This window comes from Manacus candei, unplaced genomic scaffold (assembly GCF_025592945.1).
Source record: "Manacus candei isolate 608988 ecotype Guabito, Panama unplaced genomic scaffold, ASM2559294v1 h1tg000064l, whole genome shotgun sequence".
In the NCBI taxonomy this organism is placed as follows: Eukaryota; Metazoa; Chordata; class Aves; order Passeriformes; family Pipridae; genus Manacus; species Manacus candei.
In genome coordinates, this window is record NW_026138112.1 from 684002 (window position 1) to 970288 (window position 286287).

At 46.5% G+C, this 286287-nt stretch overlaps 4 long non-coding RNA genes across 5 annotated transcripts; 3 read left to right on the forward strand and 1 right to left on the reverse strand.

Moving 5' to 3' along the window:
- Nucleotides 1-242: 242 nt before the first annotated feature.
- Nucleotides 243-160608, forward strand: LOC127478958 (uncharacterized). Its single transcript, XR_007907425.1, has 4 exons — nucleotides 243-662; nucleotides 16226-16315; nucleotides 61126-61247; nucleotides 160480-160608. It is a non-coding gene; the product is annotated as an uncharacterized LOC127478958 (long non-coding RNA).
- Nucleotides 160609-230871: 70263 nt separating this feature from the next.
- On the forward strand, nucleotides 230872-240853 carry LOC127478957 (uncharacterized). Of its 2 annotated transcripts, XR_007907424.1 has the most exons (4): nucleotides 230872-231132; nucleotides 232187-232295; nucleotides 240250-240396; nucleotides 240778-240853. It is a non-coding gene; the product is annotated as an uncharacterized LOC127478957 (long non-coding RNA). The 2 variants fall into 2 exon arrangements; XR_007907423.1 differs by having other exon boundaries at nucleotides 240250-240841.
- Nucleotides 240854-254182: 13329 nt separating this feature from the next.
- Nucleotides 254183-266263, forward strand: LOC127478962 (uncharacterized). Its single transcript, XR_007907429.1, has 3 exons — nucleotides 254183-254359; nucleotides 255543-255651; nucleotides 266163-266263. It is a non-coding gene; the product is annotated as an uncharacterized LOC127478962 (long non-coding RNA).
- A 7182-nt stretch (nucleotides 266264-273445) lies between these two features.
- LOC127478955 (uncharacterized) lies at nucleotides 273446-280269 on the reverse strand. Its single transcript, XR_007907421.1, has 4 exons — nucleotides 280124-280269; nucleotides 279159-279361; nucleotides 275773-275916; nucleotides 273446-274383 (listed from the first exon to the last, which is right to left on the reverse strand). It is a non-coding gene; the product is annotated as an uncharacterized LOC127478955 (long non-coding RNA).
- Between the last annotated feature and the right edge of the window lie 6018 nt (nucleotides 280270-286287).

Sequence of the window (286287 nt, forward strand, 5' to 3'; positions counted from 1 at the left end):
GGAAATGACTGTCACCCTCACGTCCTCCCTGAGGATAGTCCCACATTCTCCTTTTCCAGGGTCCCAGTGCTGTCAGTCAGCAATCCCACCTGGGATTTTCCTTGTATTATACTACATAACCCCCTAAATAACCCTCCTCATGACCCCTCGACTTTGAAAAGAACACACAAATGTGCAGCTTATCTTAAATAAGCCTTGCAGCGTGGAAACCATGAGGTGTACAGACTGGCTTTTCTTAAGCAGAGGACAGGTACTGCAAAATAGTGGAGTAAATCATTGGTCTTTTTATACTAATTGGATTATTTGGGAAGTCTCCTTGAACAAACACGTAAGGCTTTCAGAGCAGGGTCCACAATATCATCGTGGAAGTGTCCAAGGGCAGGTTGGATAAACTTGGAGCAACCCGGTCTAGTGGACGGTGTCCCTGCCCACGGAGGGCGGGTGGAATGGGACGGTCTCTGAGGGCCCTTCCAACACAAACCATTCCATGACTCTCTATGATGCCACGGGGGACACTCCCCTCAGCCCTGCCCATGGTGTCCCTGGCGCTGGAAGGCGCTCCTGGGGGACAGAGGTGACAAGTTACCTGCTGGGGTGGCGGCGGACGCGGAGCTCGGAGCGGGGTCCCCCTGAGGCGCGGAGGGGCACGAGGCTCGGGGGTGGTGAGGCGGCCGCAGGGAGGCGCCCTGAGGGGCGGAGGGGTACGAGGGGCGGTGACGCGGCCCTGGGGCGGTGGGTGAGGGCGGAGGGGGCAGCGCGGGCTCGGCAAAGGCGGCTCCACAAAATCCCTGGATATTCGGCACGGGAAGGGACCCCCAGGCCAGCCCACTGCCCAGGCAGGCGCAGGTGACGCAAGGATGTGTCCAGTTGGGTCGGGGATGTCTCCGCAGAGGGAGAATCCACGCCTTGCCTGCGTGGCCTGTTCCAGGGCTCTGCTGCCCTCAGAGAAGTTCTTCCTCGTGTCGAGGTGAAGCTTCTGGTGTTTTAGTTTATGGCCTTTTGTGTGCGTGTTGGCTGCGAGGTGTGTTACAAATGCACCTGTAACTTCACAAGCACTTTGAAAGTCGCTTTGAAGTCATTTGTGTTACAAGTGACACTGAAACTCTTGGTTGTGCCCTCTCAGAATCAAAATGCAGTTTAATGCTCGTTTCAGTGAAAAGCCAGAAGACTTGATGTGGCATGGTCTAGTAACCACAGCAGTAGTGGATCAAGGGTTGGAATTGATGATCTCAGAGGTCCTCTCCAACCTCTCCACAGAATCCAATTCTATGATTCCGTGACTTGGTTGTCTCCCAAAGCCTGCATTTCCAACATTATGTTTGTTTTTGCTTACAAAGGTGGACAGCGTTCCTCAAAACGCTGTTTTTCTAGTTCAGCAGGTCCATACCTTTCAGGGCACGTGTTTTTATCCCTGATTCCCACCGTATCCTCTGCATCCTGGGATAAAATTGCTCCGGAGCCTTTGGTGGCTCGTGTGGGCTTTGCTCAGTAGGGCAGGACTGGCTTCTCCAGGAAACCTGTGAACATGCACAGTCATAAATATGTTCTTAGTACAGTTGTTTAGTAATAACTTCATTGTTGTTATTGTTGTTTAGTGATAATCCTGGTAGGGTTGTACAGTGACAGGGCAAAGCTCCAAGGGGCTCAGTGTCTGTGAGACCTGGGCTAAAAATGAATATTTCCCATGATGAAACATTAAACAGAGGAAAAGCAGGGTAGTGATGAGAAAGCTGGAGGGGTTGGGCAAGCCAGGTGTGACCCAACAAATTTATTTATAGGAGAATTGTTTCACATAACCTTTTTGGCACTTGTTTCACATAACCTTTTTGAATCTTACTTGAAGTAACATCATTCCTTATATCTTAATTACCTGTCATTTCTACTGTAAATGAAGTTTTGGGGGGTGATTATGCATTAACTACAAGGGATTTGTTTCTATAAATACCCTGATAGAAGACTCATTGTTACAATTCTAAGTGGAGCCAGAGTTTCTGTTTTAACAGAACCATTTGTCAATATAGTTTCTAAGGATTTACTCATCCCTGAGGTAAACTGGAAGCAAATTGACTGGTGTTTTGGTTTTTTGGGGGGATTTTTTTTGTTTGTTTGGGTTTTTTACCCATTTTTAATGCATCTGTATTAGGGTTGCAGAGGTAACTGTCTCCACACCTGGCCAACCCCAATGTTCTCATGCAACTTCGAAGTATAGGCAAGGTCTTAGTCTTCCATCCTAAATTTTCACTGTGTACCTGTGCCAGTTATGAAATTAGTCAAAACACATTGTTCTAGAAAGCTGAATGGACCTCCTTTTGATGGAAATGGGAATTCTGGACTGATTTGTAATTTGTAATCCCGAAGTGTAGTGCAAAATTTTTTAAGGAAGGAGGAAAAAATGTTCAAAGCTGAAAACTCATGTTTCTTGTGGTTTCCCAAACAGTTGTGGCTTCATTATCAGCTGTTTGTTAGTTAAAGAGAGTTGTTAAAAAAGAAAACAAAACTTCTATGTGGGAACTGTTGCTCTTTTGCTTTAACATTTGGAAAATATTCCTCGATATTATATTGAGAAATGTTGTATTTCTTCAGTGTTAATAAGTTGTTTGAATTTAGAGGCTCCAGATATGTCAGCTGAAATCCATTCAGATCCTGAGTCAGACACAGATGCAATATGTCAGTGGCTTTAAAAAAGGTTTAAAGACAGTGTAAGTGGGCTTTTCTCTAACTAATATTCCTAGTTCATTCTTAAGGTGGGAAAATCAGGTAAATAAGTACTTTAGCATGGTATGAACAGTGCTAAGAACAGCCCTTGTTCAGGTCCTGGCTGCTCCCACTGGGAATCATTCCCAACAAGATGATAACACGAATCAAGGCCTGGCTGGCACCTGTGGACTAAGAACACCCTGTGTGTCGATGGGGAGGTGCCTGGTGGTTTTAGCTTAGTCTGTGAACTTAGTCTTAGTCTAGACCATGGTGGATCCCTGCTGGAAGAGCTTGGCATGGGCTGGTGCCACGTGGTTCCTGCTGCCAGCCCTGGGGCTGTCACCTCATCCAGAGGCAGGGCTTTATCCCAGTCCTACCCCATATCTCCTGCTCATCCAGAGGCAGGGCTTTATCCCAGTCCTACCCCATATCTCCTGCTCATCCAGAGGCAGGGCTTTATCCCAGTCCTACCCCATATCTCCTGCTCATCCAGAGGCAGGGCTTTATCCCAGTCCTATCCCATATCTCCTGCTCATCCAGAGGCAGAGCTTTATCCCAGTCCTACCCCATATCTCCTGCTCATCCAGAGGCAGGGCTTTATCCCAGTCCTACCCCATATCTCCTGCTCATCCAGAGGCAGAGCTTTATCCCAGTCTAACCCCATATCTCCTGCTCATCCAGAGGCAGGGCTTTATCCCAGTCTAACCCCATATCTCCTGCTCATCCAGAGGCAGAGCTTTATCCCAGTCCTATCCCATATCTCCTGCTCATCCAGAGGCAGAGCTTTATCCCAGTCTTACCCCATATCTCCTGCTCATCCAGAGGCAGGGCTTTATCCCAGTCCTACCCCATATCTCCTGCCCCAAATGCCTCAGAATAGAATAGGCCCTGTGTGCTCCTGAGCAGCCACAGTGCCCTACAGAGACTCACATGTTCTCCTGATTATCCAGCACACTTAAACTTTTTGAGTTATAAGGGTGACCCCAGCCAGTTGGCTGAAAAAATACATTTGACATCATTGAAAATGTATGCTGCTGCTGAAGCATGGATTTTAATTTGAGGAAAACGTCGGCCGTAATCTAGCATACATTAAAAAATATATCTTTTTATTTCCATATGGGTCACGTTAAGGAAAATATTAAAAAGAAAAAAAAAAAAGCCAACCCCTATTATATGAAGTCTCATTAAAGCAGCCTGGAAAAGTTTAGCCAATTTACAGGCTATACATCTTAATCTCCCCAAATTACAGGAACGATAGGAAAACGGGTGGTTGAGAGGGAAAGCGGGCCCAGCAGAACCTGGCTGAGGGCCAAACAATGGATCAAGTAGCCCTTGCTTTCACTTGACTGCTACCCCTTGTTATTTAAAGAAAAGAAAGGATTTTCAAAGAAAGGCCTGGAAACAGCAAGGCATGGGATGTACTTCCTTCTCCGGATGGAAACTAAGACCCAAAGCTTGGCTATTTTAACCTGGTGCTTTGCCCCAGCTCTCCAGTGCCTGGAGAGAGATTTCTGAGAACTCCTGAGAGGAAACAAAGCATCTGCAACTCTGTTCTTTCTATTCCAGGGTAAAATGGGAACAGGGGAGGCAGTGTGGCACATTGGGAGGATGGCACCCATGGATATCTTCCTTGTAGCTCAGGGAGAGAACGGAATAGCTGCACATTTTCTGCTTGTTTGACTTTTTGGCTACACATTCATGAACTGTTTTGTTTTTTTTCTTCTGTGGTTGTTAGCAGGAAGGTGGTTTAAGTACTGATTGTACCATCTTGGATGGTGTCTGCAGGTAAAAGGGTGGAATGGGTGTGGAGGTGCTAAAGGATGCAGAGGCAAAAGGCAGGAAGCAGTGAGGTATGGAATGGCAGAGAGGTCATTTGTCATCACTAAATTCAGTGCTGTGTGTGTGTAAAACTGTCCAGTCACTGCTTTTGCTGCTGTTGCCCTGTGTTACAGAGCTTTACTCCAAACACAGAGGGGTCTGTAAAGGGAGTGTGGAGAAGTTGGGCATAAAGATTGCTGCCCCATGCACTGATCTGAGAGACCAGACACTGCAGAAAGCAATCAAAGGAGGTGAAGCTCCAGATGTGAATTAGTGGATGTGTTAAGAGCCAGCAAAACCAAACCTGCTTAGCAGAAAGAGGAGGAGAGAAGCTACAAGATCTTAAGTGTTTGCAAATCATCCTGCTCTCAGCTCAAACCAAGGCTGGCCTAGTGCTTGCATCTGTGAAGAGAGTGGGGTATAACTGCTGCAAAGGTACTGTTGGTCAGAAAAAGACACGCTGTTTCTGTAGGATTTTCAGTGAATAAGAACTTGCCAGTGCAGCTCAGACCAGAGCTGTACGTCAGAAACCAGCGGTGCTTCCCCCTGTGGGTAGGATTGTAGCTGACCAACCGTATCTCCTGTTTCCGTGGTACCTAAAAAGCAAAGTGGCAAGCTGGCTGGCTACCTGGGGAGATGGAGGTGCTCGCTGTTCGCCTCCCTGATGGATGTGTCTGTGCCCACATGAACCTGCTGTGCATTTATGTATTTATCAGGCAAATTATAGATGATTGACAAAGCAGTTCTAGACTTTTTTGAGAAGACTTTATCTCACTGAACCATCTGTTTCATGCTTTTAGATCAGGGTATCTACTGCAGGGGGAGTTGCTGGGGGTAAGTTTTTTTTCCTGTGCTCTGGTAGGGACACTGTGATATTCCATGGGCTGGAGCTTGAAATTTGCTGTTCCTGCTCTCCTATTCCTCAAGCCCTCTGGCCAGGGATTGCCCCATCACTACTGTAACAACCAAAGGGAGGGGTTACAGTGTTTCTGTGGCCAGCTCTGGCTTGTTGGAGGAGTTTCCTGCCGACTTGTTTGCTCCAGGAAACCCGGAGCTTGCTGGCAAAGGGGCTGCACAGCCGGCTTTCTCCTGGATTTGGGAGTGATTTTTGCATGTGTGTACCACCGTGTTTGCCATGCCCTGCCTATTCCTTCTTTTGCATAAGCACTTGGAAACATTTCCCCTCGGGGGCTGAGGCATTTTGTGTGCCTTCCACGTGAAACGGGTGCATGTGGGAATGTTAATATGGGCGTGTCTTGGAGGCAAGTTCATTAACACAGCCAGAGATAATGGCCCTGGCAATATTTTGAAGCATCCTGTTCCATTAAATGATAGACTTTGTGGAGACAAAGAGATTAGGGAGAGCAAGGGAGATTATTTCACGGAGCAAAAATATCACTGTAATTTGCTGGTCTTAAAAACTTTGCAGAATTCGGTGGGAAAAAATTAGAGGCCTTAAATATGCTGAAGTTCCTACAGTTGGACTTGATGACTGACTCGCTCCACCTTCCCAGTTAGTGTCCAGGAAAGCACAAAACAACATATGTTTGTACACTCAGATTATTAAAAATATTTCTCAGTGATCAGTGGCATATTTTGAAAAAAAAAACCCAAACAAAAACAATTCTTGGCTTCGTAGAGGTCTGATGGGATAAGTAAATAGTGCATATTTTCTCCTGATTAATTTTATTTTTTCCATCCCTATTTTTGTTCATGGTTTGTCTGCAAACAGACCGTGGAACATCCCAACCACTCAGCATTTATGAATTCCTTTCATCATCTTAAATGCAAATACTTCAGGGCAGGGCCAGGACTTCTTATGTGTTCCTACCATGCTTTAATACAGCAGTGTCTCAGTCTGGATTGCATTTGGTTCTCTGGGCAATGCTTTTCCTGTGTACAGTAATTTATTTTCAGTAGAGAATTTTGGGCCACTTTACCTGTTCCTCATGTACTTCATCCTCTCACAATTTCTTTGTTGGAGTAAATGTCTAAAATTTTCCCAGCATTTCCACTGGATTTTCATGACTTCCCTCCAGCTGCTCCAGCTGTTCATATTCCCATTACACAGCTCTGCTGTGGGCTCAGTGCCTCTCCTTTGAACCAGCTCCTAACACCTCTCAGGGAGGGTACAGACGTCAGAGATTCCTACTGCTTTAATTTGCTTTTAATAGTTCTTTTTACTTCCCATTTCCATTCCTCCAAATGTGCCTCAGGTAGCTGACAGATGCATAAATCTTGTCAAGGTCTTCTGGCAGAAGGAGTAAATATACTTATTAATTAATTAACATCTTCACTGAAAAGCATCACCTCTGTGATGTATTTCTGTGAGCTGATCATGACACCATCTTCCATGTGTTTTCTTCTGTCTTAACTTCCTTTTGCTGTTTTATTGTGTTGTTTTTTTTTTTTTTTCTTTTCTTTTATTATCTTTTAAAGAGCATTTTTAGACAGCCTACAATTGAGTGGCTAAATGGTTGAGAGACATGCTAGGGAGTAGAAAGTCTCTGAAATTCCCCCTGAAACACTCCAAGCCCATTCTCAGACACAGAGCTTCTGGGATGCAGCCTTCCTGCTCTGGGATTTGGCTGAGGTGGTCACCAATCCAGAGCTTCCCTTGTCACCTTGGGAATCCCAGTGAATGCAGGTGTGTGAGCTGGCTGATGGCATTGCCATTTCCAGAATAAAGCTGCATATAGGCTTCCTGAACTCTCCCTGGTGTTTTCTGCAACTCTCAGATGGCACAATTACCTTCTGGTAATTATGACTGATATCACTGACATTTACCCTCTCTGATATTTGAGTGCCTTGTGCACTAGAGCTTGAGGTGGGAAGTTCAGGTGGTACTTCCCTTATCTGTGCTGGCCCCAAAGATTCCTTAGAAAGTGCATTTTACAAATAGACCATAATGGATGAAATGCTGATCATTCCTAAAAATCAATGACAGCTGGATAGCTGTCACACTGGTTTTTGAAAGGTTCTAGCCATGAGTCAGATTAAGGGAGAACCAGGACAGTGCTGTCTGCACAACATTTGGAATTCAGAGGAACTGAGGAAATAGTATGGGAACAGAAGTGATGTCACTTGTGGCTTCTGTTAGCCTTTGAACCTGCTTCTGGGATCTGCACATAGACATTCAAAAAAACATTAAAGGATTCCTTAAAAAAAAATCTTTTACTTAGAGGAATGTGGAAGAGCAGTAGCTCAAGTTAGTATTTATTTTATGGAATTCTCGGGAGTCAAATCCAACCTACAGAAGGTAAAGCACAGCCACAGGAACAGGAATGTGATGGAAGAGGAAGGAAGCACACCCCCCCCACACTGGATGGTGTTGCATTGGTGGTTGTACATAGCAGGTTTGAAGGAATGGATTCAAGCCTGGGACTTGGGAAGCACAGTGTCTGATCCAGCTCCACGGATGGCATGGCACAAATCCCATCACTTTTTTACTTTCCGTTCTGCCAGCACTGGAGCAGACACTTCCCAAAGCATCTGGTTGTTCAAAAACAACAAGAGAGAACTCTTACATACTAGTTAGAGTCTTGTTACTTTAAACTCCCCATACTCCTTTTTGGAAGTCACAGGGCCTTTAAAGCTCTTTGGCTGTACTATGGAGCTTTTTCGGTGTGTAGGAATCTTTGAAGAACAGGTGATTGTTAATTGAGCACTAATTGTTAACCTTGTGCAGGTGTTACTTGAGCACTAATTGTTAACCTCATGCAGGTGTTCTTTGTGTGGGAGCAGCAAGGGACTGTAAGAATGCAGAGATGAGCTACACCAAGGAACTTTAGTTTTGTTTCTATTTTTTCATCACTCTAAAGGGAGCCCTTTATTCCAGAGCGTTGGTCCTTACAGGTACAGCTCTCGTGTTTTATTTTACTTGGAGCTCCTGAAATCTTTTCCCTATACTAAACACCACAGCAAGGTATTCCAGGCTACACCTCTACTTTATGATTGTGTGCTTGAGTATTTGGGAAACAAGGACTGTAAAACCTGGTGTGTGAATGTATATAGATGTATGGATATATATTATATGTATAGTATAAATGGGGAAAGTTTGAAGTCTTAGAATTCTTTCTTCTATATGTTATATTTGCTGCTAATTAGGGATAAATACCCTGTACCCTGCATGAAATTCCAGACACTGTTTAATGGGAATCTTGGCTGTTCTCTGCAACTGAAAGTTGAAACCTGCTGTTTGGATGCAGAACCCATTTCTTGGGGCAGCCTTTCCCCAGGGTGGAAAGTTTAAAAAGATTTTGCTGGCTGCCCAGGGCTGGAAGAACTGTCGTGCTCTCCTGAGGCAGCTCTGCCTCTCGTGTGGGAAGGAGGTTCATCCAAGTTCCCCAAGATGGGCCTGTGTCTTTTGGAGTACAGATACAGAAAATATCCCAACGTGGCTGTGCTGACACTGAGGTTGTTCTCCTCCACCAGGGAGATGAATGTAGGTCATCTGGGCACAGCCCAGTAGCCCACTCTGGCAGGAAGGAAACAGGGAACCATTTGCCTGTGATTGTATCTTTACTTCTCCTGTAGAGGTACCACAGGCAAATGGAGGGCGTTTAAGGCTGGTATCTTGATAAGATCTGGTCTAATTTCTGCCCTGCTGCTGTGTGGTTTGCAGCCCTCATGACTTTGCTGCTGGGTGGGGCATTGTGACTGCTGGCAAAGGGGCACAGCTGGGGTGCTGGACCTCTTGGTAGGCTCTGCTGCTGTCTGACAAGGGTGTGCCACGTTCCCTGGGCCCTCTCTCCACAAACTGATCATTCATCAAAATAGAAAGTTTTAAGTGATCCTGACCTTGAGAGGTCTTAGAGCTACTCTTCCCACTTGTGACTGTACCTCCTGACTTGCATTTGGCATCATTACAACCACTCGAAGGCACGTGTGGAACTGAGAGATCTGTATTTGGCTTTTCTGGTCATTATGCTCTTCCCTGCCTGCTTGTCTATCTAACCAGCTCCTCTTTTTAGTCAAGAGAGGGATGAAAGAAGAAAAAAAATCCAGTTCTGAAAAATACTGTGTACTCAGCCCTGAGGAATCCCCTTTGATGCTAAAAATATGATGCAGTGGTTGCGAGAGAAAAGAATTTCCGTATCACGTTTTCAGCTCTTCTGATTTTGAAGAACTTATCTCACCTCTTTTCCCACCAGTCATTATTTATTAAAAATAATTGATATGGTCAACATTAAAACCAGAATTCAAAGCATCTTTCAGTGGACTTCTGCCTTGAACATGTGGGCACTTTTGAAAGTGTGACCCTGTCAATCCATCCCGTGCCCTTCTCTGAAGCTTTTCCTTCTCTAGAACGTGAAGTACTCTAGGGGGAGAAGGTACCACTGTACATGTTTGCACAGTGTCCAGCAATCCCAGACTCACCCTCAGAGCTCTGGAAGCTGCTGGCATGTTGCTGTACATCCCTCTTGGGAACTGAACCTTTCCCAGACCTCGCAGGCAAGTTTGTGCAGAGCAAACGTGCCCTTGGACACCGTTCCCCTCCGAAGCCCTGGACAGCCCTTGCAGTGTCCCCAGACTGGCAGGGCTTCTGGGACCAGTGTGGAATGGAGACAAAGGCAGGGAACAACAGAACCACCTTAGCTAGTGCTGCAGGAAAGCAGGTAGGGAATGTCTTTGTGCTGTGCTAGTGCTGGGAAGTTGGCACAAGGAGTCAGGCACACAGCTCCTGGCAGCTCCTGGAAAGCAAGAAGAATGAGTTTGCTTTCTTCCTTCCCTTCTTCTCTTTTTTTGTCAAAGTTTAAGTTGATTCTCCCTTCTACTCTCTTGCCCCCCTTCCCCCTCTGCTCCCTAAGCCTGCTTTTGATTTGGTTTTATTGGCTAGTGAAAGGAATCATTTACTAGTCAAGGGCCAAGCAGTGACAAAGGAATGCAGGTAAATTAGTTTCAGTTCCTATTTCTCCCCGTCTTCCTCCTTTGGAATTTGAGCTTTAGAAAATTAAGTCCTTTTAGCCATACCGCCCCCTCTTTTTTTTTCTAAAAGGATTTCCCCCCCTCTCAACCTCTCTTTCAAGAACTTCGTTTTTGTAACTAAGAAAACCCCCATTAAAGTACCTTAAATGTCAAGGTGTACAACACATTCAATGAAATCCAACTGAAATGCATTTTAAAAAAAAACCCAAACAAACCCAAAAAGCTTTTTGCACGCACCTTAAAAATGCAGAAACAAACTGAGAGTACCATAAAGCTCGTTTTAATGAATAACTATGTACACACTGGCAAGTTTTACATGCACATATATCATGCTTCAAATGCTAAAATATAGTTAAAGTTTAAACATTTTGCAGAAGAAAATATGCAAAAGAACTTGCAGAGAATCAACGTGGAGAAAACTCGTATGTTCAGTCTTTCATCACCGAGTGTTCTTGAAGTATTAAACACTAAACTAATAGCAGTAGCATTCAAACTGTCCTTTTTTCCCTCTTTTTTTGTTTTTTTCCCTTTGCAGTTTGCCTTCTTTCAGACAAAATGCTTCAAATGTACCTGGATATTTCACCAACTGTGCTCTGACACAAAAATCTTTAGAGACTGAGGCCTTCTTTTTACATCTCATCGGTGTTCTTGGTAAATAACATAATCCCAAATGCCCTGTGATCTTAAATAGTACAAGGCACTGTGGCATTAATTGGTAGCTGTTCCTGTTAGTTATTTCCAGGTTCTTAACACAGAAATAAAACCATGTTTTGTCTTCTTTTGTTTTCTAACACAGCAAAAAAGTTGCTTATTCAGTCTTTTCGCTGCCTTCGTAATTAGATACATTTTGTGTTTATGCCTGCACAACACAAACCTGAAATAGAAAAGAACTCAGTTCTGCCTAAACAACAATAAGGTTTTGGACACCAGCTGGAAGAGGCCAGGAAATGTAAGTTAAGTCTGATATTCCCCACTTGCCTCACTCCATTGTGAGTCCGTTTTGTGGGGAAAGCACACAATGATGAGAGAGGTAAGAGCACAGAGTCAGTCCTAACACTGCATTTCCTGGCCTTTGTTGGTTTGTGTCACAGCCTTAAAAAATTGTCTTTAATTTCCTCACAAGGGGGGCAAATACATTTTCCAGAATGGTGTATTATATACAAACATAATTTATCTGTCCAGTCAGAACATCAGCTATCGGGGGAGCAGAACCTGAATTGGAGAAGAATTTCTTAGGGAAATCTCTCCTGTATTTTCCAGCTGTATTTAAGTGAAGCCACTTCAGTTTGTGATTTCCAACTGGTACTTAAATAACTGTGAGGGACCAAAGAATTCCTCCTGCCAGTGGAGCAGAACCTTTCACTAAACACCCGCTAAAGGTGTTTTTCCAAATGATTTCTAGGGTTCGGTGGGAGTCTGCTTGTGCTTGATTTAGAGCCACTGAGCCAGCTTCTTTTCTCCTGGCAGATTTAGGAAGCACAGAACTTGCTGGGAAGTTGTGAGATCAGCTGGAATGAGAGCTGTTGTCTCTTTAGCAGAACAACCCTTAGTTTGGATCCAGGGGCTGTTGTAGCCACTGGAAGTCGTGCACCAGAAATGCAGCTCCTGGCTGTGTCAACACTGAAGGATGGGATGCTTATTCCTTGCTTGGTGTGAAAGGAAAATGTAGATTGTGCTCTCAAAATGATTCAAGTTTGTGTATATTCATAACCACACAACTGACAAATTGTGGAGGCTTTTATCTGCCATGGCTGGGTTTTTTCTGCTTCGTGACTGTGTCAACAGAGACCGAAATACTTTCACATGTGTTTTAACTCTTCACATCCTATACAAGGCAGACACCTCCACTGATTAGATAAATATATTACACAGATATTAAACCCTGTTTAAAGTTCTACAGATTCTTTACAAGCATCACTGCAAGCACAAATGGATGTTTGTGCACTGAGCAGGTTCATACCAAGGGTGTACGATATTTATACAAGTTTCCACTGGAAGACATTATTATTATTAGTAGTATTAGTATTATGCAGCTGTTTGGTATGCTTTGTATAAGCATTTTGAAATACCAAAATGAAAAATATTAATTAATGCCTATTAAAATATTTTCTTTAAGTACATACAGGGGAGAAAACATCAGAAACATCGAAATCGCAAAATATTCAAGTGACTTAAGAATTCCTGAGCCTGGTATTCTCTTTGCCATTGGAAATAAATATATGTGTGCCAGTAATCTAAAACCTTAACAGTCAGTCATATTTCCTGCTGCAGTGAACTTTTATCTAGTTTTCCCTGAAATGTTTGCTTGGGAAGGAAGTGTTTACACAAGGTTAAGAAAAACAGTGAAGGCAATAACAGCGAAATTATAAAACAAACAGCAAAAACTGTGTGATGTGTCGGCTCAAATGTGTATTAATTATACATCTTAAAATGTAATAACACGTAACAAATGTATAACCACATTATAATTGAAGTCTTTCTGCCTCTACAGCAATTTTTACCAGATAAACAAAAGACTTGGGATCAACAGATCTTCACGTCTCAAAAATACACTGATCAGTTTTGTGGTTCGTCCCCCCCGAGGCACTTTGCATAAACTGGATCCTTATAGTCTACCACACTTTAGATCTATTTATTACTCAGGAAAACAACTGAATTTCACAGCCTTGAGCCCCAGCTGAAACAGGCAGTTCTGTATTGAAAGTATTTAGGTCGGTGTGTGACTCCTGGGTTTTTACTCGGTGCATTTTAAAAACGATTCTATACAAATAGGACGGATTTTACTTTGCGTGGCGAAAGCTTTCGCCGCTCGAGTGCCATCCTGTTAAACATGAGAGTGAGTTTAAAACATCTACGGGAAGTCTGTAGCGATGAGGGGAAAAAACCCGAGCGGTTTTTTGGGGCTCTTTGCGCTAATTCGGCTGCTCCGCCGCGTCCCGGCGCCTCCAGGGGCCGCTGTGACACCACGAACCCGGGAGGGCTCCAACTTCGGGATCCTTTTCGCCTTCAGATGTTCCAAACCAGGATTCCAGCAAAGGAAATGAAAAAGGGAAACTAAACGAGCTTTTATTCCTCCCCCCCCCGCCGCCCTTTCTCTCTCTCTGGTTTCTATTTGTAAGACTTTATTTCTACAACAAGCACAAACCACTAGAAAGGCACAAAACAAAATATGAATTTTTCCTTCTTTTCCTTTTCTTTTCTTTTTTTTTTTTTTCACTGTAAACCTCTGTAAAAACAATGAAAAAAATTCTGGACTATATTAGATGGTATGTTTCTTGTTTCTTTTTTTTATTATTATTCTTTCTCCCCCCCCCCTTTTTTTTTCCCCTTTTTTCTCCCCTTTTTTTTTTCTCCCCCATTTTTTCCCTTTTTTGTTGTGTTCACTGAGCTGTTTGCACTTTAATTTTGGAGGAGGAGGAAAAGAGGAAATAATGCTTTGTAGAAATACACAGTAATTACCAGCTGGACTAAACTAGAGGCAGGGACTGATGGCATGAAATGGTTACTTTTTATGTCAAAATACTTCCAAGCAGGGCAGAAAGTTGTACTGGATTTGGTAGTAAGAAATCTATCAGAAATTATAGACTTCTAAAGAAGGAAAGAGCATGTAATATTCAAAAGAAAAATGACATTTGTTTTATGATAAAGATTTAATTTTAAGCCTCCATCAAACATTATCTTAGATTCTGAAAACAAATAATAAATTATATAAAAGAACTATAGTTGATGGATACATTTAATTAGAGTTTATTTACCGTGGGCTGTATAAACACTTTTGTTTCTATAAGGGGGAGGATTTGTATCTGCAAGTTCTGTCTCGAACATTTCAAGTTAAAAACAAATGTTTTAAGAAAAGGGACTAACATAAAACAGCCCAGTGTTGGCTTTTGTGTCTTTGTAAATGTCTGTGGCGGTTTCTTCTTGTCTGAGGGGAAAGAGCCATTCATTAAATTAAAAGTGAACCAGTTAAACTGGACCTTTCATTGAAGAAAGTCTCCCAGTGATCCGTGCTTTATTTGGTGGATTGTCTTACAACACAAATAAACCGAGGGGTTTTTTATCTGGGGATCTAAAAATACTAGAAAGAAAGGAAATCCAAAGCAAGGCAGAAAATACTAGGAAATAATTTCCTATTAAACAGACCCTCTGCCTCCATATATCTCAAATCATGAAAGTACACAAGAGAGAAGGGCTCCTATTCCTTTTCTCTCGGGTTAAAAGGCAGTGACAGAGGAAATGGAATTCAAAGGTACCGTCAGTGTTTGCAGTGTTCAAAAATAGACAGAAAGGAACATACACTGAAAATGCACCATGGCTGCTCTGCCAGCAAACTGCTGAATGCAGCTGATGGTGCTGCCTCCAAACCCCATTGCAGTAGGACCCTCTGTGCACAAATGTACTTACAAATGCAGAGATATTCAGGGCAGAGTCAAAATATAGATATTTTTTTTTCCCTAGCAAAATTCTTGGGCATTTTTTTAGATGCCTGTTTTGGCTGACTTAAAACAAATTCACACTTGACATTCTCTTTTTCTTTTCCAATCTTATGCATGGCTTTACCAACCCTGCTTAGGGACATTGTGTGATAACAGGCAACAAAGAAACCAGTATAGTTTGGAAGAGCAATTACTGTGAAAAATGCAAGATAGTTTAAGAAGTATTTTTTCCTTGGTTTGTTTTTTTTTTTCTGCTGCAATTGAAATCTTGGTGGTTTTATAAATTATTTTATTTTCTTTTATTTTTGTGAGACATTTGCATGGAGTATTTTCAAGATTAAACTTTTTTATCCTTGTGTGGCTAACGAAAACTGAGCAGAGTGAGGTACTCTGAGGTGCAGGGCCGAGATTCAGGATAAAACGGAGTCTTGTACACTGAAATTGCAGGATTAAATTTTGGAAGGCTACTGGTGTGGTTTGACATAATTTGTGTTTCTGGATGGTGAAACTCAGATACTCTAAAGGACTCCAAAAAGTCCTGACAAGTTTGTTGATGCTCGTGCTGTCGAGCACCCAAAAGGCACTAATTCTTCTACACGTTCTGTACAGGCACCTACATTTATGTGCATGCACTTCCACAAATTTTATCTTCTGTCAGCACTAAAAATAGCTTTGCCTTTTATCTTTGCTGTATTTATAAATACAGCCCATCTCAGAACATCTCTTTTGCGCCCACAACGAGCCCCTAATTAATTCTGCCTATAATTCCAGAACATTTATTATTAATAAGTATTAATACAATTAAAAAAAAAACCAAACAGAGCCATTCTCAGGATTATGACTCTGACCCAGAATATCCGGGAGGGAAAAATGTACAGAGATAACTGCATTTCTTGTTTTCTTGGCATAAAAATGGAACAAAACTAAATGAAATGAGGCAAATTGTCACCAGGCTGTTGTAATAACCAGATCACTGTATTTTTTTTTTAGTGATACAGTTATGATTTTACTCATGGTGCAAAAAGTATTTGCTACTAAAGCCTACTTTTGTGAGTAGTGTGCCCGAATTTAAATATATATATATATGTATATATTAACAGATAATTGTGATAGAAAGGATTTGGAAGTTTAACCCCTGGTGGTTTCCTGGACATTCCTCTTGGGCAGTGCAGAGGGAACCAGCTGGGAAGGGCTGCCTGACCCAGAGAGGGAGCAGTGATGTGTGTGGGGGAGAACTTAGTGATAAAAGCACAGGGAAAAGGGAAAATATCTGTTCTCTTTTTCTCCCCAGAAGTCTGGGATGTGTCATTCTGGGAGCAGTAATGTGAATTTTCGTGTCTCTGTAGGTCTTCTCCAAACAACAGGGCCGTGGAGCTGTGCAGGGTCCTGCCTGGAGCTGCTCAGCGTCCTGGGAGCTGCTGCTGCCTCCTGAGCAGGTACTGTGGGATGGGATGATCTGGGATACCTTCTGTCATTCACTGCTAAAACACAGCTCCTTCCAGGATAAAACACAGCAGCTCTGAACTGGGAGAATTCAACAATTGCTCAAAAACGTGCTTCTCACTCTTTTATGGGACTTGTAAGACTGCAGCAGTGAAGCAGGGAAAGATAATCTGTGCTAAAAATCAACTTATAAAATGAGTTCACACTCGTGGCTTACCTTGAAAATTCAGTGGAAGTTGGAAGTTAAACTAATACTAACCAGGCCTGATTCAAAAAGATTTGGTTTGTCTGGCACCAAAACAAAGTATGTTTCTGACTTGCTGTTTGGCAGTAGGGGAGCACATTTTCTGAAGGCTTTACTTCTCACCTGGGCAAATAAATAAGGATTCAAAATATTTTCTCCACCCAGGGCACATCAGATAAGTTTTACTCCTTCCAAAAATGTGGCAGCTTAGCCATTGTGAAAATCTGGCAAAATGGAGCAGAGTGCAAGTGGGTTCACTGGTGACAAAACAGCAGCCCTGGGCTGCCAAGGGCTCCTTTTTTCCAAGCTGTGATCACTTGGAATCCATGGCCTGTAACTGTCAGTGTGGGCTACCATCCATCTGATTCATCCAGAAAAGTTGTTTATAGATGGAAAGGAACTCTGTGCTCTGCCTCTTTGCCCAGGATTTCCTGGCATTCAGGAGTTGTGCTGTGGCTGCTGGATGTTCCCAGGTAAGGGAGAGGCAGCTGCTCCTGGCGGGATGTCCCACCCTGCACGGGGCTCTGAGCAGGCAGAGGGAGCCCAGCACCCTCACATTCCTTGCCAAGACACTGCATGTTGCTGTCTAGAAGCCCTTTGTGTCCAACAGTACAGTTGGACCAGCTCACAGCAGCAGTAAGAGAAAATTTCCCAATGCTTTGCACACTTGAACTTCAGACAGTTTCCTGCTCCTAATTAAAGCTGCAGAGTGGGAGTGCACGGATCCCCTTCTGGCACATGAGTGTTACTTTCTGACTGATACACATGAGAGGCGTTTGGGGCAGCTTCATAATAGCTGGGCTTTGAAGAAATGCTTGGTTTATACAGTTAAAAAGGAAAAATTGGTTGGGGTTGTAAAGGCCTAAAGGGCATAATCTGCACTATCTGATCCATTTGCCTTCCGAGCTACTGCACTGGAGCACAAAACAGCCACTTGATTTCTTAAGCACCTGAAGAGGAGGAGAGGCAGGGGCTTGAGGGTGGAGGAGAAGGGAGCAAACAAACCCCGCTCAGGGCTGGCACAACAGAAGTTCCATTGTTTTAATTTACAAACATTTAACCCATGGAAAAGCTGCCCTTCTCCCCAGCATTTCCATTAACACGTTGAAATTGCAGTTGTTGGAAATCTTGGTCCAGGTAAAAATATTCTTTTCATAAGCTCTCGGAGGAGAGCGAGGGAAGTAAAATAAGAAACAAAAACCTTTTTTTCCCCCCCGATTTCCCCACCCCCTTTTGGCAAAGTCACCTAAAACTGAGGGGATTAACTATTATGAATCAATAGGAGGCACTTTTGAAAGAGGAAGCATTGCTATCCAGATTTGAGGGAAATGAAGTGTTTATTGGAACAAAAATATCCTCTTTGTTCAAATGTTACTTCATTGAACTGTGTATTCCCTTCTGAAGAGCATGAAAAGCAATTGAAGAAAATGTTTTATGCCACTCTTCCTTTCTTTTACCACTCACATCTTTTGTCTTCCTTTAACCTCCTGTTCTCTGTGTCCATCTTTCCCATTAAATCACTAACCGATGTTTTTCTAATTAATGCCAGTTTAATTTCATGTGTAATGACGCTGTGTCTGTGGGGGGAGTTTGATTTCTTTTTGTGACTCTGGCCTGACCACTGAGATTAGCAGCATCTGTACAAAGCTGAGAAGTCCCTTGGGGCACCAAGCAACACTTCCAACTCCCTTTTTTTTTCACAAAATCAAAGTGACTGGCATGCAGGATTAATAGAAAGTATCTCTCCATAAAATGACTGTTTGCTTTACAGCTTTCTGAATCGCTTCATACTTATTCACTTTCTTTTAAATTATTGAAGATGATAGAGTTAGGTATAACATTATTATAATATAGCTGCAAACTAAGCTGGAAAAACTGTTTTTAAGAAAAAGGATGACATAATGCTGGCAAATCATGTCTATCAATATTCCATAAGCATTTATATAATTGTACTAGTTGTTGGAAACCACTAAAAAATGTTGCATGTGAATATATTTCAGCTTGTGGGTTGATTACAAACAGTTTTCAGAGACTTTTTTCCTTGAGTATTCACAACTTTTCATGCAGGGGGTCATCTAGACCACATGATGCTCTTTGTGTCCTCTCATATTTCTCCCACTCATATTATTCCTTTCTTGTCTATTGGTTTTTCCAGTGGGATTGAAAAGAAAGTGTCACATTCAGGTGTGTGATGAACTCTGTCCATCATAGTTTAGCTCTTGGTGACTTTATGGCTCCTCTTGCTGTGGTAATTAAGTTTATCCTCTGTTGGCACCATCCTTTAGGTGAACACAGAAAATTAAGGAGCATCCTCACAGTTTTCCTGTGAGATTATTCATTGAAGCAGAAAGTATTTAGGGGACAGTTTAATTTTGAGGTTTGTTTTTTATTCCAGGAGAAAGATTTGCAACGTGATTATGGTTTTTTGCATGGTAACGTGCAGGAGCAGGATGCAGATGAGAGCTTTTAAAGGGAAACTAAGAAAACACACATACTTTGAGACATGTACATGCCTCTTACATGACTTCCACCCATTGCTTCATACAACCACTATTTACATTTGGAGCTAGTGGTTTCTTAAATGCTCAGAGCCTACAATTGAGCCCAGATTTCCAAAAGTGCTTGGCACCCAGCAGTTCTCACTGAGACATTTTTATGGCCAGATAATCAAAATTGCTCAGCATGGTGGCAGCTGGGGAGTTTTGAAAATCTAGCCACTTATTTTAATGCCCAAGTGGAGGCTGGGTTCTTCAGGAAAGCTGGTTCATATCTTGTAGTTCCAGTGACTGTGCATCAATCCTGTAAGGACATTTTTTTTTCTCTCATGACCATACAGTCTATCATATATGTGCCCACTTAAAAACCTGCCCACTCATTCTTCCATATAAATCGCTACTACATCAGTTACACAGAATTTCAAAAGTTGTGGGTACCACAGGAATGAAGCAAAAGTTCAAATGAAAATCAGATCCAGCAATTACAGGATTTTTTTTCTACAAGCGTTTTTCTTTCAGGCTTGACTTGAAGTGAAATAAAGACAAGAGACACCCGTTTCCAGCTTAGGAAGCAAACAAAACCAAATTGTAGAGGGTGAGAGTTGCTTATCTGAGCTGCTTTTTATAAAGCAGCTTGACAGCTGAAAAGAAAAACACTGGGGTAACTTGTAAAGTGAATAAGTTTAGCTCTTACATTTGCAATTTTCCACTCAGTGTTCCCTGTCCTACTGAGCCGAGAAAGTGGGGAGTGTGTAATGTGCCAGTAATAATAGTGAGCATTTCCTTTGTAGCCTGAAGGCATTAATAGCTCCCCCAACACCCCTGTGGGGCAGGGAAATGGTGTGATTGCCACCTCGCCTCTGGCACAGCAAACACACCAGCAGAGGTTAAAGCTGAGGTTTGCCAGGAGAACTGCTGGCTGTGTTGTTCCTCTCTCCTTTCTTAGTGTCCCAAGAGATGTGGCTCCCCTGCATTACCCAGGGACCTGATCCTGACCAATAAACAAGAAAGGAAATCCTTTCTTGGGACAAGAAAGGATTGTCAGGAGTGTTTTGTGATGGTCAGGGTGCTTCACAACTGCCCACAAAAGGTTTGTTTTACTCAGGTGATCGTTAGACATGGAGGGCAACTCCTGTACTTCTGAGAATTTCAAATAAGCCCAATTAATGGCAGTCTCTGTGCCTCAGAAAATCACTTGGCAGTAGGCACGGGGAAGGTCAGAGTGTCTCCCGTGCTGGAGGAGGGTGTGTGGATGCAGAGCCAGCACAAGCCATGACTGAGATAGAAGTGGGGGATTTTGGGGGACCTGTGTCACGTGAACCTCCTCGTTCCCCCCACTGGCACAGCTGCCAGGAGCTCAGCAATCCCTCTGGGAGATGACCTGGCTCCTGGGAGTCCTGGAACAGGCAGCCCCTGTTTGGGAGGGTCTGATCTCTGTGGAGGAGGCTCAGTGTTCCAGCTCAGGTTCCTCACCCAAGCAGAATGCCTAAACTTGGACCTTTGAGTGAAAATCAGCTTCCAGTGTGTTCACCCTGTCAGTTCTACCCAGCTCTTGTTGAACAGCACAGCTCTTCACTCCCTGCATCTGCAAACTGGCCCTGGTTTTGCTAAAGGTTGAGCTGAACTGGCTTTTCAAAAGCACCCAGGTCATTTTTCCTTCCCTGGAGTGACAGAGATGCTTTTATGAGTTGGAGTCCCATTAAAAATCAGCAGATGGAAGCCCAGCTCTTTGAGTATAATCAGGTACCTACTTCTTGCTGATTCGTGGATTTATAAATATGTTTAATATATTGGACTGTGGCGTGTCTGAATTAACAGTTAGAGAGGCTTTACCATCCCTTCACACCCAGCTTTCCTTGCCATGTGCACTTTGTGCCTCAGAGCTTGACCACCAGTTCTTCTTTTAGGAAGCCCTGAAAGCACTGTGGAATAGTGTTTACAGGGTCTGGGACACATTTTCCTGGGAAACCCCTGGCCTTGGGGTTGTCCCATGCTCTTTATTCTTACCCCACAAAACATATTTGTCCACTGTCCTCTCTCAACTGCTTGCAAGCAGCAAATCTGGGAGACAAGCCTGGGGAGAGGTGGACTGTTCACAGACCTGTATCTAAAAACTTCATTTGGGTAATAAAGAGCAATAATGTGAGTAACTGCAGGGAAGAGGTAGCCGAGAGGTGACTTCTGTGGTGTGGATTGATGAATTCAAAAGGAATTGGTCTTTTCATTACTTTGCTCCTTTTGAAAATATAAATCTTTCCTTCAAACAAAAGGAACTTAAGCTTTCAGACAAGGAGGTTTCTGACTGACTGGAGGCATTATGACATTAACTGGTTGCAAGTTCATTCTGCTGCTGGATCAGCTTCCTTAAATGGTCTTGTGAAGAAACCTTTGCCAAAAATCGTGTTCGAGGCTGGCTGAACGTGGTGGCAAATGAACTCTTTCATCTGCTTTCTTCCAGTAACAAGTGCCAGCTTAAAAGGAGGGTGCTGAAAAGGGCAAAATAAATGTTATGTCAGTACACTTATTTTTAATAGCATTACTGGTAGTGACTGGCACTACAGTGTGTCAAAATCCTTTGTGCTATTTGCTGCAGGAGGTCCAGAAAACCAGTATTTGTGTCTGCATAATTTGTGGCAGCATCTGATATTCTGAATAATAGGCATGTTAGTAGCCTCCAGGTCTCCATCCCTACCTCTGTGCAAAAAAACCCAAACAAATAGTGTTGTTTATTTGACAGGTAAACACACTGATGACTGGCAATTGCTGTCATTAAAAGAAGACCTCAAACAGTGGCCACTTCCTTGGGGGGTCATTAAAAATCCATTGGCAACTGCACAGAGCTTAAATTTACAGCTTGAGCTCCTGCTCTTGCCTTGTGCCTCCTTTTGCAAAGTTATTCACTCTCCTTTGGCAGAGTAATTCACTTTCTTATCTGAGCTGTTTAATTCCCCAGTGGGATGGAAGGCAGGCAGCAGCTCCTGGTGGAAACAGTGGTCCAGTGATATCATCCACCTCAATGCATTTATTTCCAGCTCCCCTTGCACTGTTGTCCTGTTCTCTGCCTTTTCCTACTGGCAGTTTCAGTGAGAAGACAAAGTTAGGTTACGGGGTTGCAGTGAAGCCCCAAGCTCAGATCTTTCAGTGTAAAACTTTCATGTGATTTCAGTCGAGAATCTGTCTCCTGTGCAGGTTTTATGCAGTGTTTTGCCTGCAAAATGAATGATTTAATTGCCCTGCAGGGTATGCAGACCAAATAAAATTAAGTCCACAGACCAAACAACATTAAGTCCACAGGAGCTACTGTCATCTCTTTTGGCTTGACAAGAAAAGGTGATGTTAGTTTTGCATCTGCCTCAGCGTTATTAAATCTTTCAGTACTGAGGGTGTGTCATATTCTGGAATTTCATTAAAACCTTATTGTTAAGTAAAGGGTCAGATTGCTGGTCTTGATCATTGAAGAGAATAGCCTGAAAGGGTGTTCCCTAAGTATGGCAATGGCTGAGGACAGAGAAGGCAAAGGAGAACAGTCCCCACTTTGTTCTTTTGGAATCTGAAGGTACTGGTTGCTTTTCATTTATTTGCCTCTTAATTTTTAAGATCCTGTGACTGACTTTCCTGGAATTGTCAATTTACACATTGGTTCTGCAAATATGGGGAGGGGGCTGTTCTTAATTCTCTGGATGCTTAAATTTGAGCAGGGTCCTGCTGGGAAGTTAGTGATGGACACCCTGGCTCTCAGAGGTTCAGTCTGGGAGCAGATTCGTGTTCTGGAGAACGCAGACATTCCCTGGCATTTGAGGCAGTGTCTGTAAAGCAGGCTGCTGAAGCAGGGTAGCCATGTCTGTGGGACTGTATGGGTACAGGTATTCCCTTGCTGTTGGGCAGTGCTGGGAATGCCTTGGATTTCATAACCCATGGAAAAGAAAAGTCTGTCCGTGCTGTGCTCTTTGCAAGCCCACAACCAACCCTTGTAAAATGAGCCTTTTCTACTGCTGAGCAAACACCCCATGGCCTTTGCTGCCTCCCTTCCCATGGAACATCCCAGGGCTGGGCCTTTTGTTCCAGCAAAATGCACACCTGCCAAAAATAACCTGGAGCTTTACCAGCCAGGGTGTCTTGCAGCAGTGCTCCTGCCCTCCCACATCCAAAGGATGCTCCTGCATTGCTGCCAGATCCTGCCCAGGGATACAAACAGTGGGGAATGCAGGAACTGCCACCAAGTTTCCAGAAGAACAAGGCTTGATGTATTTTGGCCAAGGAGAAATCCGTGATCCTTAAGGAACAAAGATTCCTCTTGCATGGAAATCAGTCTGATGGGAAGGGAACTGCAGGGAGAAGTAATTCATCTTCACTGGGATGTGCTGAAACTAAGCCAGAACAGTTTCTTAGCAGAAGGCAGGTCTATGATCTTAGTCCCATTAGGATCCCTCTGGAATGTTGCCCATTCCTGCAGTGGAGTTGCAGTGGATTTTTGGGAGCAGCTCATCAGACTTGGCCCACTGCTAACTGAGGTTACTGTGTACATCCACATTTTGAGGTCAGCACGTTTCCAACCAAAGTGTCTTCTCCAAATTCTCTTTTTTTCAGGGCAATCAGGATCTGCTTTAAGGTTATTTAATGACTCTTCAAATGGGAACAGTCCACTGGCAAGGCAACCACATGTTACTAGAAATGATCGATTCTTTGAGGAGTGTAAAAGACTTTCTTGGTCTGTAACTTGGAAGTTTCTTCATTGCTCAAGAATATAATATATCATACATACAATATAATTGCTGCTTTCTCTTTGATCCCTCAAAGTACAGATTGTGGAGTGTCTCTTTCATTAGAGTTTATTCCTATTTCAGAATATTCCCTCTGTTACAGCTTCTACACTCAGTAAATGAACATAAGGAGAAGGACATCCAGGATTTAAAACACTTGGTGAGGGAACGACAACTGTGTGGTTGTTTTATTGTGTCTTCCTCATTTTTCAAGCTACTCCATAATCCTTGGTGGAAACCCCAAATGAATCTGTGTGATTAATTAATGGCTTGGTTCCTTACCAGGTATGATTTGTTGTTAATGGAACTATAATTGGGCTGTGTTGATTTGTACCATGAATCCAAGTCTTTGAAGTAAAGAACTATAAAGTATTAAGTATTCTCTGTGGGTGTGTAGAACTAAGTACTGTCCAAGAGGGTTGTGTGTGTATACATAAGTTAGAATTTATTTTTTTGAGCCCTCGCCTTCTTTGGGGTGTGTTGTAAAGAGAAGGTCTGGGAAATTCCCTTCCTACCCCACCTCGAAATGTTCAGCAGTTCTTTCTGTGCTTTATGGTGAGTGTTGTACTGGGAACAAATCAACCAGGTTTATGTCTTTATTCTTTTTTTCTTTTTTCTTTCCCTAAATGGTTCAAAAATGTCACTTTAGGCTTTTCATTGTCAAGGTTTTATTTGAACCAACAGGGAGAACAGGCAAATTCATCAACCAAGAAGCTCAGCCCCCTTGGCTGAAGCCCCTCCTGGGCTTCAGACAAATTTGAAGCAGCCTAGATCTGAAGTTGTAGCCTGGCTCAATCCCTGGTTGAAGGGAACCCTGAAGTACCTGTAGGCTTGGAATGAGCCAGTGACTGGATGCTTTTGCTCTTTATCTGAACTGACCCTTGAATTTAAAGCTCAAGGAAAACCCAAGATGAGAAATACAAGGATCAGTCACTGGAATTAGGACCCCCATTCCTTCCCACATAGGTCTCTGTAATTCTCTTGGTTCCTCTCTGTATTCTCTGGGCAGCCTGTTTCACTCTAAATCACCACACTTCTCTGTGTCTTACCTGTCACTGGTAGGATGGAATTTGTCACCTGTTGCTGTTAAACTGGCTGTTCTTCTCAGCTGGCAATTTAAGAGCCCTGAAATGCTGTTTGAAATGGATGCATTTCAAATATACTGCATCAGTTCTACCTACTGTCAGTTAATACTCTGGTCCCCCCACTAAAAACAAACCAGCCAACCCTTCTCAACAGAACTACTAAAACATGTACTAAAACTAAAATAATTCTTTGAAATCGAGGCTCTAATGTTCTAATCTGGATTGCAGTTTTAGAGGGAGAATGAAACCCTCGGGTGAAGGGGGTTTATAATCCAGCTCCACAGTTCACAGGGCACTGCTCTGAGTGGCAGCAGCTGTAATTAGGAGATTCAGTGGGTTTGAATTGTTCTGTGATTTTATTCTCTAGTAGGCTTTATAAACACACAGGGATGCACTAAAATATGAAATGATCCTAGAAGTGAGAGTACTGGAGACTTTCAGTTTAGAGGGGGTCTCTAAATACACTGATAGTGTATTTGAAAACTCGAATTCAGGGATCTGATACAAAGCAGGCAACAAGCAGAGGGCACAGAACTGTGCTACTTTATCCTTCACAGGCTTTGGTTGAGCTTTGCATCCTTGATATTGCCCATGGAAGGCTTGGAAAACTGAATGGCAGGGAGAGGGCAGTGGTACAGGAGTTCCTGGATGTTGGACAAGAAGATCCTGTAGTAGTTACCATCTACAGGGGTCATCTGAGTTTTGCAAGAGTCCACAGCTGATGCAGTTCTTAAAAATGATTTCTGTAACCAAACTGAAAGTCACTTGAGCTTGGCTTTGGCAATTCCTGGCTCTGCTGTCCATCTGAAGGGGGCAGGGAAGGAAGTAGGTGCTCAGCTGTTTGTTCTCCCTGGAAAAGAGACTCTGGTGTTGGTGTAATCAGTAGAACACTTGGCCTTCCCTTCCCCCTGCATCAGGACCACTTTTCCCTTGCAAAGCTTTTATATAGAGCACAAGGACCTATAAATAAAAGGGAGCTTATAAATAAATACAGCTGGGAGCCGACAAAGGCTTCTGACAAATGATGTTTATTGAATTTCTCACGTGTGGTCCAGTTTGAATCCAACCATGGGGCTTTGCTAAGTTTCTGAAAGTATATTTTGTGCCCAAGCCTGTGTTGGGCAGACCAGGGAGCTCTGGCTGGCTGAGGAAAGGACAGGAATGGGTGAAAAGAAGAGGTTTTAGTGAAGTTTATGGTACTAACGTTAGACAAATCAACCCAAGATCTGCTGCCTGTTGTTTGTGTGAGAGGGTTGATGAGAGAAAACAATCATATGACACACTCCTCTCAGGAGTTAATCGTGGTGCCATTGTCCTGGAAACACAGGAATCCATCCCTGGATTTAAGTACATTTTGTTGCAGCCAGTGATTTTGGTAGGTCTGGCCTGCTGTGGGAGGTGCTGGATGGACGAGGGCACAGAGAGCCCTGCTCCCAGGGAGCTCGGAGTGTTCCCCTGGAGCAGGAATTCCAGGCCTGCTGGGGACATGGAGCTCCTTGGATCTCACCCCGAGCCACCATGGGAGCTCTAGTCAGGTAAATTGACAAAGCATTAATTACTTCAAAGGAGAGCTAATGAGGCAATAAACCACAAGGGTGAAGCTCCAATGGTTTATGGTACCATTAGTAGACTGAAATGGAATTATAATTAGAGCAGGGCAAACGATTCATAGTCCACAATTTATCCAATGGATTTAGTGCTTGTTTCTGCTCATGAATTATGCACAAGGAGACATATTTTAGGAATGTATTCATTGTTTGAAATTGCTCAGCAGCCACTTTGTGTGGAGGTGTTCCTGCCAATATGAGTAGCCTTGTACAGTTTGCATCTGGTTTCCCTTTGCTTGGGGGGCTTTGTGGATGTATTTGTGCTCTGTCACTGATATACTATGGTGTTTCTACTTCCTGGAATGTTACAGAAAAGCATGTTAATTGTTCTGGGATATGTAGCAGTTACCTAAATTTGCTAGAAAAACCTTTCTTGATCTTCAGGGATGGGTTTTTTTTTGCTTGAGGAACGGTCCTTTTGCAAATAACTCAGCAGTAGAGAAGGAAATTCAGCAATACTTAATCAAACATCCATCCCCCAAAATGGATAAAACTTGTGTGTCCAAACAGAATGTTGTTCAGAAATGATGAAACAGGCTCAGGAGAGCTTTGTTCCACTGCTTAGATCTTGACTTAAGTGCAGAATAATTCAAACATTTGTTGAGTGACAGTCTTATCTCAAGCTTTGAGGTGGTGTGGGGCTGAGCTCATAAAATTCCTCTTGGAGCTCTTCCAGTTTGCATAAAATACTTGCATAATATAAGGAATGATCCTCTGTTGTGTGATATCTTTCCTGTCCCTGCTGTCATTAACTTGGAAGTATTTATACAGGGGAACAATGTTGCTGGGAGGGATCTAACGTTTGGGATTGGCTGTGTATACTCAGGGATGCTCCTTGTCCCTGCAGGCTGTGTTTGTGCCCCCATCTTGCTGTGCACATCCTAGTGTGTAACAGGCTTTGTTGATGACATCCAGCTCCCTTTCAGACCAAAAAACACAGGGATGCTTTTGAGTGAACAGTCCCTACACTACCCGTTAAGACTCTCTGGTGTGTCAGCCTGTCAGTCAAAATGTCTCGGGGCCTCTCTGCTTTCCCTTTCCCTGGTCTCTTCTGTGAAGACCCATTCAGAAGAGGCAGAATTAAGCCACAAACCTTTGTCTTCTTCTAAAGCTGCTGTATCCACCAGCCTGGCAATCGAGCCTTTCCTTCTTCTCTCAGGTGATTGACAAGCTCAGTGTCTTGCAGTGCTTTGTGCTGCCCCGTGCTTGTCTGGCTCCACGTTTGTCTTCCTGAATAAATCATGAATTCTCCTTTTTGTATGACATGTTAAGCCCATGATTTAAGAGCTTCAACATATAGCTCTTGTTTGTTCTTGCTTTTGTTAATAACTAATCATGAATTATCCATGAATGGGCTAATTAAGGCATTAACCATATATTATACACCAACCAAAGAATGAGATCTTTCAGAGACATCTATGTAGGTAGGAACCTCTTGGAATATCCCTGGGCTAGGGATGTCTGCATGTATTAGGGAAGATCTTCCAAATTCTGGCCTGCAGGGTAATCACAGCATAGCTCAACAATCAAAACAAGTCATACACAGAACAAATGCCTTGTAGGGAAAAAGCTCAGGATCCCAAAAGATGCAAATGGTGAAATATGGATCAGGAATTTTGTAACATCCTTTCAGAGAGGTCCAATATTGAATTGATTTTTGGTTTTCATGTAAAACTTCCTATGAAGCTCAGGTAGAATGAAACGAGGAATAGAAAGACTCACAACCCGTGTGCTGTGAGATTGTTTTCTGGATTCTAATATTATGAGTTTATTAAAAGGGAGACAGAGAGAGATTTCATAACAGTTTGTGTTGTTTTATACCCTGGCTACCTGCTGACACTGTTCTGCAGGTTAGGATTTCTGTTAGCAGGGATGAAAACCATTTGTGTGGAGGGGAAATGAAGAGCAGCTCAAGGAAAGAGCCTTGCAGGTGGCCAAGGTAGAGCCTGAGGCAATGGTCCAAATATCCCAGAACCAGGACTGAGGGATGCTGATGCCAGAAATGCCCTCAGTAACATCAGCAGTGATTCCCCAGTGTTCTTAAATAAGCTGGGTCAGACCAATTCTGGTTCTGTTGCCACAGTGGGCCTCGTTGGCTCTGTTGGTCTTCCCTTATCTCTCTCCAGAAATCTGCAGCACCCCCTCAGTCTGCCCTCATCCCAAAACATCTTCCCAGGTAGCCAATACCTGCTGGGCCTCAGAATGGCCCTACAGAATCCACTCTCTGGGTCCTGCAGTGGTTCTGAGGCTCAAGGGTTTGTGCTGCCCAGCTCCCCACTGCCAACTCTCTGTGTCTGATGTTGTGCATGACCCAGCAAAACCCAGCTCTGAGTCAGTGCACAGTAAAATAACAAAGTTGTCATTTGGATGTTTGAATTAAAAAGATCGTGGAGACTGTTTCTACCAAATGACTTTTCCATCAAATATTAATAGACTTGGCTGGTTGGGGTTTTTTTCAGAAGAAAAAAAATCCAAGAGACATAAATCTATATTAAAGACTAAGTGCCTACCAAATGGAACTTTATGCACATTTGCTGTGGTTTCTTGCTTTCTTTTTACTCAAGTGTTACAGAGGAAAGTCAGCAAAACCCACAAAATTGTTATTTTCTCTCTTCCATCTTTTAGCCCCGAAATTTTCGTTCGAACGCTGCTGTTTTCCACGGCATGGATTTCTGAGTGCCTGCCTAAAGCACAGATGACATGATCCATGATGAAAGCCAAAGGGTTAATCTTCCAGGGACTCAAGACTAATGGCCCAGTAATGCTCACCCAAGAGGGAATTGTGGCTGTTTCAGAGCTCAGTCCTGGTCACTTTATAATAATTTGGAGATTTCCACCAGAACTTAGGTGGCAGTAGGAGCAGCTTTTAATGAGGGACAGCAGTGCTGAAGGTGGATGTCTTGTACCTTGGATCAAAACCCTGCTCCTACCTCTCCTTTATCTGCTCCTGAAACCTCCTGTTGCAAATCTGTACGTGGCAGAAATTCAGAAGAGACTTTTATTCCTTTCACTGTGGCCTTGAGTTCTCATTAGAGCTGCTCCTTGCAGCTCCCCCTTCTCTGTCCTGAGCACTATTTAGGTGCAGATTACTTTTGGGGGCACACATGTATGTGGTACCCAAGTGTTTGTGTATACATGTATATTTACAGAGATGTATGCCTTATATGGACACAAATATATATTTATATGCATCCAGACAAGTCATGGGAAGTATAGATGTCCCTGATTTGGGAGCAGTGCATGGGGGGAGTCCGTGCAGGTGCCGTGTGTCCCGCAGGTAAACAGGGGCAGGTATTGGATTCCTCGCTCAGATTTTTGTTGCTGTGGGAATTCTGACTTGCATCAAACTCTTCTGTGCAAATGGTTTGGATTTGGGGACTCCCCCCCTGGCTAATGTGCCCTACCAATCTCCCTCTTATTGAAAGAGAGAAGAAGAAAGATGGAAGGCAGGAGAGGGAGCGGTGTAAAGGTCAGGCAGCATTGCAGCCCGACGCCAAGATTTATAACCCTCCAAATTCTCCCTCTCTGGGGCAGCATGTCTTTACAGACTCACATTATCTCTATTAATACCAGCCACAAGGTCATTACTCAGGCACTGAGCCTTCCTCCAGCATAAATATTTATACAAGGCTGACCTGCGGCTGCTGCGTTTGCCTTTTATTTGATTTCTGCCGCCTTTTGTGTCTGTCAGATAATGTCTTTAGCTGCTCTGTCTGGGACATGCAGAGGAGCCGGGGAGGGGTGAGGAAAGGAGGGAAAGACAAAGAGGGGCAGGGAGATGCAGAGGATCATTTGATATGATCCCCATCCATGGGCACATAATAAACCCTTTATTTCACGCCAGCTGAGGATTTTTAAGAAGTTTGTGTTTTGCAATGAGATGGTGAAACTTGGGACAATTTCCTTTTATCTGCTCAAGGAGTGCAAGAGTCTTTTATGTATCAATGTTGCTTTTGCTGGAGGTTAATGGGATTTTAGAAGCCCATTCCAGAGAACAAGCTGGGGATGGTTTGTGTGTAGGCATACAAGTGAATAAATAAATATGCCATCTCATATGACTTCATGGATGTGCGTCTCTGCTCACCTTGACACACTAACACTGCTCTGCACCTTGTTTCTGAGCCTCTGAGAGGCAGGTGCAGACACCTGTAGTGGCTGAAGGGGAGTGGAAATTCCTGTTCTTGGGAACACGTGTTCCATGGGCAAGGACAGTCTTGGTGTCTGTGCTGTGGATTGTGCTTGTCCTCTGGCACAGCTCCATCTGCCAGTGGGCAGGGATGGATGAGGAGTTTGGGGACAGGAATGGAAGACTGAGACAAGTGTGGTGCATGCCAAGGACTGGATGAAGTTTCCAAGTGTGATAAAAACACGGGAGCTGAAGGGAAGAATCCTGAGTTTAACCATGTGCTCAAATGTATAATGGCACAACCTGTCTGACTTCCAGAAGGACTGGATGTTCAGTGGCACTTGTAACTGCTGCCATGTCCCTGTCCCTCCAGGGAGGGCACCCTGTGCAGTGGTGGTGGAGATTCCCACACTGAAACCAGGGAGCTTTACTGCAGGAGCAGTTTAGTGCTGCCTCAGCATCTGCACTTTTGAGTAACTTTAAGCCTGGTAACTTTATTTAATTAATTTTACTTTCCCCCATTTCCATTAGCAGACTATAGCTGGAAGCTAGGACAGCAAATGTGCAGTCCCCTGTCATGGGCTTTTTGTTGTTGTTGAAGAAACACTGTTCAGTGTTTGCACAGGATTCCCCACAGTACCCTTGAAAATAGTAAAAGAAAAAAAGTAAAATTAGACTAACTTAAATATGGCCTTCAGATATGTTTTATCTACTTTCTGAAAGATTCCTTAATTTGATAAATTTAAGTTTTGCCTTCCTTCAGGATGCAAATCCTGCTCGTGCCACCGTGTCAGTGCTGATGGGGAGCCTCACTGCAGAGGAGAGTGAGGATCTGTCCTTAAACTAACACCTTGTCTTTTGTCATTACTGTAAGTGAGGATTTTGGAGCTTGAATCCCACACAAACATCCCTCTGTGTGGTCTTGGTCTTCCAGCCTGACTGAGTTGCCTGAATTAATCACCTGGATGTATTTCTGAGAGACTCCTGGGTTTTACTGTGTGCAGCTGCCCACCCCCCCACCCCCCTGAATACAAAGGTCTTCAAGTCTTTGAACTGTTTTGTCAGTGCTGGGGAAGTGACTTCTTTCAAGGATCTCTTTCTTGCCCCACCTGAGGATATTTTCCCTCCATACCAGTGGTTCTGTAATACTGAATTTGCACAGGAGCAAAGCTGCCTCTTTGGTCTGTGAGAAGGTCAAAACTCAAAAAACAGCAACAAAAAAATACATCAAAACCTGCCCCCATCTGGTCTCATTTTTGTAGCTTGTTTTTTCTATAGAAGAGGAGGTTCATGAATGTCTCTGACCAAACACAGTTTTCAGCTGCTTCCCCAAAAACAAGCGTGCATGGCTTGTTGGGAACAGTCTGGATCCTCTCAGATTCCCACACAGAAGCACTGGCCAGGTGAAGCTCAGGATCACTGACTGCTTGAATCCTAAACCAGGGAAAATATGGAATGCAAGAGTGTTCTTGTTTTTCCTCACACACTAGGTGAGAGTATAACTGAAGCTGTAGATGTGGTCTCAGAGGCAACCACTTTATGGAAGAACAGCAGAAACCATTTGTGCTTCAAATAAGTCTTTTTGTGATAAATATATATATTTACATAGTGATATATACATGCATGTATACCACACACAACAGAAATAATCTAATTTGCACAGTGATACCTCCACACTTTTCAGCAGCTTCTGCAAATTAAATTCCCTTCCTCGCTGCCCCAGTGAAGAAGAGGAATGAAAAATAACTGGTGTTGTTCTCACTGCTGGTGGGTGCAAGCTGCCTAGAGTGGCAAAGGGAATGGCTGGGTAGGGTTTAGGATGGGTGTGAGAGGGAAAGGCAGTTGGATTCTGCAGATGGTGGAGGGAACACAGGGATTTAATGATGCTTGGAGTGGCTCTCTGCCTCCCTGGGGTCACTGATGCTGAGTTTCTGTAGGTGAAGTGATATTAGTGAAGAAAAAGGGTGAGGGGCTGTTCTGGCATCTCCCCTCAGGAGGCAGCTCTGTTCTGTGGTGCTCCATGTCCACATCTCTCCTTCCCCCCTGGCAGATGGAGCAGTGAGGAAGGGAATTCCACAGGGGAGTGGAGGGAGGGGAGTTGTGTGGCAGTTCCACTGAAATTAGAGAATTTGAGAGGGGTGGGGGGTGTACAATGTCCATGTTACAGCCTGTCCCCTCTTACCCATTGGGATATTGAATACTCTTAAGCTGTCTTCACACTTTCCTTTTTTGGTTGCTCCTGTCAAAACAAAAACCTACATCCTGAGTATGAAAACAGAAGTTCCTGTTGAGAAGCTTCAGCTGGAGCTGTGGGAATTCTGCAGCTGAGACAGTTTGTGTTGTGGGTATGTGCAAGCACATGGAAAGATCCCTCCCTTCCTCGTTCATGAGGATCTGCATTGATGCAGGTGGAAGAATTGATATTAAAGCTAAGGGAAAGAAAAAAAAGAAAAGGGTGGATCCATTCCTTTTTGGAATTTGCATAGCATTTCCATACCAGCCTGTGAAACAATAGTGGTCACTCCTGCTCAGGGACATAAACTTTAGCAAAAACTATTTGAGTAATGATCAGCAGTGAAGCAATCCAAATAAATGAGATTTAAATTGTCCTTTTGGGGCTTGAGGATTAAAAACGAGAGAGGTGAACAAGGATGGCTCCTCCCTGTCAGAACTGCTGCACCAGTTTGACTGGGTTGAGATTTCAAACAGGTGATTTCACACAGTGTTAAAAATGTGATCTTGTAATAAGGATCACAGACCTGTGAAAGGAGGGGGCTGTGCCAACCTCAGATAGACAACAGGGAACCATCCTGTGTGCAGCTAGGCAAGGTTCCACCAGCTGGCAACTTCACATGGAGCTGACAGGGAGTTACTTCTTATTTTGATACAGACACTGCATCTTAGAGAAGATGGGAAAGTCCAATTTCCTGCTTTTTGATCTTAGAGCTTCATAAAGCAAAGCCATGAAAGGTGATTGCAATATTTCCTGTGTAACATTTCTCATTGAAAAATTCCAGATCTTTTGGTTAAAGGGAAGAAATCTTAAAATTGTTAAAACTTATTCTTGCCCAGGATCTTTTACTTGCTTCAGCTGATCAGCAAAACCATATTTCAGTGCTTCCTTTAGCACCGAGTGACTCTTTTCTTTTTGATTTTTTTTTTACTAGTTTACATTTTTTCACAACTTCAGTTTTTCATCTTTTATTAAGATGGGTGGAATAAACCCCCCCTGCCAATTATTCCCAGTGTGACAAACAGTTAACTGTCTTCCCTTTGGTTTGCCTCAGTAAGGTCACCTCAGACTTTCCCTGGCTGTCTGTTCTGGTTCATATATTCTGAAATGGCTGTGGTTGTGCTCAGGGAACGTGTCACAGCACCAAAGAAGTGAGGTGAAATACTGAGTTGGGCTGGTGTGCACTGATCTCTTTGCTTAGTAATGCACGAGCACACACTCACACACACACTGAGCCTTCCTTTGAGACTCTCTGTGTGCTCACTTGTGCCCACCCAGCATGTTTGTCCTTTGAGTTTGGCACAGCAACTCTTCAATTCCCTTTTTTCTTTTCTTTTATGAGCATTTTCCCCATTTTATTTTATTTATCTCTAAAACCTGGAACTGCTTTTCCTAGGCCAACAAGAAATGGTAGTAATTCATTCTGGAGCTCTTTGTTCTGGTTATCTTGTCTGCTTTTATTCCAGTGATTTAAGCAAGTTCTGGGAATCCTTCCCTGCCTGAGAGCGTGTTAACAGACACTCTGCAATCAGAGAGCCCTTGTCCCATGGAACAGTTGTAAATGGGGAAAAAATGTATTTCTTATCCCTATTCCATTTTTAAATTGCACTATGGATTGGGAACTCTGGGGGCCAGTGAGATCAGTGGAGGATTTAGAGAGCCTGGAAAAGTGGCTGCATCTTGCAAGATCCAGTTTTTATTGACTAAAGAGTAAAGGCTCTTGACCACCAGATTCCAATCCTAGCATTCTGTCTTTGGCTGTGCAGTAGCACAGTGCAAATGTGTGATTTGAGGCTGTGGTGTCTGAGGAGCTGCTTTCCAGAGCAGCAGTTCTCCTCTGAGAGGCAGTGAAGGAAGCAGCTGTGGGTGTAATTTCCCAGAACAGGTTGGCACGAGGTGAATGTGGAAGAGTCTTTAGGTGACTTCAGTTCTGGTTCACTCACACAGTTCTCAGCCAGTGACTGAGGCTGCCAAGTGACTCCCACCATCTCTCCCCCTGAGCAGATGTGGACTTTAACTCTCTGCAGAAGGAGTTAACACTGAATGTGCTGCCAACACGCTGTACCTTGACTTGGAGAGCCCTGTGGAGCTCTGTGGAGTAAAAAGCTTCCTTAACTGCATCTCTGGGAGGTTCCTGCTTGGCTGAGATTCCTGGGTTTCAGGTGGTGAGCGTCATTGTTACTTCTTTTTTCTTTCTTTTTTTTTTATATATATTGACAATACACAGCATCCAAGCCTGTTAGCAACACAGACCTGCATAAATCTGCTGCTGATTTTTATCTTGACTGGTAAAGTCCATCTGCAACTGGCCAGAACAAAGTGAAGGTGGAAGCAAATATTTTAACTGCATCTGGGTCATTTTTATTAGAAAGTGGTGCTTGGGAACTGGAGTGGTGGGCAGGCACTAAGAACTTACACCCTTCAAAACAGCAGCATTGGTCCCAAGTCCCTGTGCAATGGAGCAATTCCAGTGCCTGCATGATGAGAACTAACAGTGACTTGTGAGCCAGGAAACACAAGTTCTTAACTTGCCTGTGGTCATGCAGCACATTGATTTCCCCTCTCGGTGTCTCAGTGGTTTCATATGGAATGTGGTGCTAAGGACACTTACCTGGCCCTGGGAAGCCCCCCCTGGCCTGTACCTGTTTAGCAGTGTTGTGGCTGCACAGCATGGGCTGCTCTTAACTGCTTTGCCTCTGTGTGTGTAATAACAGGGAAAACACAGACAGGGGAAAGAACCATGAACACATTGAGAATCGTGAAAGAAAGCCTTGCTGTGTGGTGGTGAAGTGGAACGTGGACGTTTTGACACTTAATGGTTTAAACAAGAAAATGAAACCATCCATTTTTTTATTGCTTTGCTTTTTTGAAAGTGTGACAACTGCAGTCCGTTTCAGGTATAAAATCTTAAAATAAATCCCTCAGAGGCACCAAATAAAGCAATTTTCTTGCTCTAAACTCCACTCCCGACTCTGGTGTAATGTGAACCACATGCAGTTGCTGATGTGTATGTGAGTGCACATTATGTGTTCCTGTATGAGTTGGGAGGTGGTGCATTTTAAAATTACATATGAAGGATGCTGAGCTTGTGTGAACAGGACAGGCCTTTATGGCTTTGAGCTTGAGTTCTGAAGTGAGCCATGCAGGAAATAAAGGTTTGAGCAGCAGTTCTTCTATTCAGCTCACCCATTTGGTGGATGATACAGAGTGATCTCTTAGAAGAACAACTCAAGTTGTAGGAAGATTCTAATGAAGAAGTGTTGAATTAAGACAAAACCATGAAATAGAACATAGAATCTCTAATTGCTGCAAAGTGCTTGCTCATTTGGTGAGAAATTCTGTTCTCTGCAAGCATTTTAAGCTGCTACTTTAGCAACCCAAAATGAGCACTTCTTGGTGGGCCTGATTATGCGAGTGAGCAAAGGATGATATTCTAGAAATAGTGTAGTATTCTAGATAGTTTTCTAGAAATGGAAGTAGCACAGGACTTGGCCATCAGGATTTCCTGCTGTTTCTACTCCCCTATACAATTTAAAGTGCTAGACCAAATGTTTCTGAGGATCAAAGTTCAAGCAGTGTTTTACATGAGCTACAGGGTGGGTTTCAGTGGAAGTTCTCTCTAGCACTGATGTGAACCAAGCTGACTTCCTGGCATTTCTGTAGTTCAGGGATCCTCTCCATGATCTGGGATAAGTGTATTTGCAGGATTACAGGGGGGTTAAGGAGTTGAACAGCAAATGCTGAGAGATTAGAAGAGGAAAGAGCTGATAGGGAAGGTGCTGATACTGTAATAATTAATCTAGCTGAGTAACTGGGGAAAGGCTGTGTGGGAGGGAGGGCTCAAGTGCCCATGGCTGGCATCTCCCAGGGAAGGCAGGTGTGGAAGCTGCAGTGCCAGGTCCTGAAATGGAGAGCACGGACACAGCTGCCTGCACAGGTCCTTCCCCTGCTTTGTGAGCAGCTCGTTCTCACAGTCAGAGACTGGGTCTAAAACAGTGCCGGTCCTTGGTGTCCCTGACGCTGAAATACCATCTTTGCTCAATTACTGGAAAGCCCCCCCCACCCCAGGGAGCCACGGAGCCGTAACGGAGCTGAACACAAACATTTGCTGTGTTTAAGAACCCTGGTGTAACATTGCTGTGCAACTCGGGACGTGTCAGTTCCTGTAAACGCTCCGAGCCCGAGCCCAGCAGTGCAGAAAGCGCTGGAAGAACCCGCTGTGGAAGCGAGGTTTACCAACCTCTTCCATGTTTCATGCTGGCTCCAGTGATCTCCGTGGCTCCCTGGTTCTGCCAGGGCTCCCAGCTTCCCGGCTGTGACATCTCCGCTGATGCGCTCAGACAGAGGGAATATGCAGAAGGACGGCTGCGGCTCCGCGCTCGGGAGATGTCATCTCCGATGCACGTCAGGCGGGGGAGCAGCAATTAAGGCTCCAGCAGAGTCTCTGCTCCAGCTCCAGGCACACTGGGGGAGGAGAGGAGAGAGGAAGAAGGTATAAAGGAGAAGTAAGATAATGCAAAGCCCGGGGAGAGAAGGAGAGAGAGAGCAAAAGGTTGAGAGGGGGGAAGAAAGGGAAACTACAACGTGGAAGAATGGGAGATGAGAGCAGCATGGGGGAAAAACTAGGAGAATGTCCTAGAAGGGGAGTGATGAAGAGAGGGGAAGCAGGAAGGAAATAAAGGAGTGAACATGTGGCTTGGAGAGGTGAAAGAATGAGGAGGTGACAGAATGAGACAACTGGCAAAGGCAAACAATGAAATAGGAAGGTGAGGGCAACTTGTGTGCTTGTAGCTGCTGCTGGCTGGTGGGAAGGGAAGCACATTGTCCCAATCCACCAACTGTGGTGCTGGAGAATCCCTTTATTCCTGCCTTCCAGTGAGCTCCCAGTGTAAAACAGCTGCTGTTTCACAGTTGTGTCTCAGTGGGGAAGAGCATCTTTACAGAACTGAGAGGTACATGGGCAGGAGAGAAGGAGAATGGCTGCAGTGCTGTCCATGTGTGTCTGGAGAAATCATCTCTGCAAGGCACAAATGCCTTCAGTGCCTTAAACCAAGGCACATCCCAGTCAGGCCCAACTGTGTGCACAAAGGACATTGTGTGTGAGAGGTGGAGCAGGGAAAAGATTTGTGTGTTCAGCACAGAGGATGCTCTTAAAGAGGTGAAGGATTTGCACATGGCAGTAACACATAATACCTGTCATTCTCCTCTAGGGTCACGGGGCAGCACAGTCAAGAATGCAGCAAATTTATGATTCTGATTTCTTTCTCCTGGGAGATGATGTTGCCTGTGCATCACAAAACTTTCCCAGTACAGCTGGGCAGAGCAGTGGCACTCAAGTATTTTGAACTTTAAGCCCCAGTTCAGAAGTGCTCATGACACCAAATGCTAACATAACCTTTAGGCTTTCTTTTGATTTCTTAACTCCAGTTTTGTCACAACACTGTCTTGTAATCTTTATTTAGTAACTTCTGGTCTAGAGGTATGACCCTACTGATGATCACAGCACAAGCACACAGGAAGAAACAGGCTGTGGGGTTCTGTTCTGCCCTTTTTTATCTCACTTTCAGCCTGTCTCAGAGTTACTTTAGGTTCCTTTATAATTAACAGAGAGAACCATTGAACTACTTTCAAAACCAATTCATCAGATACATCCAAGAGCCCAGTTTGACAATGGCTAGCTCAGAATTAATGCTTAAAATCAAGACTTGGAAGACAAGGCAACTTCTATCTCACCTGCTGTGCCATGAAAAAGTCTTATTAAGTTACTAGAACAGACACAGGGACTAGCCCCTTGGGAAACTAAAGTACTGCAAGATTTTGAGATTACAGCTGAGTCAGGGCTTGAATGTGCTTTATGAACCCCAAATGTTTTCTTACTTAATAGCATTACTAGATCTTTTCTATCTTTCCAATTATGGTGCTTGAACACAAAGGGGGTTCATTTCTTGCAGCTGTTAGTTCTCTGTCTAGCTTTGTTTGGGGTTCTCTTGCCTTTTCCCTGCTGCTTGGCATCATCATGACTTTCTCTTTTATAGGAACTCTGGTGAACTCGGATCTTCTGTTTTGTAGCTGTTTTGAACTTCTGTGCTTGAGCCGAGCACTGCATCCTCCATTCTTTGTCTTCATCTATTTTTATATATATCATTACTATCTTGAGGAATCCAGTGTCTTTGTCCCATAATTCTATTTCAATAGCTGATCTAGGAATGGGTGAAGGGTCATAGGTCAGGACCGTCACTTGGGATAAAATCATGGAATCGTTTAGGTTGGAAACCACCTTTAAGATCATCAACATTAGTAGCTCACTCTTCCTTTGCCCATTCTGAATTCCTGCCTGCTAAAAGAAACCAGCCTCTCAAAGACTTTTTTCCAGAGTCTCTCAGCGCACCAGCTATTAAACCTTGAAATACAGTTTGGAACATAAACTGTGATGGGATTATTAAATCTACAAGGCTTAGCTGCAGAGAGCGGGGCCGCTGCCAGAGCTCCGTGCTCCAGCTTATTAATAGTTCCTAAATTGGGGTGAGAGCTGGCAGAGGGCAAGCGGGGAGCGGGATGGAGAGAAGCACAGCCCTTGTGCACTCTGGATCCTTGGGGGTGTTTTATTTCCCCCATCTGGATTTCCCCCAGAGCAGCGGGCCGGGCGCTGCGCCGCGCGCGGTGCCAGACACAGCTAACTAGGAGTCAGGAGTCAGCCCGGTGACGTTTGGCATCGCTGGCCTCTTTGTGCCCAGTGCTTTAGTGCCAAGAGTAATTGTGATTTACACCCCTCTGCCCCTTTGGTGGCAAAATGGTTTTGATTAAGTGCATACCAGGTTTATTAAGTCTTGCACAGCCGAGCGCGGGGTCTCGGCTGGGACGCCGTAAAAGGCAGCGAGATTTACACATCTCCCTGCAGGATTCATTTAATCTCTTGGGGATTTACTGACCTTCAATTAGAACTGTTAAGTACTGTTTACTTGGTACCTAAATCATGTAAGGCCCAGCCAGAGTTGCCTTTTTTTGTTTGTTTGTTTGTTTTCATTAGTAACGTTGTGATTAAATGTGGGAAGAGAAGGGAAAAGGCCCAAACACTGTGGATGCAGTGAACACACGCCCTAAGGAGGAAGACTTTGAAGGTTTTAAATCAAAATGCTGAACAAACCAAACTCATTTTTCCCTAATGATCTCTGATATGAGGCCATCGGTTCAACTGAAAGGCAAAAAGTGACTTTATGGGAGTCATGCACATACTGAAGGACACCTTCCCTTTCTTTGCATTCACCTCATCCAGTGTCTGTGGATTTAATGGAAGGATAATTTTTAATTTCAGAGAACTTCCAGATATGTGTTGAAAGGACTTTTTAGGTTGACCATGGAAAATTTATCTGCTTTGCTACCAGAAGTCACTGGAGTTATCTCCAGTTAAGGAACTTTTCACAAGTGAACCAAGTAAGAGCAGTCATTTTGGGAAGTAGGATTGCTTTTATTCAGTGTTCCTAGAATATCATCCCAATCACTTCAGAAAATATCTTCTCTCCTTTGTCATCAAATACTTAGAACTTTGAGATGGCATAGAGTGTTAAAAATGCAAATTAAGTTTACTTGAGTCCTTATTACAGAGCAAAAACGTCAGTATTTCAGGTCTAAGCTACCACTGAGTGATGTGCCCTTCCAGCTGATCATCATCACAGTCAGAAAGGGAGGTGAAAGATGTATTTGTGAATGGAGCTCTGGTTAATGGTGAGATTTTTCTAAAAAAAAAATCTTTGTAAATAGCTTCTGGTCTTCCAGAACACGGTGTTTTTAATAATTGGCTGGGAAATGTTGGCAGATGATGAGCATCTGGGTGTGAATACTCAAAGTTCAGAAGTGAACTGATTTGGTGTAAATTTTGTTGGGCAGGTTGATTATGTGACATCTTTCCTGTGCCCTGAATAGAGGAACACACAGAGCAGCACTGAGGACCTGTTTGCTGGGATGAAAGTGGAGTCTGACAATCTGAAAATCCCTTCTCCACAAGTCTTCTCTAAATGTTTCTTTAGAACTTGGCTGCTTCTGAGATTTTTCCTGCCAAGAAACTGGTGGGCTGGACTGCTCATGGAAAGTGAACCCCAAAGGAAAGGGAACACAGGCAAAATGAGTTCATGGGTTGGAGAGCCACAGAGAACGTGGAGCATTTGATCAGCTCTCATTAGCAGCTTGGGCCTCTTGTTTCCTCCTGACTACTCAAATTAATAACCCAGCTCTCCATCCTGGTGCTTTCTCTGGCCTGATGTCAAGAGCAAGGGAATGAGGTGTGGAGGGGGTCAAGGAAACAGTGAAATGGCACATGCCCTCTTAATTCAAGGTGTAGAAAATTCACTTGAGGCCTGAATCAGAAACTGAGCTCACATCTCCTGTCACAGCCAGAGCTCTACAGCATCTGAACCAGAGCTCTTGGAGAGAATTCACAGGTTTTGGTTGCTGAGCTTAGTCAAATCAATCACTTGTTTTTAAGGTGCATCAGTTTAAACCAGGTGTGAATTTTGGATCCTGATTTTTACACGATTTCATCTGTTTAGGGACCTGTGTGCACTCAGTGGTAAATAACTGAAGGAAAGGAAAAGGTCCTTTAAAGTGTTTTCCATATTGGTGGCATTAGTCAGCCCAAGGCCAGTGTGAAATTAAAAGGCAAAGAAAGGTGGTAGAGGAGGTCTCAGCATGACCATGTTTTTCACCTTTCTCTCTAGTTTTAAAAAAAAAAAGTAGTATGTATTTTCTATTCTTACAACAGCATCACCTCCTCGTGTTCTGGTGACTTTCTTTGGTTGGGTGAACATGGAATTGTCCCTTCTGGAGCTCTGGTTTTCCTGAGCCTCCTCTAAGTTGGGACTAGTTTTGCAAGTGCTATGATGTAAGCATGTGGAAGTTTATAAAAGACTGTAGTGGTGCACAGCAGAGTGCTGCCAGGTGTGTAATGCTGGGAATTGTCCCCTTGGAATGAAGTGGAAGCAAAGCGTATCCAAGAAGTTCAGCAGTTCCCAGTACTTTGGATACCTCACTTACAGTATCCTAAATTTTACATGGCTTGGTTTGCACGTTTTCTTTGTGTAGAACTACTACACCCCACTGCCATGGCTCTCGTGATTTTGTTTTCGAACTGGGACCTTTAAAAGCCCAAGCTGCAGGTCCACAGGGGCTTTCTGGAGTCCCAGATCCAGCACATATCATAGAGGTTTTTGAACAACCTTAAATTATCTCTAGACTTATAACGGGCCAGAACAAATGCTCAGGTCCAAATTGGTTTGAATGCTTGAGGTGCTTGTGGCTGTCTCTGTTCTGGTGGTTGTGGTGTTGATCAAGGCCTAGGGACTAGGTGGTGAAGTTTGATGCCCTGGTGGTGAAGATAAACAAGCTTAGGGGTATTTGACAAAGCAGTGTGGCGACGATTTCAACAGCTGGGTTTCTTTACCCACTTTCAAGCAAAAGGCAGAGGGTAGTTGCAGGACAGGGCCCTGCTGGGAGGGGGCAAAACACCCACCCCCGATGACAGCAGGGCCCTCTGTCCTCTGGTGGCTGCTTGAGATAGGCCAGGCAGTCCCACAGCCCCCGAAAAGCCGCTGCTCGTTGATGAATAGGAGGTGCTAATCTCCTTCTTCCTAAGAGACCTCTTTGTCAGAAGTGTTGGGATTTAATTGGCTTGTTCACACTTTCTCCAGCAGACTCTGACTTCTAACACTTCCTCCACACCCCGCCCCCACTCCCTGGTTCATGGTGTCAGCAGGGCTGGAAGTGTTTTAATTCCTTTACAGACAGTCCTCCTCCACACCGACTGCACGACTGGGTGCACTGCTGGGCTTGGCGTGCTGGGAGCTGTTAATCCAAAAGGGCAGTTGTTTTTTTTTTGTCTGGAAGGATTTAGTCCATTGCCCTTAACACTTGCAGGGAGTGAAGCATTTTCTGTGACCAAACCAAATTCTTGACTGGTGGCAGAACAAACAAATTAACTTGTACTGGATCCATTTTTTCTTTCCTTGGTGTTGCTCAAATCTATACTAGCCTGACTTGTCTTTACATATAACAATTGTAACAGCACCCACTGGTGCCACTGAGAGATTCAGGCTCTGCTGTGCTGGGTGGTGGGCACAGACCTGATGGAAGCCAGGCTTCTTCTCTATAAAGAATTTGTCCTCTGAATAAAGGTGAATCAGAGCATAATGAATGAGAAAGAACTACTTGTTCTCCCACTTGATAGAGAAACTGAGTCACAGAGAGGTTTAAATACATTTTTTGTTCCTGTTAACTCAGTGTCCCAGGAGCTTCAGAGTCTTCTGAGCCCTCTGTACGTATCAGGAACTTCAGGATAGCAGGGTCTGTTCTGGGATCAGCTGTTGCCAGAGGATAGGGCTGGACAGAATCACTTTTGCTCTTATTCCTTCTCCCTACCTTGTCTTTGTGGTCTTGGAGCTTCCTGGGACAGGAACTTTCTAAGTGTTTGCACAGTGCTTACTGTATGGCACACTCAGGCTTTTGTGATCCCCCTGAACAATAACACCAGTAGCAAAACTCAACTTGCTGGTGCAGGAAATCAGGGGGAAATGAGAAATTAGACACCAGTGTGGGCTTAGACAACACCTGTTGAATTTCTGATGCTTTTTGTTTGGATGACATATTCTGTCTCTCTCTTCCATCTTCTGTTTGTGCAGCATCAGCCACCTTAGAGATTCTGAGAGCAGGTGCTGCTGGAAGGGCCTCAGGGGTAGGAATGAAATGGGGGGTGTGGTCAGACTGATATCAAGAAGAGAACAGGTAAGAATTCAGAGAATGAGCCTATGAAAATTAAGGTGGGAAAGATGCAGGGCCAACGCAAAATCAGGTTTGGGGAGAGGATGTGGCAGATCCAGTCATTAAGAGCCAGAAGGAGAACTAAAAGTGAGATGGTCACAGTGCTGCTCAGAGCTACTGGAAAGATTTACCTCTGTGACTCTTTGAGGAACATTCACTAATTGCACCAGAGGTCTGGAATGCCTGGGAGGACTGTTCCACCACCCTGGCAGTGTGTCCATGGGTAGTCCTTGCACTCTGCTTTAGAGCTGAGAGCCTCTGCAAAGTCTGTGTCGCTCCTAAATCATTGTTCCAAAGAAAGTAGGGGGCTGCTTTTTCTTTTTGTTTTGGTTGGTTGAGTCACGGCCAACAAATAGAAAACTCATTCCATGGTTATCTGAAAGCCGATGTCTCATACAATGGCAATTAGAAATATTTCCAAAATTAAACCTCCAAAGGAGGAAGCGAATTACAATGCAGGCAACCTCTGACCCTGGAGAATCATAATGGCTTCCTGGATTTGGAGATATTATGAGCTAAAGCCAGAGAGGTACTGCTGCTGGGTCGTAATAAGTGTTAAAATTAGAACACAATGTGGTAACCTTGGGTGTGTCTTTCTGATCTGAATTCTCCTCCCACCCACACCTCTGTTGAATGTGTTTTGAAAGGCCTGTGTCTGGCTGCCTCAATGTCTCGGCCCCGTGGCCATCAGCTGTGCTGGTTATCACTCTGCCAGACCGTGGGCTGCAGGCCAACAAAGTACAACACCACTTGTTTACCCCACAGTGTGGGAACAAGTCCACAAAGTAAAGGCAGCTACTGTGCTGGGGGCCAAGGAAATCAGCTGTGGGTGCACATGAGCTCTCCATCTCCGAGAAGGCTTCATCTCAGTTTTATTTTGAGGTTTTAGCTCACTTTATGGGCCTAGACCAGCATGCTCATCCCTTTGGGAAACAGGGATCTTGTTGTTACATACACCCCCGGCACAGGCTTATTATTTCTCCAACAGCAGCACCCAGAGGGGGGCTGGTCTCACTGTGCCAGGAGTAAAAGACAGCTCCAGAAAAGAAAAAAAATACAGTCTAAACAGACAGGGCAGACAGCGGGTCTCTCCTGGGCAGAGTGACAGAGATAAGCTGGCCTAGGAAATGTTAGGACATTTAAAATCTTTTCCTGTTCTCTCTCACAGAAGAAAGAACATTATATTTGGCTACATACACGAATCCAGATTTAAAAATAGCTGGGTTCCTTCCTGACTGAGGGAGAAAGACAGAAATGACTCAAATTTATTAGCCGCCTAGCAAGCTTGCATTGAATTTTTGCTTGCCAGGACTCCCCCAAGTAATTGTGTTTTTATATACAAGTTGGTTGGGGGAGTGTTTCACGGGCAAACACCTTGATTTATGCGTGGACATGCAGGAGAAAAACAAGCCCAATGTTTGTGCGAGTAAATTCCAGCCACATGAATGTCTGAGAAGTGAAGCCAAGGGGGCAGAATTGTCATTAGACTGATTTGGGAGCCGGATTTAGTTGAAGGGCAACATTTTAAAAGCACCTAAGTGACATGGGAGCCTCGGGGCAAGTCTTCCCCAGGTGGGGCTTGTTAGGGGGAATGTGGTATCCCGCTAATGCAGCCGGGCTGCCGCTGGATGCCGGCACTGCCGGGCTGCGGGCTGCATTTACCAGCTTAGGGACCTCTGCCCTGGGAGCCGCGCCGGGGGATTGACTTTCACTGGTACCATTTTTAAAGGTGATTGAGGCGTGAGCACTGGATTTACAAACGTCTTAAGGTGCCGATCTTCCACTGAAGGCAACCCAAGGCCGGGAGCTTTAAATGCCTTTTTGGAGGGTCTGAGCCTCGGGGCCAGATTTGTGGAGCTGGAGAGATATTTGAAATGCCTGGTGATCTTTACAAAAGCACCAAATGAGTTAGACCTGTCTCCTCTTGATTTCAAAGTGACTGGCTAGTAGAGATAAGGAGGTTGGTCCAAGATCTGTGTCTTAAGCTGCCCGTATGGCTTAGTTGAGTTGATCTTTAGGAGAGCACAACTTACCTTGAAGCTCAGCTCAGTCTCGCTGAAGGTCAGAGTGTTGTGGGTATTTCTGAAAACGCTGCCTGCCAAAATTATGAGCACACAGAAGGGGTTTGCTGCAGTGAAACTGTTGACCTGCTTGAAATCCACGGTGCTCTGCGTATGCTTTGCTTTTGTTATGCAAGAACGAAACCCAACGTGCCAGAGGCAAACGGGATTCCTGCGTTTCCCCTTGGAGGACAAGGGATTTAGCAGTGGGACAAGGTGTTCAACACAGAAAAATGGGGAGAAGCAAAAGCAGCAAGGTGCTTGTGGAGAAAGAGTAAAGGGAGCCTCGACTAATGAATGGAGTGGGGGAAAGGAGAAAGGAAGGGAAAAAACACGGTCAGAGTAATTTGTGCAAGATATTCCTTGTCTTTGCCTGTAACTGAAGGCTTTGAGGACAAGGGATAATGTTCCTCGTGCTTTTAAAGCTGTGTAAGAATCTCCAGGTCTGTGCTACTGGGCAAGGACGTTTCCTACTGTCAAACTCAATGGCTGGATTTACTGTGCAGCCAGGGAAGCTCCAGCATCACCACTGCCAGTCGAGCAAGCAGCCAAACCACTCAAGTTCTCTTCCCCCGTTGCTGTTGCCATCACAGTCACAGCTGGCCCTGGAGCCTGTCCTGCTCTTCTGAAAGGATGTTAACAGGAGAATGGATCTGCTATTCTTCCTGACAGCAGGGGGAAAGAAAGCAGGATTTTTAACAGGCTTTCCTCGTGTCCAGCTGTAAAGATTCGGCTCTTGGTCTTGCCCCTGTGGCCTGGCTGTCTTAGATCTGATTGCCAGAGAACTGTTGCAACAGATCCTCAGCTAGCATGGAAAATCCCATCTCCTGATAGGGCTGCTGAGCAGTTAAAACCAAAAATGCTGTGAAGAATGTTGCAGTGAAGTGGTGACAAAGGCTTGCTTCAAACTGAAAGGGATGTGGGTGAGATTCAGACTGGTCTCCTCCCCTCAGGTGGGTCTCTGAGGGGGGACAGTGTGGGCCGAGTAGCCCCCAAGCTCCCTTAATTCCCCTGGGACTACACGGAGGTCAGCAGCAGGCAGGGCAGGGAGCAGGGCAGGCAGGAGGGCAGGGCACGTCCCCTGACCCGCTGGAGCCATGGTGCTGTGCCAGCCCATCCGTGGCTGTCGCTGGCAGGGCAGGGGCAGCTCGGAGGGGCAGGGCTGTCTCACCTGCCTGCAGGGCCGAGGGGAGGGCAGAGCCTGCGGGGGCTTCCTGACACATCCTGCTCCTCCCCGTGCCAGCGAGGGCGTCGGAGTGAGAGAGAGCCCAGCAGACAGGGCTGAGTGACGGGTGCCACTCATGCTGGCTGCAGGGTCTGCAGAGGAAGGAAAACAACTCCTTCGTGTCCCCATGTGTCCCCCTCCCACATCCCCAGCTAGGGAGCCACCCCAGGGCTTGCTCCCGGTGCAAGCAGCCGCTTGGTACATTCTCTTCCTTTCAAGTCCCTTCTCAACACAGACCTGTTCTGCTCCTGTTTCCCACTTTAGCTGCTTGCTACAATGTCCATATTATTATTTCTCAGTTGAGCCTTGAAATACTCCCCCTGCGAGTGCTCGCGGGCTCATTTCCACACAATAAGGGCAGTTAGCAATTTCTTCCCATCCCCATCTGCTACCTGCCTGCTCTGGGGGACTCAGTGAATAGCAAGAGGCAATTCTGCTGGATGCTTCTGACAATTTCTATTAAGGAGAGCTGAGAGCGTATCAATTAAATAAATATATTATATAGACACGGGCAGCCTTTAGGATTTGCTTCTATTTTCTGCAGTACTCCTTGATGTCATGCCTCGAAGACATCTTACCTCGGGGAGCAGCAGCTGCCAGCAGGATGAGCTGCTTTGGGTCAAGGGAGCCTCAGCTCCTGTGAGAGGATGAGTGGAGCTGAAGGAAGAAGGGAAGTGGCAGAGAAAAGATCCCCCTTGGGTACTGGGTAACAGATATTGGCTGGGACTTGGGAAAGAGCGTGGAGGAACCAGGCTAAATTTAAACAGATAAAGAGGCAGATAAAAGGAAACCAAGCAAAGCGTTAAGGTTTCTGAAGCTAAAAACCAGGCTAGTCTGCAGCAACCCACAGCATTTCCCCAGCAGTTCCAAGCAGGCTGGGTAAAGCACTGGAGGAGGAGCACTCTGGGCTGCCCTTGTGGGCTCTTCTGGCCAGGGCAAGTCACTGAGCTGTGGGGAGGCTTTGGGCAGGTTCTTGTGTAGCCCAGAGGGGGCATGGACTTGGTAGCTTGGAGCACTCATCTGTGAGAGGAGGCAGGGGGTTGGGTTGGTAAAGCTGCCAATCTCAGGCTCTTTACAAGAGAAAACTGTCTGAGCTCCTCCTGTGAGTTGCCAAAGCCAGTTCATGGTGTGATAGGAAAGCCTGGGAAGGTGCACAAGGAGACAGAGGTACATGCTGAGGTGAGAGCTGCTTATAACCATGGGTGCTGCCTCAGGAGGGAGGAAAGGGGACAGCATTGAAATACCAGAGGCTGGAATTGCAGTTGTTCAGCTCAGATCAGGTGTCTGATACCTTTGAAAGTCATCCCATCGAGGTGAAGCCTCGAAATAGCACCACTTGATGTCTTAGGCTAATTCTGCAAATGGGGAGCCTGGAAGGATGAGGCAACAGCTTCTGATAAGCTTGACTGCTGGAGGTCTTGTCAGCTCACTCAGAGCCTGGCAGGATTGGCACATCAGGAGGTTTGCTTCTTCTGCAGCTGCAAAGAAGGAATTTGGAGGCTCTTTTCCATCCCTGTTATTTCACCCAAGGAGGGCCTTGCAGAGCTCAACCTGTAACCTCACCTGGTCAGTGTGAAAGAGGATGGGGAAGGTTTTTGCTTGAAGCCTCTGGAAGCATCAGCGTTCTATTCACTAAGAAGGTGATATTCAAGCCCATTTCTCTCTCCCTGAAAAGCCAACTCCTGCTCTCCTAGTTTCTGATCAAAGCACAGGCATGAACAGGAACAACATCCTGTGTGATTCCAGACCTCAGGATGGTATCTGATTGTTGCTGGGCCAGAAGTGAAGATACTTATCTGACATTAGCAACTCAAAAGCTTAGAGTTGTCCCATAGCCCTCTCTGCTTTTGGCCTCTCAGGTGATAGCAGAGGCAGGTATTGCCTTTTCCCCGGGGGGCTTTAACTGTTTGTGTGGTTGTGGACCTGCCCCTGCAGTGTTGCAACCCCAATGACCCCAGGGCTGGTCTGCACAAGCACCTCAGCTTTCAGAACAGCTTTGATTGCAACTCAAATATCACACTGCTGGGTTGGCTTTGGAGTAAAATGGAGGGAATTACTGTTTAAGACCACTAAATATGGGATTTTCCTGGTGCCTCATCCTTTGTGAATACAGCACAGGGCAGGGATATGGCCTGGTTCACTGTGCCACGTGGGATCAGAGCAGGTATCTGAGAGCTTCCTCCACATTTGTGCTTCACCAAAGTATTGGTCAATAAGGGTGTTTATTGCCTCAGATTTTGAGGTTTATCCTTCCAGATGTGGCAGACAGGCTTATTCAGAGGCACATTCCCAGCTGCTGGGGCCAGTTCCATCCTGTGAGGCAGCAGAAATTGTGCTCACTGATAGGAGATGTCCTTTTTCCATCCAAACTCTTCTAAGTTCACAGGAGTGATCTGTTGTGGTCAAAGTGAAATGGAAATATTTGAACTGGTAATAGCTGAGCTTTGTTAAGGTTCTAATGGTTATAAACTTCACAATAATATGTTAATATAGACATAACTACACTTGCTCTGTGCCCTAGGTCTGTGTCTGAGTTACCCAGATTGTGTAATGTCTGATATCATTATAACATCTATTTTTTCTCGATGTCTGAGTTGTGTCCTATCAGCTGGATGGACTCAGTGATTTCTTTTTAACAACTCCTGTTTTTCATAAGTTTCTTCAAAGGAGATTAAAAAGAGGAAAAAAAAACCAAACCCAAAAACTTGAGTGGATTAGGCAAGGAGGAGCCATAAACAGGGCTAGAAGAGAAAAGTCATAAATCTAAAGTAGTTTTACAGGTTGAATCTTTGCCTTTTGGATCTTAGTTTGTATTGCCCAGTGTGTTACGAAGAAGAGCAGATATTTTTGTTTGACTGAAAGCAAGACAGAGATGTTTGCATGATTCTTACGTGCTTTTTTTGGGTGTTAGTCCTAAGGCTGGATTTTTCATGGATAAAGCTTTCTTTAAAACTGTAGGGAAAAAGGAAAGTTGTTCTCCTACTGCCTCTGCTGCTCCATCCCTTTCCCTCCTTCCCCCTCCTTTCCTCTTGGGTTCCTTGCCTTTCATGTCTTTGTTTGACATCTAGGAAAGAATCATGAGGTGCTGAATATTATTAACTTCTAAACACCTAAGAAATCAGTAGGAAATCGCAAACATTTTGGCCCCCTGACAGTCTCCGTAAATGACCTGTCCGAAATCCCTCCCCTTCTGAGATGAAAAGAGGGAGCCAGGCAGAACGGAGGAGAGAACCAGGAGAGCCAGGGAGTGAGAGGGATACACAAAATAAATGAGAAATATGATTAACTTACTTCCTTGGCTGGGTCTACAGCTGGTTCTGGGTATTTAATAAACAGGTTGACACTCCAGGTTCCCCTCATTAGGTGATCACTAAGGTCTGGGCTGTCATAAATCAAAGGGCCAGGTTATCAAGGCCTGTGATCTTTAACTGTACAGGGGCGCCCAACTGTCTGCCATAACGAGGGCTGGGGAGCACAAGCTGTAAGGAATTAACCACTGAGGCACTTCATACCCTGCACAGGCACCAGCACTGCCCTGGCTGAGCAGGGGCTGCCCAGGCACCGCTCCGGGCTCACACTTTGTGCCTCACATCAGCCCCGAGGTGTGGGGGGAGAAGTTAAATGCACTGGGGAGCAAATGGGGCTGGGAGAGGAGCCATCCCAGCCTATGGGCTCCTGGATGGGAGCCACTTCTCTTCATTTGCTTCAGGGAGGACACACAGCCCAGCCCAGTCTGCTCCTGTGTGTGCCATCCCAGCACTGGGCTGGTGCTGCAGAACCTCTGTGTGCTCTGCAACTGTCGTGCTTCAAACCCGGCCAGGAACCCTGCCCCAGCAGCACTGGGGAGAGGATTGGGAGGGTAAAAGCTTGAAAACTCAGGGCTTGAGATAAAGGCAGCTTAACAGGGAAAGCAAATGTTGCACATACAAGGCAAAGAAAAACAAAGAATTCATTCCCTGCTTCCCATGGGCAGCAGGTACTCACCCACCTGCAGCAGGGCACGGCCCCATCCCACGGAGCTCCATGTTAGAGGGTGGGAATCCACACAGTTCCAGAGGAGAGCAGTGCCTGTGGACTTGAGCAGTGCTCTGCAGCAGGTGGGGTGGCTCTGTTGGTAGCACCATCCATGGAACAGGAGATGCTGTCAGTGCATCTCTGGCTGCTCCGGAGGGCTGGGGACACTTGCAGTGGGGTGTGTGTGAGGAACACATCGGTGGGCCAGGGAAGAAGCTGAGTTATGCTTGTTTTCCAAGTGATCTCCTGAGCTGGGCCTCAGTACTGCCTCCTCCCTTGGACAAGAGGATGATTCCCCATGGAGGAAAGACTGTGGGAGATGAGCTGGCAGAGAGATGACTGCTGTTTTCAGGGACTGAAGGCCCCTGGAGCCTCATCCCAGCAAACATGGATTCACTGAAGCAGCTGTACACCTTGTCACATCCTGTGTGAAGGCCCACATCTACCTGTCTCCCAGATATTCAGCTGACAGCACAAGTGATGTCCCTGCAGTTAAGCTGTGGCTGAAATCCCTGCAGGGGCTCAGAAAGCACAGCCCCAGCTCTGCTGCTGCCACTCCAGGGCATTCCATGACTATTTATAATGGTCTGTGTGGGTTTAGTCCTTTACAGGCTGTAATGCAGCTCAGTGCCAGGGGCAGGAAGATGCAGCACTAGAGCAGGACGTGCTGCCCCTTGGCCATCAGACCGGGGTTCGTGTCAGGCTGTGAGGGGGAAGCATCTGGTTCACAACAGTGATTTCAGGGTGTTCTGTGCCTCTTTCTCCTCCTGTTTCCCTCAGCTGTATCACATACCAGCCTCTGTTCTGTCTGTAAGCACAGGAGCATCTCTGTTGTGAAAAATCAACTGGAGCTGTGCTTGTAAAGAGCAAGAATGGTGAAATAATCTCTTAACCCACGTGCACGTTTTTTTAATGCTGCCTCTGATTTCAGTCAGTCCTATACAGATTTTGGAGGAGGTCAGACACAGATCTTCAGATGTTGGCATAACAAATGTTTGCAGCTTGTCAGATTTACATTTTGACAACAGAATCAAGTGCCTGAAGTTTCAGAAAGGCTCAGCACCTGATCTGCAGTCAGTGTAGTTTGTCCTTTTGAAAACTATGTTCTTCCTCATAACCATATCCAACTTACACAGCTGGAGGCTCACACTGGAATTTTCTGAAGTGCTTACTCATTTTAGGATTATGAAGAGAGGTTTTACAAATGGCAGATGGCTAATTTAATGCCTTCTTGAGAAAGCTGGTAGGAGTAGGATGCTGAAATGCCCTCTCTGACTCCAAAAATCACTCCATAGGCCCTCTATCATTTGAGTGATTTTGAAAGTGCCATTCTAATCCTAATCTTTGCTCATCTCTTTCTTTACACTTGGACATAACTCTCATTGTTGTGGTAACTTTTCTTGGATAGTCCATTTTCTAAGCCCCTTCTCCAGTAATAAACATTCCAAAGGTGTATTGAAATAAAAAATCTGTGTGAAAAGCATTTATGTTACACCTAATGTAGCTATATCGTGAATTTGGCCCTGTATAGTCAGGTTATTGTATACACAGTCTATATTATTGATCACTGGATTTTGTGTCAAGACTTGAGGCTCTTGAATTTCAACCTAAGGATATGAGTTACCAACCCAACCAAGCAAGTGAAAATCTTCTAAGTTATTGCAGGAAATTGCCATCACTACCAATTTGTAAGGAGTTTCCTGTGTTCTTGTTAACCAGTTCCTTTCTGTACCACATATTAAGGCAAAACACAAAATCCTCTTGGGCAGTGTTTGCTGTCCCATCAAAGCCATGGCCAGTGTGGTGCATGTCAGTGTTCCCCACCCTTGGAGAAAAGGTTTCTTATCTTCAGATATTAGGGAACAACCACCTTGCTCAGTATGTTCACCCTGTCCTGTTTTAATACCCAGTGAAATGCAGGGATAGTTTGGATTTGAGTGTGAGGGCATACTAAAGGCATCAAAAGTTAAGAGTTTATTTGAAGTCCTTGTGTTTTCTACTTAGCAAACCACTGAAACTTCATCTCAAAACACCCATTTTTTCTAGGCTGCTGCTAACTCAGTGAGGTGCTGCCGCAGATGTTTCAGTTCATTTTGTTTCCCCTGATTTTATGTGAAACAACTTTCTATTTTTTCTGATCAAGACCTGTGTTGTGGAGAGCATTCCTGCTCAGAGGGCTCCTAAACCTGCTGATCCAGTGGCAGAAGGATGATGTGAGTCAGCAGAGGTCCCTGTGAGCAGGGAGGGACATTGCTCTGGAGGGGTCACTGAGTGACAGTGTCTGGAGAGACAGCCGTGTTCTCTGGGCCCAGTCAGCCTGTTTGCTTCTGGAACTCCACACTTCCAGTTCCAGGGTTGCACAGCTGAGCTCAGAGTCTGTGAACTGTGTTTGAAAGGCTGGTGAGTTCTCCTCACTAAATACATGCAGCAATGGGGTAAAAACCCAAATCTGCCAACATTGTCCTTTACTCTGTAAAGGGTGAGTAAAGATGAGTTGAATGCAACAGCTACTTATAACACTCAAAAAAATCCCTAAAGCCAATTTTTGGTATGGCATGACTGTTCCTTCTAATGAAAAAAAAAAAAGCACAAAGCACCCCAAATAAGTAATGTTCTTGCATTGCTTATTGAGTATTGTAACAGTGGGGGGAAAAACAAACTGGTGTCCTGGGTGGAGTCCCAGACTTGGGCATTGGCTCTTATGCAGGGGTGGGTTATTGGCTCATTCTCCTGCCACTTGCAGAGTAACAAACTGCTGGATGAAATCAGTTTGTTGTGGTACAACATCCATCTGGGCAGAGGGAGAGGAGGGTTTTACCTCAGGCTTAGAGACAGCTCAGCTGTCTCACAGGAGGGACTGGAATATTCGGAATCTGTGTTTTGGCTGAGCTGGAAGGCAGGCCAGGCTACAAATGAAGGTTCTGTAAATCTAAATAGAGGAAAACTAGTGGGAGAAAAGGATTTGTAGGGCTCCAGGAGACATGGACTGTGATTTGAAGCACTGGCAGAGCTCTGGGTCCCCATATTCTGCCACGACTGCTTTTCTTTCTCAGCTTTTCCCTCCTAACTCTGTCACTGTCCCACTCCCTGGTGATTCTACAAAGCTCTGGATTTAGCTGAATTCAGTGCAGCAGAGTGAGTTGGATGGTTTGAGGCACAGTTTAATCCTTTGTTTCTGTAAGGTACTAACGAGCTGTTCCCAAATCCTCTGGTGCTGCTGCACAGTAATTTCTTGGCAACTTCTCTGCTGAAAGACAGAGCTCAGGTGATATAATTACATGTGATATAATTAACACCAGGCTAAGTGCTACTTAAGCACCTGGTATTGTTTATGTGATTCTGAGTTATGCAGACCTGACTGTTAATTTTACCATGAGTAAGCACACGTCACCATCATATTAGACCAGCAAACCTCACTGTGAGAAGGCCCCTAAATCTGCCTTCTTTAAATGATTTATTCTTCCTATCTTGGAACTTCATTGTTTTTCCCAACTTAGGACCTGAACTGATGAAAGTTTCATTTCAGCTACAGCTGTTGCTATTGTTACAGTTTTTAAAATTATATAAAGGTTGCTGAATGGTCATTCATGGAGGATGGAGGCTTAGTGTGAGCAGAAGAACGTGGTAAGGTGTCTGGCATTTGACATCTGCACCAGGCTTCAGGCTTTCTAGAGTTTTCCTCCTCTTTATAGATGTTCTCAGAAATGTTTGTCAAAGAATTCCACAGTCTGTCTTATGCTGTCTTGCCTTATTTTTTAATGGAAATCATTTGAGTAGTTCAACTGATTGGAAAGATGTTCTTAGTGGGACTAAACACTTGCTGGGGGAGTCAAAGGTGTGGGTCCTGCCAGTTCTGCTCTTGAGGGGGCTGTGAGGGGCTGAACAGGGGAACAAAGTGAAAAAGGGGAATTCATGGTCAGGATACTGTGGTTATTTAATAACTGTAGAAGTATTTTATACACCTTCTGACAGTTCACCCAGAGGTTTTTCTAAGCTCAGTGTTTGCTCAAGTTCTATTTGTAAGGAAAGTTAGAGAGCAAGTGGGAAAGAAATGAAGAACAAACTAGAAACTTATTTCAACATATTTAACTTGTTACTCGTTTCTTGATGTCCCCTACTGGAAAGGAAATAGGGGGAACCTTGGAAACCCAAGCATTTTTGGCTGTAGTTAAGTTAGGAGCACCCTGGTGAATTATTTTTCCCTTCTCCAGTCAGGGCTGTGGCTTGAACTGCAGATCAAAGAAGAGCAGCACTTTGGTTAATCTGGCATAAAAATCTACTTTACCCCAAAGAGACAAGAAGAAAAAGAAACTGTGGCCCAGGCTCCATGGCAACTGTGAGTTAGGTTGTTCAAATGCTTGGTAACTGTAACAGTTAAAAAAAATATAGTACCTGGGGAGATACATTGCTACCATCTTGGAGAGGACATTGCTTCCCAAGCCAGGGTTGTTTCCTGCTCTGCCAGGGAGTGTTTGTAGCTGTGTATGGATAAGCTTCTATCCTGTTTTCCTCACAGTATTGCCAAGGGTAAAAGGTGGCCAGTGATGTGACTGCAGGCCAACTTCAGAAAACGTGTGCTGAGGGGGCAAGGGGGGCTTTTCTCCTTTGAACCTGCTCTGCTTCCCATGGTACCTTCACATCCATGGAGCTGGGGAGATGTGAGCGGGCAGGGCACCCTCTGGGGGGGTTTGGGCACAGAGCAGACAGTGCCTGCCTGTGACACTGAGACAGAGCACTGTGTGAGGAGCAAATGCTGCCCTGGGACCTGTGTGGGGCTGTGGGTCCTGTGCTGTCAGACACAAACCCCACTGCAGGCTTTGATGGGGGACTGGAAAGCCGACCCAGGATTCCTGAGTCTCTATTCCTGGCGAATCCCATAAGTCTGCATCTTGCTCATCACACCAAAACCTTGACTGCCTGCTGCTGAGTGATCTGGGATTCTCAGGGTGTTGGTTCAGGCCAGCCCAAGCAGGGAATTTACCCAGAGTGTGGGTCTGTCTGGTCAGAGCACAGCTGCCACAGCCAGGGTCACAGCTGGGATGCTCCTGATTATTCCTCTGCCTTTCACCACACAGGTTTTTTACCTGCCTGGTGCAGTTACACCAATCACCCAGCCCTTGCTCAGCTTTTACCACAAAGTGATTATTTATCTGCAAGCCTAAGTGCTGAGGTTCCAAGCTGCTCCTTTTCAGAGCTGGACAAACACTTATAGGGCAGTAGAAATCCCTAGAATGATTTTATGGCCATTACTTTGGCCCTTGTGCTGCTCATGTCTGTGAGTGTGTGCTCAGGCTATCCTGTGGCAAAGGTCTCTAAAGTCCCTCTTTGAAGGGAATTCTCTTTCCTGCCTATGTAGCTGGATCATTTTATTGCTTAGTTCTCTTTTTAACTCGTGACATTAAGGTAATAACAAACCCAAATATTCTTGCCATCAGCAAAGCTGGTAACGTTTTGTTCTACCATCAAGTGGCCAGAGGAAAAAAGGAATGTCAGTCTTTTTATAACCACTGCTTATCCACTGCAAAAGAAGAATCATGTCCTGTTCACTTCTGGATGGAAATTAACACAGTTCCATTGATCTTTTTTCTTCATCCATGTCTTTGAACCTTCTCCTCATTCCTGGTGGTCTCTTGTCCATCTAAAGCTGTGTTACACTGAGGTGGCCAAAGCTGGATATCTTGGCTTAACTTGAGGCTTAACTACTGGGAAGATGACATTCCATTTTTCACCTGTCAGGACATTCTGGGATAAGATGTTTTCCTCCTCCTTCTCCTTGTTTTGGTGACATCAACTGGTAGATCAAAGTTCCATTTGCATTGCTGAAGCCCCTTCTGTGAATATTGCCGATAATTGTTTGTATCTGTTTGAATTTGTTTATTATAGATTGAATTTTTGCCTCTCTGTTTTGTTCCATCTGGACACAATTGATCTTTTCCCCAATTTATTGGGATTGTTGACTCCTGGTGACCTGGCAGGATGGTGGCAGTGTATCTCCAGGGGCTGTCCGTGCCAGTGAAGCTGGAGCTGCTGTGGTTCCCCTGGGGAGCTGCATGCGAGGAGTTTGACAGCAAATTGCTGTTAATTTAAGAGGATTTTCTAGATAGTTGTACACCAAATTGTGGTGATTTTAATCTACATTTGATTTCCCTTCTGTGCTCTGAAAACATTATGTGGGCAAGGATTAAAAGCACTGCTTTGTTACTTTACTTTTCAAGGCAAATCACCCTAATGCTTCCCCCTAATCACGGGGACTGTTACCCCATTAGATGCAACATAGTAAATGGAACATAATTTGTTCCTGGCCATTCTGTATTGACAGATTTTCATCATTCTACCCCCTCCCAGTTACTTGTAAAATGGTTGTTTAATTCATTTTTCTTTTTGCCTTTTCTACATGTTGTGGCTGAGTAACTTGTAGTTTGCCGAGTTGTGCTTTTAAAGATGGGTCCTTTGTTTGCCTTCTGCTTGTCCAGAACCTTCCAGAATTACATCAAAGCTAATACTAGTTATTCACAATTAACTATTACAGCTACTTTTGAACTCTTTAGGGCAGACTTTATCAGCCCTACGTGCTTGGTTGTGTTCCATTTAAGTAGCTCAGAGTGGCTTCAAATGTGGCTTCCACAGGGTCAGAATTTTTGGTGTTCTCTCCCTAGACCCCATTTTTACAGGAAGGTGCCTGCTGCCATTCTCAGCTCCTGGCTGTATGGGCATGTGCATAGAATCTGCTCCACAGCTTGGATAATTTATGATGTTTCCTTTTTTCTCTGGGGAAGGAGGATTTAGCACACAGCCCCAGTTGGGCTGTACTGACAGAAGTGTCATTTAACCTGCTTTGTCTTTGTTCTGGACTGTGTCTTTCTCTTGGTAGGAGAAATTACCTTGAGTCACCATTAATCTTTTAGTGAATTTGGAAGTGAAGAAGGCATCGATGACTTTCTTATTTTTTTCCTCTCTGCTTTTTATGTGTGGTGTGTGCAGTTTGTTTTGCAGTTCTGTCCCAAATTTTTTTTCCCTTCCTCATATGCTCTTCCTTGGTATAAACTTGTGTGTTGCTATTTCCATGTTAGTGGTTGTTTTTTTTTGATTAATTAACATCAGAACCATTCCATTCCATTTCCCTTCTGTCAGTTTGCTCCTGTACTCTTTGTATAGTCTATCCAGTAGGTTCCAGCTTTACATTGCTTCCCATTGGAAGTCTTTCCAAGAGACCAGTTCCCTCAGCTTGCTGGTATCTCCTGTTTGTAGTCCAGTGTCCAATCTTACCATTTCTCTTAGAGGTGATGATTCTCTGTCATCCAAGGGACCTTCTGGTTGCAGTTTTCAGCCAGTTCTCTCCTGGTAGGAAGGAAGATGTTGAAGGCAGCTGATGATGGGGTTCAGCTGATGGAGGTTCAGCTCCTCCACATTCTGCAATAAATGCTGTTCCTGCCACACTTTCAGAGTGGGCTGAACAGCCTGTGACTGGCAGTGGTGCTTTTCTTGTGGCTCAGCAGCTCGTTTTCCACGAGCTTTGGATGACTCCTGTTACTGTGTGGAAGTTTCGAACCGTGCCGTTCGCCTTTTCCTGCCTCCGACTAAACACAGTGTTTCGAATTCCCAGACACATCAAAACTCAACCTAAGTTGACAGTGGGAATCATATTTACAAAAGAAAAAAGTCTGCCTGAGCTGCCAAGTGCTGTTTTGGTCCCCCCATGTCTGTGATCTCTGCTGTTGGTGAACAAACTTGGGTTTGGATTCGTGTAAAACCCCCGAGAACGTGGTGTGTGACCTGAGCCTCTCAGCCCCAGGAGAGCAGGCAGGATTTGCTCTGTGAACAAAACTAGTCACTGTTCTGTGGGGTGAAGGGCTTTGCACATCCACTCAGAGAGCAGGAACAACAGCATATGAGTGACATGCCCAACTACACACAGCGTGTAACCAAAGAGCTGAACCAGGCAGTTCCCAAATGCTCGCCAGTCTGAACACAGGCAGGTAAAATCTCCAGCTAAAGGCACGGATTGAGGGCAGTGGGGCTGCTTTGATGCTCTGTGGAACAAAAAAGGGCTAAATTTGCAGCCATCCCTGAGGAGTTATCTGTGAGCGCTATCTGCAAATAATAATTTAATCAGCTTATTTGGCTGCCCGTGGTCACAAAGCTGTAATTGATTAAAAATGATCCTTGTTGTAACAAAATAAGGGCGCACGATAAAAAACGAGATTCTAAGGTGGTTCTAATGTGCCCTGCTCTGGCAATACGATAAGGAGCAATTCTGCAGAAAACCAAAGCATCTCACAGCAAAAGGTTTGGGGGCTGTTACAGAGAAGTCTTTTTTCAGACTTTAGAGTGGTTTAGACTGAATTTGGACTTCTTTTTTCTTTCTGTTTTTTTCTTCTTCTCTCTTTTCTTTCTTTCTTTTTTTTTTTTTTTTCTTTTCCTTTCAGTGTATTCATGTTTTCTCAGGAGCTGAATGGGGGAGAGGAACTTCTTTCAAAGGCTCCATGGCCCGTTTCCAATTCTGATAGATAAAGTCAACCCGCTTGGCCCCACCAAGAGGAAATAGGATGCTGCCCCTTTAAGCGGGCTGTAAGGAGTATGGAATTACGGCTAACTTGGTTTGGAGCCTTTGTGTAAGGCTTTCAGGAAGAGATAAACCATTAATCATGCACAATTACTCTGACCTTGCATGAACTAAAGCCTCTCTGAACACATAAGATTACGGTCCCCGGGGACCTTGAGACACCGACACGACCAGCTCGGGCCGAGGGCACGGAAACGGCTGCACAAAATGGCTGAAAGCTTGGCCTTCCCTGCCTTCCCTTCAACCAGAGCCTTGCTGCCCACCCAGGACAGGGATTCCTCTCTCCTGCAGTGCAAACAAAGGGGAAGGCCTTTCCCTTGTGCCAGGGTTGAAGGAATACGCTCACAGAACGGGAGTGGAAGGGATGGCGGCGCTTCAGAGAATAAATTACGTTTGGGGTTTGATCAGATGGCTTTTAAAACTTCCTGAGGTGGAGCATTCACACCTGTTTCTGCTGTCTCCCTCTGGGGGACCCTCTTGTTCTCTGGGGTTGCTACAACTCATAGTCCAAGTGTGGTCAGTGGCAGAGATTCTTAGGTAGCTCTGCAGTGCAATCCATTTTTGTTGGCATTACTGCTTTCCTGGTGACATCCTCACCTGTTCTAAATAGACTCTAGGTGATCGTTTTTCAGACCTTAGTCTTGTTTAGGATTTCTTTCACCTCTTAAACTCCTTAAACAACCACGTCTCACACGCCTGCTCTGATATACTTTGCCCTGTCTCTTCTTTTCCCCTCCTCCTGGCACTAGCAGCAACATGTAAAATAATGTTAATAATAATGATGATAAATAAGCAATTAAGTATTCACTCAGTAAGTAATTATTGATTCTAGCTTGTGATTTTTCAGAATTATGGTGAGCTAAAAGTGCACATGAACAGAAGCTCAGCTGACTGGCTCAGTGAAATGCAGTTCCTTGTTTGTTTGATCCCCACAGCTTCATTCACTTACCAGATTTATACTGCTGGAAATATTTGTTTACATATGGGATCGTTTGATGTTGTTATTTACTGAAGTGCAGCATCTGTTTTGAACTAATTTTACATTGCTATGACTGTCTTTTCTCCTTTCTCACAAAGGAGTAATTGTATGTGTGCATTTGGATCTGCACAGAGAGAAGGTTATGCTGATTTAACTTAGTTACAACAGTTAGTAAGTAGCACTTGCATGAGTAGTAGAAGATTTGTGTGTGAAGCCTTGCAGAGCACTTCTCCTAATAACCCCAGTTTACATCTTTAAATACCTTTTAAAAACAAGCGGTCTTTGTGTTTGAAAAACTGGAAAAAAGGTTTCTTTTTAGCATCTTGATTTTATGCCTGCCTGTGAGCCATCTCTATTATGAGGAAGGTTGACATGAACAGGAATTCTGCTGGTTTAGCCCATATTTTTCTGCAAAAAGATTCATATTTTTACCCAAGCCTTTCCCTGTGTACCTCTCAGTTGGCACAGGTTGCTGCCCCTTCCTTCACTCTATGTGTGACAAAGACTTGGAAAAACTAATCTTGCATGGACTGTACTAACCAGCATTTTAAGGTTCCAGTGATAGAATGTTCTTTCCACTGAAGCAGCGAATTTCTATTCTTTCAGAGCTGTGGTTTTAAGAAGATGGAGGTGGCTCATCCTGTGTTAAAGGGCTGGACAGGGGATTCCAAACCAAAACACGTGCCCAGTTCTGACCAGCGCCTCTGTGCTGCTCTGGAAGAGGATGGGTAAGTCCAAAAGCAATAAATATGCTTTTCATAGACTGAATGTTGCAAAGAAGGTGTATTAGGAACCTCTTTAAAAGGGATTTAGAAGGTAGAACCACGACATCACAGTTGGAAGGGACCCACAAGGACCATTGAAATCCACAGGTACAGGGCTAAGGAATTATTTTAACAGGGCAGGTCTCTGGCAGGAATGTCAGACCTGTTGCATCAGGTCATCAGTCACTCTTGAGCTACTGAAGGCAAGAAAAATGCTTTTATAAGGAAAATTTCTCTAGATTGTTTGCTGCAAACCTTCTGCACAGTGTTCCTGAGCTGTGGTCATAGTCACTGTTATAGACTGGGGATGGTAAGAGCTGATTTGGGGTTCTGTCAGAAGGGTATTAAAAGGCTCCCTGTGCCACAAGGCATTGAGGATGAGAGCCTGGTTTGAGGGAGCTGTCCAGTACTAGCTGGAGAAGACAGACACTGTGCTGCTCTTCTCCCTGGATATTTTATTGAGTTCTTTCCTCCCTCTCTTTTACATTTTCCCCTAACACATTCTAGAAGTACTGCCAATGGCTAAAGGGCTGTTGGCTCTAAGAAATATTCAGAGAAAGTAAACTCAATGAGAAAAACAAAATGAAAAAACCCTCCCAGGCAAACTGAAGTGGAGATTTAATGAAGAGCATAGAAATGAACAGAAGGAGGGGGGAGCATCTAAGGGGAAAAATACCATTTAGCTGCCATCAGCCAAAATATAACAGCCTGTAAGGGCAAGTTGATTTTGTCATCACTAAAGCCAGATGTTTCTGAACGTTGCACTTGCTTCAGGAAAAGAGATACTGGCAACAGAAAAGCCAGATGTGACTGACTGGGTGAGCCAGTTGGGAATAGGTGGGCATAGGATGTGGTTGATCCATGAGCACATGGAGAGTGCAAACTGAGACTGCATGTCTGGCTCAGGGCAGTCTGCATGTCAGCCCTGACACACTGCTTTTGGTAATGCTGGGTTTGCAAATGGGGAAGGAGGATTCCTTTCCCTGCAGGAGTTTTGAGCAGTCCGTGTTTTGCAGGATTTCAGGCCCCCTGAAGGTGTTGGTCCCTTGTGGTGTTGGATGTGTTAACCAGTGGAATTGTCTCTGGCTGAAGGGTGGTGCTAAGGCACAGACTTGCCCTGATTGTGGTGCTGGGGGGCCACAACTGCCCAGGGCACTCTTGGGCAACTTGGATGCACAGCCAGTGCTCAGAGAAGCATGGAATCTTAACCCTGCTCCTCTTTTAGGAATGGGCTGTGGAGGGGATGGGAATTAGCTGTGAGGGGGAAAAAGCAGGAGCTTGGTATTAGGAGGGGATGAGGGGGGCCTGTGCTGAACCACATTTCACTGCTTCAAAAAAAAGGTGGATTCTCATCTGATGTAGCCCAGCTCCAGTCAGGAGTGAAGCAGCTGAAGTTGATGTCAGGGTTGAATCAAAATCAAGCCTGAAGGGAGCAATATCATTCCCACGTTGTTTTTCTGCTCTGTTTTTAGTCCTGTTGCACCTCATTGTGACCAAAGATGTGGAAAGCTCCATTGTAAGAGGGTTTAAGAATGGATCAGTTTGCCATTTGAAGGGAGAAGCCCACTGCTTTGTGGTTGCAGTGCTGTATCTACACTGCAGTGCTGTCAGTACAGCTGGGGAGCTGTTCCTGAGGCAGCTGTTAACAAGCTTTGGTACTGTTTGTGCTGCCAGAACCATAATATAATCCTTATAGGCCTGCAGCTTCATCCTCTCCAAAAATATTACAGACTCTGCCTCTCCCTCTTGCCATACTGCAAGGACCACTGCTGCTCACTCCCCTAAAACCACCTCAGCCACGTGTAATCAACCTATTCATCCTTTGGACTGAAAAGTGGGGATATTTTCTTTAGTTTTAGATTTGATTTTTTCAAAAATCTGAAAACCCGATCAAACAGATCCTGCAGCTCCTGAACCCATCCTGCTTTTGCCATTCCCCATTTGAAATCTGAATTGTTTGTGTGGGTCAGGGGGATAAAAATGAGGAGAGAGGCACACTCAGGCAGCACAGATCTGTGTAGCTTCCCTGCTGCTGCCAGCCCAGGTGACTCAGACCAGTGGAAGAGCTGGCTGAGGGCTGTTCCACACTAATAGGGAAGAGAGAACTCGAGGGGTTAAAGGCAAGAGCATCCCTTTTATAATTAGGACAGATCAGAAGTGGAGCAAAATGTTCTTGCAGCTGAATCAGCTGCCCTCTAACCAGCCTGGAGTCTGGAGCTGGGGCCTGATGGACACTTGTACAGAATGCAATTTAATCTGTAATGGCTGAGGAGGACTCCTCAAAGTCTGCGGCAAATGGCAATTATTGTCCCTTTTTGTCACATCCCCCCCAACCAAAACAAAAAAAAAGCGGAAAATTAATGAAAATAACAACAGGGAAGCATCCTAACTAGCATGCCCTGCCTCCCCCTTTCTCTTTAAAAATCTTCTGCAATGTAGTGCCTGAAATGAGCTGCCCAGTATAATAAAATCTCTGGAGCACCAATGTGAAAGCAGAATTCCTCCCCCACACACATGCACACACCCCCTTCTCCCTAATGAGCAGGGAGACGCCAGCTCGGGGCTGCAGCCAGTGTTAAATTAGCAGAGAAGGCCATCGAAGTGGGCTGACTCCAGCCTAAACTGCCTTAAGTGTCTGTTTATTAAATCACACCAGCGCTTAGAGTCTGCCCTGCTGCCACATCAGAGCTGTCTGCACACAGACAAACCCGGGGCAGTCCCGGGGGATCCTGGGGGTAATAAAGGCAGGGAGAGGGAGGAGGGAGCAGCCCCTCACCAACAGCCCCTCGTTAGGCTCCGTCGGGTGTCATTCTTCAAGAGCAGGAAAACCTCTGTTTAGGGTCTCTGTTTGCATTTCTGACATTGGTACCTGGACCTCTTGAAGCTGTGAAGTTGTCTTCCTCTCTCCTTGGTGCACAGCAAGTCATGGCAGGCATTTGCTTGCCAAACTGGTGTGTGTGAGCCTTGGAGAGCAGCTTCCCTGGGCCAGCTCCTACTGGGAAGTGTGGCCTGCAGTTTAAACTCCCCTGAGCTGCAGTGTGAGCAGGTTGGCAATGCCTCACGATTTTCTATCAGAATTCCCTGGTGTCAGTCTACCTAAGGCTTTGGAAATAGAAAAATCCACTGTTCAAGCCTCAAACCATCATATTAAGGCAGGGGAAAAAATCAAAATGCTTCTGTATCTTTGCACGGTGGGAGGTGCAGTGAGGGTTTGATTCTGGAGGGGATTTCAGCATTGACTGCAAAGCACTAATACTGCATAGTCTGCAGTTAGGGCAGGCAGGAGAGAGATATCCCAGCTGTAAACCTTGTTCTGTCAATCAGGAGACATCACCACTATAGCTGCTACTTCTGAAACAAGCTGCTCACCAACAGCTCTACTACTGCCTCTTTTTTCCCAAGGAATAGTTTTTAAATACACTTGGAACCAGAGCTGCTGGTTTGTGACCCCTACTGCTTATTTTCCCCATGGGTCTGTCTTGCTCTCTACCCTACACTTCCAAGGCAAGTCTTCTTTCTGCATAAATCCATGGAGAGGAGTCTTGGGGAGAAGTGGGATAACCTTTCCACCCCATAAGGAAGCCTAGAATGAAGTTTTGGAAAAGTGTCTGAAACAGTCCAAGTTTGTTCTTGTGAATTCCATGGGTTAGCTGAACAGCTCTTAGATTTGCCATCCTTCCACTTAGCCCTGATCTTTCCCTGCAATAAGATTTTTAACCTTCAAACAAGTTTCCCCCCGTGTGTTGTCAGGTCAGGAAGCTGGGTGTACAACATGCAGCTCCAGTTGTGTTCATTTTAACAAACTGGTGATACTTCCATGCTTGTGCTCCCTGCTCAGCCTGCAGGTTTATGTCTTCCATGAGGGGTTTTTGCTGCTCCTAGGCTTCCATTGTGCAGCCCAGATGGCCATCCTGTGGAAGCAGGTTAGGAGTCGTGGTCAGGCATCCTTCTGTGAGGTGGCCCGTTGACACTGGAGAAGAGCAGCGGTCGTTGAGCTAATTTGTATGAGGAAGGAGCCATGTAAAGTTTAATATGAAGTGGTTGGTTTAGCTGGCAGAAAGGGAGAGGTGGGCTGTTTTCCATTTCCCTTCAAAATGTCAAACACTAATAGTCTCTTCCGCTCATCCCGAGATTGCCAAATAATTGACTCCCGCCTACAGCAAAAACCTCCCCGATCCACAGGGCAGGAAGCTGATGACAGCAATTGCCTGAACGTGTCCAAATTAGCCAACCCCTTGCAACCCCAGCAGGGTCAGCAGTGGCAGCCCAGAGGTCGTGGGGCAGCAGGAGATGGAGGCTGAAGATTGCCCTGCTTCCTCTGCCCTCTCATGCCTCCAGGACATAGCAAGGACATGAGGGATTCCCAGCCGGAGCAGCCGGCACCTGAACTGCATGTCCAACAGAGAGGTGTTTATTCAGAAGATCTGCTCTGAGTTAGCCAAAACGGGGCTTTGGGGGAGAGCAGGGGAAGTGCCTGGCCCTGGAAGAGGCAGCAGAGCACGTGTGTGGGGGGGATGACCCGGTGTCACACAGCCCCTGCCGTGTTTTCTCCAGGGTTTCCTTGCTTTGCTGCACGGGACTGACCTGTTTACAACTCGCTGGGGTCCGGCCCGGTGCTGGATTGTTTTTTCTGTGCCTTCATTTGCTCTTCTGCAGCTGTGCAAGCGACTGCAGGAAAACTCAGGGACAGAGAGAGACACACACAGGGAGAGAAGCCAGAGAAGGGTGTCCACCAAACTGTTCCTGAGTTGGGAGCCTCATCAACACATCCAGTGAGGTGTGCTGGGCTGTTTGCTTTTACAGAGTGGTGGAAATGAAGCAGCAAAGAACCTCTGGCCCCGTTCCCCTCTCTCCTGTCTTTGAAAGGACTGCAGTGTGCCTGTGACTTCCTGAAAGCACCTCAAGCATCCAAGTGTTGTGGCCTTTTCATAAGATTATTTTAGGACTCGGAGAGAGGACAGAGGGAGAGAGAGGGAAGCATTGTCTCAGAGCTGCCAAGCAATGCCTCTGTTGTTACAGGCAGGATGAGAAAGTTTTAAGAGCGGGCTCTTTGTGTGCTAGGCTGTATTCCTGCGTGTGTTTCCTTCCCAAAGCCGAGGAGCTGGGGCTGGGGAGCCTGCCCTGACAGCTCCCTGAGTGTGCTGCTGCAGGTCAGGACCTCTGCCCAGGGAGGGAGCACTGCCCGTGGGCCTCCCACGTCTGCGCACGGAAAGCCTGGCTGGGCGCTCTGTCACACGCTGACAAAGGTCACTCTTACATCCCGTCTTCTGAAAGGTCACAGCATGACCCCAGGTGCAGGAGAAGAGGAGGAGGGAGAAGGCAGCTTTCTTCCTTATTTTTATTTGTCTTTAATTCGTTACTTCTGCCTGAAAAGATATACTTTGCCTTTGCTCTTGTGCTGCCCCCTCTCTCGACCCACACTGGCACCTTCTCTTCCTAAATGCTACTGCATAAGCCTTCCCTTTAGAGGTTTCACTGGCTGGGTACTGGATTTTCTCCTCTTTCTCCACTCTGTTCTCTCTGCAGAGCTGTAGCTGTTACCCCTCAATGAATAAGCAAACACTTCCAACCTTGCTGTGCCCTCCAGATGTAAAACTGAGCACAGTTTGCCACCACAGCTTTTGTAAGATGCACACAAACTACTCACTACACAGGTAGTTTTTCCCCCAAGGGCTGGGAAGGGGGGAAAGTAACAATCCTTTTCTGACTTATCCTGCTGTATTGTGGTAAATGGATACATCTCCTGACGGGAAAACTCCCTTCCCTTGCTCCTTTCTGTCAGTGAGACAGGGAGGGGGGGTGAGGGCCAGATCCTCAGGTGTCACACCCTGTGCTGCAGAGTTGTTTCCCAAACTAGGATTTACTGAACCAGCCAGAGGATGACAATAATTTGCTTTTCTTGACTTAAAGAAGGCCCAGTGCTCAACGAGACATTTATGTTCAACCACCCATATGGCTTCAATTCAGAACTGATGTCTTTCACTGCTGGATCATCCTCCCAGTGTGATTTGAAGTTTTTTCTTGTCACAGAAATTGCAGCAGCAATAGAATTATTTTCTGCATTTCAGGTGCTGTTGGCAGGGATAAATACAGGAGGTTTCTCTGTCTGCTCATTTTAATAATTCTTTTCCTAAGGACTGGACTGTGTCCCCAAAGACAGAGGTGCTGGATGTGATTCTCTGTGAGGGTGGTGGAAACATAGGAGATGAAGTTTTAGAGACACAGTTGACTTTGTGAGGGTGATAACTTGATACAAGTCATTTGCAGCATTCACTCTCCACACAGAATTTCCTTAAGATGTTTAAGTAGAGATATAAAGAGTTAGAAACAAGGAAGAGTCACTTTTCAGAGAACTGACTGTAACTATTGTGTAGGAGACAGCCTGTCCTTGGCTGGTCTTTGGAAAACAGATAACCAAGTTTTCCCTTTGCAATAAAATGTAGTCATGTACATCTATCTTAGATACCTGCAAGGGCTCTTACTGCTCACATTGTTGGGTCATGTCTCACAGTATGTTTTTTAGGACAGTGTTCCTTTAATAGAGGTACTTGCTGTGAGCCCAAAATAAATAAGTAGCCAAAGACTGTCTTACTTTCAGTAGTGTAAATACCTTAAAAAAATCCACATCTAATTCCCAGGATCTCAGAGGAAATTCATGCAGCTTGCAGACTGCCCACCAGGCCAGTCTACCTGTTCCTGACCTTTAACTAACCAGATCGATAGAATTCTTGTATATTGGCCAGACCACAGGAAAGTCAAAATCTGTGGAGAAGCAGTGAGTTGTATAAGGTCAAAAACCAGGTCATGGTCGAGCTGGGAATGCTGATGAACTAGGCTACCTGTTGAGGAAAGAAAGGAGGAAACAGCCATGAGATGAAGAGTACCCAAAGGTGGTTTTCCAGGTTCCCAGTGAGAAAGGAGACTGTTCCACTAATTGGGTCTTAAAAGGTCTTTTCTATTCTGTTTAAATTCTTATAATATGCCCCTCACCAAGATGTGAGAGTGTCTGTCTAAGGATGTCTCTCTTTTCATCCTTTTCAGCTGTGTTTGTTTTCCTCTCTCCCCTTACCCATTCTTTGCAAGTTCATGAAGAGCATTCAGACCCCACGAGGGGGTCTCTACAGATCCCCTAAGAAGATTAAGCTCTCTGAATATTTCATGCCCCTGATTGACAGTTCTTGAGGACCTCTTGTAAGCCTGGCGCCCGTATTCTTGTTCAAAAAAAAAAGAGAGAGGGAGAGGGAGACAAGAAAATCACATCCACAGAAAAAAAATTGATCCTATGGGCCCGACCTCTGCTGACAGAAGGCACTTCACGGAGGCAGCTCCTCCCGGACATCTCCCCCTCCTTCCCCTCCCCACCAGTGAAATAAAAGGAAAGTAATGGGATTTTAAGAGGCAAGGAGCAGCCAGAGGAGGAGGTGGCTGTGCCCCCTCCGCCGTGATTTGGCTCATGGCCCCTCAAGAGCCATTGTGCCTCGGTCCCTGACTCATTCTGCGCCGTGCCTGCCCTTCCCTAACGAGCTGGCCCTCATTAGGGCCGAGCTGGGAGCCAGCCCTGCGCTCTCCGTTCCGCCCCATTAAGGGTTTGCCCCTGGTTGACAGCGGGGAAAGGGAGCCGGCGACCTGTAAATCCTCATCAGGCTGTTCAGAGCCTCCCTTCCCCCTTAATCACCCCGCAATAGGCAGCTGAGAAGTTTCTCCTTTATTTAGAGAGGCAGGGCCGAGGAGATCCACTCAGGGGCTGGGTTTAGGAGACATTCCTTGGTGGAAGCAGGAGGCTGAGGATGAGGGGGAGGAAGGCAGGAACAAGCAGCTCCAAGCCCTTCTTGCAGCTGGAGCACAGGGAGATCATTTGCTGCTGTGTTTGCTGCAGATACCAGTGTCACACTGCAATGTCCCATGTGCTTCTGAGCTGGTGCTGGGGCAGTAAGTGGGGTGCACAGAGTCTGTTCTTGTAGCCAGGTGACATTTAGTGTGGGAGCTGTTAAACTTACCTGAGAATTGTAAATCTCACTAGGGATAGTAGCTGTAACTACAGAAACACTGACTGAAAGGCCCCCATGCAGCCAACTGCTGTCTGTTGGCTCCAGAGGGTCACTTGGGGTTCTCAGGATCTGCCTCTCCTGGATAAGCCGCTTTTGGGGCTTGTTTGAGATATAGGTGTAGATCTCTTGGTGTGGCTTATCCAAACTTGGGCTCATAGGCCTTTTCTTCAGCTCATTTTCAGACCAAAGAGGAGCAACTTAGAGGAGGATGCTGCCAGGGCACGCTGCAGTTCTGCCAACAAGCGTGTGACAGGAGAGAGAGGAGAGGGAGCTCAGCCCTTCTCATGTTGAAAGAGCTGGGAACAGCCATGGTTTTGACTTCCCCTGTTTTCTGAGAGTAAATTAAGGTCATAATTCAGAGCTTTGTTTGGAGCTGCTCCTGAGGCAGAACAGGCTGGGTAGGGGAGGAGTGAGAGAGCCATGTCAGTACTGAACACAGTTCCCCACAGTGCTTGGTGAGAGCAACATCTTTTCATGGCTTCAGCACATCTGCACCTCTCAGAGTGAGGGCTCCTTGCCTTCTTTGAACTCTGCAGTGGTTGTGGTTATTGCTCTCTTATTCCAGATTGAAAATTTATTTCTGTGATGTTGTTTACAAGCTGTTTTTGAGCCCAGAGCATGCAGAGGGAAGGACATACCCACTGCTCTGAAACAGGGATCTGTTGGCTGTTACTGTGAAGGAAACCATTAATCTATGGGAACACTGACTTTGTCCAAGATCCCTGTTTTACTTATCCCTCAGTGGGCTTGTAGAAGTCCAGAACTAACCAAAGAGCAGGGAGTATCAGTCATCTCAGATCACTGACAGGTTTAGTCAAACAGACAGGACCTGCCTAAACACCTTACAGAATTTTACCCAGGCATTTCAGGCAGGGAGCAGTCGAGTTTAGGCCACAGCAAGTCAACCTTCTGCTTTACTCCTTGTAGTGCAGGGATGGCTAGTGAGGAATCCCTGAAGTCCTGCATTCCCCATGGTGTTCACTCATCAAGAAAGGCAGATGCTCTTTGAGATACATGTAGGATGCTACATGTCAAAAGCATAGACAATTTTATAAAGCATCTGTTGAGCCAGCAAGTTATCCAGTAAGATAACCTTTTTAAAGTCAAGTATTATTTTTAACAACTGACTGATGTCCTGTTTCTTTGCAGTACCACCTTGGTGGAATGCCAGTGCCATTCCTCAGTAGCACTTATCCTGCCAGTGTTCTCTGGATGGGGTGTGCAGCTGATCTTGCAGCTCATTATTTTGGTTTGGGGGCAAAAGCAGAGCACTTGGGTGTTGATAACCATCATAGAAAAGATTTGTATGCAAATAGAATCAAAGAAAGTGTAAGCTTTTGATTAGTCTCTCGCCACTGGTATTAAACTTTATAAAGGCTCGATTGTTAGGGCACAATCTTGTCACCCTCAGTCTAGTCCTTGTCATTTGTCACTCCTGGCACTGCCAGGTGGAGTTCAGGGTCCCACCCTGTGCCCTGCCTGTGTGCTGGGAATGCTGGGCAGACAGCAAACCATTCCAGGACTGTGCCAGGTGCTTGGAGGAACTTAATCCTCTCCCACTGAAATGAAATGATGGGACATGGACTAGACTTTAATCTTAACTGTAGCCACTGATATGAAGTGGAAAAAACTAGGCAGACTTCCTGGTCAGGAAGAATGAATCCTAGGTCTGGGAACTTTTTTCCTAAGTTTTGAAAGAGGAAGAACCATACCCCCAGTTTTCCTGTAGTGGGTACAGTCTCTACAGACAAACCCCTAGATCTGAGGTCAGGTTTAATCCAGGTCTGCAGTACAAGGATTTTTCTGTCTGGTTCCTTAAAAGCCCTTCCTCTACTCAGCTGCTTTGTCAGGCTGAGCAGAGCAGCTGAGAATGACAGAGCCTGGAGACAAAGCTGCCCCTGAGTCATTCCCAGCTCTGCCATGGTTTGCCCAGTCTCTCTCATGGACACAGAGAAGGAGCTTTTCAAAAGTGACTGAATGCCTACCATCCTCTCATCACTCCTCTTTCAATTCCAGATGAGCACCAAATAAAGCAGGGGAGGCTGAAGGTCATTTTCTTGATGGCAATCTACTGGCAGATTTGTGCTTCTCATCAACCACACTATTTCATCTGTAAAAAGAGATATTTTTTGCTGTTGGAAGGAGTCTGCTCTCGTTTGGGACTGATGGGGTGTATTCAATGCCCAGCTTTCAGGTATCTCCCTGCACTGATAAGAGTAGGAGGCTCTTCACATGTGCTGCTCTCCTGCTCTGAGTGCTCTGGAGAAGCCTGTTTGCCTCCCTCTTCTGTCTGCACAGAGACTTGAGGGAGAAATCCTTTCCTTGACTTAGATAACTGGGGTATAAATAAGCAGGCAGTGAAAACATCCCTCAGTTCTACAAACTCCTTTGCTTCAGGAGGACTCCAAAGGTCCTCATGTGCTGGGGTGCTGCAATGGTCAAGAAAGTTCTGTGTCTTTTTCCAGGAGCAATTTCTACCTCTTATATTAAGCACAGTGCTATATACAGCTTATTGATAATATCACATTTTTCTGGTCTGGGCTTTGCACAGAAAAATATTTACAAAGACCTGCCTCATCTTCTGTTTCTGGACACCTGATATGGTTCAACATATTGCTCTGCACAGCATCCCGAGCTCCCTACAGGATTGGGGAATAATACAAGTTGGAAGGGACTTTTGGAGGTCATATATCCAAGCACTGCTCAGAGAAGAGGGGAACAGCACTTCAGAATCCTGCTATCTACCCATACAACTCTCTCTTCCCATCAGGGTTTCCAGCAGTCAGAATTGCTGCATCCTGCCAGCCCTCCCTGCTGGAGGGGGTTTCTGAGCTGAATGTGGCCAAAGGAGGCTGTGTGACCTCTGTGGGACAGAGCTGGGCTGGGTTTGCTGGGGGGGTGTCTCAAAATTCAAATTCATGTCACCCATCCAAGTGGAAAACTGCACAAAGCTGCAGTGCTGTGTGTGTTTAAAAATGATTATCACAGTAACAGAAAGCTAAGGGTTTTCATAAGGTAATGGAAAATCTAGGTTCCCTTTTGGAATGCTTATCCAGGTTCAAAACCAGAGTGGAATTTGTACTTGTTTTTTAGGGTTCTGGAATTTCTGGATAACTTTTTCCATTTTAATTTGTGGTTGGGAATAGAACCAGAAAGACCAAGATACCTCACAATTTATTCAAGCTTTTGGAGTTGTGAGCAGAAGTAAAAATGTCCTAGAAATCTCACACAAGCTCCCAATTTCCTCAAAGGTCTGGAGCCCAGTCTGGCAGAGTTGGGAAGCTCCAAAGAGATCTGTGTGAGTGGGGCCCTGTAAAGGCAGGATCAGGGGCTTTAATACTTTCTCCCCATCAGGTTGCACTTGTTGTTCCACGGGGTCCAAGCAGGTTGGGAGAATCACTGCCTTCACCTTCCCTCACACAAGAGATTTTTCACTGAATGTTGTCACAGGTCTTTGGGGGAGTGAAGATATCACCAGAGAGAAACAGTGGCCTTTTCATCCAAAACTGAGTTTTTTCTATAAGAAAAGGGATCACAATTATATTTGCAGGGGCTGCATTTTGCCTCTTTGCTTATTCATAAGCTAGCTAAAATCTGAAGCTGAAATCCATAGACATTTTTTTTTGGGTAGAGAGAGAGAGATTCTTCTTAAATCTATTTTGCCAGTAGTGAGAGCTGTACATGTGCTGTGACCCAACGTGCTGCCCAGTGGAGGTGTTTGGAAGCACGTGGGGAGGAAGGAGTTAAGGATTCTGCTCCATGAGCCATCCACAGCAGGGAATGACCCAGTTTAAAAGGGTTAACAGTATTTGGTTTTTCAGAACTATTTGTTATATCAAGTTAGTGCAGCAGAGGTCACACAGGTCACTGTGCCTCCCCCTTCCCTTTCCATCCCCAGCCCCTGCTCCACTCCTTGTTTCTCCTCTAATCTGATGACCTCAGACACAGCTCTTTCCTTATGATGTTCTTGACAGCATCTTCAGACAATGTGCAGCTCGACGCCAGTTGTCTCTCCCCTTTTCTCCTGTCCCTCAGGAGAAAACCTGGGATGCTAAAAGGCACTTTGTGCAGTGGGGAAAAAGCCTCAGCAATTTGTTCTGTGGTTTTTGGACAAGAGCAGCTCGGAAAACAGTTCTCCCTGTATGTGACTGTACACATGGCTGGCTTTCCTCCCCGTGTGTGTATTTGTCTCTTTCTGCTTTGGTTTTTGTTTTGTGTTTGATGGTTTGGTTTGGGTGTTTTGTTGTTTATTTTGTGCGTGAGTGTGATTAAATCCTCATTTATTTGTTGTGCCTTCTGGTCTCTTCCATCACGATTGCTGAGTGTATCTTGCTGAACTTCTGAGCAGATGCTTTTTTGGGAGTACAAGTTAACACGTTACTGTGTTTGCAAATGGGAATGGGAAGGTTTGGCTGGAATTTGCCCATGGGTTTAGTAACCAAATGAGGTCAGATTTGCCATTGTAACTGTGAGAGTTGAGTACAGAAAACCTTGCTGAGAGGGTTCCCCTCTGTCACCTTCTGCCAACTGAAGCTTGTCTTAGATTTTGGTCAGTGTATTTTTATGGCCTATTTTCAAAGGTACTGAAGGTCCACTGAGAAGGAGAACCTCAGGTGCTTGGTGTCCTTTGAAAATCAGACTAGAATCAGGTGATAACCATTATACTTCTATATTTTTTCATCTTACCAGCATCACTGTGTTAACTTTGTCATACCATCCGTGAGGAATAGGATATAAAACACCCTATCTGATATGAAACAGGGAAAAGTCTCATTTTCCTGCTTCCTCAGCTGCTTGTTGCTGTTTCTCATTTTCCTCCACCTGTGCCCTCCATCCAATCAGCTGGTTTTTTTAAAAAGAATTTTTTAAAGAATGTTCCTTGCTTCTTATTTTATTCTCTTGCTCAATATGCAGCCAGAGCTTGAGGAGTTCCACATGCTCTTGGGGGTCAGCTCAGTAAGGGTGGAATGGACTGTTTTTCTTCCTCTGCTGTGGTTGGACTGGTCTCTGAGGAATGTGCTTTGCTTTCCTTAGGATGGGGTACTCTAGTCCTGGATGTCCTTAATCTCCTGAGGGAAGTGAATGGCCACCAACAAGCAACTGCTGGTGATGGTAAAGCTGTTCCTTGCAGCCTTCCCAGAGCTGGGGAGCTGCCAGACCTCAGTGTTTCTAACAGATCTGAGGGATCAGTGAGAAAAAATGCCTGTGCATGTTTGCTTGAATTGAAAAGCAAATTGCAACTCAAGAGTGTGTGTGTGGCTTGCCTTTGCTTTGTGGTCATGTTCAAGTACATAAGGGCTATTAGTGTGAATGTTAATTAGAAAGCAAAGTTTAAGGCTGTGTCTTCTCTTAGAACTTTTTTGTACTGCAGAAAGAAATCCAAGATTTTTAGTTCAGTCACCACAAATTGATGTATCTGGAGAGCAGACTATATTCAAAGTTTCATGTAACTGGCAAAAGCAAGGTTCAATTAATACATTTTATTGTCAGCTTTTCCAATTCACAACTTGCCTCTCTGTTGACATCACAAAGTCCCCTTCCCAGAGCAGTGACACTGGTGTAGCAAAGGAAATGGTTATTTTGAGTTGCATTGCTTTGCTGGAGGAGCCATAAAAAATGTTGGCTAATGACCTTCTTCAGCTGAGCAACTGCTGAACCTATTGGAAGAAAACATGCTGAAGTTTCACCTTTTCTAACCTTGGGTGGAACATTCCTGATGTTTCCATTACCCAGGGTAGTGCAGCTCTCGAAGCCAGTAACTCTTATGTTTCAGAGCTTTGCTCTGGACTCTCTGGGAGGGTTCCAAATCTTTGCTCCAGCACCTGCCCAGATGCTTCAGGATTTCTAGAGAGTCATGGACTTGCTGTGTCATTTATTATGCAGTTCTCTCTGCATCTCACCATTGGCCTCAGGACCAAGGATTTTTGGAAGCACAAATGTGATGGAGAAAAGGAGTATCTGGAGGCATGAAACACTTTCAAGTGTTGTGGGTTTTTTTGTTGTTTTGTTGGAGTTTTGTCCTTAAAGAAAAAGGCAGGACCCTCGCCTGTCATTGCAGCATTTGTCCTACCCCCCAAGCCATCCAGGCTGAAGGACACTATTGTAACAGGGACATTCCAAGGAAGGAAGATGTCCAGTTTGTGCAGCGGGGGTGGGAGAGCATCAAAACAGGAATGGGAATTGGCAGCAGGAGCTCGGAAAGGCCAGAAGTTTCCAGCTCCGAAAGACAGCGGGAGAGGAAGTCAGTGAGTGCAAAAGGATTCCCTCTCTCCCCACCTCTCAGCCCCCACCCTCTGTCCTTCCTCCACACCCCACCCGGGGAGATGGGAGAAGAAACTTGGCAAGCCATCTTGTCGCCAATCAATCTGTGGTGTAACAATTAGCACTTAAGCAGCACTCACGCTAAACACCGGCTCAGAAAACACTTAAAAAGGAAAAGAAAAAACACACACACACACACCAAAAACGCAACAAACCAACAAACCCCAAACCCCAACACAACAACAAGAGGGGAAAGCTGGAACAGATCAATGCCACGCCAACCAGGAGGCACCTAATACCCCATTATTGACGGGGGCGCTCAGCAATTAGGCAGCCCCACCGCAGGAAGGCCCCCCCCGCTGCCCAGCGCGTCCCCCCAGAGGTGTTTGATGACAGCTTCATTTGTTAGCGTGATCCCAATAGCTGCCGGCGCCGGCATCCTTTCCATTACGGGAGAGTGCGAGGGGAGCCGGGGCTGGGGCCGCTCCCCCCGGCCTGCGGTAACAGAATCCAGTAGACACGGAGTCTGTCTGTGCGCTGGCTAAATTGATTGTAATGGCTTTCTTAACGTGCTGAAAGAGCCGACTGTTTTCTCGCCTCGAAGAAAGGCTGGAGGAAGGAGGGAAGTGACTCCAGCGGCTGCGGCGCAGTGGATGAAAGTAAACTTTTGTTTAGTAAAGCCCGGCCGACTGCAGACTGTCTCTGGCCTTTCAGCCGGCTCTCAGCGACGCTGTGCTTCACAAGAAAGGAGAGGGGGCAGAAAACAAACTGTCAGCTTCCTGCCTTGGCTCTCGCTCCCGTAATAACCCCGCTGGTCTGGCTGCGCTTCCCAGCAGCTCGCTGGAAGCCTCTTAATGGCGTGGAGTGTGTTTGCAGAAGGTGCCTGCAGGATGAGGCTTTCCGGGGGAGTTTGGGCACGTGTAGGGTAGGGTGGGTGGGCTTTCAGACGCTCGGCTAGGCTGAGCCTTACCTCAGAAAGGTGTGCCGTGCTCAGGAGAAGCTAAGCCAAGCCTGGAGAAGATAGGGCCTCCTGAAGAGTGTCCAAACAGCATCTGCTATTGATAAACTGATGTTTATCTGGAAGGCAGGAGCCATCCTGGGACCTCCCAGGTGGAGAGATGTGTCCCCTGCCAGACTGTGTGTGCAGTTGGATCAAACCCTCCGACACTCACTCAGACCTGTTGGTCAGGGCAAACCCAGCAGGTGCCACTCGGGGGCTGGAGGTGCCCACTGAGCTGTTCTGGGTGTGTGCAGCCTGTCCTGCTCCTCCTCACTGCACTGCTGCCTAGAGGAGCTGGGATCTGCCTGAGGAAAACAGTGCTGGGAGCTGCCCAGAGTAACCTGGCCACTTTTATCCTTGGAGCATCATTGTGTAGTAGCTGAGCAGCCTTTGGCAACAAGGTAAACCAGCTAACACACAGGTATTTAGGCTTTCCTGGGAGGCAGTGTGTGTTGTCATAGCTCTGTTCAGGTGATGTGGGCCATCCCCACCCCAGCATGTGGGGCTGGGGGACCAGCCTCACTCCTCAGTTACTCATCACTAGAGATATGCTTTGGGTCCCTCTTCTCTTTCCATGGAATGACTCTCCTTGGGATACCACGGACCAGTAGATACCACAAAGGATGAGAAGGCCCAAACACCAAGGGTGCACTGTTAGGGCAGAGCAAAAGGGTCGAGGTTGGGTGCTGCAGTGCTGTCACTCAGGTTGCAGGTGGTCCCACACCTTCACACCCTTGCCCAGCTCAGAACTTGTATTTATTTTCAGTTCCTGTGAGTAGAGAAAGGGGCTGCAAAGTCCAACTGCTCGTGCTGCTGTAACCAGAAGCTGCTCTCTGCTTCTGACCAGGAGGCTTTAAGATGATGCCAGATGGGGCCACTAAAGCTGTGCAAACAATAGGGAGCACATAGGGGAGTCTGTTAATGGGTTTCTTTTGGAAGCATCAGCTGGAGCTGCTGAATGGGGCACATGACCTATTAAAAAAAGCCACTTGAGAAATCTGTATGACTGCTGAAACGATGGGATTTTTTTACCTTGCCTGTCTATGCCAAGCCACTAAGGGTCTGACATGCTGGATGCTCACACACTGGTGTTTGCAGCACTTGCCAAGACACTTCATGGCTCGTGCTCTAAAGCTCTGAGCCCCACAGACTGGATGAAGTGTCCCAACCACATCGGGGAAGCCACATTTAAGGAGGTGCCTTCCACAGAAGTGTTGGGTGATTACCACTTCTGGGAAGGGGGAGCCTGCTGTTAGTGCAGATTCTTTCCATGGTCACAAACCAACATTTTACATGGGGAACAAGCAGCACAGTCAGAGTTGGCTGACAGAAGGCTGTGAGTGCAGAAGTTCCTAAGTTGCTCAGGGATTGTGGGATAGCTTGGCAAAGCTGTGGGTTTGAGCTCACGTGAGGATCAGCTACTGATTCACTTTCTGAGGGCAAATGCCTCTACCTGCAGTGGCCAGAGGAAAAATGATGTGATGGAGAAGTGATGTTAAAACAGAAAATACAGATATGCTCCTTAGCAGAATCCAGGTCTTAAATTGCTCCAGACTGTGAAAGTATTTTTTTGAAGAATGCTCCTATTTTCAGTTGATTTTGGAAGAATACTCCAACACCCTGGCTTGAGTCTGAGCACAGGGAGCTGATGACTCAGGGGAGGATCAATTCCGTGGTGGGCACTGTGTGTTACTTCACTGGATTGGGCTTGAAAGAGGAGAATTTCCTGAGAAAATGTCAAACACTAATTTCTCAATTGAGATTTGACTCACTCTGCTTGATACTTTAGTATTTGGAGCACAGTCTTATGATTTTATGATGGGCAGGTCAGTCATTTTACAGTGCCATTCAAACAAGGTGGAAACTGCAGGAGAATGGTTGAGTCTTCATTCCCATGAGGATGTAAGGCTTGTTCTCTTCAGGTGACCCTCTCCTGAATGCTGCTGTTGTATTTATTCCATAGATAGTACAATAGAAAGGAGTTGATCTTGCTGTGATAAAGGAAATGAGAATAGAATCTGCCTTGGAGAACAGCCTTAGGAAAAGTGTGAGGTGAAACATTACATTTATGTGCATCTGTGCACAATACTGGAATAACCATGGGAGAGGAAGGGGAAAGAAAGGACCAGCAAGAGCAGGGCTGTTCCATAGGGGAAAAGGAGATGGGAGCTGAGGGCAACCAAACAGGCAGGGACAGTGCCCTCAGTGAGCAGGGTGCAGTCCCACAGTACCAGGGCACTGCTGGCAGGGTTGGTGACATCAACACCTTCCATTCACAGCCTGATTTGCACAGAGAAAGGCAAGGGGTGAATCACCTCTGAGGTCCAGCCAGGAAGCCCAGCCAGTGAATCAGGATCAGCAAAGGACAGGCAGGACACAGGTACTTGTGTGTCACAGCTCAGGCAGGAGCTGGGGGCCTGAGCTTACCTGGACCTGCAGGACCAGGAGTGGAGGTGCCTGGACAGTGTTCCCAGGTCAGGCTGTCAGGGCTTGGAAGTTGGTGCCTGCATCTCTGCAGTGATGCCTCAGCCCACTTCTGCACAAACTGAGCTAAAGACCAGTTTGAAGGGGCATGAGACACTCAACCAGTCTGCTGGAGACACAAAAGGGAGTGTGTGCTTTGAACTGTGAGCGTGTTTTGCCAAATTCTCAGGAATTCAGTGACAGGTCATTAAATTCAACTTGGAGACAAACTTGGAATATTTCACGTGGCAAAATCAAATCTCCCTTCAGAGTAGTGGTGCTTTACATTGGCATGGCAGGCAGAAAATTTCACTGTGCCAGAACCTCCTGGAACATAGATTTGTCTCACTTCAAAGGTGTTTTCTGGAGTCTTTGTAAGCAGCAGAAAAGGAAACTTCCCATGTGTCATCATTTCTCCTTACTTTTGGTGTGTGGCTGTAGCCAAAGGAGGGAAGAAAATCTGGTCTAGTTCCTAAATCTCCAAAAGGGGGGAATATGCCATCCTGCAAGTCCTTCAGGTTCTTTGCCTGGGAGCCTTTCCCATCTGACAGGAAACCTCTCCTGAAGGAAAATCAACTTGAAGTGTTTTCCCTCCCATTTGCCACCTTCCAACTTTGGTTGCTGAGAGGAGACGAGAAAGGCTTTTAACACCATTCAGTGACCCAGGCCTAAGTACAGTCTCCTGGATTTGATCTAGCTGGGGAGACAGGAGGTCAGCTCCAGGGGCCAGGAAAAGTGAGAGAAACCATGTCACCGGGCTGCTCCCGCCGTGCCGGAGTGGTGAATGATGAGCGTGTGACACGGGAGAAGGAGCCAGGGTGCTCACCTGGAAAATGTTGTGGGGAGCCTGTCATGGGTGTTTAAGTGCTGACAAGATGTGTCTGAGATATCCTTGCAGTGCATTTAGGATAAGAGTAACCTTTCTTGTGGTTCCTGACTCGGAAGGGAAGTTGCTGCCCCGGTTCACGGAGGGGGAACGAGGAACAGCTTGATGGGGGGACTGAAGTTCAGTGTGGAGCAGTGCTGCTTTCCTTGTGTAGGGACTGAAAGGACAGGTGATGGTGATTTAATCCTGCCATCATCCCTTAATCCATAGGTCTGATCCCCAATCAAGTGAAGCCAGCAAAAACTCCCTTTGCCCAAACAGGTTTTGCAGCAGGCTCTGCTTCAGGAGCACCTCAGATCAGTAAATCCTTGGGTATCCAGTAGTCTCTTCTCTCTGAGTAAAATGTCCATGGGATGAAGCAGCTGCCTTACCTGTGTGCCTTTCAGTGGTCAGGTGTATCCTGTGTTACCTCCAGGGATGTCACAGGTCAGGTTGGAGATGGCATTGGGCAAATCTGATGTCCTGCTGTAGTAGCTGCTGTGCCAACATGTGACAGAAAAACCAGACCAGCTCCAGGTTTTATAACGTAGAACACAGGCTCTTCCAGGGGCTGTGATGGTGTCTGTGGGGCAGTGAAGTCTCATCCAGACTAAACTGTTCTCTTTGTGGTTGTAGAAATGGTGCAGCAGTGGTGACATGAACACAGTGCAGAGCTGTTGGTGCTGCTGAGGAGCTTTTGCCCTGGTATCCCAGTGAGCCTCTTCCAGGTCAGCCCCATTCCTGCACTCTGCTCAGCTTTGGAAATGGCCAGGAATGTGCCAAGGGATTATTTGGCCTGAGAGTTGAGAACCAAAGTCGTGCTAGAAGTTTCTAGTCATGTGAAGGAAAGGAGTTTGCTTTTGGAACTTCTTTTTGTACAGTACTTTGTAATTGTCTTAAATAAAGACTCACCGGGTCTTAGAATGTACTTGCCCATGCCCTGTCAGCAAACACACATGCACTATGGAACAAGAAGTGTCTTTTGAAGAGGTAACCTGTTTAATAGTTCTGGCATCAGTTTAAATAGTGAGATGAACTGACTTCCTTGCAGTTCTCCTACTTAGGATACGATAAAAAGAAACAGAACAAGATCCTGAGCTGCAGCAGGTCTTCTCCAGTGATGTGCCATCAACACTTCCGTGACATCAAGGTTAAAAATTGACATTTTCTACTAGTTATATGAGGGCAGAAATTTGAATCCGTTGTTGTTTCTCGTCCTTTGTTTCTCACACCATTAATTGCTTGACTTCTGTCCCTCTGCAAGAGTCAGCAGGGAGAGCTGGTAATGTTTAGCCCTTGAGCCTGACCTTCCAGTCCCTGCAAAGTCCAGAGGAGAGGAAAGAGTTGTAACTGAATTTAATTGGGGTCATCTTTGCCCATCAGCCTCTTCCTCCTCAGCACCTGGGGGGCTGGAGCTGGGGCCCTGCTGAGTGGTGGAGAGGAGAAGATTTCTCCACGTCAGAGCCGGGCAGCTGTCACTGCGGGTTACTGGGCAGGGAGGAGATGGTGCCTGCAGGAAACAGAGATGGTTCCCACCTGTCCAGAGCTAATGAGGATGTTTCTGATGTCAGTAAATGTTTCCTGATCACAACAAAGGGCCTGTAATCTTCACAACCCACTCAGGAACAATAGGCAAGGAGAAGAGGTGGAAGACAGCAGTGGAGGAGTTGGGGTTTAGGATGAAGATGAGACATGGAAGAATAGAGAGGAAAGGGAGATATTTGAAGAAGGGAAGAGAAAAGACAGGGTAAGAGCTAAGGAAGGAAAAGAGAAGGTAGAACACATGGCAGAAAGAGAGAAATCCAGGATGTCTGGGTGGTGCAGGGAGGAAATGGAGGAATAGATGGAAGGGCCTGAGGTGAGAGGTGTTGAGAGCACGCTGGAGATAGACCAGAAGAAACAGAGCTACAGGAATATAAAAGAAAGCACCAACAGGTGGAGAGATGTGCTTAACCAACACATCCTTTGCACAGGAAAGTTTGAGAAGCCCAGAGTGATGAAGGATGGGACGGAGTTTGTAAGAGGAATCTTGGCCATAGAGAAGCTAATGGAAAACAGAAGGAGAAAGTATTTCTTACTTACAAAATTTTTAGTCCTACTCTTGAAGTATCTATTGACTGAAGAGAAAAAATAAGACACCTACTTCCAGTTAGAAGATGGGAAAAGAAGTGCAAATGGGCAGGAAGCCTGAGCCAGGCACTGTGTGGTAGTTGCTGGTGGAAGGACCTGCAGGATGGATGTGCCCAAACCACCCCCCAGGAGTGGGGTAGGAGTGGGAGTCAGGCAGCTCTTGGACTGCTGGAGATGGAGATGAGGGGCTTTGAGTTTGCCTGCTTGTTACACTTGGCCTTGGGTGTCCACTGTCACACCTATCCTCTGTCTAAAGTCTGACAATATTTTTCCAAGAGGAGCTTGGAGGCAGCAGAGCCATTTTGAAAGTCTGGCCTGGGAGCTGAAATGGCTTTTTTTTTGTAGGAATGGAGCCAATATCTGCACTCTGTCAGTCTTGGACTCTGAGCAGGTGTCTCTGCTCTCAGAGGACACCATTAATACAAAGGCAATTTTACAGCTATAAATGCATGTGTGAATATATCATATTATATGATATATATATATTAGATAGGATATAATGGAGAATTTGGTCCAAATAACTCTGAAAATCACCATTTGACTGTGTGACTAAGCAGAGCACACACTGTGTGTTCAGTCACACAGTTCAGCTTCTTCAGTCACTGACCAAAACAAATGTACATAATTCATTTTGGTTTGTTAATTTACAATCTAAACATCAGGAACTTTCTGCTATTACAGCAGGTGTGTGGTTTGAAGTGGTATTTTTTAACAAATATTATGGTAAAGTTGGAACAATACTGGCATATTAGTAGGATCTGTAAGTCATTTCAGGAAATTCCCAGAATTCCCAAGGCTCTCTGGAAGGCAGGAGACCTGCAGAGAGTGTTTGTTGGCAGTTTCTTCCTTCTTACTCACAGTGTTTCTTACTCGTAGCTGAAATGCTTAAGCAGAGATTTTAAGAGCAGAAATGTCTATTAGGCTAATGTAAGCTGACCAAAAATGTAACCCAGGGAATGAACTTCCCTCAGCAATTCCACATCAAGCTCACCATTTCCTTCTTGCCAGCATCTCAAGGAAAGTCCACAGTTTTGAAATACAGCAAAGGAGAATCCATTTTAAGTATTGCACAAACTATGAACATCAACTCCTGGGTGCCCTGCTGGGGCAGCAGCTCCCACCTGGGACTTCCAGGTAGGAACCAGGAGCTGATGCAGGAGATTTATCTGGGAACATGTAGCACTTCAGTAGCTGCAGGAATAAAACTCTGGCTTTATACCCCTTAAAAATGTGATTTATTCTCACAGCCACTCCCTACTCCTTTATCCTTTAACATGAGAAGCACCAACAGGTCCTGCTCACACATTTTTGCCAAAATAAGGTTTGGGGTTATTTTTTTCCTCTCCCAAGAATAATATATTTTACTATCAACACTTTTCTATGTGCTGATATTGCTTTAAATTCTATGAAAAAAAATCTTCCTTTGGAAAATCGATTCTTCCCTTTCTTGGTATCATGTTTAGAAGTTCTTAAGTGTTTTCCACGTTTCTGTTGGTTTTAAGTTGCAGTGCTTGGAATAACTGTGATACATGTTGCTTTGAGGGTGTGATTTATCTCATTGTGGCCCAGCTGATGATCCTCTGCTGTCTGAGGAGATCGGCAGCTCCAGAGCACCATTCAATTAATCTTAAAATAGGTGTCAAAGCAGAAATGACTCCTATTCAGAGTCACACTGTCCTGTTAAAAACAGGAAGACACTTGAATCTACACAAGAAGGACAAATATTTACAGTGGTGCTAAGTAGCTGTTGTCCTTCACGAGTTTAAAAATAAAATGAAAGCAGAGAGTATCCCATCAAAGTACGTCCTGTTGTAGCACTGGGAGCAGCGTGGAGTTATGAAACCGTATACAAAAGGTGCAGGATTTAAGAAGGGAATTTTAAATTAACTGGGAACACATGTAAATTTTCTTTTTCTGTATTAAAAATTATGGAATTTCAGTCTCATTAGATAAATAAGACTGTTCAAGTAGAGCTGTGCAGTGCTGCAGTGGCACAGAGGAGTAGCTCCAGTGAGCTCTGCCAATTATCCTCCTCGTGTCCCAGCACCTGCCATTGCCCGGGAGCAGGGATGGGAACCCACCAGCTCGTTTCCTAATCCAGTTTAGTTCCGAGCTCAGGACGCGTTATCAGTGTTCATCCCCCACCAAGAGCCGGTGCTCCCCAGAAATGCCAGTGGGTTGGAGCCAGGCAGGGTTTTTCCTGGAGCTGTCCTGCCATGTGACAGTCCCAGCTGAGCCCTGGCGAGGTCAAAGCCGCACAGCCCCGGAGTTTCAGACCCTAAAACTTCCAAACAAAGACATTGGGGTCTTTCTCTCTCTTGCCCAGCCCCTTTGCTGCCGTTGGCTGCCCTCCCCCTTCTCCCCGGGAAGGAGCGCGCTGATGGAAGGGGACAACCCAGGGAGTCAGTCCCGGGGTCCCGGAGAGCCCGGAGGAGATTGCCTGGAGCAGCAGAGAGGACACAATTACTGCAACCACCGTCCAACCAACCCCAGCCAGGAGACTCCACTTAATCTAATTGAGTGTGAAGGCAGGCTGGAGACACAGGACCCGCTCCTGCAGCCCCCCCTGCCACAATAGAGACACTATTGGCTGCTAATTGGCGCCAGTGGGCTGGTGCTAATTGTGCTGATGTCTTGGGCTGAGGACAGGCATGTGAGGGATGGAGGGGCCTGCTGGGAATAGGAGGAGGGGAGAGCCAGGGAGACAGTGGTCATAAAAGTTGGAACAGGGCTTTAATTTCATATCAAATATTTAAGTGAGTGGAAGATCTGTGAACTCTCTTTGTGGTAACCCACAAAAGGCCTTGGGGAATAGCACCCCCCAGTCTGAAGGGCTCTGCTCGTCTTCCTCCTTAGCTTGGTTTAATTAATTGTGAGAATTGCTAACGAGCCTTTATTCCTCTTCATACCTTCTCTGCTTTCTACCATTGCTGCTTCTTCATTCTTTAATTCAAAGGTCCAGCTTTTCCAAGTCCAGGGCTGTCAAATATTTAGTGGCCTTCATGGCAGGGAAATTTTGGCTGAAGAGAGTGGCAGCTCAGGCTGTGATTGTGTTCATCACCCTCAAACTGGACAAGGTCTGATTGGTGCAAGCAAGGCCAGGATGAGCAGTGGTGACTTTGTGGTGTCTCTTTGTAAAGGTGGCTTTGGCAAAGTGTGTCTGTCCTCTGTTGTTTCCGTGCTAGGACTTAGTTGTGATAACCAGACAGATAAAAGTCACATTTCTTGCTCTAAAGAAGTGCAGATTTTAGCTTTATCCCAAGTTAGAGCTGTGCCTGTGCCCTGCCCTGCAGGAGGAGCAGGGCTGCTGTTGGCAGTGGCAGTAAAGCCCAGAGTTGGGTTTGCAGGAGGTGGGTTAACTTTGCTGTTTTGGCTATTTGATCTAGGCTGATCATATTCCATTTATAGCATTTTTCCTGCTGACTCTGCCAGAGTTCTCAGCCTTCATCTGTCCAGATCCTGAAAAGCAGCTCTTTGTCCCAGCACAAGTTGCTGTTCCAGAACTCTTCGTTGTTGGCTTGGGCATTTCCCCCCCAAATCCTTTGTTCTCTTTGTGCTCCCAGAGAATTCTGCTGCCATTTAATTTATCCTTCTAGGATGCAGATTGACAAGGGCAGAGAATGACACCCTACAATATATCTGTATTATAAATAACTTGTTATTTAAAAATACATCCATATATCAATTTTTAGGTGCCTTTGATTTGGAGAGAGCTGGAACCTCGTGATGCAGTTTTGTGACTGATTTAACTCAGTGTGATGTGGGGAGCAGGGCCCATCCACAGGTACCTGATCCTCTCCTGGCTGGGGGTTCCTCTCATCTTGTTTGAATAACCTCAAGGAATTATGAGTCACCTTTGAAAACAAATCTTATTCCACTGAAAGCAATTATTTTCTTTCTTAGTTTGCCATTAGTTTTCAACATGATCAGGGGTTTAATGTGGATCATTCCTTCCCAAAGGAGAGGAAGGAAAGGTGTGATTAGGAGAGTGACAGAGAGCAATGACTGGTATCTTATTTTTATTAGAAATCACAAGATGTTCCTGTCCCCAGTTCCTCTTGAAAATGGACCATAATTGTAGAAATCACTTGGGCCTTGCAGTGCTGCACCAAACAATGCATAAATAGCTTTAGAATTAGTATCCTTGAGCTGTTGTAATTGTGTTACATGTCACACAAATGTAACACAGTGATGACTTGTTTGGCCTCGAGGCCAAAATGTTCAGTGCTATAAAATGTTCAGTATTAAATAATAATTACAAAAAGTACTTTACTAGGTTCTCTGGGTAGGATGTTCCGAGTTCATAATATAACTCACAGGCCACTGAATTCAAATAACAGTTTCAACCTGAAATTAAATTTTAATGTACTGATATCTAGGCAATTTTAAGCTTTTTATAAATTATCACAATGTGCAGATTCTTGGGTGAAAGGCTTAGGCATCCAAAGTTCTCTGCCTCTTTCTTCCTCTCAAAATGTAAGCCCAGGACTGATGGATGAGGCCTTTAAACTCCTTTGACAGCCCGTCACTTTGGCTAAGGCAGGCACAGAGTGAGTGAAAGCTCTGCAGTGATTTGTTTCAAAACCTGAGTTCCAAATCCCAGGCTCACGAACAATCAGTTCTGTCTTACAGTCAAAACACTCCCACCTCTTCCCTGCAGACACCAGCCCCTGGAATGTGGCATCCTTAGGATAGCCTGTAAGCTGGGGAGGGAATGAAAGCATTGGAGGGCAGGGATATATTGGGCCAGACTTGTACCAGCTACAGAAAGATGCTGTACATGGCTTTTCTCAGTTCAGTTTTCCCCTTCAGAGGAGTTGTTCATGGCTTGTGAGGGTTCATCAGATCCTTTTCTCAGATGATGTGACATTTACTCCAGGGCTGCTGATGGATCCTACAGGGTGTACAAAGTACCTTTAGCACCAGGGTTTGAATTCTGCTTATTAAATGTTGTTTTCCTTGTCTCTCTGCAGTGCAGTGCTGAGACACCCAGGCTGGCTCCTAAAAACTGCAGTGGCCTGGTTGGTGGAAGCCCTTCTAAGACTCTGCTCATGTTCTTTCCTTCCTTTCCCTTCCTTCCTTCTATTGTGAGTTTTTGTGCTTTCCCTTGAGTCAGCACTGGGGATCTTAGAGAGGGGCAGTAAATCAGCTCCCTGACCCAGCTGAGAGCTCAGATACCTCCTTTTTTTCTGTCTTTTTTTGTTTTCCTAGTTTTGCTCTGCTGATTTGTAGATCAGAGAGCTGAGCTGGCTGGTTGGGCAGTGGTAGGATCATTAGTGCTGATGGAAAAAAAGCAACAGGAACATGTAGTTAGGAGCACTGAGACTGTCCCTTTGTGGCCTTTGTTTGGCTTGATCCAGCCATAAACTTAATCCCACAAATGCAGTTTGGTTTAATCCAAATCCCCCCTGCTCAACCACAGCATGGGGATCATGTCACAGAGGGCTGGGCTCACTGAGCTCACTTGGAGGTGAACTGATCTCTCTCATAATCTGTTGTAAAACTGAGATTGTGTGACTAAAAGAGCATCACTTAGGATGTGCTGAGAGGGATCTCCTTGCTCCATGGCACCTGGATCTGAGTCAGGAAACATTTCCTGCCAGTGGGCTCATGAAGTGCTTCCAGCTGGGCATGGGCTGGTGCTTTGCTGAGTAGGACTGGACACGCTGTTACCTGTCAGATGGAACATCAGGCTGAATGTCTGTAGAGCTGTGGGGCCCTGGGCAGGGGCTCTGGGGCACTTCTGTCCTCTGTCAGCTTCCAAGTGTAGCACAAGAGACAGCCCAGAGTTCATAATTCACATCTTCAGGCATGAAACTCCCCTTTGGCATCGTGCTGAGCCTGCGTTGAACCTTTGAGTCTGTCTGACTGTGCTTTAGGAAAAGAGAATATCTGAAAAGCTTCCTCCAGTTCAGCCCAGGGGCTGTGTGGGGTTATATCTGTGAGAAAACAGATGGCACATTTCACTGTTCTCTGAACTGGGAAAGCAAGAAAAGCTGCCATTCTGAGGGATTCAAGTACCAGCAACTGCTTCCTCACTTTTAATGAGTTAATTCCTCAGAACAAAACAATCCAGAGTCTCTGCTCACTTCAGCAGGCTTGAAATTGGGGCTTCAAGCAGAGGACAAGGTGGTTTCTTCTCTGTGTATTGTCTTCAATAGGTCAGTGCCAAGTGTGGGAAGCTGAAGAACTGAACATTTCTGTCAATGTGGGTCTTATTTTATTTCCTTCAGAGGTTTTCTACATTTTATGTTGCAGCTCTGCTTTGAAAGGCAACTGTGACCAAAGAATAAAGGGGAAAACCCAATTCCTCTGGCTTAAATTGCAGAATACTTTTCCTTTAAAGCCTCTCCCTCCATCCCAAGCCTTCCCTCCCTGCACACACATTTTAAGTGAACTCATTGGTGCTGAAAGAGATCGGTTTGACAGGGCTGATGATTCACACCTTCTGTTCAGCTTCCTACTCCAAACCAGCCCAGGCTGAAAAAGGAGAGGTCAACTGCTTTAAGTAAGGCTGTGATTGCAGTAATTTTGACAGAGTAGGAAGTATCTGAATCCAGGACCTCGCTCTTCCATTATCCAGTGGAAAAATTTGCTCCCTGTGTGTGGTTTGGGTGAGACACTCGATGTAGACCTCAAAATGTGTCCTGAAGTCATGTCTGGCTTCCCTTTTAGACAAACCAGTTCTCACCGAGACACTCAGGCTGTGTGATATCACTGCTGTGAAGGCTCACTTTCCCTGCACTGCAATAAGATAATTTTTACATGGTGAGTAGCTATTAATTACTGCTGCTTTAGTGGCAGTGCACAAAAACACTCTCACTGAAAGCTGGAGTGCTAAACGTGGTGAGTATTAATGGCCGAGGAGCTCGCTGGGATGGAAGGACTGAGGTTTGCTGAGTGTCTCTGCAAAGCAATAAAATGAAAATGCATCTTTGTACTCAGAGCACGGAACAGCCCAGCAAACACAACTGTCCATGCAAGGCCACTCAGCCCAGCCGATGGATGGACAGTCCCTGCTGGCCACGCTGCACGTTTCCCTTCTGGAGGCACAGACACCAATGCACAGAGTGTATCTTTGGACCACTGGACGTGGAAATGGGGCTTTCACAGAAATCAGTGTCTGTGTGCACCAAATCCCAGCCAGACGTGTCCATCCCCGTGCCTGCCCACAGAGATGCTGAGGCCACGTGCGGCACACACGGGCACGGCACGCGCAGCGTTCCCTCCTTCCCCGGGATACAAACTCCCATCGATTTTTCCTTTCCGTGCTTCCGTTCCCAGCCCCGGCTAACAACTGCCACTGCTGTTCCTCGTCAATATTTGATGAGCAGGGCGAGGTGCAATGGAGAAGCCCTGTGAGTTTCTCCTTCTTAAATGGTCTCCGTGAGGGTTGAGGTTTTTGTGGCTGATGTTTATTTTCTCTGTCTGTTTTACTCGGTTGGTTCAGGCCCTGAAGGTGACTGCTGCTAAAAGATAGGGTAGAAACAAGGCATCTCCCTTCTCCCCTGCCCATTTCACTGTTCATGCCTTTATCTTTCCATTTGCACTCCTGAGTGGGCTCATGGATGATTTTGTGGGGGTTTGAGTTTTTAGATCCTCTGTGAGATTCAGCAGCAGCAAAAGGTCAAGCGACACTTGTCTGTGTGTAGTCAACATAACTTCTCCTTAAATTTTTCCCAGGCTTTATCCAGCTAAGTGTTCTCAGGAAATGAGCTCTCATTTTGAAAATTATCTTTCAACTCACAGAATTAATGGCCATCCTAGTACCTTCCTAAATTGTGCCTAAAAAAAGAGTCACTCCAGAACAGAGTGGCATGCCTTCAGGCCATATCTCTGAGTTATAACTCTTCATTTATTCCTCACTTGCTGTAAAAAAGAAGTTTCCATAGTACCTAAGAGAGAATCTTTTTTTTCTTGTGCCTAAGCAGCTATTAAAATTTACTCTGTGGGTGTGAGCTTAAGTCAAAATAAGGTCAAAGACTCATTCATTACTAAAATGAGAATTCAGTGCTTTGCTTAAAACAGCATTTCTGAAAATACTTTTCATTCCAAAGAGCTAATTAGAGTTTAGAAGGATGGAGTCCTTGAGTGCCATTACCTAGAGAGCAGTACCAGAAACACAAGAGCCACCACTGCAGTGGTGAGAATATCTGAGCAGCAAACAAGGCCCCTCTCACAAATGCAGCAGAGGGAGGGTGTGAAGCCTTGGCACATTGGGAATGCTGGGCTACCACCATGGGGAAGGAGGCTGCCAGCTCTCCAGCTCAGCATTTGCCACCTGATTCCTGGGTTGGAGAGCACAGGCACTCAGGTCCTTGGTGCAGTCCAGTCCCAGCTGCTGGGATGAGCTGGGATGTGCCAGTGGCATCCCAGCAAACCCTGACAGATCCTGTGCAACAAGGTGGTGCTGGAAGTCACTTCCTGAGTGCCAACATGAGGGAGAAACACCCCCAGCAGTGTCACTGTGCCTCACAAACCTGTGGATCTCTTTGCAGTGTAGCTGGTGTCAGGATGAAGGAGGAGAGGGAACAGCCCCCCCATCCTTCCCTGAGATTCAGGCTGCAAGGGCTCCTTGCAAGGAGCTGGGGGTTCACCAGTTGGGTTGGATGTGGGTGTAGGCATCAGGATCCCATCTTATGGGATCAGAAATGCTGAAGGAGGAACTTGCAAGTCTAAAAAAACCCCTTGTTTTTGCTGTACCAACAATAGGAGTGACTGACAGGTCACTCAGAGACCCGTGCAAGCCTCACAATCACATGAGGCAAAACAGAGTAGGGGGAGTAATTTTTCAGAATTATTGCAGTGAACATGCCTTGCTCCTGTGCCAGTTTAATTCTGATCTTGAATTGTAAGCTCTGTGTAAATAAAATGCAGCCTGGAAACTGGGGAAGACAGGAGTGAGAAAAGGACAGATGGACTTTCCTCTTCAGTCCCTCTGTATTGCTGGAATATGTTCTTTGTTCTTACAGCTGAGCAAATTCTACAGAGAAACTGGAAGATGAAGCTAAAAGATAATTGTTTTCCTTGGTCACATATCACAATGGGATGATGTTAGCAGTCATTATTCCTGGATTTCTAATGTCCTTCACCTCCCTGGGGTGTAGGAGTATCCTGGGAGTCACTGCATTGCTCTGGGGCTGCAGTGGGACTGGCTCTGACCATGGGATCTGTTTTCTTTCCAAAGATGAAAGTTGAGTGTCTTCCTGTACCTTACATTACATGCTCTCCAAAGCTTCTAGAGAGTTTCAGATATTTTTTTTCTGTTGGAGAGAATAATTTTTATATCACTCTCCTAAGGTCTAGTAGATTACAGTTCAAAACTTTCTTTAATTTCTTTTTCTGTGTCTCCCCTCCCCCCCATATTTTATGGCACTATAGTGGTGGAGAAAGCAGGAAAAGGCATCAGTTCCTGTGGAGGTGACTCACAATTCATCTCTTCCTCAGATGCAAGGGTTTGGATGATGAGTTAGGGAAATGGGATGAACAGCATCCACCAGATACCCAACAGAGCTCAGTGCAGCAAAATAGGGGTCAGTGTGTTTGGTTATGGATTTTTGTTTCTTTGCCCTCCCAAATAAGCTTCCTGTGTCAGTTAAAACTCCCTCCTTGGCTGCTGAGCTCTTGGAAACCCAGGTGAGCTCTTTGGAAAAACGTGGCCCCCTGGATTCGAGTGCTGAACCCCCAGGTGCTGTGTGGTGCTGGCAGGGAGCCCAGCAGTGGGACAGAGGGGCCTGCCAGCTGCCCTTGCAAGGCAGGCAGGTTCTTTCCAATGGTTTGGTGATGGTTTTGCAGCCTTTGTCCAAATTTCCAAGTGATGTAGGGACCCTTTGGAAGGGCAAACACTTTGCTGTGGTTGTACAGGACTCTTCAAATGAAAAGCGTAAGAGAATTCCCAGTCACAGGTCTGGGAGTTCTGGGTAGGACTTTTCCATGTGGGTTTTTGTGCTCAGCCCTCCAGCAAGCATGTGGTCTGATCTGTTAAGGGAAACCAGTGTATCATTCTTCAGTGTGTGGCAAAAGAAAATAAATCCAGGGAAGATAGTTTGTATTAAGCAAAACACTTTTTTGCATCATTTTAATGCTGTTTTTTTCATCTGGGAGTGGTATAAAATCGGAAAGTTATATAAGTCTGGGCTCTTTTGAGAGATGTGGTGGCTTCCCTTCAAATACAAATACCTGGGGATGTCTCAGAGTTTCACGCTTGTGTTCCTGCGGGGGCAGAGTTCAAACCTCTCCTTGTTCTGTGCTGTGCTCTGACCGTAAGAACTGCTTTTGAAATGAGCACTCAAAGGCATCTGGAGGACAGTGTGGGGCTCCAGGTAAGTGACTGAAACATCTGCAAACGTGTAGGAGGCAAGAGAAACCATGAACACGTGGCCAGCGACACCACGTGCCTTCGAAATGTGTCACTAAATCAGCTGCAAAACAAGCAGCAGGAGAGAGAAGGGCAGAGCTGGGCAGAGCTCTTGGGATGGCAGCTTTTCCTGGGCAAGGCATAAATTTGGGCTTGTCTGATGTGTGCTGTGAAGTGCTGCTGGGGGGAGGGAAAGCAGGGATTCTGTGTCTCAGAATGCAACCCTTGCCAAGTTCCTGGGATGCTCCCGGGGTGACACAAGGCTGAGCAAGAATGCAGAACTCCTGGGTGTTGTTTGATTTGTTCAGGCAATTTTTAGGTTTCTTAGTTTGCTTTTATTTTTTTTTACTTTTTTTTCCCCCTTTTCCTGGAGAGCACCATTTTTAACTCTCATCTCTTGCCCTCCTTCTTGTGTTGGTGATTTTGGGGTTGCTGGTGTCCAGCATTCTGGCTCTGGGTTCATCTGGAAACCCTTCATCCAGCGCAGGACAGGTTGGCCATACTCGTTTCACATCTACACATGTTGACAAATCTGATTATCCATCTGCTGTACATCTCACAGAAAAGCTGTAGCTGAGTCCTTGGAATTCAGTGGCAGGACTCAGGAGTTTCAGAGGCTTTGAGGTTGGCAGTGCTTGTGAAGTGTCCTGGCTGATTGTTCTTGTCCCGTGCTGTTCTTTACCCTGTGCTGGTGCTGCAAGTTTTGGGAGAGCCAAGTGTGGTTGAACGTGGCTGCTTCTGATTTACTGATCTGATACACCTGATTAGAGCTGCTGACTGCTCTGCCCATCCCTGGGAAACCTAAGGAATGTGCCAACAGCCTGGGACAGCTCTTTAATCCTCCAGCCTCAGTTTAGGATTCACAGCTGCTTTGGGAGGTCTGCAGGCCCTTCTCCTCACAACTTCTGTCACCCTTTTTCCTTCTGAGTCTCTTTTAGTAGTGATCAAGCCACTGGTTTTCTCCCTGTGAAGTGAATGTGAAGCCTGTGGGCAGTGTGAAGTCCCTGGACAATGCTGGGATCAGATGTCCATGTGGGATCAGTCCCACTACGGGGCCAGCTTAATAAAGAGAATTGAGTTATGTCATCTCTAACATACACCTTTCCCTGTTCCTTGAACCCTAGGTCTGGTTTGGGTAGATACACAGTTTATTCTTCTCCTTAGTCTCGCCTCTAAAGCTGTTCCAGCAAGTGCAGCTCGTGGGCAGCACATGGGCATGTTTTTGTGGGCCCTGGTTCCCCTCCTGGGCACGGTGCCCAGAGCCCATTCCCAGTGACACCAATCCAGCTCTGTCTTCCAAATGGCTCAGCAAACCACATCCTTTCCCTGAGAGAAAAATGATCTCTCTTCATTTGTAATATCTTTCCTGAAATGTGCTGTACAATCATGTCTCTGAAATATATGAGGCGACAGAGCAACTATATTGAAAAATAGCACATACTTGGCCAGTTGTACTAATAAGTAAAATATACAGGTCTGAATATGACAACTGTATGTGTTGAAATATATTGGAAACATATTTGGATCGTTCCACGTAGACTGAAACATTGAAAGCTGGCCAAAAATTTAAGTCTGTGTTTTATATATTATACATTTAAAAAGCATTTTCGCAAATAGATAGCAAGGAACCTTGCTACGAAGATGTGGGAAATACTAACCAGGCTTGATTTTTTCCTGATGGCAGGCAGTGGTCATGGATGCTGTGTCATTACAGACACTGTGGGAAGAGTTAACGTGGCTGCTGGCTCATAATTTGTGTGCTGGGCCCAGCACGGGGTTCATTGATCTTCACAGAGACCTCTCAGGAGCGGTGGAGTCCAACAGGAACGGCTCCCTCGGCATTGCTGGTGCTGATTTAAGTCCCAGCATTTCTTCCTCTGCAGTCTCCTTGGATTAGCCTGGGAATGGACAGGGGGTGGGAGTGAGAGTGGTTCTGACAGCTCTGAGGTGGAGTTGCTTGCAGTTTGTAAAGAAATGAGAGGTTTCTGGAGTCTGAGTATTCAAACAGTGAGTCCTGGAGAAGGGACAGGACCCCTTAGAGAGTGCAGTTGTCGTGGCCTTTCCATGAAAGCAGGCATCTTCATTTACTGTAGGCTCCTGCTGGCATTCCAAAGCGTTCTCTAGAGAAGCCCGGAGATGTCTGGATGCCCTCAGTCCTCTGGGAAGTGCCCTTCTGAGCATGGCACATACCTGTGGTTAGGGCAGGGGTGCTGGCACAGTGCAGCTGGGATTCCCCTGTCCTTTGTGTTTGCTGTGGTGCCCTGCTTTGAATACCCCAGTAAATGCACAATGACTATAAATAGTGGATATAGCCTTCCAAATCAGCACTACCACATTCTGTCCCTAAAACCAGCAATTGCCTTTTTCTGGAATGTTGTCAGAGTCTAAATTATCCTTTACACCTTTGGGTGTATTTTTACATCTGGGGGCAGGAGACCCTGATGTTTTGCCATGGAGAATCCAGGGTTTTCTCTTATTCCCTGTGTGCTGTAGCAGCAATTAGATCCCCAGTGGAGATGGAAGGTCCAGCAGGAGCTGGGTGCACACACCGTGTCCTCAGGACATGCCCTGGCTGTGTCTCTGGGTGGGGTGGGGATGCTTTGCTGATGTGTTGCCAGGGAAACTGTGTTTGTGGTGACGGCAATGAAAGGCAAATTAGTGTCCTCAGTTTAGAGACCAGCGCTCTAGAGATGCTAAAAAGGCGCAGAGGCTGTTTGAAAACTTGTGAGAGAACTTGTTCTGTTTCAGTGTTGCTGGTAGGAACCATCAAGGCTTGGCTTCCTCATCCAAGTTAGAGCGAGTCAGAGTTGAGGGAGGAGGAGGAGAGCAGTTTGAAAGGAAGAGCACTGTCCCCCGAGCTGACCTTCCTGCGTGGTCTGCAGGTGAATGGGATTTATCCTGATGCTTAAAATTGTCCAGTTCCTTTGTTAGGAAAAGCATTAAAGGCAATTTGGGGTCCTCAATCTGGCTCACTGTGTAAATAAATCATCGTCTCAAAGAGGAGTCACGAATCCCGTGATCCCGTTGACCAGGTGAACGTATTCCTGCCAACTACACAACACAGAGTTTGTGCAAACATTCATTTGTGTGCAGAAAGGTGGAGAGAGACCAGCCCGAGACAGAACTGAAAGCCAAATACATCAGGGGTCCTGCCATGAGGTGGGTTAGGAGTGTCAACACGAGAGTCGTGGCTGTTTTACCCTTCTGGGATCCCTCGTGCCCCGGAGATGAGCCGCTCCCAGCGGCTGTTCTGCACAGCATCAGCCCGGGTAGAGCTGGAAGCACCTCAACATCTCACAGCCCTAATGAAAACAAGGAGCAAACCAGAATTCCCCCGAAAAATAAACAAGCCCACTTTCATGACCTCTCCCTGACCTCCCAATGAGGTGCTAATTACTCGAGGATTAGCACCTCTGCTGTATCACAATGCACCCAGCCAAGGAGCAGGAGGCGACAATACTCGGCACGAAATGCAAATCCGGAACAATTAGTCCAAGGGCAAGAGACAAGTCCCAAAGTTAAGGACAGAGAAACCTTCTCCACTGTGAGTTCAACCTGTTGTGTGAAAAAAAAAGTTCCAATTTAGTGGGTTTTGGAGGAATTAGGCAAGAATGTGATCTTCGCCCCCCCTTCATGTTTTTGACTTCACAGCTCAATAGAGATCATTTTTTCAGAGAGTGGCTGCAGTGAGAGCAATGTCAAAACAGGCTTATTAAAAATTAATTGCACCAGCAGAGGTATCTTTATGTATCTGTATCTGTTGAAATACCATCCCCGTTACACCCCATGCAGTGGCAGACTGATAAGCTGGAATGAAAACTCCGTGAATTGGTGCTTGCAAAGGAAGCCCCGGCGGAGATCCCTGGGGTTCAGGGGTGATGTCCTGCCAGGCTGAGGCACCGGGAGCTCATGAGCTGTGTGAGACGGTCTCACAAGGTTGTATTTGTCACACGGAAGGGCACAGCACTTGAAAGGGTTTGGAATGGGCTGCTCTTGTTCTCTGATTAGGCATTAAGAGCACAAAAATCCCCTGGTCACACTGGACATGCCCTCTCCTGTGTGGGGTTGCACACTTGGCCTCACTATCTCATGGCTTCCAAATCCTACAGAAGGATTTGGAGGGTTCAGAGCTGCCCTGGGATGTGTTCCCCAGGCACAGCAAGTTTTTATTTGTGGTGCTGCTGAGGAGTGAGATCCTGATGGACAAAACCTGCACACCCCAGGGAACTGCTCCTTGGGAGTACTGGAAAACCAGAAGATCTTGGTGTCTGTTTGGTTTGATTTCTGAGAATCAGCCCATGTTTGGGTCTCAAACACAAGGGTCCTGTGGTTATCTAGAAATCTGCTGCCTTGTGGGGATTATGTGAAGTGATAAAGTCTTTATGTGGTGGCTACTCATCCCTGGTTGGGCATTTTCACCTGTTTGGTCCTGTATGGGATGAGAAATAAATTGCTCTGGTACAAGGCATCTGGTACCAGGCTTTGCACTGGTGTTTTTATTTCTGGTAGAAAACATAGTTCTCATTAAAATTTTGCTCTCGGAAATAATTTAAACGATAACTCAGATTTTTAGGAGCTGATTCCAAACATGGGCTCAGCCCAAAGCCAGGACTGTCCAAACAAAGCACATTGTACTTTCAGTGCATGTTAGAAGGAAAGGCTCTTCTTTCACCTCTCACCTGTCCTCATTCAACAATTGCTTCTCTGCACAGGAGAACACTTAAGTGTTCTTTGGTATAATTATACTGGTATCTCTTCATTTGTGCAGGTAAATTCATTGTAAAAGGGAGTGATTTAGGCTGTTTCCTAACACCAATGGAAACTTTGCCCTAGGGAAAGAGGTGAGAGATCCAGGGAGACTGGAACAGCCCAACATCTGGTGGCCAAGGTGCTCCAAGTGCCTTTGCTGGGTGAGACTGGTAGATGAGCAAAAGCCCCCTGGGAGAGAACTGGCCCAGCTGTCTCCTAAAATAGGTGACAGCCCAGTACTTTTTGGGGGGAGAGAAGACAAACTGTAAACTGGAGTCTCCTGGAGCTCAAGGACCTCTCCCAGGCAGCAGCTCATTAACTATTGTGGTTTGGTTTTTTCCTGAGTGGAAGTTCACTCCTGAACCCAAGAACGCTGTTCCCACCACATTTTCCTCAATGGCACTGCACTCTCGGGAGAGGGGAAGTTCCTGGTGTGGATAATTGGCTTTTCCAGTGGAAGATCTTCTCATCAGTGAATGCCTGACCAGCTCTTCACTGCTTTGCCTCTACCAGCTTCCTCAGTTGAAGTTCTTAGGTGTGAATGTGAGGGCTTATGCAGCAGTTCAGGAGAGCTCTCTTGGGATGAAATTTGTCCTCTTCACCTCAAGTCACACTTTTCAGAGCTGTTCCTTGCCTTGTTCTTGGCAGTGTGTCCTCTGCTCTTCCCTTCCTTGGGTGCAAATCACCCTGTCTCTGTTGACCCAAGCACTGCAGAGGAGCTGTGGTTGCAATTCCTTGGCTCCGTGGCACAGCCCTGTCAGTGCCTGTGGCAGACACACTGCCTGGTGTCATTTCCCAGTGGGAGAATTACCTCCCAGGTTTTCAGATGGGCCAAGAGGCTCCTGTCCACATTGTTCTCCTGCAGAGGATATGTGCAGTATGGGGCCAAGGTGACACAGTCAGGATCTCCTCGGTGTAGTGTCTGAGTGGAGCCTCAGAATAATACCCAGATCACTATCTCCAGCTTATCCTAAACATGCCTGCCTCCTTTTACAGTTTTTGTTGCAGAGTATTGTTGCCAGGATGGATTTATGCTGGGCCATTTCCCACTCCAGCTGCGTCATTACAATCATTGTCATGAGAACACAAAAGCAGAGACTGAATGCCCTGTGCCTTCCGACAAATATATTTGTCCCGTTGCCCTGTGGTGACCTTTGCAGTGCCCTGTGGCTCGATCTGCTGGTGGCTACTGAAGCCAAGACTTCCTGATGCTTGATTACCAGGGATCCTCAAAGGCCAGGGCCACTCCTTGCTGTCTCAAATAGCCTGGCTTGAATTTGTAAAGCAAAGCTGCCAAGCCAAGACCAGTTCCTAGAGGACAGGAATCAAGTCGTGTGCCCACAGCAGTTTAGACCTAAATAGGTATTTTTTGTGTTCTTTCTCAGAGTCTTGTGCCCACCCCTTTCTATGCACAGATCTTCTCTCTCCACCAGAAGGCACTGTTGGACAGGGCACAGACCGGGGGGTACAGTCACACTCTGGGGTGATGTCACCAGGGTCCCCTCCCAGTGCCTCAGTTTCCCCATCCACCCATGGTTCGTGCTCTGGGAAATGTTGACCGATGTGGTGCAGAGCAACTGGATGTTATTAAACCTCCAGAGGAGTCGGTCAAACCATGTCCCTGCTTTAGGAGAGCGAGATCAAACCGGATGCCTCCAGGCTCCTCTGCATGACACAGAGCCACAGAAGGTGAAGAAACTGTTTCTGCATTATTTCATTGGCTTCCCATTGTTCTGTGCCCTGCTCTCATCTCCAGCCTCCTGTGACGTTTTGCCATGGGGCTTGAAGGGAAACAACGGCCCCGTGCTAATTTTATAAGCTGATGTGGCTGTAACATGCAGCATGTGGGGTCGGTGCAGAGCCTCAGACACAGCCTGGCAGGGCAGGCTGTGCTGCTGCACCCCTCCTGTCGTGCTGGTACCAGTCAGAGACCCCTTTTTGCAGCAGAGAGTGGATAATCATCTGCTGCTCGTGGGTGATGGATCCCACAGCAGTCAGGTTCCCGCCATCCCTGTGCTGGTGCTTTGCTGGGTCCTCTGAGCATCTCCTCGGACAGGAGAAAGGTCTTTGCCTTTCATTTGGTCTGTTTGCAAGGCTCTGTGTGGTACAAGGTGGTTTTCTCTACTGCTCATAGAATAATCTGAAGAAACTCTTCGAGAAGAGTCGCAGTTCCTACTGGAGTTCTGTGCTCTGCAGGAAGAATGTATGATTTCCTACCAGTCTGGGCACCCACCTGCAGCCTGGGTGTTGTCTCAAGGTTATGGATCTCCAACCTGCCTGTCCCCCTGAAGGTGTCCTGAGAGCAGGGAAAGCCTCCCTGGTTACCACTTCCATTGTGTCCAGGGGAGCTGGGATAAGGCTGCAAAGCCTCCAAATCATTTATGTTCTGTCGTTCTTAATGACATCAACCTGAAGTGTGGGTCTCCAGCTGGCTGAGCATTGCACCCTGCCACTCATTCCTTCATGAGGGATGGACAGGAGGCTGTGGTGCCTTTTCCCAGCTCCCCAGGGGCTGCACACCCACCCTGGCAATGACATGTATCCCTGTGTGAAAGGATCCCTTCCCTTTCTTCTGCCCAGGGCTTTGGGCCTCTCTCACGTGCTGTGTTTCTCTTCCTTTTCCCTCATTGTCTTGTGTTTCTATCCTGCTCATTTCTAACCTTTTCCCAACACAGATCTCCTAAAACAATGGTTGCAGTGACCTGGCCTAGGCCTCACTTCTATTTGAGACCAACCCAGTGAGGAAGTTGTTCTTGAATGGGAAATAATTTCATATCTGGACCCCACTCCGAGACTCAAATCAAGAAACAAGCTTTAGGATCCCTGTCTTCTGTGCCATGAACAGGGACACTCTGGTACCTTGTGCTCATCACCTCTGTGATTCCTGGCTGTCACTGCTGCTTGTTGCTGGCATCTGATGGAGCAGAACCAAAGATTTCAGGAAATGATGTGAACACAAAATTCTCCCTTCGCATCTCAAGCTCCAACAATCTCATCTCTTCCTTCCAGCCCTCGGGTACATTAAATGGTTTGGCCTAATGAAGCTCTCTGATCTGAAAATCACTAAAATCTCAATGACCTCCTGTGGCAATGGGTAATATTTAAAAGCCTTATGTGCCTGCAGAGGCTCCTTGTCTCTCTTTTGGGTTAATAGTTAAAAATTCATGGTTGTTTTTCAAAACCTAAATTGCTTTACTCTCTGCAAATGATTCCCCTTTCAATTCAAAATCAAACCTTTGTCTAGACTCAGCAGACTCTTGGCTAATAGCTCTGGCAGGCAAAGATACCAACACTTTATCAAGATATTCACTTTCTGCCCCAAACTCACTCAGCTCAATTTCCCGCGGTGGTTTTTGTTCTCTCTCTCGCGGCGGCAGAAGAGTGTTTAGCTAATTGGGTTAAGGAGCCTTAGATGTTCCTTGGCTCTCCACAGAGTGTTTCTTTTTTAGCAGTGCCAATTTCCTTAACAAATGTATTTCATTGTGTGGCGCATTTGATCCTCATATCCGGAACTGTGTGTGAATCCTGAATCCTGAACCACCCCGCAGCCGCCTCTCCAGCTGCCGTGGGCCCGCCTGCAGCTCTGCCGAGGCTCCACTGCCTCGGAGAGGGACCTCAGGAGTCTTCTAAAGACAGGAGAGTGTAGTTAAAGATAAAACAATGGCTGTGCTCCCCCCATGGAGCTGCTCCTGAGGCTCCCCGGCCCTCACCCACAGCGGGTCTGTGCCGAGGTTTTCCTGGAGGTTTTCCTGGAGTTGTCTCCCTGTTGTCTGTAGAGAACGACCTTCCCCTCCTCTCAAGGTTCAGAGGAGCCCAGCAGTGACTCCCAAGCTTCTGCACTCAAATTTTGAGCTTGGGAAACACGTGTGGGTGTCAAGCTGGGAGTTTTGAAAGCCTGGCTGTGGATGTCAGCAGTGCCAGGCCTAGGCAGAAATGGTTTGTCATGGATAAGATCTTGGTTAAAATTGTTTTATTAGAAGAATGGCTTTTATCTGAGATTTTCTGTCTGTGTTTAGGGTCTGACTCTCATGGGTAGAGGCCTCTTGGTACCTAAAGGAAGCCTTAAAGGGGCAAGCTCAGGTCTCAGTGAGCACTCAGTTTAAAACTCTTCTATTTTTGCATCTCCTCAAGAGACTTACTGTGAGCTAGGCAGATATTCAGGCTCCAATTTGCCTTACTGCTAAACCCCTGCTGCAAGTAGTACCAGAGAGACTTGAAGTCTTACATCCACTTGAAATCTCTTTTATTTTACTGCCAACATGGTATAAAGGAGCCTTAGTGTAAATGTGAAGCAAACCTTCAGTCTTTGTTGTAGTCCTGGGTCGTATAAAGGTTTGATTACACAGTGTTTTGTTCTCACACGGGGAAACCTCCACTGGAACTGGAAATTGCTGTGCAGCCTTAATCCTGACACAGCTGCTTGTGCTGCTGGAGGAGTAAACAAAATAATACTTAGCATGTATAAATATTTTATTTGCATGCTGAAGCATCCTAAAACTGTATTTCTCAGCCCACCCAAGGTGAAAATAAATACTGCTTTCTAGATAGGGAAGCCGAGGGAAAGGAAAAAAAATTAATTACTCTCTATCACAAACCATTTTAACCACCATCACAATTTTAACAAACCATCCCAAACATGAGATAGAGCTGAGAGTAGTGACTGCTCCATGTGTTTCTGGCAATCCTTTCTTCCACAACACTGTAGGTATAAGCATTGCTGTTTCCATATTGGAACGTGCCTCTGGGAAAAAGAGGACTAGCTTTGGGCAGGACAACTGCTTTCTATGATTTTCTTTCAGGATTAAAGTGGGCAGCTTCCTCCTGACTGCTGATAATCACTTATGGCTAAAAATAGCCACATGTTAAAATGTGCAAACGTGGTTCAAATGGAAACAGAGCATGATGTGGGATTTTTGAGTGGTTTGTGATTGGAACGAAATCAAATGTTAAATGAGCGTCACGAGTATTCAGTTGTGGTGAAGGTTGGTTTGGTTTTGTGTTAAGGGCAGAAGGGTGGGCAAACAGCACCTGCTGTGCTGCACAGGGACCCCTTCCCACCTGGACACACAGTCCTGGCTCCAAACTGGGCACTGACTTCCAGCAGAGCAGGCTGCAGGAACTTCCCACACAGTCACAGGGCCATCCTGGCCTTTCAGCTGTGCAGCACTGAAACCCACAAGCCTTTGAAAGTGTAAATCAGGCCTTCCCAAATGGAGACTGGCTTAAAATGATGAGATTTTTAAAAAAAACCAAAACCAGACATCTAAAAACACATTTGTTGTTTTTACATTTGCCTCTCGATTTTTCCTCCTGCTGGGTCATTTGTCTTCAATCTGTTCCCTGAAACCGTGACCATTAGAAACTCTTTTATTTATTTCCTGATGAAATTTGACAGTCTTGTGCAACCACATCAGTCCAGACACCAAATACTGTGAGGAAGAGAAGGAGGGAAGAACTAACACTGAATTGAAGTATAAAGTTGTATAATTCAGTGCTCCAGGGAGTTCTTTTTTTACTCCCCAGACCCAAATATTGCCTTCCCTCACTCTTCCCAGACAGGGGGAAGGTAAGCCTGGAGTGGGAAGAACCATGTGCAGGGAAATGGTATCTTTTCAGACTTCTCATATTCAAACCTTTGGGGCAAATCAGTACAAATGAATGTGGCTGAGGTTCCCTGGTCCTCACTGGGTGTTTGAGGGAGGGTTTCAGTGGACAGCCCTCGCCAAAGATGAAGTTAGAGACAAGAAGCAGCACGGTCCTGGTGCCTCTGGCACCTCCTTTCCCCAGGTGCAGGCCTTTAGTTATCAGAACTTTCACAGCTTAGCAGAGCCAGGCCTGGCAGGGAGCTCCTGGTGGGAGCTGAAGCAGCACTTGGTGTAACCAGAGCAGATGGCAAAGGTAATTTGTACCATCTTTATTTCCCTCTGCTCAGGATTTACTAGTCCCTCTAAAGGCAGAAAAGCTTCTTTTCAGGCTGCAGGAGGTCTGTGTGATGTGGAGGTGAGTGCATGGATTCAGTACTACCCAAGTGTCACCTTTTTGGGAGGACTCCCTGTTGGAATTCATGGAAGAGCTGTTGTGGGTCACAGAGGGAGGGATGAGGACTGTACTGGGAACAATGAAGCCCTAAAGGCTCATGTTCACTGCAGGATTAGCTCCTGCCTTGTGTGTTGGAGCATGAGCTCCACTCACACAGGAGAACTCCCCGCTCAGACGTAGGAATGCCTTTATTCCAAGGGTTGGATCCAAGAGGAGCTGCTGGTGTCTGGTTAGTGCACCTCCAGCCACTAACACACACCCTGTGATCCTGACTCAAGGTGTCTCCATTTGAGCCCTCCCACAGCTCCTGTTTGGGTGTGATGGGAAATCCTCCTGTGTGTGCCTGGGAAGGAATCCCTGGAGCAGCCCCTCTGTGCCCAGAGTGATGGTGTTTGTCAGGCAAGCGAGCTTCAGATGCAGTAGCTGGAATATGAGGGGATGTAACTGCTCATCCTTATGGCTCAGGAGGAGTAATTTGAGGTAGGCAAATGAAGTGCACTGTGCAGCTGAGGTGTTCCTTTAATAACCTTCCTTGAACTCAGGAGTGATGCCCAGTAGAAGCCCCACGGCCCTTTCAAAAGGCATATTATTGTTGTGTGCAGGATCAGTAGATGCTGGACAAGGAAGAATCTCACAATACAGGAGCTTTGTAAGATGTGCTAGTGGTTTGAGGGTATCATCCACATCTAATTCTGAGATGGAGCTGAACTCCTCAAGTAATTCAGCGTGGAAAATTCGCTGGGAGAAGCGTGGAGCAGAGGAGGTGGGAGTCCCAGGGCGGGGATGCTGCTAACACCCAGCAGTAACCGGTTACCCTGCTTGGCAACCCCCTTGCTGCTCTAGGTAAATGGAAATGACTTCATTATTTGTTTGTCCCTTGTCCCAGTGCCTTTTATTTTTAAGCCTGCCTAACGCAAACCGCAGCCCCTGGGGAGCCTAACGAGGGTCTAAGTGGCACCACCGTTCCCCGCTAACAATGGGCTTTTGTTGTTCACACTTTCCCTATCAGAGTGTCCCGGAGGAACGTCCTTGCTTAGGGGAGACTATATTGTGATGTTATGACCTCAGAGAGGGGTGGGAGAGGAAGGGAGGGTTCAGGTGTATCTTTAACTTACTTGAATAACTTTCTTCTGGTCGTGTTTTCTTCCCACCAGGATCTTTAATAACTGCTCCGAGGGGGCTGCCTCGGGGCTATAAATAGCGGCGCGTTATCACCCGCCTGTATTGTGTGCGAGCGCTAATTTCTGTGCTGGGCTTGAACTTGTTGACTTGTGCTGCTCGGTGTCAGGAAACGTTGGGTGGGAAAGGATTAAAGAGCCTATTGATGTGACTCGGAATCTCGGGCCAGGAAGGCTGGTTGTATCATCTCAGATCTAGAGACTGCCGTGTTGATATCCAGCCTTGGCTTTTTTTTTTTAATAGAGTGGCTTTAGTCAGCTCCCTGTTCCTCCCTCCCACCCCCCATGGCAAGCACACTGACTCCGGCACTCCAGGCCGGAGTCTCCAAGGAGGAAGTAGACCCTGTAGGCGAATTTCCTGGTATTATGCCATTTTAACAACCTCTCTCTTGATTTAGGTGTTGCAGGCTGGCTAAGAATATTCCTTGACACTTGAAAGGGACCTTTATTGTTTTCTTAATTTGTGAAGAATTGCCTTTTTTTGTGTGTGTGTGTGTGTATGTGTGTGTGTCTCTCCAAACTTTTCTTTGTAGGGTCAGACTGGAGCCATGTTATTGTTGTTAAATTTAGATCTGAGACTATATTAAGTCCTCTGGCAGTCTGCCCCAGCGCTTTCACTTCTTAAAACAGGAAGGCAGGCCTTGGCCTACTTGTGCTCATGTACTTAAAAAGGGTGAGAAGAAGACTTTTTACACTGCTGGGAAATAAATATAAAACTGCACGGTGTGTGTACAACCACTGTTTGCTGGAGCCAACAGGGAATCTCAAAGGATTAAGCTCCTTGAGCCTCACAGTTCTTCAGCAGAATTAGGCATGTAAGGGCCTTTTGGGAAAGTTTGTCCCCAGAATAATTCTGTCACGTCAGGAAAGTCTCGAAAGGCAGTAGGTGGGTGATGGAGTGACCCCCTAAAGGTCTGAGGGGTGGCTGGGTGCAGGATGGTTGGGTACCAGGGCTCTCAGCTCCTGCCTGCACTTGGGGCAAGACCCTTGTGGGGGGTCTCCTTGGAAAGGTGCCCACTGTGACAAACAGGTGAAACAATTCCAAAAAAATATCCAAAGTGCAGAAAAATCAGTGTTTGGGGAGGAAGGAATTGCTCTGTGCTGTCAAACCCCCTGAAGTTCTATCTCTGACTTTATGTAGTGACTTAATGTGGGACTTGGAGAAATTATTAGGGATTTGTCTGTGCTCCTGTGGTTGTGCTGTTTGGCACCCAGATGTGAACAGCAGTGTCAGCCTGGCCCCATCCCAACACTCACACAGAAACACAGTGCCCATGGTGCTGCTTCTGTGTTTTCCTTCTGCCTCAGGGAGAACATCCCACAGTTCTGTTTGACAAACTGCCTCAGGATCCTTGTCCTGGTAAACGTGGAGCAGCTGTGGGAAGGCACCAGAGGACCATCAGCACCTGAATGATCTTTTCTTTGTTCTCAAAGCAAAGTGGATACACTCCATGATGAGTGAAAACATTGCTGAGCTTCTAAATAATTCTCTCTCAGCTGGGTGAGGTAGTCCAGGCTGAAAGCAGTTCCAAAACAGATGATGTGTGGTACAAATAGTAAAATGTAACTTCCTAGATTGTTTTTTGTTCACCTCGGAGAAGGTAACCTGGCTTCTGAGATTCCCAGGATTCCTGTGGAAGGCAGAGGTGAGGGAATGCTCAACACTTCAGGAACAATGACTAACCCAGGTTACAGAGTCTGGGTTTGTAATGTCTGGCATCCGAGTTTGGAAGCTGCTTCTCAGCATTTGGGGTGAAAACAGATTAAAATATCTGTCCATGTTTGTAAAGAACAACTTGAAATATTAATCCCTAAACCAAAAAAAAAATAGGGTGGGAAAAGGAGAAAGCATGACTACATTAATAACTTTAAATTTTCCTGTTTCGTTTTAACCTCTCAGAATTTTTGAGCACACTTGGTCGACTCTTGCCCTTTTTAGGGATGGTCCAGCCAGAACAAAAGGCAATATTGCAGCCCCTGCAGTTTGTTCTTTTATGGAACTGTGGCTGGATGTGCACAGATGGCTCAGTGGGCTGCAGGGCTCTGCTCCCCTCGAGTTTTGACTCTTTCCCTGTGCCATTTCTGTAGCTAATCCTTCCTATCAGCAGACAGCCAGGAGCCAGCAGTCCATTGAAAAGGGAACCAGGCTGAGGACAGGCTGCTGAGAGGAGGAGAAAAACTGTTCCTTTGAGGACTCTATAGATTTTATTTTTTTTTTCTCTGTGTAAAAGCATTCTTATTCTGATATATATGATGGGGGTGGGGGGCCACAAACTGCGATAAAAATACCTCTGAGCTTCACCAAGGCTCTTTCTACCTTTTCATAATTCAGGAGCCTGTCAATCACAGCCAAAGCAGAGGCTGGCAGAGGAGGATGTGTGGGGAGGGCTGGGGACAGGCAGAGACAGCAAATACCACTGTCCTCCAGCCTGCTGACAGCCCTGCTTCTCAGGATACCACTGCAAAGGGGTGGGCAGGAGCAAGTGGCCCCTTCTGTGGGACTACAAATACTTTACTGAGTTCCTGGTTAGGTGCAGCTGGTCCTGGAAAGGTCCAGGTTCTGTCTGTGGGTCCCAGTCCCGTGTTCAGTGACACACTCATGTGTGTGCAGAGCTGAGTAATTGGGTTTATCAGCACAGATGTGCTCAACACGAGCTCCTCCAGCACATGGGAGAGACTTGCTCAGACAAGGGTTGTCTTTGACTGCCTGTTTTGGAACTGCACAAAACTGAAATCGAAAGCTCCCAAGCCCCACCTCTTGAACAGCATCTCAGCTCTTCCAATTTTGTGGCAGGTGAAACACAGGAGAGGAGGAATTCAGTTGGGCAATCAGTCCAGAACACCCTGAGCAGTCATTTCAAGGAAGGGATGGTCAGAGCAAGCCAAGGCTTAGTAAGAAGTCAGCAGGGTCTGGAGGATTGCTGGAATTGTCAGTAATAATGACAGCATGGAAGAGAAAGGCATTGGAGGCTCTTGGGCTGAAGTGCCATTCCTTCTCTTCTAGGAAGGCTTATAGCAAGGGATACTGTGAAAAGATGCTATTAAAATAATATTCTCCTCTTTTCCAAAGGAAAACCTTGGAATGTTGCTGAATAATCTGGTTGGTTTGGCTTTTGTGTGTGTGGCTTTTTTCCCCCCTTCAAATCAATGCAGCATTCCTTAGTTTCAAACAGTTCTTCACCCAAAAGGAAAACTGCAGTACCAGAACTGAGTGTCTTTTCCCTGGGTCCAGTCCTGCCTGCTCTTATCTTCTGGCTCCTGCAGGAAGGCCAACAATAAGCCAGGACTCAGAATTCTTTAGTTTGCACAATCTCCCTGACAAACACTTAGATGAGCGACAAGAAAACCTGAAAGAGTGTAAAAAGCTCAGGCTTTCTGATCCTCTCAATCTCCAGATGGATTCAGGATTGTTTTAGTTGAGCTGACTTTGGAATTGTATTACTCAGGGCAGTTGGGAGGGGAGGTGAATAGGTGGAAAGGTTATTTCTGTTTGTACACAGGATCTAAATTCCCCAGATCCATTTTCTAAGGATTTTCCTTCTTTATCTTTAGTTTCTCCTGACCCTAAATTCCCCTGCTGCCTAACTGGCTGCTGCCTTCTGTCTGAGCATCGTGGGATGCTCTGGAATGACATGCAGCCTGTGTTACTGTCATTATCTTGGCCTGGAGCCTGCAAGCTTTGCAAGGCAGAGCAGTCAGTTATTTAGTGCCTTCCTTCCAGAGACAGAAGAGGTGGAATCTGTGATCAGTCTTTTCTAGTGCCTCTTAGATACTTTTAACTCGCTGCCTTCTCGTTTACCCCGTGGCCAGTGTTGTCTGAGCAGACATTCCACTCCTCTTAAATCACAATTTTTGCCTCTCGGTCCTTTGCCGTTTGTGTCTCGCTCACCTGGCGGGGCCGTGGCACGGTGGTGCAGTTTGCTGAGCAAGGTGTTGCAATTTGATGAGTGTGTTGGTGTCCAAACAGACAATAAATCGATTGCTGTTGGAGCCAGGCCTGGGGATGTTGCCTGAGCAAACAGGCTCTGGCTCCATCTGCCAGAGCACACCTGTCTCCTCAAACACAGGGGTTTGCTCTCTGTGGAGCCAAGTGCCTTATCCATGTCCCTTCCCAGGAAGGGACAGGTGTCCCCTGGGGCATTTACAGCCCCCAGGCCACCCCTGGGCAGGCCCCAGTCCCTGTTATCAGCCCCCTGGCTGCTCCACAGGGGTGTGCTCGGGAGCAGAGGAAGGAAGGTAGAGAGTCACAGATACTGAGCCACGGCCGAAAAGCCCAGATCAGTGGACAAGATGTCTGAGGCACACGATGCTTATCTGCTGCAGTGGGTGGAGGAGGAAAGGGCATCCCTTATCTCTTCTCTAGTTCCCAGCCCGCTCTGGCTGCTTAAGGAGGCTCGCTGGAGTCTTCCCACATTCCTGTACCTTCGGGTTCCTGCTGGACAGGAAACGGCTGCTGCTCCAGCCCCCATTACATCTCAGCTGGTAGTGTCATTTAGGGCCAGATTCCCAGAATCCCGGGGCTTTGGGCTGGAGAGGGGGGAGCAGAGGGGTGGAGGGGACCCGGCGCTTGGTCAGTGACCCCCGTGCCAAAACACCTCCCTGGGAAAACAGCAAAGGCATTGAAACCTGCCTGATTTCTTGAGCAGTTGGTGAGCCTGGCCCGCATCCTTAGGCACTTTGGGAAATAAAACTGACCCTCTGGGAAGAACTGGAGAGCTACCATATGTGTAAGGCTTAAATAGTACAAAAAGGTAACCACTCCTCAGCGCTGCAGGATGAGACTGACCATTCCATTATTGGTTTATCTCTGAAAGGATCCCGGCAATAGAACATTTATAGGTCAGATTTCTACTTGTGCAGATGCTCTTGTGCATTCCTTTGGTTTCAGGGGCAGGAAGGTATCAAAGGCTGCAGGGTGAATGAAAAAAGAGAGATACAGGTGACACCTCAGTGACACCACCCATGAGCTGCCAACAGGGCTTGCAGTCTTATAGGTCTGACATTTAGTCCTGTTGAAAGTGATACTCCTGCCAGTGGATGTGGTGGCACTGTTAGAAGAACGTTTTCTGAATTAAAATGTGTGTTTTTTGGTTTGTTTAGGTCAGTAGAGTGTTTGCTGCTGAAGGTAACATTAATTGTTCAGTGTTTTGATTTAGGCAATCTCTTGAAAACTATTGATACCTAACACAGTTAACAGGATAAAATTAGATTTCTTCTTTTCTCGCCACCCAAGTTCTTGAACGTTTTCCTCCTGACCATGCTCTGCTTAAAACACTATTTTAGTATATGTTATTTCTGAAAAACTGTTAGAGGTGCTCAGAGTAGGTGTCACCTTGCACGTGTGAAACATTCATCCTTTGCACTGGGATTATTAGAAAAGAAAAATCTTCAAAGTGTCCAGAGGACACTGAAGGAACTGAGATGCTTAAAACTTTGGGTCGTAGTCCCAGGTTGCTCCAAACCCCGTCCAGCCTGGCCTTGGACACTTCCAGGGATCCAGGGGCAGCCACAGCTTCTCTGGGAAACCTGTGCCAGGTCTATTCTCCATCTCTTTTGGGGTGGGTGTGTGTGTTCAGTCTGAGTTGGCAGAGCCAGCATGTGATACTTGTGATTTGAGATCATTATCACATATTTAAAATTTCATTTTTCTTGAATCAGTTCTGGTGGACTTGATAGACAAAGACCCTTCTATACCTCCTACAGTGCTACCTTCTGCCTGTAAGAGGTGAACTTGTTGGCAACCCAAACTAGTGCACAGGTTTCCCATCTTTGTAGCTACACCCCCACTGAGGTATTTAAGCCTGGATGCACGTGGGGAACAAGCTGTCCAGGTGATGTGGTGCCTGGACATGGGATCTGTCTCCACTGGTGACCTTCAGCAAATCTCTTACTTGTGCCCCTCTGTTTCCATTGGTGTCCTTTGCACCTCTCTGCAGGCTCGTGGAACACCCAGGACAGTGAGATTTGCCACCAGCTGCAGGTTCAAGGTGCCAGTGATATGTAAATCAATACTGACAGGAACTTCCTCAAAAGTGACTCGGTGACAGAAAAAGGGTGTTGCCTGTAGGCTGAGCTACTGTGCTGGGAAGAGACTTCTCTTCTCTGGGAAGAGACTTTCCTTTCTGCTGGGAAATGCATCTTCTTCCCTGTCCCTAGAAATGCTGCCTCTAAGAAAAACAGAACCAGGACCCTGCAAGCAGAGAGAATCCCAGCAGAGTTTCCATTGCAGGGAGAATCCCAGCAGAGTTTCCAAAGTGGAGCTTTGCTCTGTTGACTGGAGGGTTGTGGTAGCTCAAGGCTGTCACTTGTGGTGACCAGTGTGACCAGTGTGACCAGTGTGACCAGTGTGACCAGTGTGTGGTGTGGGCAGTGGCCTGCAGCTGGAAACCAGCCAGCAGCTGTGACAGATGGTTTTCTCTCATTCTTTCTAATGAGTTGCTGGGGTTCTTTTTGCCCAGTCTTTGAAATTAATTTCATGTTCTAATACAAATCTCAGGGGAGGTTTTTCTACACCTTTTCACCATGGGATTTTATATTCCTGCAGATGTGTTGCGGTCTTCCATGGTCATCACTTACTTCTCAACCTTCTTGAAACCCATGTGAATGGAATCAGAGGTTATTTGCCTGGTCTTCATGGTTAAAACCTCAGAGTATCCTGGGTCTTATGTTCAGTTAATAATTTTTAACAACTATATCTGCATGCAGGGGATGCTTAGAGCCACAAATTGAAAATCCTGTTGGAAAGTATTTGGATAATTGTGGAGCTGGAAGGTCTTATAGACAAAACAAATATTGTGGAGAAAGACAAATAGATTCAGAATCTGAACCTCTTTTGGAACTCTACCCCTGTTATGACAGTTTCCTTTTAGTTGCCATTAAGACTACTAAAAATTCCAAACAAAACATGTGGAGGGAGACATGAAATGCAAATGCTGTGAACTGAACTTGTGCAGTTGGACTGCTGTTTCTGTCAGTACCATTTGACTGCCTCAGTGAGGGAGATTGGCATGTCTGTGTTGTCCATCCTGCACGTGGCTATAATTAACATTCTATTGCACCCTTGTCCTCCCCGTGACCTTGGTGAGGTTCCAGTTCTGGACTCGCCTGTCTATTGTCTGACACTGCCTTACATCTTCAAATACATCCTTCCTTCCTGTGGGAAGGAGAAGCTCTTGAGGCCAAGTGTGTGGCTCCTCCTGTGCTAATTGGTGTCTTGGTCTTCGTGGAAATTCCAAAATGACCTAGAATTCATTTTCCAGGCCCGTTTTCCTACCTGAGTTCTTCGATATCTTTAATTTACTGACCTCTCTCACGCCTTCCATCACATCCACTACCTGATTCACACCCTGTCAGAACATGGTTTGGGCAGGGTCACACTTCCCTGTGGTGGGTAATCCTGGATTCAGGTCTGTAGGAAAGCTAAAGGATTCAAAACCTCTTCAAATGGGGGTCACACATGAACAATCCAGGCAGGGCAGCTGTCAGTGGCCTGGTTTGTGTGTGTTTCAACAGAGAGAGCTCTTTGAAGAGCATGTTTTCCTCTCTTTTGTGCATAAATGCTCTCTTTCTTTAGAGAGTTAAGGGAGGAATTGGTGGTTGAGGGGGGTGATGGCAAAGAGGTGAGAGTACAAATGAAGAACAAAATCCTATATTCATTTATGTTCTCGAGTTAATGTGGTTGCTTGGATATTGCAGACTGCAGTCAGTGCCATTAGGGTACTGAAAGTACCAGACTGGTTGGAAAAAAAGAGAATTCTATCAAAATGACCCTCCCAGGAAAATGAATCTCATTTGAAATGAATATTTTTTTCTAGGAAGTATCTCTTTTGTTCAAAAAAGTATCAGTGTTTCTGTTGGAAGGCAATTTTTATTTATTTGTAGGGCAATTTATTTATAGGGGCCCTATGCCCATGGAGCAGCTCCAGTGGGATTGCCCAGGATCCATGAGCTTGGATGAACAGCTCTGCTGCACAGATCCTCTCGTGAGGGTCACTCTTTCCAAGTGAAGCAATAGTACAACCTCCCTTTTTTCCCATTGCTGCTTGTTTGCATGAAATTTAGAGCAACTGAGTGTTTTGGGGCTCCTGTGCTTGTCTGTTCAAACAGAATGGGCACAGTGGTTTGGGAATTGCTGCTGGAGAGGGAACAGAGTCCCATGCCTGGGATGAAAGTAATTACTACTGTATTTTAGGCTGAACTGAATGAATGGGTTGCCCAAATACCCTTGTTGAACCACTCACTTGTCACTCCCAAGGCTTTTTAATTTTAGAGACCCAACATTTCATTCTAATTGACAAAGTTTCAGTGACAGACTCCAAACCAGAAGCAAAGCATTCAAAACAGGGAAAATGCAGGAGACTCCAGAGGTCATTCATATATCAGAGGGTCTGGACATCACTCATCTGGAAAGAATTCAAAATTTTGCCATATGTTTCTTTTGTCAAATGTTTGTAATGATATATCACAAATATTTAAATATTGGAAAATTGGCCAATTTCCATGGTATTTAAAATATATTACATTGTACCATGTGAGCTGAATTGTAGGGAAACCAGCCAATTTCTAAATTATTTCTAAAATCTTTAGTGCCTTATGATATACACATACCATAACATGCCTAATAAATATATATTTATGCAGTATGGTTAGGGAAACATATACCCCTAAATGTGTGTGTGTTATATATGTATATATAAGTGGAATATATATTGTTTTTCCTTTAGAGTTCCTTTATTTATTCACTGAACACACAGATGACCCTCCAAATGCGTGCCAGAAATACAGGGTTGTTTAGCCCTTAATGATGATGTTAGTAATGTGAGTAAAAAAAACCCTGAATTTTAGAATCAAAAGTCATTGCTGACATGGTCTGAGAGCAGCAGAGCTCTGCTTGTGCATGTACTGGGATGTGGGGGTGCCATGTCACTTCCCAACTTTTTAAATATGATTTCTGGAGCTTTAGTAAGTATAATATCAGTCTTCAGGCTTCAGGAGGAGGAGCTGACAGGCTGATCTGATCCTGCCAACAAATAGTTTTTTAATGTAAGCTGTTATAAAGGAGATTAGAGTTAGTTTTTAACTTGGTGGGTGTCCATTTTTCACACTTGGAGCTTATGGAGCTCCCCGTTGTATTTATTGGGCAAAACCTTTTGAGTTTTATTGAATGACTGTGGGGGGAAAATGGATTCAGTGATGGGCACTGCCCAGGCTCTCCAGGGTTTGGTCCCAGCCCCAAGGCTGCCAGAGCTCCAGGAGTGTTTGGACAAAGCTCCCAGGGACAGAGTGGGATTGTTGGGGTGTCTGTGCAGGGCCAGGAACTGGGCTGGATGATCCTTGTGTGTCCCTTCCAGCTCAGGTTATTCCAGGATTCTATGACAAATTCCCAAGTGGTACTATCCATTCTTGCTTCATCTTGGCTTTCTGTGAGAGCAGACACATCTTGAAAGGATAGGAGTGAAGAAGGGAGACTTGGGAGGTATTTTACACTCGTGGAAAGGAGGTGGTGAGTGTGAGTGTCAGTGTGGGCACATGGACATGTGTAAGGGTGAATGGCCAGTGTGGCCCTCTGATAACTCTGATGTGCAAAGGGTCTCCTGTAAAACTTCAAGGGGAGTTCCAGACACTGATCAAGGGCAGTCTGTGTCCCCAAATTCACCTTCTGACCCGTTCCTCTTGACTCCTTAATCCGCAGTAATTTAAATTTACGTCCTGTGCCTTCAAATATTATCCTCCCCCCCTGCTCTCCGGGCATCTCTCACAGTCTGCCCTGGGAAACGTCCCAACTTGGTTTCATTCGGTGGAACATTCCCTTTCCTCTTGCATCCTCTCTCCCTGGCAGGAGTGACCTGCCCCTGCAGCACGTTTTTCCACGTCTCCTGCTCTCCCCCTCCCTGGGAGAAGCCGCAGACCCGTGGCACCGCTCCGGGGGCGCGTTGGCAGGCACATGAAGCAGATTCTCCAGTCACCCTTAACGCCAACAGTGAGATTTATTATCGCCACTGCTCTTGGGGAAATGAGCCCGGGGAATTAATTTATGGTGTTTTGAAATGCTGTTGTCTTATCGAGGCGCTGCTTGCTCATTGCCAACCTCCCTGTTACCTTTGGCCACAGGGACTGCGTGGTTAACGTGGGCTTTATCGGGGGCAATTAAAAGGGCACAAGCGAACACAGTCACACTCTGGGCCCTTTATGGCGTTTGATCCTTGTACAGCAGGAGTGACCCCCTCCAGCTCACCTTCTCTCTCAACATTGTATCTGGGAGGGGAGATAAATTCACAGTTAATAAAGATAAGGCTGGAAAACTCCCTCTGTGAACTTGTGAACAGCTCACAAGTTGCAGTTGGGTTTGTAACAGCAGGATCTCGTAATTCCCTGAACCGAAAGGAACCACTGTGCAGGGAACAAGAGCTGGGAGATCTGAAATACCTTGTTTTCACTGTACTGGACAGAAAGATTTAAAGGGTTATAGTCCTCTGCATGAGCATGCTATTGATAAAGTCCTTTCATTTCCCATGGTACAGACAGCAACCTTTGTGATTCTTCAGCATTTCTGTGTGTAATGGTGCTCTTGGCAGGGAAGGCTGTTGTGGGCACATTGCTTATCCAAGCATCCAAGGCGGTGTTGAAGATGCAGTGGTGACTTTTGCCCTTCTGTCTCCTGCATTATTCATGTTGGTATTATCATTAATTAATGATTTATGGAGCCCATTTGGCAAACCACAAGCCCATTTACGGCAGGATAAAGCGGTGTGTGTGTAAAACATGCACACACACACACAGGTGCTTTACTCTGTGCAAAGATCCCACTTTTGGGATGGAGACTGGCAGGAGTTACAAAAATGTACAGAAGTTACTTAGCCAGAAAGCAGAGAGTCCTGTATCCCAAAGAGTTGGAGAAGGATCATGGATAAGTTGAACCTAATTATTCTGAGTTGTATTTAAACATCAGCTTCTCTTGCAGAGTTTGACCCAAGTCTCTTTACTGCACGAAATGGCACAACATCAAGTGGATATTCCCCCTGCAGGGAGTTCCATCTCCAGTACCTGGCCAGGATGTTGAGGGGGTTATTTCATCCTGGTAAAGGAGATATATGTGCAAGATACAGTACTTTTCTCCTGTGAAATTAGACACCCCCAGTTAAACAGCTGGGGTTTTCTATCAAACCACACATCTAGAGGTCCCCAAAGGGCTTGTTTTCCCAGAGTTCCTGCAACACCTCTCTCCGTGTTTCTCTCCTTTCATCCCAAGGCACACATACAGTTGTTTGGCTGGAAAGGTGCTCCAGGAGCTCTTCTTGAACTTCCTTTTTCTTTGAATCATAGCTCACAGCTGGTTGGATCTGTTTGAGTGCCAGTGTGTATTTTGAAGGTTCTGTGTTGCCCATCACTATCATGTGATTGAGTTTGAGTGAAAATCCAGCTGATCTTGAAAACATACAGTATGAGAAACTCTGAGGGGGTGACTATGGTCACTTGTTCTTCATCCAAACAGGTTGTGTCCCTGTCATGGACAAAATGTACCGGGCACTCTTTGCCGTAAACACGAACTTTTAGGTCTTCGTGTATCGGTGTAAGGATAAACATCCTCGCCTGTATTTAAACCTACATCTTCCTCTCTCAATCAGATAATGTAGTGACAATTGTGTGGGGGTTTTGTTTTGTTTATTTTGATTCTGTGGTGTGGAGCCCTCGTGGGGGGGTTGGCTCAGGATGGGATCTCTCAGTCCCTGGCTCATCGCGCGCAGGTTACATCAGCGCCGCTGAAAGCTCCCTCTGTAGCTGTGCCACACAGGTTTGCCTCCGTGCCCATAAAACCACATCCACCAGGGACCTCATCAATGCAAATACACTCAAGGGCAGCTAATGAGGATTTTAATTTAGCTTTAAATGCCTTTGGTGCTGGGTAGGCCTTTACAGCACCAGACGGGGAACTCTCCGCCGCTCTGGCGGCTTTCACCGTAAATGTCACCGCGCCGTATTTATTATTTGTTTTAGCTGCGTTTCTAATGACCAAAAAACCCTCGTTCCTCGGATTACACCGATGCTGTGTGTTACTTCCCAGCACCTTGGTTTGTTTAAATACAGTGCAAAATGCAGGAGCTGGCCAGAAATAATTTTCCCTTATGAGACCAAATGTGCGAGTGGGGGAGAACTGAAAAACATCTTCGGAAAGACTCTGAGGGAGACCCTGGGAGGGTCCTGACTTCACTGGGTGACAGGATTTTATGGAGGTGTGGGCTGAGGTGTTACAGGTACCTGTGATCATCTATCAGCATGGATCCTTTGGAGCACTTTCCCCAGGGTTACTTGATGAAGAACGTTTTGCTGTGTGTAGCTGAGCCAAAGCTGTAAGATTAAGGTTTGTCTTGCCAATGTTTTATAACTGCCCAGACGTTTGCAGGCAGTGATTACTTATTAATGCTGCTGTTATATTGAGCGTCACCTTTCCTTCTAATTCCTTCAATCCTCAGTGAGTCGTTACAGACTTCAGAGCTGACTTCAACCTTTCTCGAGGCCTGTGTTTGCCAGACCCTATCAATGGGAGATTTATTGCCCTGAGGTGGTATTTTCCAGCCTTGGTCCAGAACTGGTCTCTTTTACGACAGGGTAGGGGCAGACTTTTCATAGGCTCACAGTCTTGGTGCTTGTTTGAGGTTTGAGGCACCTGTCTCAGGGTGTTACATGTTCACATTACGAGGGAGTTCTGGTGCTGCTCCTCCTCTTCTTTTTCCCTTTACTTTTTCTAGTTTTCTCTCCCTCCCTGTAACTTGCCATGTTCTCTCACACCCTTTCCAGAGTCCCCTTTGCACCATCTTTTCCAGCTGATCTCCTACCCTTGGAGTGCCCAGAAATTCCAGCTTTTCTTCACCTTTTCTCCCTCTGCAGTCCTCTCCTTCCACAACCTCTGTCTCTTCACCATTTTCCACAGCCCCCAGTTTCTGTAACCCAGTTTGTCCCACATGAAAAATTTATATCTGGTCATATTCTGAGATCTAGTGAAAAATAATCTCAAGTTCACCAGCTGGCTGTGATTTAAGGCTGCAGTATCTTATGTGATGTATAATTTCTTTAAATCAGAGGGAGAAACCCAAGATCCCCAAAGCCCTTTTGTCCAGCCCCTGGGATGCTGGTGTGTGCCATCCCATGTCAGTGCTCAGTCCCACAGTAGTAGGACATGATGTGCTGGGCAAAGGGGCCTGATGGATTGCTGGGATAATTGTTCTTTGCTGTATTCCTCCAGCTAGTTTGGGATTTGTAGTGCAAGCTTCCAGGAGTTTGTTTGCACAGCTGGAAACCTGCTTTGGCCAGCATGATTCCTCCATTTATATTGTCCTGCTGACTGACATGTTTTGGTGGCTGTGGTGAGGTGCCCCTCAGATCTTCCACCGGTGCCTGGCCTTGCTGTCAGAACTGCACCAGCCCTTCAGTTTTGTGGCCATACTCAGCAGAGACCAAGGATTAGCCCATTCCTTTGCATAAGCTTTGTGTACAGACAGAAATGAGGTGAAAATCCTCCTTCTGGCTTTTCTTAATAGAGTTTGCAACACCTGCCTTCACTCGGGTGACAGGACCAAGTGTCCAGTGAACATGAGAAATACCCTTCTGTGGATATATACATTCAGGCACTATTAAAAGCTCACTACTAAGAACCTGTGCTCCAAATTGCAGCTTTCTCAGCTGTTTAGGTGAGAGCTGTTTTGAGCTGTTAGGGTGGTTCCTACACCCGAAACACTTCCCTGCTTGACAGCTGCTCTGTGGCCTATATACAAAATGAGTCAGAAGTCTCAATTTGATCATTACAGGTTTCACAACTATATCACAGAATCCACTCCCAGAGTTTGACAGCCTGGAAGGAGAAGCTTTAGATTTGGATTAATTCCTCTTGGAGTGTCAGGAACAGGCCTGCAATGCCAGGCAGAGGTGGAGAACCAGAGACTTGGCAGGGAAGGCTTTCCCTTCCCAGGCACGTACGTTCTGTTTGAAGGCCTGAAATGAAAGCAAGTTTTTCCAGCCCTTTACAACTCGGAGAAATCCCTCCCTCTGTCCCACCTTCCAGCATGAAATAGTTTCCTTCCCAACACCTGTTTGAGCCCGACACAGGAGCCTGTGTGTCGACCCGTCCGGGGAGACACAGCGGGCTGGCAGGAGCCACCTCCCAGCGCCCCGGCAGTTAACACTTCAGCCCGGAGTGAAAGCAGCTGCTTTGCTCCGTGCCTCATAAAACCCTGAACAAACTTTTACACATTTGTGCTGAGAGGAGCGATAGATATTCCTTATCCGCCTCCCTGCCCCTCCGCAGCACGGCCCAGCGATTCCGGCCGGGCCCGTGGTTATCAGGGCAGCAGTGAGGAGTGTGAACAGTGATAGGGGCTGGGATGGGCACTGCAGTAATAACCAGCAGGTTATTGCAGGGCCGTGGCGCCGGCGGGGCTGTGCCGGCGCTTCCGTGGCCCTGCTGGGGCACAGGGCCCTCGCTGCAGTCAGATGGCTCCTCACACCCACGTGGGGATGAGTAAACAGCACCCAGCAAACACCACCCAACGTGCACATCGATCCCAGCCCGCGCCGTCGCCGTCCCGCCTTTATGGTGGGGAGCTGAACTTTCCCCCGCCGCTCGTCTGCCCCGTCTCCCGCTTTTATTTTCACTGTCAAAACACAAAGCGAGGTGATAGCTGTGGAGCCCATGCTGGAGTCTTGCTCCTCATGGCCTGTGCGTCCTCCCCAAAATATTTCACGTGATGGTTTCCATCCCTTTAAAGGGTCCTTGTAGAAACTCACTGTCCTGCTCCACTGAAAGTCAACCTGTGTTACCAGATGTGCGAAGACAAGGAATTCAACTTCAAGGCCAAGGTTGTCTTTGCTACTCCAGCTGTTAGAACTGTGGTTCCAAGTCAAGTATCTTGCAGCACAGTAACCACGGCGAAATGAGAAACGTGGAAATTTAATATATCAAGTTGTTTTGGTTTGGGGTTTTTTTCATGTGTTGTGATACCAAGATGTGCAGAGAGTTAAGGGCAGAGCTGGAGGCAGGATTGGGTTGTCTGATCTTGGGAGAATATATTTAAAGGTTGAGGGACATTAGATGACTGAATTCTCTATTTCTTTGACAACCTCTTCTTGAAAGAGTCATCTCTTTTCATTTAAAACACCACACTGTTTAAATTTCTAATGCTAATTAAAGATGTCACTTGTTATGTTTTCAGGAACCTTCTTTTAATGCTGTCAGCTGGTGTATGTTCAGAGTTGAGTTTACTGAGAAGATTGCAATAAAGGAGTTGTTCTTAGAAAAGGATGCAGGAAGAACCTCCTCACAGAAATGAGGAGAGATGCTCAGACAGTAGGACTGTGGGGGTGTGATCCAAAACCCTGGAAATGCAAAACCTTCTCGTGAAAGCTGGGAAAGTTTGACTCTAGTTCTGGTCAGGGTGAGGTAGATCTGGCTTTATTATCCAGAGCATTTCTCCATCCCAGGAGTATTACTGTGTGCTGATAGTGTAAGAGATGGGAATGACAGATGACTCAAAACGAAAGGCAGTGCTTAACTCAGACATCAATTGCCCTTCCCTTGGTCGTAGGAAGTGCTTTACTAAATGGTGCTTCTAAATACACTTTCTGATTTTTCTGTAGACTCCAGATAATGTTCTCAGGAATTCAGAATAGATCTGAGATACTGAGTTCTGACAATCTTCAGTCACTAGGAATGCTCCATTAGCTAATTGCTCAGTGACAGTGACCTTTCTAAGTCCACATGACAACCACATAAATGCCACCCTACTGCTTCCTGATTAACTTTATAAGCCATTTGCTGTATAACTTTAGTCCTCAGCTAACAGCACCTTTGGCTTCATGTGACTTGGTGTGTCACAGCTGGTCCAGGAGGCTTTGCTTGTTTAGAGTCACCAGGGAATGTCAGCCACCTTTATGGGAAATACCCGAGGAATTTCCTCAGGGAACCCAACCAGCATTGACTGCTGCTCCAGCAGTGCCATGGGGTGTTCCTTAACACCCTGCCCATGGCCTGGCAGTGCAACAGACTGTTCTAGATGTAGATATGAGGTCAAAATTGATGAGCAGAAGAGGAAATATGGGCTGGACTGACTGGTATTGTCCAGAACTCTGTCGCTTGGCTGGCTTGGTGTCAGGAGCAGGGTGGCCTGAGGCAATCACAGAGAAACCTGGAGTGTGTGGACTGTTGTCCCTCTGTTGCAAGTATTTCCAAGTCTCAGTGGTTTAGGTGTAGAGTCAGGCAGTGCAACAGAAGGGCCCCAGGCTCTAATCCTCACTCTCACTCTTCATGCACTTCTGTGATTTGGGGTGATCAGAATTTCCCATGTTGGGTTAGTCCCGAGGCCCATCTAGGCTGGTATCTAATCATGGATCTTTTGGGAGAGAGTATAAAGACAGGACAATTATAACTGGTCCATCCTAGCTCCCTGATCTTGGTAGCCAAGGTATCAGAAGAGTTTGAAGTCCTGTGCTGAAATGCAATAGCAGTGACCTAAATAGTGGAAAACCAATTTAATCCAACTGAGCCTTGTTGTGAGGGCAGTTGATGCTCCAGGTCTTTTAAGAGTTTTCCTTCCTCTTCAAGCCATTGTGTTTCCCTTTTGACAGGATCTTGAATAAACCTCTGCTATTTTTTTTTTTTAAATTTTCTTACTATTTTTAATTTTGCTGTGTCCGGGACTCTACTTTAGTATTTACCCAGCTGATTTATGCCTAGGCCAGATATGTAAGCCGTGGGATAACACATCTCCAAGGTTTGTTATCCTTCCCTCCTGTAGTTTAGTTAAAGATATATGGGCCATGTCATGGAGTCAGGATTTAACCCACCAGCTCTGGGTGAGAGTTTGAACACCATTGAGTGCCTCAACCCTTTTCTTCTGATCTGAAGATAAGGAGGAGGTTAAATAACTAGAGACAGTCTGGATGGAGATCACAACTATGGCTCATGTAGGTGTGGCCCATAAACTTTTATGATAGTCTTAGATACTGCTTAGAGGTTTGTGGCTATCTCATCTTGGATCTTCCAGGACCTGCCTTTCACAGGGAGAGATGCAGTTACAAGTGGTTGTGTTGTGAAAATCCTTAATAATCCCAGGTTTATGCAGAGGGTTTATGCTGTGGGCTTTGCTCTTGTATCTGTGGAGCTTTCAGTAGAGCCAGGAGACAAATGAATGCTGGCAGTCTTAGAAGAAGAAAAGTCCTCTCTGTTTATGGTCTCACACTGTGCTTGTTATCACACAACTTGTGATGTCCTGGTCACTGCCTACACCCCCCCCAAAGCACTCATCATCCAGGGGACAAAGCTCAAGCATGTAGGATGGAAAGCCTGATAGCTTCATCAAGCATTGAATCAGAATAAACCTAGAGAGAGTGGGAGAAAGAGAGGCTCAGCAAGTTATTGCTGAGGAAAAAAGACAACAGTTTTAACTGAGCAGTTTTCTTATTGTTTCTCTTCTGATATCTTCCACTTCTTCTTTTTTTTTAGGCCCCTCTCTAGTCCAGTCTTGCTCAAGCTCCTGCAAGGAGCAGTTTTGTCTGCCCAGTGTAAAGCATGGTTTAATCCTGACAACCAGATTTTTAAGACTGCTTAATTAGATGTTTCCTTCTCACCCTATGGCAAAGTTAAGTTGCAGGTGCCATTGTAAAGGCTGCTTGGGAGTAACTGTCATCCCAGTGACAAGTACTGTGGTCATACTGGGTTTTTTTTCCTAGTTCTTTCATGTGTCCTGTGTCAGGCATTTACACAGAGCAGATTGTCTGGGCCTGTGTTTCCTCACTCTCTTGTGCCGTGTTGCTCCACACTCAGCACTCAGAGTTGTTTTAAATTTGGTGATGGTTGATTTATGGTGAGATGTGTTATGGTATAACCAAAAGCAGCGTAGGCTCTGGGGTATGAACCTGGTGCTGTTCCCTCTGAAGTTGGTAATAATAATAATAGTAATAATAATAATAATAATAATCCTGATGACTGGTTGAAAAAAACAGTGCAACTGTTCTGCCACCCCAGAGCCTTTTCCTTCTGGCAACATCTCTGTGGACTTCAGCACAGAAAAATTATGTTCTCTATCTCTTTGCCCTTTTTATTCTCCTGGGTTCTTTCTCTTTTACTTCTTATGCCTCATTTGTTCCACTGTTCTGAATCATAAATAGTTCTGGTAGTGAAACACATCTACCGGGGGGATGTATGGCTATTCTTGCAGTTCGTGTTCCTTTGATGTATTCTTTGAATCTGTTATGTCTTCCTCTGAGCCTGAAGAGATGTGACAAGACAAGTAATACAGCTGGTAAATATTTTAGCATCCCACTTTGAGCACTTGAGACAAGTCTGTTAATGTTCTCAGTGTCGTTGAGCTGTTTTCACGTGGATAGTGCTGTGTCTTCAGTGCTCAGAAGGGTCTGAACTCTCTAACAGCAGCTCAGATTTTGGGTGAGGAACACTTGAATCTCTGTCCCTGACTTTGTTTGGATGTCTGGCCCTGGAGTCCTGCCTTGCTGAGCTGCTGCCTGGCTTTCCAGTGCTGCTGAGGGAAGAGAAACCGACTGTTCCTGTGTGTGCTTGAGGAAGTTCATCTTGCATCAGAGAGCCAGGTGGCCCAAGATTTTGGTGACAGCTTAAGAAGCTTTACACTTGACTGATTTTTGGGTAGGACCAGTGCAGTGTAGGGCTCCCATTCTGCTGCAGCCTTTGCTGCACAAACTTACATTTCTGTCCCTCAACTCAGTTGAAACAACAATGATTGTCTTTGGACTTAACCCATAATTCCAGATTCACAGTCATTACCCAAGAGGTTTTAAGGTGATGCAGCCTCTCCAGGTGTGCAGTTCTTGGGGCAGGATGGACCTGCAGGGGTGATGGACTGTTAGTGATGGCCCCAGGGGGAGTGTGGCTCTGTCACACCATCAGACATAAGTGACATACTCTGGCAGAGCAAAAGCAGAGATCTGACTTAGCTGAGCCAGATCTTGAGCTGGTCTAAAGCCATTACAGCCTAACCTCACTGGTGACATGCCCTGACTGAAGGTTCTGTCAGACATTCAGTGGTGATAATCCTGGACTTCTGCAGTGTTCTGAAACATTTCTGTGGAATTTAACAGGAATGCAATGACCAAACTTTTCAGTTCAAGGCTAACAGTTAAATATGTAAATGGCCCAGAGAAATAAGTGGGCAGTGTTCTTTGTCCTAAACTTTTAAAATTCCCTCTGTAGAATAATTCAGCAAGAACATTACTAAGAGATCAATGACAGGAACATGAATCCATACCATAGTTTTTGCTCTTGGCAAGTTTGTGCTTTGCTTTTTTGTCTGTGTGTCTTTGCTGCTGCTGTACTTGGCAATGCCAGTCTGAGTAGCACAGTGAGCCTGTGGCTGTGATTTTCAGTGTTCTTAATTTGTTAGTGCTGAGCTGACAGAGGGATTTGTACCTTTGGAGTCCATACTTACCTTTGAAAAGCTCCCTGTGAACTGCAACCGTCAGGTCTCCGCACAAATTTTGGGTAACTGTGCAAATGTCTCCTCATTGGCTTAAACCACAGCAAAATGTGAAGTTATTACAGTAGCAACTAGAAGCCATAGCTAAGCTCAAGTCCCTGTGATATCCTCCTAGAATGAGTGATGGCCTCAAAAATGGAAAAATCACATTTTAAAATAAGACAAAAGTAAGATTCTTCAGCCATTTCACGGATAGGAAGCCTGAGGAACAGTCACATCCTTGATGTCACAGAGCTGAAATTGGTCTGTGTGTCCAGTTTAAGGCTTTTTCCTCTTGCTGACTTATTCCTTCCCAGAACTGCTGGTGTGTTACACATTTGGCTCTCATTTGACTCTTTCTGACAGAACACTGTGTGCTACTTCTAGAAGCCTCCAGGGCTTGGAGCCTTTGGAACCTCATCCCTCCTGGGGACTGGCAGTGCCAGCCATGCTGCTCCCTGGGGCAGTGCTGGGGAGTGTTGCAAAGGGGTGTAAAGAGGGTGTAACTGGTCTGTTTGTGTGATGTACGTGGTGGAGGGCAAAAGAAAAGGGCTGGAATTAATATTCCCACTCAGGAATGTCTCCTACTCCCTACCTTTCTTCTGTCCCCACTGTTGGTCCATTAGAGGCAGCTGCTTCTAGTCAGTATTCCCTTACTGAGATGTTGATGTACATGTCAATTCATGACAGAATTTTTCTTCAGGGCAGAAAATCTTTTGCAGGAAAGGTGGAATTTTAAGGGTTCTGGACTGGAAAAAAAGAAAGAATGAAAAAAAAAAAAAGGCCATAAAATCTTACTTGAGTGACTGAGAAAAGGAAATCTGGTTAGAGAAGGCACACTCTGGACTGGGGAGATTCTTCATGTGCTTCTGAAATCACATTTCCCAGAGATTGTGGCAGACATTGTGACATTGAATTTCATTTTCCTTTACATTTGTATACCAAAAATAAACCCTGCCCAAGTCATTCAGCGTCTTCTTGACAGTTTAGAAGCAGTCAGGATGACAACAGCTACTGGTCAGAATTGTCAGAATCAAGCCTCATTATCACAGCTTGCAGTACTTGACCTGGTGCCCTGGCCAGGAGGAGACATTCAATAGAGTGCCAGATTCCCTTTGAATTAAGATCTTGCATATGGAATTTGTGCTTCCTAGAAAGATGCTCTTCCTACTCATAGATATTATCAGGGTACTGCTGTTACTGAGGTAAAGTGGGTGATGAGCTGGGCACCTCCAGTTCTCTGTACTCCAAAAACCTTAAAGGGTAACCAGGGTCACAGAATACATTCCTTCCTTTGTGGGAGAGGGTTCAAATGAATGAGGAGTGTGGCAATGTCTGAGCAGGTTTTGCAGAGCCTTTCTTTGAGAACAGGTTTGCAGAGAAGCTCCACACTTGTATTTTTGCAGATGGGAAAAGGCTTGGTTTTCAGCATTGCTTAGTTTTAGGAGCATGGACACGTATTCCCATGACAAATGTGAGCTGAAGATTTAACAAACCTAAACTGGAGTGCAGCTTTATGTTCCTTGTTCTTCCACAGTTTTTGTGTCCTAGTGCAGCGAACAGAGGAGTGAATTGAAAGCTAAACAGCAGCAAAACCCCAAAGTGGGATATAAATGAATGGGAAATATGGTCCTTGCAGGAACAGCCAGAGGGGATCCTCTGAGGAATGCAGAAGATACTCAGTCCCATATGGAAATTTGAGGCTTAATAGGTGTTTAGATGGCTCATTCCTGGTGGAATCAATGGAAGTGAATCATCTGGAAGCTTGTGAAGACCTCGTGGACCAATGAATTCTCCTGTCCAGCCTCAGTGTCCACTGTAAGCTGTTGGTATCCAAGGACTGGTCAGTGCTCTGTTACTGGGACCGGCCCCTCGAGGATTCCAAGAGCCTGGACATCGTGTCCGTGGTCAGTGCCTGCCTTCCTTGCCTTCTTCCTTCCTTCCTTTCATCCCTCTGGCCATCCCCTCCTGCTAAATCTGATCAAGACCTAAGACAACATCTTGGTACATCTTTCCTCCAAACTCCTTGTCCATTTTTTCTGTCAAAATCGGATTTGTTACCAAGTTTTTAGTTAAAACTACTTCAGGTGCTCTCAGCCCTCTAAATTGGGAGTGAAATGTTTGAAAATACTTGTAGGAAGGCAGAACAGATGTCACAGAACTTTGGACTTCCATATATAAATCTTTTATCAAGGCCTTCAGAGCTGTCCAGATGTAATCAGGATCTTGTGGTTTTGAGAATCCTGAATATTTCTGTGGGAAAATTCTTCATTTTCTATGCACCCTGAGTTTTCATCAGCACAAAGAGAAGCTAAAAAGATGTCGTTTTAAAAATACTGGCATATCTAGATTTTTATCAAGCCTCCCTAAAAAAAGGAGAGGGTTTGGCCTAAAAACTCTATACAAAGAAGATAAATCTTATATCAGTGCACAGCTTAAAAAAAAAAGTCATTATTTTTAGCCAAACATAAAATACATGCCTTTTTATTTTTATGAGTTTGTTTTGGTTGTTTTCTTTTTACATCAAAAAATAAACTATGGACTAGCATGGGAAGCAATAAATCTGGGTGTGTCAGCAGTAAGTGCTCTAACAAGTTCACATTGCAGAGTGGTATGAGATTCCTCTGGGAACATATATTTTTATATACATGTCAGAGGTCTAAAAATAGGTTACTAGAATAAACCATAGCGTTAGAAGAGAGGAAAGGGGTTTTCCAATTTGTTTTATTGTTCTGTTTTGAAATGAGAAATCAAAATCTGAATGGGAAAAAGGGGTTTTCTAAAAAAAAAACAAAAACACAGTCACAGAAAATGAGGCAGATTAGGCTGGGATTAGTGGAACTAAGACTGCTGGACTGATCCATAGGGAATGCCTTATGTTCCTCTGGAATGGCTGGTGGTCTTTCCATTTGCTTTAGGCAGAGCTGTGTCAAACCCAGCAGTCCCAAGGGGTGGTTTTCCCTTCAGAGTGGGCAGGAGATGATGGGTCATGGAATGGTTTGGTATCTGCTCTTCCTGGATGGCTGTGCCTTGGATGGTGAGATAGGATCCAAACTTCCAGTGAGATAACGTGGATGTTTAGCCCGTTGGGTCTGTGGCCTGCAAAGCATTTCCAAGGGTGGCTCTGCTGGTGCTGCTCCCCCAGCCTGGAGATGGTGCTCGAGGGCTCAGACACACGAGGCCAGAGGTGCTGTGCTGCTCTGACAGCTCTCAGGGCCCCGTTTCCCATCACTGCTGAAGCTGGGGGTCACTTCAGGTCCAGCAGCCCTGGGCTCAGGTCGTGTGCCGTGGGGAGCCTTGGGAAGTCCCCGTCCCCATCCTCGCCGTGTTCCCGCAGCTGGAGCGGCACGGCCCCGGTTTGCGTGTGCTGAGGTTCCATCCCGGGGCAGAGGCTTTGAAGCACAGCTCTGGGATGGGATTTGGGCAAGGGGACAGGAGTTCCTTGCACGAGTTCCAGTGGAAAACAGGAAACGGGCAGGGTGGTGCCTCCTGTCCATGCCAGACTTCGGGCAAGCGGCTCTTTCCTCACGCTAAGGCTTAACCTTGCCTTTGATATTTATGTTTCCTTGAGGTGCAGCAGGGTGAGGAGGCTCCATCTGAAAAGCAGCACGTTTGGGGGGCTGCACACATGTACCCACACCTGGGTGCACGTGCACCTTCACTCACTGGAGTCAGGAGAAATGGCCACGTCCTCTGCAAAACTGCTCTGTGGATGAATGGAAGACTGATTTGGAAACAGATTGTCTGTCTTATTTATAATAGCCTAATCAGGCAGATCAAGAGAGCCTTTTTACTTGTGTTTTCTAATCAGAACATACCACAAAGTCTGTTTGCTTATCTCTTAAACGTCTGCTCTCCAAACAGAACATTCAGAATCTTTGCAGTGGCAAAGGTGAAGTCCTCAAGCCCTGTCATCAGAGAGAGGGCTCAGGAAGATTTGGAAAATGATGGTGTCATTCTGTGGCAGTCCCTCAGTGAAGTGCTGGGGAGGTGGATGTGGCTCCTCTCTTTGCCAGCACTGGCCTGCACCCAAGGGTGGGATGTGCAGTGGTGGGTGACCCCCACCTCACCCTGAATGGTGTGTGGGACAAAGACATGGTGGGAGACTCCTGTAACTCCAGGAATGGTGGGGAATGTTCAGGTTGGAAGGAGGAATACAGTTACCAGCTTCACTGAGGATGGACCCTGCATTAGCTTTACCTTGCTGTCATGGGTGGAGTCAGTTCTTTCTAATTTTATCTTCCTTCTGCATGTTCTGGCAACGAACCTGCTTTTCAAGAAACTGGACTGGGACAGACCAGCTCTTTTTTTTGTTAAGAAATGGACAGAACAGATCTGTGTGTGTGTGAGTGAAGAAGAGGCAAGTGTTCACTTAATTACCTTTCAGCTACACACAGCACATGTCTGTGGTGTATAAATAGCATGAAGAGTTAAGCCTCCTTAGTCCTTCTCCTTCTTCCCTTGTACACTGACTGAGTGATGACTGCGGTGACTCCCCTCAAACAAACACCTCTCCCCCTCCTCCCCCGTGCAGAGATTCTTCTCCTTCCCTTTCTTTTTTTGCCAAGATAAACTGTGTGTGTAAATTGGATGAGCACTGAGTACATTAAGCGGGAGGGGGTGGAACAAAAATAAGACCCTAATTAATAGTTTTGTAACCGAGGGAATGAGAGGAGAATAATTCGAGGAATAACAAGAACAGCTTTCCAATCTGTTACTTGCTGTGTGTTTGTGCATGTAGTTGTACACTAAAATAATTCCAGCTGTCCTTCCTTCTTTTAATAATGGTTCATTGCTTTCCCGTTGTGGGGCCATATTTGGACAAACATTAACCAGATCAAAGCCTAATGGATAGTTATGATGGCTCTGATTCAGCAAAGCACTTAAGCAGGGTTTCATTGTAACTTCAATGGGACATGCTTTGACTTCAGCAAGATATAAGCATTGCTCCAGCCAGTGACAGGAGAAATGCCTGGGTGGCTTGGTGTGTTAAAACTTGAAGGTAAAATGAGTTCTCGTTCTAAAGGAGGATAATGGAGTGTTCTTCCTGCCCTCCTGAATCGTGGCCATGCCCATCAGTGTTTTAACAGCTGCAGTACTAGAGCCAGAGGAGGTTGTGGAAACCAAGAATTCCAGTCAAAGCAATGAGGGACAGAGGAGCAGCACAAAGGAAGAATGGGAATGTGCCCATGGAGCAGGGCCTCAGACCTGGCAGTGAGCATTGCAGCAATGTCCCCAGGAATTGTGTCTGGCAGTGCCCTGCAGCAGGTGCTTAGAAAAAGTTTTAAGAAATAGGAAAAGTGCTGGAGACTCCCTTCCCTGGGATGTGCTGAGCTGGATGCTGCACGTGGGCTGTGGTGGTTGTTTTGTGCCATGATCCCAGCAAGGGTCCCTTCACCCTGACAGGGTTTAGCCCTGGTGCTGGAATGATTTCATAGCAGAGAGTTCCAGTGTTTAGCAAGACATGAGGCAAAGAGGCTGAAATTATTTTTGCTCCTTCTTGCTGGCGTAAAATCTTAGAGTACAATTTTCTTGTCTCATCCAGGTCATTAAAGTATAATAAATTATGGCAGCTTCTGGGATTAAAGATGCTTTTTTCATTTTTAGTGGCTGGGCTACACCGCCTTGGAAACACTTGGAATTCCCCTTTGTGATTGTCTGGGAGTTATTTATAGTAAGTCCTTGCTCTGATGGCAGAGTCTACATCACAGTTGGGGAACTGCTGATGTGAAGGGGGGGTGTAGTTTCATTTAGGAGTTTTATTCTCTGTGTTTGCCATTTCACCTTTCTGGTTTTTAAGGCGCTGTCATGAGTGAACAGAGGCAGTTTGTGGCACATTGAAGGCTTGCTTTGCTTTAAGAACTCCCTCTGGGGCAGCTTTCTGATGTGAACAGCATTATCACCAGCCTAGCCACATGTATTGGGCCTGTGATGGGCCAGACTGTCCTGAGGTACAGCAGTGGAAGCCTGGAGAAAATGGAGACATCAGGGGAGGAGAGGGAGGGGAATTTAATTTCCTTTACCCTGACATTGATGTTGTTGTAAAGTCTCTGAAACAGCACCTTCTGGCTCAGAATTAAGCAGCCACAATGACATGTCTCAGTTTGTCCAGACTGGTTTTCTTGTCCAGTTAAGTGGGAGAGTCTTATGCCTTTAAAGCTTCCTGGCTCCCAGGAGCAAAATGCCAAACTTGTCAGAGAAAACAAACAGTGGCTTTCCCAGCCTGTGTGTGTTCCGATTAACGAATCTATTAGGCCATAAAACCTGGGACCCCCTTTCCCAGAGAAAGAGCATACATTAGGAAGCTGTTGACAGTTCCTAAGTCTGACCCCTTGCACAGAGCTGGAGACCTCTCAGCAGCTCCGAGGGCTGTGTGTTCCAGGAGGTCCCGGGAGGTGTTGGAGCTCCGTAAATGCCAGATGCGCCCGCGTTTTCATCTGTAACGTGGGGGGCCAGAGGCAGAAAAAGGGAGGAGCTGCAGCACAGCTGAGTGTTTCTGTTCTTCTGGTGTGATCAGAATGTGTTTGGAGGCACCATTACCTTGGGCTTGGATGTTGTTGGTGTGTCCACAGACCGAGCAGGGCCTGGTTTAGCGGGAAGTTCCTCGGTGGGTTTATTGTTGTCGTGGCAAAGTGTTGGATTTGGTGGAATTCCCTGCTCTTGCCTAAAAGGGAAGCAATCCCCAGGGTTGCATTTAGCCAGTACTGTGCTGGTTAAAGCATTAACTTCCCGAGATGACACTTGAGGGGGTACAAAACCCATTCCACAAGAAAAGAGGTGCTAAGCCCTGTGTTGTTGGTGTGTTCCTGTGACAGCAGTTACATCCTCCTTGTTTCCCCCTGCCCCTTTCACTTGAGCTGCTGCTTATTAGAGATGCAGCATTTTCCTCTGGCACTGTGGTATTCATCAAGCTAAAATGCAAATCACTCCTGCATTCCTTCATGCACTGCTGGGTGCTTTTTCACATGGAGTGTTGCTGGAACATCTCTCTTACAAGGGAAGGCTGAGGGAGTTGGGCCTGTTCAGCCTCAAGAAGAGACAACTGAGAGGGGACCTCATCAGCAGCAATCAGGGTCTGCAGGGAGGGGTCAGAGGTGCCCAGCAATGGGACAAGAGGAACGGGCAGGAACTGATGCCCAGGAAGTTCCACCTGAACATGGGGAGGAACTTTCTTTCACAACTTCTTTGTGAATGACCCTGCACTGGAACAGATATCTCAGAGTGGGTGTGGAGTCTCCCTCCCTAGAGATATTCCAGAACTGTCTGGACACAATCCCGTGCCATGTGCTGTGGGGTGACCCTGCTGGAGCAGGGAGGTTGGGTCAGACGATCCCTTCCAACCTGACCCATCCTGTGAATATTTTGGAGTTTCAGTTCACTGCTCTGTTCTTGGCTGGGTACCCAGTGCTCTGTCTGTCATGGACTAAAGGGAGGCTGTTCCAGAGCTGGCTTTTGCTGCAGTTATTCCCAGCCAGCTGTGCACGTGATTCCCAGCCCAGCACACGCTGGGAGCAAGGCAGGTCCAACCAATGGTCTCCCCAGCCCATCTTGTAAGCGAGTCATCCCGCTCTCTGTAATTACTAATTAAGACAACAAACGTGTCAGTATTGAAGTGTGTGACCAACACGCTGTAGACAAATTGCTGCAGTGAACTCAGCCTGTTCCTTGCTCTGCCAGACCACGGAGAAGCTGAGGAGCAGCCTCGCAGTGCCAGCCTCTGGTGCTCCTCGGCCACAGGTGGGCCTTGGTGGTTGGCAGCCCAGGCTTGGTGTGGCAGGTGGCTTTTCCCTGGATACAGCACAAGCCGTTCAGGTCAGTCCCCGGGAGGCCTCCGAGCAGGAATCCTGGAATTCGCTGTGGCGCGTTTTAATTTGCCGGGTGAGATCTCCGCGCCCCCCGAACACAAGCCTTGTTGTGGCTCACAGCAGGATATTCTCTTAAGGAGCCCAGCAGAGAGCCGCTGACAGTGTCACAGCGACGCTAATCCGACAGCACATTGGTCATGGCTCCTCGGGTTACCCGCCGGGGACTGTGGGAATGAGGGACCTCGTGCTGCAGGGACACAGCCGGGGCATTAGCAGGAAGAAAATCTATCCTCTTCCCATCACTTCCTGAAGGGTCCGTGTCAGAATGACGCACGAACTCCGGGCTTTATTTGACGAGGGGGAGCGAGAAAGGAATGAGCCGGTCCCGAGGGACGCAGGGTTTGGCTCCGCGGGGTCACGGCGCTCTGCAAGTTCATTTTGAGTTGCTGAAACCGAAGGAGTGGAGAACGGTCCTGGCTGGATACACATTTGTCATCTTCGTGACTCAGGAGGGCTCTTGTGGATATTTTAGACAGCCCGTGGATTATGGGGGGGTTTCTTGGTGGCTTTTCTCAGCCTCGTAAACAGACCTCAGGAATGAGATGGGAGGATCCAAGTGATGGTGGCATATTCTGGGGCCAAGTACATTCTGCCCAGATGCTTCTGAATCACGGGGGAAGAGACTGGGAGTAAAAGCACCCCTTTGCCCACATTCTGTGCTGCCCTGACTTCCAGGTTAAGTCACAGTGTGTGCCTCAGTGTCCTCTCCAGTCTGACCTGATGTTGACACCAGCAGTGGAGCTTTAATCTTTTGATGAGATCCTCGTGTCCTCTGGGTTTTCTTGCTCTGAGAGATACTTTTGCACACTCAGGGGGACCTGATGATTAGAAAACTTGGGGTGTAGCCTGTGGGGTTCTGTGCCAGCAAAGCTGCACCCAGGCTGTGCCACCCCCTTGGCAGAGGGTCTGTTACAGGACAGTGGGTGAGTCTAGTGTGGTGCCATCGGGGCAGCCCAGAGGGCTGTTTGAGTTGTAGGAATATGGGCACAGTCAAAAAAATGTGCAGGAAAGAGGGTCTTTTGGATGTCCCTGTGTTTGTTCTCCCCAGTGCAGGGCTGTGCCACCAGTGAGGAGGGCAAGTGTGACCTGCACTCACCAAAGCTCAGTCACTTGTTGGCCAAAATCTCTTCTGTTCTGTTCTTTTCCCCCCTCAGGACATACAGATTTTTGGTCAAATGAAGAATCTCAAAAATAGGTGCTGAAATCTGTACCCTACTACCAGTTTTGGAAACCGGTCAGAACACTTGGACACAGGGAGAGAAAAGAAGCAATTTGGTATTTTTGTTTCAAATGAAGAAACTTAGAAATTAACCTCTAAATTATTTTTAAGTATTTTTCCTTGGGTCAAATTAAATGTTTAGTTTGAGGCCAAAATGTTTCTAGGTTCTGTTTTTCAGTTCACTGAAAAAAAAAAAAATTGACAAAATAGTGTTTGTTTTGGGTTGCTGCCCAACTAATCTCTCTTCCTTCGTGTTTCTATAATACAAGCAAATACAAAATCAGTTATTTATGCATCTCAAGTTTTAGCTTCTGTTTTAACCATCCATCAGAGTAACAGGCTCCACAGTACAGTAGTTTTTTTCTTTACTCTTCAGAGCTGTGTTTCTGTGCTCTGGTGGCTTGTAAGAGTTGCACAGGGAAGGGGGAAAGTCATGAAGTCGGTGGGATCTTGGGTTCAGTTTGCAGAGCTGTTGAGTGATTCCCCAACTGGATGGAGAGCCTGGTTGAATGAAGGTGTTAACCTTGATCTTAATACCCACGTCCCCCTTGCCATCTGAGGAACCAACAAACGGTTTGTTTTAACTCTGGAACGATGGTTTAGTCCAGGTGCTGCTTCTCACAGCAACCCTCATCTGAGAACAAATGGGTAGGAGGCCGTCGGTGTCCAAAAAAGAAGATTTGTTTGAAGTGGGAAGGGAAGAATTGAGTTAAAATACAAGAGGATCACATAATCTACCACCTCCTGCAACCTCGCCTGGTGGCTTAACCTTTGATGCTTCACTTTATTTTTCTTCATTCCTGTTGCTGCGCTCGGAATTTCTCCCTGTTCTCCCCACGGCTCCAGGGAAAGCCCAGCAGTGGAACTTTAACCTGTGTGAGACAAAGCCTCAGCCCTGATGGGCTTTGCCTGTTGTGGGATTATTGTTTCCCTTTGTAGCACGATTATTTCTTGTGCTCCTTTCCCCAGGACACCTCCCCTGGGTCTGCCTGGGTGCTCGAGGTGCTGCTCTGGATGCGGTGCCCGGGTGGGAACGGAGGAGATGCTCACATTTACAGCAGCTTGTCTCCCCTCCTCGCCGCCTTTATGTGCCACCGCTTGGGCTTGGGAAATCATTCCGTGTTTCCGTGCCTCTGCCTGGCTGAACTGCCCTTCCTGCAGGGAATTTGGGCACGGCAGCACCTCGCAGAGCAGGTCTGCAGTTTCAGCGGGTGCCTGTAGGTGCTACCACAATACAAACAATAATCAATCACCGGCCGACACCTCCGAGGCTCTCACTGAAACCAAACACAATAAAAAAGCCTCCCCGGGGGCCGAATCTACCAGGCAATGTAAACGGTTTTTTAGTGAAAGTGGTAGAAACCCCATCTCCTGGGACATTTAAACCCCGCTGCAGAAGGCAGGAGCAATCAGTGTGTTGGCAGGAGGATCAAATAAAGAGGACTTCATTATTCTGGACTGCCTGTCCAGCACAGATCACCAGGAGCAAACACAGTGACTTAATAGACCTCTTTCAGCTCCTGTCCTCCACTGCAGGTTCTCACAACTCATGAAGAAGGTAAAGGAGGCCTCAGCCAAAATGGAACATGTATTTTTAAGCTTCCTGACAAACTCTGAGCTTTTTCTAGATTAGTGTATATTTAGGCCATCTCCCGAACTCCTTTGCTTGAGTCGTTGGCTCCAGCAAAACACTGGGTAAGGGTGTGCATTTGGAGAAATATTAGTAACTAATTATAGGGAGATAATTGCATTAAATCAGAAGCAAAGCATGATGAGGGAGTCCTGTAAAGAACTGCTGCTCAGTGCAGGGAGAATCAGAGGTAGATCCAGGTAAGAGAGGTTCCACAGAACTTGTGTGTGAACTGCAAAACTCAGGTTTGATTCTCGTTTATGCTTTGGCTCATTTAGTTTCCCCCATTCAACAGAACACAAATTTCCCAGGTAGGTGAGCCTGGGTAGGAATGGAGTGAAACCACCCAATGGATTGAGACAGGATCACTCCACAGCCCCTTTTATTTTCTTGCTCACCAGGCTAATTCGCTGTTGGGAAGCTGCTCCATCCCGGATGGAAAGAGTGGCTCCCGCCTCGGAGCCGGTGCTAATCCCTACGAGAGGCATCTTTTCCAGCGAGCCCTGCAGGTGGCACAGCGAACCTTGTCTTTCCAAGCCACGGGAGCAGTCTCTGCCTTCCCTTCCCATCGTTTTACTGTGCAAAAGCAGCTGTGGTGGGAGAGACCTTTAATACAGAGAAAAGACTGCCGTGGTACTCTGGCTGCTGAAATATCCTGTCTTTTCCCAGCCTCTTTCCAAGGCTTTGCTTTAGGCAGGTACAGAGAGGCCAGATAATTTTCTTTTTGCTGCATCAAGATGCTTTGGATGCCCTTATGCTACTTCCAAGCCAACCTCCTAAAAATCAAGATAACTCTTTAAAGTCTTAGTTGCACTCCTGATGTATATTCTGTGTCAAGCAGGTCTCCTTATCATAAAATCTCTTCTGAAGCCATTGGAATCAAGTGGAACTGATTTGGGAATTGTGAAAAAGGTGGACAGAAAAGGGCCTTGTAGCCTGCAGGGCTGCTGGGAATTCCTGCTTATTAGTCCTTGTTCTCACTTTGCTTCTCTTCATGGCCTTGGGCAAGTCACTTAACTTCTTAATCTCTGGCTCAGTTTCTCTGCCTGTAAAATAAGATAACTATTACTATCACATACCTGTCTGACAGGATTTTCTCCCCTAGTAATAATTAACATTTGTAAAATGCTCTTTGACTATGTTTATTTTTATTATAATACTTCCAGATTATATTACAATACTGACGCTGTTGCTGTTGCAGATTTGAGGTCCTGTACAAGATTACACGGGAAATTAAGTCATTTTTCTAATAAGATATAAAACAACTTGTGGTTGGTGTGGTTAAGCTGAGTTTAAAGCTCGTTTGCAGCATGACAACAGTGTGAAGTAGCTGAAGCATTGCAGGGAATCCAAGCCCAGTATCTGTGACAAGGTGAACTACATGCACAGAAGATTATCCATGATCTGATCTTAACTCTAACAGAAAGGGTAGTTATTTGAAGGGTTTGATAAGCAGGGCTGAAGGTTTGAGGCTTCCTTTGCATTACCAGAAGGTGTAAAGTCTTGTCAGGTCGTGTCTCCAGGCACACTGGGATCCTCCTCCTGCAGCACAGACTGGACTGTGAGGAGCTGAACTGAGGGTTTGTGTTTGTGAGAACATTTGCGAACCTAAGGAATCTTTCTTTGCATTTCTCTCTCTTTTTTTTCTTTATTTTTTTACCACAATCACAGAATGGTTTGTGTTTGAAGGGACCTTAAAGATCATCTCGAAGGGACCTTAAAGATCATCTCATTCCTCAAGCAAGAGTTGCTTAGAAATAACTTAATGTTTCCTCTCTGTGTGGAGGGAAACAAGTCGGGCTCTGACCTTGGTTTTATGAACCTACTGTTGCTCCAGCAAATCAGCAAGAATTCAAAGTTTGATTTTTGTGGTATGCCTTTGTCTCTGCCCCTTGAATGCTTTAGATTCAAAATTGATTCCTGCCTCCTCTCCCTCTTTTCTGATCTCATCTGTACCTGTGTGAACTCTTGGTGTCCCTCAAACCCGTGGCAATGAGTTCCATTATTTAACAGCAGTCTGGGTGAAGGAAGTCAGCCTTTGTAATTCTGAGCCTGGTGTCTGCTCCCTCCACCTGATACCCTCGAAGTGTTATGGAAAAGCATTATGAAAAAACAATGAATGTTTGTTTTCTGCCGTGTCCAAAGTTCCCGTGGCCTCTGTCACAGGCTGCTCAGGTGATGCTTTTCTGGAGATGAGAAATGATGGAGATGAGATGTGAGGAGCAAAGACAGTGAAGAGGAAGAGGGCTGAGGTTTTGTTGGTTGGTTTTTTTTCACAGACACTGCCATGGGTTGATTCCAGATGATACTGAAAGAGCAAATGATGGGATATTTCTCAGCAGCTGAACTGCTTTTGGACTTCTCAAGCTGTACCATGTCTGAGATTAGATTAGCACATCTTCCCTCTGCCCCCCTGTACATTTTTCAAACCAAAATGTATTGGCTGAGTTTAATTAATCTGGGAGAGAAAACATGTCCTCAAAGGTTTGATTGACAAAACCTGTGAGGTGGTGCCAGGGATGGTTACTCTGTGTTGGAGAGTTTTTTGTGAGCATCTGCCACCAACCAGTGTTGGAGGGAAGGTGTGGATTGGGCAGACTTTTGTGTTGACCATTGAGATGAAGGAGGATGCTGTTTGGGCCTTTCCTGAGCCCTTGTCCTCCTGGTTCAGGAAGACCATCCAGGAAAGGTGTAAGGCCTTTTAATCCAAAGTCCATTTCTGTGGTGGGAGGAGGTGGGATGGAAAGGCAAAGACTCCTTAAATGGCATCTTCTCTACTTGCTCTTTAGCACCCACACACATGTAACCTGTCGAAATAACAGTAAGGGGAGTGTAAGATAAGCAGGCATCAAATGCAAAGAGGCAGAAAATCAAAAGTGACTCCTTTTAACCTGACAAAGAGGAATCTGTTGACAAAGTTCCAGGCTTGATTGAGCAAAACACAGAAGAAATACCCCTTTTATTTTTTAACTCATCTTCCCCCCCCCCTTCCCGCCCCCTGCTCCCCTGGAGAGAAGTCTGGATGTAACACTATTGCTAGGACTAGGCCTCTGATTAAGTTCTGTTTTTCAAAGGTGATCCCAGCATGATTAAAACCAGGTGGCCCCACGGCGCGCACAGAGGGAGCCAGATGTGCTCTGCAACTGGATTGCCATTCCCTAGCCCAGCTGCAAACATTTGATTGTCCACTCGCTCTGGGTATTACAGACCTGACCTCCTCTCTTCCTCACCTCCCCCGTCTCCTGTCTGCTTCCCCCAGCGACATTTGAGAGCAGAGAAGTCCCTTTGGACTTGTTTGTCACTGTTACAACCATCCCTTTCTCCCTTCACCTCCTCGCTCCCAGCCTGGGTTCTGCACCTCCATTGCTCACAGATGTTGGAGGGTAGGAGCTGACAGCGCTGCCTTTTACCTCTCTCTTGCCTTTATTTGGATTTTTTTTCCCCTCTCCGTGTTCCGGCGTGTGTGCACTGACCCCAAAGCACTCCCAAGTCAACTGGCAGCGTCTGAATCCACTTAGGGGTGAAGGGATAAAGCAATTTTCTTCGAGATGTGGCATAAGCTGTTTAGTTTTTGCTGTCTCTGAAGGCCTGTAATGAGAGGGTGGCCCTGTCCCAGAACAAGCCCCGTCTCACCCTGGTCTATAAAATTTGGAATAGGTTAATCTTTTCCCACAGCACAGGCCTTGTCAGCCCGTTTGTGCTGAATTAGGGCTCTAATGCAGGGATGGTGTCAATAATTGCCTAGTAAGCCATACTTAAAAAAAAGAGTCACAATCAATCGTCCCAACATTAGGATGTCATAATGCATCAGTCCTGCATTAGGAAGTTGTAATCCATCAACTTGACATCAGAAGGGACAGTGGATGGTGGGAGCTCAGTTCAGGCCTAGTACAAGCTGGAACTACTCCACAGGCTTTACATCAGCACTGGATTTGGTCTCAAAGGGTCACATTGTTTTGTTTTCCCAGCTACCCTTTGCAGTTTAATAGCGAGTTTGATGAATATTGGAATCTCTGGGAAGAGAAGGGCTGGTGATGCTATTTATAAGAGGTCTGGGATAACACAGAGTTTCAAAGTTTCTCATCTCCTTCTGTCTAGCAAAGTATCTTTTTTCTTCCTCTAACACACAGATTAAGTCATCCATAATCATTCCTGTCCCGACTGGTTTCCACTTTCCCTGGAAAGGCCTATTTGTGCTAGTTTGTAGATCACTGTAAACCATTTTAAGACTCAGCTTCCCCAAATCAGACCTCACTCTGGTTTGCAGCTCCTTCATATCACTTTCCCTGTTGTTTCAAATCTTTAAATCTTCCTGTTCAGGGCAGAACCCGCTCAGCTGAGTTGAATGTTGCTTCAGTTTTGTGGCACAAGCCCGAGGATGGCAATTGGTGCTGAAATCCAGGTCTGACTTCAGCTCCACGCAGAGGAGGCTGAAGGGTTCCCTTGATACATCACATGTGTGTTCAGGCCTCAGTTTTTTAAAAACATCCAGACATTCCCTGTCAGGTGAGGCCTCAGGTGTGCAATTCCAACACAGGCACCAAGTGTCTGGAAACCTGCCCACCTTAACACTTGTCTCCTCTCTTAGCAGGGGTAGTCACTGAGCTAATGAATGTTTTATTCTTACAAGCTTTGAATGGAAGAAAGAGCCTTCAGCCTGTGTCCTGAAAAAAACCAAACAAACAGAAAATGAACTATAAGATGTTACACAGATCAAATCTTTTCGGTCAGTGCCTATGGGGAGCTGGCTCTGGGGGTATCTCCTCAGCTCTTCCTGCCTGTTTGGAGATCCTGAGGTGCCAATAAGATGAAAGCACAAGCTCTGGTTAATAGGAAATTCCACTTGCATTGTCCTTCCTGAGGTGTTTGATGGCTGGTGAGGAGCTGGATTTGGATGACGTGGCACACGGGGTGCAGGAATGGCAACGTTTTCCCCCAAATTAGGGTTGAAAGCCACTAAGAAGCTGCTTATTTTGGCATGCAGAACTACCCACACCAGCTGGAGAGGGGTCAGCATGGCCAGCAGAGCCTTTAGTCCTTCCTAAAGGTGCTGTCAGAGGCTCCAATACAACATCTTTGGAGATGAATCCTTCTGCTTTAGGAACATGCCTCGTGTCCTGCTGGGGGTGTGTGGAGCCTGGCTGTGTGCTGGGAACTGGGAAAAATGCAAAAGAAAGGCACAACTGGTCCCCCAGAGCAGAAAAAAAGGAGAGGATTCACAGAAGGTGAAGCCTTGTGCAGTAATAATTTGATTTAAAGTGCGGTGTAATTTCTTCTGGGGACGAGGAGGGAGGAGCACCGAGGATGGAAATGGGAGAGCAGTAAAGGGCAGAGTTTTGGTCAGTGGCAGTGGGCCAGGTGGAACGTCCACAGGGCCAGACACAGACCACAGGCTGTCTCCACAAGTGTTGGTTACTTTTGTAAAGAAAACAATCAAAATTGTTGGGTTTATCTTTGCCTGTTTCTCAGTTGTTTTTGTGTGAGGAAAGGTGGGTTTCCTGTGTGAGCCCAAAGGTTTGTCATGTGAATCTTTACATTTTCTTGGCTTGAATTTAGCAATTACTGGTCTCACATAGAGCACTTTCTGTGCATGGACAGTGGATAAACTGAATAATTGTGGTTATTTTTTTTTTAAGTGAGGGACAGCTTTTGATGTGTGACATTGGTTAAGTAGGAACTCCTGGCTGAGATTTTCCCAAACTGCAGGGAGCCATTTGGAATGGGTGTCCAAAGGCTGGAAATCCTTAGTGCCTTGAAACAGGGCTGAGATTGGCAGAGTAGATGAGAATAATAATCCATTCCCAGCACTTCATGTGCAATCCCTTTGCTTTCAGCCCTACACTGGTGAAGGTCCCCATGACTGAAAACACCCCTGTAGTGGCTGAAGGAGTTGGTCACTGCCCAATTGCTCCCTCACAGCTCTGGGGCTGTGTCTGGGAGGAATCCATGGACTGTGGAATCTCTTCTCTTTTGTGCCACTGTATGTCACAGATCCTTGGTGGGTGGAACACTGAGGTGGCCCCCAGGGAGAAACACAGCGATTTTGCTCCTGAAAAGTCCACACTGGCAAGACTCAGCTTAAAGGCTGAGGCCTGGGGTCAGTTTTAAGCTCAGCCTCTGGCTTGGTTAATCCTTTGGGGAGGGTTTCAGCCACAGTCCCGTGCCAACAGTGACCACTAAATTCAACTTTACTGGCTGAATTATCTCTGATGCCACGAGAGCACCACTCGAGAGTGACCTTCGAAGTTGATCTGGTTCTAATTATAATCCAAGGAGTTTCAAACATTCATTTAAATGTCTTCTTAATTGCAACCTAATTTCTTCAATTGTAGCCCATTCATCAGTTGTTAATCATTTTTTAATTGTGTGGAAAGTTTGAAGGGTTAGTAACAAGTCATTTGTTAGCTAGAGGTCATGAAAAGGGTTATAAAAATTGCTTGACTAATTTTAAATAATAAATTAACAAATGAATGTGTTCCCAAATTGTAAAGTATTTCAGTATTTGCAATACTGCAAAATTATTACAGGTCAGGAAGGATGGATTGTATTTCTTGTGCAAATATGGATATTAGATGTGTGTTGTGTGCAAAACCACGTTGCCCTTCCTTCTCAGGAAAACAACGAATGACAAAAATGCTTTTTAATGATGTTTTAATTGGAATTGGATGGAAATGACTATGAGAATTCTGATCCTAATCTTTTAAGGCACGAACATTACGCGAAGGAAACAAAGAAAGAAAAGCAGTGCCTTTTTCAAGGTATGTATTTTTTTTAAATCAAACCTCTTGACTGTTTCTAATAAGAGCAGCTGTGAGCAGGAGTGGCTGGAAGAAGAAAGGATGTGAAGCTGAAATGAAACAGTGTTTGGGATCACATTCGTCACATCCGCGGGGTCGGGTCTGCTGTTTCGGTTCGTGCTTGGCTTGGTCTCCCTCACAGGGATGACCTTGCTCCTGGCTCCAGGCTCATTCCAGCAGTGGGGCTGGGGACTGGGAGCTCTTAGGGGTGTTTTATTCCAGAAAACAAGAGACTTTCTGCACCTCGACGGTGTCAGGCTGAGGTTCAAGGTGATACGAAGATGGAATAAATGACTCATCAGCTCCCTCTCTTTGGATCATGGGGTCAGTCCAAGCATTGGGAGTTTGGGAAAAATCCCTGCAAGGTCGTAAAAAAAATTTACAGGAGTAACAAGAGTCTAAACTGTGCTGAAATAATCCCCAGAGCATCACACTCCTCACACTGCAAGAGTTGGAAACAAAACTTCTCTGTGCCTTCCACGCTTTGAAAATAGGAAGAGTGATGCTCCATCTGGTTGTGTTTTCCTAGGAGAGGTGGTGCAGCAGGGAAAGGCAAATTGCTGCACAACGAGGCAGCCTTGCTAAAAATTGTCCTATGAAAAGCAGAGGGATTCCTCCCTCTTCTCCCCCCCTCAAATACCAGCATCCCCCAAATCATGACATTTTCACAAATTGGCTCTTCTGTACGGGTGAAATTTCCCATTTGTTCCCCTGGTCATCCTCCTCTGCCTCACTTCTCAGCTTCATACTTTGCAACTTTTGCTCCTGATAAGAAATCCCACCTTCCTCTGCCCTCAGAGCTGCCTCAGGGATGTCTGGCAGGTGATTTACTGCCAGGCTGGGGGAACGGTCTGCATGGGAAGGTCCCCCCATCCTGCTGTAATTTAGAGCCTTTTCTTAAATCCCCCAGGAAGTTCAGCCCTGGGAGCTTCCCTGCTTTGTACCCAGCTCGGAAAATAAATGTGCATCATCTTCAGAGGGAGTTCCAAGCAGCACATGGGCAGGAGTGAAGGCAGTGGTTGGGAATGGGAAGCGGCTCTTTGCCATATATCAAGGAGGCATTTAGGATATATCATCTTTCCTGATGGGATGGGAAGGGAGCTGCAGGCAAAGCTCACGTTTGGAGCACTCTCACCGGAAGGAACAGATTATCAGAGGGAAAAACCCTTCAGACAGTGCTCAGATGGAGCAACTCAAGCATATTTTGCTCTGTTGGGACTTTATAACCCCAGCGAACTATAATCTTACTTTTTTCCCCATTTTTTTCCCTCCCCAAGACTGGCAGCACTGAGAAATTTGTCTCCTCCGAAGAAAAAAAGAGGAAAAGAAGGGAAAAAAATCCCAAGGAAGGGGTAAAGCCTGATTTTCCTGACCCTGATAGTTCACACAAATCCTTTTGGGAAGGGCACTTGGAGGGCTCCATACACTGTATGGCAGCCACAAGGCAAAATCCAGTATGAACTGGATCCAACCAGGAAACCAACAATTTCACAGTTAAAGATGGATCTGATTTTATTGGTTTGAGTGTATTTTATACCTTGTTTTCTATTTCCCAATACAAAACATTTGTTTTTCTCCCTCTTAATTTATTTTGCATGGCACAGAAAGGTGGATTTTCAAGTGAAAAGAGAACTTCTCTCCCTTCTCTGCAGTGCTGCCTCATCCGTGCAGAGGATGGTGGATGGAGCTGGAATCCAGGACAGAGTTTGAGTCAGTTTCTAGAAAAATGGGGGTTATTCCATGAAAAGAGGAGTTTTATTGTGGTGACTTAGTGCAGACAGCCACGAAACAGATCTGTGGTTGAAATGACTTGCAAAAGACTGCCCCTTCATTTTAATTTGGGTTTGTTTGTTTGTTCGTTGTCGAGGTTGGCCTTAGTTGCTCCTTCATAATGAAGGCCTCTAAGGGTTCTCTGTTTGTTTTATATTAAAACAATAAAAGGAAAGAAAAGTATATTGCTTGTGTCTTGAAAATATCAGAAATACAAAGTTACCTTGTTTTCCTGGCAGGCTGGTTGTGTTTGCCAGAGACACTGTGTGCTCTGGAATCTTAACTGGAGAGACAAGGGAATTTTTAAGGAAAGTTATTAATGTCTGATGTGTTGATATTAATAGTGTTAAGTATTGACAAAAAACAACCTCAAAACCAGAGAACTCTAAACAGTTTGTTGCCAAGTCTCTTTTCTTCTCGAGTTCTTCCAGCCTTTTGTGTCACTTGGGTCACCATTTCAGTGGCAGTGAGTTCTGGTTGTGGCAGGAGGAAAAGGTCCCACAGGAGAGGTCAAGGTGAGGGAGTAAATACCTGTTGTGAGCAGAGAAAACCCAAGAGCAGTTTCTGCTTTGTTTGCACCTCAGTGGAACATCATCCAGGGCATTTGTGCTTCGAGGAGTGTTGGGCTTTGAACTTTACACCACCACTGTTCCTGTGGAGAGGGTTGGGATGAAAAAAAAACCTAAAATATGTCTGTTGTGAAGGGTCATCCCAACTTAGCCCACAGCTGGGACCAAGGGGTGAGGAAATTTGGGCAGGAATAGGTTTCTGTGTTGTCAAAGGTTCTGTACAGAACATACAGGTACCATGTTCTCTTAAATGTGTAGAAGAAATGGAGATGTTTCTAATGGGGACTTCATCTCCAGCTGTGTGGGACAGAGATCTAGTGGGACGGGTCTGAGGAGCCAAAAATGCTTCTTTGGGCTTTCACCTTTGTAACTGTGTGAAAGTGGAAAAGCTCCCCCCCCCTGTGCTGGTATCAATCTGTAAAGCCACAGCTTTTGTGTAGGTCTTAAACATAGTGCTGGTCATATGTAAAGAATGCAATGTGATAGCAATCTTAACTTCTGAACATTTTTAATTTGTACGTGCAGTTTTCCTTTTTCTTCATCTGGTAGAACATAAGGCTGACTCTTTATGGAATATAAAGATTTCTCTGCTGCATTCTCATCAAGATGAAGTGAACTCACTGTTTTGGAAAAGCTCTTTCCTTTTTCATCCTTATATGTCTTCCTGTGTCTCTGAGCCTTATTCTTGGCTACTTGTTTAAATTTGGGGGTTCTAACCCACCAACTTGTCCTTTATTGCATGTGTTGGGTTTGTGAATTTGAAATGGAGCCCCCAGAGGAGCTTTGGGGTGGGCTCAGGTTGTTCCTTCTTCCCCCCAGTGTTTCCAATTGCAGCATCTGGGAGTTCCCCAGACTTGAATTTGGCTGTGCAAGTAGCAAGGAGAGTGGTTTTAAAATTCTGACTTTATCCTGATTGATAAAAGAGAAAGAGTGAGAAAAGGTGATGAAGTGAGAAAGGACAAGTGACTCCAGATCACGTCTTTGTAAGAATTAATTTCCTACAATTGCTGAATTAATGTGATCAGTAACCAGGGTCTGTAATGGACACAAACATCCAGAGGGATTAGGGCAGGACTGAGCAGTTCTTATCCAGGGAACCCTTTGGAGAGGAGAACTTTATTAAAGCCTCTGCATTCATTGTCATGGATTGTGTTGGGATTCCTCTGTAAATATGAATATTGGCCATCCCTTAGAGATGGCTCTCTCTGGCTCTTTGCTGAGGGATTGTTCTGATTATTTAAGATTTCAGGCATTTACTGGGGTGTGTCCCCTTTCACACTGTGACTTTTGAGTATGTGTGTTAAACACAATTGTTTCTAGTGGGCAGTGGTGGACATGTAATGTGTGAAGGTGCAGAGTGACCCAAGGCTCCCCATGAAGGAGGAGGCTGTGAAATATTGCATCCTGTCTGCCTTTGCCTTTCCCTCCAGGAATCTCCAGCCTTCTTTAGGCAGTACTGGTGCTTGTAGGAAAAAAAACCCTCTTGCTTTCAGAGGCAGTAAATGCTAAACAGACCAACTGGTGATCCAGCCCCTTTCTCCCCTGAGCCTTTCCAGGGGAAATTTTCTGGGAATGACTTTAGCAGAGCCTCTTGAAGAGTCATGAAATACAGAGCGATGAGATCACAAGGACTCTCTTTAATAGGATTTCTTTTTTGGGGTCCCAGGAGTAATGTCATGCCAATAATTCACCACTGCAGCTCCCTTTTCTGTTTCCTACCAGCAGTAAAGAACCCTAAACAGCTTCCTTTAGAAAAAAGCATCCTGAGTTCAAGGGCCTGATCCAAAATGCACAGCAGTCAGTAAACACTAATTTCAGTAATCTTGGTACAAATCTGACACCAAACCTGTTTGACACCAGTGGGTCTCAGATCTGTGCCTGGTTCAGGTTTCAGTGTTTCACCCTTGTCAATTAGAAAACAGAAACAAAGCAGAAGAACTCAAACCCAGGGAGCTGCAAGGAAAATGATATTTTGAAGGATGGACTTGGGCCAGACCAGGAAATGTTGAGTTATCCCACCAAATCCAGTAAAGAAAACATATTTATAAATACAGCTCTGGCTTTGCATAGAGAATTCACGTAGTAAACGGGGAAACAGAGCCATGTCCCAAATAAAAAACATTTCCTGAACTCACTTAACTTCTCTTTCTGGGGGAGAAATAAAATCTAGGGGAGAGGTAAACCTTGTAGCCAGATCTTGCAGGTCATTTGAAGGGAATGTGAACAAGGCGAGTGTTTTCCAGATTCCAGACCCGAGGAAGGACCTGTCCTGAGGGGTTTGTGGTTGGAGCCTTTCAGCTGGACTCTGCTGCAGTCTGTCCACAGAACTGAGATGGTTCCTGCAGCTCCCAGGGCTTTGTGTCACACCCAAAGGAGAACGGGACCTTTCTCAGGGCACCTTGTGATGTGTCTGTGTTGGTTGGACTTAGAGGATAAAACGGGTCCTTCAGTCATCAGGTTTTATTGTCAATTTGAGGCAAGCAAAAAAAAAAAATGAGGTAAAGTGCTTTTTGACACAGTTTGGCTTCTTCTACTTCTAAGCCTGAATCAAAGTGCAAAACTCAGGGGCTCTTTTGTGTCGTTATAGGATGATGTCATTTGAAAGGTCTTGTTCTGCTAACACTGACATTTGTGAGGGCAGGCCAAAATGGTGGGAATTAAATCTATACAGTGAATTTTGGATGCCTGAGCTACCAGGCTGTTCTGCTGAGGGTAACTGGTGAGAGGGATGGCACTTGTCTTTCACTGCCCACAGTCACTGTCCTTTGGCAACCCCCCGAAGCCTCCGCCTCGCCTGTCATCTCTTCAGACAGATCATAGACATCTCCCCCGGTCCATTCTGCTCTTAAAGGGGATGTTAAGCAGGAACACAGGATTAAAGAAAGTGAAGTTTGCTTGCAGCTGCTCTGTCCTGTCTGTTCCACTCAGCGTCAGGGGGATTAAATGCCTTCTTTTGGGTGTCAGGTTCTGCGTGTGCGCAGCACCGAGCTGGCAGCACAGCCCAGTGCCCCCATCGCTCTCCCTTCCCAGATTGGTTCCACCTTTGGATCTGTTTCCCACCCCACTGCCTGGTGTCAGCAGCCTATTTGAAGTGGAATGAATTAGCACCGAAGAAATAACTGATAAAAAATACACATTAGCACCAAGCAAACTACAAAGCAGGGCTTGGCTTCCTGACGGGAGCGTTCAGTAGCATCTGGGAACTCTCAGTGTCCAGGAACAGGCTACATTTTACCACAAAAATTTCAGCTTGATTAACATTTTTTTTTATTTCCCCAAAGGAAAGAACCAATTCCAACACACAAATAGTATCTTGTGCTGAGACACTTGAAATAAATATTGTCCATCATGTACATTGCCTTTCATTCAGGATGGTCGTTGCAGACTTGTTATCTTTTTTTCCTCTGTGTAAGTAGGAATTTTCCCCCAAGAACATGGATGTTGTCAGGGCAGAAGGATGTGTGTGTGTCCTGAGCTAATCTTTGGAGAAAAAAAGCAGTGATAGTAATGAGAATAGGCAGCTTGTGTCCATGAGCTTTTTGGGAACCAACACAATCCTGGCTGCTGGGGTGGACTAAAGCCAGAGAAATTTCTCTTATTTTGGCTCATTTATGGAACATCCTGACTATTGTTTGCAGGGGAACTTTCTAGGAAATATTTCATAAGTGTTTTCATCTGTAATCTGCTGTTGAGCTGCTGCAGAGCCTGTCTCTGAGATTCAGAGCTGGTCCTGTGCCTCTTCATTTGTGTTAAAGCCTTCAGCCCATTTCTCACCCCTGGTTTTAGTGAAAGCTAAAGTTTTCACTAAAGAGCTCCAAGGGGTCTCACACACCCAGGTATGTGGCACCTCTGTGAGAGAGTTCCCTTACCTTTAGGGAGGGGAAAATGACTCTTTGAGAATCCTGATGGCTGTTTTGCTTGGTTTCAGACACATGATTCTCATTTTTAAGCATTCCCAGGAGCATCCCCTCCTGCCAGGGCACCAAGCAGTGCTTTTAGCTCTGAACACATTGGAGCCTATGGCAGATAAAAGTGAATTTTTTTTTTCCTGGAGAAGATATACTTGATATACCTAAAATATTTCCTTTAAAAAACAAAGCATCCCTCTTGCCAACACACGAGCTGTGGGTTAAGGTGTTTCTTAACGTGGATTCTCCCATGAACAGAGCCCCATGTTTTTTGCTGCTGCTGCATTAAAACCCCTCAACCTTGTCTTACTGATATCTTTATCAAATTCTTGTTGAAACATGTTTTTTAAAAAAACACACACACACACACACACGCACAGAGACACAACCCAGCAGTGAAAGCTCTAACTTAACGCCTCATGTTCTTCTCAGATTTCCAAAGCGCTGAGGCCTCGAGAATATGTTTCCAATATCCTCTCATCTCTCTCTGTTAGTGTTTTACTCAGCTCCATGCTGGGGAGGTCCTGACCCCGGCAATCTCCAGGGGAAGGGGTTGGGAAGGGGGGTCAGGCCATGGTGGAAAGCTGCAGGCCACAGCCTGGGAAATCAGCCCGCTCCCCTCCGCTCCTTCTAATACGTTTAACCTGGAAGAGGCCGTCGCCGGCCAAAGATTAGATTACCAATGTTGGCATGTTTGGCCTAACAAATGGCAAATGGATGACGTGCCAGGCAACAGCTAATCACTGCTGACACAGATCTATGGAGAGGCCTTTCAGAGCAGGGGATAGTTCACGTCTGCAGAGAAGTTTTGTCTTGCCGGCTGAAAGCAGAGTTGAGAAGGCCACCGGAGTACCTGTCTCTTTGAATCTCAGGGCTCCCAAACCGTGTGTCATTTCTTAAAGGTCTCACTGGCCCTCTCAGAGGACGATCTAAATGTCCCGTCCTCCTCCAGGCGATAGGACAGGAGAGCTTGAACCTTTCTCGTAGCAAAGCTGCTCTGTGTGTGTGTATCTGTGTGCACCCGTGTCTTGGCTGTCACCGACTGCCGGGCAAAAAAGGAGGATGAACCCTTCCTGCAGTGTTGATTTGAAAGGATGGTGGGGTCACCAACCTCACTGAGTGAGATGTTTTTTGAAATGTTTTTCAAAATGCCTTTCCCTGGTCGTGGCTCTCGGGGTGTTTCCTGGCTCCTTCCCTGTGATGTGGCTCTCAGCAGGGAGGGAGGGGGAGGTAATGGCTGAGGTGCCACTGGTCTCTCAAGGCCGCTTCAGTTCTCGAGCCTGATTTCAAATTGCCTGAGTTTTGGTTCCTCTAGTGCCTAAAAGTCTGTGTTACATCTATATTCTGCACGCTGCTGAGTGTTTTCACCTCTGCTCTTGGCTCACTGAAGAACAAAGGTGTTAATTCTCAATCCAGGTGCTCCATGTTTTGTGAGTTCTAATTCCAGGTTTATACTCTTTTAATTTTTTTGGAGAGCAGAATGGACAAGTTCTTGGAAAGACCGTGGTGACAGAAAAAGGTCTTTCTGAATGATAGGTTTACTGTTGGTGCTTTGCATCCAGAAGGTTCTTTGTGTTATTTTGCTAAATCTTGGACGTTTTCAAACCCTGCTTACAATCCTTCAGTACCATTGCACAGCAGGAGGGCATTTTGCCCCCCTGTATATTCTGGTGGAGCTCATCAAAGCGTGTGGCAGAGCCTGGTTCATCGTTCTGGCCTGTGAGCTGCTGGCTCATGTTCTCTCTGGCTCCTTTGCTCCCACAACAGTATTTTCCACGTAACTTTTGCAATGTGTTTTGCACCATTTGGTCTCTGAGTTTGCTCTTGAGCTTTCCCATATTTCTAAAGTTTCTCCTCCAGGGGAGCAGAGCACAGATACTCAGTGCTGCTGTGGTTTCCACGCTTGGGTACAAGGTTCCTTTTTGCATGGCCATAATGACCATGTGTGACACATGTACCTGTCACTGGTGTCCTCTACTCCCTTCTTATGTGGGCCAGGGAGGAAGAACCTTCTCTGAGTGTAATCAACTAAATCAACCTGAATCTTGACAGGAAGAGCTGTCTAATTGCTAAAACTATCCCTTACAACATCCCAGCTCCTAACTACTGTTCTCTAAAGCCTTACTCAGACTAAATTTTAGCTTTGCAGTTCTTCAACTCTAAAATTAGATTGAGTGTCTTACTGAATGAGGGAGCTCTGAGGGCAGTGAGGAGTAGGAGCAGAATTGCTCTGAACTGCTTAATAGTCTAAACAAGGGGAAAGAAGACTGCAATGAGGTCCTGTTTGAGAGCTCTGACTGTTGTCTGGGGTAAGACCAGTCTATTTGGAACACTCTGTGCAAAATCAAAGAGCATTTAGATGAGATACCTGTCTCTTAGGAGGAACATATGCTGTGCTTTGCTTAAGGAGTAGGACATGGAGGCAGTAGGTGATGGAAGGGGAGAAGAAGAGTACTTTAGCAAAGTGGAAAATGTCACAGGCTGAAGCTTGACATCCAGTGAGCAGCAGAGTTAGGTGTCAACCAGGAGATTACTAGAGATTCCACTAAGAGAGCATATGTTCTGTTTGCCTCATTGAACTGATGGCATTAGATCCAAAGCCTCTCCTTCTGCTTTCCTGTGAGCATTTAGAGCTCATATATGATGGCAGGATATCATTCTGGTACCTCTCTTAGAAGGCATCTGCACAGTTGTGGTTGATGCTGTTGACAGCCTGGTCGGCTGCCAGTCAACTTTATCTTCGGCGTCTGATTTCAGCTGTAAGAATTTCTGTTGCAGATCAATCTTGTGCACCTACATTGCTTCATAAACCTTGTCAGGCTAGGATATAGCACAGATAATGTTTCCTTGGTCCAGAACTCATCATACTTAATTTTAGACAGAACTTTCGTCAGGTCAAAGTGAACTGTCTGTATTTCTAATACAGTCAGGGAAGAAAACCAGGCTCTGCTGCAGGGAGTGTTCCTGCTCCCCTGAAATGGGAGATGCACGACTGAAATCGAGGAGTAGCCCTTTGGAAGCTGTTCTGCCTTTTGCAGATAAAGGGAATCTAAGTGGCTAATTTAGATCTGGAAAGCTGTTAGGCATGGGAAGTGAATCCCAACTTTTGGGAGGAAATCTGCGCCAGAAGGTGAAGACTGAGTAACTTCAGAGATAATGTAAGATCTCCAGGTACCTTCAGGGCCATTAAAAGTAAAGTCCTGTGAGATCTGCTATGAGCAGGAATGGCTACTGCTGTTTGAAATTGCTTTTCTTCATATGTGTTCCCAGATTTTGGATGTTGGCTCACTGTTGGAGGAGGATGTGCTCCACCTTGGCTCCTTTCCTGTTCCTGGCTGTTGGGATGGCCAGTGCTTTATTCTGTTCACACTGACAAGATGTACTATCCTATTTTGTTTCCAGCAGGGCCATCCAGTATCAGAAGTGTGAGATTTGTCTTTTCTGAACCCAGTTACAGAGAGCAGAGCACTGAGCAGGGCTGCACGTTGATGAGGCTCGTGTGTTTGTGAGGCCTGATCCTTTCTTTATATATAATTTATTTACATTCTGCCTTTGGAGTTTTGGGTTTGTATCCATATTAGGATGAAATTCTCCCCTGTGAGGGTGGTGAGGGGCTGGGATAGAATTCCCAGAGAAGCTGTGGCTGCCCCTGGATCCCTGGAAGTGTCCAAGGCCAGATTGGATGGGGCTTGGAGCAACCTGGGCTAGTGGGAGGTGTCCCTGCCCATGGCAGGGGGGTTGGAAGGAATTAAGCTTTAAGGTCCCTTCCAACCCAAACCATTCCATGATTCTGTGATAATCATCTATGATAATCATTCTAGGATAATAAGGTGGGCTTGCTTTTGTTCTTAAAGTGATGATGGACCTGCAGGAGGAAGCAGCCAAGAAATTGTAGTAGTAGGCACACTGAGGTAAATCTGAAGCATCGCATTGAAACCAATAAATAGGTGTCTAATTTGTGTAAGAGTGCCTCAAAATACAGCCCCGAAAGGTAATTCTGAGTTTGCATTCAAGTGTGTTCCTGTGTCTGGGGCTATGTGTGCTGGGGCTGTGTGTCCTCACTTTGCTTGTTGTGTGTGCCCTGTGCATGGAAATGTGTGCAGTCATAGGGCCTGATGTTCCCTGTCAAATTTAAAATGCTCACAGTCCAAGTAAAAACAAGGGAGGGAAGAAAAATGGAAAGTTTTGGGTTTGTGTTTTGTTTGTTGTTTGGTTTGTTGTTTGTTTTTTTCCCCCCGGGAGTTGTTTTCTGCTTTTGGTTTTGTTTTTTCTTTCCAGAAATTGAGAGGGGGAAAAAAAAGGGTGAGGAGGCAAAGCGGGGCTAATCTGTGCATAAGGAGGCTCGAGTTGGGCAAGTGTAGTGCTGTGTAGCTCAGGAAAGTCTCACAACCTCTGTCTCAGAGGCTGAAAGCTGTGCCGTGGTCATGCGTGCAAAGGGTATGAGATGGAGGCAGAGCAGGACCTGGGGGAAGGGGGTGGGGAAGATGTGGAAACAACAAACACAGTTACAGGGCAGAGGGAAGGGAGGATGGGTTTAGTTTAATTAGGAGGGAACACAGAGGAAGCTCCCAGAGCACACGTGCACACACCCTCTGCTCCACACCCTCACCCCCCAGAGGAAAAAAAAATTCATCACACCGATTTTTTCATGGTCTGGCAGTCAAGTGATAAAATCATCAGATGAGGGTCCCGTTCTCCTTTCCCGCAGTCACTTTCGCCAAGTGCACCACGTCTGAAATAATGAAGCAGATTTGATTAAATTTTCGCTGGCTGGAGCAGCCACGCTAATTTGGAGATGGGCTTATTAGTTTAATGACCGATCCGAATAATCAGAATTCATTAGCATTAGTGCCACTATTGTCAGCTCAGCGCTAGCCCAGGGCTCCGGTACACGGAGATGCGTGGCTCTGTGTTTGTGGGGAGGGAGGCTGTGTTTATGCAGGGTGAAAGGGAGAGGGGGGAAAAGCGACAGGAAAACTCTAGATGTGCATTTTACGTTTTATACTCATCTTCTTCTCGTCCCTTCCCGCGTGCCTTTGTCCATTGGCAGCCTGCTGAGGGAAGAATCCAGACAAAATGAGGCTTGGGGAGGGTCAGGCTCGGGCAGCCCTGGGCAGTGCAGGCTTGGGGCAGGTGAACTTCAGGGCCCCATTTGCAGATCAAGACAGTGGGGGTTGTTTTCCTGTGAGATGCTCTTGGATGGCCATGACTGGGACCTGGAGATGCTCGGGAAGTCCTTAGGGTTCGGAGCTGGGAGAAGCCACAGGGGGAGCCTGGAGATTTTAAGGTATTTACTCACATTTGAAAGGAGCGAGCTGTCAGTTGGTGGAAGTCTCTCAGGAGGACTTTGGGCCTCATTTTCTGTCACTGCGAAGGTATGATCTGGTAGTTCTTCTACCAAAATCACTGAAGCTTGTAGAAGGTTGGCTTAAATGAAGAGAAAAGGAATTCAGTTCCCAGAGCTCTGATGGTGGTAGCAACTTAGCTGTCAGCTCCAACTACTGCTCAGTTAAATGCAATAAAACAAGATTAATTTAACATTAAGGCTGCACAAAATGTCAAAAAATACAAATTATGAACCCTGATGTTTACTCAGGCTGACTCTGTGTCGTGTCTGTCTTCTGATAAACATCTTTTCATGGAGAGGATACTGTATTAAATCCTGTACTTAGCAGAAAATGCGGGAACATGCAAGATAACTTATGCTGTAGGAAAGAATAAATGCTGTAGTTGTTAGTAGTGTTTACATTTCCTTACATTGTCATATTTTAAAATGGTGAAATAGTATCACTATTTCAGTTGCTTTTATTTTGCTCTGTTGGGATTTTTTAACCTAATATTTTGGTTCGCATTTGAATGTCTTTTGTAATATCTGGGTAAATATGGAACACCTCAGAGCTGAAGTGGGCAGGAAACCTTCACTTTCCAGAGGATTTTTCCATTATTGCTCTAAAAGTTGCGAGACAAGCAGTTGTATTAGTGCAGATTTTATTCCACCTGTGCAGGGTTAGGGCTGTGGTGGGGAGAGCCTGGGAGATGTAAACCTGACAGGCCTTGTACCTACATCCCTTTACCTCCTGTTGGGTTGCAGGTGTTCCTGAGACAGCATCTAACACATCCTGCTCCTTTGCTTTCCCTCATTTCTCTGCTGCTTTGAACGGAGGTGCTTTGCTTTTCACCTGAAGGGGCATTCCATCACCATTATATTGACAAAGTAAGATATATTCAAATAATATCCCAGAGCCTGGGAATAAATCACTAATATTTGGGGAAGCGTCGTTAACACCCATCTGTCTGTGAGCTCCGTTTAGATATTGATGTATTGAGGAGAGCACAGAGCTGGAGTCAGGTGAGTAATGGCAAAGCCACAAGCATTCACAGACCTGGGGATGACTGACTACACAGAATTCCTCTCCTGCCTCATTTAAACACACCCAAAAGTTCTGTGCTGCACGAAGATAAATTCGTTTCAATTTTGCATCTTCAACCGAGATGCCCAAAATGGGGTCCTGGGCCCTTTGACCTTCTTTGGAGGGACCAGTAGAAAGGTCCATCCCTAAGTCACAGGACTGCTGGTTGTTAAAATGTGTGTAAGGACTGATGAGGAGACTCTTCCCTTGCAAGTCTTGTGTCCCAGGGAAGTCTTTTGTAGAAAGGACATCTGCTATAAATGGGCAGTACAGCTGCTTTCACATAACCATGGGCATCACGTGCATTAATCGAGTGTGGAGAACTGAAAAAATTCCCACCTGCCTTTTCCAACTTCTGCTCCTCAGTAGTTACACTTTTTGGGATGGTTCCTTTCACTCTGCTCAGCATCACTGATAATCCCACTGTGTTATCCCCAGGAAAATGAAGTCAGGACTGAGCTTAAAATCCCAGCAGCATGGTATTGGTGGGCATCTGGAACTGAGGCCATGAAGTGTTTCCCTCTTTTCAGGAATATCAGATAAAGGAGGATTCAGTGCTGGTGTTTGGGGTCACTTTTCCACTTGTTTCCATTGGGTGCAATTTACCCAGTGCTCTTGGATTCATTTGATGAATTCCATCACTGCATCACTGTGATTATTGTCACTCCTTGGGTTATGTCTTTGGTGTCCCTTCACGACTGCCAGATGTGGGAATGGGACCTTTTAGAATTCCTTATTCCTGTTTTAGCCATTTGAATAAGGGAATAAGCTTTTCTGATCGCTTAGTTTGCCAGTGTCTGACCTCTTCTGGAAATCTGCCCTTTAAGAGATTCATTAGATATTAAGTTCTTTGAAATCTGGTGCTGACTCGATGCTTTTGAGTCCTTTAAGAACGTGACTCTTACTCATTCAATAGTCTGACTCCATGTTTCAATCCTGGATGGAGCTCAGAGTGACAGACATTAACCTTGAATTGCTTTGGGTGTCTCAGTTCGTGCAGTTTTGGGCATTGGAGATATCAGTCCTGGGTTCTGCTTCATTATTAACTTGTTCAGATGAGTCATTGATTTTTCCCCGTGATCCATTGTCCTGGGGAGTCTGACTGAGTCCAGCTTTCACACTGGGCTTGATACTGTGTTGTATCCAGAATCAAACAACTGAAATTGGAAGTGGACTGGGATCATCTTCCTTTTCTTGTGTTTTCTTCCTTTTTCCTCCCACCTCACCCCTGTCAGAAGATAATTGCTGTTTAGATGGGAAGCACTGGATCTGGTCAACAACCTCTGCAAATGCAACCAGTGCCAGATGCTCTAGATGGAAGTGCACAACTTCCAAACGAAGAATGTTGCAGCTCTGTGCCCACAGATAAACTCATTTGGTAGCTCTAGGTCTAGCCCCAGACGTACAGAAGAGGAGAGTCACTGTCTGGGCACTCCTGCTCTCAAATTCCTTCCAGGAAACTGGATGCAGGAAACATCAGAGGTACCTCTTCTTTGCACTTCACATGCTCTTCCCGTGGCAGGGAATTCTGGCAGCATGTTATGAGTTTAACTGTGATCCTGCCTTTACTGCACCCACACAGATCTTCACAAAGTCTGAGGCACTTAACAGCTCCAGAACTGTAAAGGTGTGGCTTAGCCAGGTCCACAAAGAATGGTCCCAAAGAGCACACCTGTAGAAACATCTTGGTCTTTCTCGTGTCCTCAGCTTTGTTTTCTGCCCCACATCTTGCCCAAGCACAGAGTGCCTGAAGCACAGCTGGGCTGCAGCTTCAGGATACTGGGAATCACGTAAATCCTGTGGCCTAATGCTTTATAGGGTGGGACTGTGTTTGCTTTGCTAGTCTTAATTTCTTTTGAATGGAGACTGTCATAAGCAAGGTGCACAAAGGTGTTTGTGCTGTGATTTTATATCAGTTTGAAAAGAAGAAGCGTCTTTGGTGATATGGATCACACTGAAACTCTCTCTCGTGGAGCTGTGAGGTTTTAGCCTCAGTTAGGGTTGGTTAAGCTGTGTCAGATTGGGGCCACAGCTTTCACTTACTGGATGCTTCATTAGAACAGGGTTTGCAAGGTGCACCCTCTGGTTCTAGGAAACAGTGACACTGCCTTCACTGTAAGTAGATGTGCATTGCATATAAATTCACCACCACGAAGTTTTGCAAGCCACACAGAAAAAGCCTTTCTCTCCTCTGTTAATTTTAGTTGGTATTCCTGAGCACTAACATTGAAATTCTTCAGATGTTGAATTGATCTTGCTGGGTCAGCATTGGCTCCAGCTTCTCCTCGTCACCAGTGAGGCTTTTCTGCTGTCTCAGTTGGCAGAGAGAGGTGGATGCATGAGGGTGGTTTGGGCATTTGCTTCCACTTTGGGGAGATATCTGCACATGCTTGCTTGTTCAGGAATTGGCTGTTGAGAAATACAGAAAAACTGGCACTGAGGGTGTTCCCTGAATAGTTAAAATGACTGCTGGCATCTGTCCCACCTTTCTGTGAGGTCAGGCTCTTCTTCTGGTACCGTGTGGAAGACACAACTGGCATTAGACTGGCACTGCCAAAAGGACCAAATGACCTTGAAGTGTCCACTGAAGTTTGGATAGCTAAAGGGAGTGTCCTTGGCTAATGTGTCCATGGGGATCCTGAAGGGGCACAACACTTCTGTGATGAATGAAATGGAGGAGGAAGCTTGAGAGGACTGTACTTGAGGATGGGGAGGGTCCAGAGGTGATCACAGAATCAATTAGGTTGGAGAAGATCTTTGAGATTGAGTCCAACCCGTGACTGAACACCACCTTGGCACTGAGTGCCATGTCCAGTCTTTCCTCAAACACCTCCAGGGGTGGTGACTCCACCACCTCCCTGGGCAGCCCCTTCCAGTAATGCAGAGTGGAGTCAGGAAATATTTTGTATGCAGGCACTTGCTGAGGGACCAGGACACTGGAGGAAAATAAGTCTCCCACAACAGGATATCTGCTAAAATATGTGACGTAAGAAACCTAGTGCTTCAGAAATGTGAGAGGATGACTGCAGTGTACACAATCCCAGGGATGAGGCAGCACTTTTGTTCCAGCAGAGGTAAAGCAAAGTTTAAGCTCCGTGTGGGATGTCTGTGTGTCAGTTCTGTTGACTGCACAACCACCGGGAATGAGTCAACTGGAGCTGACCATGTCTTTCCCCAAGCCATGCCAGCTCTAGTCTGGGCAAATCAAGAACGTGTCAGCTTGGTGGTATGAGGATGAGTAAGTCTGCAACACCTCAGAGCTGGCACGAGAGGAGCACAGAGCGGTTTCCTACCCAGCTGGCACAGATCCGGGGCCAGCAGGCTCGACGGGAGCCAGGCACGGAACAGAGGGAAACTGTGAGCTAGAGCCTGGTTGTCCCAGTGCAGGGGTTTCACACAGCATCCTGCCAGAGGTGGATGGTCCCTGTGCTGCTGTGGGAAGAGCTTGGAGTCCATAAAACACCTACAAATAACTGCCCTGTTCGTTGCCTGACACACCAGCCTGTGTGACAACTTGTCTGTGTATGGGTAGAAAGGTTTCCTGGGGAAATTTAAAAGCTATTCTTGGTGAGACCAGGACAGCACTTAGAACAGTCTCATTTGGTGGCCAAAACAGTACCAGGACATGGTATCAGCACAGTATTTTCTTCCCTGAGCAGTTCCTTGAGCAGCAGTTTCTTGTGACTGGGGCTGGAGAACTGGCCTGGGAGGAGCAGCTGGGGAGGGTGGGTTGGGAAGGAGCTCTGCCAAGCTCCTAAATTTCCAGGCAGTGTGCAGTTCTCCTTGTTTAGAAATCTTTGTTCTGTCCAGTAATCCCCTCATTTTCATGCTCTTCATACTTTCCTGTAAAGAAAGAATTTATTTCCAAGGACCCGCAGGTTGTGCACCAGTAATTAAATAATAACAATTTCTGGCTTAGCCCTTTGTAGACTCCTGATTTACCTGCTGTGTGTGTGTGGACAGGGTTTTATTCACTAGGAAAAAATACTCTGCTACATAAAAATAATCCATTTATAACACAGGCTATTGCTTCATAGAACAAAGTGTGAGAATTACCATCTGAACAGATTGATGAGCTGCCACTAGAATTAAAATGCACATTCAGGTGGAACATTATTTACACTATAGACAGCTGAATTTAAAATACACCGGTGAAGGTTCTTTCCCAGTTTTTTTGAAATTGGAAACCAGCCTGTTACATTGCATCACTCCCTGGGAGCACGAGGCAGCCTCTCAGGTTGGAAACTACTTTAATTGTGCCCGTCTGCCCCGTGCTGTGGATTCCTGCCCACAGGGAGGGGGGAACGGATCCTCCCTGGGGTGTGTCTGTGCCCTGATTTCACCTGCAGCCCCTCAGCTACCGAGCCCAACTGTTCATCTCCCCGTGGCCCACACAACACCTTGCTCAGCCCTCCCCACCTGAAGGCACTGGGGGAGTCATAAAACAACCTGCTTGGGTTGCTAGGGAGTGGCAGCAGGAAAGCTCCCTTTGGAGTGGGATTATGGGATATAAACCAGGTACCTACGCGAAGCTCCGTGTTTAATTGCCCTGATTTATTGGTGTGAGCTTCTTGCACCTTCAGGGATGGTGTATTATCTCCTGTTCCTGGAAAAGGGCAATGCCTGTTGTTCCCTGCTCCTTTTTCTGACTGAAAACCTCTGGAAGGTTAAGCAGTGGGTTGGTAGCAGAGCTTTGGGAACAGATTGAACTGCAGTGGCATTGCTGCTCCTTTCAGCCTTCCCAGCTCAAAGGTGCTGTGGGATACAGTGGGGATTTAGAGCCCTTATAGTCCCTGATTGCTCCACAACAGAGAGAAACTTCCAGGAGGAGCTTTAATCCAATGGCTGAGACTTCCAGGCTCCCAGTTCTGCTGGAATACTCAGAGGGAGAATTGGTTCTGACTTTTGCTTCCTGGGGTTTGAGGCTCTGCCCCAGATAGAGGATTTGCCCTGCCCCAGGGTGCTCCCTCCAGGATGAGTCCCAGCAGGAAGGAGTCTCCAGCAGCCAACAGAGCTTCTGCTTCACTTTCCCTTGGGCAGAAAGAGAGAAGGGAAATTCACTGGGAATACTTGGGATATGACTCTGCAGGCTCATGGCAAATCCTGAGTTCTGGTCAGCCACAGTGGGTCAGTACAAATTGTTCTCTGTGGGTTACCACTGACAGCCACGATGTGTTTGTGAGAGGCTGTTTGAGCAGATGAGAAACTGGGAGGGAATTGGCCTGTTTGTCAGGAGTTTTCAGTGGTGCAAAATGCAGCTTTGATATTTCTCCATGGCTGTCCCAATTTCCACTTAAAAGGAAATAATAAAAAAAAAATACTCTTTTCAATGAAGAGGCTCCTGACAGGCGATTTTTGTAACACTGGCACAGATTTTCCCTTCCCAAAATTGGCTGACTACAAGCCAAGATTGCAACACGTTTGGAATCTGCTGGTCAGAGGTTTGGAGCTGGCTTTCTTATGAGGTTTCTAGTTCTTCTTGGCTTGGGAGCAGAGGTGGGGTGCCAAAAGGTAGAGGCGTAAAAAGTCTTCCCTTTTGAAGTTAATCAAATAATTTGAACGTTTCTCACCTCTACCTTAAGACTGTTGGGATTAATCCAGTGGCATATGGTAACCTTGAAAGACCTCCAGCACCTGTATCAGAGTTGTCTCTCTGGTTTTAATATGTATGAGTTCTGCCCTGCAAAATCTTCCCTCGTTCCTGATGACGTTCACGAATCCCTGTGCAGCTCTGGAGGGTTTCTCTGGAGATTCCCCAAAGGAGCAGCAGTCATAGCCATCCCAGGATTGTGAGGGATTGTGGCACTGTGTGTGCTCTCAGATCTGTGTGTTTGCAGGGGCACAGGAGGGCCTGAGCAAGGAGCCTGTGATGAAATCTTGGGGCTCACGGGTGAAGTGGAAAGTTTATTTAAGGTTTATTTGCAGCCCTTCGTGCTTTTGGTGTTTACTTACAGGGTGTCAGGGAGAAAAACCTTAAAATGACTCTGAGAGCACTGTAGGGAGACAAACAAGGATTTTGGGAACTCCTGAGCTACAGGACACGTGCCTGTCCTTCTGAGCAGGCCTTGTTGACAGTAGTTTAAACCCAAAGGACGTGGTAGAGCTGGATGGTTGAATGTTGAGGTGCAAAGTTTGGCATTGATGGATTTATGACCAAGTAGTTGTCACTGCTTTCCCACAAACTTTGATGTGACCCCAGGGAAACTGCTGAAAGTTTCTGCAATTAGGATTGGGAGTTTTGAAATATATATTTTAAAAAGACCATTAAAAAAAGAAAGGCCACTATGCTGGAGCAGAACAGCCTGTTGATACTTGCACAGTAACTTGAGCAGCAGCTGGTTTGTCCGTAGTTAAACTTGCCAGACTTTTAGTTCCTCAGCTCAGGAACAGGACTAATTGTTTTCTTCACCTGACAAAAAGCCTTGAGAGGATGAAAGGTTGTGAGGTTGCCTTTGAATTTCAGGTGTGGGGAGAGTGAAACGGGAGAGAAAGCGGATGTATCACACCGAGTCCGGGAGGTGAAGACAGCTCCTTCAGCCACGAGGATATTCTCCCACCTTGGTGCAAGACAGCAAAGGTAAGACAAAGGTGGGGGGAACAGGCCACGAACAGCATCTGAATTACTGCTTTTTCTGCAGAAGAACTGTTAAATCTCTAAGATTTTAACAGGAAAGACCTTTGAGGTGGTCTCGTTCCAACATGGGATTATTGGCATCAGAAGGCACGGAGATCTCAGCCCCTTGGCTTTGCTGTGCCACCCAAATAAGGAGTTTTTGCTGCTCCTGAGGTGGGAGGATTTGCCCACCGAGCTCCTGGAGCAGCAGGATGGGAAAATCGAAAGAGCAGTGATCAGTAAAGAAGTAAATGGGAAAGGAAAACAGATGGAGGCTGAGAACTAAACTGATACAGAACAAATTGTTTTTTTCTTCCCATGACTTGGAAAACAGTTGTAGTTGTCGTGATTATTCCTTATGGTTGTTTTTTTTTTGTGGCTGGCTGGATCCAGCATAAGAAGGTTCCGAAGCTCTTCAGGAAGGTTCCTGGTGGCATCAGCCACGCCGAGTTCCAGATTACACAGCAGTTAAACTCAGATAGAAATCTGTGCTTGCTTTGATTCAGCAGAGCAATTAAACCATGTGCTTTAGATCCACTTGGGATTTGAGCGTAACCTAAAAGTTAAGCATGTACTTAACATTTTGCTGAGCTGGGGCCTGAGTCTTTAACCCTTGCTGGAACACAAACTCCTCCCTAATGAGTGTTGGCAGATAACAGGCCTGTTTCTCAACAATGTTTGATTTTTTTTGCAACCTAGGAGCCTTTCTCTCAGCTTCAGTGGGCTTTGGATCGGGGCCCAAGAATGCAATCCAGAAATAATAATTTACCGTATTTACATTGCATGTAAATTATATATGAAGAAATGAAATGGCATAATGAATCAACCACAGGGGCTTTTCTTCCCCTCTGATACCAGAAGAGAAAAAGCCTGTAGGCAGCTCACAACTTTTCTGACTAATACTCTTGAGCCCTTCTCTTATTAAGTCTTCTGTTTTCTCTGGCAAAGCCTCCCCCGAATGTTACCCTCAGAACAACCTTCTTAGTCCATAAATGAGATTTTGATTCTGCTGTTATTAAAATGTACCACTGAGCACAGGGTTTACTGGTGGGAAAATCCCATTAAGTATTTCTGAAATACCCTTTAACTGCTTGATTTTTAAGACGATAGGCAAAACTTAACACTCCTCACAATTACGTGTACAATAGCTGGTACACTCACCAGTCTGGTGATATGAAGGGGAGAAAGCAGATATTGAGTCTTGTGTTTTAATGGCTTTGCTGTCTGGAGGGTGTGGAGGGCCCTAATTTTAATATAAATTGGTGTTTATTGAGGCTTTGAACCTGGTCTGTTCTGTCTGTGAAAATACATTTCTGGGATGGAGCAGTGCAGGATCCCTTAGAGGTGTAACAGGGAGTGAACAGGTAGAAGGTGGAGCTCTTAAAACAAGGATGTGTTTTGTATTCAAAAGGCTTCATCAATAAGGTGACAGTCCAGGGGAGGTCTCTGTTTCTCTGCACTGCCACAGGTGCATCACCAGTTTTGTCACAAAGGAGTGTTTTAGGTCACTCAAAAAAATCACCAGCAAAGGTATGGGCAAAAGCAGGTTTTAGTAGTAAATGAAAGCATCAAAAGGTTCCTTGTCAAAGTTCACTCTGCTGCTTTCTAGGCGGTTGAAACACACAGAGAGAGAAATCAGACTAAAATTTAAATCAATCAATCTGAAACTAAAAATCAACCCAAACCTAAAATCTAAAATCAACCTAAAATTTTCTGCATGGAGGCTGGGTATGGAACAGGGTCAGGGTATAAAGAGTAAGGATAAAAGGGAGTAAGGGAGAGCCTCCTGTTGAGCCACAAGGTTCAGAACAGACCCCTCTTGCCAAACTTAGCCCAGGACTTGACCCAGTGGTTTAGGCCTGAAGGTTATAACAGGACTTGAGCCTAATTGAAATAATTTAGCAAAAGATACCATGGAATTTACTATAGCACAACAGTAACTCTCTTGTAGGCCTGGCTTATCTATGAATCTAAATTAGCTAAGAATCTGGGAGAGCACCTTCCACTAGACCCGGTTGTTCAGAGCCCCACCCAGCCTGACCTAGAGCACTGCCAGCAATGGGGCAGCCACAGCTCCTCTGGCCATGTTGTTGTTTTTCCTCCTCTGTTGTCCACCCCTGAGGTGGCTGATCCTGTCCCCTCCAACTAAATTTGGGGAGTCTCTGAATCCTTTTAGCCCAAACTAATGCTTCAGATCTAATCTCCGGGAGCGGGTTTGAGCTGAGCCTGTGACTCAGGATCTGTTCCTTGGGGCAGGTGAAACGTGGCTGCAAAAAGCCCAGCTCTTCTTCTTTGGCCAGTTGTTATTACTCCATTTGGTGAAACATTAGAGTAAGAGTATATTCATAAATAAATTTAAAAGGGTTAATGCATGATGAATAGACTGTGTAAGCATATTACAGGCATGGTTATTATGTGATACAGGTGATCATAAGTCATGGTTAAATGCAACCTATTGACCAACTGGACTCTGTAAAAGTCTGTAACAAGACATTAGCCACTTGTTAACAGAGCTAGTAATCATTTATTGATCTGACATGCAGCATTTTTACATCCGCCACCCTGGAAAGTGTGGAATTCAATTCCAGGACCTCCTTGCAAGTCCCTCTGACTATAATGGGTGACACAAATCTCTCTCTGGTGAATGTTTAGCTGTCAGGGCTGGTGAAAGGCCAGTGCTGTCCTCAGGTGCACGAGGGCCTGGGGCTGTAACACCAGGGCTGTTCCCAGCGCTGGGCTGCCCCTGTTGGAGCTGTGCAGAAAGAACTGAGCATTTGCAAAGGGTGTTGATATTTTTATGTTTGGTTTTGTTCAGATTAGCAATGAAATACCCACATTTTGAAATTTATCACTGAGAGGTGTTGGGACCATTGTCAGGGACAGTCCAAGGGATTGGGGTTCCTCTTGTGAGATCACGGCTGGAAATATTCAGGCCCTCGTGTCTGCCCAAGTCCCAGCCAAGGCTCAAACAGATCTCAAAACTCACAAGCAAGGTAGACTAACCCATCCCTGCTGAATCTTTCTGTTTGAAAGAAGTAGTAGTTTCCAAGAGAAGTGTTTAGCTTGAATTTGTCTCCCAACTTTCTTAGTCCCATCCAAACACAGGTGAGAAAGCAGAATGATCCAACTGTCCCAACACAGTGACAAAAGGCAAATAAGGTCCCCAAAAGTCAGAATAAAAGTACTCCAGGGGTTTGGTAATGGCCTGCCTTTAAGAAATGGGTAACTGATGTTAAGAGAGGGGCAAATTGTTGGAGGGTTAGGGAGGGAGAAGGAATAAAAAGGTGAAAGGTATGGGAAAATGGAGGAGAAGGGAAGAGAGAAATAAGGAGTGGGGAAATGGACAGAAGCTGAGGGAATCACCCTCATTAAAGGGATTAACAAGTAGGGATTCCTTCCTGATCCCTAGGTGTTAAAGTAAAGCAGTGCAATAATAAATACATTGGAAAGGCCACAGTGCAGCCCTGCAGTGCAGAGCGCCACCGAGAAAAGGCCTGCATTCCTCTCCTCCTCCTTCTAGTGGGAGGAAGGAGTGATTTCATCAGGAGAGTGAGAAAAAAATGATGGAATGGCACATTCATGAGGCAACATAGTGAGGAAATAGAAGACACACAGCCCTGGAGGCTGGGAGAGGATGGCCCTTAATTCCCTGTCTCTCCGTGTTCCTCTGGCTCTGGGACCCGGAGCACACACAGCCCATCTGATTTAATAAAGGCAGGAAGCAAACGGTGCTGGAGCCATGAGAGACTGCAGATAGGGGTTGGAGAAGGGTCAAACTCATTAGTCATATGATGTGATGTAGAGTGTGGGGAGGGGGAGACGCTTTGAGGGTTAAGGGGAGTGGAAACAGTTACAGCACTGGAGAAATGGATGTTAACACAGCTGACCCGAGTGCTGGGCTGCAGTGTGACTTCTGGGGGTAAGGACAACATCCTGGCCTTTCATCCTTTCCCTTTTCTCGCTTTGGGTCATGGTTTTATAGTTCCATTCTTTACAGCTTATTCAGTATTCCTGGGAGCTGGGCTATATTTGGTGTCTGCAGCACCCAGGGACTCGAATGGGGGGTCCCTGCGGGGCCGCTGCTGCCTCAGAACATCTGTCCCTCCCAAAGTGGTGCTTCCTCCTGGCTGTAGCAGGAGCTTCTCAAACTCTGTGTTCCTCCTTCAGCAAGACTCCAAATGAACTTTCCACTGGCGTGCTGAGGAACTTCAAAGGGTGTTTGTTGGCCATGGCAGGGGATGAAGCATAAACTAGAGAGATAACACGGGAGAAAATGCACAACCACAGCCCACACATGTGTTCCTCTTGCCCTGTGAGGAGCCTAATGAAAGATTCCAGGATAACCACAGTGTAAAGGGAAGTTTTCCATGTGTTCTTGGAGCAGGAGCAGCACAGGTGGTGCCAGGTCTGGAGGGAAGGGGGTCAGTTAATTCCCAGTAAAGGGGTACCTTTATTGGGCACCTCGTTTGTTCTTGAGCAGACACCAAAGAGCTCAGGAATGGTCACAAATAGATGCCACTGCCATTAATGAGCTTGCCTGAATATATATTCATTAAAGGCACAGTTTAAAAAGTGGTTTCTTTCCAGGAGGAAGTTCAAGAGTTCTGTGTGATGTGCTGCCTTGCAGGACAAACTTTGCTCATGGCAACAAATCTGTTTATTTCTAATGTTGCCTTTTTTTTTTTTAATTAAAAACAAGGATTTTTTTTTTTTTTTTTTAACATGAAACAAAAAACAGGCATTATAGGCACCAGGTCAGCAAACAATGAGAACAGATTTGAACTTTCCCTCAGAGATGTTTATTGAAGTTCAAGGGGTTTTTATCACTCCCTCTTTCTTGCTGTGGGAGGAAATCCTAAAATAGAACACAGTCAAAACTTTTTTCTCAGCATGTTTCTGGTTCAGCAAGGAATTACAATTATTGAGTCATAAAGGGTGGGAAAAAAGCAATTTTTAAGTGAAAATGTTTTCCTAAGTTTTCTCCTTTGTAATTTCTCTGAAGTTTTGAAGATATCTGCAAAATTCAAAACCCTACATACAACTTTTGGAGCTGGCTGAGCATGTTACGTTCCCTGAAATGTCTCCATTTCTCTCCCCAGTTAGAGAAGTAAATTTAATTTGCCAAAAACTCCGCCTGCACCAAACATTATAAACTCACCAGTCCTAGAGGTAATTTTTCATCCTTCAGTGGCTGCTGCATCCATATTGTCTCTAATAAATGGGCTGATGAATGAGAAGGATCAGGCTGTGAGTTGATACAGGATTAGGAAAACTATGCAGATTGACACCCTCTGAGTATCTTGTCCTGGGTTTCCAAGAGCAGCAGCAGTTTAATGTGGTGTCTTTTATAGATATGTGATATCTTCTCTCTCTCGGGGTTCCCCCATCAGAGCAAAATGCCTTGGAACCCAAAAACTCCCAGCAGGCTGCAAGCACTGGCTCTACCTGGAGATGGGAAGCGATGGGAATGACAGAATCTCTGTTATGCTGACTGATGGGGGAAGGCTGTGTTTTCAAACTCACAAATGCTGGTGATAAATGGTGAATTAATGCTTGTCAGATATGCTGAACAGTTTAGAAATCCTGGGAATGCAGATACTATCAATTGATGGATTAGTTATAATCTCATAACAGGCGCTGTAGGACTGGGCTGTTCGAAATGCAACATTTGGAATAGGTTTCGTTGCTTTTTTTTTTGGCCTGTTGTGTGTTCAGACACACCAAAGGTGCCAAACAACAGCTGTGGATATGAGTTCTGGCTGTTTCTGTGCTCCAAAGTGGAGTTCCTGCCTCAGGTAGGAAGTGCCTGTGTAGCTGTAGAATCAGGATTATGACAGTGGAGAGTGAACACTTTGATTTGGTGCTTTGATTACGGTGGTGTTTTGTCAACCTGCTGCTTGTGATCTTTAAACCAAACATTTATCCACAAAACATTATACCACTGAACACATTTGTTCCTTATCACCCTGTAATCTACTCTGTTTACCTCAATTTTTCTCTGTCAACAGTGTAAAGATCATATTAGTCTCTTTATATTGTTATACATAATTATTTTACCTGCCCTTCAGTGAGGCACCTGCAGCATTCTGGGGGCAGAGAGATGCCCTGAGCAGCAATGATTTGTGCTGTTCACTGTCTCCTCCTTTGTAATTAGGGTTTTCTCCCTTCCTCCTTCCACCCCCTGGCCTAATGTGTCCTCTTTGCTGCCTCCCCTAAGTCAGACAAACGTGTTTCTTGGAAGGTCAGTGTAACCTGTAGGAAATTCCTGCTGTCTCTGAGCTGGCTCATTCATCACTAGTCATAACCATTCTGGAATGTGAACTCGTAGCCTGTTATCTGGCTACTGCTAGTGATGATGCCTGGAGACGACAGCTTGGTTTTCAAAAGCTGGGTTGACCCTGAGGGGCGAGGAAAACTTGTTTTGACAGAGCAAACATGACACGGAAGCAGCGCAAGTGCCAATATGTGCAGGAACAAGGTGTTATTTTCTCAAGGTGGATATTTTCTCTCTGCCCCCAGCTGGGGAAAACACAGCAGCTTATGGGCAAACTAAATATTTCGTGTGGTTTTGCCTTCCCCCCAAATGCCATCAAAGCAGAAAGGCCATTTGTGTGTGTTTTGAGTGAGAGAAAAAAGAACTCACCGGGCTCATCTGGGAAGGGAGTGAGGTGTGTCCTCCTCCCTCTCACCCGTCCTGCAGCAGTGGGTCAGGTGAAAGGTGCAGTGGTTCATGGGTTGGTGGTCCTCAGACCTCTCTGATGCCCTGCCCTTGTCCTCTTCTCCCCTTCCCCACCTGTCCCCTGCAGTTTGTTGTCCCTGGATGGTGTCTCAGGGGGCTGCTGGCCCAGTACCACTTCTCACACTGCAGTGTGTAAAGAACACTGGTGTGGTTATTGTTCCTGTTCTGCTTTCCTCAAAGACATAAAAGAACAGATGACTCTGTATATTTTAAAATGTCACACTGACATTGTGGCATTAGGATAATTTAAGCCAAACGTTGCCAGTGAATTCACTTTGCTTTCTGCTGTCTCAGTGTCTTGTGTTCCTTGTTTGGGGGGCTCAAAGTCATGTGGTTTCATGACACCCTTGATCCTGCTAGGCCAGGGGTTTCCAAATGTTCCAAATGGGAACAGCCAGATGCTTCTTCCATCACGTGGCTGTCCTGTGTCTGGGAGCTGTGACTACCACTGTGTGAGAGAGGAGAAGTCTCTCCTGGGATGTGGCTCTTTTTTGAGAGGAGAACTTCTCTGTGGGAACCAGAGTTGTCACTGAACTGTGAAGGAAGAAGCAAAGTGCTGAGGCAAGGCACCCCACAGGTAAGAATAATGTTTGTGAAAACCAGGAGTGGAATTTGCTCTTTCCTTTCCAGTGACATCTGCCACAGACTGTTCATAAAGTCTCTGGTTCCGTGTGCTGCCACCACAGGTGATGGACCTAAACGGTGCTTTGAAATGTGAGTCACAAAGATGATCTTGAGTGTGTTAGCAGCAGCTTGGGTCCTAGAGAAATCTGTGTTTGAAGGCAGAACCTGAAAATATTTAGCTAAGCAGACAGGATGTAGTAGCCTCTTTCATAGCCCCCTCTAAAGTACTACAGGAGTCTGAGGACATCTTTCACAACTTCAGTGTGAAGTCGAAAAACACTTGCTGAAGACTGAACGACACGCTGTGATTGTGATAAGTTAAGATGGTTTATGTTTTAATGCTGACAACCCGCTTCCTTCTCATGCTAGAACCAGTTCTGACCTCAGAGCAGTGTCAGGGGGAGAAGCAGCATCTTTCCATGGCTGGTGGGAGAGAAGCAGTGGGAAAGTGCAGTCGTGGGCAGTCCCATGCAGGATCCTCCTCTGTGTAGCTCCCAGTGTCCTCCAAGGTTAATTCCACGGCACAGCTGCACTGCTTGGGGCGATAAGGATGCATTAAATGAAAAGGGATTTCCCTCTTTGGGAATCAAATTAGAGCAGTCCAGATCAGGCCAGTTCTTTTATCTCTTTCTCACCCCAACAGGAAGTTTAGACACAAGTCCCCCAAGGTCCTTTTCTGGTCAGAAACATCTGCAAGGCACTGAACTGAAGGAGTGTGGGGATAGTGCTGATATCCTCGCTGTTAGCTGGGGAGATGGACACTGAGGAGCAGTGTCCTGTGAGAAAAACAAGGAGGCTGAACGTACAGACCATGGAGGTTGCTCAGAGTCATGGATTAATCCCAGGAGTGAGTGGCAGAGTCATTCCTAGGGAAGAGAGCTGCCAGCAGTAGCACTGTCACTGCAGCACTACCTTCTCTAGCACGTGGGAGGCCCCCAATCTTTGACCTCTATGCAAAGATCTCAAAATAGGGAAGGAAAAAAAAAAGTACAGCTGAAACAAAGCGTATTTGTCCTGTAAAGTTTCCTGCCGGAGCATGGATCAGACATGATGTGTTCAAGAGAGTTCTTGGGTTTGGAGCTAATCTGGCTGGTTACTGGGTGGGAGTCTCAGCATGGAGCTAACTCCCAGTAAAAATGAATGACTGTTGATCTGCAACTTGAGTGAGAGGAATTGGTGTTCTCAGTCCAATCCTAATTAGATCAGAGCTCACAGCATTAGAAAATCAGCAGTGACCCTGGTCCTGCTGTCAGGGAGTTGTAACAGCTGATGGAGAGTGAACTCCCCTGCCACAGAACTGACCTGCCCTCTGAGTTGGGCTGTGGGGCTCAGCTTCCAGGAGGACTCTCTTTCCATCACACAAGCAAAGCAGCTTTGCAGTGCTCCTTGTACTGGCACTTTATGTGTGTTAGCTGGCATCAAGGCTTGTAAGACTTTGCTCTTCCCCCTGTATCAGACCTATAAAACCCCTCCAGGGACTGGCTGTATTCGCCATGAAATCCTATAGAACTGTCTGGTAGCTGATGTAGCAGAACTTCACTCCTGTAAAGAAGCAGCAGTGATGAGGTACCTCTCTCTTGGATTTTTTTTCTGTGTGCACTAAAACCACCTTTTAAAGTTGGTTCTGCTCAAGGTCACTTGAATATGGCCAGTGCTATAGAAGCCTCTAATGCTTTTTGCAACAGTAATGCCTTCATTGTCTATGCAGCTAAATTGCAATCAGTAGAAATCCAGATGTTTGCCTGAAAGGGAGAGCATGCTGGAGCATTATTTACCTCACAGCTCACGCCAGAGATGCAAAGCAACAGCAGCACATTTATGGCTGTTTTGGCATTAATCCCATGAAAACAATGGACCAAATTCATCACTGATACAACTCCATTGTTTTAGTGGAGTCACACAAGAAGAGACATTGCCCTGGTACAAAGATGGAGTTGCCCCTCTTGGAAAGGGTGGAAAAAGATTTTGTCTGCTTTGATACCAACACAAACGGTCTCGTAATCTCCACTGGCACACAAGAACAATTACCAGCTTCTCAAAACCAATATGTACAAAACAGGACAATAATCCTGAGGTTGCCAAGTGACATCCTTAGATCATTTCCACAGGCTTTTGTTGTCTTCTGTTTTTGGCCCGAATCCCTTCGGGCTCGCCGACGTCGCTCCCTGTGCGTCCCGTCATTCATCCCCCTCGACAGCCGGCGTCGTACGCGGAGAAATCCAGCACAGAAAGGCAGAGGTCAGGCTTGTGACATCTTCTGAGCTCTGCATGTTTGTGTAACCCAGCAGGGTTCATTTCCATCAGGGATGGAAACAGCAGGATTGCTGCTGCGGGGAGTTGCTCTTGGTGGGAGCGTGGCTGGGAAGAGCTGTGAGGAGGCAGCTCTGCTGTGCCTGCAGCCCCAGAGCTGTTCTGCTCTCACTGGCTTCTTGTGAGGGCCCATTCTCTTTATGTATTGCTTGTTAGAAGTTTATCTGCTAAATAAATGGGGGTGGAAGGGGAGAGTGAGAACCTGCAGCAACCCAGTGGGAAGACATGAACACTTCCCAGGGAGTGCATCTTTGTGGTAGCTCCTCAGTGGCTGCAGCCACAGAGGGGAAGGAGGAAGAGCAATGAGAATATTTTGGGCACGTGCTGGAAAACTGATGGAATTGCTGGGCCTTGTATGTGTGGTGGAATTTTAGATACCTGTTCCTGGTTTTTTGTCCCAGACTTGGCAGCTGTTTAGTTCATAGCCATGGCAGAGGGACCTCAGTCTTTGCTTCCTATTGAGAGCAAATTGTCCTTTTCTACTCCTCACTCCCTTAGTGAGGAAACTCCTTAGTTTTCCTGATCCTCAGTTCTGCCCACAGGAGCTGGTGCTTGTCCCTTGGGAAAGTGTGGCTAAGTTGGTTTTGTCGGAGGAGGCAGTGGGGTGACAGTTCCCTTACTTTGACATATCATTGTTGGAACTTTCTGGCCTTTTCTGTGCCTTTCAGGAGTAACTCTACAAGAGTTACTCCTAAAGATTCTCTGGACTGATGTGCAGGAGATCTGATTAACTGGGCTGATTGTGCCCCTGATTTCCTAAGTTAAGAATTGGTAATAACTAAGTAGTTATTACCTGCTTCTGATTTGGCTAAAACCAGGGAGGTGACTCCTGATCTTAATCCTGACTTCCATGCACAAGCTGTGACACTTTCAATGAAACATATGCTGGAAACAAAGATGAAACTTTCATTTATGAAAGCGTTGGGAACGTGTCTGTGAATGCCTGAAGTGTGCTTTGAGAGCCAGGCATAGAAGCTGCCAGATATATTTAATATACCCAACATCCCACAATGAATAACTCAAAACCATAGATAGTTTTTACATTAATCTTGTTCTCCTCGTGTTCTTATTAACAGGAGTAAAGGTTTATATTTCTTACCATCGCAGAAAACCAACACCAATGAAAGTGGAAAGCTGGACACAGACTCACAGTTCATTCCCTGGAGTTTGCTATTCCTCCTTTAGGGCCTCTCCTGGCTCTAAGCAGGAGAGGAAGCTGGAGATTGCCCTTAAAGGCAAGCACTCAGGTGACTGAAATACTGCTCCTCCAGTTAGTTTAGTCAGTTAGTTCCTTAAGGTTTGCTGTCTGCCCTCCTGCTCTACTCAGCCTCCAGCACATGAGGTAATGGTCCCCATGTGAAGTCAGCTCAGAGTATGTGCACTCTACCAGAACCTCCCTTGCAGGCAGTAAATCACCATCCTGAGCAGGTTGAAGACAGCCCAGTCAGATAACAGCTCTCTGTGTTGGTTGGGGACTCACAGTCCCTGCCACGGCCCAGTCTGGCTGAGTAAACATCCAGGGAAGCATTTTTCTTGTCCTCACAGAGCTTGCAATCCCAACGGAGCAGAGGCAAAGGGGGGAGTGTGAGGGAAAACAGGAGCTGAAGTTGCTCAGCCAACCACGGCCATCATGTCTGTGGTGGAGCTGGGACCCAAATGCAGGTTACCTGAGTTAATACACAGGAGCAGGATCCCTCCTAGGGAGTATTTCTTCGCTGTAGCAGACCTGGGGGAACCTGAGTGCAGCTCTGGTTTAAGGTCACACAGGCAGGTGGATGTGATGGCCTCATATGAGTGTAAAAGGTGGCTCTATCAGGAGATGAAGCAGCTTTGCCACGAGCAGTAGGTGACCAGGAAAGTGGGAATCAGCTGTTCCACATGCAGAGCAACTCTAGACTGGACACTGGCATTGGCTGGGCTGTTCTCACAGCATTTCACCTGCCCTGAGAGCCCTGATGCTCCTTTGTAACCGTTCTCGCTCGTTCCAAAATTATTCTGAAAACTATAAAAGCTTTTTTTTTTTTTTGCTGTAGAACCATTTCTGTGAGCACACACAGTGGTCAGAGGGCTGATTAAGAGAGTCTGAGCATCTCAGCCAGTTACACAGCCAGGGCTGCTTTCCTGCAACTGGAATTAAGGATCCAGATGATGTGTTCAAGATTTATGGTTTCCACTGGGGTTTGTGCTGCTGATGTTTGTTCTGCTTCACACAACATATTACATCCCAAAATGAACTCTGTCAGGAGAAGAGAAAATAAAGCCATTGTCTCCTGGCAAACCCGGCCTCTGGAGTCACCCTTCAGTGCAAGGTGTGGATGTGTAAATGTTCCAGGCTGGGAGGAGTAGCTGGAGGCTGCTGAGGTTGGTTTTGGGGGAAGGAGAAGGGGCTTAGGGTGTGTCAGTAAAGGAAGGAGATATCCTAGAGAAGTCAGAGATTACTCACAAAAACAGGCTTTGGCCTGTAGCTGGAGGAAGATTGTGAACAAATATAGGATGGTTCCTCTCCAGATTTCTTGAGCCCTGGATTCCCTTCTGCAGCATTCAGAGAGTGATTTTGTGAGGTCAGAGATTGAGTCCTGGTATTTGTCTCTCTTTGGATACTGAAATGGACAACAAAATGGGCAGAGGACTGTGTTCACCCCCATAATCACTGTGCATCAAGGTGGGGTTTGGTCTTGCTGTCCTGCCCCTCGTGGTGGGATACACACAGTGTAATTCCTGTGGTAGAACACGAGGAAAGGGAAGGGAGCTCCATCAGGGAAGCTCAGATTGGACACTAGGGGAAGGTTCCTTACCCAGAGGTTGATCAGGCACTGGAACAGGCTCCCCAGGGAAGTGGTCACAGCACCAAGGCTGCCAGAGCTCAAGGAGCATCTGGACAATGCTCTTAGTCCTGTGGTTTAGTTTCAGGTAGTCCTGCAAGGAGCAGGGAGCTGGACTCGATGATCCTTATGGGTCCCTTCCAACTCCAGGCACTCAGTGACCTCTGATTCACTGGGACTGTGTGGGAATAGGGTGGGTGAGGGGATAGATGCTTCCTGCTTTTCAGTGCTCTCCAAGAGAGGCACAGGATTTCACCTGCAGAGTGTGTGCACTTAGAAACACATTGTCCTGAGTAGAGCTGAGGGAAGTTGGAGATGGGAACCATTAAAATACCACAGCGAAGGTTGTTCTTGCAGTATTTATGATCAGAGTGAAAGCAGAATGTACCAGAAAGCTTCTGTTGGTGTCTCTCAACTCTTCTCATGAGGTTTCCCATCCTTCATCCTCGAGAGCCTGGGAGAATTTGGATAGACTTCAACTACACACCCAAACTTTGTGTGATTATCTGTGCTGAACATCTGACCCCTTTTGAGGTTTGGGCATCTTTGGGCAAATGGAATCTAAGAGAGATAAAATCAGGCTTTTATTTTTCATGCCTGAACTTCAAAAGTGCCTGTTTTGGTTAATGAAGCTGTGGCATGCCCGTGGGGGGCTGTGTGCCTCTGGGGCTCTCAGCATGGCCAAATCTCTTGCTAAGACTAGTGCAGGTTGCCAGTGTGCTGCCCATTATTTTTCACAGCTCCATCACTAAAAAAACCACTTTCTTCTATTCAACTGGAAATGTTCTCCTTGTTTGTATTTCCTGGATACCTTATGGGACTGAATTTTAGCCCACGGTTGTGTTTCAGACCCCCTTTTCTGTTGCTGGTCCATTTGTATTTGTGCTGTGGAGTTTATTGCCTCTCACAAGAAAAGCAGTTCCTGAGTTTTTGTAAGTTGTTATCAGTCCAAAGGCCTCAATGAAGCTATGAGAAACCAGTATGATTTCTGATTTCTAGCTGAGGCTCTAGGTACTCAGTGGGTTTCTTTAATTCCCCAGTTTGAATTAAGTGAAACAGTTAAAGGAGGGTGTTAAATGACCATCAGTGAGTAGTGAGAAATTGCTGTTATGATTCTTTCTGTCATACCCAAGGTCCTAAAACTTTTCTGAATGTTCTTATAAATCATCTCAGTATTTGCAAAGTGTAATTGCTTCTTGAATTACCCCAAAGCAAACTCACTGATGGGATTGATGTGCCTTTGACCTGCAAGCTGCAGGTGTTTATATCAGAGTAAAGTGGAGGTGAAATCAGACTTTCTTGATCTGGCAACGTTTTTGCCTCCACTTGGAGCTGATTTTACTGGAGGGAAATGACCAGGCAAGGCATTGTACATTATCTGTGATTCACTGAGCCCTCACCTGGCCTGTGGCAGCTTCTCTAGGAACACAAACAGTCCCAAAGCCTCCAAGAGAAGCTGAGCAGATGGGGGGAGAAAAGAAACCACCGTGTCTGGGGCGTATTTTTCTACTTGCTTACACCACCACAGCTCCACTGAGCCCCATGGAGCTGTTCTGGAGTAAAGGGGTGTGAGATCAGCACCTTCAGCATGTGCAGATGCTTGCAGAGCCCCACACTATGGAATTGCACTGGATAAACAAACCGGGGATGGGACACGTGGCAGAGAGGAGGTGGGGGGAGAGAGTGGCCTGGACTGACAGACAGACAGACAGACAGGGCTCCATAGACAGCCAGACAACAATTATAAATAGCACCCTTTTAAGCTCTGTTTGATGTGTTGCCCAAGGCCAGGTGGAAAATCTTTCCGTTGCTGCCTCTTCAACTAATCGCTTTCCCCTCATTTTTCAATAAAGATTCCAAGTTTGGTCACTTCTTTGGCACATTTGTTTCCCATTAGAATACTTTGTGCTATTTCACTGTGTTATGTTAGATAATTGCTCTAATAACAAACCAAGGACAAGCTTTTGAACATTTTAGGAAGTAATTTTTTCCCCTTATGAAAATTCAGCGAACGCTGACGGAGATCTGGGGAATAGCTAAGGGAAGGCAAAGGGAGAGGAAGGGGGAAAGGAATGTATTGACTTCTAGTGATGGTATTTCTGCACTTACATACGAACCACATGCCAAAAATTTAATTGCAGTCCAACTGAATATTTATACAGCACTTTATCACTTCCAAAGCTTTTTAGTGGGTATTGTTCTAGAGAACCTCACGGTGTCCTGTGAGTTGGGACACGAGGTTATTGTGTCCTGCTGCTGCTGCTGGAGAAGTGAGACAATGTCTTTTTTGGCTGGCAGAACGGTTGCAAAGGAAAGATAGGAATTGAAGAGGTCCTCACGCTGCTAAACTTCCCCACTTCCCATATATCAAGGGCATGATTGCTTCAAGTGCCTCAGTAATTGTCCAGCTCGGCTTCCGCTCACGGCAGAGCGAGTTGGAGCCGAGTAGTGCAGGAGAAAACAATTAGAACATGTTTAGTACTTTCAATAAACTCCCCCTCTGTGTTTGCATAGTGCCAAGATGCCTTTAAGAACTTAGTGTGGTCAAGGGGATAGGCAGATAAATAATACAAGCCGAGGAGAGGAGGCTTTGGGCTGATTTACTGAAGCCTCTTAGCTAAATTCTTTCCACCCGTGCCCTGGGAGAGGTGGAGCCTTTGCTCTGCAATGTCTGTGCATTTCCCATCGTACACAAAAAGCTCCAAGTGCACTCAGGGCTCGAAATTAATTCTGGGATGGAGGTGTCTGAGGTCAGAGACAGATGTTGATGAGGGTGCAGGACACATGATATGTGTGCCTGACCTGCCATTAGGCCTTGGCTGGGTCTGTGTGTGCTTTCCCATCACTGGGAGCTTCAGTTCCCCTGTTTCACAAAGGAGGAAGGATGGCACTTACCTCCCCTGCAGAGTGCTTTTAAATCTAGTCTTGAGGAACACATAGCAAGAGCTGGGTTCAGAGCTCCTGGCTCCTCCTAGAAGTAGCCTCTACTCTTGCCTTAAAGCAGGATTTTCACTTATTTACTGTCTTCCTTTTTTCAAACCATCTTGATATTCGTTGTGGGAGGGGAAAGGAAATAGGAAAATAGTCTTCTGCCAAATTTCACTCCACTTGACCTCTGTATTTGCTGCAGATGGCCCAGCTCAGATCTTTCCCCTGCTGTGGTCTGTACTGGTTGCTTGGCCTTAGGTGTGGCCTGCCTAGATTCTGGATTTCCATGCTGGAGTCATCCTTCCACTGAGCCAATCCTGCCAAATCCCAAACACCAGTACAGTGATTGCTTTCCCCAGGGCTCCTTGGTGTCTGGTTTTCCTTTCTCTCTCTCTCTGTGTTGGCTTTGAGTTTTCCTCAGCACAGCAGCTGCTGGGTTACACTGCCTTGATCCTGGTCTGGGAGAAGAAAGAGGGAGAGGCAATAAAAGTTGTGTGTGTCTCCCCCTTTGTCTCCCCTTCTTTCTGGGGAGCTGTTTGGATGTTGCAGGATCCAAGGCAGGGGATGCACATGCTGAATCCATGGGATTCAAAGGGACACTGCAGCTTTCAGCCACTTCTCTCTTCTGCAAATTCCTGAGCAGCTGACAATCCTTTGATGACAGCCCCAGAGAGTTAATGAACTAAAAGGGCTGTGGGTTATCTGTTCCCAGAGATTGGGGAGCATGAATTAAATGGTCTTTTGGAAGATGGGAAATAATTATTCTTCTGCTTCAGAGCCATGTCCAATTGAATGATGTCGCCAGCCCGAATCAGCAATCACAGCCTCTGATGAAGACCCATTAAACAGATTGGGCTGAGTAATGCACAGGAAAAAAATGTCAGGAGCATCTTTAATTCTGAGTCTCTCAACCCTACAATAGTTCTTTTTTCTTATTTTTTTTTTTCTCTTTTTTTTTTTTTTTTTTAAAGAAACTCTTTAAGTGCCTTGAGCTTTTCTACCTCAGCACTTCCAAGCTGGAAATAGCTGGGAATGCATTTCTGCACCATCCCTGATGGAAAGGCGAGGACACGAGTAGCCAAGTTTCCTGGGTATTGTCTGGGATATCTGAAGGGTATTGTTTAGGGTCCATGAAGTAAAGAAACCTTTTGGGAAAAGGCTTGGGCAAGACCAGTTGGCAGTTCTTCCTCTGGGACGTTGTTTTGTGGGGCACTTCCTTCTGGCAGGGATTGGGAAGGAACAGGCTACACTTTTGTGCACTTCAAGAGGAGGGAGAGTGTTGAGTGATCCTTACTGAAAGAAAGACACATTCTTCTGTACTTTGGCTATTGCAAAAGTGACATAATGAAGTCAAACATTAGGGCATGATCATTAGGGGAATTCATTAGGAACGCTTGGCTGTACAGTGAATTCAGTTGGAAGTTATGAACTATAACTCCTTAGTGTTGTTGGAGGCAGGAAAATCTTATTCCAGTGGTTTGCTTTTTCACCATATGAGCTGTGACTTGAGGAGTGTTGCACCAAAGGTAAACTTTGCCACTTTGTGCACACGCCAGAAAAACAGCTCCATAGGTTTGGCAACAGGTTAATCCACTGGGTGAAGTCCAGGCTCTCCTCCAGAGGACAGCAAGTTACAGAAACAGTAAAAGGAGACTGAGAAAGGCCCATATTTAGCAATAAAGGAGTTGTCACTTGTGTTTGGACCCAGAGTCTACCTAGTCCCCTAGTGTGGCTCTTACTAGTTGTTGTATGTTCTGCCTCCCTGTTACACCTCACCTTAATCCCTAATAGATCAAATCTGTTGTATCACAATATCCCCAAAACAGATCTGGGGAGGGGCAGTGGCACGGGTGTTTTGCAGAGATGTAGCAAAGCCCAAATATTTTAGGGCTGTCCTAAATAACACTCCTGGACTATTTTTGAGGATATTGCCCTGGGGTTATGTGAGGATGCTGAGGAGGGACAGCCCAGCCTGGAGCATTGTCACTCTGAGACCCTCCCACCCGGCTGGGTTTCAGCTGTCCAGCTTTGCACAGCAGCAGTGCGGTGTCTCATCTGGACCAGCCTCACTGGCAACGGTGAAAAAGACATTTCTGAGGCAATTTATCTTAAAAGAGCTCCCCAGAACAGGTCAGATGAAGTATGGTCTGGAAATGCCAGTTTCCTTCCATCTGGGATAAAATGGAGTGCAGTTCCCTGGCTCAGTTGCAGCCATCCAGGAGCAGATGGAAGACGTCTCACCTCTCGTCTCAGAGGTTAATCTCGTTTTCCTTCCCTCCCCGCAGATACCCACAGATTTCCATCTGTCACAGATGGAAAGAAAAGTTTGAAAATATGGCCTGAGTGGCATTTTCCTGATTGTTGAGCCTGCCTGAAACAAAATGCAAAGCGTGGCCCTCCCATTAAAGACAAGAACACGGACGTGTGTGTATGGGAGGACCATGTAGGTTCTCCCTGGGACTTGGCTTTGCTTTACTTCAGCTCAGGACCAGTGAGGGGATCTCCACAGAGACTGATCAAACAGCATGTCCTTAATGCCAGTAGCATATTGACCATGTACAACATGTGTAGGAATGTCATTTGAGTAAAAACTAGTCAGTGGTTCACTCGGTTGAGAGCTCAGGAGGGTTTACCCAGCTCTGGTGGGGCAACCCTGTTATTTTTGTGTTATGGACAGATTGCACGTGTTCCCTGTCCTGTTGAGGACTTATTTGAAGCCCAGTAGCCAGAATTTATTTATTCAAGAACCAAAACCCACTGATGGCCCCCTGGATGTTCGGATGTCCCACTCAGTGCAGTCTCTGAGGTGCTGCAGGGGGGGCTCAGCAGCGGGTGCAGCGCAGCAAGAAAAGGCTTCACAACAGAAATGTTTATAAGCTCTGAAAAAAATATCCTGGGAGGGCACAGAAATGATCTGTGGACTTGCAGCCTGCACTGGCCTATGTGGTGCTGGTGAGTGATACAGGTGTTGGATCAGAGCCCCATTCTCTCCCTGGGATGGGATGTCTGCGGGCAGCCCTGGTGTCCTGCACCCGGATGTGGGCACGTTCCAGCTCAGTGGCAGGATGGCAAACAATGCCTGCTTGTTTGGACCACAGGTTGTTAAAATGCTGCTCTGGGGGCTGTGTCATGGTGTTGGAATGTGACTCAGTGTGAAAGACACAGCAGTGTTTCAGTGGGGTGTCCTGCTCAGGGTGGGAGGGGAGGCTGCAGGGCACGGTGCTCGTGTTCTGCTCCTCTCTCAACCTCTCCTTGGAGGGTTTGTTTTCTAAGGGACTTGAGCTTTTATTTTGCTCTCTGGTGGGGTTTATCCACCGTTCTCTACCCTTCTTTTGACATGCAGTAGGTGAAAACTAGATGCTGTTCTCAGTGTGCTGAGAACTGACCTGTGCCAGAAAGAATCATTCCATGACTCCACTGACTCCGACGCTCCTGGGAACACACTGCGAGATTGGTCTTACTGTGATAATCAGGCAAAAAACCAGGGGGGTAAAGTAGGAAAAAAATAATTCCCTGGGAAAATGTCTCTTGAGGAACCTCTGCTGCCTCTGAAAACTGGAATGGCAATTCTTGGAGGCTGGGAGAGCGTTCTGCAGTGGAACATCCCATGCTTGTCCTGTTCTTTGAGTCTTTCCTAGAAATTGTCACAGTTGTGTCCAGGACACTGTACTGAGCCGTGGCCTCCTGAGAAATGACTGTTCCTATGACTTGAGAAATAAAGGAGGCAGGGACACTGTGCTGCTGGTGGTTTTGTGGCCTTCCTGCAGAGAGGAATAATCGAGGGTTTGGAGCAGTTTGTCCACCAGTGATCCTGCCCAGCTGCGTGTAGCTGGGCAAACACTCACCGGGGTTAACAGGATGCATTCCTCAGGATGGCTGAGTGGGAGATTTGGAGATGCTGGAAAATTGTCTTGTGCCAGGCTGGAGTGCAAATCCTGAGAAATGCCATGTGCTGACAGGCTAAGTGGAAAAAATGTTAAGTTTTGCTCGGTTGAAATGTTTTGTTTTGTCATCTCTGTGAAAAGCTGAGAAAAAGGGAAAAATGAAATATTTCAAAATTTAATTGAACTGCACAGAAAGCTCTTTTGAACAGAAAGCAAATGTTCAGTGACTGTTCAAGCAGCATGTTTTGATTATTTGGGATTTTTTTCCCCAAATCTTTTTTTTTTTTCTTCTTTTCCCTTGTGTCTGGAAATTTAGTGACACCAAACCAGTCCTAGAAAAAAAAAAAAGGTTTTGGTTTGGATGAATCTAAGTTTTTCAACAACAACATATTTTGTGAGAAAATTCCCTGCTGCTTCTGCTCATCAATAAAGTTGATGAGTTTAACCAGTCTCATGGCTGGCTGGGGAAAAAAAAGATCCCCCAGTTAGAGATGTGGATAAATAACTTGGCACAAAGTCCTTTTCTGTTGACTCAGTTTACTTTGTGGACCCGGGCACGATTGTCATAATAAATTAAAGCATGAACATTCCCATTTGTCACTTCACCACTTCCTTTTGCTGCCTTCCAACATGTGGTAAAGCCATTAGTGTTAACACAGAGAGAGAAAAGAGCAGATGAGGGGAAAAGGATAATGCTGGAATTAAGGGGAGGACTTTCAGGGTGGAGGGAAGGCATTGCTGAAGCAGACACGGTTGCATATTTAGGAGGGCACAGTCTTATCAAAGTCATGGGGGTTTGTCATCTCTGGAGGAAAAAAGACGTTGGTTCTCCTGGGACTCACTAATAACCACCTTCCAAGTTCTTAGGGTGGCCCCAGATTTCAGGATAGAGGAAGGCTCCTCCCAGTCCCTCCCTGTCCTGCTGTCTTAGTGAGCCACATCCTGAACTGCTCAGGTGTGAGATGTTCCTGCTGTCCCTTCAGCTCTGCACAGCTTCTCCTCGTTGCCCCATCGTCTGTCCCCTTGTCTGTGCTGATTTCCTCCAGCTGAGGGAGGATGTGTTCAGATCAGGCCCCTTGTTGACAAGGTGTGAACAGATTAATGGCCATCCCATCCCACCTGGAATAGACCTGGCCCACGAGGGCTTTCCGGGGAATCCCCCACCGAGGGGGAGCCTGCAGGAACAGAGGTCACATTCAGAGAGGGAGAAGGCTTGGGGGTGTATTTGTGGTGGGAAGCTCAGAAGAATGTAAGTCTGGGATTTGAAAGCATCCCACTCCTGAATTATGATTATTTATTGCCATGATAGTGCCTGGAGGCCCAGCCTCGTTGTGCTGAGGACTCTGCAGACACAGAACAGGGAGAAGGTGGATGAAGGTGCCTTGAAGGTGGATGAGGAAAACCTCCCTCCAGGGGGCTGGGAACAGGTGTGGCACATATCCATCAACCTGATGGAGCTGTTTACGAGGGGTCTCTGTGAGCTGGGCAAGTGTAAGAGAGACAGCAAGACAAGGAGAAAGTTGGACGTCACTTTTCACCTCCCTGGCTCTAAAGAAGGGTCTTTCCCCCCCCCCTTTTTTTTTTTGTTAATTATTTTTATTCTCACCTTTCTTCTCCGGTAGTGATTATCTCCAGGTAAGATAAGAATTAACAGAAAATTTTTAGTGATTTTGCTGAAACTCTGGATGCTGAAAGATGTGATTCAGTGACTTATTCTCTTTCTTTAAGCAAGTCACTTCTACTTAGACTTATTTGAAAGGTATTTCAGTACCTAGACCCCATAACTGCTCTTTAAAAATCTAGTGCTTTTTATCTTTTAGTGCCTCAGTCTTACTTAGTCCGTGAATAAGGAATCAAATGAGTGAAGAAATAAGTTTTTGCAAGTTTAATGAAGCCTGGTGTCCCCATGGACTTGTATCTTGTGTCTTACAATGCAGAGAGCTCATGACATCCCTGTCCCTGCTGTGCCCCCACCACCCTGGGGTTGGGCAAGGCATGAAATGTGTAATTTGGAGGTTTTTGGGGAGGAACCTGCTGCTGCTTGTGCCAGGGAACTGCTGAGTTTTTAATGCCTCTCCTTCATTTGGGAAACTCACTGAAACCCTCTGGGTCAGATTTGTCTGAGATTGGACTGTGGGACCCAAAGTTGGGAGATCAGGAGGGAAATCAGCACCACAGAAGGTGTGATTCTGGGGGGAGTCAGGCTTGAAAAAGGGATCACTTCCCTTGTGGAAACCTAGGGATAAAAATTGCTAAATACTGAGGAATGCTGTGCTCATTAAGGGTTAATGAAGTACCTGCTCTGAAACTCATAAAAGAGGGAAGGAGAGCATTCTGCACCTCGGTGGGACATGGTGGTTCTTGAGTACTTTAGGCAAGAAAAGAAGCAGGAGAGAGATGTATAAATTTTTTTCTTTTAGTTCTTAGAACAATCACCACCAGGACGAAACTTGGCTATTCTTAGTTGCATCAAAGGGCTCTGCATAATCTTTCCTGCTGAATTATGGAATATGATAGCTTTTATTAAATCCATTACAATTACAGCCTCTCTGCTGCACAGGTTTAGAATATGGAATAACTAGGGTGCATAATTTCAAATAAATATTTAAGATTTTGATGCGTGATACAGTTTCAGACTCTTAAGAGATCGAATTATATTTGGATGGGGCTGTTTTCTTTTAATTCACACAAACTTTCCTATCCAGCTACTTCATAGTGCTGGATACTTTAAAAGGAATTCTTCATACTGGGGAAGAAATCAAGGCAGAAATCAAATGAGGATTTGTCTGTAGTGGTGATTTGGGTCTTCTGTAAAGTAGATGGTTAAGTCAAATTTTTTTTGCAAGTTTGAACTAATCTTAGGATTAGCATGCAGTTGGGAAAATTACTAGTAAAAGTCTTGTCAAAAAAAATTAGGAAATACAAAAACTGGACAAATTCTGTTGAACAAAGAAGTAGCAAGTGATATTATTGCAGAATTTGGATTGTGGGCACAGAATTAACTGGAGACTAGGAAGTTTGAACGTGGCTGTTGAACTGGATCTCCAGCAAGCAGCTCCTGGTGGGTTCTCCATTGCTCATGGACTTCCTCCTCTGTGGGAGTTGCTTCCCAAAACCCACTAGTAATAGGAATACCTGTTCCCCATGTTAGCAAGGAAACAAGGACAGTCCCCAGGGAAGAGGCAGGCAGAGCTCACCGTGCAGGTTGTCCAGGCAGTTGTCAGTGGAGCTCCCGAAGAGCCACTCACCCACCACCTCTTTGGAGGAGCAAGGACGGAAATTTCTGAGGGAAACCCCCCTGTGGATGACTCTGTATTCTTCCTTTGTCTTCCCCACACCTGCTCCCTCTTCCCACCCGCCCTTCCACCCAGAAGATGCCCAAGGTGTTGGCTGTGCCTCGGCTGCCAGCGCTCTGCGGGGACGTGCTAATGATGACTGGCAGGTCTTAAAAGCGCCGTTTCAACACCTTGCTGTCACCACACCTCATACTTCAGCAGCTTAGCACATGTTCCAAGGTGTTTAAAGAGCTTCCCGGGCAGCCCTTTTGCAGGCAGCAGCCCCTTGCCAGGAGCAGTAGTGCTCCTGACCGCACTTTTCTGGCTGCGACCTTGTTAGTGTTTGCCTGCGACATGTAAATGAGCAGCGCGGTCGTTAGCGAGAGAAAAAATGTGTGATGTTTTCCATTGTGTGGCAGGCTGGGAGCTGACAAGGCCAGAGCTCGTGTTCCAAAGTCTAAAGCAGTTGGCAGGTTTCTCAGTACCAGTTTTTTATGCCCCCGAGTGGGTCGCGGAGCGGAGAAGGGGGTGGAGGGGAGGGGAGAGGGAGGGATGTGTGTGGATGTGTGGTGGGGGGAGAGTTAGCGGGAGAGAAGGGCCATTTGCAAGCCACCAGCTCTGGATGTAGCTCGATGGGCCTTGTGGTGGTGCTGAAGGGCCCGTTGGAGCCTTTGATTGACTCGAGGCTTGATGCTGCTTGCCACTTACCAGCACTTGTCTTTGCTCATTAGCAGGGGGATTGTGGGCAAATATTTAGATATTCAAGAGAGGAAATGTTAATCTTTGCAGTGTTCACTGAATATTTAAATGAGGCAGCAGGCAGCTCCGCTCTGTGTTTGACCCAGACTTACAGCCTGAGCCTTGGGATGGATTTATAGGCCAGTGCCTCCCTGCTGTGGGGGTTCAGGTCGTGCAGGGGAGTTCAGACCCTCTGAGAAAAGGCAGTGTGGTCAGTCTGCACAAGCCCTGTTACATATAATTGACACAGCAGCTTTGATCTGGCCAGTTTGAGGCACAGAGAACTGCAACCCCCATGAAGTTAGAGGGATGTTGGCTTGGTGTGGACCCTCTGCTCTGGGCAGTGAAGGTTGTGACAGCTGGGAAGTCAAAGGAGGAGCACTCAAGGTGCTCTGTTGGATGGAAGATGAGAAAAATAAAGACATTCTCTTGAGGTTTGGACAGGCAGATCTCCCAAAGAACAGTATTAATTAGGAACTTCATGTGTTTGGAGGTGAACATGGTATTTGTGCTGCTGTTAGGCCACCTTGGAGTATGGAATGGTCTCAGGTGGGGTGAATCTGCACTGACAAGCTTGAAACAGGTAATGGGAGGCCTTGCATTATGTTATTACCCAGAACTTCTCTCTATATTTACTTATTTCAGTTTATATTTCTTTTCATTGCTGTCTTCTAGAATGATTCCAGACAACAAACATGGGAGCAGTAAAATTTAATTTAAGAGTGTTTTAGCTTTGTAGGAAATGAATGTTGAACCAGCAGTTCCTGATGCCTGCACTTTGAGTCTTGATTGTTTTGTATCAGAATCAGATCAGGAATGTTCTGTGTAACATCTTTATCCTGTCTGTATTTTGGATATTTAACATTTACAGTGGTTCCTCACACAAAAGGTCTAGACTAGGAGTTACTTATGGGAATAATATGATTAGATAGGATTAAAAGACAAATATATCTGTATACATCATAACTGATAAAGGGCCAAGAGGATTAAATCTGGCAGCTGATTTTTTCACCCATGTCTTAAGGGTTTTTAACCTAAAATGCCCATGGTACAGGCTTGAACAGGGTAGGGGAGTAGGTGAGTTCAGATCCTGCCAGGGGCTGAGGATCTACCCTGACCTGGTTGTATTTCTGTGGGTCACAGCCTCTATATTTAAGGCAATTCAGTCAACCTGAAATTCTTCTCATTTTATTTTATTTCATTTACAGCAAAAAATCGCCCAGGAAATTATTTCCTTATTCCTAAATACAGTCACTGGCTACATCCTGACAGGATGAAGTGAGAAACGTTTTTATGGATTTTATTATTGATGGAGTTCCTGAACACAGTTTACATTTTCTGTCTCTCATGTTCCAGTAGCTGCCAGTCAATCGAGTATTTCTCCAGTAAATTTAAGGCTTAGAAAAACACTTGGGAGTTGCAGAACTCCTTTTAGTGGGAATTAAAAGCCAGTTTCTGTAGGTTTAGGCACACCTGACAGTTCCAGCCCTCTGCTCTCGGCCGTGCCCTCCTACCTGGGATCTCTTCCTGTTTTCCCTTGGGCATTTTTTTCTTTTTGTCTTTATTAGTCTTTTCCTTTATGTCATATCAGTGCTTTGGGGGATTTTGGGGAGGACAGCTTGTTCTTGTTCCTCTCTCCACGTGACCTTCACACCAGACAGGGGGTCAGCAGTGAAAGCCGTGGTTTTATTCCTCATGGGCCGACTGTCCACCAGGAGTGAGGAGCAGCAGATGGATCTCACTGGAGCCAGCAGAGAGCAGTGACTTCAGTCACAGCCACTCTTTTAACCACCCCACTGGCTGCAGCCTGGCAAGCTGGTGGGGTTAGGCCCCAGATCCCATGTTTATAGCACCTGCTTTGGCTGTGGCTCTCTCAGGCCGTGGGTGCCGGGTCGGCTGTTCCGTAAATGGCCGCGCACGCTGGGTTTTTGAAACGCCCTCTCTGAGCCTGCTCTCATTGTCAGGCTTTTTTGCTGTTGTTCCTCCTGACTAACCCTGGCATTGTGTTCAGAAAGCTCTGGCTCCTGGCTCTGTGCAGATATAGGGCACTTGCTGCTCTAGGGTGACACAGTAATGGGCGAGAGCATCAGAGCCTCTCCTGCGGTCGGGTTTGTCAGCTGCGCTCGAGTGCATCACACCCAGCCAGGAAAACCCCTGGGACTGCTGCTTCCAGTGATACTCCCTGTTCAGAGCCTTCCCTCCTGCTCCATTACCTCTGCCTAGAGCCCCAGTGTCAGGGAAGTGGTGGGACTGGGGGGCAACATGAAAATAAATGTGGAAGTATTACCACCAAACAAATTCCCAGCACTTCGTGGAAGCGTCCCCATCTTTGCACTCTCTGAGGGTTGTTCTGCAGTTGCTGAGGCTGAAATTATGTTAGGTGTAGGGCAAATAAAAGCATGTTTGACTGGGGTTTGTGTCAAAGATCCAGTGTAACATATCTCTGGGTGGAAACAGGCCCTGTGTCTCCATCCACTGCCTCTTCCTCTGGAGCTTCTGTCTTGGCAGGAGTCTGCAGAGTAGATGCTGAACTGTGGGGGCTTGTGCTCAATAAAGTTCAGCACAGCAGCAACAATCCTGATAAGAGGGCAAGGCAGAAAGCTGTGGGAGTTCACTCCCAGAGGTTAATCATGGAATGGTTTGGGTTGGATGGTCTAATGGTCATCTAGTTCCAACCCCCTGCCATGGGCAGGGACACCTTCCACTAGATCAGGTATTTGAATTTAAACATTATACCCCTTTTCTGTATTTTTCCCTCCAGCTTAAGGTGTGTTCCAGCTGCTGGTGCCAGACTGAAAAGCAAATGGGCCTATGACCAGTCAGGGAAAGTTTCATCTCTGTCACTTGTTCAATTCTACCTGTGATGGTTCAAAGATAAAAGTAATTCTTTAATAGGTTTTAGAAGCTGGTGTGGAACAGATCCACATAGTTAATGGCTGATATCTAGAAAAGTTCATCTGATTAAAAATTCTTGCCAGGTTGAAAAAGTTGGGGCTGTTCAGGCTGTAGAAATAAAGGTTGTGTGGAGACCTCACATCACCTTCCAGGATCTGAAGGGGCCTGCAGGGAAGTCTGAGAGGGGCTGTTCATCAAGAACTGTAGTGACAGGATAAGGGGGAATGGCTTCAAACTGAAAGAGGGGAAATCTAGTTTAGATATAGGGAAGAAATTGTTCCCTGTGAGGGTGGGGAGGCTCTGGCACAGGTTTCCCAGAGAAGTTGTGGCTGCCCCTGGATCCCTGGGAGTGTCCAAGGCCAGGTTGGATGGGGCTTGGAGCAACCTGGGCTGGTGGGAGGTGTCCCTGCCCATGGCAGGGGGTGGGATGAGATCCCAACCTTTAAGGTCCCTTCCAACCCAAACATTCTGGGATTCCATGACTGATTGGGATGGGCAGTAACATCCACTAGGATGGATTCAACGTTGGCTTAAAGACCTATTTTCAGAGGCAGGATGGATTCTGTGCTGCTGCAACTATTCTTCCTAAAGGAATTTACTCACCTTTTAGCCCTCACTGCTAATTCCCAACAGGAATTATCACACTGATTTTACATAGCAGTGAATTTCAGTCCATGTGCAGAGACACTCCTGTCCCCAGGATTGTTCCTCTCTGGTTCTTTCACTACATTATGCTGCTGTTGGCTCATTTATTTGTTGTTGCCATTTTGGTTTTGTTCCTTTACAAATGAAAAAAGGAAAAAAAAGGAATAATTAAAAAATAAGCCTTCCCTTCATCCCCAACCAAACCCAGAAGCCAGAAACAAAGGAGGCAGTTTGTGATTCTTGATTGCATGTGGCAGGAAGAAAATATTTAATTCAGTTTGCAGTGCGAGCCATTGTGAACTTGAAAGGGACGTTGTCAAGTAATTTGATTTTCCCACAAAGTGTTGCAACGTACCGAGGAGAGTGTCTTTTTGGTGTGGTAAATGCCAGGCTCCAGAAAGGAAAATGCTACTGAAGCAGCTCCAGCTGGCTGTGATCCCAACCTCCATTCCCAAAGCCAAGGTAATGGCATCAGCAAGGCTGGCAGGAGAGTGGAAACAAAACAACCTCGGTGTCTTGACTGCAGGCTCCCTTTGGAGCAGCTTCCAGGAGAGGGAGGGGAGGGGAGAGGAAGAGGTGGGCGAAAAAAAATAAATGTTTGTCCAAGTAAAAACTGTTGGGGAAAAAAAATAAAAATAAAAAGAAAGGCCCAGTGAAGGAAGGTGTTGACGAACTGTGCAGTTCTGGGGAAATCAAAGCCTCGGGGGAGCTGTCAGTCTCAGAGAGAGATTTCAGCAGGGAAAAAAAATCTAAATCCTTAATTTTTACAAGTAGCAAAACGGTAAAGGTTGGCAGTGTTGAAAGATGATATTTTGATAATAATCCCACTTCGGGGGTTTTTTTATGGCATGGTAAATTTCTGATTCCGAGGTGTAAATATTTCATTCCTGTGTGCCGTATTTATTATGTCAATATCCAACCCAGTAAAAATATAACTGTTGATGTCAAAACGTAACCTTTAAGCTCTACCAAACAAGCTGTTGTTCCCCCAGGATTGGTGGAACTGGATAATTTATAATTTCGAATGTTTCATGTTCTGGTTCAGAGCAGTTAAGGAGTTTATTTCTTTGATTATGAAGATTCCTATGGAAACTGCTTCTGGACCAGTTTCATCAAGGTCTGCTATGGAAGCATTTTAGCTGTGGGGAGACAGTTTTATCTTTCTGTGTATTTTGGAATAATAACAGGACCTACATAATAACATGAATAAAACACTTGGGTTGTATCATGGGCCTGTACCTGAGCTGATGTTCCCTCTGAGCAGGGGTCACACAACCTGAGCTACAGCCCCATTTGGGTGCCTATAAAGCACTTTCTAGTAACAGGAAAGGTTTTAATTCTGCTAATGAGGAGCGCAAGGAAACGAGCTCCTGACTACCTGCCTCCATCTGTTTGGAGTTGTGTGACAGCAGATTTGGCTCAAAGGATTTTGGGGTCATTTGAGAAGCTGGAGGGACTCAGAGGTGCTCTTTGGTGCCGTGGGTTGCTGTTCTTAAGATGTTTAGGATGAACTGTAATCAAAGAGTCATCATGGGTTTTCCCAGGCTGACACAAAAGCCCCAAAACTGCCCAGCCATCCTACCTGTGCTGCTTAAACCTCCCTGTGCCCCTGCCCTGCCCAGCACTGGTTTGCCATCATTGACCTGCACTCTGGTCATCTCAAAGAAGCAGACTGCAGTTCCATCCAGAGCCAGCTGGGCATTGCCAGCTCTGTCAGAGCGTCACAGAGGGAACCAAGGAGCTTGTTTGGATCCTCCACTCCGTTCTCAGTCAGTGCCAGCAGGAGCAGATGAGGTTAATCCTTTGTTGTGTGTGTGGCAGGAGTTATTCTGTTACGTGGGATGGGGTTTGCCTTTTGTTCTGTGTTGTTGGGCAGGAACCAAGGGATTAGTGCAGGCTGGAACATCATCCATAGCATGACACTGCATGGGAGGTGTTGAATTGGGGACTGGCAGATACTGGTTTATTCCTGGCCCACCCAGGGACTCATTTTGGAGCTGTCTTTGCCTTCTCTGTGTTATGCCATTTCTCTCCTCCCTGGAAACATCAGGTAGTGGGGCTTTCTTGTGCTGTAGGTGGATTACCAGGCTGGTTTGATGGAGAGAAGTGTCTGTGAAGTGTTCCTCAGGTGTCTGCAGGAGTTCAAAGTGGCTCTTTAATCTGCCTGGTGAACATTAATTGAATATAGAAAATCACAGAATCCCAGAATGGTTTGGGTTGGAAGGGACCTCAAAGTACATCTCATTCCACCCCCTACCATAGGCAGGGACACCTTCCACTGTCCCAGGTTGCTCCAAACCCTGTCCAACCTGACCTTGGACACTTCCAGGGATGGGACATTTTCCTTCAGCTGTTGCAGTGGCTCCCAGCTGGTCCTCACAAAGCAAGCAACTTGTGAAACATTTTCCCTTTGCAAAGCCTGTCTCACAGCTCAGGCAGGGCTTATATGAGGCTTGAGGATGTTAAAGGGTTTAATTGTGAGTGTTTCTTTTTTTTATTCTTCTTTTTTTTTGGAGGGAGGTAGTGACTGAATTTTAAAACTAACACAGAACTTGTACCTGCTGCCAAATAGCATTTGAAGGAGGGGTTTTTTTAGTCAGGAGGGGTCATGAAGGAGCAGGAATAGCTGCAGAGATGGCCCCAGGGACCAGTTTTATTTCTGCATGGCCAGTAACAAACTCTTCAGAAACTGATATAAAAGTGATTTCTGTAGCAATGAGCATCCCAGTTCAGTCAAGCCTTGTGTGGGACAACTTTTGTGCTAGTATGTTTTGAATTTCCTAAATGAATCCAGTGGTGCAGGCCAGCAGTTAGATGGATTTCCAATACATGGGTGAGATGACAAGGTGGAATACTGGTGGCATCAGCACTTAGTAGGAGAAGAAAACCAAAGAAGGAAAAAGTTATTCAGCAGGGCTTAGACATAACATGTAAGTTAAGACCTTATATTATAAATACAGAGGAAATATAAGTTTCTAGGGGAAAAAGTATCAAGGTTATTGAGGTATCTCTTTCTATTAGTGTTAGTATTGTTAATATGGCTCAATGTTAAGTAAAGTTCACCCTCTGTGTAAGGAAACAAAACTTTATGAGTGTGGAAATAATGTCATTTTGTAGAAATGCATAGGAAGGATGGAACATGTCCCAAAGTTCCTTAAGGTTCTCAGGAGCAGGAGGTACCCTGAGGAGTTAAAAGGTATATTTTGAGTCACTGGAGGAGGAAGGGGGGCAGTGAAAGGGAAGAGGAAAACTTGGGAGCAGCTCAATATTGCAGTAAACACTGGCAGTGGCTCCTGCTGCAACTGAACTCTTTTCAGGTGATAAAGGTGAGTCCCTTGGATGTCAAGAAGTGGGAGTATGTATGATCCATAAATGGATCACATCCAACAGCTCTGGAGGAATAAAAGGTCCAAGGTGTGACTTAAACACCCTCCATGGGATTTACTAGTGGTTTACTAGAGCTAGTTTCTTCCAGCTCTTCATGTAATACTCCAAACTGCAATTTCTACAAGTTTCTCTTTGGGTTATCTTGGGTGGTTTTTTTTTCATTTTTGGCAAACTTTTTGCAGACAGGAGAAGGCAGGACTGGGACAGACAGGACTGTACTGAGCTCTACAGTTGAGTGCTGTGTGTTGTCTGGGAAATCACCCATTCCTGGGCTGTATTTCAGTCCCTGGTAACTAAAAATGGCTCTGTGGTCAGAAAGCCATTGATGTTTGCTTCAGAGGTAGGAGGTATTGGCAGATGCCCAGTAAAAGGCAGAACAGTTTTATCATCTGTCAAGGAGACAGGATGGTGGGTTTTCAGGACTGCTGCCTTGTTTTATAATGTAAATGCCCATGTCTATTAATTCTATTCTTAATTAGTGTATCAGTCTGGCTTTGCTGCTTTTGTTTGATGCTGGGGTTTATCTGTAATTGACTATTTGCTTTCATTTTTTTGGAAAGGGAAAGATGTAAGAGCAGCTCTTGGAGTCAGTCTTTATCGACTGCCTGTGCAGTTCCTGGTGACCCTGACCCACACCAAGAGACTGTGCCCAGGCAATAATTAGTGTGTCCCCAGAACTCCCTGCTGATCACACCAACACCCCCCAGCAGCCTCCTCTGCTTTCGGGGGAGCTGAGCAGGGAGGAGGAACAAACAGAACTTTTAATTCCCTTTTTTTTCCCTGCTGTGTTCTCAGTCTGCCCAGATCTGTTTGTGCAATGGATCCCAGTGTTTCATTCCTGCTGGTGTTTTATTTAGGATTTATTTAGCACCCAGCACCCTGCTCAAGAAAGAGCTGGTGCAGAAGGACCAACTGGTGTCTCCTCCTTTGGGGTCGCAGCTCGTTGGCCCTGAGCTGGGAGGGGGTTTTATGGTGAGGAGACTCCGGCCCTTTTTCCTGTGTGGGGTTTATGGTGAGGAGGCTCTTTCTCCTTGGAAGCCCCAGGGAATGCTGTGAGGGCTCCCTGCCCAGTTCCTGCTGGCAGTGAGGTGTGGTGCTTCTCACCCGCTGTGTCACTGGGGTTTATGGCCCTGCAGTGACGCAACCTCCTGCAACGTGCAGGCCTCGGGAGATACCATCAGGGCAAACTGAGAGCTGGGAGGCCAGGCCCCAACAGGCCATGGGGATCCTGAGCACCTGAAGGGCAGGTAGTGCTGTGCCTGCACACACGCCCTGTTAACCAGTGCATGGTCTGTGAAATTCCCACTTTCACAAATCCTTGCAGGTTGGCTCTGAAATGGCTCTGTTAAAAAGGACCTTGGGTCTCTAATTTGTGGACTGTTTGCAGCTGGCAGTGGATCCACCTGCAGATGCTGGTGTAAAAATGTCATGTCTCTGAGTACTAACCCAGAAGTACCTACAACTGTCACAGGAGATGGTGTTGGCTCTTTGCTTCTTTGCCTGGATTTTTTAGTCTTCTTTTATGAATCTCACTGAATGCATTTCGAGGATCCTGCCACTGAATCGAGCTGCTGGATAGGTCAGGACATGCTGGGCCAGGCCTGGGACTGTTTCCTGGACATTCACCAGCCCTGTCTCCATGTATCCCTGCATTTCCACATTCCTTTCTCTTTTTATGCTGACATCTTCCTGTGTCTGTCTCTCCCTTCTCCCCAGCCCCAATCCTCTGTCTGTTCCAGACATCACAGCAGCGTGTGCATTATTCCCAAATACGAATGATTTTATTCTGATGATTCCCTGTCAGAGAAAGAAACTTCTTTTTCTTCTGTTTTTCCTCTCCCTGCTTTTCCTCATTCTTCCTTCCCTGCTTTCCTTTACCAATCCCTGTGCTCCTTTCCCCTGTCCCTCCCATGATCTGAGCACATTACTCCTTTTAAAGCTAATGGCTTTTACCTGCTAATGGGAGAGCTGTTCTCTCCTGTCCTTTGCTCTTTGGCAGCCCCTGAACTTTGCCATTTCCTGGGATGTTTGATAAGCCTGGAAACTCCTTTAGCAAGCACTGGAGCAGTGCAGGACTCACCTTCACTGTGTGTTTGAGTGGATGGTCACAGCTCCTCTTTGGATCCTCACACCTACACACTGTCCCAGCTCAGCCCTGACTGCTTTGCAGAACTTTTACTAAACATCCAGCTACAAAGTGAATTTTATGAGCCATATTAAGGGTATGAAGCAACCTTTACAAAGGATGAATAAGCCAGGGAAACCCCTGCAGTTAAGATTTCCCAGTAGGAATGCACACTGCATCCTGTTTTCAGTGGATGTAAGAGATAGCTCTCACCACCCAGGCCTCTTTTAGCCCCCTGTTTATTGGGGCAGGATGTGTAAAACACTCAGCCTGTACTCAGCATCCCAAGTTCCTGACTTTGTGACTGTCCCCTCTGCCCTCAGTTATTTTGTGTTCCTCAGGGCTCTCCAGCATTTTGTAAGTGGAACATCAGGCTGGCAGGTGCAGAATAAATGCACTCTAAGTGGTCCTGGTGATGTGGTACCTTTGGCTCGGATGTTCAAGCAGCTCCTTGTTGTGCCAAGGAGGGGGAAAGCCTGGGGGGAGACCCCCAAAGCTTGGGCTGTGGGGCAGAGAGTGCCTGGGATTGCCCCCTGTGAGGGCAGGACATTCCAGGGTCTGTCTGGGGAACAACTGTAGGCAGCAGACGAGTTTTAATGTGTCATTTTACAGCAAGGACAGTAAAGAGAGTGAAGTCCAGTGGATGAGCAGCTGCCTGGCATTTGGAAGATGCAGGCTCTGGTTGAGCAAATGGCTGGGTGGTGGTGGCTTTATGCTTCCCTGATGTCTTTTGGCTTGTTTAACAACATCTTCAGGACACGAGGGATCTCCTCCTGTGTCTCTGGCACCCTCAGCACAGGGCTCTTGTCTGAGAAGTTCCAGGCTATTGTGTGTCCAACAGGCCTCTGCACTGAGGTGACCATATAATTCTAATGAGAACTCCAGCTCAGAAGCTGGATGCTCAGCCTGTATTTTAACATTTCTTTCTCCTCTTCAACTCACAGTTTCCTTGAATAATTTTAGCAGCAAATTGGTAGCCAGCATATTTATTTGAGGGAAGGAAAACCTACCTGATCCTTCCACTTCCCTTATTCCTACATTTCACGAGAGCTGAACAAGGTTTGCATTTTTTAATCCCTTCTCCCAGCAGGAGCCCTGCTGGGGCAGGTGCACTGGTACAGGGTGGTTGAACCTCGTTGTGTTTGCTCCAAAACATCAAATCAGCAGGTGCTGGATGATCCCTAAGCACTGCTTGTGTGCTCTGTGGTAATAAAGTCTCCAAAAAAAAAAAAAAAAGGAGGAGAGAGAAGGTAAAAAGCAGCTCTGTTTCCTTATTGCCTTTGAATTCAGAAGGCAGCAAAAGGGTTTGGTTTGCTGGAGAAAAGCAAGGTCAGCTTTGGCAATGTCTCTGAACACAGAAATATGTTTCTGTGTTGGTATTTTTTTATCTCGTGTGTGATATATTTTTATGGAGTTTTGACTTACTTTATTTACATATATTATAACCTCCCTACTGAGTAAACAAGAGATGCCCAGCTAAGCAAACAAGCCCCAGGGTGATGGGAGAGAGAGAGAAAGGAGAAGAATAGCGAGAGGGAGAGGAAAAGAGAGGTGGCAATAGGAAAAGGGTAAACAGACAAGCACTAATTAAGGCCTTCATCACAAGCAGGGAGATGTGCGAGGCTGACAGTCAGTCAAGCAGATAAGGGGAGATGAGTTAAAATCTAGCCCCAGGTTTTGAAGGCCCCCGGGCCCTGGCAGACAAGAGCACAGTGAAGCACAGGAAGCCACTGAAAGGTCATTTGCATGAAATGATGTTCAGGATCTTTGCTTTTGTTGTTGCCCTGATGGCTTTAACCCGTTCCTGGCCCGGGAAAGGCGCAGAAATAAGGCACTGCACGTGGCTCAAAGGCTTCTTTTGGTGGCTTTTTGGGGAGCACTTCTCCAGGCAGCGTGTGCCTGGCAGAGGGAGAGGGGGCTCCATTCCCACTGGGGGTAAGGGGAGCTGGAATTCCTTGGCACGGGATGTGCTCACCCTCCAGCAGAGCATAAAAGGGAGAAATCACCAGAATGGGAGACTCTGGGCATGAAATGGGCCACAAGCTTGCCAGGCTGAGGGAGGATGGAGTCACCTGCACTGGTCAAAGGCATTCAGGTGTTCTTGAGATTGAGTTCTGCTCCTCTTTCCAAGAGCTCTGGACACAAATCTTAGCAGTTCCCATTATGGAGCGATGTCAGAACCTGTCGCCACTTGCCCTTGCTGTGGTGTCACAAACATGTCATGGCTGTCAGGAGCACTGTGCAGGTGGCTCCTGTCTGCCCCTTCAGCTGGAATTGAAAACACAGCCAAAATTTTTGGCTTAGGAAAGAATGGGCAAATTGTAGTTGCAATCTCTTCTCCCTGAGCTGCTTCAGGAAACGAGATCTCACTCAGATCTCCAAGGGAATTCTGACACTATAATTATTATTATATGTTCTCAGTGTGCTTAGGCATTTAGGCAGGTTGTAATTCTTAGTGACACAGCAGGAGAAATGAACACAGAAGCACTCCCCATTTTGGAATAGTCAGCCCAGCACACTTTTCCAGTCCCCTCCACTTGTGTTTAGACATTTGGTAAGTCACAGTCATTGCTCTTCTGCTTTTCCTTCTGAAACAAAAACTAGTTATGGCAAAGCTGAGTAGATTAAATTGGGGGCTGGGCTACTGGACTTGAAGGTTCTGCTCCAAACCACGGCCACTTCATTACTGCCTGACCTTCTCCAGCTCGTGTCAGCTCACTCTGAGTGATGTATCTCTCTGCTACAGAAGGGCAATAAGCTGCACTTGCCTCCAAGATGGGGATGATTGGAATTGTTCTCTCTGGGATCACTGGAGTGCCCCAAGATCCTTGGGTGGAAGTGCAGGTAAAGCAGTGGTTAACAGCAGAGCAGGGGGTGGTAAGGCTGGATGTTTAAATGCCAGGCTTAAGGCCAAACCTTGTTGAGAAGCCAGTGAGGTCTTGAGAGCTGTCAACCTGTTTAGATGTCCCATATCCCGAGGGAAATCTCACTGAAGTTTCCCAGTGGGGTGGGCTCCATTCAGATCAGTGCCAAGCACAAACCCCTTTCAGGTTCATATCAGAGCTGGAAGATTGCAATGTGAAGCCCATCTTAGACCAAGACTGAACAGATCTGGGGTGAGGTGGTTGGCAAGCTCTTGGGTTTTCCCACTGGAATCAGTGCTGTCCAAAACAACACATTCCCAGTTCAGGTGGCTCAAACCCGCCAGGATAATCTTGTTTAGTGCTGTGGCCACAGCTTCCCTGGGATGATGGTGTAACTAATTCATTTCTCTGCTCCTAGGACACAAATCATCATAGTAGAGATATTTTGTTTTATTTGAAAGATGCAAAAAAATGTTTCCAAACTTTCCTTCTGCTTCCCTTTGCTTTTTTCCCCCCTTTCCCTTTGCTTACAGCTCACCCTACATTCCAACACAGTCTGACATCCCATTTAGAGGGATATCTTTAAAAGTTCCTGTATGGAATCAAGGGAGTTGATGGCATGTAGGGTTACAGGTAATTGTTCTGTGTTAGGAATACAGTGTCATGATTGAGAATGGGCTTTTCTAAAGCAGGAGCTGTGAGCACATGTAGGAGTAGCAGAATATAGATAGCCTTTGGCTAACTGCTCATTGCTCCTGCTCTCAGTAGCATTTTAAAAGGCCACTGTCATCAAGTGATTTTTCATCTAATTCACTGTGTGTAATAGCTTCTTTAAGAGCCTGGAAATGATTTTATTTGCCCTTTTACTCTGGACAAACAGCAGTTTCTTTTTCTTGGCCTAACATTCCATCGGGAAGACAAACCCAAGCCCTGTTCAGGGTGTTTTTGCTTCAAATTCCACATAATGCCAGTGCTAGCATCAGCCTGAGAGGAAGAGGGTTCTAAAAGTGTGATTAATCTGTTCAGTGTATGACCTTGAAAGCTGAGCAAGTGGAAAGGAAATATTGATTATTAAAGGTGAGGTCTATGGTTTGGAAAGAAACTTTATGTTGGTGTAGTAAGAGAGATCAGTGGATTCATATGTTGAGGGAAGTCATTTGTATGAAAGAAGAGCCCTTGTGCTCATTTAAGGGGGGAAATGTGTGTCATTCCATCCTGTGTTTTATGGGAACTGGCTGCTGTTGAGAGACAAACCTGTAAAAGTCCCGCAGGGAAATATTCCAAACTGATCCTGTGCCTTGGGGCAAAACACAACCTGGAATTGCAGATTTCCCCTCATACCAACAGCAGAGATGGCTGGGGATGAGGATGTGGCACGGACTCTGTAAAGCAAAGGGGAAGAAACATCATCCTGCTTCTTTTCAGCCACTGGATTTGGTTGTCCAGAGTGAGTGTCTCCAAGAGGAGACTTCACCCCCCCGTGCAGGGTGGTCTCGTTCTCCAGGGAAGAGCAGCCTGGGCATCCAGCACAGCTCAGAGTGAGCAGGGGGGAACTCCCCATTCCATCAGGTTTTAAGTAACCTTGGGAGCACAGCTGAGCAAAAGACTTGCCAATGGCAGCAGTGGAAGTTGGAAAAACACCAAGGTGTTTTTTTTTGTCCTCTCTTTGCGCTTCAGCTTTAGCACCAAACACTCCTAAACCCCTGCGACTGTGGGTCAGGGAAGAGAGGCAGCCAGAGATGCTGTTATGGACCGTGACTGTGTTAAAAAACACCGAGGTATCTCCAGCTCTCCATTTTTAAATTCTCATTTTAAGACAAGGCCAGGCTCTGCCACGGCGTGGTGTGATCCGTGCCCAGCAGTGTGGCACAGGGTCGGAGAGGTTCACTCCCCGCAGGGAGCAGCTTGTGATTTCCCAAAGCCCAAGCAGGCGATTTTTCTCTCTTTCTTTCTCTCTCTCTCTCTTTTTTTCTCCCCCTTTCTGCTTGGGAAGGATGCAGCATCACAGACCTTGTCACCCGGAGCTTAGAGGACAGCAACCATATGCCTTCCGACCTGCCCTTGCTTTTCTAGGAAAGCTTCAGCCTGCTGGGCATTTCCCATCAGAATCGTTAAGGGAGAAGGGCTGGGATGTGGCCCGGGCTGGCGTTCCTCTGGTGCTGAGCAGGGCTGGAGGAAGGGGGAGGGCGACAGGGGAGCGTGGCAGGGGGAGGAGGGTGAGGAGACTGGGCTGCCAAAGAGGAGGAGGAGGGACGGGAGGGAGGCGAGATTGGCATCTTCGTGTGCACGGGGCTGGCCAGCGCCAGGACAGCTTGATGAGCCCGCAGGCTCCCATCTCCACAGTTGTTCTGATTGCAGTGATGGGCTTGTCTGGTGGCTTGGACACCAGCTTTCATTATCATGCTCTGCAACATTTGCAGTGGCGGGGAAGGAAGGGAATGGAGGAGGTAAAGAAGCCCTGGAGTCACACACACACACACACAAAGCAGAGACAGGAAAGGGAGAGAAACAGCCTTGGCTCCAGGCTATTGATTTTGTTCCGTGACACTTGCTCATTTCCCACTTAGTGCTGCTCGGTGGTACCTTCCCACTCCAGCTCCAGCAGCTCCTGGAAGGAATAGTGACCCGGAGTGGCAGGGGCTCAGCAGCTGTGGGGTTGATCCAGTGATTTGAAGCCATTTTGGAAACAATCCCGTGTGCTTGCAGCAGCACACAAACACTCCAACATGTCTCCATGCTCTCCATGGAGACATTTCCATGTTCTTTTCTCCCTGACATGCCCAAGCATCCTCCCCATGTGTGCCCTGGGTTCTTTACATCTTCCAAACCCTCCTTTGCTCCCCCAGCCTCTCCATCAGTCTTGTCCTGCTATCAGGGTAGAGGGATCTGGAGGCAGAGCTGTCCAAACTATCATCCTAGAGAAGTGATTTTTTTTTGGAGGCCTGGCCCCAGTGTTGCACTGTCACTGCCAAGGCAACAGCTCTACCCTCACCTGCACTACAAGCCAAAACACTGGGACAACATTACACAGGCAGCATCAGCCTGTTGTTTTTCCCTTGGTTGCAACTTTATCCCTTGTGAGCTGGGCATTGTGGTAACAGCAGTTCTGATCTTTGCCCATGTTTATTTTTTTAATGGAACCAACTGCCTGACCCCATGGGAAGGGAAGGAACAGGAGGGGCTGAGGGGACCAGGGCTGTCACTGAAAAGCGCCAGCCTTGGTGCTCAAAGCATTTGAACCTCTGCTGTGACTGCCAATATTTTATATAGACCAGCACCGAGAAGTTTAGGGGCACAGAGAAGATGTGCTGACTTGATGGTCCTTTGCTGTCAGCATCACTGTCCTTTATTTAGCTGCTTCTGCCAGAGCTTCTCCTCTCCTCTGCTTGGAAGTTTAGTTCAGCTGTGAGAAAAGAAAAGGGCTCTTGGGGTAATGCAGTTCCTTGGTTGCTGTCTCCCTTTCTGGCCTGAGCACACACAGATGCACAAACACACACGTACGTGGGCAATTTTCCCCAGCTTTGTATCAGGGGATGTTGGAATGCCATGACTGGCAGGAGCTACTAACTGGATTAGCTGGTAAATCCATCTGCAGCTCCCAGTGGGAGGGATGGACAGGTTCAAGATGAATAACAGCTTGTCTGAAGCAGCAAAATGGATTATTTTATGAAAAAAAGAAAGGGGTGAAATACCCTTTTTCTCCTTCCAGACTTTTGCCTGAGACAGGGAAGTAATTTCAGGAAAGAGGAGATGGCTTTTGGAGAGAGGGTGATTCTTACTGTGTTGCTAAATACAGTTGTCCATCCTTTTTCAGTGTATTTAACTGCATCTTCTTCCTAGTAAAGTGTTCCTTTATTTCCTAAAACTTCAGAATGACTTTGAGACTGTAAGGGGTGATGCAGTTAATTTTTTTGTCTCTTCTTGACCTCCTTTTGTTGTGCAGGATGTAAACCCCTTCCAGAATCATGCCTTGGTGCTGCCCCCAGTGCTTGGGGTTTCACAGGGCACTGTCCCTGCTCTCAGGCTGGTGTTTGACACGGACTGAAGGGGGGAAAACAGTGGCTTGTTTAACAAGAGCTGTGCTGAGATCAGCCTCAGCTGGGGCTCAGCAATAACCTCCCTGCAGATCTACCTGTGCAAAGGGAGCAAACCAGCAGGGGCTGAGATGACTATTGATAGACTTCAGCAAAGCTGCATTTGCTGATGGATTGCCCAGATAAGTGGCTGAGGAAATAAAATTACCTTTTCCTCTGCCTGCCCTCATCCTGTTGCATAATGTTTCCCACACAAAGCCAAATATGCTGGAATGAGAAGGGAAGAGCCTTTCCCTTTTCTGTCTGGTTGTTTTATCCATCCACAGTGGTTCCAGTTGTGTTGCAGGATTGCAAAATGCTTCTGGCAGCACTTTGTTATCATAGAAAGGCTTGGGTTGGAAGGGACCCCAAAGATCATCCAGTTCCAACCCCCTGCCACGGGCAGGGACACCTTCCACTGGACCAGGACACTTCCAATGTTAAGGGCAATATTCCTGCAGTGCCTACAGAGGTGTGAGAGGAGCTGAGAAGAGGGAGAGGTCCTGAGGGACCTCTTCCCTTGGAGCTGGGAGTGTGTTGTGCCCCACACAAAGCACAGGAGACTCTGCCCTGACATGTGTGTGCCCACATGCAGCACCTGGCATAGAAGGGTCTGTGTTCTTTAAAGTTTCTTGGGACCAAGGGTAAGAGCTGTAGTTAATAACAATGGTAATAATAACAGCAGCAACAATAAAAATCCTTTGGGTGCCATTAAGCAGTGACCTAAAAACCAGAACGGCCGATGAGAAGTCTTTGGTCTGATCTCTCCCCCTCCCCTTCTCCTCCACCCACGTCTCTATGCTTATTTTTCTCTTTCTTATTTTTCTTTTCTTACTGATATGTTTTTTTTCTGCTCTGGACATATCCTTGAATCCTGGCCATTCCCCCAGCTTATGGGATTCCCATTATACACACTTGATATTTAACAGCTTTGGCGTCTTCCATAGCTGGGAGTGAAAAGAGAAAAAACAGCTCAGGAACATAATGGAGCAAAATCTGCATACTGAGCCCTGGTTCCATGTCCCTTTACACTGTTTACTGAGATCTTAAAAGCTACGAGCTGTGGCATCTACTCAGCCTTCATCAGCCCCCGCTGCTCTGATGCTGGCCTGGGAGACACCGCCAGCTCCCGCTCCCTCCGCAGCCACCTCCTCGCACCGGGAGCCTTCTGTGCTGCCTTCCCTCTGCTCCCCCAGTGCTGGGGAGCGGGGGGAGCCAGGGGCCGCTTCTGCTTTTGTGGGAGCAGAACATATTCCCTTTGCTTTAGTCAGAAGTCCTGCTGGTGCCCCAGAGCTGCGTTTCCCCCCACGTGAACGTGGGCTGTGTTCGCTCCTGTCGTGCGAGATGTTGGTGTCCTCTCTGCAGTGCAGATGGGGTGAGGAGGGGATGGGGGTTTCAAAATGGTTGTCATCATCTTCATATAAGAAGTTATTGTGACAGAAATGAGTGGAAATACCTTACCTGAAGTCCTGCCTCCTTACATGCCAGCCTGTCTTTGCTACCTAAAGGATTCCCTTGAAATTCCCTTTTTCTGGTGAGCCTTTCTTGCTGAAAAAGGGTTGGGGTCAGGTAGATCTAAGCATCGTGAGCAAAGCAGTAATGATGTCCAGCCTTCTCTCCCACTAGATTTATGCTTCTCTTTATTTTTAGCTTAGTTTTATATATATTTTTTTTTTTCCTCTCCCTTTCCTTCTTCTATTTCATTTTCCTTCCTTTTCCCAGTGAATGTGAGTTTTATGGACAGGCAAGGAGCAGCCCAGCATTCACAGTGGCCTGTCCGTTATGTTAGAACTGGAAAAATGTCTTAGGAATATTTAGACAGTCCGTTTGATCTCCCTCCTTTGCCTGATAAAATTCAGGAGTCAGTCTGAGAATTTTAGCATTGCTTTTTGTCAAGCAGTGGGGACAATCTGACACTTCCAGAGTTTTAGATTTATTTTTTTTTAGATGTTTATTTTACAGTAAGGTAGATTGCTTGTTTACCAAGGCTATGAAGAAAACACAGGGGAGTCAGCTCTGAATTAGACACCTTGGTTTCAGACATCTGAGTGAGACCTGACTCACCCCATGCTTTAATTCCCTGCAGCTTTGAAACTCTTACCACAACTTCTCCTGATAAGTGCCTTCTTTTCTATCTTCCAGCATCTTCCTTTCCTCTTCCCATCTCTCACACCTCACGTAAGTCAGGCATTTCATTTTCAGTGCAAAAGCCAGAAGGTTTTTTAAAATTTTAAAATTAACAGTGGCACATTTAAAGCTCATGGAGGCAGATGTGCTTATGACCCAGTGGTTGGTTGCTGAATGGGAACCACTGCTGCCAGTTATCAGGAAGATTTCGATTTTTGTAGTATGGGAGATTTTATATGGCTTGTGGCAGCATCCACAGTTTTATTAAACAGATCAAAAGGGCATCAGCATCAGGATGTGAGACAGCTGGTAATTGGTGGGTGTTAACAACAAAATTCCCTTCGAGTCATCCGTGGTGGAGCAAGGGGGAGGTGTTCTTGGTTCTTTATGGGCCCCTTTGAGGGCCTTGCTGTACATCCACTTGGCTTTTTTCATTATCTCTGACCCAGCAGCACAGAAGGAAATTATCCTCTCTTAATACAACTTCCTCATCTGACAAACTCCTCAGAAATGTCTCAAAGGTGAAAATTTTGGCCTGTTTTCCCAAAGGACTTTTCCCCTTTGCATTAAGGGTGAAGCTCCAGCTGAACCCTCATTCCCCTGGGGAGGGACTTCTCTGCAGTGCTGCTGTCTTGGGGTCCTGCTGAGCTGCAGGGGTGGCACTTTGGGTTTGTCCCATGCCCTGCCCAAGAGTTGTGACCCCAGGAAAAGCTTGCTTGCCCTATTTTGGGGCTATATTGTGGACCAGAGCCATCCAGGCTGGAAGATCGGGATGTCCACAGTTGACTCCCTCCTCTCCCAGCACAGCCCTGAGCATCCTCAGGCAGCTTCCTGCCCTGCACTGATCAAATCTCCTCTTTAAGGACCCCGTGAAGAAGCAAATACAGACTGAAGTCCTCCCACACCAACTGCTGTCAAACCATTGTCCTCTGGGACTGGAGGATCCCTGTGTACTCAGGTGGAATTCCCGATTTCCATGCGGGAAGTGGGGTGACGATGTGGCTCGCTGGGTTAACCCCCTTTCCTCAGCTGCACCTTTCAGCCTGGGAGGAGATGGTCAGATACTTCCAACTCTGCACAAGCAGGTCAGCATATTCTTCCAGGGCCATTATCCTGCTGCTCCCACAGCCTTCCTTAGGAACACAGCAGGGAGCTGCATCAAGGAAATGCATTAAGACGAATCAGCAAGAGAGAAGGGTACCTCTGGGCCAACTCCCTGCTTCTCAATTATTTATACTTCATAATTTCCAGCAAATCACCGGCTGTTTATTGGTGCTCATCTATAATTGAAGAGTTTCCTAGATCACTGGCCAGCTTTGCTTAAGTTGTAGCTGGCCCTGCTTTTTGAAAGCTGTTACGAAAAGCCCGCAGGGAAAGGCAGGGTCTCAGGAGTGGCTGGTCATCCATTGAGGATACACCCTTTTAATTTTTGGCTTTTGTGGGCACCTGGGACTGGGAGGTTTCCAGCATGTGGTTTACCATCTCCATCTGACCGCACCACAGCGCGCTGCAGAACCAGGATGACCCCGATCGGGAGGTGGTTCGAGGATTCTGCCTTCCCAAGGCCTTGCTCACACACTGTGCTGCTCGTTCTGCCAAAAAAAAAAGAAAAACCCTACCAAAAAAACAAAAGAGTGGAAGGTTTTGATGCTCCTGAAATTCTTGGAGGGGCCGTGAAAAAGGAGCTACTGTTCTGAAGGGAGATGAAAAGCCAAAGCCTTGAAAATTTTCAAGAGCTCAAAACCTAAAGGGGAAAATAATCAAGTGCATTCTTGTGCAGGGGACAGAGTTGGCTTTGCATGCTTGGGATGGCTCCTTCATCAGGCCTGGCTGGTCTTTCTCCAGTGACATGTCAGCCTAATTTTTCTCTTTTAACTTCAAAATCAACTAATTTTGGGCGAGTCAGTCGAACACTTTTGTTTAAAAGCACCGAAATGTGCTATTTGGAAAATTTTTTTTTACGGTGTCATTTTCAGATTAAAAAAATTCCCTGGAACCAGCTCTTTCAGCGTGAAGAACTTCACACCGGAGCAACTAGGAAATTCTACTGAAAAAATGTTCTGTTGAAATGTTCCCAACCAGCTCTATCCATCACTTCCTTTCACTACTTACCCAATAAAAATAGCTCCCACATACCGCTGCAGTCAGGAGTGCCATGTTACAGAAGAAGAAATAACTAAGCCAACAAAATGACTCACATTCCAAAGATAATATATAAGGTAGGGCCTGGCCAACTGGTTAGATTCAAATTAGAACCAGCCTCAGCCTTCCTGCCCGAAACAAACTGATCACAAAATATGATCTGTTGTTATTTTTTGATGTTTGCCCGTTTTATTTTCGCACACTTCTACTCATGATCCCACTTCTGCCTCACTGGAAGTGGACACGCTTTTAATGCTGCCTTTTCTCCTCATTTTTAGCCTAACTAAAAGCAGGAAGCAATAGGACTGTGGCAAGGGGATTTGTTCTTGGAAAGAGGGTTTTTTTTTTTGAGCTCTGTTTCAGCTTGGAGTTTGGTTAAAGCAGATCTAGACCCTCGCACAACTGACATTTTACACTGCCGGGTTTCTCTTTTTGGAGGGACCTCACAGAAACCAGCCAATATAACTCTGTGCTGTGCACGAGCATAAAGAACACGCCCTGAGAGCCTAAAATATCCTTCTTCATTTGAAACGTATAAATCAGAGGCATAAAACTTTTAATTTTATCGTTGTTGTGAGGTACTGAACTAATACCCCCAAGTTTTTAGCTCGTTAATTCTGTCGATCTTCACAAAAGCTCCCGTTCCAGCAGAGTGAGCCCCTCATGTGAAGCACAACTTTTCAGCCAGGTTGGTAGTGCTTGCTGGAGCAGCTCATGGTTTAGGGTGAATGCATTTTAAAGCAACCTATAAATCTTTATGATCTTTGTTTTTCTTTCTCCTGCGTGCATACTTGGCAGGCGTTTCCAGTTTGCATCACCGAAAATTTGATTCACCTATGTACAATGGGCGAGGGTTGCCCACATCTGAGAAGCCAACATCAAGCCCTTTGCACCTTTTAAATCTTCAAAATAGGACTGGAGGCAGGACATTATGGTTTGCCAAACCCTTGCAGTGCCTCCCCCTGAAGCTGAACTGAGTTTCAGCCAGGCAGAATGAAGGGGGTGAGGGCGGAGAATGAATTACTGTGACCTTGCAATGTGCTGTGAAAGAAAAAAAGTAATTTGGGGGCTGCAGAACTGATCATTGCTTTCTTTTCTCCGTGGCTTTGGCGCTTTAGATGGCTGCTTGGACTATTGCATTGCGTTTTGGGCAACCTCTTATCAAAATCTGGAAGCTTAGGAGAAAGTAAATTAATGTTAAAGGTCTACAGAGACCAACTTCTGGGGAAGGGTTTTGAGTCCAGCAGGTTTGGTTCAGATGAGCAGCACACAGCACTAAGGGGCTGCAAGAATAGCTTGGAATGGTCAATAGATGTGGAAAGGGGAGATTTTTCTGGGTGTGAATTTGTCTGCTGGAGGAGTCTGTGTGTACCAGTGGGAGTTTTCAAAGGGAGACAAAACCCCGGGTGATGTGGTGGGCATGGCCACAGGGTCACACTGTGGGGGAGTTTGTCTCTAGGTTGGTTCTGTGGAATCTCCCAAGAGTATAAAGAGCTGGGTAGCTGAAGGTTTGGGGGTGTGGTGAAGGTCTCAGCAGTACTTCAGGGGCAGTCAGTGTGTGTGGGGGCAGTGCTGCCCTAGAAGGTGGCAGAGTCCCTGCCCCACAAGGGAACAGACCAGGCCAACACCATCCAGCTGCCTGCTCTCTGTCTGAGTTCCCTCTGCATGTCTGTCTGTCTGGGCTCTCCCACTCTCTCAGAAAAGAAAGGGAAGTGCTGTTTTACACAGCCAGGGATGGAGCTCAGGCTTTTCCTGAGCACAGGCAGCTCCCAGCTGGGGCCTCTGCCACGACTGCAGCCCTGTCACACAGGGCAGGCACCTGCCCAAGGTGTGTGTGCACCTGAGGAGCCCCAGGCTCTACCACCACCCTTCTGGAGGAATGGGAAGGACAAACAGCCCTGGAAGCCACAGAATCATGGAATCACAGAATGGTTTGGGTTGGAAGGGAGCTTAAAGCCCATCTCATCTCACCCCCTGCCATGGGCAGGGACACCTCCCACCAGCCCAGGCTGCTCCAAGCCCCATCCAACCTGACCTTGGACACTCCCAGGGATCCAGGGGCAGCCCCAGCTTCTCTGGGCAACCTGTGCCAGGGCCTCCCCACCCTCACACTAAAGAATTTTTTCCTAATATCAAACCTAAACTTCCTCTCTCTCTGTTTGAAGCCATTCCCTCTTGTTCTGAGGATTGCTGTACTTGAGAGAGCTGGAGTTTGGAATTGCCCAAAGTCCCGAGGTGCTGCCATGTGTGTGAGAGGGACAAGAGGGTGGGAGGATGCTGCAGATGAAGAAGGGGCAGCCTTTAACTGGGACTGGACAGTTTGCCTTGGATCTGAATGAACAAATCCAAGCAGGGCGAGGGCACGAGGCACTTCACAGGAGAGCTGTCAAAAAGCCTTTTGTGCCAGATACCTTTGACTCCTTCCAGGCTTTGAACCAAGCCTGGAACTGCCAGTGTTTATGGTGCTCAGTGGTGTTTAGTGCCTGGCTGTTATTGAATATCTTTGCTGTGTGTTAACGTGGTGGTTTCTGGGGACACTCGGAGGAGTTAAGGAAAACGAGCTGGAAGTTGGAAGTTAAAGAGGACGATGGGAGTGCTGCAAGGTTTGTTAGAGTCCTTCTTCCCAGCTCTGTAGTTGCATCAGTGCCTATCCAAGGCCTGTGGAAGTCCCACATGGAGCAGGAGATGCTCTCCCTATCCCTGAAATGTCCGGTAGCAAAGTTTCCTTTGCTCAGGTGCTGGGGAACTTCTTAACACTCTTGTCCAACATCCCTGGCAAATGTACTGATTATTGGAATGATCTGCACCAGGAAATAAATATATAAAAGCCATAAGAACAGAAAATGCACCCTCCCAAGATAGCTTTTATGTAGCTAGAAAAGTGAGGTGGTTTCCTGTTCTAAATATTTAACATGATGTTTATGATACGTCCTCTGGGGAAAGAGATGCTTGAAAGCTAATGTTTATGAAGTAAGTCTGGAGGGATGGAAAGGGGAGGGAGGGCACACTAACTAGGAAAAAAAAAAGAGGAGGAAAAAAAAAAAAGAACCTCAGGAGATGTCCTGATTTATGGCTTTACTTGCTGGAGAAAAATCTCTGTTTTGTTAAAAAGGTTGCAACTGAAGGAAAGCAACTTCAACTCTGCTCCTTTTGAAACCAGAAACCTGTTCCCTCAGTCCAGACAGGATCTGAGCCCGGGCCAGCAGGAATCTTTCACTGGCTGCTGCCTTTGTGCTTTGGAGCCCTGCAGAAGGTGAACGTGTGTCTGCATCACGTGAGGGCTGGAGTGATGGGCTGATGCCTAAGAAGCTGAGCTACGTTTCAGAAAGGAGGGGTGAGTTCAGTTTCCTACTCTGCCAAAGGCTTCTAGTGTGATATTTGGGTGTTTAATCTTCCTTTGTCTCTGTTCCCTGTCTGGGAATAGCAACAATTTCCTGATTCACCGGGAGATTGAAAATAAATCACTTTATTGTTATATAGTTAAAAAATAAAGGCCTGGATAGTCATTATTTTAGGAGGGATGACTGAACTCCTTGTGAAACACACTCAGAATGGATGGTATTTTTCAACCCAGGTTATTAAAAGTAAACCAATGCTTGGCTTGTTTTACCTTAAGAATTCTGTGTGTGAACTGTAGCAATTCAGGACCAACTTCAGAAGTCCAGGGAAAAACAATGGAGCTGAGGAAGGGGCTGGAGCAGCAGGAGCAGCTGAGGGAGCTGGGGGGGCTCAGCCTGGAGCAAAGGAGGCTCAGGGGGGACCTTCTGGCTCTGCAACCCCCTGACAGGAGGGGGGAGCCAGGGGGGGTCGGGCTCTGCTCCCAGGGAACAAGGGACAGGAGGAGGGGAAATGGCCTCAAACTGTGCCAGGGGATGTTTGGGTTGGATACTGAGGAAAATTTCTTCACTGAAAGGGTTGTCCAGCCCTGGCACAGCTGCCCAGGAGTCCCCATCCCTTGAGGGGGCCTGTTGATGTGGCACTTGGGGACATGGGTTAGTGGTGACCTTGGCAGTGCTGGACTTGATGGCCACAGAGGGTCTTTTCCAACCTCAAGTGATCCTGTGATTCATGATGGCTTTGCCAGCCCCACCACAGGATGTCAATCCCTCGTGGAAAGCTGTGGGTCAGAGAGGTGGGAACAGCAAGTGCTCCCTCTGCTCTGAGTTTCAGTAGGGGGGTTCCTGACACCTCCTGGTTGTGTCTGAGGTAGGGGATGCAGTTGGAGAGGCAGGTTTGAAGGAGGGCAGGAGTGCAGCTCCTGCCCCTGGCACTGGCACATCTGCTGGGTCCTCAGCGAGCCCTCGTGGTCCTTTGGAGCACCAAAGGCCTCAGATCTCAGGACTGGGGAGGCTGGAAGGTGAACACGAGAAATTTCCAGCATGATCTTGTCCAAGATAGAACTCCCTGTGGCTTTAGCACTGGCCTTTGAAGGTTTCAAAGAAGTCAGAGGCCAGGTAGAAAAATCCCATGTCTTAATCAATATTTTAGGCTTTTTCTCTGCGCTGGGCTCAGCCTGGCTGGGAGTCAGGCCGTTTGTTTCAATTATTAAATCCAGATTTATGACCTGTTGTTTTTCTTGGAAATAGAGCCAGGCTTGGGACCAGTTTTCTCCTTGCAAATAACTGTGGCTGCAGACATTTCATGCAGGTAGAAACGTGTCAGTTGTGTTTATAAACACCCAGTTTCCCACTGGTTTTCTCTCTGTCCTCGTGGCTCTGACCTCTCTCTTCAAAGTGTAACAGTCCCACGTCCCTTTTTCTGGGATTACTGTGTTTTGCACAGGATTAATCTGCATTTGATGGCTTTTCTTTGATTGCTCTCAGCAAGCTCTTAGAGGAGTTTCCAGCAGAGAAAATCCCTGCACTGTGACAGTGCATTGCTGGGCAGTCCTGGTTTGATGACAGGCAGGTCTGATAATTCCAGCATGGGAATATTTCCACTGGTGTTGATAACAGTGCAGTACTTCTCACTCAATTCCCTGGTCTGCTGTAACAACTGTATTCCAGTAACAAGCGTGGATATTTTCCCTTTATTTAGATATTCGTGTCTGATTGTTATTAAATAAAGTAGTTTCGATAGTAGGGGTGGTCAGAAAGGCCTCTGAACTTGGGTAGAGTTCAGATGTTTTGGGTAAAATTTATCAAACAGTGAAAGATGATAATGTGTGACTGTAGTTACATGTTAAAAAAGCAGGGAGACAAGTCTGCTGCTCCTTCCAGCTAATCAGTGGAGCTGCAGGAGGAGCTGTGAGGAAGGTTCTTTCTTTAAACCTTGTTGATAACACACAGAAAAGGCTGTTGTGCATACGTGGCATTTAATTTTTTTTTTATTTTAATGCTCCCCTTTGCCCTTAAAGTTGTGAATCTCTTAAATTCCAACATGAGAAGTTACTAACATAAGAAAAACAGCAAACCCTTCCCCTCCCCACACCCCTGCCATACACACCCCTCCGAAACTTCATGTATTACCTGAGCATCTGGAGCACTGAGCTGAGGGGAACATGGTTTTTAAAGTGTTTTTTTTTCAAGCAAAAAATCCCTAACTCTAATCTATAACCCCCTTCAGACCTGCCTCTAGGGAGAAACCCACCAATTACTATTTACTTTACCAACCTAGAGTGATTTGTGGACGTATGTAAGAATTATTTACGGTTTCATGCAGGAAAAACTTTCAGCTCCCTATTTGCCCTTGTAAGTAATGAGTTGCCTCAGGGGATCAAAGGTCAGATTTTGGTTTTAATGCCCACCTCCTTTTAAAAAATAAATAAAGCAATCTATGTGAAAAGAAGAAGAAGGAAAAAAACCCCTCTAACAGTCTGAAAAGGCTCTGACTCCTGCTCTGCTTTGATGTTTTAGGTCTGGAAGGGATCATAAATTTGCTGGTGTGAGATAGAGTGATAATAAATGTAGCTTTTAACTGCTGGGTTTTTAGCTCACACAGCATCCATTATCACTGGCAACTGCAAAGGGAATGTACTTTTTTTTCCTCGTTGCTCTTTAGAAAGATAAATATTCACCCCACTACCCACTGATGTCCCAAAAGCTCAGATGAAGCCTTTCCTTGTGATCATTCCCCAACACCTTTCATTCTTGGCCCAAATGACTCAGGGGTGTTGATAAGAGCCCAGGGGGGTTAACTGGCCACTTAGTTCAGCATTCCCTGTGTCAGCTCTTCATTGCAGGGATACTTTTCCAGCAGTTTGAGGTGTAGTGAGAGGGGAAAAGCCAAGGACCTTGCTTGAAACAGAGAATTTGTTTGTGGTTCAGAGCCTGAGAAGCCTTGAGGTTCCCAAGAGAGCTGGAAGCAGAACGACTGTTTGGTTCTAGAAGGACTTTTGCATCTCTGTTGTCCCTCCTTCTGTGAAACTCCAGCCCTGGAGCCCTCCCTTCCTCCTTCTTCCCCATAAACCAGGCCAGGACAGTGCCCAGGCACAGTGCCACTGTGTGCCCTGCCACCACAGCTTCCTGCCAGCCCCAGGGTGTGTCAAGCTCAGGCAAGGGGCACTTTTGGAAAAGGCTTTAGAAGTCTGGTGGACACTCAGTGCCTCCACGGGGCCGTGCTTCCAACACCACGGCCTCTGTCGAGTCATGAGATTCTGAGATGATGCTGTTAATAAATTATTGCAGCCACTCAGATGTCTATTAATGTCCTCTTGCTGAATGCCAGCAGCCTCATATTCCAACAATTTCCACAAGCCCTTATTGATCAGGTATAGATTGGGAATGAATTTTGCCAAATCAGTTTATTTTCCCTATCTATCTCTTTCCAGCTGCTTTGCTGTGTGGAGTAAACACTTCAGCTATTGTTTTTATTTTCCCCTAGATCAGCAGTTAAGTCATTTTTACTCAACTCTCATCCATTATGGATCACTTCTGTTGGAAGTATCATTTATTATTATTTTTTTTTAAGTTCAGCCATAGATTTCTTTCTTTGGTCTGCTGCAAAACTTAATGATTTTCCATATATTCTCTCAGGCTTCCAATCTAAGTGAGAATGTCATCCACTCTAAACTGTTGGAAAACTCTGGGAGTAGAACAAGTACTGAACAGCACTTTTAAATAAATAATATTCAGAGGGTGTATTAAAAAACACTGATTGGATCTTTACTTACAACTCACATGCTGTTAATACTGTTATTTATTATACCCCTTGCTCTTAGTTCTTTTAAGTGGTTTTTTATGTCTTTATTGAAACTGCATCTATCAGAGGATACCTTTTCTCACTTGGCCTTTCTATTCCAATCATGGAAATCAGCCTTTTTTCACAGATTCAAAAAAAAAAAAGTGAGGTCAGAGGGATGTGTCGTGTACTCTGAATTCTTCAGGCCCATTTAGTTACCAGTGGCCAACACAACTTCCAGAAAAGTGCTAACAGGTAATTCCTGTGGCTTCTGAGCATTTAACTGCTCATTTGAATATGTCTGGCTGCAGCTTCTGACTAAGGTAATCCACATGGTTTTACTTTAAGCTGCAGTTCTCTCTCTGCCCTTTCATGGTATCAGCTTTACTTTGCCTTTGGGGCAGACAAAATTTTTACCAAGTTCATCATCTTGTTTTTCTGTTAAGCCTGTGTCTTTGAATATAGCTGAGGATTATTGTGGAGTGTTGTCTGAGTTCCTTGCACAGACTTTGGCTGCTTGCTTTGACCATGCCTTTGCTCCTCTCTGGGTCCGTGCAGGTGGCCCCACCTGTCCCCCTGAGGTGTGTTTAGCCTGTACAAGGTGAGCCATTTCATCCCCAAAAGTTATCCAGGACGAATGGGTTGTGTTACCTCGGGGAGATGTCTGTGCCATTGGCTCAGCAAAGAGCCTAGAGGATTGTCTAGGCTGGGCCTCATTTCCTGGCTACTAACATCAACCGAGATGGATCCTGCTCAGATGCACCTGGTTACAAATTTCTATAGCCCCAGAAATATTTTTAATGGAAAATTTTATCTTAACCATCTGATTTTATTGAAAGAATCTCACTTCTTGAAGTTGGCTGTTTTTATCAGGTCGTTCTCAGTTCTCTTTTTTGATTATCCCTTCTCAGATTGTCCCAGCTATCTGGGATGCCATGCAAGAAGGGCTATTTAGTTTCAAACAGCAAATAGATTGCTCATCCCATGAGTAATCTCATAGTAAAAAGGAGACCTGGATTTCAGTGACCACCTGGAACTGAGTCTGGGAAAATATCTCAGCTTAATGTAAACTTGAGCTGGACTCTGGTGGCTGTAAGGCTGGGCTCTAGATAAGGTCTGTTCTGGGACTGAAAACATCTGCTTCCCTGGGCTGGATCTTGTCCATGCTCCTTGGAATGGGACAGCTACTCATGGGAGATGTCAGCCAAGCTCTGGATGCAGCTCTGGTTGTAAAACCTCTCAGGAGGCTCCTGCTGTTGTCCCTCAGCACAGCCTGGAGCTGGAATGCTTTGGGAAGGTACATCTTTACAGCTGCTCTTCCAACTGCAGCCCCGGGAGCACGCTCAGGTGGGAGGAACTGGTGGTGGCTGTGTTGAAAGGACGTTTCAGTGCTTGGGATGAGGCAGCAAAATTCAGAGAATATGAGGAACTGGAGCTGGGCATCCTCAGCTCACCTGCAGTAGCCTTTGGAGAGGTGGTTGTACCCGTGTTTGTGCATCCCAGCTGGAAGCTGGATGGCTGTGCTCAATAGCAGAGTGCACATCTACCTCAAGGAGTCATTGCTGCTGTGTAGCCATGATGGCCTGAGGGTTTGAGAGAGGCAAACTTTTGTTTTCAGGGCAGAAGACACTTTCTTTCATTTATTAAACCAGGGAAATATTTAGAAAAGCAATCAAAGTTTTGGTCTCATCTCTCTCGAGTCTGTCCCTATTTCAGGCAGACTAGCCAAAGCTGGATACCTGCATGTATTCCTGTGTTCTCCAAGAACAGTTTGGAAAAGGGTTCCAAGGGAAAAAAACCCAAGAATTCCTGTTTGACCTTAGGAATGTCACCTCAACACGCTGTTTCCTGTTGTTATCAGTGACTAATACCTGTCCCCCCATGAACAAAACAATCACTGGGGGCTGTTGGATCCTTTTAAACGGGGGAACAGGGATAAGGAAATCTGAACATCAAAGCAGTGGTGAGGGAGGGCTTATCTGTGGAGCAGAGGTGGAGTGACCGTCCACCAAAGCACCCGAGAGGTTTAACCTCCAGCTCTGACAGCCTGCACCACGCTGAGATGCTGTTGGATCTCAGCAATCAAATAGAGACAGATGGAAAAAAAACCAACTTAAACATTCAGCTAATCAGGATTACACCCAGCTAATGGAGAGAGGCTGTTTTCCCCCCCCTTCCCTATCATCCTGGTCGATTCCAATTGATCCGAGTTGTGCTGAGCGAGAGCAGTCCTTCAAAGTTTATTCTGGTGTCAATTTTTATAGTTTCCCCCGCTGATCAATAGAATGCATAATCATTAAGGCAAAGTTTGTGAAAGCTAATCCTTCAATAGGAGTTTTATGAATGGCTCAGAGTCATGGCTCTAACCATTTGGATGTAAGTGGAACCTTTAATCAGGTGAGTGACAGGAGACAGTCAATAGGATTTGCTGAGATTGGATTCTGATTTTCTATACAGCTCTGCAGAGTGAGCAGGAGAGAGGGGAGTGGGGATGGCCAGAGGAACACACACAGGCTAAAATGGAAGGTTCTCCTCTTTTATTATTTATAAAATGTATTTCCAATATTTTTAAAAAACACTTTGCACTCGCATATCGTTTTTCACCTGGAGAGCTCAGATGGGGACATTTGCTGATTAAACACTACATCATCTTCTTGTAAAGGTGAAGAATTAGTGCTGCTTTACACTGTGAGGGCTTCCTGCACCAGGTTTCCAAGTGCAACATCTTTGTAGCTTCTCAGCAAGGTGAGAGAAAGCAGAGACAGAGGGAATGACTTCCACAGAGTAGGACAGTGACAGAGGAAAAAGGAACTGGAAAAGGAAGTGGAATTGCTTTGATTTTGCCTACTAGACATGTGGCTCGAATGTGGATTTGTTTTTTTCTTTTTTGATGCATCCTAATCTCCTGAAGTTGCACGGGTGGGATCATTTGACTTGTGTAAACTAAAGAGTAAGGAATTATCTAAAACAGGGAACTGGAAAATCAGAGGGTGGGTGAGATGAGCTGTTGCACTGAACTCCTCACTGCTTAACTGACCAAAAAGCACTTGGTGACAGCATTAATACCTTCCTTCACTCCTTTTCTGCCATTTCTGCAGTGAAATGAGCAGAACAAACATGCCAACAAAACACCTTTCCTAGCAGCAAAAGCTACTTTTGCTTGGGCAAACAACTTCTTTCTGCTGAAGGATCTGCCTTAGAGTGCCAGAAGGAGAAGAAAACAGCCAGGGGAGAATCTGTTTCCATTTGGTGTGTTGAAAAGTGAAGGGCCAGGTTTCAGTGGTAGCACAAAGGCAGTGGGATGCTCTGAGCATCCCTTACCTGTCAGGGTGGGCAGAACATTGAGGCAGGAAACCAGACCTGCCAAAGAGCAAAGCTGGGGTTTCCATCTGCACTTTCCAAGAAGAACAGAACAACAAATGTGAGCTGTATAATAGTCCTTTGCAGATGGCAGGTTGAGGGGCTGATAACAACTTTTTAAAGACATTTTAAAGTTTCAAGAAGCCACCTGCTCTAAACTGATGCAGCTCCATTGGCTTCCCGTGCTTAGCATCGACTCTGTGTTGTCCTTGGGCTCATAATCTGGCTGTTCCTGTTCAGGGGTGAACAAATGTTTCTAAAGCAGGTTCCCATTTGGGTGGTTGAGCAGAGTTCCCTTGGGCTCCATCAGCTGAGCACCTGGCACCACACCTGGGAGCGACCAGGTCATGGCCCTCTGTGCGTGAAGCTTGTGTGTGTCCTGCTCCTCCTCTTCTGCCATTTTTCCATTGGGAATTTGCCATTTTAGCTGAATGTGTTTTCTTTATTAATTGCTGTTTCACAGTCCCCAGAGTGTTCTGTCATTATGAGTGCACAGCAGCAGGAGTAGACAGGTGACAAGGAAGAGAGAAACTCTGCTTATGGCAGCGTCTTCAGGAGTTGAGGGAAGTCAGACCCGTGCAGGAAATACCCCACCACTTGCTAAGAGATGATCTTGGAATAGACTGTGCCACAATAAACTCAAGGACTGGGGGGATATTGGCTCCGTGTGCTGGCACTGACCTGGAAAAGCAGACTGAAATGCTCTCAGGTATCCATGTACAGGCAGGGCTGTGATAGGGCTATGTGTGGTAGAAGATCCTATGGCAGGGTCTTGAGGGAAGTGTGTGATGGATGAAAGCCCTCTTGCCTCACAGAGAAGTTATCACCCGGTGACTCTTGGTACTTTCACACCTAGACCTAGATCTGAGCTTTGTTTCTTGACCCCATTTGCTGAAAGATTGTTTTTGGAGATTTTCTGTGAAATGCTTGCAAGCCTCTGCCCTGAATTTTGAGTGACAAACAGAGATATGGGGGCAGTTCCAATCGTGGAAATTATTAGTTGCTGGGATGTATTTCAAAGCTTTTGGTCTGAGAAGAGCTAACCTTTGATCTGGTAAATGAGAACTTTACCCTATGGAGGCAAGGGAAGGGGAGGAGAAGGGAGGATTGATAGACAGGGGAAGGGGAGAATGACTTGGGAAAAGTCAGTGGGACCTGAGAGCTGGGTTTGTTCTTTCCAGCTCAGGTGGAAGGAGAGACTGAGGGAAAGGGTTATACATCCTCTGTGGGGTTCAAGTCACCTTGTAGACTGTGAAATGCTTCAACTTCCATTCCTGTCCCATTCCCTGACTGCACTGATCTGCTTTGCTGGTGTAACTGGGGAGTGGACACCAGCATTTGGCAATGGGGTGTGCAAAGTGTTGTCCCACTCAGTGGCTGCCTCTGGGCTGTGCTGACCAGCTGGGTGTTCTGTGGAGCTGTGTCTGCAGAGGTTTCGCTTCCAGGGTGGTTGGGGTTGTGATGAGGCATTTTGGGAGGCTCACTGGGCCTTCTTCTCTTATTGACCCTGAGTGTAGCTGTGCTGTCGTGGAGCTCACGGAGCCCGTGAGAGTCAGAGGGCAAAGGCAGCCGAGTTCACACTGGCCTTGGCAGGACACAACATCAAAGGTGCTCTCCCAGAGTTATTTCACCAAGACATCAGGGGAGTTTTATGAGTCTTAGCTCACCCCAAAGCTGGAATGCTGCATTTATGTCACATCGGTTTTTCCTTCTCTTTTGTCATTGCTCTCCTCCCGGCTGACCACGTAGTTTTCCTGTTACACCAAATGCTTCATTCTCTGCTGGGCCCTTCCAGAGGCTGATGGTGCCACTCACCAGCACTGCTGAGATGCCTCTCTGTGAGTGATGACCCTGTTCCCAGTCCTTCCCCACACCCCCTCCCCCTGCCTTTCACTCTGGTAAATATTTTAGTACTCGTTGAAATCAATTGAGCCTCATCAATTGGAAATAGAGTGTAAATCACTGGGACTTTTGCGTTCGCCCCAGAAATCAATTTTCACACATTAGGGCTATTAGCTTATTGAGAAGTGTGTGATAAATGGCTGTGGGCCATGGTGGAGCCACACTTGCCAGCTCTACATTTTGCATCTGAGATAGGCTGGGAAGCGGGGGGATGCCAAGGGGAGGCAGATCTCGGGCGGGTGGATCAGTGTGGGGTAGGAGACACGAGGACCATGCAGCCAGACAGTCCATGCCTGGAGATCAATAGCAGCACCAGCACTAACTCATCCTCACAGGGGCTGCAGGTGGCTCCCAGCCAAAGCTGTGGTCAGGCATCTGATTCTTTTTCTCTCGCAAAGATGAACATAATTTGAGGAGGAAAGGTGAAATGTAGATTGCAGGCATTTAATAAAACTAATGCAGCAGTTTAAAAAAGAAGCTCCTGTGTGTGAGTAAATGTCTTTCTTTCACACAGCAGCTGCAGGTAGGGGGTAGAATTGCCTCTCCTTCTGCCACCCCAGCGCTCAGGGTAAGGAGGATGCACAGCTTACCACCAGCTATGATCCAGGGATAACTGGGATTTCCACTCTCACTTTTTAATTCCTTCCTATCCCCTTAACTTTCTAGTAGTGGCAGCTAATTAGCTTCTTCTGAATAAGTCTGGGAGAGGTGAGGGATGAAGTGTCCAGTGCCCAGCAAGTCCTTCTGTGGCCATCTGGAAGACCTTGGTCTGTATTTCCAGGATAGGATATAACTCATTCTTCTCAGTTACTAGTGCCAGCGAAAAACATGGGTGACTCCAAGGACTTGGAGGCTCTCCAGTGCTGTACTCTGTGTTTATGTGCTGTGTAGTTTGGCATTTTACACATATGAGCCACCCCTGGAGCTGTGGCAGTCATGCATAAGTAGGGCAATCTCTTTGGCTAGAGATCTTATCTCCTCCCTGTCCTCACAGAAACCTCTCCTAAAAAAGCATATGTTTCCCAGTGTTGGATATTGGTCTGTACAACAGGAAAAAAGGGAACACCAGGTCACCAGAGAGATGGTGCAATGTCAGTAGCAGTTGATTTTCCTGCTGTGCAGTGAACACTGGGCTCATACACCCCTGTCATTCTAGGAATTAACAGCAGAGTTACCTTAAGATCTGTGTCATCAAAGGTTGTTTCTTAGGATGAGCAATGTGGGCTTAGAGGCAAAGCTCCTTCCTGTGAGCACTGGGAGGAGACTGACTCAGGTGCTCCTTGCTCGGCCCGTTTTGATGAGGAAGCCCAGGCCAGAGGTGCAGTAGAAGTTTCCTTGCTCAGACACTACAGATGTGCTGTGGGCTGGTTGGTTTTGTGAAAGTGCTGTTGGATGGACTAGATCAGGAGCATCCCAAGAGTGAGAGGCAGCAGAGAGAACAAAGATGTCCAGTAGGAAGTTCTTGGCTAAGACTTACAGGTGGCTTTGACCTGCCCATGAGATCCACTGTTTTGATGCTGATGCCTCATCGCCCCATGTGCCTCTTTCCTTCTCACTTGGTTGCTTGGGAAGACCAAACTGAGAGTCCTGATTCACTTTTGGATATCCTTGCAGGGCAGCTGGAAGCAGGAAGCAGTGACCTGCTCCCCCAGGAGTGCCCGGAGTGGTTTGGCAGCTCCCGCGCCGGGAGACAGCTGCTTTTAAAGGGTTCACACCTAAAAGCTCCTGTGCTTCATTCAGCAGCATTTCTGGAACATTTTCCAGCCTCTCCATCCAAAATATTGTCTTTCTTCTTCCTCACAAGGTTCATATCAAGCAGCACACCCCATGCTGCTCAGACCTGTTGGTGAAGTCCTTCCCAGGATCTGGGTTTGAGGCCGGCCGGCTGCGATCGAGACTCCCGGGCAGGGGCTGCAAATGCTTCTCTGACAGTCCTGGGCTCTCACCCTCAGCTAATTACTTTGATCCTTTACACTTTGTAAAAATTCTTACAACACAAAATAAGTCCCCCCTGGCTTTAACCTTGTGACCTGACTGGCCCTTGTAAAAGGGAGGGAGAAAACACCCAGTGGTGCACACCCAGACACTCGCACACTCCCGCATGTGCCTGGATCCACATCCCCACAAACTGCCTAAAGCCTGGGGCTTTATTAGTTTCCTCCCAGGACTCCCACAAAAAGGCAAATAAAACTCCTTTTACAAGATAGCAGAGCAGCATGAAGGATCAACTTCACCAACAACAAGTTCTTTCTTCAGTTCATTTGTTTTAAACCTCCTTTTCGTCCAGGTTTTGATCCTCTCAGTGCCTCTCCCTCCTCTCCCCTTCTCTCTTGCCTGCCTTGCTGCCAACAGCTTAATGGCTGAAAGAAGCAGTGTATTTTTTTCAGGATCTGCTTGTTCACAGGGAGTAGCCTGTGTGTGAACACATGGTTTTAAATTCCCTTTCCACGAACAGGGAATGTTTCTCCTTTCTTCTTCACAGGACCCAGCTAAGAAAAGAAGTGCAGGGGCGAGAGGGGGAAACCCATCCTATTTATGAAGGGCAGTTAAATAGACCAGGGATCTACAGTCAGCAAGGTAGCTGAGGAGAGATGCAATACAGGTCTATAAAATCATAAGTGGTCTGGAAAAATAAATAGGTTGTAACTCTTTTACCTCACTTAGTACAAAAAGCAGAGCCAGTTCTTCACACAGCGTGTATGTCCCTTTGCCTGAGCTGGGGGAAGCATCACAGGGAATGGTAACTTGGGGAACAGCATAAAGAAATTTAAGTTGCTCTATGGTTTAGATTAAGGATGGGGAAACAAATTTGTATCTTGCTCCCTTACTGGCTGACCTGTGTTTATAAAACTTACAGACACTTAATAATCTCGAGAGTTTTTTTCCCCTGACATATTTAGTGAAGAATGCTCAACATTTTCTGAAGTTACCATAAACCAGAACGTAGTGCAAGCTGCATACACATCAGGATTCAGGAGCCTTGCCTCTTCAGGAAAACAGAGAAAAAAATAAAAACCTTCATTTGCCAATAAAACCCACATTTGGATGCCTTTATCACTTCCTCAGTTAAGCCAAAACCAAACTCTTTGAAAGCTTTTAGGCTTTCATTTATTTCTCCCTTCCTTGTAGTATTTTCTGTTTCCCATGCTTGGATTAGAACTGGTAAAGGAAGGAGCTGAGGAATAAAATCCTAGATAGTCTGTTCTTCTTAATAGATCACTTGGATATGACAGGCAAAAAAAATCTCCAGGCTCAGATGGAACCAAGGGTGTCATCTCACGTTCCGTGGGAGCCAGGAAATGGCTTCTGGAAATGTTGGAAGGGAAAAAAACCCTATTCCCTTCTGGTGAAAGGTCTGCAGTGACTCTGCTGTTCCATTTTGCTGGACATCAAGGTCTTGGATTCGAGGCTCAAGGCAGGGAGTGAAACTTCCACAGCACTGCTGCAGGATGACTGTGTAGGCAACACCTGTGCAGGAACACGTTGTGTGTGTTCTGTAGTGAGAAGAAACCCCCTGTATCGTGAATGTGGGCAGTTTCTGCAGGTCCATTTAGCAATTCTAGGCCTGAAATAAAAGCAGAGGCTGCTTTTAGCTCCCTTCATGAAGTCCCTGTGCATCTGTTGCACCCCTCAGGGCAACAGCCTCTGGTTGAGAAGCCATTCAACAGGTAGAGGCACAATTAGGAAGTGTGTGTGTCTGCAGCAAAGGTGGATTTTGCTGATTGCTTGGGCATGAAGGCTTTGGGATCAAAACTGTGACTGAGAGATTATGAGGGATCAAGGGGGAATCTTGGTAGGATTTTCATACTCACCTTCCCCTATCCCTTCTTTGAAGAGGAAAGTTGTTTAGATGGGGAATTCCGTGGGCTGGGATCTAACTTCTTTGTCCTTCTTTGTACAGCACCTAGCACAGGACTGCCCTTTGCTACTTGCTTGGGAATCTTTGGGATTTCTGTACTGTGCTTTGGGAAGAAACTATTCCTGCAGCAGAAAAAGAAGGATTTTCCCCACTGCCCCTTCCCCTAAGAGAGGCTCTCTGTGGGTTTCCTCATTCCCTCCAGCCTCGTGAGCACGATTTTATCCCATGTCAAGGGAGGCTTGAACTTCCCAGCACTGTGGTTTTCCTCTGTTTTTGTCTGGTTCAGCTTCCCACACGTGTGAGTCTGAGTGGAGCCATTTCTGGGCTCAGTCTCTGTAGGGTGCTCCCCGTGCCAGAGCTCTGACCACAGCCAAACCCTAGTCCAGGGCTCCAGGATGGGCTCTCTCCCCCCAGGTTGCCTGCTTGTACTAAATACTGGGGCAGCTCTCTAAAATACTGAAGGAACAAAGCATGCAAGGCAGTAAAATGAGGCAATTAAACCTATAAACCCAGGGTTTACAAGGGAATTTATAGTGTCAGAGGCTTTTTATAGCTTTTTTAGATTAGTTTAAATAAAAAAAAAGGGGGAGAGAGAAAGAGAGAAAGAGAGAGGGAGAAAAAGAGGACCTGAAACTTGAGGAGACTTAAAAGTTCAGAGAGAGGCTTTTAGGAAGCACAGAGGGGTAATAATTAGAGGCACATTTTCCATTTCACTGTCTTTGCAAATAGAAATTAAAGGAGAAAAAAAAAAACACACGCACAGAACAACAGGCAGTTTGCTTTGCTCCCACTTCCTCCAATGGTAGCATTTGATTTTTCTGTTTCTGTCCTTTTGTTTTTCTGGCCAGGTGAGAGCATCTCAGCACCTGGGCAAAGGGCCTAAAGGGAAGGAGTGGGGAGAAATTTAGGTTTGGTTGTTTTCCCCTTCCGTCGCGCTCGCTGGTAAAGTTCAGTGTGTGCCTTGCAGATCTGGGAGCTTGTGTTCGAGAGGTGAAACGGAGCCAGCACCTGATTAGGGCAAATTTGGTCAGGTGAGACAATAGACCCTGTGTTTGAAAGAGCTGGTTGTGTTTCACTGGTCCCTCCAGCTTCCTCTGGCATTCCACAGGCACAGCACACACACCCCCACCACGTGAGTGAGCTTGAGATTGCCTTTGGTGTGTCTGATCAGACCCATTCCTGGCTTTGACTGCTTCTGTGTGATCTAAGGGAAAGGTGGCTCACAGGCCCCAAATCCTGCATCCTTCTCTGTGGAAGCATCTCCTTTATCCAGGCCTGGTTTCCTCCCCCTCAGTGCTTTCCAAGTGGTGTTTGTCCTTTGCTCCATTCATACAATCACAGAACAGTTGAGGTTGGAGAGGACTGATGGAAGTTTTCTAGTCCAGTGTGCTGCTCAAAGCAGGCTCAGCCAGTTTGGGTTGCTCAGGAGTGAAGTGAAGAAGACATGGAGTAATTTGGCCTTATCCATGTCTTTATTTTACCTTTTACCAGTGAGCCCATCTTTTCCTGGATCTTTCTCTTGCTGCTGCTGTGCCTGTAGAAACCTTTCTTGGTGCCCCTCACGTCCCTCACCGAATTATACCCCAGACAGGCTTTGGCTTTCCTAAATCAATCCCAGCATGTTCAGACAGTGTCTCTATGTTCCTTCTGGGTCACCTGGCCCTGCTCCTACCTTGTATATTCTTCCTTTGAGGTGTGTCAGGAGCTCCATGTCCATCCACACAAGATTCCTGCTGCCTTTGCTTGACTTTCTGCTTGTCAGGATGGACCATTCCTCAGTTGGAAGAGGTGATCCTTTCAAATCAGCAGCACTTCTGGACCCCTCTTTTCTCCAGCTCTGTATCCCGTGCAATTCCTCTGAGTAGATCCTTGAAAAGTCTGCTGTCCTGAACTCCAAGGTTGTGATTCTGCTTTTTGTTTTGTTGTCTTCCCACAATTTTTGTCCCCTTAGAAGTGGCCCCAAAGCCTGTGCTCTGTGATGGCATGAGAACAGTCTCACCTCATACACATGGCCACTTCTTCCTTAAATAAAGGGGAATGTCTGCTGGCCAGTCTTGTCATCATCACACCCTCATCTGAATTTATACCATTAGTAAGATTACCTTTTCCATGGTGTTTGCAGGATTTTGCCTGCTGCAGTGCTGCCAGGGAGCTTGGAGTGTCAAATACTTTGCTTTGTTCCTTCTCTTTACACTCTTCTCTAGCCAGTGTATGGAATAGTTTTGGATTGTGGAGGATAGGCCCTGGGTTGTTGCTAGAATATGCAATTAGTAAATTACTCATTAACCATAGCAATTCATCATCCTTCTGCTGTGCAGCTTTTCATGTAAACCTGTCTGTTCTCTCAGGCTATGTAAGAAAAGGGCCCATCCTTTGAAAAATAAACTTACAGGAAAATAGGAACCAGCAGCCTGCCCTCCAGATCAGCTTGAACACCTGAGTGGGGCACTTTTGCTATTGGAGGGGGTGACACAGAGGAGAGCTCCACCATCCTTGGGTTCTTCAGCAAAAGGGGGAGTTGCTCATGGTAATCTTTGGTTTGTCTGAATTAAATCATTCCTTTTGTCACAATGCAACATCCAGGGTCAAGGGCAAGCAGGGGAGACAAAACCCTGAAATGAGTATGTGTGAGAGAGAGAGAGAAGGTGGAGGAAGAGGAGTAAATTCAGATCTGATATGGGCACAAGCAGCTCCAAGGTGTTACTCTGGCCAACTTGAAAAAAAGGCATGAACTATTCTGAAGTGTATTTCCACACAAGTTCCCATCTGAAAGAAGGTTAAAAATGAAGCCCAAAATTACCCATTTCTGGTCCTATTTACAAGGGGGTAATTATCTTCACTGGAGATGTTATCATTTTACAGTGAGATTAGAGTCAAGCCCAGCATTTTTGAAGCTGCGCTTTAGTTTTTAAAGTCTGCAAATGTGTGTTATTGCAGTCACATGATAAATAGTTCTGCAATCAATAGAGAAAGCTATTAAAAATGTGGGTTTGTCTCTGTCTAGTATGGTACATTAAGACACACGTATCATCCTACACTCTCTTTCCCTCTTTATCCTTATGCACATGTAGGGGCGGAAATTTTAAAGTACTCAACGTTGGACAAACTGTCCCCAATGGAAAATATAACATTGACCTCAAATAGCATCCCATTTTAGGTCAGTGATGAGTGATTTTCAAAATGCTACCGTTAAGTATATGTTTAAAGAGAATCACTGGTGGAAAAGTGAGTCTGCCTTCCCTGATCCTAAAGTTCTGTTTGAGAAATGGTGATGAGAGGGAGAAGGTGGCTGGGCAGAGCTCACTGTGTTGGTCATCCCAGTCCAGTACTGGTGTGGTGTTTCTGTCGTGATTTCCCACCTGGGACTTATTTTTTGCAATCTGAAGAGCTGCTCAAGAAAGAAAGTGAGCCTGCAATGACTCGTTTACATCTTCTGTGTTGTCAAATGCATCAAGAAACAAAGGGCTGGCTGCCTGAAGCTTTCATAAGAATGGGGGGGGGGGAAAGCTTTACGTTTTCTAGTTGCTAAACACAAGTTTTAGGAAGCACTGAAGTCAAACAAACAAGTTTTACGAGTGAGAAGATCCATCTGCTATCAGTGATCTTATAGATCGTCCTGTTCTCTGATACCTCAGGATTTCAAATAACATCTAATGGGCCAGAACGTACAAAGCAATCGATGTTACTCAACCTCCACAGCCCTCAGCTGCAGGTGTTTGCTGTCCCAGCACCGTGGGCTTGGAGCCAGGGCCTGGGCTCATTTCAGCCCATGTCAGCAGTTTACAGCCTGCTCAGGGCCCAGCCCCAGATCCTTCGAAGAGAAAAGTCTTGGCCAGCAAATAGTCTTGGTCTGCTCTAAAAAAAGCTCCTTTGTTGGTAGCACCGGGATGCAGAGCCACTGTGCTGTTCAGTGCTCTGACCCCAAAACCTGAGCCTGCTCCCCGTGGCGTGCAGCAACCTTGGGAGAGAGGTGGACCCGCTCCAACAGCACAAAAAGGAGCTAGCAAGGGAAATTAAGCCTGTACTTCACGCATGTTTGGTCTGGTTTGCAACGCCAGTGCTCCTGGAGACCTTTGCTGGGAATGCAGCTCCTCCTGGCAGGCTCTGAGGTGCCATCCCACGGGCAGCATTGATCTGGAGCAGCGCTCCCAGACCCAGACATGTACCTGGCTGTGCTGAATGCCTGGCAGTCTGTCTCCCCTCTGCACCAGGGCAGCTCTTACCACTCTTGGCTGCAGACTCGTGGTTGGCCTGAGAGCCTGACGGTCTGTCTCTGCCTCTCCCGCTTTCATTCGGTTGGCTCCACGTGTTATATCAAATATCTTTAAAGAGCACAGTTTGAATGATGGAGCTTATAATTCCATCTCGGGAGTTCTGATGACTCGAGCTCGGTTCTTGTGGTTTATGATGTCACCGGGGCCCATCGATGGAGCCGTAGCCCCATAATTCACCGTCGCCCTGTTATTTATTCTGTGCCATAAATGGCTGCAGTTTAATCACCAGAGTAAATTGCTGAAGCATCTTTGTGGAAACTGTGATGTTACTGTAGCAGTAACTATGGCAACAGCCATTCCATCGTGGTGGCTGATGCAGAGGGAACCAGTAGCTCTGAGCCCTGTGCACCCAGCGAGACAGGAGCGAGTGCCACCCTCAGAGAGGGGAACCTGAGGGACAAGCCCAGACACGCTCTCAGTGGAGAAAAATCCATTAATTGCTGCTCAGGTGCATGCACTGAGTGTCATTTGTAGTCTCTGGGAAACTGGGGTGTGGATCCAGACTTCACCAGCCTCAACAGACTTCTGGTATTGATTTCACGCAAAGAGATTTTTAGGGAAAACTCCTGACTCCTCTGTGGACATAGAAAGCAAAGCCATCTTTTCTGTGCAGTTTTTGGTTTGTTTTATTCTTCCTTTTCCAGGTCAGGTAGAAAAAAAGAACTGAGGGCACTTGAACCAAATGGTTCAGCACTTCATACAATTCAGGTTTCAGTTTGGGTTTTGTATGGACAAGAGAAGCAGGAGATTCATCTGCACTGTCCTAATTCTTCTTGGCTTGTGGACTTGTGTCCCTCTCCTTACAAGGCCTTGAAGGATCTTAGATTTTAGTGCTGGTGAGGCATAATGTACCTTGATGGTACCTAAAGTTCCTTAATTCTTTTTGGCAAAATGCATTTGCCAACCTATTTAATGTCATCTAAAGATGCCTGGTGGTTGTGGATGTGCAGTTGGCATTGGAATAAGCACAGGGCTGTGATGTAGTATCATAATAGAGCATTATTATAACATAAATATTATTTATTGTTTCTTAGTGAAGTGAGATTTATGAGAAGGTTTTGCTTTCCAAATCTTAAGTTTCCATTCAAGCCCCAGATTTTGTAGATTCCCCCACTCCCCCCCCCCCCCAAAAAATAAACCTCTAACTAAAACCTCTGGTTTTTCTGATTTTAAGAAAAAAGTAAGACACTTTTCAAATACATCTGTGTCTCCCTTCCTTTCTCCTTTACTTCTCTCCACTTTCTACATTCATTAATTTTTCTCCTTGGGAAAGAAATGAGGGGAAAACCCATTCTCTCTCCATCCTCTTTCAATACCCTGTGAATGTTTGCAGTGCTCAGCTCTTTTTTTTCCCCTTCATTCCCTCTGCTGAGCAGCCCTGGAGAAGTCCCACAGCACATGGTATCAGTGCCCTGACAGTCTGCTGCTTATGGGAAATGTCATTTTACAATGTAACTTATTATTTTTAACTAAAGGTTTATGATTTTCTACAAGGATCCATTGTTTTAAGCCACGTAGCCAACATGTGTTTCTTGAGGTATCACTTACCTTTTAAGCAAGTAGCAGTTGAGTTTTGGTCAAGCCAGGCTTGGCTGTCTCTGGATTCCTACAATTATTCTGTCCTGGTAACCTGATACAGCCCAGCAAGGGAAGAACAGAAAGAAAAGCCTTTTAATTTATGGTGGGTCTCAGTTCTAATCTTGTAGTTACGTAGACTTCGACTTTACCGTGAATCATTTTTAATGACAGCTGAAGAGAAAAGAATTGAAAAGCAAATCTTACCTTTCTCATCACTGGCAGCTTCTCATAACAAATCAGACTTTTTTATGGCACAGCCTTGCAGTGTGGGTATGATGCACGTGAAGGGCTTTCCAGCAGGAGAGCAGAGCCTTTTCCTGCCTAGCACAGGGTAGATCTTTGCAGAAGCAACTTCAGAGCTGTCTGTGAGCTGCAGTTTTTCAGCTTGTGGAGTCCTAAACGCTGTTTGTGGAGTCTCTCACAAGGAAACTTGTGCTTCCTCGTAAGAAACTTGACTTTCTTGGTCACCTTTTAGAAGGCCTTTGGAAGTTCTTCAGGAATGTGTCTGGAAAAAAGGGTGGGAAAAGTTGATGTCAGAAGCCCTCACGGACTTGAATGTAGCCAGAATGTCCCTCCTTCCCTCCAGCGAGCCTGGTGCCATCTGCATGTAAAGAGAGATCACTGAGGGGGCTTGGGGGTCACCAGTTACAGCCCCAAGGCTGCCAGAGCTCAAGGAGTGTTTGGACAACACTCTTGGGGATGTGGTGGGATTGTTGGGGTGTCTGTGCAGGGCCAGGAGCTGGACTCAATGGTCCTTGTGGGTTCCTTCCAGTTCAGGATGTTCTATTTGCTTTGGAGCCCATGCTGTTGGTCAGAAAAGAAGATGATCTGCAGCAGTTGCTGGTTTGATCCCCGTATGGGCCATTCACTCTAGAATTGGACTCCATGATCCTCGTGGGTCCCTTCCAACTCAGAATATTCCATGATTCTCTGTGATCTCGCCAAGAGACCCGATTTAAAGGGTCACCCTTCTTCAGCAGAGCCCATGGCTGTGCACTCAGTAGTCAGAAGGCAGAAGTTTAGTGCTGATGCCCCGAGTGGGGCAGGAGAAGGTGCTGTCAGAGCTGCTGCTGTGGTGCCCAGTGGAGTTAACAGGGAGATACTCTCACTGTAATTGGATACTGGCAGTATCCTGCAGTGCATCCACGTGGCAACTTCCCATCAGCACTAACGTGGCTTTCTGAAAGCTCCTCTCTGTTCCTGGCATGGTCACTCCTCGTTGGTGCTGTTGGGAACTCCCCCGCCCTTTGTGAGCTTGGCCATGCTCTGGGAGTGTCACTGGCCTGGGCCAGGCTGGAGCTTTTCAGTGCTGCTGAAAGAAAACCATGACATTTCTTGGAGCCCAGAGGAGCAATGAGATGCCCTGCATAGCATGAATCCCACATCACCACAGACTTTGCTTGGCTTCTGTCGTTCCTGCGTTTCTTCCACGACCTCCAACTTTTTCCTGTGTGGAGACATGATTCCAACTTAGGTTGGCTACACGCTGTGTTCTTTCTGACACATTTTGACAAATTGGGTTTGATTTTACCCTGGAGGTCTTTCCAGACTTAATTTTATGATTGTGGAAGGTCATCAAAAGGGTAGTGCTATTTAAAGACCAAATTGTGTCACATTTACTCACGGGACTAATGCTCTTTTTCTTGAAGATGTCCATTCATTTCAGTGGAACTACACATGGAGTAAATGGCATCAGTTGTAAGCAGAGGCACTTGAGCCTGTCTTACTCATCTCAGTGGACTACTGAGAGAGTGAAAGTCAAGTCCTTGTCCTTGCCATTGATTTTCCAGCCCCTGTTATTTGGAGGTGGTTTTCTGGCCCCCTCTAGTGACTGCCCACATGGGGATTTATGGATGAGATCCAACCTTTTTGCAGTCAGAAACAGCCATTTCCACCCCAAGAGTAAATGGCCTAAATTTTAGAAGTGGCATTTAAAATCCTGGGTTTGTTCCCCTTTGCTCACAACACTCTCAGGAGCATCACTTTCCAACTTGGTGGATCACATTTCCAACCTGGTGGGGCTTCTTATGGCACTGGGAACTGCTCACAGTGGTTAAGGGTGAGGCAATTCATACTGATGTTAATGTGGTGCCACAGCCCTGGTTATACTCCCATAGTCCAAAGGTTCACGTTCCTTAATGGAAGTTGGATGTTTTTGGGGTTACAGCTGCAGTACCAAAGGAAGAGCCATGAGTTAATCAGAGAATCATTTAGGTTGGAAAAGCCCTCTGAGATCATCGAGTCCAACCATTCCCCCAGCACTAGCAGGCCCACCACTAACCCACATCCCCAAGAGCCACATCCACAGGGCTTTTGAGCACCTCCAGGGATGGGGACTCCACCACTTCCCTGGCTATCCCGTGCCACTGCCTGAGCACCCTTTTCATGAAGAAATTTTCCCTGATATCCAATCCACACTTCCCCTGGCATAGCTTGAGGCCATTTCCCCTCATCCAGTCCCTTGTTCCTTGGCAGCAGAGCCTGATATCCTCCTGGCTTCCCCCTCCTGTCAGGGAGCTGCAGAGCCAGAAGGTCCCCCCTGAGCCTCCTTTTCTCCAGGCTGAGCCCCCCCAGCTCCCTCAGCTGCTCCTCTGTGGATCAGAATGTGTGACCTACTGAATTACAGTGAAACCCGGGGTGAGGCTTGGAGTTCATAATGAAAAGGTATTTTTCAAAGTCTTCCTTTTTCTTATTCTTTTCATACTACTGGAACTGCAAAAGGAATCTCATTTAAAATATGAATTAGAAATTTTATACTTCTAATGGCTCTGTGTTCTTGAGAAGCAGATACTTATCACAGGCCTGTTTTCTTGGGGGAGTGTGCAAGGAGCTTTTGGAACAGGTTTCCTACTTTTTGGCTAATGAGGAGTGGGACAATTATTTATTCCAAGAAGCTGGAGCAGGGTTGACAGCCTGGGGGTAGACCTGAAAGAACAGTAACACTTTAGGCTTTAGTTGCTTTGAGATCCTTTAGAAACAACTGCCTTGATCTTTTAGTGCCCTGGTAAATCATTTATTCTGATCACCTACTTCAAATTCCCTCTCACCCATCCTATGGGATGGAAGGAGCTGGGTATAGAGCTCCTGGCCATAACCCAGCAGGTGAACTGCAACAGTGCAGAGCTTCAGCTGGGCTCCCAGAGCACCTGGCAAAGCTCCTGGGTCAGGAGCAGCCCCAGAAATTCAATTCCTCTGACAAACAAGGTGTCTGGAGCTGGAGGTTTTGGATGGGATTTCTCCCCTCTCAGGTTGCAGGCTGCAGCCAGGACACATGCTGTGGAACACACTGCATCCCCTCTGCCTCTCCCTCCTCCCACATTGTCTTGGTGCTCCCTGACAATGTTTCAATTCCCCTTCACTTCAGCATGACCAGGGTCCCCCGGGTTACCCGGTGATTCATCTCTCTGGAATTTGGGAGTGCTGCTTCTCTGCTCCTACCCAGACTGGCAAGGGGGTTATTAAAGCATCGGAGATTAACCAGAACCTCTTTTGGTGAATGTTTAGGTGAAGAGCACTTGATGCCAGACGTTATTTTCCGTGTGTGTTCTGACACCAGACTTCGCTACTGCACCTCACGTTTCTCTGTGTGCGTGGGTTTGAACACCTTTTCCAACCACAACCCTATTAGAGGACCCCTGCTGCTTTGGGAATGCACATTGGGAATGACTTCAAGTGGAAGCGTGTTTGGATTGTCCTACTTCTATTTCTGAAGCCCTCTCAAGGGAGCTCGCTCTCTCTTCTCACCCCATCGCTTCCGATGGGGCCGAGTCACTGCATTCCGTGCGCGCACAGTGACACCTCAGAGAGACTTGGACTGTTCTCTTGTCTCACTTCCACTCTCTTCCAGGCTGGATGCACACCCTGGAGGTATGTGGTTTGTCTCAAGATATAAGACTTCCCCCCTCAGAAACTACATTACTTCAACAAGCCACAAAGGGCTGGCAAGAGGGAGAAGGATTGTTAGAGCAGCTTTCCTGGGAGATCTCCTCTGTGGACTCCACGCAGCTGGAAACAGCCTCTCCCTCTCCTGAGCTCACGTGTGTGGGCAGACACACATTCCCTCATGCAGCAGTTTCCCTGATGTGTGAGCACAGACACAAACACTTGCTTACAGAGGCACAAATACCTTCCCTGTTGTCCTTGCACGGGCGGAAATTCTCTGAGCGCGCGTGATCGTCACCCCCTGCAGCCCCCAACCTGCTCTTCCTGCAGGTGCATCAGTGCCCCAGAGCACGTGCACCCCTCTCCTGCATGCACAGGTATAGGTGCATCTACACAGCCTGCAGAGGTGTTGCAGAATTTGGAGGGAGAGATGAGCAAACTGAGCCTGAAGGGACCTCTTGAGGTTTAATCCAACCACTGTTCCAAGGAGGCTCACACCGAGTTCAGAAAAGGTTGCTCAGGGCTCTGTCCAGTCAGATGTTTAAAACCTCCTGAGTCAGAGATGTGATAGCCCTTTTTTTTTCTTTCCTTATACCCAGGCAGAACCTTCACTCCTTCAATGTTTCTCCTTTTTTTGACCTTTAATGTGTCTCTGACCCCCCCTGCCACACACCTGAGCAAAGAGCCTGGGTCTGTCTCCCTGTACATGCCATGTGATCAAGAAGGCTACAATTAACTGCCCCTAAAACTTGAACAGGGTGGACAAACTCCCTTCTCTCAGCTTATCTCCATAAATCCAGCCCCTTGACTGTCTTCTTGGTGGCTCCCTGTTGCATTTGTTCAGGTTTATCAACATCTCCCTGGTACTTGGGAGCTCACAACTGGGAATACACCAGATGGGATCTAACAACTCACAGAGGGATAACAGTTTCCCTTGGCCTGTTGGCACAGGTGAGTGTGCTGTGAGCTTTCCTTGCTGCCAGGTGAGCTGGGTGTCCAAGTGCTCTTGGTTAGAATTGAAGGGATAACAAAATACTCAATACAAAATCCAAACACCAAGCTTTGCTTCTTACCTGTCTGGGCTCAGATTTAATGGATCTGAGATCTCAAACAGTTCCAGGACCCTCTCCAGGAGATCACAGCAGCTGATCCAGCTTTGGGAGAACAGAATGGATCAGATGACCTGCCAGATCTCCTGCACATCTCATATTTCTTTGATGTGACCATTTTTGCGCCTCTTTTGTTTGTTTTGACCACTGAACATTTTCCCTTTCCTGTATTTGGAGGGATTCAGCCATTTGAAATCTTCCTTTCCTAGTATCCAGTGTCCACACTGGTCACAACCATAACTGCCCAAATCACAGGTTTAAAATCTTGAAGTAGTTAATTTGGGGAAGAACCTCAGACTCCCTGGAGGCTCCTACCTACCTGTTACCTTGTGAGGCATGTGCTGAAGGGGAAGGGTATTTTTTTTCAGCTTGTTTTCAGACCCCAGTTGGGAGATCCCCTGTTCATACACTTTCCAACTTAAAGTGGAAGGGAATCCTGAGCAGAGCCCTTCAGGTGAATGGGAAAAATGGAAATATAACTTCAGGGTTTCGTTTTGAGAAAAAGAATCTAAAGGAATCTTTCGCTTTTTCCAGCCTTTTCCCATTTTTTGCAGTGAAAAGTATTTGCTAAATTTTGCAAATGCTATTGGATAACCCAAATCTGGCTAATCCAGTATTGTGGTGACTAAAATATGAGGCTAAAAAAATTCCCCCAGCACCAGGCTGTGTCCTGTTTGTGAGGCTGATTTCACATAACAGTAACTGTGGTGCAATCCAAACACCTGCCAGGTGGGCATGAAGTGATGTGACCTTGTGACTGTCACAGTCAGCTTGGTTTCAAACCAGGAGGAAATCTGGAGCAGGGTGTAGTTTTTGGGGAGGTGTTTCTTTCTCATTGTAGTTCTTATCTTCGCCACGTTTTTGTGATTTATTTCTTTTTCTTTGCCATAAATCAGCCTGCTGGTGAGAAGATGACTTTATCCAGGAACTCTCCACTGCTGAAGGAGCTGAAGGCTAAAGACTCTCATCTGTCCCCAAAAAGCAGGAAGCCCAGCCATGGATGAGGTAAGCACAGCAGCCTGAAATGGCTTTGAGTGTTTTACTCAGTGCAGTGCAGGGACCACCAGTGTGTAGAAGTACGTGTTGTACTGGTGGTTAACCAGCAGATCGTGGAATGGTGACCTGGGGATGCTTTCAGTCATGGACAGCTGTGGATTTGTATTTATATACACCTGTTTTACCTACCTAAGGCTCGGAGTCGGGGAGACTGATTTTGGGTTTGCTCAAGATCAGTATTTGCTGGAATGACTTAAGGCTGATAATATGTCAATAGAAAATAGCAGTTGAGATCTATTATATATTTCCAAAGATGCTTACTTGTAAGACTTCAGTAACAATTATTTGTGAACTGTCTTTAAATTCACACAAGTGTGACCACCCCTCTCTGTTCATGTTCCCGTGTGCACCCTCAGTGGGCAGTGTCTGAGGACATCATGCACGTGTGAGGAGGGATTTCTTGTTTGGTGTGGACATCCTTCCACTCAGGCAGTGCCAGCGAGATGTTCATAGAATCACAGACTGTGTTGAGTTGGAAGGGACCTTAAAGTTCATCCACTTCCACCCCCTGCCATGGGCAGGGACACCTCCCACTAGCCCAGGTTGCTCCAAGCCCTGTCCAACCTGGCCTTGGGCACTTCCAGGGATCCAGGGGCAGCCACAGCTTCTCTGGGCAACCTGTACCAGGGCCCCACCACCCTCACAGGGAAGAATTCCTTCCCAATATCCCATCTAACCCTGCCCTCTGGCAGCAGGAAGCCTTTCCCCTTTGTCCTGTCATTCCAACCCCTTGTAAAAAGTCTCTCTCCAATCTTCTTGTAGGCCCCCTTTAGGTACTGGAAGGCTGCTATAAGGTCTTCCCAGAGCCTTGTCTTCTCTGGGCTGAAAATGCTGTCCATGTTCATGGGCAGGGTTGCAGGCTGTGTTCACCTGTGTCAGGATGTGCCTCTGTCATTTTGCACAGTTCCTCCAAACCATCACACGGGTGCATTTTAGGACAGAAGGAGCCCTGGCCAATTCAGGAAGTGACACATGCTTTTACATTCAGGGGCCAAATCCAGATTTTCCCGCTGAAGCCAAAAGTATAAGCAACACAATTCCATGAGCATGTTGCCTCTGAGTGACAGTTTGAGTGCAGGGGGGTGACTGGGTTTGGCTGAGCTCTCTATTGCTCTGAAAAGAGCAGTCGATGCCCTTGACTAGCAAGTGATGCCAAGTGCCACATGTGTGATAATGGCCAGGGGCCTGGTCACTCTGCCCAGCCAGTCCCTGAGGATTTGGGTCTGGCCAGTAGCAGCCAGAATGCTTGGGAGACAAGTTTCTGTATGAAATTCTTCTCCAGTGGAAGGTATCCCTGCCTCTGGCAGGGGAGCTGGAATAAGATGAGCTTTAACCCAAACCACTCTGTGATTCTGTGTAATTTGTGTTGCTGCTCTGTAGGGACTAAAGGGTAAAATCTCTCCTTTGTCTCAGATACAGAACACAAAGTGAAAATCTGTGACCCTGCAGGTTCCCAGGTTGCTGTCTGTGTGTGTGGATCTGGGTGTAGGGTGGGTTATCCTGCTGTTGGCAGGGGTGAATATGTGGGAGAGCAGAGCCTGGTCACACGTCTGTGTCGGTGCAGCTGCTGATGAACACGAGGGTGTTTGTGTCGGAGCTGTCTGGGGCAGGAGGTGCATGTGCTGTGTGTTATTCTCACATCCTTGCTAGCAGCAAACAATGTCACGTCCCTACCTGGACTGCAATGTGACACACACCTCAAAAACAGCAGCAAAGATGAGCTCCAGAGCCACAGGAGAAAGCAGAGCTGCTCTTTTTTTGCTCATCAGCCAGGAAATCCTGCCAGCCCCGGCAAAGCATGCCGGGATCCAAACCGGCTTTTGGGCTGGGGCTGGAGGGGGGGAGCGAAAGAGAAGCAGTAATTTGTTTGCCATCGCCCTGGAGCCAGGAAATCCAAACCTCAAGCATTTCCCAGGCCACAGCACGTGGGAGTCGGGGGAGAGTGTCAGGAGTGGCTCCCAGGAGCACACCCACCCGTGTGCACACGCACGGGGAAGGGGCTCCGCTCCAGCACCACCGCCGAGATGCTGAGACCATCTCGAGTTTTCAGGCCATAGCTGTCAGGATGCTTCGGTATATTCATCACCCCCCACTCCGTGGTGATAAAAATTTACACAGCCAACGAAACGAAGATTAATTTCATGTGAAAAGCTGACAGAATGGCCCATGTCATTGCTTTATTTGTGCCAGCACTCAGTAACTCGGTGCAAGTTCCATCGAGGTGGCAGACACCCCGTCCCCTTGAGCCATCTCGTCTCCTCTCTAATGATGCCACCGTTTTGACAAAACCAAGCAACACAGCCGGTATGTGCGAATTTGGAATTAATTTCCCTCGGAAAGGTCAAGTATGTTAATGAGCTTTTGGCTGCCCGCGTTTTCCCTCTTGTGTTTTCCCCCCCCCTTAATGGGGGGAAGAGGGTGGGGGGGGCAAAAAAGAAGGGGGAGAAATAATTACAGAAATAAAAAGGAAGGAAGGAGGAAAAGAAAGAAGCTGTGAGGATTTGGAAGAGGCAGGATTCAGCGGGGTTTTTCAGGGGCTCTCCTCTTCCAGGACTGAGGCGGGCTAATTGTATCAACGCAAGTCTGTGCAGTTTGCTTGGAGCTGTTGAGCAGGGCCAGGGATGTCATGGATAGCAGAGTTGGTGTAACCTGGCACAGAGGGGGTGAATTGCACCTCCTTTGCACTCAGGGACTGAAGGCAGCCCTGTGTGTTGGCAGCTGCCTTCGTTTTCCATCACGGAATGGCTGAGCTCGGCTCAACGCGGGGCTCTGTGTGCTGGGCGAGCAGAGAGCAAGGGAAGGTGAGGGAAAGAAGGATTTCCATTATGAGAGGAAGCTGGAAGAAAGCTCAGCTGCTCTGGGAGAAAGGCCAGGGCCCACTAATTCATCCAGCTTAGAAACAGGACAAACAGGCAGTTTAAAGAGAAATTGTCCATACAAATGGCATGAGATGTTTGAACTAACTATGATGCCAGCCACTGTGTTCCCCAAATTCCTGCCTTTATTCCTGCAAGTTAGAATTTGCCACTTTCTGGCATCCTCATGGCAGGAATTGCTTTGATATCTCAAGGGGTTGGGTGATGATCAACGGGAGGAAAGGTGGTGAAAGCAGCAGATGATGTGTCAGGGCATAAGGGAGCAAAGCTGAACTCCTGGCTCTGTCCCACACGAGTCACACTCACCTGGATAGGACATTTAGGGTAGGAATCATCTCACCTAATTTTAGTCTTCTTAGGCAAAGTATCCAGACTAAACTAATTGTCCAGGTTTCTCTTCTTGATAACAGAGAACAGTAAGGAGGAACATATATCCCACCTAATTTAAGATGAGAGAAATTCCATTCTGGCAAGCAGTTTCTTTCTCATTGAATATAAAGTGAACTTAAACAATTAGTTTGGACTGAACCCCTACCTTTTAGAGGCTTAAAATTATGGGGTGTGATTTCCTCCTCATTCTCTTCTCCCTGCTCCCATTCTGGCTCTTATTTCTATATATCCTACAGGCAGAGGAAATCCAGTGGGTCTCATGGTGGCTGTATTGGCAGGGTAGGATCAATGCCTTTCCCTCAGCTTGCTCAGGCTGGCTCCATGCTTATCCACTCTTGTGGCAACACAACCTTTGGCTGTGATCTGGTCCTTCCTGCCTCACACTGCTGGAGCCAGCCCAGCACACGGAATCTTGGGCATTGTCCAGGAAGCCTTTGTTGACTTTGGAGGGTGCATGTTTTGCCATCCTGGCCACAGTGCAAGGAGAAACGACGTGCAATGTAACAGTGCTGGTGTCACATTTAAGGGTGTCTTTAATTAGGGGGTTGCTCTGTTTTGCACCTTACCCAGCTGGTTCTGGTGTGTGGGTCCATCCGTGCGTGGCCCTGGCGTGTTCCCCACATGACTCATCCTGCAGCAGGGCTGGGACACGGATTTCCAAAGCACTCAAGTGGCCAAACTTAATGATTTTCAGCTGACTCCCAGCACTGTCCTGAACAAGGAATTCCTACCCATAAACCACTGTGCTGCCCACGCTCTCCCCCTCTCCCCCAGGCTCTCTGGTGTCTGTGGAGGCACATTCTGCTCTGCTGACCCTGCTGCAAGGTGGGGTGGCAGTTGGGGACAGTGAGATTCACCAGAGGAGCTTTGGGCTGTCCTTCTCACATGTGCTTGCCCAAATGGTCTCAGAACATTCATGGGCAGCACCAGATGTATATCTTTCCTCTCTAGAAGTTGTTGTGTTGTTAAGTGGTTGCTTTATTCCTCCTCAGAGGAAGTTTCTGTGATGGAAGGAAATTATCTGTTAAGCTCCGCTAAGGTATAAATTTAACAGTAAATATTCATTTGTGCACAGGACAAAGGGGGTACAAGAGATATTTAAAGTATTTCAGTGGCAAATGGTATTTTGAGTCCTCAGTTCTGGCAACAAAAAGAACACAGGAGGTGTCTGCACAGAGATTGCCTCGTTCATGGCCATGGTGAAGTAGGGCATCCCTGTCCTGTGGTTGCCTGGGGTATCAGAAGAGGATGAGATCTATAAGAACTTGAGTTCTTAGGGAACTTCTCAGCCAACAGCTCCCTGGGGCTTTAGCTGAACTGTGGGATATTCAGTGTTTCCCAACTCTCGTGTCAAGGACCATCTCCTCTCTCCCCAGCTGTGAGATGTGGCTCTGCACCATTTCTGTGTCCTCCCCTCCCACGCTCTGGTTTCCGTAGGGAGGAATCCTGGGGATGTGAGTCAGGGAGCTGTAGGGGTCTGTCACCAGTGGGAATGATTCAGGCCTGAGACAGCACAGCACACCTACCCCCTGATTTACAGATCGCCCTAGGGACACTCAAAGCCACATTTTCCCAACATGCCAAATTCTTGAGAAAACCCAGCCACTTGTTTTGGTGCTTAAATAGAAACATAACCCCTCAGAACAGGCACAGTCTATGAGATGCATCAGGGCAGTGAGTCTGCTCTCCCCTCCTATGCTCCTCCCGTGTTCATGGATATCATGGAGCACGGTGTCCCTTCATCCCTGTGTTGTGAGGGTTGTTTGTGCCATCTTCTCTCAGCTTCTGTTTCTTTCTGTCCCTCTGTTTCTCCCCAGTGTGAGAGCACTGGTGCCTGCAATGGGAGGTCACCAGTGAGGTTACTCAACTGGCTCCAAGTATTAAGGCTTCCTGCTCTGCTATGAAGAGCTGCCAAGCCCCCCCTCCCCGCTGCTCACCACAAACCCAGTGCCTGTTTGTCTCCCTCTCTCCCCTTCTCATCCCTCCTCCTACCAAGACATTCAAATCTCTCCCCAGCAGACAGAGTGGGAGGACAAGGCACCCCGAGCAACCTTCAGATGGGTTTGCCTGAGTTCCCAAAGCAGTGTGGCCACATGTTGTCTTTGCCCCTTATCGATGTTGCCAGAGGGTGAACTGTCCCCATCTGTCCCTCCAGAGTCTGTGGCAGGTTCCCATCAGGACCTGACCCAGTAGCTGGGCTGACAAAAGGCTTTTATTTCCACTGGAAAATGTCATCGGGTTCTTCTACCATCAGGCTGAGGGGATCCACGGATAAGTGTGAAGGGGTTCATGAGCAGTGTTTGAGGAGAATGTGAATTTTGTCAGCTGGTGGGAATGGGCTGCACAAGGACCTGTAGCTTCCTCACAAATCTGGTAGGGGGGTACAGATATATAAGAGTTAAAAATCTCTGCCCTAGGCATGAACCTGGGGAAAGACAAGGAATCTCCTGTCCCAAAGGAAGTGAAATTTTGCCAAGGGCAATGTGGCAGTGGGTGATCAGCCTAAAGGGAGAGAGCTGCCTTTGGTGGGCATCTGGGCATGTGGGGAGGGAGCAGAACACAGGGAGAGCTTTATTTACAGGAACAGGGCATGAACCAGAGATGAGAAACAGTTAGAACAGGGTCCTGTGAGGAGCAGAGGACATAAATAAGGTGGGAATGGGGGGAAGATGGGAGGGGTGGTCACAATTTTTGAAACAACCAAGGGGAGTGGGGATGCTGCTCCAAAAAGCACCGCAGAGATCAACCACATTCAAGTAAAAACATAATTTTCTTTAAGAATAATACAGAAGCCCCACACACAGGATGAGGAAAAGCTGCCTGCTCCACCCCACTATGTGCTGAGGTAAGGGTAAAACCAGAGCCCCTCGGGCAGGAGCCTGCCAGTGGTGCACAGTCGGCCTTGGACACATCTGGGGTGCTCCAGTTGGCAACGATCCTGCTCTCAAAGCAGAAGAGAAACAGCTGCTTTGGAAGAGGATTTTAGGCTCTCCAGCAGTGGCTGAGTCCCCTCAGCTCCTTGTCTTTGCTTCTAACTCCCTTTCTTAAAGATCTCCCAGGAGATTTCCCACTGCTGTCAGTGCTGCTGGGGTCACCAGCCAGGAGCTCTCATCTTTTTCCCAGGAACTGTGAGGCTGCAGGAAACGTGCCCCGAGGAGTTCTTTGTGAGCATCACACCTGAATTTACCCCACTCTCTCCCAGTTTATGCTAAATGGAGACCACAGAGACCTCATTTAATGACTGGGTTTGTGTAGGTGTAAAGCTCTTTGAGGTCTCCATAAACATGGGTGTTTATTCATTTGGAGTTCATTTTGATTTTCTTTTAAGATTAATTCGTTAGCAGGGAGAAAGCCAAAGCCTCACTGCTAAAAATCCAGGTCTTGGTTTGGTTTTGTTTTAAACCATGAAACAAGTATAAATTAACTAATTTCTAATTATGATCTCATGGGGCTGGTCCTTCAGGCTGCCCCCATCCGTGTGGTCTGTGTTCTGGGAGCTCACAGACAAGGAAAAGCTGAGAAAAGCATTGAAATAGGAGGACTGGGGGCAGCTCTTGCCTTGTTTGATGGCACCCTGTATTAGCTGCTCCTTTGGTTGTTAGGGATATCACATTCCAGGGACGCATTGCTGTGGTTAAGGGGTGAAGTGAGACAAATGAGAGGACAGAGGTTACACACATGAGCTACAAGGATGTCCCCATTTTGATGCCAGGTAGAAAATCAGATGGAGTGTGTTTGCTCCTGCCCTGGGGCTAAGAGCAACAAAGGGAAAGAGCAGGGGATTTATCTAACTACAGTCTAATATTCCTTTGGCTGCAGCAAAGGCTGCAGCACTTCCCGGCTATCGGCTGGTGCTTTCACTCACACACATCTGTGATTGATGGGCAGAGAGTATAAACACCTCATTAGTGCTATAATTCACTGGTTAGGGCTCAGACTGGGCTGTGGGAGGGAGGGGGGGGGAAGAAAGAGTTGAGAAAGTTTAATAAAGGAAAAAAAAAAATGGAAGAAGGGGAAGAGCGGATGTAAAGGCCACACAAATCATTCCGGGGAGTTATCTGACCTGCTTTGAAAACTTTAATTGCTGATAATGGACAACCTGTTGGGTGGTATTTTATTAACACTAATAGATTTTTACGGGATATTTCTCACATTGCTCTCCCAGAGCCCGAGGAATACATTAAATATTAAAAGTTAATGCTCTTGGTTGCTGTTTCAAGGATGCCCCGCTGATAACGAGCTTTCCCGCAAGTTAGAAACCAGGAGAAAACATGAGCTGCCTTTGCCACTTACGGCCTCTGCAATAATAATGAGGAAAACACTTGAAGCCTGTGTGCACCTTGCAGCTGAGCTGCTCAAGTCTGGCCTAAATGCTCTGTGAGGGCAGTGCCCAGCCCAGAGCTGGTAGCTGCATCTGATCTCCAGTCCTGGATTTACAAGAGCTGGATTCCAGAGTCCCACGCTGAAATGTTTGTAACCCCCATATGCTGCTTTACATTTCAGTTATTCAAAGCAGAGGCTGAGCCGACAACCCATTCCTGTTTCTCAAGAGAACTTAGGTCTGAAATGGATGATATTTTTCTTTAATGTGCTGAATGGTTTTATAAAAGTGTTGCTTCCGCACTGATCTGTTACAGAAATGACCCAGCTATCTGGAACAGAAATGGAAGCACCCCAGGAAACATCTGTAGAGGCCTCCAGGACTGTAGGCAGCAAGGGGAGGTTCTGGAGGAGGCTCCAAAGTCCTGCACACAGCAGACAACCCTCAAAGTATGGAAAAAAAGGTCAGTTCTGTGCTGTAAAGAGATAGATTCAAGCAGCCCAAGAAAGAGAAGAAGTTAATGCAACACTGGGGAGGTTTGCTGGAGGGAAAGTAAATTTGAAACAGGATGAGCAGTAACCAGCTTGTGTGGTGAGTCGGGGGGCTTGTGTTAGGACTGGAAAGTCATAATGCACTTTTGTGCTCGTGGGTAAAACCTGGACTTCCCCTTTAGTGCCTTCTTTGGGTGCACCAGCACGGCCAGCAGTGATGCCCTGGGCCTAGAAAGCCGAGTTAAATCTGTTAGCCCTGCCTGTGGTGGCCTTCCTCTTTGGAGTCGTGTCATCTTCCCTGGCGGCAGCACCGGGCTCGGTTTTGGATCTCACTCTGACCTCTGTTTGTGCAGCCCCCTTCTTGTGCCAAACCAAGGTGGGCTGGATGGCCCCATCCATGCTCCCTAGAACAGCCCTGGTCCAATCCTGGTGATTAACTCAGCTTTCCAGGCCTGCTTGGCTGGAGAACAGCTTCACTGTCAGGCCAGCTAGACCTTACCAAGAGCCTGGTTCCAGCTGCCAGGCCTTTCTGTAGGCAGCCTACAAGAAGATGGATTTCCATACCTCCTTTCTCAGTAAGTGTTTTCTTGTAGTCATGCCACGAACTGTTGGAGCTGGATTATCTTGGTCTCCTCACTCTCCTCACCGTTGGTTTTTCCAGACAAGGAGGAGAAGCTGTCCAAACTACCTACTCACCCTTGGCAGCCACTCCCACCCTCCTTGCTTAAAACAAGACATCTTCTGTATCCCTCTGTATTCCATGCCCCATTTCTGTGGAAGTTTTTCAGGTTAAGTAAAGGGCTCAGCTGCTCTGGGGTGGTGCAGGCAGAAGAGGAGAGGCTCCAGTTCAGTCTCCTCTAAGTCTGGCTTTAATAATTGAGATCTCATTTTGGCATCTTGAAGCCGAGCTGCTAGAGCCAGTTTTCTGAGGAGTTAGGGACTGATCACAGAGACCAGTTGTCTTCTCTTACATATGGACCTGCTCAGGTCAGAAACGTGCACTGCAGGTTTTAGACTTTGCTGGGGAATATTTCATTAATCCTGTCTGCACTGGGGGGTGTTAAGGGCCTTCAGGGACTGGACACCAGCTTGTCTGTGTCAGTTGAGTTAAATGCCATTTTTTTTCCCCCTAGAACATTCCCCAAGGAGTCTTAATATGAATATACAGATGGTTAGTAAGTATGTTTTTTGTCCTGCAGTAAATGACACCACAGCAGCTGCAAGGTAGGTGCAAATCAAACTGGGAACTTCAGTTTCTGGAAGGTCTTACCTTCTGAGTTAGACCAGGTGCTGAAGCCATGATGGGGCACGGACAGGGCCAGTCTCTTGCTTTCCTTGAACACAGAGTCTTTAGATTGCTTGGACTGAACTCTCTCCAGGTGGTTTAAGAGTCTTTTCAAATTGTGTATCTTCTGTCTCTGAAAGAAGGATTTGAATCACAGAACCACAGAATGGGTTGGGTTGGAAGGGACCTTAAAGTTCATCCAGTGCCACCCCCTGCCATGGGCAGGGACACCTTCCACTAGACCAGGTTGCTCCAAACCCTGTCCAACCTGGCCTTGGACACTTCCAGGGATCCAGGGGCAGCCACAGCTTCTCTGGGCAACCTGTGCCAGGGCCTCCCCACCCTCACAGCCAGGAATTCCTTCCTAATGTCCCACCTAACCCTGCCCTCCCCCTTTGGCCATTCCCCCTTGTCCTATCAGTCCAGGCCCTTGTCCAAAGCCCCTTCCCAGCTCTCCTGGAGCCCTTTTAGGCTCTGGAAGGGGCTCCAAGGTCTCCCCAGAGCCTTCTCTTCTCCAGGCTGAACAATCCCAATTCTCTCAGTGAATTTGGGAGGAAGTTGCTTGGAGGGTAATGGGGAAGAAGAGCCAGGAGAACTTGGTACAGTGGTAAATCCTTTGGCTCCCACACTCCAGGATGTGCTTTGTTTCTAAACTGCTGTTTAGCGATAAAATGGTCTTAGTTACTTAACAGGAATTGACTTTGTCCCTTCTCCTCCCCCTGGCAGCCCATCCGTTCTCCCCGTCTCCCCTCCAGTGAGGGCAGCTTTTCCTGATTGACCCCACAGGCTTACGAAAAACCTTTTTACTTAAACGTGTATTGACCTCAGTCTTGCTGCCCAGTGAATTATGTCACAGCTGGCAATCTGAAAGCCATAAATCAGGGCTCCGACCCGGGGAGCTGTCTCCTGATGACACGGATCTGAGCCTTCATCGATGAAGGTTGTACCAGGTGCCTTCGTGTCTCTGACAACTGGGGAGGGAATACCCTTTTTATGTTTCTTTTCTGTCGTCATCTCCTAGGCCCTGTGATATTTTTTTTTATTTCCCTTCCCCATCTGTCTTTGCACCGTGTATAAAATTTCCTTCCTTGCCTTAACCCACCCTCCAAAGGGAAAGAAAAGGAACCTGTCGGACTTGACATCTTGGGTCGTCTTAATTCTTAGGCAGTGTGAATTTTGTCAGTCTTTCCTTCCTCCCTTCCTGTTTGATTTTTTGTGTTGATTTGCTGTTGTTTTCCCTGATGTGATTTTATGATCCGGACAAATGCGCTGGACAAATGAGAAATTTAATGGTACTGGAAATATTTCTCCCGTATTTTGTGAAGCAAAGTGATTCCAATAGATCTTTTGCCCCGTGACTTGGGATGTGCTGGCTGGTTGTCACTTTGTGGATGAGGGAAGGGGAATACTCCATGAAATGTGAAGCATCATCACAAATTCAGTCAACCCTTCTGTCTCTATGCAAGTATTGGTCAAGTGGGAAGGAGGGAACTCGCTCCCTGACAGAGTTTGTAAAAGGAAGATCTGCGTCGTGCTTGACTTAAATAGTAAAAATGCCACGAGTTTTCACAATTCCCTGTTCCTTTGGGGAATCAGGGAGGCACAGCTTCATCTTCCTCTTCTCACAGACAAGTATTTCACATCTTGCCTGGGTGGCAGAGCCAGAAAAGGAGGGATATTTGCTTGCTTTCCCACATCTCAAAATAGAGCTACATAAACAATTTTTGACTTTATTCTGTCTATGCTGGAATACAATGCTAGCTGGGAAAGAAAAAGCATATTTTTTAGTTCTTCTAGGGTTAGTAGAAATACTGCCTTGGTGACAGACCCGTTGCTTGTTAGACATCTTGCAACCCTGATTTTATATCTGTGGCACATTCCTTCGATGTTCCACGTGAATTCTTCAGCTCAGGAATGTCTTGACTTTAGGAGATGTTACCTTTTTGTCTGTGTCTTGGCTGACTTCAGGAAAGGCAGACAGATAAGTTTGGAGATAGCTCTGATAATGTGCCTGGTGCTGAGGCCAGACCTGGCAAGGCTGGGATCAGTCCAGGGCTGATGTTGGCTCTGAATGTCACTGGGGAAGCTGGGAGGGCCCTCAGTGGGTTCAGTGCTCTGGATGGAGATCAGACCCTGAGATAACAAGGTGATGACAAACACCTCCAGAAATACTGACACAGAGACAGATAAAAGAAGATGCAGTAATAGTGTGTAGAAATAAATCCTTCTCGTTCTGCTTTTGATCTTCTGCGTTTCTTAAATGTAAGAATTTTCTTAATATCAGTTTCTTACATCATCCATAAGCTCATGCCCTGCATTTTAACAGCCTTACAAAATGTTACTCAAAGAAATGGATCCAGGCATTTATTTTAAAGACACTGGATTAGGCACTATCTGTATTTAGATTAAATTCCTCCCCCACAATGTTTGTGGTACTGGCATGTGCAGCACTGCCCAGAGAGTGGAGCTGGCTGGAAATTCCCTCATCTGCATAAATGCAAATGACTAAAAACTTGGACTGGTGGGAGAAAAATTAGTAGATTATGGGTTTTATTCCTCCTTTATTGATGTAAATCGCAGGCATGTGTAATGATAGCTGTGATTTTAAAGTGGGCTGTGCCCCTTCAAAGAAAATGTGAGCTCATAAATCCTGTGAGATTAGAGATCCTGGGGCCCGATGTGGCAATGGCTCCGGGTTTATGGCATTCCTCAGGACAGCCGGGATAGGATGTTCTGTGACCCGCCTTTTATGAAGATCAAAAGGCTTAAAAACTGTTGAGAATAAGATTTTCACGTCGTCCAGGGGGGAGACACCGAGCTGTCAAGTGGGAGGAGGCTCTTTGAAGTGTGGAGATAAGGACTTTTCTAAGCCCTGGTCAGGTATGAAAGCCATTTCCAGGCGGCAGAGGAGCGTGTCGTTCCACTGGATGCTGTGCCAAGGGAATTCATGGAGCAGGCCAGCTGAGCTGAGCCAGGTGAACACCTGGCAGTGCCTCAGCCAACCCATAAGCAGGACCAAAACCTGAATGTTTGAAGAGGGTTGAAAGGACTGGGAAAATGTAAAGATTAATGTATTGGAGGAGGTGGGAATTATGGGTGGGAATATCTCCCTGTGCTCCAACCAGCCTGAGTCCAGCAAAGCACCCACTGCAGGGAGTTGGAATAAAGGAGTGTACTCCTACAAGGATTATCTCAGCCTTGTGTCTGGGGCAGGTGGGAATGCTCCCAGGGAGCTTCTGGGTGGGAAAAGGGTGAGGAGAGACAGAAAGTGGCCTCACACCTCTGTGTTCTGGCCAAGAGCTGAGCCACTGCAGGGCCAGGAGGGAGGAAGCAATTCCCTGCTGCTGGAGGCCAGGAATAGCTTGTCACTGGTGGGGAATAGCTGTGGGAGAAGCACAGCACTGCTTTCCCGACTGTCCCAGGGCTCACCATCCAGCACAAACACTTACATGTTTGTTCCTTCCCTTCTCAGATTCCTCAGAGGGGTTGGCATTGGCAGCTGGATTATCGTGGTGCCTTGAGAAAGAACTTCTGCACAGCATTTTTCATGTAGGCAAAAGCTGTTAGTGCTGAAAACCTTCCCAAAAAAGGATTCCCCTGAGCTGGTAAGAATAATTTCTGGTCACATTTATAGAGGTTTAAATGGCATCTAGACAAGATAAATATCCTTAATGTTTTGTCATCTTCTTGCTGATGAACTAAAGATACATTTACTTTCCTGTAATGACTTTCTAAGAGAAAACAGCTAAACTAGACAGAACAAAAGTACAATTTCACCACAGATGCTGTTGATACATATGTTTCCTCTGTAATAAGCTCAGTCCTTGACTGACAATAAAATAAGAATTGTCCTTAGCCAACATCTTGAAAGCTGAAGGTGAAAACAGAGTGGTAGGAATCACATGGCTTTATCATCCATGTCCAAGCACTGAATTCCCTCACGGCAACAAATTTGGTTTAAAAAAATCTTGTTGTAATTATCACAGCTCACATAGATACTCTCTAGGAACTGTTGTATGTGGGATTGGTCAGAAACACTTTGATAGTCTGGTTGCTATTGAAAAATGCCATTTCCTGTTGGAAATGGTTGAGGAAATCGCAATGATTTAATTATTTTCTTTTTTTGTTTGTTTTCAGAGGAGTACTAGAGAGAAGGGCCTGACTGGGTTAAAGCCATAGGTTTTATTTAGGTGTTCTTTTTCTTTCCCAATGATTTGTTGCTTCTTTTTCTAGTCATGTTGTGTATAACACATTTCCAGTGTATTTCAGTGGGTCCAGAATGAAATCGTGGAGGGAATATTGAGATTTTGGGGGTTCTTTTCCAAAGCAACACATGAGTAATTAATGAAAGTAAGAAATCATGTTTCAAATGGAACATCCATTCTTTCCCTCGTCCCACCAGTGCTGTTACACTCAGAGGCCAACCCGTGCAAATATTTTAGTAGTAGGATTGCAGAAGGAGCTCCCTGTTTGCTTCTTCTCTCCTCCTGACTGTTCAGGTTTTCTCTGTCATCCTTCTTAAAGCAACAACTTCCCGAATACCAGAGTGGAGAGGAGTGTGTTGTCAACCTTCCCCTCAGCAGTGTGATGTAACGGGCCCACTGGTCTGATTCACAGGGAAATTACTGTGTCCCTGCATCCTTTTAATTGTAGGGTTCAAAACCAAAGCATGGAGACACACATAAATTATTACACTGTCATTTAATCTGGAGTCAGTCCAGTGTGAACCCTGAAAGCCTGGAGCTGGTCCAGCTGAGTGGCAGGAACAGGGCTGAGAGTCCTGGTAAACACCACATGATTTCTGGTATTTGCAGGGCATCTGCTCTGCCTGCCCTTGCAGTACCTTTGGCTGCTCTGGAGAAGCTCCTGGGTGACTGGTGATTTTATTAGGGCCTGGCCCATGGGAGGGTGAGCCATTCAGCTTGTCAGCCTGCTCCCAGAAGAAAAGCTGCAGTGGGAAAAAAAAACCCCTTGCTCTGGGCTTTGAAACCTGAACTGCAGCCAATTCCAGCTGAGGGATGTGACGGTCGCCTTCGCTGTGAAGTTGCCATCTGAACAATGACAGTGTTGTGTGGCTTGAAAGGACCAGTGGAAGGGATAAGTGTCTCTGGTGGCTGTGATGGGCCAGGTCTGTGTCAGAGAGCAGCCCAGACCCCTGGCCTTGCCTCAGACCGTGCACCTCAACATCCACAGTTAAACCTGTTTCAGGGGGACACATATGCATCCCAAATTTTCTCCTCTTCCAACCCCCTTTGGCTGGACCATCTGGCCTTGCTTCTGCTCCTTTGAAAGCTTTGTCTCATTAAACAGCCCTGGGAGCTCAAGAAGGAAAGTCACGGGAGGAGAACAGGAAAGGGGATTGCTAAGAGATGTGCTATTCCTTAATAAAATAATAGCCTGAGAGGAGATCACAGCTTGTAACAACCAGTGAGATCCTGCTGCTAAGATTCCCTGCAAAGCTGCTCCTCTCAGGGCCAAGCTTCCCATCCCCAAAGCCAGCTGTGCTGTGCATGTGCTGCACAGCTCCCCCAAAGTCATGGCATGGAGGGTGAGAGTTATAATGTATTCATCCAAATCACAACCAAATCTCATCTTTTGTTTTCAATTTGTTGGGACAAACAGCTCCTCTCTTTACTATTTATAATTTGGCCCTCCTCTAAGGCCCCAGCTGAAGTCATTGCACTGGGTCTGAGCTAGTTCAGCCTGTGAGATGCTTGAATTAACAACACAGTGGATGGGCAGAGAGGGAGAAGGAGGTTGGTACCTGCTGTGTCCTTTTTGCAGGTGGGGAGCTGAGGCCTGGAAATGCAATAATTTGCCCTGAGTCTAAAAAAGAGGTGGTGGCAGAATAAGACAACAACTCAGCTCTTCTCCACTCAAGACAGAAACACCTTTTTTGATCAGTGTTTTCCACGACAGGTATAATACCCAACCTGAAGGTTGGCTGAGAAATGGTTGCTTTAGAGATCAGTAATATTTATGAACAAAGTCCTGCTGACCTTGGGTTTGCTCCTGCACGGTCGTGTTGGAGGTGAGGGTTGCTGTCTTCCCACCCAGGAATTCCAGTGCACCTCAGACATCTCAAATTTACTGTTTGTGAGGTTTTTGCTTGGACTGTTCATGCAGGTCCAACCACAGATACTGCTCCAACAACCTGGAGAGAGTGTCTGAAGCACTGAAATCCCGTGAGGACAAAGCTATGGGTCCCTTCAGAGCTGGGTGAAACCAAAACTACCAACAAGGCCTTGTTGACATTTTCCTATGGACAGGATTTTGGATGAAGTGAACCAACACCCTTGGCTTGGGGTGATGGCTCAGTGTAACCCATGGGTGACTAGAAAGTATAAATAGTGCAAAAATAGTAGTTCTTATTTTTTTGAAAGAATAAGAAAGTATTCAGATGTTCATTCAGGAAATGTGTAACCCCAAACACCAAGACACCAGCTTCTCTTCTTCACTCAGCTCTCAGTTTATTGTATGGATGTGGCATAAACTTCTTTACAAATCTGTTACATGCTACAGGTATTTTCATCTGTCCAACACTGTGATGTGGTAAAAAGCAATACAAATGCTGTTTGCTATTTACCAGTAAAGAGTGGGGTGAAAAAGCTTGTGTTACAAGAAGAAACATCCCTGTAGAGGCTACACCTCGTTCCAAGAGGCTGTCCATACCCATTTCCCAAGGGTTAGGACTGTGCTATTGCAATTCTTCATGAGATCTTTCTTACACAAGCTGCAAACCTTGCAGCATCTTTCATTCCCTTTGTGCAGACTAGGAGCAGATGTTGGGAGAGGATCCAGGCCTGTGTGTTGCACTTGGGAGAGGCCACATGTATAAATCCCACTTCTTTCTGCAGCTGTAACATACAGTGTATGCACCTTATTATCAGAGAGACATTCAGAGTGCAGGGCAGAGCATAACCAGGAGAATGAAGGGTCTGGGGAGATTTCTCACCGCTCAGAAAAGCTGGAAGAATTTTGTTTGGAGGAAAAGGAGTGAAGAAGGAGGAACCACTTTAAGTACAAAAACGTCTGAAGGGAATAGGGAAGTGCAAGGTTTCAAGGCTATATGAGCTGGTGTCACATGCAGGGATAAGAGAGCCTTGATTTAGGCTAGAGATGAGCCAGCAGGCAAGGAATTTGCTCCAGACAGAGTCCTTCCTAGCTCCTGCATGCTACCATAGCTAACAATCATGTCAATAGGGTTTAAAAGGTGCTTCAGAGGAATTGGGAAGCAAAGACAAATAAGGTGGGTGGCTGAGGGAGGAATGGAAAGTCCAGTGGTTACTGAGTGAGGCTTGAGTGTGATGAAAATCCTGGCTGTGCTCCAGTACAAGATTTCCTATCACATTAATTATATTGCAACAGGCTCCAGGGCTTTCTGTGATACAGACTCTGAGTATCAGAAATGCTGCACAGACACCAGTGGTGGAGTAACAAGATAAAGTTGCTGTGTTGTCTCCCAGCCTTCCACGAAGATGCCCTCAAAGATGAAGCCTGAAACTCCTTGGTGCTGTTCCCTCTGTGCACCTGGGCAGAGAGTGAATGATCTACAGGGAACAAGGAATAATTAGCTCTTGGAAATGTCAGGTTTCTCTCAAAAATTAACTCCATCCCCTTTCTTCTTGGTAACATACATGTGCTCTTGGATGGCATTTTTGTGACACTTAGAGGTGTTACTTGAAAAGTGTTTCTCTGAAAATACAGATATGTGGTCACCTAAACCGAGGTGAAGATACTGGGAATATTGTGGTACTGCCACTGTTTGTTGTGGGCAGGACTCTTGGCAGGTATCTCATGAAATTGTATCTGTTCAAACCAGTAGAACTGAGGGGAGGACTCTCTCTCTTCCCCTCCAGCTCTCTCTTTTTCCCCTCTTTTTCTCTCTGTCTGGGTACACTGGATGGCAAATGGAAAGACAGAAAATCAGTGTGGAAGAAGTGTGGTCTGGGAAGGAGAAGTCACAGCAGGTGTAATGCCACCCTGAACAGCAGTGAAACAAAAGCAGAAGCCAGACAATACTGACAAAAAGAAAAGGAAGGAGCGAGGAGCTGCCCCAGAATGGTCCTTCTTTTCTAGTGGAAAAGGAGAGTCTGATCCTTGTGTTTTCCACTCTTGACAGTGCTACAGTTGCTTTCTGTGACCTGGGTATGAGGTAGATGAGGTGGAGTGTCTGTAGGTAGTGCCTGAGTCACCTTGGTGGCTTCTGTAGTGGGGGAAGATCTGAGTGTAACAGCCACCCTTCTCTGGGAAAGGGTGTCCTGCAATATATGGAGCCAGGATCCCCTTAGACCTGGGATGTGAAGACTGTAAGGCCTGGTTTTCACTCAGACAGTTGGGGTAGGACTGAGGTTGGGTTTGAAGTCTCCTTTATCACTGAAGTGTGGAGATGTAACTTGAGGAGGACAAAAAACCACCGAAGCCCTGTTTGTTACCACCATTCTCCTTTGTGCTAGAAGTGAAGACTAAAGTTTTGTGCTGGCCAAGGAACTCCTTAAATCAGGAAATAGTCTTAGGAGGCTGATTCCAGATGCTTTTTTTTCTAAGCAAAAGTGTCTAGAAGAGATGAGGTCCATTCTGGAGTACCCACCTGCCCTCCCAGCCTGGTGACACACTGGCTGTGAAGATAAGACTGTGCCCTACTGCTGCCTCCTCTCGAATGGCCAAAGCAGAGTTAGGCCTCCTTGTCCCTCTCTCCCCCCCCCAAAAAAAAAAGTGCATTATGGGATTCTCTTTCCTGCCTCTCCCTCCTCTGTGCAGAGCTGTGTGTTTGAAATGATATCTATTTCTCTTTGTGACAGCACACCGTGACTGCCGCCTTGACGTTCTGCCGAGCTGACATCCCAACCGGTGTGACACTGATGCCTTTGGGCAGAAATCAGAGCCGGTTTGCTGCATGGCTCTGTGCAGCCACGGTGCCTGTAGCGCCTCGGAGAGCCCCCAGTGCCCTGCTGGGGAAATGGAGCGAGCACGTGGGCCCCAGATGAACCCGGAGCGCAGCGCGGGCGTTATCCGCAGCCGTCCCGCTGCCCGTTCCCGGGTTTAAATGTCCACGTTGACATGGGTTTATCTCTTTATTTTTTTTTTCCCCTCTCCCTTTTCTCTCCCTTTTTGCCTTGCCTGCGAGAGGGTTGGTTTCCTGTTTCTCCCCCCCGGCTGCAGAGTCCCTGGGGACCCGGGTTTCCGTGAGCTGGAAAAGGAGCGCGCAAGCGTCTGATCAGCCCTTATTAGTGTTGAGAAAGACCTAATGGTTCCTGGCTTCTGGGACCATTACCTGTCATTTACTTTTATTAAGTCGGTGATGAGAAAGTTTAAAATTAAAGGCTTTGTAAATTGGATTCCAGTTCTAAAGGGAGGCACCGACCAGGAATTCGGTGCCCGAGCCTGCAGATGGGCTGCTGGGAACAACACCGGGCTGGGGCGTTTGTGTTCAGCTGCTTTGGCAAAGGTCCTGTGCCAGGGCATGGAGGGGAGGTAGTTTGGGCAAAGCCTTGGGGTATCTATCAGCTGTATGAACCATGTAATCCTTCCTTTGCCAGGCTACTCGTGTCCAGACCTCCAGCTCCTGGTCAGGAGGAAGGGTGGTCTTCTGGTCGAGCCATTCCCCAGCCTGTGACTTCTGTTCCAGCTGAAATGATCCCAGGCAGGTCATGTCATCTCCTCATGGTTCATCTCTTGGTTTATAAGGAGGAAGAGGTGGTGTTAAGTATTGATTTTGTTTCTTACCTGTTTGGGCAGTCAGCTCTTTGAGCCAGGTGCTGTCCTTGGCTCTTGTGCTTAGAACAAAGGCTCCAGCTCCTTTGAGTTTCAAGACTGAAAAATAAAGACTTTGGTTAAGCCTGGAGCAGAAAGCAAGTAAAAGAGATGAGCCACCTAGTTAAGAGAAGCCTTTTATTCTTAGGGCTTATAACACTGTTGCATTCTCTGCTTTTGGGGCTTTATCTTTGAATTAACCATCCAAACATGTTTGCAAATGAAACACCCAAATTACACTAAAACAATCAGCTAATTATGGTGTGACAAGGGAAGCTCAGGGGCCAGTCCCAACAAAGAGCTGCTGTCACTTCTGCTCTCTCAGCTGAATAAAAGTCTCATGGTGACATTGCTCTGATGAGAAGCAGCATGAATGAGTGGTTATAAGTGCAGTCTGGGAATCAGAATTCTTGGTTATTGTGTCTCAGTTTGTCTTTGACTGGAGTGACATGGGAGAAGTCACCTGAGGTGAGGATTTTAAGGTTGCCTCCTGCCCATCCTTGCATTGTTAAATACACAAATTTTGCCTGCACAGCTTTATGTGAAGATTTGAGGTTCCCACTGTGTCTCTGAGAGGCAGAATACAGTGCAATACAGTGCTCCACCAAAGCACAGGGCTTAGCCAGTTAGTAATAGATTGCAAAATTAAGTGTTTGTCTCCTGAAGGCAGAATGTACAAGGATGAAACAGATTCCTTTTAAACTAATGATTTCTTGGGAAAGTTTACCTCAGGTTCTCCCTGAGTAGCTTGGCAGGTTTTGGTGTGTTTTGCCATTTTTATCTATACTACTACTATTATTATTATTATTGTTGTTGTTGTATTATATCATATTATATTTATTTACATCAGAGGTAAGATTTGTGAAGATTTGGAAGGGATGCCCCCTGCCCACCCTCTCTGACGCCCCCACAGCCAAGCTCCAGGTGTGAGTCCCCACTTTAAGGAGGTTCCCCTCCTTTTAAAGGACCAGGACAGAGAACAAGGTCTCACACCATCCAAACCCACAGGCCTTTCACCTTCTTTCCCCAGAGAGATTCCAAACCACACAGGCAGGAGGTGGGATAATATGCCCAGAGGGAACTGTGACACCGAGGGATGGATAAGGAGGGGCAAACCTCGGGCCCAGAATTCCTGCAAAGTGAGGCTGAGCACGTGTTAACTCCAGGCCGTTCTTCCTGTCCCTCCACAGGCATAGCAGCTCCTGGACTTCAGCTAATTGCACCATTGCCTAGAAGGAGGAGTGATGCCTCTCCCAAATTTCCCTGGGAGGAGCTGATCTGTGAGCTGTTCCGTGGTTACTGACATCATTCCCGCGTTCCCAGCCCTGCCACCCGACCGCAAGGCTCTCACAAGGTAATCCGGGGAGATTTTATCAAAATCTAAAAGGTTCCTAGACATTACTGGAGCCATGATGTAATGAACCAAGGTTTTGTTCTCTGAATTCCGCCGAAAAACCACGGGCCCCAAAAAAACTGTTGCGGGGGGAGCTGATGAGTTTTGAGCGGGAGGCTGAGATCCTGTGCTGGGCTGAGCCCTCCTGGCTGCAGGAGAAAGGGTTTCCAGCTCAGTCCTGTGTCGCTGGCTCGGTGAAGTCTGGGCTGAATTTCTGAGGTGGGCAGTGACCTTTTCACAACACCCACTCCCTGGTTCCTGCTGCTGTGCTGGGAGGTGCTGCCAAAGGAAAAGGTACCAGGCTGTGTCGTGCCTCCCTGCTCCAGGTTTGTTGCCCGTTCAAAGTTCTGGCATTTGTTGTAATTGTGGCTGTTGCCACTTCTGTGAAGACAATTCCAGCCCAAAATCTTGCTCAAAAAGGCCAAAACCCCTTACATGAGGTGACATGAGGTTCCCTCATGTAACACTGCTTTCTTAGGGTCATCCCTGCTGGAACTGAGATCTCAGTGCTTTGAAAGACCTTTAAACCCCCTTTTTTTTAGAGGGACAATGATTCCTGAGTCACGTGAAGCCTTCCTGGCATATTTATATCTGCCAGACCAGGATGAGGCTGTCCATGCTTTGATGCTTTGGATTTCAGTACCTGTTGAAATCCCCTGAACAAATGGTGCTATTAATTACGGGGCCTGGCTTTGATGAATGATGCCTAGGGGACAACATTTCATTTTGTCTGGGGGGAGTAGGCGGGATGGGGCGTTTTGGAGTGTTCAGTGATGCAGGAGAGGTCCTGGGTGTTGCCTGATCAAGGGGAAGTTGCTTCCTCTCTCCAGAGTGCTGTAAAGTCAGTGTCAAGTCACTGTGGCATCTGGGTTGTGTCACCTGCTGATGGGGCTCCCCCTTTATACATCAGATTTGCTCAGACAAAAACCCATTCAGCCCTTTGCCTAAGAAGCTTTTAGAATTACTCTAAAGGTTACAAATAATTTTGTCATAAATGGCTCCTGCCTGCCTGAGGCACTGCCCCATTCCCCAAGGCATTTTAACAGAGCAGTGAGTTTGGGGTTCAGGTTAGACACATGAGATGGGGGGAGGCCATGAGGTGTTCTCAGGGATCCTACCACCTTTCCTTTCCCCACATCCTTTTGAAACTCCCAAAACCAAAATTTTTGACAAAGTTATAAGAAAGCCTTGTTCCTGAAGTGGTGAAAGAAAGCTTTTTCCACAGCTTTGATTTAGTTTCTTATTTATGTGGGTCATTATGTTTTGGTGCCTTGTTTTTCACAGGGTGTGCAGTGGCCCATCCTTCCTTCTGTCAGTGCTTCCCAGATTCCAAAAGCACAGAGGAGGGGATAAACTCCAGCAATGTGTTTTCCAAATAGACTATGAAAAAAAAAAAGAAAGAATTAAAGACAAGTGTGAAGCCTCCTCCAGCTCCTCCTGTCGCTTGGGCAATGCTGGTGCCACGTGTCAGAACAAACAGAGGAGACATCTGGAACAGGTTCATGTGAGTCCATGGGGTTTGGAACCCCTTGCATGGGAAATCCCTCATACTCTGCTCATTCCACTGACAGGCAGCTCATTCCTCCACACGACAACACAGAGACAGGCCCTTTGCACAGCTTAGTGGAGGAGGATGTTGTGATTGTGATCCAAAACTGTTCTCACAGCAACATCATCTGATGTTTAGCCCTCCAGATGGGGAAGGCTCTTACATCCAGCACAGAAACCACTCTTTCTGTTAATTCAAGGCAAAACCCGCTCCCATCCCCTGTGGTGGTTTTACATGTGTTGAATTCCAATGATCCAGTTTCTGCCTCACCACCACTGGAGTCTTCCCAGCTGAGGGAAGACTCTATTTCACACCTTTCAGCTGGCTGAGGTGGGCACACACCTGCAATCCAGCCTGAGCAAGGGATTTCAACACATCCTTACCTGAAACTGGGCCTAAGGGTGGGTGAAACCTGGCACTGAGGGGGCACATGAGGTGAATGCCCTGTGAAAAACACAAAAATTAGGTAGGGTCTGAACTTGGAGCCAGTGTTTGCTACACTTTTATGTGGTTATAGGGCAGCTGTCTGACCTCCTCACCTAATTTGCAAATAATCTTGTCAGGACAAATTAGTCCATGCTGAGCCTGTGCTGTTGAGCCTAGATGGTTATCAGGACCTGCACAAGTGAATTTTAAGGTAGTTCTGGTGTCTCTGCGTGCAGTGGAGTCACAGTGGCAGTGACTGCAAGTGCAGAGATAGGCTTTTGTATTAAACAAAATATACACAAAACCCTCTCCTACAGAAACCTGGAATTAATGGGTTTCCTAGCTGGTTTCTATCAGGCCATTTTCAGTACAAAAGGGTGAGTGTTGAAAACAAAGATTTAAACTGCATTTGAAAGTGCAGCTCTGAACACTGTGAATTGCTTAATTCATCTTAATAGAGGTGTTCACTCTGAACCCGAAAAGCTTTTAGTTGAGATTTAGCCTGTGGTTTGATATTACAAATTGCTTGGTGGTAACATTGGTTTAAGACACTTGTTGTCTCCTGGCCTCTTGTTCCTGCTGCTCTGCTGGCACAGCTACTCCTGTGGTTGGGAACCGAATGGGAGGAGCCATCCAGCTTGGAAAGGGGGAAAAAAAGAGGTTTCAGATGTTTGGTTTTTTGTTTGTTTGTTTGTTTGTTTGTTTAAAGCAGGAAAGTTCCTCTGTCTGGTTCAGCTCCTGGTCACACGGAGTTTTCCTGGCACAAACAAGTGGAAAGAGCACTTTGGCATGGAGGGGAAATGAGCAGCAGAGGGTGAAAGGTGAGCAGCAATTACTGGTTCTGGGAATGCCCCAATGTACTTTAATATCAGCCCATGATCTGGAACTGATCTCACCACGTGAAAAATGCTCAAATACCTTTAAAACCCTTGGGTTTAATCTTTGCTTTTAGGTGTCTTGGCAGACACTTCCCAGTTGTGTCCTTATCTCCCAGTCTCCAGCCTCCTTCAAAGGTTTTCCAGCTACTGTGTCGTGCAAGTTCAAACCCCTGCAGCCCACTGGGACTGCAAATGTGTGAATGAGCACAGTGATTGGAGTTGAATGACAGTGTGAGTATCAGTTGTCACTGCAAGGAATGTTCCCTTCATTTCCAGAATCAGTTCCTTGAGAAAGAGCCCCTTTTAATACAAATGAAAGCAGGGTTTCCACGGTGACTTTCTCAAATTTAGGAGATCTTGTCATTTAAATCCAGTTTGCCATGGGACATAAAGTTCATTTGTTATAGACCACATCAAACCAGCTGAGTCCAGAGGTACTGTGAAGAGTGTGGTGATGTGCCTGGAAAACCAAAAAAAAATCTATAAAAAACAGACTTCCAAGGCACTAAAAGTGGGAAATTTATCTCATTGCAAGTTTGCCACCCTGCTCCCAGAAATAGAATTGTCTGATAATTAAACTCCCTGCAAACATGGAAAAAAAACCCAAGCCAACCCAGAACAGTGGAATACCCAAATGATTTGGTAAAGAACTTTTTGCTTTATTTAATTAATTATGATGGTTTTGATGAAATTTCCCTTTATGAATTCGAGTTGTACTTGACAGGAGAAAATTTGTACCTCCAAAGCCTGTGAAAGAAACGTGGGCCTGCCTTCTGCCCATCTGTCCCTTCATGCACAGAGCAAAATTCAGATAGTTTCCATGGCATGAGTGTGGAAAGGGAAACTTAGCCAAGTCTCTTTGGCTATAAATAGCAATATATATGTGATATTATGGTGCACTGACTCAGCTTGAAATCTCAGATCTCTCCATTGATTAACATCTCTCATTAATGGGACTGCTGGGCCCTGAATGTGGAGTTTGCTCTGGAGTTCAGTGTGTGACGAGCTGGGAACCCCCTTTTTTCCTCTCGAGCCTTTCACTGCATCACCCAATACCGTGAAAAAAAAAAAAGAAGAAAGATAAGGAGAGAGGAATCTCTGCTTTGATTTCTTCACAGAGACACGCAGACAGAGGCAGCTCAGGGGAATCCTGCCCAGCAGAGGTTAATGTGACCCACATATAATTGTGTGAAAAGATGCCACTCTGCGCCTTTGTCAAAGAGGCTTCTCCTTACAGCCCCAGCTCCCCAGTCCCCAGCCCCTTCAGCAAAGCACAGTTTTCTTGCATTAAATCACCACTGCCCTCTTGCCAGCTGCTTAGAGTTTGCACATTACACAGGAGGAGCTATCTAATATATATTTGTATATTTTTAAAGCGTGACAGATTGTCTCGTAACATATGCGGCATCGCCTTGAAACGAGCTACGTGCTTGTGATGGCCGAGCCTGCTCTGTGTGTGTGTGTGGGTGGGTTGTGTTTTATTCCTTCTGCTGGGAATCTGAGAGGCTGGGACACTCGAGCTCTTCACGTCGCTTTTTCCCCCTGAAATATTCATGGCGAGTTGACGACCCTGATTCTTTGATACCTGCCATTTATTCCTGTGCCCCTGCCGATAACTGCCGCTAAGTACATATGTCAGTGACATGCCTGAGCGAGCTGCACGATCAGGAGAGGGAGGGCAGCCGAGGAATAAGATTACTTTATAAACTCCGAGGGCATTTTAGGAGCCTGCCATGCCATCTTATTCACCCCACTTCGTTTTTCTGACTTTGCTTTGCTGCTCCTCCAGCTTTTTTTTTTTTTGCTTCCGACTCGGAAATCTGCTCGTTCGCTGCTGCTTCTCTTGAAGATGCTCCCTGGCTCGTTGTCAAGTGAATTGCTAATGAGTTAGTTACAACTCAGATTTTTTTTTTTAAAAAAAAAAGAGATGCAGGTCTGGGGAAACTCAAGGAATTCTTCTCCAGCCAGAAACAGATCCTCGTGGAAATGAATTCCGGGATTAGATGATCAGGGGGCATTTTGGCACTCTGTAAAGGGAAGGAAGGATGAGGGTAGAGCAGGGGAAGATAAAAAAAGAGGAGTAGGCAAGCAGGTAAGCACCAGTATCACCTTGTAAATGTGACATTTAAGAAGGCAAGTCTCACTGACTTGTGTGATACCATTCTTTGAAAGGATTATAGCCTGCAAGGCACCAAGCATAAGGTTTTGAGGGTGAGGGAGTAAATTCATTAACATAAAGGTTACAGAAGTGATGAAATAATGAAATATAGGGGGGGAAATTCCTTAGTAAAAATTAAGTGAAGTCCAACCTGAACCAGTCTTCAGTGACATTGCTGGATCAAGGGATAAATGTGGCTCCTTTTGACTGCAAGTTATTCCATGGGCTTTCAGAGACATAACTCATGTCAGGACCTGGATTCATCCTGCTTGGTTCAAGTTGTTTATCTGAAGGAAGGGACTGGGATACCCTGGGCTGGCTGACTTGCTGTAGGTGCCTGTGCTTTCTGCAGTGGTGTTGTGGGGAGTAAAGGCTGGTGCTTTCCTGATTGGGATACCCTAATTCAAGCAGGGCTTTGGGTGGGAATTGGAAAGGTCAGATGGAGACAGCTGGTCCCTGTCTGTTGGATGCTGAAGAAGGGACTCTGAGGGGTAGAGGTATTGACAGAGCTTTCCTTCACCTAAACTGTGAAGTGAGGGAAGCCAGAGCAAGGGAGGCAATGGAGCAGAACCTCTCCCATGGCTTTTTCTTCTCACCATATTTCATGTAGGAAATTGCAGCACTGCCTCTCTTTTGGACTATCACTTTTCCCTCTCAGAAGTCACAGCACACAGTTGTGTGGCAATGTACATTCTCCTGAAGATAACTTCCCCCCTCTGTAAGAAAATATGGGGGAAAGAAAGAGGACACAAGGGTGGAAGTAAAATTAACAAGGCCTGAGGGGCTTCTGCATGTGCTTCCTGAACTGCAGCCGTCCTGGAGAGGCAGGAGACAAGGTGGCTTTGGGAATGCAGCAGGGTCCAGAGAGGCATTTATTTAAGATTGATATCAAACCTTGGAATTGTGAGTGGGAGGATTTTTGAGGGAAGAACAGGATGTTGCCAGGAAGGAGGGAGGTTGGCTAGGGTGATTTATTGCGAGGGTCGGTCGCAGGAAGTCGCTGGAGATACGTGATGGTCTAAAACACAGGCCAAGGAACCCGCACGAGGACACTGTTTTATGCTCTGAGATCCTGGCTCCTCTGAATAGGGCCAACAAAGTGGCTGGGTGGTCTAATTAGGGTCGTCCTTGGTGGTCCTACACGCATGTGTTCTGGTCAGCTTCCCTGCCTGTGTGTGTCTCTCCGTGCACAGTGACCCATCCGGATCTGGGGTCTGTTACAGAGGCTTCTGCCTCTAAAAAAAATTCACTGCACTTGGAAGAGAGGTTTCAGGCCTTTTTAAAGTCATCTGGTGCTTACACAGATAGCTGTGCACATGGGAACACGAAGCAGTCATATTTATCATTAGGCTTCACTCCTCCCTATCAGAAAATTCCCCGTGACCCAAGAAATGAGAAGACTGGCAAGAGCAAGGGAGTCATGGTTGGGAATGACCTCTCAGGCCATGAGCAGGATTGGAGAGTTCAGCTGGATGTAGAGCTTTAACTAGTTGTCAATCTGAAATCTGCAGCTCTACATCATCGTAACAGGCCATTTATGTCGAGCAGGACTCCTGCAGGAATCTGTGCTTTTTTACACTGATGGCTGTAAATAAATTATTGATCATTAAGCACAGCCACCTTCTGTCCAACTTACTTCTGAGTGTCATTTAGGTGTGTTTTGCCATCTTGTCTTCTGACCTGGAGTCCTCTGGTGTCAGGAGCAGTTGTCCTTCCTGAGAAGACACGTGTTGTCCCAGAGAACCCTGAAGTCAAACAGGCAGGAGCGTGGAAGAAGGATTTAGGCTCTCTGGGAAACACAGCATGGTTGGGAAGGCAGCAGCGCTTTGGAGTGAATGGGAGGGTGCACTTTGACTTCAGATGACCTTAAATGACTTGTCAGAGCTCACACAGCAAAGTTAGTGCCTGGGGACAGGGCTAAGTTCATCTCTGCTGGGGTGAATATCTAGACAATTCTGCTATCCCTGTTCAGCCTCTCATTAATGCAGATTTGGCTGTGTTGTGGTTTCCTTCAGTGCATTCCACCCCTGCTGCTCTGCTTTTGTTCCTTTCTGCAGCTCTTCTGGCCGTCCCCACCGGTAATAGATTAGATCTACACGAGGGGGTAACATCTGAGCTTTTCATGCTGTCCTTTTATCTAATGTCCTCCAGCTCGTGGTCCTGTTGTCCCTGCACAGCTTGGCCTGTGGTGATGTTCACTCTCCTGCTTACACTCAGTGAATGATTTATCATGTGTTATCAGTAGGACTCTGTACAGTGTCCAGGGACAATGTTTTCTTCCATCTGGTTCCAAGCTGGTGGAACACCCTTCCATGTGGTTTTCACATGTGGTTCTCCTAGTACCTCCTTTCTATTTTTTCCCCTCTGGATTCATCATTATGCAGTTTGTCTAACAAGTACACTTTGTTTCACTTTATAAATTAACCACATGCAGGAATTAAAGCTTCAGCTAATGTGGCTATTTCTGAAGTGACAGAGGAAACCTTCACAGCTGAGTGAATCTCTCTTCTGGAAGAAATATCCAGTCCCACGAAATACTGAAATGCTGCAGCATTTCATGCCATCTTCAGACAGACATTAACTTCTGGAAGAGCCTTACAACGTGTGGGCAAGTCTCCAGTTCTGTTCTGTATTTTGGAGGTGCTGGTTGCACTTACAGGTTCACAGGACAAAGACCACAAAAATATCTTTTTATGCAAATTGCCTTGAGACACAGACAGAGATCTCCAATGACTTGATACTGGGAATTCCAGGAGACCAACAGCTGTGTCTCACCAGTGTTCTGGGTGATCCAACCTGCAGAAGGGCTCCTCTGTCAGGATCCCTCGCTGCTGCATTTGTTGCTCTTTGCAGGTAACTTTTTTTGCTGCGGTCTTTGTTGATTTTATGTCGTTAGATCCGGTAACACACTTTTATCTTATCTGCCTTTTTCTCTTCTTTGCTTTCCCTGTTGTTTGCCATTCCAGAATAAATACTGGAGGCCAGTGCACCATGTTCCTCCCCCCCCCCCCCCCCCCCAGAGCGTGCAAATATTTGCAGCACAGCAGCCTCTGAGCCCCGAGACGTGAGCGGCGACACGAGGAGGTGCAGCCAAGGGCAGGGGCAAGGCCAGAGGGTGTGAAACCAGCACACGGCCCCCAGGGCAGCTGGCCTGGACAGTTTAGGAAGCACTTGCCTTGTCTTCATAGCAGCAGGGAAATGGGGACTGGGCTTTGGGGGTGTGATGTGCACACGTGTGTGAGTTTGTGGTGAGGGGGGTGTGTGACGCTGATGGACTTCAGCCAGTGAATGTGTAATGCATATAATGGATGTGCACAATGGGGTAAGTCATATGAGGAGCAGCTGAGGGAGCTGGGGGGGCTCAGCCTGGAGAAAAGGAGGCTCAGGGGGGACCTTCTTGCTCTCTGCAACTCCCTGACAGGAGGGGGGAACCGGGGGGATATCAGGCTCCTCTCCCAAGCAACCAGCGACAGGACAAGAGGAAACAGCCTCAGGTTGTGCCAGGGGAAGTTTAGATTGGACATCAGGAAGACCTTGTTCATGGAAAGGGTGGTCAGGCATTGGCAGGGGCTGCCCAGGGAGGTGGTGGAGTCCCCACCCCTGGAGGTGTCCAAGGAAGGACTGGACATGGCACTCAGTGCTCTGGGCTGGGGGACAGGGTGGGCACAGGTTGCACTCAGTGATCTTGGAGTTCTTTTCCACCTGAATGATTCTGTGAAAATAAGAGGTTCTTACAGCTCCATGATGAAGTCCCCAAAAATCTCAGAAAGGAATTATGGCTGGTGTTACCTTAGATCTGCTCCCTAATTCACTTCCTTGTGGAAAGCCTGTTTGTGCCAGTGATGTTCATTTGTGGTGGAGTCACTCTTCCCCCGTGGGGATGCACAGAAGTGTAGGTACCACCAGTTCTGTAGTTGCCACTGGCTGTGTAGGTGTTGCTGGTAGAGACGTGTGCGATTTCGCCCTTTAAGGGCACCTCCCACTGTCCCCCTTGTTGACTCCCACCTCTCTCACCTCCCTCACCTTTGACTTGGAGCCGCCACTGGGTTCGCCAAGAGAGGCTTGTTTTGTGTTGGTTTTGGGGTTTTGCTGTTTGCTCACGGGTGCCTTTCCCCAGTTTGAAGTTTGAAGTTGCCGCTCGCCGGCCCCGGGGCCGGTGACCCCTCTGGGAGCTGTCAGGGCGCCCAGCACACAGTGGGTCATCTCCATCCAGGGAGGCTGCTCCCTTTCCATCTGGGGCTGTTGGTCTGGACTGGATCCATCCTGCTGGCAGGGCTGATGGATGGCCTATTGACAAGCAGGGTGACCCTTGCTCAGCAGACTGACGTGCTCCGCTCCCTCCTCACGGCCGGCGTTTGATGCGAATCAAAGAGGTGGTCAGGTCATCAGAACAGCCAATTAAAACGATAAAGAGGGAGGAGTGGAAGAGGAGGTTTTAACTCTTTCCACCCCATCATAAACACCTTCATGAAGCAGAGCTGAAATGAGGCCTGGGGGGGGGGCTAAAACTGAAGATCCATCTCTGTAAAATTTATCTGTGGGAACTCTTTAAAAATTGAGCAAGCAGAGATCAGGAAACAATTAACTGTCTCTATAGTTGTCAGTTATTTAGGGCCTGGACTGAGACTGGATCAATTGCTTTCCTTTCCATTTTGTATTTTATTTCTGATCATAAATTGGACTGTGAAATTCAGCACAGGGTAATGAATATATGATAGTACATCTCAAACTCAAAGGCTGCTTGGAAGACATGAATTTTCTATCGTTGCAGTTGCTACCTGAAAAGGAGAAAGACACTCCCATTACAGTTGCTGGTAGCTGACAGCTGGCAGGAGGCAATAAATTTAGGAGTTATTTAGCATCAGCTTCTGAATAATGGAGTCACAACATGCTCTTCACTTGAGGAACCTAATGAGGGAGAAGTGCTAGAGCTGGGAATTAGGAGTGCAGCTGGGATCAGGGATAATAAAAGGTCTCTGATCTGCCAGGAGCTGATGTTCATACCAGTGCAGGGTCAATCCCACTTGCTTCAGTGTTAATTTGAGGGGCTGTGTTTTAAGACAATGCAGTCTTTCCTAAGATGCCAGCAAAAATGCACTAGAACCCAGATTTTTTTTCCCTGTTGAGCTTTAATCCACACTGGCTCTGAATTTTCCAGGTACCAGTTTTAATGGAAATGCCCGTAAAATAAAGATTGGATGAGAGTTAAGAGTAAGAATGTTACTTTTTGAACAATTCATACCATCCACACTCAGTTCCTGGTTCAGACACACAATTTCAGGGCAGCAGCATGGCTTCTGTACTTCAGTTTCTAGCCTGTAAAAAGGGGAACAACTACCTTGTTTTCCCAAGAATGTTAAAATCTGTGAAACACAATAAGGCCAAAAGCCATCTTGGTGTCTTGAAGACAAAAAAAATCCCCCTACCCCCCCTCAGAAGATACCCTGCTATCCCTGAGTGCAGCACAAACTCCTCACAGACCGTCCTTCACCTGCTTGTACTTGTTCAGTTTTTGCTTTAATATCGTCATCTAACTAATGCAAAGGCATTGAATCCATTTTCTGACTGTTGGGTAAATGATGGTTAAGTGTCAGGAGATTTATTTAATTGTCTAGCTATTAAAAAAAAAAAAAGATAGGTCTGCTGAGTGAAAGCTTTTATGCTTTTAAACGAGGTCTTGTTGTGATTAGAGTTTAAACAGCACTGATTTCCTCAAAAATGCATTGGCAATAATCTCTGGCTTGTTTGATTGTCCACATAACTGCACCACCCTCACTGCCAAGAAACTCATCTGACCCACCAATGATAAGAATAGCTATTTTTTTTCCATTAAGTGTGCAGCAGATCTCATATTCAGGGCCAGGAACATCTTCATTAGGCAGTACGGAAAGTGAACACATTGTTCACAAAGCAGCCCCCAGAATAATGGACTGGAGAGACTTCAGAGGTGAGGGATGGAGGTTGTGGGGGTGGGAAAGGGGCTTAAAGCTTCACAAACCACAGACAGAGAGGATTTTAGTGGGATACGGGCAATTGATTCCCTTAAGTGTCTTTGAAGAGGCCGGTGTAGAGGTGGAGAAACTCGGGATGACTCACTGCAATCCTGCTCAGGCTCCTCACGGCATCTCAACGCTCATTTTACTCTTTTCTAGTTCTTTAATGCTCCTTTTACTCTTTTCTATTTCTTTAATTCAAAAAGCCCATTCAGCTGGCATGATCCAAACCCCCAGCACCACAGTGGCAGGTTCCCAAGGAGAGGTGCTGACCTGGAGGTGGAACCGCTGCTCCTCAGTTTTCCTGGATGTCTCAGAGACCACGGAACATCTGGGACATTTGTGACATGCAAACAGGCCAAACCTTTTCTTTAGGATTTTTTTTCCACGGGAAATCCACTTCCCTGCTAGCTCTTGTCCCAAAATCTGCTGTGTGCCAAGCCTGCAGCTCAGGATGAGCTGTTTTGTGGGGTGTAAAGGGCCTGGCCTATGGAAAACACCTGTACCCACAAGCAAAGAGAGAGGTTTTTCTCTGTCCTTCTTCATGTCTTCCTTAATTTCCTATTCACTAATACATTTAGGCACTGGGAGCTACTGGTTCCAGGTGTCAGGCTTGGGTAGCATTAAGCCTGACACTTGCCCTGAGTCTCAAGCAGGAATATTAGTTTCCCATTTCTCCTTGCCACCCCCCTGCCTGGGAAATCCCAGCAAGGAGATCCCCGTTGTGTCCCTGTCAGCACCCCACACAGCAGAAGAGGGCTGTGTGTGAGCAGGGCTAAGCTCCTTTCCCTCCTCCTTGCCCTCATCACTCCTAAGTGCCATTCAGCCCCGTTGGCTGCCTGCTCCTCCCGGCTGGACACCGATTGCTCCCTGTTGGAGAGCTGTCAGTAAGGGGAAAGCCATCCATCCCGGTGGGAAGTAATCTCACCCAGCAGGGGGGCACCTCTTTCCAGCCAAAACAACGTGGCTTTGACAGGCCTGATGTATTTATTATCTTCTTGGGGCAGAAATGCTGCCACAGCAGGCAGGAGGGTGGGGGGAGGACGCTGCTGCTGGTGGCTTGGAAGGGAAAACGAGGACTACAAAGTGCCAAGGAGCTGCCTGCAGGGAGCAGGGGGCTGGAGCTGGATGGTCTTTTAAGGTCCCTTCCAACCCAAACCATTCTGTGTTTCCATGGTAAGGAAAAAGGAGGGTACATAGGAAAGGGAAAGCTTATTGTAAAAAAGGCAATTCCTTTTACTCGTGTTTAACTCATCTCCTGAACTTGAGGGCTGAGGGAAAGCAAACAGCAAGTGAAGAAAGAGAGGTTGCAGCCCAGGTGGGCTGTGGTTTCCCAGCCAGGCTGAGCCTTTGGGGGTGGGTTTAGAGGGCTGTCACCCTGATGAGGAGCATGAATCCCTGCCTCTTGTGCTCCTTGTCCTCAGGGCTTGGCTCCCCTTTGGTCTTACACTGTGCTCTGGGAGGGTTTCACACAAATGCCTGTTTGTCAGGTGGTTTGGCCAGACCCAGTTTGGGTCCATTTTGCCTCTGCAAAGGACATTTTGACTATAAGGACAAGCATTCAAGGTATTTCAGGGGCAGAATTATGTCACATCCTCTGCAGCTGTGTCAGTTCATAGGATTCATCAAATTTAAACTCATCCTGATTACCAGGCTTGACCTCCTGAGGGTTGATCAGGAACCTGGGCTTTGGGAAGACAGCACCTAATGTGGCTTCTGAGTGAGACGTGTTCCATTTCTCTTACTCCAGTCTCCCAAGAGTTAAATCACCTCACAGAAATCTAGACCTTTCTCTAGCTAAAAGTTCCCTGGGCACATCCAGGTGTTTTCTCTCAGCAGTAACTGATTACAAATTGGCAGGGCCTGAGTTCACCCATGGGGTGTTATTGCCCTGACAAGCTTCACCTGGGCCCATCTCACAGCCTCTGCTCATTGGTCCAGGAGCTGTATTTAAGCTCAGTCCCCTCAGTTTTGCTCTCTTTTGCCAGCCTGAGTCCACCTTGGGCTTTTCCCTTTGTGGCTCACGTGGAGGATTCAAGTTCAGTGGTGACACACAGGATTTAAACCCCGTAGTTCTGTGACTGGGGTGTGTTACCTGGTGACTGTGCTGTTTGGAGAAGAGGAAAAGAAGCCAAAAGTGGCCATAACTGAAAAGCAAACTCTTTGTTGTACGTGTGCCATGGCAAGTGGGGAGCATGCAAGTGACTGTGGAGTCTCCTTAAAGGCTGAGAGAAGTGTTTGCTGTGCCATGAGGAAAACCCACTGCAGGGTGAGGTGACTTTTGCTGCAATCTGCTGACACAGTGGCTGAAGTGAACTGCTGCTTCAGAGCTGCCTCTGCTGCAAAGGACCCCAGCAGGAGCGACTAGAGGAGGTGGGAGGAAAGGCACTGCCTGCTCCTAACTGTGAGTAAGCAAACTTTTCATGTGTTTGGGAATATGGTGTGCAGAGACTGGTGGAAGAAATGTGTGTAGTGGGCAGCAGGACTGTGGAATGGGGCCTGCCTTGGGAAGGTGTTGGTGTTCCCTGGTTGGAATGGGCAGTGGATGCCCTCAGAGCCAGCTGGCTCTTTGGAGAAACTTGTCTTCAGAGGAATGTTGAAGGTTGGGAGCTTGTAGGTACTGAAAGATGCTCACCTGCCTCTGGTTGGAGCATGGCTGAAGAGAAGGTGCCCAAGGAGCTGCTTTGTCTATGTTGAGCTTTTATTTTTGTTGTACTGAACTTGGCTGCTTGCTTGGTTTTCTGGACAAATGTGGAAGGTGGGGAAGTGTTTTCTTGATATAAAAATCCTTGTATGTTAGACTTGAATTCTCAAAAATTGCTTTAAAGTGGTGAGGTTGTTTTGGTAGTTCACAAAACGATGCTCAGGTGGAGAGCTGGGTGTGGTCCTGCTCAGACTGGCTGAATAACAGAAACTGGACTAAAGGCTGTGTGGTACAGTGAACAACCAGACTACCACACTTTCTTTTTCTACTTCTTTCTCTTTACATATCGGTTTTAGTGCTAAGAACTTTGTGACAGTAGAAATATTACTGTTATTGGTACAGCCAGAAGCTTTTGAGATGGGTTATTGAATGATACAGGTTAATGAATGAAATCTTTGTGTTTTGTGGGGATTGCTGTAGTGCTACGGGGCACCTTTGGTGCAGGTGAACCTTGATTTGTAAGAGAAAACTGTGCCTGTTTTACCAATGCCTTTCCAGGTGCTTTGCAGCAGTTGTTTTACAGTCTATTATGAACACTCACACTGGTTTCTCCCTTATGCATGACCCAGGTTTCTTCACAAGCACTAAAGGGCTCCCCCAGCTATTGATTGTTCCAGTTGCAGCCTTGGGTAGCTGAAATCTAGGAGGCCACAGCAGTGGTCTTTGTGGTGTAAACTCTGCCACCCCTGCAAAGTATCTCCTCCTCCTCTTGGTTTCCACCTGTACGGGGGAAACACTGTTCTGTACTGTCCATCTTAGGATGTTAGATGATCTGCAGAAGTCATGGAATCATAGAAATCACAGATTCTGTGATTCTGTGAATGGCCTGGGTTGGAAGGGACCTCAAAGTTTATCCAGTTCCAACCCCCCTGCCGTGGTCAGGGTTGCCACCCAATAAATCAGGTTGCTCAAGACTGCCTGACAGCAGTATTGGTTTTTTCTGGGATTTCTTTATCTATTCAACTCTTATTTTGGGGAGTAAAAACTGTGGTGAGGGGAAAGTGTGATACTGGTTTAGCTCATTAAAAATGCTTTGGGGTTTTTTTTATTTTAACTGATGTTAAATATATGAAAGGGGGGGGGGTAGATGCAGTCCTTTGGGGTAGAAGCATCTGTATAAATTTTCTGCTCATAATGCAAGTCTTTAGGAGGAGCAAAGCCTTGCAGTGTGCCCTCAGGACAGTGAGGTGCTGGGCTGGTCTCCTCTGGAAGGCTGTTCCACAGCCAGATTGTTTTCATTGGAAACACTTTGTTGCTGGTGTGATCCATGCTGGGCTTTGTGACCCGTGAGGTGCTGGAAAAACATCTGCATTGGCAGAGCTCTGGGTGAGGGAGGCAGGAGTGCTCCAGCCCAGCTCACTCCTGGGCCATCACCAGTTCTCCCACCGCCTTGGTTACTGCAGAGAGGCACAAGTTCAACTGGGAATTATGCAGTGGTTTACTCCTGTAGCTGTTAAATGCATGAATTAAGGGTTTGTTTTCCTTCTCCAGCCCTTCTGTCAGCCCAGTACCTCCTTAACCCCCCAAGTCAGACGGATGTAAATGGTAACTCCTGGCTAAGCACAGGATTTTTTTGTGTATGACCAACCTGGGTGCTGGCTCTGTCCTGCTGTGATTTCATCCTTCCCTGGTTTGATCAAGTGTCAGTGTGCCCTTCCTTGCACACCCCCGTGGACCCTGCACCACGTGCTGCTCTAATGGCTTGGCCAGTCCTGCAGCTCCCGTGGCTGCGCCCAGAGCGCTCGCCGGTCCAGGCCGGGGGTTTCCTGTCGTATTTCATGGCTCCTGATGGCAGCTCAGCTGAGGAGTTATGAAATTCATATCCTCTCTGCCTAGGAGAAAACGGCAAGTGGAAGATTTAATGTCCCCCAGGGTTGGTGTAGGAAGTTGTACCAGAGGGGGGAGGAGGCTGGGGCTAAAGCTTCGGGTCCTTCACAAATCTACGCGAGTCAGGCTTTGCAAAGGTTGGAGAGCTGGGAATGGCTCCGGCTGAATTACGTGCGTGGCACAGCGTTGCAGCACTTGGACTGAATTCCCTTCCCCACCAGTAATTCTGGGATTTATGTTTGGAGGAAATGGCCTTGTTTCATTTGGTGATGGATTTCACTTACCAGCACACAAGGCTGGGGGGTCAGGAAAGACAATCTCATGGTAAAGTCTGTCACCTATTCCTGTGTTGCTTTGGGGTCATGGATTAGGATCAGGTCCTGGTATCCACAGCAAACATTGCATTTTGGGGTTTCCAGGGGGGCTGGAGGGGATCCTTCTGTACAATGCATGGGATGGAAGTGTGTTCTGTGTGTTGGGCTGAGGACACAGTGATCTCCAGGTCCTTCAGCCATGAATGCTGTGCTCAAGCTACTCCTTGCAGTGGAAGGGGCAGGGTCATGGGTGAGGATGTGATGTGATCTTCTGGCCAGCCTGGGCCTGAAAGGCAGCAGAGGCAACACAAGTCACATGTACAGTGTTGTATCAGCAGCACAGTTCAGTGTCAGAGAATCACAGGATGGTTTGGGTTGGAAGGGACCTCAAAGACCATTTAATTCCACCCTCTGCTACAGGCAGAGACACTTTCCACTAGACCTGGTTGCTCAGAGCCCTGTCCAGCCTGGCCTTGCACAGTGTCAGGAGTAGGAAGGCATCCTGGCACAGCTCCCATCCCACTGCAGTCACTGCTCTGTGCTGAAGCAAAGCATGAGGTGGGAGTTGCACTGGGTGAGGAAAACAAACACTTAAGGGTGTCTTAGAAAGTCCTAAACCCCTCTGAGTCTGGAGCAATGCAGTGACTTCTGCAGCCAGTTCTTGAGGTGTGCTGGCAAGAGCCTCCTTCAGGCCGGGCAGGAGAAGTGATGGCTTGGTCCTGCTTGGTGGACACACCAACCAGCTTGTGGGGGAACGTGGGGACTCTGGGCTGGAAACCATCAGGGACCAGATAAACTCAGCCCTGGTCATTCACATCCCCTGCATGGAGCACGTGGTGTGTGTTGTTGTGCTGACACTGGATCCTGAACAGGGTCCCTGCTCTATCCCTTCTCTAGGGGCAGTCCTTTAATGAGCAAAAAAGTTGGTTGTGGGATTTTTTTTTTTCCTTTCAACCCTCTAAAAACAAAACTTTACCATTTACATGGCCTGAAACCCAGAGCTGCAGCCTGGCTTTTTGTGGCAGCACTTGTGGTGAAGCCAAATGTCAAGGATCAGCAAAGTGGTGCTTTTGGTTAGTCAGGTTTTACTGATGCTTTTCCTTTAAAATAAAAAAAATCAGTTTTATTACAACCTATAATGAAACAGTAGCTTAAAAAAGATTCCTGTATTTTCTTCCTTTAGAAAAAGTAAAGGCTTCATCTCCCTTCCAAACTCACCAAAAATGTTTCAGCACCAAATTACTTTAAAGTCCACAAAAAATGGAAAAAGAATTTAGAGGAGATGGAAAAAAAAAATAACTGAAAAGCTTCACAGATGGAAGATTTCATTAAATGAATGAAAGCAATTTAGGGAAAGGCAACCAAAACTAAAATATTAAAAGCGTTGATGTTCAGATGGCAACTATTTTTGGACGAAGAAACAAATTCAGTCCTAGAAGAATGACAGTTACTCTCTCTGGCTCTTGGAGCCTTTTATTTTCCTTGTGGATGTGTTGGATATGGAGCTGTCTGGTTGCTTGTTACCAGAGTCATTTTAGAGAAGCTGTTTCTGCCACGTGGTCCGTTCTCATCTGCCCCTTCTGACAGGAGACATCAGAGGCAGGAGCAGAAGCTATTCAATCATAGTGACAGAACCCCTTTTTTTGGATGTAAAATGTTCTGTTGGTTTCATGTATTTATAACCTCATGTTTGTCTCTCTGCTCACATCCAGCATGTCTGATGAAATAGAGCTTGAAGGGTGGTCCTGGGAGGTTCCTGCCCCACTCTGCAGGGCTTAAAGGGGGGGATCCCAAACCCTGAGTGCTTATTCTGGCTGGTGAGCAAGCAAGGAATAGAATCATGGAATATTCTGAGCTGGAAGGACCCACAGGGATCGTTGTTCCAGCTCCTGGATGCACAGACACCCCAACAATCCCACCTCAGGGCATTGTCCAAACCCTCCTGGAGCTCTGGCAGCCTTGGGGCTGTGCCCACTGCCCTGGGGAGCCTGGGCAGTGCCCAACCACCCTCTGGGGGAAGAACCTTTCCCTGAGATCCAACCTGAGCCTGCCCTGACACAGCTCCAGCCATTCTCTGGGGTCCTGTCCCTGCTCACAGAGAGCAGAGGTTGGAGCTGCAGCCCTCCATGAGCTCTGCCCTCCGTCTCCTCTTCTAGAGGGTGAGCAAACCAAGTGACTTCAGCCACTCTTTGTATGGCTTTCCCTCTAGATCCTTCATCATCCTTGTAGTTCTCCTTTGGAATAGGTGGCTCATTGGGAGACTGGGGATTTTCCAAAGTTTTGGTCTGTCACTAGTGGGAATGCTGTATGTGCCACCTGGAACTCTAGTAAACTCCTCAGGTAGATGAGTGAGCAAATGTGGCTGATGGTGATACCTACAGGTTTTGTCAGCCCTCCACAAGTTTATCTTCCCCAATTTCACAATTTGGCCTTGTGAACATGGTGTCACCTGGTTGGTGGTGTGGAGGACCTGGAGCTTTATTCCCAAACCAGGCACTGGCCTGCAAAGTGGCCTCAGCCAAGTCACTTCACTGCTTTGTGCTTCATTGCTCCGGCTGCAGAATGGGGCTGATAACCAGCCTGGCCGATGACAAGTGTGAAAGGAGAGATAAACCTTCTCCTTTGATGTTTGTCAGGGTGCTGACCTAGATCTGCACAGTCAAACTGCATGTAAGCTGCAGAAGTGTAGCTCCACAGGACAGCATCTGTGCAGATTCAGGCTGGCTGGCAAGTCACTGCCATCCACGAGGGTTGCAAGCATCAGTGTAAGGCAAACAGACTGGCTGATGCTCCCTATTTAAAAGGGAAGATGTGTGGTTTGTCAGGCTCGAATCCCCTGGCAGGATAAAAGGAAATTTGTAAGGTTCAAATCTGTCAGTGGCAGTGTGTGGTTGGAGTGACGTTCATCGCAGGGTTGTAGTGGATATGTAATATGTGGATAGGGATATGTAATATTTGGATAGGGATATGTGATATACGTCTTGTGTCCAATACACTTCCAAGTCCTGTGTCTTTAAATCCTGTAAGGTCCTGTGTTCCTGTGGAGCAGCTGGATTCCTGCCCTGGCTCAGCTCAGAACAAGTTATGTCTGCGTTGGGGTGTTACAGACTTTTCACTCCTTTGACTGCTTCTCTGGGCTTTTCCCCTTCTCTGTCCCATATTAAGAGGACTCCTCCCTTGCCCCCTACATAGGGACAGGGGGCTTTATAAGGGTCTCTCATGTGGATCCTGTGGCTCCAAGGGTACTGGCAGCAGTGCTGCTGTGTCTGTGCTGTGCTGTCCAGTCCTCTCATTGCTGACATCCAGCTTCTCCGGGAGCGGGATGAAATCCAAGTGGCAGGGCAGGCACCTCTGAGGAGATAGCTCCTAACTGTTCCCACAGAGCTTGAAGAAAAAGATTTGACGGATTTACAGAGGAAAATGGCTGAGAAGGGATTGATAAACACACAGAGAGATCTAACTAGTGTGTCCCATCACTCTGAATAGCCGATCATAGCGAAAGTGCTGCGGGGCAGTGTCGGGAAGGATTTGTTGATGTGAACTCGTGTCTCCCTGAGAGAATCATGCTGTTTCGGGGAAGGGACCATCCAGGGAAGGTTGTCGTGAAGAAAAATGCAACAACAGCGGGGTGGGCATGTGTGTCAGGAGGAGCTGGCGGGATGCTCACCAGTGCTTTCTGAAGGCAGGGCTGTGAGGATGCCAACCAGGACTTGATAGCTGAGCTTCCTCACAGCAACACCGAGGAAAACCTCACTCCCTCAGTGCAGGCATGTGCCACAGTAAGCCCTCAATGCCAGCTGGGAGCCCAGGCATGAGGAATTCTGCACTGCAGTGGGGAATCTCCTGTAGACCCTGTGCTTAGGGCAGCCCTAAGGCAGCTCTCTGCACAGCAGGCAGCAGTGTGAGCAGGCTTAACTTCACATTCCTGGTGCACTCTACTTCCTACAGTCCCTTCAGTGGCAGGAAAGGAGAGAAAACATGGTTTCTTCAGTGACCTCTTCAAAGGTCAGCCTGCTGTTGGAAGTAGGAAGAAAAGTTTGGCCAGCTCTTGCTTGAAGATCTCGGGGTAACATCCATTGCTGGGTATTAATAATTTAAGGAGGACCCTGTGTCACAAACACCCGGTGTTTGGACACTCGATGGGCTCAATGAGAGCTCAGTTTGTAGTCAGTGTGAGCATCTGAGTGGGAGGTGTATGGGATGTACCCTGCCAAAGTGCCCAAATGTGCAGTAAATATTCCCTAAAATTCTGCTTTGGCTTGTTGCAGTTCACATAAACCATTGGATGCAGCACTAGGGAAGGGGGTTTTTTGCTAGAGGAGAATTTTGGCCAAAATGATTTTGTGAAGTCTTGCCTTATGTGGAAAACACCACTGCTACGGGAATTGTGTCATTTTTTAATACTGAGTTTCGTTTCACCTGGATTGAGATATTTTCTTGGACTGAAAATATATTTTCCCAGCAGGGTGCAATCTTTAAAGGGATGTTTCAAAGATTTTATTAGCAGATATCATATGTTTATTGATCCTTTAAAATATTTTACCTTTTGCATTCAACTATTCTGCATGAAAGGCATCGTCAGAGTTAATAATTTCTGGTTGTTAGCAAGGGAAAGGATCCAAAGTTGCCGTGTTGGTGGAAGCACCCAGAAAATATTTATACCCTGCTTTGAATCTCAAAACCAGGAAATTCAAAGTGCAAGAGAAAATAAGAGATACCAAGGCTCTGAAACTTTCAGATGTGTGAATAATTTATTGTTTGCTTTACTGGGAGAGAGGCATCCAGCTCTTGGAAAGCTGAGTTTAGCTGAACACAGGACTGCCAGGGATACTTGTGTGCCTCAAAGAAATGTCCTAATTGTCTAACAAACTCCAAAACAGGATGGCAGGTGGGGTGGCCACTGCCTCCCTTCCCCTGGGAAGGCTGAGGTGAGCCAGCCCTTTGTAAGGGTGTTTTCCAGAGCTGTTGTAAACAAGATGTGTGTGTGTGTCTCTTACACTTCAAGGCTGCATGAGCTGAGCTGAGCCACAGCAGCTCTGTGAAGGCTGGGTATGCACACACAAGGGCCTGAGTTGATTTATCTTGATGTTTGGTTGAATTCTTCGCATTTTGGGTCCCTTCTGTAACCTTTTCACCTCGTTCTTTTTTGAGGTGGCTGCCTGGCTGTTACAATTTATCATGAACGCATCTCACTTCACTTCTGGCTCCTCTGACGGAAGGAACAGCCGGTCTCCGGGAGGTCAAAGACATTATTTTCCCCTCATCTTTCTCAGTTTCCAGCACATATTTGTCACTTTGAAAAAGCATGAACTCCGGATTTGATGCACTTTAATTGATTTCACCCTCAACAAGTCCAACTGTCCATCAACCTTTCCTTTTTCTTTCCTCCATTTCTTTCCTCTGTCCCTTTACTTTGGGAGTGATGTTTTCCCCCGCCTGCATGTCGGAGCTGTTGCAAAGCCCATGACCCTATCAAGGCTTAGTGTCACTAGCCATTTCTCTCATTTTCCTTGTCCTCCAAGTTGAACTTTGGATGCTCAGTGAGAATGAATCCGCCTTGTAGGAGGACTGGTCTTGTGGTATCTCAGTGTTGTGCTCCTTGTCAAAGTAAAAGGGATGGCTGATAGCAAAACATGGTTGATGGTCCACTTATTTTGAGACAGCTGTGTAGAATTAGACCTGCAAGAGAATTAATAATTAGTTCTTGATATTCAGGCATTGGTATTTAAAATAATTTGCAGTAGGGCGGCAGAGATGCTGTTTCTTCTTTCCTCCTGGAAGGATGTGCATTCCCAGTGATGTAGATACATCCAGTGTTGTGTGGTTGTGAGTTCAGTGTGGAAAATGGCATTGGCACCTCATAAAATGAGGTCATAGAATCATAGAATATCCTGAGGTGGAAGGAACCTGCAAGGTTATGAGGTTCAATTCCTGGCTCTGCACAGGACCATCCCAAAAATCATATGAGATGCCATCACACTCTGGCTTATTTGGTGAATTCTTCTGGCATAAGTGGAGTTAGGGAGTAAATTGGGTATGTGGGTGGATAACAACTTGCCCTTTTCACAGGAATCCTTTAAGTGTGTCCTGGAAGCTGGTTACAGTGGAGGCTGAGAGGTTAATAATATTTCATTACATCCTGGTTGTTATCAGGACCTGGGTTGGAAAAGATGCTTCTATTTACAGCAGAGCAGGGAGTTTTCAAGCTCTATGTGCTGTTCTGTGGTGTTCAGCAGGACTCAGCAGAGAGAAGGGTGTTCTTTGGGCTGATGTGCTCTTCCAAGAGCTCCAGCACTCGGAGTGAGCAGAACCGGCTCACGATGCTTTATGTGAGTGTTTTCAAGGTGTAGCCCGGGGTAACTAAGAAAGGCAAAGCTCCTGCCGGCGTGTGCTCGGTGTGTTTGGGAGCGCAGCGAGCCGGGCGAGTGGGAACTGCTGTCCATGGTCCTGCGTGTCGGGGCCGCAGCGCTGGGGCTCGAACAGGGGGTGGTTCGGGCTGGGGGCTTGGAGAAGGTGCAGATCCCTCCCTCCCTCCCTCTCTTCCTGTGCCAAACGGTGTCAGCCAGGTCAGTGTTTGCCAGCGTGTGTGACGAGGGAACTGAGCGTTCTTTGAGGGGCTATAAAGGGCTTCCACCAGTACTCGTGGACCTCATGCTGATCCTTTGCTTTCTTTAAACTTGCAGAGGGTGGGTTTAGGTTAAATATTAGGATGAAATTGTTCCCTGTGAAGGTGGTGAGGCCCTGGCACAGGTTGCCCAGAGAAGCTGTGGTTGCCCCTGGATCCCTGGAAGTGTCCAAGGCCAGGCTGGATGGGGCTTGGAGCAGCCTGGGCTGGTGGGAGGTGTCCCTGCCCATGGTAGGGGAACACAGGGCTCAGAATAAAATGTTATTAATATGACATTAGGATGTTTCAAAGGACATGCAACGATTTAATTTCTTTTTCTAAGTGGGTACTATCCATTCCAGATAAGTTCAGTGCTATGTATGTGTGGGGGGGGAAATTTGGTAAGCTCTGAAAGGAGTCCATTAACTGCTCCAGGCACTGCACTGAACAGGAAGAAAGATTACCTGGTGAAGAGGTGAACTGATGGCTTACTGCCTTCTGAAGAGTCTTTTCCATGGCCTTTGTCTCCAGCTTAGAGCTGGAGATGCTGATGTGACAGGTTTCACACATGTTGGGAAATCAGAGTTGGAGGATTTGTCTGACAGTCTCTATTTAAAAAGAAAAAAAAATACTTTATATCTCTGCAAGAGCTCCTCTAGGAGTGGTTCTACTGAAGAAGAAATTGGAGACCTTACTCCTCACTTATAAAGTAATCAATTTAACTGATTAGAAAGGTTCATGGAGGAAATCGAGATGTTTTCAGGTCACTGGACTACAGCATTCTCATCTCTCCTCTACCAGACACTGGCTGAGTACAGAACTGGGCTCAGAAAGTGGGGAGAGCTGACCCCATGGCAGGCTTTTCACACTTCATTTGGGGCAACATCAGCAAGGTTTTAGTGTGGGAGTTTTTCTGTGCTGGGTAGATGGGTTCTCTTGGGGAGGGGCAGGGAAGGACTATCATTTACTGGAAACAAGAATTCAGAATTGTGTAGAATCGCACCAGTGATCAAGGTTTCCACTTGTTTCTTCAATGCAGGCTGCCCAGGGAGGTGGTGGAGTCACCATCTCTGAAGGGATTTAAAAGATGTGTGGATGTGGCACTTGGGGACATGGGTTAGTGGTGGCAGTGCTGGGGGATGGTTGGACTCGATCTTAGAGGGCTTTTCCAACCCAAACAATTCTGTATTCTGTCAGGAATTATACAAACTGAGGAAACTACTGTGTTAAGGTAACTTGGCATGGCAGTACTGGAGCTGGCAATACCACAGACCCAGTCTTCCCATCCCTGGGATGTAAGTTAGGAAAGCAGGAAACACCAGCACTCCATCAGGACTGCTTACAGAAGCTTTCAAACAGTCCCAGCATTATGGGAATATTCAGATAATGGTGGAATCATTTTAAGATGTGGGCTCAGGTTTGATGCTTTAGATGAAGATCATCCTTAAAACTCAGTCCAGTCAGTGTTCAGAGCATCCAGCCCTAAGAATCCCTTTGATCTCTAAGAACCCTTTGCTGGAGGCCTGAGATTTTAAGCAGCTTCTAAGCAGATTTTAAGCTCCCTTCCACTGTATCCCACGGGCCTGAAGCAGCACTTGCTCCTGAGCAGCTCCACATCCTGAGCAGACACACCTTCCTCTCCCCAGCCCAAATCCAGGAGATAATGGGATGTGAATTCACCCAGGAGTGGCTCCAGGGGAGGCTGCACAAGCCATGGTCTGGCAAAGCTGTGGAAGTATTTCAGAACACCTATTTTAATAGATAGTCAAATGAGGAGAGGGAGACAGAGCTCCTGCAAAGGCAGTGCAGAGCAATTGCATTAGGCTGTTGATAATTTCAGTCCCAATTCCCCTCTGAAATCTTCTCTTGGGAGTCTTAGTTCTTAAGTTAAATGACTAATCAGAGCTCCTTCACACCACAGATCAGCCCAGCAAGGCAAACTTCTAAGAGCTAATGCTGCTTACTTGCTCCCAGAGGAAGCTGAAGGTCTCAGGAGCTTGCAGAGGAAATTTCCTCCTGGAAATCTGTGTCTGCTACCAGGACATTGGAGAATTTAGGTGGGAGGGAAGCAAAGCAAAATCCTCCCTCACCAGACAGGCCCTCTCTCAAGCCAGTTTCTTTGCCTTGTTCTTCCTCTGCTTCAACATCTTGTTTAGTGGGAGAAAAAATGTGAAACTAAGTGCCCCAAGCTGAGAGATGTTGGTCACCCAGCAGGACCCTGACCTTCCTTGTAGGTGGCAAATTGGATGGCATGTAGGCTGAGGAGGGAGGGAGGGGGATGGCTTGCAGGGGGGTTAAAGTTACAAAGCCAACATCTGTTACTGAGGGCATGTACGGGCTGCAGTGCTCTGCCATTCCCTTTGGGAAGGCACGAGGGAATGGCCCTGGGGTCACCAGAGGACAAAGGCAGGAATGGGCACAGTGGGTGGCTCTGAGTGGACACAGAACGGGTATAAATACACAAAATAGATCCTGAGGGGTTGGTTGCAGAGGGGTGGAAGGTGGAGAATGAGTCTTAAGAAGAAGGAAGGATGTGTTCATCTGCGAGGTACAAAAATCTGGGTCTGGTTTTCTTATCTCAGGGCCCCCACAGGAATTACTCATCTCTGAGTAATGGAGGGCAGCAAAGCTGTTTTTCATCTCTTCCAGTTACCAGAAGTCCCTCCTCTGATCATCTCCTACATTCATATCCTCTTCTGTCTGTCTCTGACTTGGATCTTCCTTGTTATTTAGCACCGTGAGCCACTGCAAAAAAATATCAGGTAGGACTGGCAGTCTGGAGTCATCTGGAGAGATGTTGTTGTGCCCCAGCTTCCGTGGAGGAACAAGAGAGCCTGGGCAAGGCATCTCTCCTGCATTCAGCTGTGAGATTTTGCCCCAAATGCCTTCTGTCATCTCAGCAGACCCCGTCCTTTTTGCTTTAATTGATTCTGCCTGGCTTTAGTCTGATGTGAGAACGGACCTCCCACCACGAGCACTCGGGCTGTGCACGGGGAGCTGGAGCTTGGGTGTGGCTGAGGGAGGAGCAGGGTGGTTTTGTTGTAACAGGGAGGCAAGGATGTGTTGGGAAAGACACTGTAAACCCACTAACAATGGAAGTGAGGCCTTACACTCCCATACTGGGTTTGTGGGAAGTGCCTGTATAACAACTGGAAAGCAAAATGCTGGAATAATAATTTTTCATTATAGCTGTGTGTAGGGTTTCCTGAAGCCATCCACAGCCCTGTTGGGTTGGCTCCATGCAGGAGTGCGGTGGGAGACAGTCCAGGAGACCTGGCCATTCCCTTGGGATCCAGGGTGGGGAAAGGAGAAGGGAATGGCTTTGGCTTTGCTCACCTAACTGTGTGATGGCAGAGATGAGAATAAATAGGGAAGTCGAAAAGGAAACCTCCATTGTGAGTCTGGTCAGACAAAGTCTAAACAGTTGTTGAGTTTGTTTTATCAAATCAAAATATTTTGGTTCAGTGGTGTGTTGGATTGGGTCAGTGTGTCTGGGCTGACACAGTGTTGGAGAAACACTCAGATTGAGGGGGTTGTATCCCTGTCCCTGGGGGATCAGGAACTCTGCTGTCTCCCCCAAGCCACAGGAGAGGGGAGCAAGGGGAGGCTGGATGACAGCAGTCCCCTTCCCATGGCTTGGGTTTAGAGTTTTCAGGTATTTTAAGGCCTCTTCAAAGCTGCTCTGCGGCCCTGCTCGGTCTGATTAAGTGTTCTGCTGCTTGGACCACAAAGAAGGGTTTTAAGTGGAATGGTAACATTTTTGAGGGAAAATAGATGAATAAGTATTCAGAGTTAATTATCTGCAAAACCCTGAAATGGCATGAGTAATAAAATATGGATAGGTACACACTTATTCTTATGATGCCATTAGTGGTCTGTGCTTCCGTGGCAGATGGTGGTGTGCTGTTAAATGTTGCCATGCATAAGAGTAAGAAGATACTCCAAAATGCAAAATTATTGCCTGCCATCAGTGAAGGCTCAGGTCTTTGAGAGCATGATCTGGTTGAGGTGTTCTTCTAAAAGTATCTTGCCCAAAAACATGGTAGTGAGGACCTAAGAACAAAACAAGTTGAGGTTAGGCTGGAATAGATCCTGTGTAGCTCCCGACCTCTCCCACATCTCTCCCAGGCACAATTCCCAGTGAGACCTCATTGTTCTTCTAAAAACAACTTTGTTCCTATCTGGTAGTTTTGTTTAGGATTTCATAGAAGCCATAAAAAATAATACCATGTAGTTGCTTTTGTTGAAATTTTTCCTCCTTTCCTTCTTTGCCCCAGAAATTTTCTTTTTTTTTTTTTTTTACTTATTTTTCAGCCATTCCACCTGACCCTTCAATATTTCCATATTTCAAGGAGATTTAGCCAAATGGTGTGTTTCCATGGCTGATACGCAGCAATAATGCAGGGTTAATACCTAATTAGTTCCCAGGGACATTGAGCTTTTCACGGATATTCAGTAACAAAAGCGACAACAAACAAGCTGAATTCCTAGGTCTTAATTCATCGAGGAAATAGGAACCTAAAAATGCAGGAATTATTCAGCGCGGTATGAAAGCTCCGTTCTTTCCCTCACGAAGCCCAGAGGATGCTATAGTAGCTGACAGGGGAAATATAACCTCCTCCTCCTCCTTCCCTCCCTCCCTCCCTCCAGGGGGGCTGTATATGTGTCTGAGTTTGCAGCCCTGACATCTCCCAACAGGAAAATTCCCAGTTCTGCAGCTCGCTTTAAACAGCTCCTTGCAGATTCCCCTCCCTGCCTCAACCCCCAGTCAGGCTGACCCTGGTTGTTTTTTTTTTTCCTGACATCCAGCCATACCTGATCAGTCGTATCCTGAGCAGCTGGATGTGATCAGAGCTGGCCTTCCACCTCCCAGGATGGCGAGCATATGGGCCCGCGGGCTCCAGCCATTATGTTCCTGAGCACTGAGCTTGTCTGCCTGTGGCTACACAGGGGTTTCCCCCCCCCCCTCAAACAATTGCAAATAAACCTTTCTGATAAGTAACAGCAAAAACAAACAGGCCCTTTGGCTCTGCAGGCAGCAAGAAGGAGGGAGGAATGATAACCCAGCCCAATAACAAAATCTTTGCTGTGTTTAGGCAGCACAGGCAGAGTTGCCTCCAGGAGGGAGGAACTGTCTGCCCTCAGCCAGACAGAGCTTTTCTGGGAGCAGGAATGGCTCCTTTCAGGGTGATGAGCCCTCAGTGCTTTACAGTCAGGCCCTGGTGTGGGAGCTCCAGGGGATGGAGGAGGTTTGACCCTGAGAACAGCCCTGGAGATCACCCAGACCATCAAAGTGAGGCTTTGAGCTGACCAATGTGGGCAGTCTGGTATCAGCCTGGAAGTCACAGAGGTTTGAAGGCTGAGAATGGTTGTAGTGAGGGTACTCAGCCTTAGCCCCTGGCAGAAAGGGAAGAGCAGGAGGCTGGTGCAGTGCAAGAGTTCAGGGCAGTTGTGGAAGAGGCTGTGGTCAATCCCAAACAACCTCTTTGTGTCCTTTCCCATGGCCAGAAAGTGTCTTGGCTTCTGGAAGGGGTCACAGGAGGCCTCTGGCACTTTGCACTGTTTGCCAAGGGGAGCATAACCAAAGCAAATCCCCCTGTCTTGGGGGTTCACTGTGATGCTTGGAGAGCTGAAGAGGGGTCCCTGAGTGCCTTCCCCCACCTTAGTGTGTCCTGGGCTCTGATCACTGTGTAAAACTTGAGGCAACCAAGAGATTTTTGCTAAGAATGTGTGACAGAAATGGCAGGTCTTATCTTCCTCATATTTTCCTTTGCTCTGTGCCAAGGAAATAAGGCTTCAGCCTTCCCTGACAATCCTGACTTCACAAAACTACGTAGCTCAGCGGTCAGAGGTGCACACTAGGGCATCCAGATTGGACCTGGCATGGTCTTAAAATCATGGTCTAAGCCTAAAGATAGAAAAAAACCCCTCACTTTACCCTCTGAACCCCATCAATGCAACACACAGGCTGTTGCTGCCCTGTGTGTTGAACACTCCGGGGCCACAAGAAACCTGTAGCTGTGCAAAGTGGGGGGGAAAAGCTTGTTCTGAGGTGTTCAAGAAACGTGATGAAATCAAAAGCTGCCTGGTAATGCAACACCTTTTAGACCAGGAACCTGCATTCTGGGTAGATGTGTTGAGGGGTTGAGCCTCCCACGTGCTCTCCCAGCTGGTGGTAACCTCATTCCCTCAGTCAGTAAATGATGGACTTTTTCAACTTGGGAGCCAGACCCATGAGGAGCCTTAGAAACCTTTGCCTGGGCAGATATGGCCAAGGTTACCATCCTGGCACATCCCCACTGAACTCAGACACTTGTCTTGAAAGGCTGCCAGAGTCTGCAGCACGCTTGTGCTGAAAGGCTGGACCCACATGAAGGGGCCCTGTGGCCCTGTCACCTCCTCCTGCCCCTGGTGACAGGAGCCAGAGCACCGATGTCACCACGCAGTCACAACACGTGGCACCAGGTACAGGTCCTGTCCCTGCTGGTGTGTCTTCTCTGAGGTCTTCAGTGGGAGTTACTCCTACACACCAAAGGAGTTCTGTGTCCCTAAATGCTTGAACTTGGAGAGGAGCAGCAAATCCATCTGGGAAATTCATTCAGAGAGGGGAGAATGAGAGCCTAAGCCATGGGATCAGCACCAAGTGGGCCAAACATCGCTGTTGGTTACAGCCCAAGCAAACAGCATTAACTGTAGATTTATGCCAGCCTTTCTGAAAGTCACTCCTGGGGCAGAACCACTTCTGGCAGAGGATTAGTCTCTCTGGAAAACTCCCTCTTGTTCTTTGCCTGGTCCCTGACACTCGCACATGCACACAAACCAACCCCGGTGACCCCCTGACAACCCAGTCAGCTCACAGGGAAGGAAAGGATGTGAAATCCAAGCTGCCCCTCCAGCACAGCCCTGCATCTGCCACAGCCCTTTCGGAAGGCAGGACCAACCACCTGCTAGTTGTTTTGCTCAGAGAGAAAATGTCTATTGGACACATAGGAAACAACTAATCCGGTCCCCCGGGAGGGACTGGCCATTTGTCATTCCCACAGTCTCAGCACAGGTACTCAGCACCTCCCAGGGCTGGGGCACTGTGGCTTTTCTCTGGTTGTTTTTCCACTTGGCAGTAGTTTTGTGTTTGGGTTTATCTAACTGTAGCATTTCTCAGCATTTACACTTGGTCATCCACATCAGGACAGTGAAAAATACAATGTGCCATGTTCCCACACATGCACCTCTTCTTCTCAGCTTAAAAATTAATGGAGGAAGACATGACTGCATATGCTGGATGTATGTGTGCTTTCCATGTGCACACAAACTTTCTGATGAGGCATTTGTGCAATTTAAGATTTCCAGAAATGAGAATCTTCTCTAGTTCTCACTTGTGTCTCTCTGTGCCTAAAGAATGGTCAGTGGCATCCTCTCTCCACACTTCCATGATGTCATTGCACTCCATGTGGCACAGGAGTGTGATTTAATTTTTTTAGCCACATTTTCCAGTGGAAGTGCTACAGATGCTCCCCTGGAGTCTCAGCAGCAGAAGGGATACTTTAGTGGTCTGGAGCAGCAGGCTAGGAATGCCTCCATTCCTCAGGAACAGCAGGCTCAGCTCCACAGGCTGCTCAACCATTCCCCTTTCCGAGGGCAATAAATTGAATACCATTCCATTTACTGCCTGCCCACAAGTTTCAAGTGAAAGAGGTAGGAGGGGGAAAAAAGCCAACCCCGAGGCCAGTTAGTCCGTGGGTGCAAATCAGTGTGGCTGTGCTGGCTTACACCAGCTGTGGGGCTGGCCCCGAGGTTTTGTGTTCCCATTATCCTGGGGCTCATATTGCAGGAATGCAGGGTTGGCCAGATGTGCTGGCCACGGGATCCCCTCCCCTCCCTAAGTGACAGGGTACCAGCTGCCACTCCCTGCCCTCAGAGCAGCCTGCCTGCAGCGTGGAAGGTGCCGTGGGATCCTTGGGAATGGCCACCAGCACATCAACTCCGAGTAAGAGCAGTGGAGGAACTTTTCCCCCTTTGGAAGTGATGTTCATCTCCTCCCCCCAACCCAGCATATGGAATTCTGGATCACATTTCTCTCTCTTGCCAATAAATATTGCAGATTTATTGCTCTCTACCTGGTGGGCAGTAAATTGCATTCCACCTCTGTTATAAGGCTCTTTGCTATGACACAGCCTTGCAGCTCCATTAAACCTTAATTACAGCAACACTTCATTGGGCCGCCGCGATGGCCCGAGCGCCATTGCAGTAGGGAGGATGTTATGGCCAAAACAGGCTGATGCAGAGAGGCTTTGTTTTGTTTTCTTTCCTCCCTTTTTAAGGATTAGGGAGAGCTGAGCCCAGCAAGGGGAATAGATGGAGCCTGAGCCTCCTGCTCTCTGCTCATTTTCCACGACAGCTGGCCTCACCTGCCGCAGCCCCGGCGGCTCCTCTGCGCCCTGATGAAGTGCTCAGCAAACAGTGCTCCAAGTTGCCTCTATTAAATGCCTTATTTGCGTTTGTGCTGATGAGATGCATCCTAGGTGGAGTTGTCCCGGGGTTTGATTGCATGAGGAGAGCAGGGTTTGGCCAAACAGAACACCAGGAGCAAAACGGCGCTTGGGTTTCCGTGGACTGTAGCGAGACAAATCTGAGAGCAGCCTCACGGCTGTGCAGGCTCCTCCTGCAGTGGGCAGATTGCTCTGTGTCAGCTCAAGGCACTGTTTCTGGTGCCATCTGTCCTTCCCTGCAGCCTGTGACAAGGAATGAGGCTTTGCAAGTGCTGGCTGCTGCCACGGCTCCTCAGAGGCCAGTGTCTCCTGATGTTTTCCCCAGGCTCCTCTGGCCCTGCTGCCTGAGGCCACAGGGAAGGCTGGGAGAGGGTGGAGGGCTCGGTGCCTGTGGACACTGGATGTGTGGATAGATGGTTCTCATTTCCCCTCTCCAGCTGGACGTGGAGAAAGCACAACTTGGAGCTCCAGGAGAGGCTGTCCAGTGCCTGTGCTCCCTCCGGACTGTTCTGCTTGGCCTTATGGCTTTTGTTCTGGAGATCATTCCAGGTCTAGGATGAGTCCCCCAGCCCCTCAGGCAGGTTCAGTACGAGTGTGCATTGTGCAGACACCTCTCCTCAGATGGATGCTCAGACCTTTCTGGGGGATGATGAGCGAACCAGAAGGCTCTAATGGCTGCACCAGCCACTTGGATTCGGTGCAGGGTTCCAGAGGTGAGCACTGAGTTGGCAGATCTGCCCAGGAGAAGGACTGTTTCGTTCCCAGTTCGGAAATTCTTTGCCTCCCTGGCTGTACTGGTGTGATACCCAAGTGTCAGATGTGGTGTAGCTCTGACAGGAACTGGGACTGCTGGGATTATCCTCAGGATTCTCTTCGCCCACTCGTCAGTGCTGATTGTGACTGTTGTGGTCACTTTGTGTAATGCTCATCATCCTTGTAAGTCTGCTTGTATGAGTAAGGATGTTTATTTGACTGCATTGTACCACATCTATAACTTTATCTGGTCAAACATCCTTCAGATATCCACAGGGAATTGTAGAGAGGCAGCACAGAAAACGACACCACTGCTAGTGCAGAAAGCAGCTACCAGAAAGCAACTCAAATCTTTCTACCAATTCAGTTGCTGAACTCTTTAACAAATAACCAACACATGGGAAATACTTGCCTTTGGGGAGCCTGTGTCAGAGCCTTGTTTGTCCTTACTCTCCCCTCTTGCAGCAACCTTGGGATGTCAGACGTAGGAAACGCGGCCACAGCTGTTTATGCACTTAGAGGGTTTTTTCCAAGGCCACATCCTTCTATTCTCCCCTAGATTGCTTGAAAAGACGCTGCAGGGACTCCACAGAGCCAAGGTCCATGTGCCACGTGCAGGTGTTGCCAGGAGATTGACATTCTGAGTGTTTGAAAACTATCAGAGAACTAATTTGGTGGTGGTTTGTTGTTTTTTTCCCTCTCCTCCTTCCTTCCCTCTCGAACTGTGCATTAGAAGACTTTGTGCTGTAGATTGATATTTCTAACAGAGCCACATTATTCAAGCCATAGACAACCATGACAGCACAAATTAGGAGCAAGATGGGTATCTTGTCTTTTGCAAAGTGTTCAACTTCTCTGGATCCTGGACTGGGATAAATTGTCCCTCACCAAAGCCCTGTCCAGCCCTTGGCTTCTCTTCCTCTATAGGAATTTAAGTCCTACCCACCCTAAGTGGGTCAGAAAATGCCACTGCTTCATTTTCTTCTAGGAAAATGCCATCACCTGGATGAAAACTGATTATTTTTCTGCGTGCAAATGGATAGGTTTTGTGGAATTCTCATTTTAAGTAACATTACGAGGGAAATAATGCCAGAGGTCTGGCTTTGGTAGGTGCAAACCAAAGGGGTTTGTTCTTTCTCCACGAGGGGAAAAATTTTCATTTTTAAAATGCAGTCCATATGTAGACAAATTAAAGATGTGTAAAATTAAATGGGAATGTTTTGAAGGGATTGAAAATAAATATTTTGATTAACTCAAATGAATTTAAAAATAAATCACAGGGAAAATGAAATGTTGGGGGGAGGATTTTTTCGGTCCTCATTTGAAATGAAAAATAATTTGCAATCTTGACACTTTTCATGGAATGAAAAGTCCATTTGCTGATTAAGGTCCGGATTCATCCTGGCTAATTTCAGGCACTATTGAACTGCTCAGTGCCAAAGGGCACTTTAATCCACCTGAGATTTAAATTGCCCTCTGGAGGTACCTATTTCTTCCACTGATAAGACAAGGGCAACGTGACTTCCCCTCCATGTGCCCGAGAGAACCACCTGCAGTTGGGTGGCACGAGCAGGGTGCAGTGCTCTGCCTTGTCCAGGTGACCTCCCAGATCCCTTCCAACTCAAACCATTCCACGATTTTATGAATTTGGCTGCTCTACACGCTGCTGTTGTGTTCATATGCCCTTCCATCTTTCCCAAAAAAGTTGAGGGACTTGGGTTTGGGTTGGACTCAGGAACT